Here is a 288,358-nt window from a genome sequence, read left to right as displayed (position 1 = left end):
AATATAGATTACATGCATTATTACTTTCTGGAATTTATTTTCTATAGAAGGTGTATTTAATGTAAACATTCACCCACTGTGTGTTGTTTTACTTTATATTTACAATTTTCAGTTGTGTTCTTTTACTTTATTTTCATTAACCTAAAAAATTGCAATGCTATCAACAATTACCATCTGCCCGGTTTATAAATTAAGCATATTTGTTTTTCTGCAGGAGTTGTCTAAGTATACCAGGTCCAGAGAATAAATAGCATCATGCTATAAATATTCATGAATGAACATGACATTTCTCTGCATTCTGTTTACTCAAGTGACTCACACAAAATGCAAGCACACTCCAGCACAGGGTGGCTAGCTGGTGTGTTTATTTTGGTGATAGAATGAAACAGGTGCAAATAGATTAGGCTCATCTTTTGGTGTTGTTTACCAAATAAATATAAAGATTTTATAATGAGCAAAATGTTTGTGTATGTTATACTAAAATACTCAGAGAACTGTTCATTGGATTTGATAAGACTTTTTGCTCCATTTCTTCCCAAATCTGAGCTTGAGGCCATCTGTCTTGTGTGCTTTTGTAAAGGCTGCATCTTTGATCTGCAAGTTCGGACTAAGAGGACGGCCCAGTTCCGAGCTCCAGGAGAGCCAGAGGTCCATGCTGATGCTGGCCGCAGCGTGGGTCAGTGTGAAAGCACAGCGTGCACAATGATCACCTGCGGGAATGGAGGATCATGTGTGGATTCGGGCTCCACTGTGTAGTAAGTATGACAACAACATCTTCACATTGAAAACAACACTTCAAAACACACTTTTCCACTAAAAAGTGTGGGCAAATTGTCAATGCAGTGTCTTGTATTCAGCATGTAAAAATGCAGGAGGAAACAAATGAAACCAGTTTGATCCGTGTAGTGATAAATTATAATTTCTAATAGAGATAAAAATGACAAAGAAGGGAGTAAATTAACATTTGTTGAAACATTTTAAAATGTTGCATTTCAAATTCATGGTTTACTCTTAATGCTTCATTTAAGAAATGCAATTTTAAGGATTAGTTTTGTACCTCTTTCTCACTCTGTTGATCTCTACTGAAACTCTAGACTGCTCCTCTGGTTGGACATTTAGCTGAGTAGCTGTGTTTTCCACTCTAAACAGTGGAAATAGTGGTAAACAGTGGTAACAGTTCTTATAGGGAGTACAGAGAAAAAACTATATTAAGGGAAATAATAGTTTTTCATTACAGTCTGAATATTTTTCTTACCAAAGTAGAATTTTAAATTCCACAAATGAAATGCGGTATTTATCTGCTTTTTCATTAGAAGGAATAATGGAACTTTCTCAATCCTGCATACTGATATTAGTTTTCAAAAATATTTATCTTTTAAATACTCACAACATTCAACACTGTTTTGATACAGTGCATCTCCGTGTAAAATAATCTTGCATTTATTTGTTTTTTTCTCTTTTTACTACTAAGATAAGATTAAATAGACTGAAACAATGTGGAGTGTGATCTTATAAGAGTAAGCACATTTTTAGTGTACTAATTTATTTCAGTTTGTGTAAACTAGAAAACTAAGCAGAAACATTTTATTTATAGAGAGACATTAGTTCATGTGGACAAATGCACTCACATAGACTGTATAGAAGTACAGTAATAGAATTATTCTGTCCTCCACTAAAATTCTGACTGGCTTTTGACTGTCCTGAAAGATAGGTACATTCCTTCATAGAAAAATTATTCCACAGTGTCACATGCTGGAGATAATACATTTCTGAAGTCTGTTTGCCAACAAAGTTATTAAAATGGAAAACAGGTCATGTGTCAATGTTTCAGATTTGACAGTGCCTGAGTGAGTCTGTGCTTTCTGTGGCTGAGGTAATCAATGTGATTATCCCTTTAGCTGCTCCAGAGAGAGGAAGGTGTGAAAGGGACCAACATTTTTCAAGCAGGCAGAAAATTGAATGGTGTGGTTGTTAAACACATTAAGTGTGAATGACAGGGGACAAAAAGCAAAAAAAAAAGAGGGGGGATACATTTGCCTGCTCTTTTCCTTTTTAATTTAAATAATATTTTTATCCTGGTAGGAGTTAGGGGAACCCATCATTCTAATCATGTGCTGCATGACAGAATTGTGAGGAAATTATACAGCAGTTCAATTTTTTTTTATTTAATGTCCTAAACATTTTTTTTCTGAGAAATACGATTTATACATATGTCAGTATGTATTGTATTGGGGAAAGTACTTTTAAAAGGTAACCAGTGACAAGTTACTCGAATGAAAATGTAGCTACAGTTCTGTCACTTCCTAGCAGTTCTATCACTTACTGATAGATCTGAAAGAGTGAGCAGTTCTTACTCTTTGACATGAGGTTAAGGGGTTTGAGGTGTATTTATATACAGTTGCAAGAAAAAGTTTGTGAACCCTTGGAATTACCTGGACTTCTGCATTAATTACTCATAAAAATGTGGTCTGATCTTCAACTAAGTCACAATAATACACAAACACAACCTGCTTAAACTAATAACACACAAACAATTGTACTTCTTCTTGTCAGTACTGAACACATTGTTTAAACATTCACAGTCCAGGTTGGAAAAAGTATGTGAACCTCTAGGCTAATGACTTCTCCATAAGCTAATTGGAGTCAGGTGTTGCAATCAATGAGATGAGATTGGAGGTGTGGGTTGGAGGTGCCCTGCCCTATAACAAAGGCTCTTCTCAAGAAAGAGCTGTTCATGTGAACCATGACCTGATCAAAAGAAATAGCAGAGGACCTTAGAAACATTGTAGAGATGCATTTGCTTTGTAGCAAAGTGGGTCTCCTGACTATATAGTAAGCACTTTGAGATTCTCTGGAGTTAAATGCACTATATAAATGTAATGAATTGTTAATATAATTATAATTAAGTGAATTAATTTTAATAAAGTAGCATTAATAGTGGTTTTCTATAAAGAAAATGTGAAAGCACACATATTGTTATTGTGTCCCGTAAATACCAGTGGTTTGAAATAAGTGTAAAGTGTCCACTGAAACCAAATAAAAAATAAAAGATAATGTATCACAATAAAAATATACGTAATATGCAACTTGGACTAAGGGAGATCAATTTATGTTTCTGTCCTTTAGCCCATATTAAACATTATTTAAAAAGTATCACTGTGACTACTTACCTGTACATTCTTTTATTTCAGATTTAACTTGAACTGTTGAAGATCTTACTGATATTCTATGTAGTAGCTTCAATCCTTCATAAAAAAAATAAAAAGTTACTTTTTTCGGAAAAAGAACATATTGTACTACTGTCTTTAATTTTATCTCAGTACAGTATTAGTTTTTCATCTACTAATATACATTATTCTATATATTATGTTAATAGACACAGGCAAACACACATTAACAGATACAAAGACAGGCTAGAGTCTAGACGTGTTACTGTTCTGTTCCCCTCAGAGTTCACAAGGAGTTTCTGTAGCTCCTTTCGTTCTTCCTTCTCTGTGGCTCCATTTCTTAGCAGCCTGGTGTGCTTTATTAATGGGGTCGATTGAGTTACAAGGTCACGCAAAGTAAATTGAGTGTGATTGTACCAAGGAGAAGCACAAGGCCTGCAGATACCCATGAATAATATTTTTTATGGATGAGCTCAGAATGTGCGACTGACCTGGCAGGCCAGGAAGTAGACAGGTTCAACAAAAACAATCAATAAACAGACACAAACATAAAGACAAAATGTTAAGATCTGACTGTGACTAAGTGTAAATGGTTAGTTTTGTAATCTTTGATTTTTTACTATGAAGCAATTTAGTTTTTTTTTTATAAGAGATCCAGGTGAAAATATTACCAACAGGTGGCACTGCATGCAAGCTTTACTCTGGAGCAAAGTAGCAATAACTGAAATAAGGAACAAAAACCCATGAATTGAATATCACCATAAAATAGTTCTTCAGAAAATAATATAATATTAGAGGAGAAAGTTAGATATATGTATTTCTTGATTGTTTCTCATTGAAATGTTATCAGATTTGCCTTTTTTCTATAAACACGTTATGAAGTGCAATGATACCTTGCCTGTGAAAGGTGAGAATATCATGATTTCAGTGATGAGCTCTTGACTACTTCCCTCCTGGAGACAACCTGCGGTCTTGCTCTGTTTCACAGCTGTCGGTGCCCCCCTGGGTGGAAGGGGACACTGTGCACGGAGACAGTGTCGGCGTGTGACCCTGAACACAGACCCCCTCCTCGCTGTGCCCAGGGTTCGACCTGCCTGCCTCTGCCACACGGGTACACCTGTCAGTGCCCTCTCGGCACAACGGGCCTGTACTGTGAGCAAGGTCAGTCTTGCACGTTCCTTTCCTTCATACAACTTGTTTTTATTCAGACTGCTGCAAGTCAGAAATGGAATTTCTTCTATGGGTTGTTACAAATTTGTACTCAAATGTTACTTTTTCATTCAGTAAATTCAGTTATTCTGGTTATAGGCATTTATTCTTTCTGTTGTGTGCAAGAGTTTACATAACATACAGTACATATTTGACATTTATTGCATGATATCCTGTTTCTATTGCTATATGTTTTGCAGACTAATATGTCCTGCCTTCTTTAACTCAAGTGCATGAAAAAGTTAAAATTTGGAAAGATATTAACAAGCTGTAGTTAACTGAGGAACCAGAGCATCATTATAGCTCCTACCTGTGCTCAGTGAATGGGGCTGAAGTCATGGGGAGACCTCTCTCACTGTGCTGAGCTATTTGTGCAAACTGAGCTAAATCTCTCACACAGAGATCCAAAGTTTCTCATGATTTAAGCAGACTCAAAGGATCTGGCCTTTTCTCTTTCATGCACATAGTCAGCAGTCTCATAGATTTCATGCAATGAATACTGTTAGTGGAACACAGCAGCTTACTGATCAGGGCCCTCTGACCACTGTGCTAAGCAGGATTATTTAGTGTAGTCGCCTGTTCAAGTCATCATGTGTCAGCATGACTTTTGATCATTGACTTGCAAAGTTAGCAGAAACAGAAAATACAGAAAGTGCTATTCAGATCAGTTGCAAAGCTTTACAAGCTAGTTGTTGAAGTAAAATAAAGCATATCTCAGACACTTACTGAAAGGATTCCATATAACTCACCATATTAGGTTGCACATCTCTGAAAAAATGTGTTCACTGCAGTCAGAATCATGAACAATGGTGCATTGTGCCTATTGCACCCTGAATATTATGAAGAATGCGGCTCTGTGTGTCACACATGTGTATTTGTATGAATGTTACATTTCTTTGGAATACTGAGCAACAAAAGGAGCTTATTAACTGCAACAAAATCTCAGTTATTATTAGGACAATGACAAACCTATTTTTTAGTAGGTACATTTTCTTGGACAGGCAAGACAATTAAATCAGTGATGATGATTAACATTGGTCATCAATAGGGCTGGTCTAAAAAAAAATCAACAAGCTAGTTCAGTGTGTGGCCTGTGTTGAAAGCAACCACAGGGTTGCAGAGGGTGACTTATCAGTTCTTTCATCTTCCTTTCTTAAAGCTGGAACAAGCATGTGCCTGTTCCCTGGTCTCTCAGCCCTAAAGACCACACATCATTCCTAGCTCATCCCACAGGTGAGCCATGGGGCTCACGTCTGACATGTAGACCTTCCAAAATATCAAAAAATAACTGACACTTCTCATTTCTCCATGAGCTGATGTTAGTAGCACGAGGATGTGTGCTGTACAGCTGGAATGTTGTCACCTCAGGATGAGCTCACCAGAAGAGAGGCCCACGAAGGCTCAGGATGAAGAGCCATGCAGTCAGGCTGCCATCAGTCTCACTCCTGCCCAGACCATTACACTCGCACCTCCATATCAAGCTGGCCAATCTTCATGCCTGTACCTGATGGACCACGAACGTCCATCAGGGTGGTCAAACAGAGGTTTGATTCATGACAACGTGGTTCCACTGCTGGAAGTCCACCTGACGGCACAAAGGCATTGTTCTCTTGAAAAACAGGACAGCTTCGTTTCTTTCTGTGTTCTTTTGTGGTTTTCTCCAGGTTTGAAATTCAACTGGTAAAATCACCTAATCAGCTTCACTAATAAGGGGTTTTAGTGTTAATGCATCCAAGTCCCACAAATCACTGTCAGTAATAACCAGTCAAAACTGTATAAATTAACAATGTCCAATATCTAGGTACTTTGTCTAAAAAAACCATGCACAAAATAGTGATTCTTTAATGTTCCATATCTTTATAGAGTATGATTAGGATCTGCCTGTAGGGTCATTAATTAGCTCACTGCCTGATAATCAGTTTAAATAAGGGATTATAAGCTTTACGGGTCCTAATGCTGTCTGCCCTCAATTTCAATACATATCGAGATTGACAAGAAGGCAGCAATGTTGTCTAAATAATAAAAATGCAAATGAACGTCTGTTCATTATTCCCAAGAAACGAAGACCGATTTAATCATTCCATCAGTATTAGAATTACATTTTAAGTATTCAAATTCTTGTTTATTTCTTTTCTCAGTTTATTTTCAAAACTCTTTCATGTATGCACCTTTTCAATTTTAAATCTATACACAAGGTGGTACAGTGAAATAGCAGTGCTGCTTCAATTGGGTTCAGTTCAAACAGTATAAACTGTTTACAAAAATAAACTGAGAAAGATGATAATGTTATATAATCTTAACTGTAATTTTCTAATTTTGTAAATTGCTGCCTTACAGCTCTGGGACCCCGGCTCTGTGTGGAGTCTATATGTTCTCATGCGCTCACGTTAGTTTCCTCCAGGCACTCAAGTTTTCTCCCACAGTCCAAAATAATAGTGGGAGGTTAACTGGCTTTCTGGAACCCTGGCCCTGGTGTGAGTGTCTGTTTATGTCTACCTGCCCTGCGTTCTGCATTTTGAGTCCATGAATCTCAAGAGATACACATTCTGCCCTGAGTCTGAAATTATTTCCGTTGTCCGTGTCTCTTGCAGGCCTCACCATCAGCGATCCGTTCTTCAGCAGCGACCAGTCCTCCTGGATGTCTTTTCCTCCTTTTAACATCAGGCACAAAACACACTTGCGGCTGCAGTTCCAGCCTTTGTCCCCAGATGGCATAATGTTCTACACAGCACAACACCTCAGCCCACGAGCAGGTTGGTCAAGGAAAAAGACTGGACACTGAAATTCTTGTCTGCACCACATAGGTAGATATTTCTAATAGTGTTGTTAGGCAAATAGTCCATCACTTCTCTTCCAATATAATTGATCGAAATGCTTTGCGATATTGTGTTGATAATAGACTAAAAGAGCAGCAGCATAAGGAAATCATCTTAAATCAAATGTTATTTTAAATGTAGTCAGGTGCTACACACCCTGCATATGTAATGTCTGTTTCAATGGGTGGAAAATTTTACAGGTTTTAACAGAGGGGGAGCAGAAATTTAAAAAATGTCCTGGTGCATAAGTTTCCAACATCATAAAATGCTGAATAGGGTCTCAAAGCTGCTTATCATGCAGTCATACACTTCTTTGCCATAATCCAATTAAATCCAGGCACAATTAGATTGATGAAAGAGTCCAATATATTCTTAGAACAGAAAGCCCTTACATAACCCCGATTAGCACTGTATTGATTTAGCAGGAACCACTTATGTTTTCAACACAAAAATATACATTTACCATTTAATCACACATATGTATGCTGGGATAATTACTGTAATAGTTAATTGTTCATAAACAATTTGGAAATATTCCAGTTCATAATTCAGACATAGGTGTGCAGTAAACTGCCAAGATTAAAGCTTTTGTGGAAAAAACAAGATACTAAACATTTTTTATCTTGCATGAAGCTAACTGAACTGCACATCTTCAGTGGGTTTTAGTTCAGCTGTGAACTAGTCATTTTACTAAGGATTTTTCCATGTATTAAGCTGCTGATAGTTTTGTATTTCTTTAATAAAACTTATAATAGCCAATGCTCAATAGCAGAAGCCCTGATAATAGTGATAATTGTAGTCACTTAAATCACTGATTAACACTTGAAAGGTTCAGATAGAAAAAAAAAACCTATGAGGACCTTTTGCTCTCCAGGAGTAAGCAGAAACCAAGATAAAAATACACAACAGTCACTGTTTCGGCTTCAGAGCAGATAAATGTAGTGAAGGCGGTTGCTTCTCATTCAGTTTGTATAATAGACTGTGTTTTCCTACAGGAGATTTTCTCTGTGTATCCCTGACGCATGGCTATGTGCAGCTTCGTTACCACCTGGGGGATAAAACTCACACACTACAGTCGAGGGAACAAGTGGACACCACTGGCAAATCCTGGCACTCGGTTCACGCAGGCAGAGAGGGAAACTATGGCTATCTGGTTCTGGACGGCGCAAAGGTGAGCCGGAACTCGACTCCGGGCATGACGGCACTCGACACAAACACGCACTTCTTCGTGGGAGGCGTGTCGCCTTTATCTGCAGTCTCCAGCAGCGCTGTGGAGGATGAACCCGTCGGCTTCACCGGCTGCATCCGAGAGGTGGTCCTGAATGAGCAGGACTTGCCCTTGACCGAGACGGGGGCGTCCGGCGGCGCTGGCGTGGGGGATTGGGATGGCACGGCCTGTGGGTACAAAGTCTGCAGCAACAATGGAACCTGCAGATTAGACCGTTTCCAGAGGTTCAGCTGTACCTGCCCCCCTCACTGGACGGGCCCCCAGTGTACCCTGTCCGTGTTCTGTGCAGACAACCAGTGTCAACATGGCGCCCTCTGCACGCCCCACGCTCCTTCAGCTTCCTACAGCTGTGCGTGCCCACTGGGATGGGCAGGAAAACACTGCGAGAAACCCATCTCTTTCCGGACTGCAGGGTTTACGGGCAACTCTTATGTTAAATATGAGGATCCAGATTATGAAACAAGGAATCTGAAGTTTACGAAGATCTCCTTTAATTTCACAAGCAGCAAAAGTGATGGTCTCTTGCTCTGGCTGGGAACTGCTGCTGATGAAGACCAAGACTACCTTGCAGTTGGGCTTAACAACGGCCACCTTAAAGTTGCCATAAACCTGGGGGAGAGGATTTCTGTTCCTTTCACCTACCGTGGGACCAGCCTGTGTTGTGACAAATGGCACTTTGTGTCTGTGATTCAGAAAAGAACAGTTTTCCAAGTGTACATTAATGAGGAGAGGGTGCTTTTTGAAGATATAGACCCATTTGAGCGTTATGTGGCTTTAAATTATGGTGGCATCTGTTTCTTTGGGGGATTTGAGCTTCACAGAGATATTGCCAGTGTAACAGGTGGTCTTTTCACTCAGGGGTTAGTGGGTAGGATTAAAGATGTCATTCTGTTCCAGGACCCAAAAAAGGTACAGTTTCTTCAAAGCTCGGAGGGCTACAATATTTATAGCGGAGACACGGTTTAATAAAAATGCAGGTTTCAGGGATTGCTTTAGTATGACATAAAACCTCTCTATACAAAAGGACAAGTATTCATACGATTAGACAGGTACTAAGACTGAAAAAACTGGACATCAAATAGTGTTGTAATAATGAATCGATTTAATTTTTTTGTAAAGTGCATGATTGGGCATGGAGTGTTCAAAACACCGTAAAGATTTATATAAAAAATCCACACTAGACGGAGTGTGGGTGTCTTCTTTAGGATGGAAGAGTGAATTAGACTAAAATTATATTCCCATGAATTACTTGTATGTTATTGTGATGTATAAAAGAAAAGGCATATTACCAGAAGATATGAATACATAATTCCAGTATGGATTTTTATTTCAAATCGTGACTGCAATGTTTTTGTAATTAGAAGTGTCTGATTCATTAGTATTCTAAGTGGAATAAAATACTGAGTTGGTTATAATTATCTGGAAAATCAGTTTTTCTTCCAACTAAATATAGTGATGACAACACAGGAATTGACATATTAAATCAAAAACTTTGCTGGACATGTCAGAAAAAAAGGAATAGAAAACCACTAAACATTTTGCCTTTGGTAAATTGATAAATATGTAATGGAGATAGTTTGCTGACTTTAAACTTTAAAAAAAAAAACTTTGTTTAAAGTGTTTTATAAGATAACCTTCCATTTTGATGTGCTTTTCATCTCATGAGATTTATTCACAGGGAACATTCAGCTATGGATCCAACTTCAATTGTTAATCAAACTTCAAACCAGGATAGGCTAAACAGGGAAAGAAGGTTATGAAAAGGTTTTCTATTTAGTTCCGTTAGCCATGAAAACTTAATAATAGTCTTGCGAACTCTCTTGCTACGCCTGTCCGTGGCCATTGTTAAAATGACACCCATGCAACATAACTTGAGCAATCTACCAAGCTACTTGCCTTAAATAAAACTTCCTTGAACTTAGAAACATAACATAAGAAAAGATAAAAAGAGAGGAGTCCATCTGGTAGTAGCTAACTGATCCAAGGAACTCACCCAGCTTTTTCCTGAAGGATGCCAGATATCAGCTTGAAAAACATGGCTAAGTAGCTTGTTCCAGATGCCCACAGTCCTTGGGAAATGCTAACCATGTAGTTTCAAAGCCATTCAGGATGCACACTGGTTTCTGGTTCAATTGCCACTGATGCAATGCCCCATCTGCTGTAGTCAATAGGTGAGATCCATCCCTAGGTCTGGTGGCTCACCCTGTTATTTAGCACTAAGCAAACATGTTAGGCATGATACTCTTCCCCTGGATGGGACACAAGTCAAGAGTAGCACTACATCTGCTAAAGCTGGTGCCCATTTATGCAGCTGACGTGCCTGGAGCACCTGGGATGGTATCTTGGTAAAGTGCTCATCTGCTGAAAGACATAACTATGACCATTTTCTCCTTATAAGCATTCCCCCAGAAACAACACTTGTGCAACTATCTACCATCTGATGCAGACTGTTCTCCTTATTGCAAACACATCCGTTCATACACCCCAGTATGTCCTAGGCACAGAAGATTCTCAACAGTTTCTTGGCATTATTTCTTACCAGGAGTTTTTGGTTCTTTCTATGGAAAGTACACTTTCTTAACATTCAAAAGTAATCTTAGGTCTTCTACAGACTACAAATTTATACTGACTGCAACTCACCGTGAAGTGCAAGAAAATACTGTATGTACAGAACAAATCTACACAAAACATCATTATGGACAAATATTTAAAAAAACATTTATTTTAGTGAAGAAATTAAAAAAAATTGATACCCAAGACCAACAATGCTGCTAAAAAGATTTTTAAAAGTCATTTTTCCTTGACCTTACAAACTTCATTACATTGAAAAAAAATGCACTGATTTTATGATGAAAATACTTATTTAATTCCAAGTATGTTTGCCATCTGAAGTAGCTTCATGCAATGTGACTGGTTTCACCAACAGCATGGAGTAGTATCTTTTAAAACAAAAAAAAACTCAAAACTCGAGTTCTAATTACAGTCGTACAACATACGAAACAGAAACAGAAGGATCCAAACCAGAAATGTACAACCACTTTTTTCTGTTAAATTTAAAACCCAACCAACTCAAAAGATATGAATATATCTTGTCAGTAATAAAAAAGGCATCTTATATATTAGCTTTAACATATTAAAAAGCTCAACTACTGAAGTATTACTGGTTCTGTTTCTAAAGATAAAATTAAGGAGAGTTTCAGCGGGTGTGTAAATGCAATCTGATACCGATAGAAACAACTATGCACATTAAGAAGATGGCGCCATGAAAACAAGCCATCATAAATGTTTATCGTCTTTTGATTTCTCTTTCGGGGACTTCACCCCTTTCTCGCACTCGTAGTCTTTCTTGTGCCTGTCCCGTTCCCGGTTCTTCTCCCGATCCGCGTCGTGCCGGCCGCCACGCTCCCCGCTCTGCTGCCGGTCCCGGTGCCGCTCCGCTCGGCCGTGCTCCGCGCCGTGACTCGGGTGTCTGTCCCGGTGCCGCTCTTCGTGGCTCCTGTGGTGCTCCCTGCTCTTCTCCTCTCTGCTGTGGCTTCTCTCCCGGTGCCCGCATTGCTCCGAGTGATGCTCCCAGTGTTTTCCCCTGTCCCTCTCGTGCTCCCTTCCTTTCCTCTCGTGATGAGATTCGCTGTAGAACCTCTGCCGGCCCTGTTGACTGCCATGGTCTCTCTTGTAAGCGTCATCGGAATAATGGGGCTGCCTGTCCCAGTGATCGCTGTAGCGTCTTTCCGGGCCCTTGTCCTCCTTTGAAGGCAGCGGCTTCCCAGACCCCACATACCTTGCCGGCTCATATGGAGGTGCCGGTCCGGGAAGTAGGTGCCGTGGTGGGAAACCAGGCAGAGGAGGGCCAGCTCTGGGCCAAGATGCACCGTGACTCGGGCCCTCTGGTTCTGGCTGGTGAAACATGGGAGGGGCAGCTCTTGGAAAGCTGAAATTGGGTGGCATCGGCTGGAGCTGTGGCTGGAACTGAGGCACTGAGTTGTTTTGTCCCGGGAAACCTGGTGCTGGTATGGAGTGGTACTGGAATTCGGGACCACTGGCATGAAGCGGAGGGAAGCTGGACGGTGGAGGTGCAGGCCCTCCTTGAGGGAACACCCCTACAGGGGGACCCTGGGGGTGACCCTGCACAGGCATGTTCAGATCAGCACCCTTAGCAAAAGATGGGGCTGTGCTTATATTCTGAACTTCCTCTTGCCGTGTGAGGGCTTGCTGATATGAATAGCCCTGCGGTGTTCCCACCGCACGAGCTGATGAACACTGAATGTCAGTATTCAGCACTGGAACGTTAAATACAGGGGTATGTTCTCGAGGAATAGGATTACCTATAGAACCAGAATGTACATTTTCTGCCTTAAAACTAACTTCTTTTTCTTGAGCATTTCTATGTCCATCATCATCATTAAAGCTTTGCTTTTGGGACAAGTATGGGGCAGGGCTGCTTTTCAAGATTCTTCCCACAGTCTGTCTGGGGTCCTTCACCGAACCAGAAAACACTGAGGATTTTGAGACAGTGGGCTGTTGTTCCTCAGCAGACGCACTAGACACAGCTGGGGAAACTGAACTGATGTTGCCGATTTTTTCAGTAGCCGATGATCCTTCGCTTTTCAGTTGGGCTTTATGCAATTCTTCTTTCTGTGCAAAAACCTTATTTTCTACCTTATTTTCTGACAAGGTGTCTTCCTCTTTACCTGCTTGAGCTGTGGGCAAGTTAGCAAGGAATGCCTCTGTAGAAACATCTGGCGGTTTGTCTTTCAGAGAAACGGGAGAAGGACCACTAGACGGCTCCACACCTGAAGAATCATTAGCTGTACACTTGTCATTTGGATTAGACTGCTGCTCTATTGTAACAATTTTGGCTTCTTTCTTTTTTACAATAAATCGATCTAATTTAGGACCATTTGAAGATGGGTTTTTGCTTGCTATATTTTCTGAAGAAACTCCATCACCTGTGGTCTCTTTCTCTGGTGCCTTTTCTGTTGTACCCAGTAAGCTCTGGATAATATCCATGGGCAATGGTTTGCTTGCCAGATCAAGAGTGGAAGGCTGGTTATCCCAACCAACCAGAACACCGGGAAGGAACCGCAATGGTTTTGGAGGCTCCTGTACGTTGCTTTCCACCACTATAGGAGCTTCTTCATGTTGCTGCTTTTCATCTTCAGCCTCATCCTGACCAGACTGCTGAGCTTTCCCAAGATGCTTTGGTGCGACTACTTTCAGGGGGTTGAAGAAGTCATTTTGTTCATCAGGGCCATCTTCACTTTCATTTGGTAAATCTACCTTGGTCCTTTTCTCTGGCAAAAACCTACTTGAAGAACTTTCAGAAACATCTACTGGTAGGACAACTCCAAAGTCCCTCTTGACCCTCTGTCGAATTATTAGTCCTAGAAGAAGGTTTGGACGTTTGGCTTCTAAACCTGAGAGGTTACAAACAAAAATAAAACAAACACATTCATAAATAAAACCGGGAATATTGCATAGGAAGCGATGAATTAAAAACGACTTTAAAAAGTCTTTTTAAAAAAATATCTAAAAATCTAAAAAGCCTGCGCAAAGGTCAAGAGGAGAAATAGTTGGGTGATGGGTGAAGTCTTCTGATAGGGTAGCATGTCAGTGTGGTGGATACTGCCAGCACTAGGGTCCTGGGGGCAATTAAAAACTGAGGCATCTGTTCCCCTGTGTTCGTGCAGGTTTCGGAAAGGTGCCCTGGTTTTCTTCTGTCTCTTAAAGAATTCGGGTTAAGACTGAGTTGGTACTATAAATGAAGTGTTTCAGGAAAGGAGGGGTGCCCCCAGTACAACCACCTGGACATGGAACTCCAGAAAAAGAAAGGGACAAGCTCAATGGGCAGAATGGCCTCCACTCGGTAGCCCCCCTCATATTTAGAAAAACAGAAGTAAAAATATTGTCCCTTACCTGGACCATCAAAAGGTACAAGATGATGGGGGATTTTTTCTGAAGACCCCAAGGGAATGAGGTACATATCTTTAACCTGCTTCATGTTGTTGGCTACAACACCATAACGCTTGCGGCTGCTAAAGTAGGCATACAGCAGCGTGTAGGAGATCTCATCTTCTTCTGTCCCCGGGGAGAACCGAATCAGACACACCTCCTGGAAGAGTCCACATTTCCACAGATCACTCCACAGATTAACACATACCTACTGTGCAGGAAAGACATCTGAGAAACCCCCTGGGGTGTTCCGTATTCTCATCCATGAGAGAACAAAGACTTCAAATCTTCTCAATAAAGGATGATGACCTGATTCCATGTATAACACAAATGCATAAGCTATATTTGAATTATTTAATTAACAAAATGACCCTTCAATTTGATAACTGGTAGCATCTCTTTGAGCAATGATGACTTCAACTAGATTTTTCCTTCAATAATTACACTCACAATTCAGGTTTTAGATTTTCTGCTCTATTTGCCTTTCAGAACTTCAAGTTGGTGACATTTAAGAGCTTCCTTGCATGATTAGCTCGTGGCAAGCCATGACATGTCAATGGGGATTAAACCTAGACTTTGACTTAGCCAGTCAAAAATGCAAAATTTCTTCTTTAGACATCTGTTGCAGATCTGCTTACACATTTGTCTTGCTGCATGACCCACTTTCAGCACAGCTTCAGTTGACGGACACATTATTCCTCCAGAATTTGCAAACACAACGATAGATTAATGGCAAAGTAGCCCAGAACCATGATACTCCTACCACTTGAGAGAGTCCGGATGACATTGTTCTGGCGGAAGGCAGCTGTGGCCCGCAACCTTCAGAGGGTGCTGCAGTTACAGCCAATCTGCCACTAGAAGCAATTACTAAGGCCTTTAATTACTTGTAAATAGCTACACCAGGGGTTGACAAACTTAATTACTGGCTAATTGATAGAAATTCACACTCTCACATGGGTACAATTAGGTTATTGTTTGATTTTAAAGGACATGCATGGTGCTTGTGATGATTGGAGTCTTTGAGTGTTGACTTTGTTCATGCCTGAGAGTAGGGTAGACCCCTGCAGTGGAATGGGATCCTAGGGGACCCAACCTAACAGCTGTGAGTCCAGGACATTTTGACTCTTTTGCAGCCAGGCATGAAACAAACACTCTTTTGCAGGCTGGAGAGGGTGGTTAGATATTAAGGGGTGCGGGATAATTTGGGATCATTAACTTTCATAACCATAATGATTAGGTACCGAGAAAGACACGTACTTTGGAATGGGTGCACTGAAAGCACACAGCTATCAGCTAACCTTCATCTGCCAGTAACAAATCACAAAACTCCAACTGCTATGATGTGATGTAAAACACACACGGGTTTTCAGAATTTCAACACAGCACGAGTGGCCTGATGTTTGCATTGCAGAATCCAGTGCAGAAAGTACAGGTTAGCAACACTTTTTATTCATGGCAACTTGAAGTCAGCTAATTGAAAGATTTAGATTGTTTTTGTTCATTTGTGTTTTGAGTTAACCAGCTTTTACATAGCAAATGACCAAAAAAGCATTTCTGAGAGCTATAAATGATTATTAAAAGGCATTAACAGTGCTCTTTATCTAAATATTGCCTTATTTGTGGCTTCCTGTGCTTTGTGGTAAGATAAACCTTAAAATACTGAAATATTCCTTATGTAAAAAAATGAGTTAGGGAGTTGAACAGTGCATGGAGGGCTCTAGGATAGCAACTGTCAGAGAACTATTTTCTCAACTACAGTATATTTCTCACTGTGGCCAAAAAAAAACAACTTCTGACTTGTTTTTCAAGAGAACATTCTTTCAGTAGTCTTGCTGCTCATCCAGATGTTCTTTGGCGAACTTGAGACAGGTGGCACTGTTCATTTTAGAGAGTTAAGATTTCTTCTTGGTTATATTGTACTATGAAAAGCACTACTGTTCAATCTCTTCCTGATGGTAGAGCCATGAACAGTGACACTGGCCACACAGAAAGGTCCTTTAAAATCCTGTTTTATATTGGCGTGACTTGTTTCCACTTACCTGCATGGTAAAGGCCAAACTCAGTAGTTTTCTCACCATCATATAGAACGGGGTTTACCCAGTACCTGTTAACTTGTTACCCAATTATATAACCACCTGATTCTAATTACCCCCCTTAAATGTGCTAAATAAACTAGGGGTTCACACATTTCAGATACAAAATTTATAATTATTCATTTGTTTTCTACTTCATATACCATTGCCTTTCATTAAATTGGTAAATATAAACCCTTTCAGTTATTTAAGAAAAGACTGGTATAAATTAAACAAGTGTAATTGTAAGCGATTTGTAATTCTCATAAATTACATTCAAGATTCAGAAGTTTTTTCTGCACTGTAGCGGATGACTTCTGTTATTCCTTCAGTGTTGGTAAAAATAAATCTAGGCAATCACAGCAAATCCTACAGCAACATGAGAGGCTGTAAAGGGACTCCTACTCACAAATGGAGGGAATGATAACTCATTGCTGGACCCTATTGTAAAGTTTACTTACTTTTGTTCCTGAGGCACGAATCTTTTCCACATAATCCCACACTGTCTGAGGTGATATCCTCCCACCAACCTGAATGCTATCTGGCAGGTCCTATAAGTAAAAACATTGAAGGCAATATTAAGGTCTCATTGTTACAGGGTGGCCAATTCAACATATTATGTGTTAATGTTTCAGGAGACTGGATACGCCCTGATCAGCCCACAGCTCTTGCACAGATATCAAGTATGGAAATATGGAAGTCTTGCAAATAACAGAAGATTTATACTCCCCTATCTACAAAGTTACTTTTTATCATTTAAATATTTGTAATGTGGCTCACAAAATACACGTATTAGAAATATATCACCTAACAATGTGAAGGTATCTTAAACATACAAATATACATTATACTGCTTGCCCCAATAAACTGGAATGGCAAAGTGATGAATTTATAAGGTGTTAAGTCTTCCCACAACCATGAATACACCTCTGTCATCCAAATCCTGGTCCCCATGACCCAGGGAGTCTAAACGTCGATCACCAATGCAATGTCCATGGATCCTGTTAATAACTGTTTTCAGATGGATTTTGCAGCTACTGTCTGAAGTCAATTATAGAACTGCATAAGACTAATCCAGACTCTTGGATGCTATTCACTTCTGTGAGTACTGTAACAGACATCAATGTGCGCTACAATTGATATTTGTTTTGTAGCATTTGAAAAGCAGTGTCTCTGTGACATCTGAAGAGGTTTGCAAAAGATTATTTGGAATGCCATCTTAAAGCTTACAACGTTCTTGATTATACTCGCCACTGCATAACCTTTGCATTTCTGTTTGGGACGAAGGCTTTACTCTCAAAAGTGTATGTATAACAAGTTTCCCTAACCACACAGTATGGAACATTTGGCAAGGAGTAAAACACTTTGCCAACATTTTGAATTTGCAGTTCTAGGCATTTCCTGCATGCTTCAATGCTAGTGAAGAACATGTTAGACTACTATCCATATTATGTGTAAATCACAAAAATGAATAGATGTTTAATACCCTTTCTCATGCAGTATCCTTTTTGGAACAGAACATACACATTTGGTTCTAACAGGCTAAAGCAAAAACTTCAGGCTAACCTCAGTTAGGTGGTCCAAAATGCCTGATACTGGATAAGCCTTAGTTACAAACTTCGCTACAGAAGGCATGTTGATGAACCCTTTCCAAAGAGACTCCAAACGAGAGAGGAATGTGGCTTCATCCTCTCCACTGCTGGGAGCTTCAGATCTGGAAAACATAGTCAGAACACTGAGATCATGGATAAAAAAGTGAAATCTTTTAAATCCTAATTACTATGCTTTCACACTCACATATCGGGGTTTACTTAATCGCAACACCAGCAGCTGCTTTTAGTAGATTGGTTATAGCATAAATGTCACATTCATCACACATTTTCAGACAACACAATACAATGAATAAAATTTAGAACATGTGCAGTGGACCTTTATAATCTTACAAACAGCTCTGATTTATAAAATCCAAGTCATACTTTTCAACAGCCCTCAGTGTATTCTGTTTATTTTATGTGCTGTGGCAGACTCAAGCTGAATATGCAGTTTAAGAAAAACAGGCAGTTCATTGTCTTTCCAGCTGACAGGCTGTAAAACTAAGTATACAGTTATACTGCACATCTGTTGCTTCATCAGCTATAACTGAAAAGGAACCACTTTGTGTCAGTGCAGATTTTATAAACTGAACATGCAAAGTAACATTTCTGGTAAAAAAAAGTCTGGCACATCTTGATTGCACAGGAGCTTTTTAACATTTTCCCATAAATGTGGATTATCTATTTTTATCAAAACAAAGTCATCTAGTGACTACCATTTTTATGTTTCAATTACACTATTTTCTACTATTGTAGCACTTTTAAGCATTGAAGGTGTTCTTTTTTGTTGTTGTTCAGGATCACAGAATCTGCAGTACACTTTTTTGATATTTTGACTCTTTTTAAATGAAGCCAAGTGCTGACCAGTGTTTTCCAAACACATTAATAGCCATACTGCAAGATGAAAAAGTTTATCACCACCTGTGTGTACTGTATATTTATTTGATTCACCTTTACTTTATTCTGTTTTAATAAAATATTTCAACTAGCCTTTCAACCTAGTTGGGCCTCACTTGTCTGTCACTTTGTAGGCATTGCAGAAAGTACACAGACTCCAAATGTATGATATTATCAAGGGATCTGCACTAAAGAGTCGACCGATTCATCTATCGATGTATTTTCGAACCGCTTTAACCAATACAGGGTCACAGAGGAGCTGGAGCCTATCCCAGCAAGCAATAGCAATAATTCACATAAACTTCCTGTAGGTTTAAAAATAATTTTTCAAGGCATTATGAAATCTCACCTCCCCTCAGAGGAGAAAGAGACCCTGGAAGTCAGGGATTTATTCTCCTCTAAGTCACCGAAGGCCAGAGTGTCAGGCTGAGCAGAGGTTGTTGTTTCGACTGGTGTTTCTCCCTCAGCACTGGACTGCCTCCGGATCACAGTGGTGGCCACCTTCACTACCTTAGTACTCGCATCCTCAACAGGTGGAGCCATTCGACCTGCAAGTGAAGCAAAACACACATACTCACGTCCCCCTTCAAAGCCTGGAGGATCATACATTTAGTGAACAAAAAACAGAAACACAAATGTAATGTCAGTTAACAGAGGAGATGGGCCACTGTGTGCAGCAAATACAGCCTGTAATTCCACGTCTGCCATTCTTCCACAAGAACCAGCTCATGCCTGATTAATGGAGGTGGAAGACCTTGTCCCAGGCACTGTTCAAGGATATCTCATAATTGCTCTACTGACCAAGAAAGCAATGATATACGGTAACATTAATATCACTGTCATCAAACTAGTGGGCATCCCAAAAGATACCCCTCTCGACAGGAAGGAAATACAGCAACATGGGGAGACAATGATCACTCAGTACAACTGAGCAGCGATTAGCATTTACTGCCAGAACCCTTCGCTTTTGGAAACAAGTTACCAGAGCTGTAGAGTTCTTTAGATAGGGACCTTAAGCACTTTTGAGAGACAACGTGGTGAAGGATGAATTATCTGACCAAATCGCATTTTTCCCCACTGCTTGTATTCTTTGTACCACTGGACTTATAAACGTGCACTGCCTGGTGTTATAAACATTTTTTGCCCTGCAACTCTACTATGGCATCCTGCTCTCTGGGGGTTGTTAATTAAACTAGCTGCTCACACCCAAGGTTGAAATTTGCAGTCCATTGATCTGCAGCCTCTTTCCTGCTTTGCCTTGCCCTTCCAATCAGTGCACATATATCACAATTCTGAAGCGTATGCTGCGAAGCTCTGCTGTCCCCAACTGATGATTTCTTTCCTGGTAGCTCCATGTGGGGTTACATGACCTCAGACAGCTGCTCGGGAAACATCAACAAGTAGAGCTGTCTAGGGCATTGAAGCTCCTGCCAAACACACCCCAAAAACCACCCTCTTCCGATGACACCAGGATCTTCATCATGACTCTAAGCACGCTGGGATGTTATTTGCTCAATTAACACAAGCTATATCAGTATGGAAACCCTTGCTGTAATTGTAATTGTAATCCATGTAATTGTTGTCCCTCGTTTAGCCAGGAGTTTTCATTTTCATTACCTATCAAATATGGTGGATTATGGCTGTCCAGGCCCATGAGTGAATGCTCACTAAAAATAAGTTATTAAAACTGTGGTCAGAACCACTATTGTGGCTTTCTCTAGGATCAGACACTAATTTACAGTATTACAAAGAAAGAAATTCTAAAGCCCTTTTTTTCTTCAGCTGGTATAAACACTGCCACAGCTGTTTTGTCAGACAGGACAAACAAGAACTATGCTTAAAGCTTTTAAAACACCAACATAGATAGGCACTGGGTTATAGCTGCTTATTGTATTATACACTAAGTCTTTCTGAACTGAATGTTTCAATTAATATAGACTTCTGGACAAGAGAGTGTTTTCAGCAATGCTATATTGACCAAACTTTACAATTTGCAAATTCACAAAAAAGAACCACATGTACAATACTACCTAAAACAAACAACAAGCAGACAAGAATAACAAAATCACCTGTACAGATCTTGCAATTGAGGTCAAAAAGGTGTCTCTTGTGCTGGCTTGTTGTGTCTTTGCTAATCTCCGATTCCTCCTCTTCAGGAACATCCACAGGCTCTTCAGCGGGTTTGGGTACAGGCTCTGGCTGAACATCCATACAGAAACAGAACAGAAGCTTGAAGGTTAATTCATTACCAATTGTGGGGCTTTCTAGAAATGCATTCACTGCGGTCAGGACCAACACACAGCCTTACCTCCACCTCCATCGCTTCTGGCTCTTTCACGGGCTCCTGATTTTCAATTTCGATTTCTCCTTTGTGAGTGATTTTAGTGATCGGCCGCCTCTCTGCCTCCCGCTGCTCCTTTTCAATCATTTCAATTGTCTGAGGAAACAAAGAAAAGCCAACTACAATGTTATAAAAACAGGTTCACCCTTCAGATTTTGTCTAGAACTCAGGCACGGCTGATAAATGTGCTCTGGAGCTGCTCAGGGCACTTGGAAACGTGAGACCAGACCCTCAGTGCTGAACTGGGAGGGACAACAGAATCTCAGTAAAGGCAGGTAAGATTGTGAGCTGTCTGAGTTTTTGTTCATTCTGCAACTCGTTTAATCTAATTCTAGCCTCTTATGGAGAAGGGAACAAGACGAACACAAGCCATCCTTACATGTCGATTCTCTCTTTGTCGCCAGGCAGCCAGCTCTTTCGATGCAAGTTCCTCAGGACTCATCCGGATCAAATGGTCTGGAGTGATTTCCCCTTTGAGAACACGCTTGAATAACACCTAGAATATCCAAGATCAGCAAGAACTATGAGTTACTGTGCAGGGACTCTCCAACATGGGGCATCATTGTCCTTCTATCACGGACTCTTATTTTTACATATACAAATCTGTCCTGCAGAGTGGAAGAAAAATGTATAATCTAATTTTAAGAACTTCAGAAAGAGAATCTTTGAAAAAATTAAACTAGAGACAAATATTTTTTAGCACTGAATTAAAATGCATTGCAAATACTAATGGAGGTTTTTGTTATCTTCCCTTAAAAGGCCTGAGTGGCAAAAGACAAGTATGAAGCGCTTTAAATGCATATGAAATATACATCTTATTATTTTCTAATTCACATGCAATATGTATTTTGGCACTAACCCAAGCTGTTCACCTTCAGTCATTCCATCAGACAAGTTCAACTTACGTTGTTTTTTGCATCTTTAAGGTTAAACATCAGGCTGCGGTATTTGCTTTTATACTTGGAGTCGGTGTCTCGGAAGAAAGCAAAAAGTTCCTTCTCCGTTTTCAGGGCAACCCTCGCAGCTCTTTCTGCTGAAACCTTCATGTCAGATTCGCTGAGTCTGCAAACAAGTTCAGCAATTCATATATGCCTTTAACCAAGAACACTCAGAACCAACTTCACTATGTTTCAAGTGCATACACCTCCTGGAAGTAAATTAGTAATTATCCACACATGGATTACAATAGAACAAGCAGGCAAAAAAACACCTGTGTCTTTTGGATCTGCCCTTATAGTGTTAAATTATAAATACTTCCACATTTTTTCATGAATTCCAACTGCTGCTGCTGTAGGCTAAATTCAATATTACCTTTTGACAAGGATGTCCTTCAGGGAATCCCGGACATTCTTTCTGATCTGCTCAACTGAGGGTTTTTTGGATGCTGTAGGTGAGGTGACAGGAACCTTTTCAACTTTTGCCTTCTTCATATCCAGTTTCTCATGCATCCCTAAATTTCACAAGATGACAGTTACACCCTGATGACATTACAGAATCAAGACACTGAAAATAGAATTCGGTCTTGTCTTATGCAGAGAAATCTCTTGATCCCACAGTCCCGGTCCTGGAGCACCCCAATCTTCTTGCTTTCAGACATCTCACTCCTTAATTATTGAGGCCAATTTAAACCTTTAAGCCACTGTAATATATTCCTGGACTGTTCTCAGTTTTAAATACACCTTACTGTAGGTGTTGTTCCACCTCATCCGTGTAAATTAAACTTGTGACGTCTTAACAAGGGAAAACTGAAACCTTTATGTAGGGTTGGTGCTAATCCTTTACACGATCTAACACTTCAACAGCTAGAACCAATCTAGAGACAAAATAAGTATCCTATCAAGCTAAGTAATTACCACTTAATCATTAAAAGATAATTTCAGCTGAAACATCCCCAGAGATGGGGATACTTTAAGTGGTGTCTTAAACCTTACCTACAACCTGATTGTAACTCACACCATGTCTGGACAGTAAGAAATCCAGCTGAAATGTTCTATAAAACTTTTACCCTAAGAAAAACAAGCATCCAAAAAAAGACACATTTTTCATTAACTGGTTGATCAGCAGATCCGATACAGTACTTTGCACTTTTCTCCAGAGCAGACAAACACATACATAACACCCTGATGACATCACAGTCCTCCATTGCATCCTGTTTTTAAACACAGAAATCACTGTGCTGTAAACAGGGTTGTGCTGTCAGGCAATCACAGGCACCGCAGTCTCTGCTGGATCTGACCACCACAGTTCACTCTCACTGGAGTCCTTCGCTAGACAAGCAGCCACCAGCTCAAAGAAAAATCTATTAAACAGGACCTTCCAGGTCCCGCCACCTCAGAAAGACAGGCTCTGCAACTAGGTGTTCTATCCTTTGACCTAAAGTCCTTCAGCATGCGTGCCCATCGACTAGGCATGTACTGCCACCCAGTTGGTTAGGTGGGGGCACACCTCTATCACACAGGCCCATGCTCAAACCTGGGAACAGGAGAGAGAGGCTTCAGACCCAGCCCCGACAGGGCAAAGTCATGAGGTGAGGTGCCCAGAATCCATTCTCACAAAATGGACACATTAAAGTAGGGACTCATCTACTCAGAATGCATTTCGGAGACAAGAAACTAGAATGCATAGCAAAAACCCTTGTAAACAAGGGGAGAAAATGCAAATTCCTGGTTCTATCTATGAATAAAATATTACTCCAAGTGCCAGTTACAAGATTTTTTCATTCAACGAGCTCTAATCTTTATAATTTGTAAGAAAAACAAGGGCTTACCAGACTTCTGCACAGTGTCCACATGGGTCCTGCTGTCTCCCTGCTTCACTCCTATTGCTTGGCCTGGTTTGTGGTCCAAACTGGAATGTAGTCTTTTGTGCTCCACATCTTTCTGTTCTGACTGCCTTCTTTCTACAGAGTCCTAACATATGATATGAAAGAAGCAATCACAAATATCACAGGTGTTCTAAAAACTGACCGAGTCCACGCTCTTGTGGCTCAAAGCTGTTTTTCTCCCATAATATGAGACTGCAACTGGTTTTAGTGACCTTGGAAAGGACATGAAAAGGTGCCCCCAGAATCAGTGGCTGTACCACAGAGTTCATCTCGCTAATCTTATCACTGATAAGACATCATTGCACAAAAAACAAATTTCAAATTCTAGATTTTCAAGAACTCCTTCACCTTGCTAACTCAGTGAATATTTAAAACTAATAGAACGCAAATTGAATCTAAGGAAAATCATTTTAAAAGCTATGCTAGTGATGAGGAAAGGTAGCCCCTACTTATCTTGGTGTATTTTAATGAGCAAACCAACATCACCCCGTTGGACAAAACACATTTCAGATCCTTTAGGAAAACAAGCCATATCCCATGCAAGCTGTTCGGACAGCTGGCAGAGGCGCTGTGCAGTGGGAACGCCGGTATTGTGTCCAGTGATGATAACCGACTGAAACGTGGCAGTGAAAAGTACAGACCCAGACCCGGGGGGGGTGTTGTCACAGCAGTGCTCATTGTGCTCCCTACACTCTCACAACGTGCTGCTTGTTAAAGAACCAAGTAGTTCTCGCAAATTTTCATACAGACGTCTGAGAACTTGTGTTTAAGCAGCTTAGTATATCCAACCACAGATAAACTGGTTATAGCGGCTTTGGCTCCTAAAAAACGTACTTATAACTAAAAATGAACTTTTAAAGAACAAAAATGCTCTGCCCACTCACAGCATCCACACTGTTTAGTCCACACCTCAAAACTGTCCATGTTTAAAGATGATCTTTTTAAAGTGAACCTGAATTACAGTAGGACAGTGTTCTAAGTGAACTGTGGCAGCACACACCCGTTGGCCCAGGCCCACCTGACAACGTGCACATAAAACAGTGCGAACCCATGAGAACTGTACTGTGAACTGAGGCTACCTTAACCTCCAGGATCAGAAGTGCACCTGAAGTAGAAAGGACAAAAAGTTCATTCTGAATTATGATTCATTTTTCTTCTTATTAAAAAAAATTACTCAATAGCTCTAAACAGCCTTACTTAAAAAATAAAATCTCTTTAAAATGACAGCCCATCATTTTCCCTTTTTTTTCATTAAGAAACAGAAATTAGAAGTAAAACGACGAGCAAGACTGAGCGACGGCGAGCACACGAGCGCACTCACCTTCCTGAAAATCCTGACGCGGTGCTTGCGGTCATCCGGCGGGCTGGCTGCGTCCTGCAGCTCGCTGTGAGGGTGGCCCCCCGCGGGCGCAGACAGGGGCGCGGGCAGCGGCAGCGTGTGGCCCTGTCTCTCCGCCCTGGCGGCAGGCCTGCTCTCCTGCAGCTGGCCCTCCGGGGGGCGCTGCTGCTCCCCGCCCTGCGCCTTCCTGTCCTCCTCGGCGCAGCACTTCAAGCACACGTACTCCTGATCCTCCTGCTCCATCTGCTGCGCCTTGGCCAGGTCCAGCCCCACGCACTCGCCGTGGAACCAGTCGTCGCAACGGCCACAGCCCACCATGAACCTGCCAGTTTAAAAAACACACCCTCTTTTCATGACCAGTGCTGGACATTTGACCTCTCTGAACTAACCACGTGGGTTAGCGGTCAAATCTCTCTTAGTTCAAGTCTTCATCAGCTTCCGTAAAGCCTACAGGACTCGGGCTCCTAAGAACAGGATTTCCTCACGCCTGGTATAACACAAGGCACAGTCCTCAGAGCTCAAATCACTGTACGATTATCATCACTACAGCGCTTCACAGAAAACACATTTCCGATTCTCAACAGCGACATCCTTTCCTCCAGATTGGTACACCGAAAACTGCCAGACTCCGCGTCATCCATTAACAGAGCAGGAAGTGACATGGGCTACTCAGTAGCTTCTCTGAAGAAGAGGTAAATTACCCTGATCGTTCTTCACACATAAAATTCGTAATATTCCTTTACAGACACATGCAACAACCCAATTTCTTAATCATAACAATAGGTAATAAATAATTCAGCTGATACTTTTACTCAAAGCAGGTCAGATGTGCTCCCATTCATACAGCTGGGTGTTTTTCTAGAATAACCTGCAGGAATTACCTTGCTCAAGGGTACCACGAGTGCTGCAGGTGAACAAGAAGCCTAATTGCTTCTCCACACTGCTGTCACAGATACAGTAAATATCCGTATAAAGGCATATATATAAACATTTTCCTAACAAGACTAAAGTTAGTAGATTTATCTCAAAGAAACCAAACTGGAGGAAATCTGCCAAAAGATGTTTTCATCCTTAAGCAAGAAGGCTCACAATCAATGCAATGTATTAACTACTGAACCTCCTTCTGAAAAGTAATTCTCCACCGGGTCTAGAAGAACCTTAATAAAGTGTGAAAGAATTTATAAGTTCAAGTGAAGAGAATCTTTTAAAACAGCAGTTCCTGAGGACCACCTGTCTGCTGGTTATTACAACTAGACCCTTAATCAACTTTGCAGTTGTCCATGATTGATCTGCTTTTATCGCAGATATTTAAGATTGTCTAGCCTTTTTTTTACGCTCCAAAGCATGTTTGCAGCAATTTCAAGTTCAACATTTATTTTGCATTTATTGCATGCATTTATTTTCCCCAACTTGCTCGTTAAGAATTTACTCCTTTATCTCCGATTTAATAGGTGACCAGTGGGAGTGCCGATGTACCGGACTCTCATGCACCCCAGTGTTTTTCTTCGGTCACACTGCAGTTGAAACACCAAAAGGAGAGCAGCTCTGAATTACTCCAGGGTAGAAACCAATTACAAATTCCCTTCAAGCTGTTGAGGGCTGAAAAAAATGTAAAAGCGTTAGACAGAAAACTGAAATCCATTAGCCTGTGATTAGAAACTTGGCTGAAGCAAAATCCCGAAGCCACAGGGGTCCCCCTGGACTAGGACTGTGAATCTGCATCTTAAATCACCACTTCACACACCTGCTGCAAGGAGGAAACACAATCAGCATGGAAATCAGTCATCAAATATCATTCATATTCTAAGCAGCAGGAGAGATGAAACTGAAGAGTTTAGCGTACTTGGCCTATTTCTTTAAGGTGCCAGTATCGTATACACCACAGACAGAAACGGAGACGTACCTGTTGTTGTGGGGCTTCTTGCACAAGCCGCAGTGCTTGCTGGGATCCCACAGCGCTTCACTGTCAGTGGAATCGTCTTCTGGGCCTTCTTTTTTCACAGCAGGGGCATTATCCGGAATGAATAACGGCGGCTCGTCCAGGGACAGGCTCCTACTGCTCCTCCTCTGTCTATGCAATCCCTTCTCAGCCCTTTTTACTTTGGGTTTGTCCCTGTCATCATCGTCAAAGCCATCTACAGGAACATAGCTGGATATATTACCCACCACTATATGCGGGTTCTGTGGTTTCAGCCCCACCTGTGAATGAAAAGGTTTGCCAACACCAGCCTGCATACCTGCGTGCTGGCTCTTGGGTTTCTCCTGACCCCCACGAGACGATGATGCTCTGTTAGTTGAAGAGCGAACTACCTCGGGAGATTTGGAGCTCTTGCTGAAAAGCGGGGCTGGTTTCTGAGGCCCTGGGATGTGCACATTCCCCGTCTTCACGTCCTGATTGTGCTGTGTTTTCTGAATCTTGGGTGGGAAATTCCTTTTAAGCTCATCCACTTTCCCCTTCCCGGCTGTTAAGCTTTGCTTCCTTTTCAAGCCCAGAAAATTCTGAAAGTCACTCCTGGTCTTTTTCTGGGGCACAACCTCAGGCCTTATCCTCTCTCCCTGTACATTTGGTAAAAGCTGCTTCCTCTGTTCCATAACAGAACGGACCTGCTTAGACTTCAGCTGTCTCCTGACCGCAACTTTCTGGTCCCATTTTCTGAGCGGCTGCTGGCCTATCTTACTCTTGGGCGCGCTCGGCCCCATTGCTTTGGTGGGCTCTGCGAGATGCGGGGCTTCGCTTCCATCCTGGGCTCTTCTCTGCTGAATCTTTCTACCACTGCTCGCCTCCAGTCTCTGTTGAGCTATTTGGTCCTTATTTTTTGGTTCCGTCTCTGCCCTCTTTGCCCCACCCGAGTCCCTCGGTGCCCAATCCGCCACTTTGCTGGTGCTCACGAGCACGTGGGGGCCTTCCTGAACTTCATTGGGGTTGACGCAAGGCCCCAGCTCGGAGGCCACGCCGATGTCAGCCTCGCTCGCCACATTCTCTGGGGCGGCACTGAAGCCTGCCCCCGATTCCCTTCCGCAGCCCGGTGCAGCTCGGGGCTTGTCTTGTTCCCCGCTCTCTGCACTTGTTATTTGGCAAAGCGTCTCCTCGGCATCTTTCAAAGGCTGCGCGCCGTCTGTGTCTCCTGCTGAAGAGTCTTGGGGAGGCTCTGCCGGCTCTCCAGTCTCCGAGCTGCTGCTCGCATCTCCTTCAGCGGTGACAGCGGACGTCTCTGCCGTGGCAACAGCTGATGACGGCAGCTTCGGCTCGCCACTGCTGCCACTGCACCTCGCCAGCTCTGCCTTCTCCTTCTCCTCCTCAGAGCCCATATCTGCCCCGGCATGCTCCTGGGGCTGCTCCTGAAGCTGCTTGCTCCCTCCTCGCCTGCCCTGCCCAGATTTGGCCGGGGATTTTTTAACAGCAGATGTGTCTGTAGGGCCAGAGCGCCTCGCTAAGGTACTCTGTCGCAAACTCCTAACAGGTTCTACAAAATAAAATTAAAAACCGTTTTACACTTGACCTGGAAATGAATCCTCCATATTTAAACATCTGCAGCAGAGGCTGTAATAATGTTGGTAAACCCTGCATTCAACTTGCTGCTATTCAGCCAGTGTTGTTTTTTTCAGGAATTCTGAACCCTGTTTTCTCTAACACCCACATTATAATTCTGTCCTTTCTAAATATATTAGCAGACGGTACAGAACACAGTCTCACTATTTTTTACTTTCAGGTGGGCACAGCATTCCGTAACCACACAGGTGTATATCGTGTTTCTGTAAACAAGTGGGTTCTATTTTTGTTGTATACACATGACTCCAGTACATCAATTCATGGAGGGATTGCATCACCTCATGATGCCACACTGACCACAAAAACAATTTAACCCAACACGCCAAGTCACACAGAAACACTACGATGCAGATGTCTTCCGCTTGATGCACTGGATCCCTCAAATGATCCCACATTTTTAGTGCAGCAAAATAAAAGTGAATAATTATATTTTAGAATATAATTACAAAAGACAAAATAAATGAGCAAAACAAAATTACGCCTGCTTTGCAACCTGAACATTTCATTTAAAGAATGTTGTTAAATGATTGAACCACATTTAAGACAGCCATTGAAAGAATATGCCACTGATAACATTGTTTAAAATACTGTTTGTAGTAATGTATAAAATAAAGATTTTAAAATGAGTGACATTGCATTGAATTCAATGGAAATAAATTCCAATTCTTTATATTCTTGAAAGTATTCCAATTCAAATTCCTGCTCAAGAAATCAACTGAAATTTACCAGGACTGTAATTTAATTCTCAATTGACCCCAAATCTGTTATTAATAACACTAACATCAGTATGTCATTCATGTTTCAGCAGAAGGAACATCTCAATATTATGAAACATCTATAGTCTTAAAAGTAAAAAAATGGACAGCGGTTCTACATTATTTAAAATTTCAGATCCGAAGTACACAATCCACAGATCTGAAAAATCAAGACAAGGGGTACATGTACAGGTCCTGCTCTTCTCCAATGTTTCCGAGCAGTAGGGTGAGTAGGGCTTAGCAGGTTCCACTCTTATGGTTGTAAGCTCAGCCTACTAAGCTTCATAACATCTGTAGAAGGTCTAATAATGAATGAGATCCATATAAAAGTTCAGTCCTGGGTAAACCAATTATTTATCTAGACTACGCCTTCTTGTAAAACTCCTCTTTAAACCTCTTCCACAGGGAAGATCAAAACCTGGTGCTGACCTTGAGCCATTAAGCGCGGCGACTTCCTGGGTGAACCTAAAGCAGGTTTTGCTCTGCCTCTCTGGTTCTTGTTCAGAAGCATCAAGTCATCCTCTGTGGCACCATGGCCACTTGCCTTTATACCACCCTCACTCATCATGTCAAGCCCTACAGCTACAAAAACATAAGAAAGAGAACGCGCGTTATCATTCCACGTCAAAAACAATATTTCCTCTCTCCGGTCTATTGTTATATCACATTAACCACTTAAAAGAAAGTCTTCTCATAAAACAAACAAAGTGCAAACAGAAAAGGTTAAATGTATTTGGAAAACAAAAATTGCTAGACACATATATACACACATCAAAACATGGTCACCTGAGTAAAGAAAAACTTGCATATTTTTTTAATAAACTAAAAAATGTTAACGCTCAAAAATAAATTAATATGAATGCCACAAGCCAGTGTGCCAATAGAAATAATATATAGTTAAGATAAAAGATTAGGGAAGACTGATGCTCCCTGCACACTGGTCACAGCTCCATTCTGACAGGATTAAGCCATGTTCCTAGTCACAGAGGACAGAAGCTCTTGCAGTTACAGTTTTGCATGATAGTTTTTGTCCATTTTGTCCACTTCATATAGTCAAACAACAGAGCTCTGCAAATAATTTGTAGAAATAAGTCATCCCTCTACATCTACTTCTGTTAAAGAGACAGATTACTTTTGGCTATCTATGGCTATCTCAAAAGGCAAATAAGAATATTCCAAGTCTCCCGAGTAATTTGAGTTCTGAATAAACTCTACTAATCTAACACTTTGGTAAATGTGAAAAATAACTTAGCTCAAATAGAGCAATGTGCTAACTGAAGCAGAAGAGAGTTCCTGAGATCCTTTTAAAAGTCAAGGATGATTATAAAGATTTGCATGGGCATTGAAGCACAGGGGTAAAATAAACCAATAAAAAGCCAGTCACTTTGGAATGTTGCTGTTAAAAAGTATATAATGTCAGAAAACACATCCCATGCTTGCAAAAGTGTAGCCAACATGCCCGAGGAGGACAGCTACAAGTTTTCCTTGAACCATTGATACAAAACTATTTCGAGTGCTACAATGAGAACTTTTGGTGGAGATACGGATATTTACTCAAGAATTTTAAATGTGTTAGATTTCAAAATGCATGAAAAACAAATCCATTCTTCACATGCTTATGCAGCAGTGGGGGCAGGGAATTGTGAAACCATCTCATTTCCAGGCAGTAAACAGCTAATCGTCTGCCTCTCTACACAAGCCAGGTAAGTAGCTCATATGCACCAAATTTGTCATGAATGCAGACTGGTTTATTAATTTCCTTTCCTGAGCTAGTCTTATTTAAGTTATTACAACAGAACCAGGAGAAATTTCTACAATTCATTAAGTACACAAGTCGAAAATAAAAGGTTCTCAGAAGCATCTTGGTATCAGACTTGGTACAGTAGCTATGGGCGCTAAGTATCACACTTATAACTCACCTGCTTGCAAATGATCACTTTGCATGATTTAACATGGCACTTACTCCATTGCACATTTCCACTACTCTTCAACGCTGTCATTGCAAACTAGAGCACTAACACCAGATCCTTCTAAATTCAGAGTCCCAGCCAAATATGCAAGTGTGCTCTCTACAGCAGACACCACCGCAGACATGCCAGCCAACAACTCAACCGCCCACTGTACCAGAATTCCTCAACACTGGCCTCTGCCTGTAAATCCCGTAGAATCCGTCACTAGGCTTTGATTCACCTGCAAAAGACTCGGAAGGAACCCCATTCCAGTCAAAACCGCATACCCTACATACTGCGTCTCCTGTATTTCAGTGTATTTAGTGATCTCCCTTGTGATTTTGAGATATTAGTGTTATACTGAGGCTCCGAAGTGCGTTACGAGTGAGAGAGTCAGTAGTGCTGCTAAGCATTCAGTCTGTAACGACCTCAGAAAACAGATGTGTGGGGTCGTCTTGCACAAGGTGGAGTCGTGCTTTAGTGGGGAGGAAATCAGATTCCATTTCTATGTTATTATTCTAACAGTCAGGCATTGTAATTAACATGCCTATTTCTGCACTACAGTTCATGTATGCTGTCTTATTACTATATTTACATGTATTGTACATTACTGCTTAGGAAAAAAATCAGGGCTATTGACAAGTCAAGATTTACAAATCTAGTGCGTGTCGTGTGAACCTAATCCCCATTCTAATGAATTCAATTATTCAAGTTTATTCCTTCAACACAGCTTCCTCACCCTCGGGGGTCTCCAGGAACTAAACCCCTGTACAAACTAGTTGTGTGTCATTAGTTTAACAGGAGTGTGCAAGTGAACTCTGCAGAAAACCTGGATGGCATGAGACCTGTAGTCACTTCAAGTTCTGGAGCCAATCGCAGACCCACTACTGGTTTCTCTGAACCTAACTAGTGGACTTTTTTTACAATCTCAAATTGATTTTTTTTTACTTCATTCCAGGGTTATAACTGTGGTTATTAAAAAAAATCAACCTGAATGTTGTGAAGTTCCAGTGAATAGGAGAAATGTATGTGCCGAAAGTCTCCATTTGATTTATACTGAACAGATAGCAGTTCTTAAAAAGCAATAGCACTATCTGTAGAATTGATGTTACAGCACAATAGATACCAATAATTTAATATTGTGTAATGTCTGTGCCGAGTATTGTGATAATATATGGCCTACCTGAAAAACCCTTAAACCAAACCTGACCTACCATAGCAAATTAGTTTGACATCCCTGTCCTAACAGTTACAGACAGGATCAACCCAGGAGGCCACATCTTTAACTACTGCAGGAAGATAAGGATATAGGGCCACAACCATAGAAACAGGATGTAACTAATCTGAAACAGGAGCTTTCTTTACATGAAGTGGTGTTTGGAACAAGGTTTCCAGACAGGTGGATGAGCTCCAAACTCTGGACCAGCTTGAAGTAACATTACTGTGTGATAACTTATACAAACTCCATCGAACCATGTCTGCATTGACTCTCTGATCACGTCCCATAAATCAGATCCTCAGGCGGAAAAGTAATATTTCAGAGTGTCCTTGGAAAAAAGGGCATCCAGCAGAAAACTGTGTAACACTCTGCTAGCACACACTTGTCTCCTGTTGTTGACTTGTGCAAGCTATTCCTACAGATTCTACTGGACAGGTCAGGAAAAACACTGACCATGACCTCAGCATAGTTTTCTTTAAAGTAACGCTGCAATCCTTGCACTATGAGGTCTTCATTGCGCTGTTAGAAAATTGATACTTCCCAATGAGGCTTTAAATAGTTTTGTAAAAATCTGAATAATTGCATTTTCATTGTGCTAGTATGTACAGTATACAATATTCAGTATAGTTTGCCTTTAAAATCCTTTTTAAAGGATTTGCATACATAAAATTTAAAGTATGACTACTGTGGCACAATTTCTATTCTTAAAAAAATAAGCACTCCATTTCTTTTTTAATGCAAACTATATGTATATTTATTACAGAATCGGGAAAAATTGCACTTATAATTTGCTTTTCAAAAAAGTGTGTAACATTTAAAAAAAAAGTCTGCATATACAAATTGCTCACTTAAATTAGTGAAAAATACCCAAGCAATAAAATATTACATAAAAAGATCATCATGAAGTTTGAAAGGCACTGTAAAAATGGTTTGCTATAAAATCTTTGTATTCAAAAACATTATTTTTGGAATTTCCATCTTTACTAAGACAAGCTATACTGATTTATGTGACCCACACTGATCTACTAATACATCAGTCCTTATAGTCTTACGTTGAGGCTAAAAACCCCCCAAAACTACCGACTAGTGTACAGATAGCCAACTGACACCTCCTCTCCACACTGAAACGGAACTTGCAGAGGTCCTTAAATACTCCTACCTGACGGCCTGGCACTACTCTACGGATTACTATTTCACTGCCACCCTGGAGAACCTTCATGCCCTCTAAAACCAGGTATCCAGATGGTACTGAGGCTCTGGCTCCTATTGTTTGGCTCTGCATCATAAGACTGGCCAACTCTCCTCAGACAGATATATTTTCCTGGCCAGTACACTGCAGGTACATGATGGATAAAGATAGGGGCTGATGATCTGGTGAGATTCCCGTTTACTAAAATTCTCATACTCAACTGACCATTCTGATTTTTGATGCGTGTATAAATATACATTGACAAACAATTACAGACAGACAGACAATATAGGCCTAGGTTTAATTACTAGTTTTCATCTCCCCACAAGGTTCAGGGGACTTCACAACCCTTTATATATTAAAAAAAATAAAATCTTCTGAATAATACACTTTAAATTGCATTCTTAGGGGTACTGGAGGATCTACAAAAACTGAAATCATCCGTCACATCTATATTAAAAACCATTAAAAAATTGCAAATTAAAAAGGCTGTGGAGTCTCTCTAAACCTTTTCATAAATATAACAAGGAATACTTATATCAACACTGCTAAAGTGAAACTCCCATGTGAGGCACAGTAGAAGATCACCATCAATATTCTCTATACCAATTTCAAAGCCATTCTTATATCATTCATTTTTACAAAATGTGCATTTAATACGGCATTCATCTTTTTTCCCCACTGTGCAATACAGAAACTGGAAAGCATTTAAAAAGACTAAAGTACAATTTGTTTCATGGTGATAAGGAGCAATAGTTTCTCACAGTACTAAAACAGTACTTCTGGAAAGGTTCAGCAGGGTTCTCCTCAAGAAATATAAAAGTATCCCCACAATAAATATTTCTAAGAGACATAAGGCAGTTTCACTTTAAACAATGTTGAACAGAAATTTTAACAAAGCAGCACATTGTTGACCAAAAAAGCATGCAGTTACACTTTGATCATCCTCATACTTTCAAGAGTGTAAACCAGAGCCAGGCATTCCCAGGCCAGGAGGACCACAGTCCTGCAGGTTTCCATTCCAGCTCTGAACTTCAGCTTCCACTGATCTCATTATTGGGATAAGAAGTCAAATTACATGTTTTACGAGGTAATCGGTTACTAATTAAGAGAACCTCTAAAACATGCAGGATTCTGTCCCTTGAGGACTGGAATAGCCTAGCTCTGGTGTAGACCTAGGTCTTGTTCATAGATTTTCAACAAAATAAAGGTCCATCTTATTTCAATATAATATTTTTATTTCCCAATATAAACTGACAGCAGAGACCTTTTTGTAAGACTTTTTTTCTGAAAGGAAAAGTTTAAAATAAACTAGCAAATAAACAAAAGGAAGTATGAAACACTGTATAACTCTCACATGCAAACATTTTAACAAAACTGCACATGCAGAAACCAACTATGCCAGATTATTACAGGACAGAGGTTAAATGCTGAGCACATGGAATACCAGAAGAGAACAAGCACGCCCTCCTGGGCTAGACTGCTATCCAAGTAGACGGAAACATTTCCAGGCAAAAAGTGCCACAAACATCCACTTCTTGCACAACTGAGAAAGCACAGCTTTTATGGAAGTGCATTTAAAATGGAGAACAGGCAACACTTCTTCTACCGGAGGGCTTTGGAAGCAAGGAACAAGCTACCCAGCCATTTGGTTGAAGCCAATACTCTGGTTTCTTTCAGGAAATGGCTAAATAAGATCCCTGGATCAACTAGCTGCTAACAACCAAATGGGCTAGACAGCCCAAACTGCCTCCTCTCATTTATAACCTCTTATGTTCTTTTGTTGTAAAGGCAAATTTAAGACAGAAATAAAGTATGGGTTGTAGTTTTGAGCATTCATCTACGTATGGTGTCATGGAGGAACCTTAGACTAGAGTTACTAAAAGACAAGAGCAAAGAAAAATCCTCATCTTCATTTGTCTCATGGTCATGCAGATTGCAAGGATCCCCTCAGTTTAAACACCTACAGTCTGCACAGAGACAGACAAGCAGAACACTAGTGGTATGACCGTTATAATTACAAATTTAAACTTCCAGGCACTTTTCCACCATATCAAATTAAGATCCTGATTTTCTTACAAGACTTAACCTTTAAAATCGTACAAGATTCTTTACTTTTTAAACTTGACAATACAAAATCTACTTACAAAAATAAAGAGCAAAAAATCCTGAACAAAAAAAGTCTGGTTTATCCTGTAGAGGAACAATTTTTAGGCCTATCTATTTTTGGAAAGATTATCAAATTATACATTAGCTTTGAATTAGCAATTTCCTTTCAGAAAAAAATGTGGAAAAAGGATAAATATACAGTCAATGAAATATTAAACTATGTTTAATTATAAAATCATATATAATCACAGCGCTTAAATTACAAAGACCAACCTTAAAGTCTATTTGCAATTCTTTGTTAACTTAGTGGACAAACGCTACATATACACTGCCCTGAAAAGTATTCCTGTCATCCCTAGTTTATTGTATGTAGCAAAAACACTCGAGAACAGTCCACCCTCTGTAAACTCATCACAGATCTCCACCTCAAACATAACAGTGAGAAAAGCATCTTTTCACTAAACAAATGAAAAAAGATCAAAGGAACTGCAACCTGCAGCTTTAGTAACAATGAAAAGCAAATTGTCCCATTGCTAGTAGATGGGACAATAGGTCTTGCAGGTCAACATAATCCAAATTATTCAGAAAGAAGTACTGGCTGCAGTTCAAAGGTACAACTAAGGAGTGTGGCTTCAAAAAAGTTGTACTTAAAAACTGTATTTTTTTGTGGCAAGATGTGCCAAATATAGAATATGATTTTTCTTTTACAAAATACAGCACAAATTGTGATTTGCTGTCGGAACTATGCTAAACATGATTTCTGGTATCTTGTAAAAAGTTTGCTTTGGCTCTGTGATAGCAAAGCTTGTTTTTTTTGTTCCGCAGGGCAGTGTATAGTGTAGGTACCTTTATTCTAAAAATTTCAGTCATTATTGGTATTCTATTTTCAGTGAATATTAAAACCTTCAAGAAAAGTCTATAATTGAATTCCTTCGATGAGATACCTGTCGAGTCAGCGATTTGAAAGTTGGCATCATCATTATCTAAAAGATGAAACTGGGTACTAGCAGATCCAAGCATAGGATCTTTGTCACTTAGCATGTTCTTTAAAGAGTCTTCCAGTAAGTTGTGACCTGTTCCAAATTCATCACTGACTTCACTGTCCAAGTTCGGCCCTAGTAATAAGGTGTCATCCAACTGGTCACTGGGAATTAAATGGTTAAAGGTGTCAACTATATCCATGAATGCTGTCGCTTTTCTTTCAGTTCTGCAGAAATAAAAGAATATGCATTAAGCAAGTTTATTAAAAAGTAGCAAAGATGGTCCTACAAAACCCCTTTACAAGAAAGCACTCTTGTACTTAGTAATTGACAATGTCGACTTATTTTTAAACTTGTTCACTTTTCTTCTAGGTAATTCAACACATTATAACGTGAAGGAAATGTCTAAACCCCCACACAGTTTGGTGTCAAAATCATTCACAAGGCTCAAGTGCAACCTGTCAAATTCTCTAGACAGTAAACTTACTGAGAAAAATGTAAGATGCATTACAATGATGGATATGAGAAGAGAACACACTGTTGTAAAGGTCTGAAACTTTTGTGCTAACAGGCAGGTACTCCTTTCTCATGAATAGGGATGTTATTTTGCCACAGTCGTGACTGCTTTCACAGAATTCACCACAAAACATTTTAAACTTCTACACTATGGGTGTCAGCACAGGAAATGTGGCACGAAGCATATTGGTACTCAGGGATTAAGGAGCAAGAAGTTCAGACTGAAAAACACAAAATAAAGCACCAACTTCCAGTAACTTTGTATCACATTCTAAAATCTAAGCACACTTACCAACAGCTTTTAACAAGGAAAATACAAACCAACGAAGAGGACAAGCAGGAGCGCTACTGTGACTTTTACTATATATTCCTAAATTTAAATATTTAAATATATATTTAAAAAATATTTGAGACCTGTAGCAAGTGGGCAATTCTGGAAGTAAAAGACTAAGAAATTTAGAAAAATGTAAGAAAAATCACCATCTTAGCCTATTTTTATTATTTGAAATGAGTGTTGTGGTTGTCGTTAGGGATTTTTAAATCAACAGATTTTCATTAGTTGCCATCCACTAATTATGACCTTATTGATGATGCACTGACCATCAGTGACAGTATGCTACTGAGGCACTTCCTCATGCCACAGGCTGCTTAGACAGGGCTAAACGTTTCTGCATTGACGTTTCCTGGCAACAAAAGTGCAAGTGTGTTATGAAAAGCAGAACCAGTTTCAAACAATTATACCCTGCGCACTCAGAACACAGAGTGTACATGAACTGGCCGATCAGATCCTAGACCGATCCTACTGGCCTCACAAAAACGTATACTTCAATTCAACAAAGCGTCTTCACCTGATCTGCTGAAAACTGCAGAACAACGGCAGCCGCTTGTCAGCTAGGTGAGTGCTGTACTGGGAGGAAATACACTATATAACTGCATAGGAATTATTATTACAATGAGCTGCAGATACACAATGAGCTAAAGCTCCACTATAGCTTTTGTGTTCCAGGCACAGCTAAAAGACTATCTCATCTTCCATTCAGCTCCTGTGTGCTATCTGCAACTGTAGACCCTGGACATCCTCACAACAGTGTCATACTTGTGCGTTTCTTTCCAGACACCACCTCCAGTCGTGCCATCCTCCTTACTTGGCCACTCATTGAATTCATTTCATGATATTAATAATAGCAATAAATTAGGGGTCACCTCCCCCGCCACCAAGTGCAAACATCATGCATCAAACCTAGACTGCAAAAGAGAAAGTGAATCGAAGATAAGAGCCCTCTATTGGTAGGATGGTACATTAAATCATGAAGCCCATTTTTTCAGCTGCTTCTTACCCCACTTCGTCATTTAAGAAAAGCTGAATCTTGATCATTCATCTTTATGCATGAATTTAATACAGAGAACATCTCATAAAAAGTTTTAATCACATTTGATCTCTTGATCTAGAAAATAAGTTTAATTGGCAAGAGACTGGTCACTGACATTGTAATTAGATTTTCAAAACCATTAATACAGATGTCAAAGGCACTTTTTATAGTATTTGTTTACTAGGATAATCTCAATAGTATCAAGAGGCCTAATTAGCATTATATTAGAGATTGTCTTTGAAGAAACAATAGGAGATATCACAATTTGTCATTTTAATCAAGAGCTGAATAGGTTAGATAGATAAGACTTTATTGATCCCAAAGGGAAATTGATTAAATTTAATGAAAAGGTTAATTCATTTACACCACTTTCCTAAAACCGATTTCAGGAAAATAATATGCTTTTCTCTGTAGCGTCTTAGACTAAACAGTAGTACCAAACAGTGCACCATACGTGTACTTTTCAAAAATACCTCATCAGTTGACACTTATCCAGAATTGCCCAGTTGCACCAACTGAAGCAGAAACAGGGTTTCGAAATGTCAAACCACCTTAAAGCACAGAGCTTTCTTCAAAGAAAAAAAAATAAGCACCCTGTCCTACAAACAACAGGTTTTCACAAACCAGCAAGCACTGTTCAGAACCCAGCGAGAGCAGTTGTTCTGGAGGTAAAACAAGATGTAGTTTTTGTCCTAGATTACATCAAAGTAAGAGGAAGAAGCCTATGGAGTGGAGATGTCAACACACACTTTCCCTCTAAACAGCTGGAATAGTTTATCAGGTAAAATGATAGATCAGGACATAAGTGCAGCATGACAATCAGGCCATAAACCCACAAACCTTACAGTGAACACTGCAGAATACAACCTGTTTGATAACCATTTATCATTCAGGAGAAAAAATGCTGATTATCAGTATAACCCCAGTGTTCCGTGTTCTTGTTCATTGTCTAGAATGAAGACAAAGGGATCCTGCTGTGTGTGAAGGACTGTCAGTGGGATATTAGCTTCCTAATACTGGGCAGTTATAGTTCTGGAATTTTTCCTTTCGGATAATTTCATTATGCTGTTAGGTAGCCCACAAAATTGAGAAAGCGTTCTTTTTCTACCACCTAATTTCTGCAAACAGTGTTGAAAGTACTTTATAGCTGAAAATACATATACTATCAATACAATATTTCAAAAATACAAAAACAACTGAGGGCACACCATCAGCTCTTATTTTAAAGAAGCAGCAAGTTTACAGGGATAGACAACTGCATTGACCTTACTATCGATATGAACATGTGCTGTTTCAAATTCACTGACAGCGACGTTAGGTGCAAAGACAAAAAGACGTTCACATTCATTAATTGGGAAAATAACTCTCCCCTAACTCGATCTCCCTCGCTTACCCTTTCCTGGGATAAACAGCTTATGATTTCAAATGGGATGTTTTCAAAACAAATATCTGACAGCAATGTGTGATGCATGCAGCTCCACTTCTGAATTCTTGTAACACGTTTGATGAGTATAAATACGCATGAGCAGCAAAACTGAAGTTCTTATAGCTTGAGGCTCTTGCTCAACACAAACAGCGCTTCCTTGCAGGTGAACGATGAAGGCACTGACCCACGTGTCGTCCACTAGAGACAGGTCTTCAAATCCTGGGGATATCTGGACCACGCCGTAAACAAATCGGTATATAACGTGTTCAGGAAGAAAAATATTGAGCTGATCAGTAAACTACTTTTTGAACTGCTTTTTTTTCTTCTCATTGACGTGAATGCCAGTTGGTTTGCGAATCGTAGTGGATCATGAGTAAAAAAGATTAGATATTTGATTAAAATACTCTGACGTGCATACTATCACAGAGAACTGTTTTTAATTACAAAAGAGTTCGTAATTAAAAACTCATTTGTACTGAACTGCCCTGTATGACTCAGTTGTGTCAAGACGTCAGATAAACTTTACTGAACGAGAGATACAGCGACGGGATACTCGGTTGGCACATGCAACGAGTCCCTTTAAACTCGGCCGAAAAAAAAATGTTTTCCCGCAACTACGAAAGGAATAAACATTGCTCGTGACTTTAAAAAAAAAGTGTAATAGCCGTTTTGCACAGGCGCAGGCTTCAGTTTTAATCCCCCAGGAAACGGGCTGCAGCTTCGGCAGGGTCGATACCCCGAGCAGGCCTCAGAGCCCTGCCCGCATCAGCAGCGGCCCCGAGCGGGGCAGCAGGCTCCTCGGACTCGGCCTGTGGCTCGCATCCACCGCGGCCTCGCCTCGCCTCACGGCGGGGGACGAGCCCGGGTCAAGTGCGAAAAGCGAGGAAGCCCCGAGGCCTACGCCTCCTACCCGAGCAGCGCTGCTCCTAGGCCCTCGCTCGCTTACAGCACACAGCGACGATCACGCCCCCTTCCCCTTGCCCACAGCCGCTCGCCCCGTCTCCCAACAGCACGGAAAGCGCCATCGGCGCCCGCTCTTTACCTTCTTTCCGCAGCGCCGAAGACTTTGACTTCTGGGCCTCCCGCTGTATTTAAAGGAGCCCCGCTCTCATAGCGACCCTGGGCAGCGGCAAGTCTTCCTCCGGCCGTCTCTCGCCCGGGCTGCAGCCATTCGCGTCCAGCAGCCGAGCCGTGGTCATGTGACCCGTGTTTACTGCGCTCGGCGCCCCCGCAGGCTGCGCGGGGAACTGCAGCCCAGGCGGAGTCCGCTCTGCTCGCCGGGTGGGGGGAGAAGCCACGCCGTCCGCCAGTCGTGGTCTCCTTCGCTGCGAGCGCTTCCGCCTCGGTCGCAGTGGCTCCAGACCTGGGGAAGGATATGTCGCGCCCCTCAAATTGCAATGCCTCATGTGCGCTTCTGTACCCCCCTTCCCAGAATAGCTGTAAAATTGGTGGACGCTGCACACTGGTGGTGGTGGAGGAGAGTCCCCATTACCTGTAAAGCGCTTTGAGTGGAGTGGCCGGAAAAGCGCTGTAGAAGTGTAAGCAGTTACTATAATTTTGTGACTGGACCATTCTGTTTTTACCGTTTCACTGCACAAGAACAGGGGACCTGGAAGCACGCATTTTATTGTGTTAATTCGCTTTATATGCCAGAAGACTGACTCCCATCCACACTACCACTCTTAAGACAATAACAGTAGTAATAATCATCTAAGGCACAATGTTTTAGACATGGTCTTTTTTAAATAGGTTATAAGAGCATTACCTCTTGCACCCATTTTATGTACATACATTGTAATGAGGATGCCTGTTTGCAGTTTGTAATAATCAAATGTTCTGTTATAAAATGACATGTGGAGTTTAGCATTCATAATACAATATGCATTTTGTTTTTTTTATATAAAAGTATCAGAAAGATGGAATGCACTTCCTAGAAGAATTCCTCTTCAAAGTGAAAAATGAAAAATGTGAATTTAATGTTTCATAAGTTCTAGGAGCTGCGTAAAACAACAATACATTCAAAATTTCAGGAATTATTTTGGATAATGAAATGTTGCTTGTTTTAACAAAGAACAATTAATGAGTTAAAAATAGGGTCTGGCTTTTATGATTTATACTGTTGTTGGTTTTAAGAGTTGGATTTTAAGTCACGCCATTTAAGTGATATTAGGAATTCAGCCTCGCTGTTTATATGAAGCACTAACACAAAGTATTGTATTATGGCTTCAGGATTACAAAACTCGAGGACTCATAGCAACTGTATATAAACTACATATGAGTCATATCTGAGTTCTTGGAAATAGTTTCTTAATAATATAGAAGGCCCAAGAAGATCCCCTGAGAATGTCTAGGGGTTCCCAGGAAAAAAGAGTGTAAAATGTGCCTTGTAGCAGCAAGGCTTATTAATACATAAAAAAAATTAATGTTGGCAAGGATTTTCAAAACGGCCTGATTCAAGCCTTCAGGAATGCAGAGTAATTTGGCCTCCTTTATAAGCAGCACATCCCAGACCTGTGACAGTACTGATGATAGATGACCTACCGCAGGTATCTCTGCATCTACAGATACAGAGATACAGACACCATGACATCCCCACATGAGGTTAGTGTGTGTCCTAATGCTCCAGTATAGTGACGGGAACACTATAGTGTAAAAAGGCACTGTACTTCGGATGAGACGTAAAACCGAGATCCTGACTCTGTGGTCATTAAAAATCCCAGGGCGTTTCTCGAAAAGAGAAGGGGTATTACTCTGGTGCCCTGGCCAAATGTCCCTTTGGCCCTTACCAATCATGGCCTCCTAATAACCCCCCTCTCTGAACTGGCTTCATTACTCTGCTCTCCTCCCCACTGAGAGCTGGTCTCAGTCAATCATCCTTACGATGAGAAACCAGTGAGGAACTTGCAAGGTGGGAGAAGACACTACACTGAAGTGATCACAACTGTTTTTTCCACATTTAAAAGGTACTGCACAGCCCAATTTATTGCTCCACTCTCTCAGTTGAACCTTGGCAATCTGACAGGAAGCAATGTGACTGCAACCACTGTTGTCCAAGACGCCAGGCTGACAGCATTGTGTACAGTAAGCAGAATTCTGCTCTAGGTTGTCTCTAAAATGTGAAGTCCTATAATTATTTGACCGGCCAGCCTTCCTCTAGTTTAATGAGACCTAAGATGAATCAACACCCCTGAATATCCATATATTCAAAAGGTAGCAGCTACACCTAGGATCAAACTGAGTTTCTCCCCACCCATCACATTCAATTGGACTGCTGTCCAACTTTGAACAAAAACTTTTAAAAACTCAGCTCAACATGGATGAAGAGGTGCTTCCTGTGAAACTATCTGTCAGCGTGAAGTTTCTGCAAAATCCCATTTTTCTCCTACACCAACATCACCGCTGGTGGGATATTGAGGACAACGCTTCCTGCACAGGGATGTTCACATTCAATGTTCATATCGTAGATGTTGAGAGTTATCCCAAATATGTTTTGATGACATCTAATTCACATTTGTCATTATATGTCACTCATCTTCAAGTACTCAAATGTTGAAGAATTGCATGAGGCTGATTAAGCTCTAAGGCACACTATGGTAAATGTTGTAATCAGTGTTTAAGTAAAATATTTGTATCTTTGTAACCCCCAAATTAATAATCAGCCTTTTCTAAATCCAGGAAGATTGTTTCACAAATACTATTAATCTTGACTATTCAATATACACACTTTGTTATTATGTCAATAACATTATATATTGTGCTCTTAGAATCCATTAGCAGAGACTGCTTATTATTAAGCTGACTGATTCCTAATAATCATAAAATACTCATGCAACTTACTGTTTTTAATGTGCCAGTAAATATGCCTGCCACTACAACTGACAGGAAAAGGCGAACTGTGCTACAGTAAATCAGGCAATCAGTGATTTAAACCAGAACTTCTTGGCAGGTAAAAACAATGTTTTGTACTGTATATAATGCACTGAAGCAGGGACATCAATGACATCACCCAGCTCTGGAATTTAGACAGAGTAAAACTCTGTTAGAGGACACAGACTTGTAGTGCAGCAGACTTCTCTGTTAATAATACTAACTAGTAACAGCCTAATACTGGTAGGGGCAGAATAGAGCTGCAGTAGTACATGGTGGCATGTGCAGTGCTTTTGTGGTGAAGGAACCAGCATTTAGCCGTGGCAGAGTGGCTGTCTATGGAGTGACACCATGTGTGCTTGGAGACCACGAGCGAACGGAATTGAATCTCAGGAGGGGCAGGGAGAGCCACACACCCAACAATAACATGACTTGAAGTGATCAAAATATGACCATCTCTATACTCACACAGCATAATGCCTCAGACCATTTTCTCCAGTTAAAAACCTAGAACAGTGGCAGCACTACCAACAAAGTTCGTGGTGGATCATTTGATCTGCTGGAGGATGTATTAGTTAAACCTATATGGATCGTGACATAGCCATTTAATGTTCTATACCTTTCAGGTAATACAGGCCAGTAACCAGGGCTAAACACAAATAGCCCACACAACCCAACTGCTAAGTAACTCCACTGTGTATAGAGGGTGGAGGTTTGTGAGCGTATTTAGTGTTCTCTGCAATTAACCACCAGCCAGAAGTCTGTGGCTAAGCCAGACTTGAACAAGGGTGATCTTATGACTTATAGTGGCCTAGGGACCGATAATTGGTGTTGACAATAACCTCATATATACTAAAATTCCTCCCTTGCGAGTTTGAGGTACAATTAGGCAGAGACCTTTGTGAAAGATGCTCAGACAAGGTAGAGGAAAATAGTAACAGGAGAGAAGCAACTAGTCAAGGACGACCTGATTAATATATTAGAAATAGTTGGTCATTACTTTCTCATCCAGAGCTGAAGACAGACACCAGGAGAGTTCCAATTCCCTGCCGACAAAGCACCAGCAATTTTTTCTTAGAGGATGGAAATAAAAGATATTTCTGAGCACTGAAGAAACCAGCATTAAATTTACATAGAAATTTCTTTAGTTTCTGGAAAAAGATTTCCATTAAGTACCTGCCTGGCAGAACTTGTAACTCATCTCTTAGAAGCATTATCTAGTTTAGAGACATTTTTTGCTATTTGGCATCGGATTTACAGAAAAGACTGTCCCGGGGAGGGTGTTTTGTTGTATAAAACTAACAAAACCCGCTGTTAGTTTAATCAGTCATAGTTGGTTTCCGTTGGAGGTTATCAAAGGTCTGTTGGTCTTCAGTAAGGTTGGTCAGTCTGCAAGAGCTTCCAGCTGTAGCAGGCCTGTGACTTAGGGGCTGGCAGTCTTTGTAGGTAGTGTCTAAGTATTCATTTACTTAAGCATCATAAGTGTTTTTCCTTATCAGTCTACCATAAGGCCAGGGAAACAAACCACATGATCCCTAGTGCAGGGGGAATTTCTCTTGTATTTCAATTTGTTGTCAGACTTTTACCACCTTACATTCTTACACCCATTTTATTCCATTATCCAAATATTTTCACAAGGACTTGAAAAGGCATCCCCAGACAGGACAGAAGCTTTGTCACAAGAATAAGCATCACACTTTACAAACATTCAAAAAGAAGAATAATTGTATTTTCAGTGTTTATTTAGATGTACAAGCTCTCTCACAAGCTGGTGAACACTGGCAATTTACTTCTCCCACAGTACTATACCACACGTTCCCATTTACAGTATAAATAGTTGATCTAACATTAATACACATCACCATTTCATCAAATACATAAATTATCAAGTATCCAAGTATTACATTATGCAGATCAAATAAAAAGGCATACAAAATATTGTAGACATTGGAAGTCTACAGTTTGAAGCCAAAACTGAAGAAATCACATTTTAGACAAAGCAGTAGTTGGTAAACAAAGTCTTGATACATACATTGAAAGAAAATTACAGGGTTTTGAGAAGTTCATTATACAATAAGAATCTTTAGCTACAATAACAAAGCATGTATTAAAAAATATTTACTGAAGGGCATACTTCTAATGTACTTTCTGCACAAGACAAAGGCAACATTTTTTGCTGTTTTTCCACATAGAAATATTAAATAGCCCCTCCCAGATATATGCTTCCAGCCCTACCAAACTGCACTGAAGAGCGCGGTGTTTCTAAGAGTAAGGCTTTTAAATATGAGCAGTAGAAGGAAAGCATGTGCTTCTACAGTCTAAAGAGAATGGTACAGCTTTTTGGGCGGCAATCTTGGATTGTAAAAGGTCACCAGTTTGCAGGATGAAAACAGAAGGTTGTCTTTTATTGAAAAGTTAACAGAAGGAAAAGTGACAAATTGTGCAAAAATAGCCCTCCTAAAATGTTGAAATGATAAGGTGTAAACAAGTGTATACAGTGAGAAGCCAGTCTTTCAGATTATATCCCCATCGGGCTGATGATCCCTCTCATGATTAGATCAAGTGCAATGTGTCCAGGTAGTCCACACCCTTCAATCTTCTAATGGCAACTTAAAATACTAATTCTGTAAATTTGGCACCTAATGCCCCTATATCCTTAAAATACTTCGAAAGCAATGTAAAACAAGTACAACATCTGTCAAGGTTAGATTTTTAAGTGCAGATAAACTTCCTTCGAAATAAAAAGTTACCTTTAGACCATAAAGTGGGCGTTCCTACACTGAATTTCTGCCAGGCCTTACCTCCCACGGAAGCACCTGTAAACAGATGGCAAATAACGCAAAAAAGTAATCAGCTGCGTGCTGGGTGGGGCCCCTTCAGTAACCCCCACACTGCTTCAGGAGGGGCAAGCGGCTCATCGCTGGCGCCTCACTCGGGGTATCAGAAAAGACATCGCAATGGTACTGCACTGTGCTGGAAGGCCAACTTGCTTGAGCTACTCAGTCACAAAGCCCAGCTCTCTAGCATTAAAAACATGAAGCGAGGGGTTAAATATTCTTCATCTGCAAGACAGTCAAACTAAGTTCACAACATCAAACAAGGATGCCTTTGTGCCCCCTTGGTTCCCAGGTGTGGAATTGTTTGAGTGATGCTTTTAGCCTCAACTAAAGTTTTTGTCACACAAGCTCTTTAGAGACCAAATGTACCGTCTTTAAGGAGTCTATATAAAGACACCTGTTTCTACTGACTGGAAAGGTAGACAGTGAGAGTCCCAGTTATGGAATAGAGAAAAGAACAGTTACCGCGCAACAGAAGGGATCTCTGTAGAAGTATAGTTAAAGGTTAAGTCATTCCAACCGTGATAAAGGGATCACATTATATGGTGAAATCAAGCATCATTAATAGCCCAATTTAAGCTATTTTGTTTTCCATATATTTTACATTAGCAAAGCACTTAAACTTTAGGTGCAAAACTTCAGTTTCTTTTAAGAAATCAGCTCTAGTGATAGCGATGTCTCTCATTGAGAAGCCCAGCTCTGTTTTGTATATAACACTAAGGTTTTGCTGTGTAAAAAGCAATATAGATCGATTATTTCATAATTGTATCCTATCAATAAAGGTATAGCGAACACTCATATTTAACCATTTATTTTACCAGGTAAGCAAATTAAGAAATTCTCATTTACACTGACAACCTGGAAACCTGTTTACAGAGCAGAGTATCTGCTGGAGCCAACGGAGTGAAGCACATGACTAAAGAGCAAACCCCAACCAAAGCTGCTGCCTGCTGCATCTCTCCAACACATAGCCACGGTGCTTCCACAACATTACCAATACTCCATACCAGTGTCAATTCATTCATCTTCATGGAGCACAGATTTCAACCACACTGTCAGTTTTCCGATTGTATCGCCATAACTCAGCTCCACTGAAAGAGGGTATTTTAAATTCTTTACTTCCAATTTTACTTAACCTAAGCTTGGAGCTGTGGTGGGGAAGAAAAAAAAAAGAGAAAAAATAACCACATTTACAACTATCGTTGCTTTTGTTAGCAAGATGTTCTCAGGTATAACCCAAATGATGACTTATATTACTGTGTGTCAGAATTGCAATTTGAACACTACAAAATAAATCTTTAAGACTAATATTTTGGCTGCATCCGTTAACTCTTCAAGCAAATACTAGACTGTTAATCTGGGTTCTCAGAATTGCTTCAGATTCATGTTGGCCACTAGATTTTAATGCCGGAAAACAGGGCTTAGTATCTGCAACAAGGCGGTGTTTGCTATTAATATCTTTTACAATATATCTAGCATTGCAGGAGATATCACTGGAAGAAACGACAGCGTCCATTTGGTATTGAAGTCCTACAGTTGCTTCCGGGGTCCGAACGAACGCAAGAGCCGCGCTGTGGCCGTGCCGTCTCCTGCGCCGCCCCTCCTACTGGATGCAGCAGTTGTTCCGGTGGCCATTGGAGTCCTTGAAGCGCAGGCGCATCTTCGGGCGGTACTTCTCCAGGTAGAGCAGCTGCTTGCTGTTGAAGGCTCCTCGGCGCTTCCTGGTGTGCGACAGGGGAAACCGTTAATGAGACGCCTCGCAGAAAAACACCTTTTTCTTTTGGTGTGAAAAGTTGTGAAATGAACAGATCAATGTCGTCATTTCAGTTCAAGCGGTGCTTCATGCGAGCCTTTTCTCTTTGCTTAATTCTGCAATTATTGATCCAATCAATGAGTCCCGAATAACCCTTATTTAAAGCAGTAAAAGAAACATCAAAAAATGAATATGTTAAATAGTTCAGCTTTTAAAGCTTTACAACCACATATATACTTTCACAACATGATTAAGATGAAGGAATCGGTGCAATTTCATGAGAAATTGGAAATCCTGCTTTTCTCTATAGTCCCTTCTACTTTCTAATGAAGATGTAGAATAGTCCTTCAAAATCTGTCCATCCTGAAGATAAACCCTAGCTGGATAAGCACAAATAAGTTCAAAATGGTACTTACTGCCTTATAAACTGCACTGCATCTTCATACTTCATTCCACACTCAATCATAGCAAGGGCAACCAGGACTGGAGCTCTGGAAAGCAATTTTGGACAGAAATTAAAAAAAAAGTCATTTCATTGACCAAATTATAATGCAAAATGCCTGCAATATATTGATTAAATGTACATACTCCTCCCCTTAATTCAAATTGGCTAAGACTTGATATTTCTTCAGTATTAAAGTGGGTCATGTACTGTTTCAAACATATGCAACAACATTTACCAAAGTGTTGTATATTTTTAAGATTTTAAGCCTGACTCTCAAATTATGTGCTGCCAACATATAAAAAAATTCTGTAAAATAAAGACATGTAAATGACACCTCTATCATTAACTAAACCGTTTTTTAGAACCAATAAAAACAATAGCTACAATAAACTTTCCAAAGGAAGAATCATCTTAGAACAGGTCATTTGTTTTGCCAATTGAGATGTTAAAAGAGTGGATGGAAGATTAGTAACAAAATAAATGTTACTTCATATTGGCTGCTCTTCAAAGAGCAACACAATGAAGACAAAACACACCTGCCAAGTCCTGCTACACAATGGACAGCAATGCAACAGCCAGGCTCCTCACGGAATTTAGCCCTCAGGAGGTTCAGCCAGTCATCGACAATCTGGTTGGAAGGTGGGGCTCCATCATCAAATGGCCAATCCTGTAGAAAACATTCAGAGCAGAAAAGCATGAAATTCTACCAATTCCTCACATTTATAAAGTGCTTTTCACCCCTAAGGATTCTAAAGTGCTTCTCATCCATGAGGGACATGTTCCATCGACCTCTGAAGTACAGTTCCGACCTGGTTGTCACAGAGCAGCCCTTATGGGCCAACAGTCCCACCACACAGCAGATTAGGCAAAGAAGTGAGGCAACAACTTTCAACAACTGAGGTAAACTAGGCTAGACTGAGAAAATTTTAGCAAGTACAAGGCTGCAGAGATCAGTGATGGCAGTGATCGCACCCCGGTCAACTAATCCTGCCATAACCTTGACAGCACTCAGTCGATTGTGCACCACAGTGCGCTGTTAAGAAACTCCCCCTGGCAGTCAGCTAGTGACATCACCCACAGGCTTGAACCCACAATTCTAGAGCCCCACCTGCACACAGGTAAATGAGTTCAACAACCGGGCCATGGAATGTCATGGGATCTTTAAATGACAGAGTAAAAAGAAACCTTGGCTTAACACCTCATCAGAAGATGGCGCCTCCTTCAGCTCTCCTAACGTGTTCCTGGTCACCACTTTTCGGTGAGGAAAGAAGAGCACCTCTGATTTTCCACCAACACCACTTCAAGACCAACTTGATTTTCCTTAGTTTCTCAGCCAGTACTGACCAGGTTCAGCTTGGCTTAGCTTCCAATGTCTGATGAGAACAGGCTAGAATTTCAGCCAAAGCTGAACCTTAATGCTCAGATACATTTTATCTGAATATAAAGTTATTCTAACAGGATTATTGAAACAGAACAAAATACAGAGAACCAAAATAATTGATTTTAAAAGCAGCTGTTGCAGTTACCTTGAACTTGATTATATAGTTTTTGCATAGAAACGTGGCAGTGTTGAGGAAAAAGAAAATGTCAAGTCTAATCTAACAAACCAACTATCCCTCTCCCAACATTCGTCACCACTCTGAAGTTTCCATTCATTTTACCAAATGAAATAAAGCACAAATGGATTAATTGTTGCATTGGTCTAATTCAGACCCACCACTAATCTTTTTCACCTGAACTCATGGATTCCAAGTGGGAAAATGGAACCGGATATTCCCAATAAATGAACCTGCTCAGCACTTACCAAAACCTGAATGCCTTCCTTTTCCACCAGAGATGTATCATAGGTAGCTTCACAAACTCTCACCACCGTGGTAACACCATACTTTTTCAGTTCCTTTAAAACAAAGCAACAAGTCAAAATCGCATTCAAGTCAAAACTAATTTTTAATACCATATAGAAGTGGAACCTACTTCATCTGGTACTAAAGCAGAGGTGACTTTAAGGACACACTATGTGACACTAGGCAAACAACAGATCAGGTGGAGAAAGGAGAAACTGCTTTACCAGCCGAATTAAGGGGGAACTTTAAGAAAATGTTGGAAAAAAGAGTGGAATTTAACCGCTAGGTTTTTATGAAAAGTGCCATGGAATCTTTAACGACCAAGTACTGAGGAGCTACAGATTACAAACATTCCAGCAAGCCCCTGTATTCAACGTAAAAAATTGTATCATATCTATTTAATGTAATATATTTAAGGGAGAAGGGGATTAAGCATAGTGTTTATAATGTTTTAGGTGAGGCAATACTGTCAGGAAATTATTACAAATTACTGACAGCCAAGGCTGATGGAAATTGGCTGCTATAATCCCTCCCAAAATTGTGTTATAAACGTCATTAAAAAAACTGGATTCAATCTATACATGGGAAAAAGGATCACTGGTTTATATTATGGAGAGTAAAGCTACAGTTCTTCTTTCTATAAATCATGGGTGTCACAGATATTTTTCTGATGGTGTGCGGAACTCACCTCTATAAACTTGTTCAGAGTGGCATTAGTGGGGTTGTGGGTGATGAGGAATCTCATGTTCTTGTACTTGATTTCCACAGGGGCAGGGCGATTCATTCGGGCCATTGTTAAAAAAGGTTTTGTACAAATTTAATAAAGAACAACAATAATAACAAAAAATGCTTAAAAATATCCAATACAAATTGACGTGGATATATGGGAAAAAAGACTTTTTTTTCTTTCACTGTACTCCACTGGAAATTCTCTCCTCTGCAAAGATGAGGTCTAGGAAAATAAGCTGGGGGTAGGTGGCTGGTAATGGATCACTAAATAAAAAGCAGCAGATCTTCTTGATTCCAGTAATACTGAAGCCAACAAAGAAGGCAGTGCACCAAAGGTTACCCCATCCAGGTTCGAGCTCCTCTGTGAAGACAAGTGCTCTGCCGGGACTATTCAATGCTTCTTATCCAGGTTATCAGCGCCGCCTCAGCTCCTAAGGGGGTTTCTGTGTGGAGTAGTAATGAATTTCTAGAGTTCACTTGTCTGCATAGACTCCGTGCTGTGCCTGGCAGTAGTCTCCACTGCCCTTCAGAAACTCCATAAATGTGTGACCAAGAACACCACAGAACTGCTGCAAGAGAAACCACCAGAACAAGCGTTAACACGTGTTCACAGGAACCCTGGCCGACCCCACTGCTAAACACTTTCTAAAGATGATATGTTGAATGTGACATTTATCCTGACTGAACTGTTGCAAATACAAATCAAAAAGCTGGAACTCCTTTGATTGTTGTTTTTTAAAACATTTTTGAAGGCAGAAAACTGTGCTGAATTGCAAGTAACAAATCATAATCTACACCTGTGGCTATAAAAGCCAAGTCTTCAGCTTTGCTTTATTGTGCTTTTCTCAATGTGCTGCGTCATTAAATGTCCCAGTTGCATAGTAATAAACCTTCAACAAAATGAACACTTAAAAAGTACTTGAATCACACAACCATGATTCATATGCACTATTTTATAGACCATTTGGCATTTTCTGCAAGTACGCAAACTGAAGTACGGCTAACCTCCAACAGGTGAATAAGATGGAAGAAAATGAAGATAAATACTTAAATATCTAAACAAATTAAGATCTATTCAGGATGATGGGGAAGCGTGGAAGTAAAGCATGTGTTCTTCAGCCATGATTGTCTAAAAAAATCTTTTTGGTTTCAGACATAAAATGGAATTGTAACAAGAATAGTATGTGCATATTTTACCTTAAAATAACTTGTTTTTACCATTTTGCACAAAGTCATTTGTATTTCAGCAAAAGAATTTGTAAAGTGTACAGGATCTTTACCATTACAAACCAAGTATCAACCATTAAGTCATATCTACTTTAAAAACCTCTGTTAAAGTCCTAACCTCTTTCAGTCACTGCTTAGCAATACTTATTGCAAAGGCACCACAGAATCAGAGACCAGAATATGCCAGTGATTAGCTGGACTGTTAATACAATTCTCGTGAGCACTTAACCTCCTGGCTGTGCATCACATTGAGGAGTCCCTGTGAATACTCCCGAAACACATGGAACAGTTTCAGACTATAGTGCCCCACGCTTCAACAACTGATGTGCAAGATCTGAAATGTGGCTGTACATATTTCTAGGACTGATAATTACTACGTCACTTGTAAAAGAAAAAACATCTAAGAGAACGAGCACCTAGCCCGAGAGAGGAGCACTATGTAAAAACCTTTGAGAGAGACATCTGCCTTGTTACATCTGGGCCATGCTTCCCGGTCACACTTTCTCCACCTGCACTTCCTCAAAACACTACCATGCTACATTTAAAATTAACCTACGCTGTTGGGAAAGAAAAAATAATTATCTATGCACACCATTAAAAAAAAAAGTTATATTAGTTATGGGCAAGGTTTGAAGTATCAGCCAGCCACCTCTGTGCTGTGAATAACACTTTTGTCCAGCTAATTCAGGGGAAACAGGTTGCAGGTAAGACTTCTGCATTCAAATCAAAAGGGACTTCACACAACGAATCTATCAGATGAGCATCAATGAGTCATAGTCATGAGACGGCAAAACATTTTTCTACACTCGACATAAGGCTCATTTTTATATGAATCAGGCCTTGAGCAGCGACTCTTAATATCATGTGATTACATCTGTTGGCAGATGAAAGAAAAAATGGTTTAAGAGTCAAGATGACTTCATGGCGTCCACCTGTAGTGGCACAAGTGACGCTGCGCACTTCACTGGACCAGGCCGCCCGCTCAGGGAGCAACGGATTTCAGCGCAAGAGCTGCTTTCTCTCTCTCTCCCTGCTAGCACCGGTTAGTTATAGTCGTAAAAACGGAAAGGGTCGCTTCAGGATTTTTTTAACCGTGCGTTCCTTATTTAAAGCCACGACTTTAAATATTTAATATTTGATAAAGCTAAACGTATTTTTTTAAAATCTACACCCTTATCGTGGAAACAAGTGTTACTTTGACAATCCAATGCTAATAAAATGTTTAGAATTGGCGGAAATTTCCCTCCACGGAAAACTCGACATTCCCTTTCCTATAAGCTACTAACAGGAAGCTTAAATCAGAGGGGAGCCCTAATTATTTACAGCACTAGCAGTTTCGACCACGTTCCTGTAAGGCCATTTTGTGAGCAGGTTCCTGCTTGAATCCCCCCGCTCCGCCTCCTCGCTGTAGCGCAACGTATCCCGAAGCATCACTTGATGTACAATTTAGCTACTGTGTAGCATATCCCACTGTGGTAATAATTTCCTTCTCGGGGCAAATTCAAGGCGTCCGCCGCGGCTCAAATGCCTACATACAGAGAGAGGCTGCTGGCCCCCGCGGTACCGGGCACCGGCGCCGATGATAAACCGGGAGATCCAGGGCAAACCCGTGCCCTACTTCTGAGACCGAACTGGATTAAACAGGCTTCCAGTCGGGAGCCGCGCAGGTCCGCCACCATGTTCCCGAACGCGATTTGTTTCCCTTAGTGTTCTATGTCTCAGTTTTATTTTCCTGATGTTACTTGTACACGCCGATTATGTTTTTTTTTAACCCAACCCCCCCCACACACACACAAAATACACGAGGGTGAGAAAAGAGGGGGGAATCAATGAACCGATTGCACCGGGCGGGTATACCACCCCATACCTGCTGTAAAAGGGAGAAAATGGCTATTTTCTCATGTTTGGAATCAGAAAAAAATAAAAACGTGTTTTGTGAGGTTAAACCAGATATGTACAGAATAGAAGCACTTAGGTCTAACATAAACCCGACACATCGGGAGGGAGCGGGCGAATGCAGCTCTTTGTGTAGCCTGTAATTTCTGCCTCTGTCGTTTGAGGCCTAATCACTGGACTCCGATTAAGATGCGTCTTGAAAACGGAATCGTCTTTATAAATCGTCATGAGCATAATAAACAGCACCCAGCATATGTTGCATACGACATATGCAACACAGTTACTGAAGCATTTGCTAAATTAAACTGTTTACCATGAGAAATTGCCCTAGGAACCCGTTCCCAGGCATGCAGTAGGCGGTCTTGCCCAGGCGTGCCTTCACGATCCGCGCCGGCATTCATTTAACAACCAGCGCAAGAAACCAGTATTAAATTCGCAACCACGCACTCATACATTGACAGCGATAAGTAAATCATAAAAAACGTGTGACATGTAACCGACAGAATTTACCCTCCCCCTAAGAAAGACACGCTGGCGAATAATGGCAAGTTAGAAAAGAGGCCACAATGTAGCCAAATTGTATCACAGTGTAGGATAAGGACTAGAAAAAAAAACAAGATATCTTTTATTAAAAAAAGAGGGATACTTACAGGGATATGCTTACTCATTGAAGATTGTAGCTTAATCATAAAGCCGGTCCCTAGGAAGAAGAGAAAAGGGTATAATGGTTTTGTACCATACAGCTACCGTCTCTGACTGCGTCGGCGTCTGCTCCGCTGCTGTCAGTGCTGGGCAGGCAGTGATCTCGCCTCTTGTCTCCACCCCACCCCCGCCGAAGACAGCGCAGCTCCGGACTCTGCGTCACACGCCTCTCCGTTCCTCTCCAGAGCCCCGACATTGCCGCTGCGCTCAGTGGCTAGGGCAGGATGAACTTATGCAAACAGTATATCCAATTAGTCCTGCCATTGCCAGATTCACTGGTGGGTGTTAGAGCTCTCCTCCGTAATGGGATGTAATCACACAGTTCTATCTATCATAGGGACAACAATCGGAAAATATCATTTTTTTCCCCCCTGGGCTTATTGGAATGAGATTTGGAGATAGCATGTTATGAGAAAGCTTTCTTAACAAGGGATAGTCTGCTGTTAAAGTGATGTAGGTACATAATTCTGCATATATTGTGATTCGTTTGAATCACTTTCTTAAGCTTGTCACGAACCCAAGTCTTCAAACAGCGCTCCTAGACGTCAAGACCTCAAACATCCTCTCAAAAAAATATACATAGAATCGTTAGTATAATCCTTTACATTATCATTTTCTATAATATACAGAATATAATATATGATTCTTTAAATATATCCACAAATACATATCTGTATTGCTTCTCATAGTTTTGCTAACTACAGTATTTTCAGTTTCCTTTAACACACTCACTTCTTTCCATTCCTCTGTCGCTTTTTTGAAGTGGCCTCGGAAATAAGCAGGAGGGTTCACCAATACCGCCCATCCGCATTGTGAGGCCGTAAATGTTAATACTATTTATAATCTTTACCAATGAAGAATCGTGTCTTGTGGTTTCTGCTGCAACATTTTTTTAAATCAAAATCTGAATCATTTTCCTGTGTTTAGGAATCCTTAAAATATTTTATGTAGTACTCCAAAAATCATTTATGTTCCAGTTCACATCACAGGCAGTTTTAAGGTTCACAAGGTATTGTAAATGTCTGTGTCTTATGGGATAGGTATGTCATGCAAACTGCCCAGCCTTGTTGTTAGAGCAGATGAGCTGGGATCTTTCAAGAAATGGCTGCATGATCATGGGAAAATAGGGGGAAATGAGGGTCAGGGAAGGATATGGAAACAGAATGAGGGCAGATATAAGGCTTATAACTGCAAGTTCAAGTGGTCACAAATGCTTAAAAATTAGGTATATCAACAGGAAAGAAAAAAGGACATGTAAGGTTCTGACGTTCTTCATTCTTAAATTGTTTGACCTGAAATGACAAGATTGTGACTTGGTAGCAGATCCTCTATTCATGTGGTGGGTTTATAATGCACTCTGTAAAGTTTCTTAATTCAATTCACGGGGATCTGCAGTTTACTTTCATGTCTACATATCTGCATTGTAAGAAATCATCTTCTGGATTGAGAAGATCCTAAGAAGAAGCAGATGTTTCTATGAATTATGGAATATATGAATAATAAGGGGGGAATTTCCGGCCTCAGTTACTTATCTTGAGTCTTGAGTGAATAGATGCAAAGCAGAATTACGAGTCTCTTTGCTTTCTGAGGTTGTGTGTTGTCTGTTCATCTGATTAGAAATGCACATCTCATTAATGGGACAGGTGGGGAAAGCCCTGACTGGTTCTAAAGAAAGGTTAACACTGTTTTTAGATGTCAACTGTTTTCTGGCTCCCGGATAATCTAGAAAAAATTCTTTTTTTGAAAATTACATTTTCATGCTGATTTCTGTAAACAAGCTGGTTGCTGAGTCATCACACCCACCACCATCGGTGTCTTTTCAGGAATGTTGCCAGAGAGCTGATCTCAAGCATCAAATTAACTTCCTCTCAGTGTTAAACCTGAGTCTCTGTGGTGACCATGATTAGGGTACTGTGTGTTTCCACAGACAAAACATGTAAGAGAATAGCCAATTTAAGAGTTGTGTCTATTTCTGCACCAGACACTTCACTGTGTTTTGCATGATCTAGGTGGTAGTTATATAGTTGTGTATAACTCTGGCCTCTACTTTTTATTGATATGTTTTTATTGAAGCTGCATACAGCATCTGATACTGTCAGTCCCCAAATCCCTTACATGAAGTTCACAGCTGCCTTTCTCTTACATACATCTCTGGCTACAGGTAATCTGGCATCCCCAAACAAAGGAAAGTCACGGGGACACTCCTCCATGCAGTTTTTTCCAAAGTTTCTAAAGCTAGTTGTTTTTCATCTGATCGTGCTTTTTTCCAGGATTTAGGAAGCTTATTAACATAATCCTGGTAAAAAAAACAGTTGTTTTCTGGTCTGCATTCATTAAACGTTTTTTTTTCCTTTTCCTAGTCTGCTAACCAGCTTAGTGCTGTCCAGACCACTGACATGTGCCTGTCCTGTAAATATTAACGATCATTCAGGTTGAGCATTTCTTTATACAAAACAACTCTGAACACAAAGAGGGAAAGGGTTTTTCTTTGTAAATCCTAGGAACTCATAATTCCTTTTCCATATCGATGATCTTCTAGTTTAATTTAGATTAATTTAGATTTAATTGATGATAGATTTAATTTTGATTTTGCCATTTCCATAGCTTTACATGTAATATGAGGAATTATATGAATAGCCATCCATTCTCTAACCAGTTCAGGGCAGCCTGGCAAGCAGTAGGTGCAAGGCAGGGTATACTCCGGATGGGATGCCAGCCATCGCAGTGCTAACACAGACATACACATGCACACACTCTCACAGTACCTGGAGGAAACCCATGTGCACACAGGGAGAACATGCAAACTCCACATAGATACCCCCCAGGTCCAGAACTGAACACAGGGCTCCAGTGCTTTAAGGCAGCAGTGTTCACCTCTGTGCCACTGTGCCACCCCTGAATTATACAAGCATGTGTATAATTATATCATTCAGGTTTTTCATCCTGACAATGAATGTGTTAAACATTAGCAATATGTCTTGAGTGTCTCTTGTTTCCGTGAGTACTATCATGCCACTGTGATTGGCTCATCTTAATTGCTACTTGAACCAGTAAGACTTTGCCTATCTTATTCTAATACCAATTCATAAAATATTTTAATATAGAACTTTGTTTTTTATCAGCCTGAGGCATCTTAGGCCAGCAGCCATATCACCCTGCAACTCACAACTGGCAACCCACTGAAGCTAAGCAGGTGTGAGCCTGGTCAGTACCTGGATGGGAGACCTCCTGGGAAAAACTAAGGTTGCTGCTGGAAGAGGTGTTAGTGGGGCCAGCGGGGGGCGCTCACCCTGCGGTCCATGTGGGTCCTAATGCCCCAGTATAGTGAGGGGGACACTATACTGTAAACAGGCGCCGTCCTTCGGATGAGACGTAAAACCGAGGTCCTGACTCTCTGTGGTCAATAAAAATCCCAGGGCGCTTCTCGAAAAGAGTAGGGGTGTAACCCCGGTGTCCTGGCCAAACTTCCAATTGGCCCTTACTAATCATGGCCTCCTAATAATCCCCCTCTATGAATTGGCTACATTACTCTGCTCTCCTCCCCACTGATAGCTGATGTGTGGTGAGCGTTCTGGCGCACTATGGCTGCCGTCGCATCATCCAGGTGGATGCTGCACATTGGTGGTGGTGGAGGGGAGTCCCCATTACCTGTAAAGCGCTTTGAGTGGAGTGTCCAGAAAAGCGCTATATAAGTGTAAGCAATTATTATTATTATTATTATCTTGTTGATTTCTTCTTGTTAAACACAAGTGAAATATTCAATTTCTTATATTAGTCATCCCCCTTTCATTGTCTAAACGTTTCTCATTATTACTTCTGAGATAGTACTGTGCTGTTCTTTGGCTGTTCTAATACTGAAAACACATTAGCTGATTATTGTAGTCTTCACTTCAATATTCTTTTTTATCTCTTTCCTAACCTTTCTAGTAACCCATGTTTTTTAATCCATTGTGTACATACATTGTCTTTTTTTCAGTTAAGCTTGTTTAACTGAAATTTGTTTTATGTGGTTATTTTTCCTTGTGTGTTTCTTAGTTACTGCTTCCTAGATATAGATATAAAAATATCAAGTTGCTGCCGGTTCACTACTGTGTCCATACCTGCCTTATCCTATTTTTTAAAATTCTTCCACTGTCTTCTCACCTAAAATCATAAATGTTTGTTTTGGACTCTACCTATCACAGATCCACAATTGTTCTGTCAGCTCTGTTTGTCTTATCCTGGTGTCATGAGCAAACTGATTAAGGAAACAATTGTTAGCCATGTCTACCACTTCATTTCTAGTTGCTGACATCCCTGATGGTTTTTTTCCTGGTCTATCTGAGGAAAGCTACAATTTCTCATGATAACCACTTAATTTCCCCACAAATATTCCTGATTTCATCATCTAAGACTACAGTATAATTTACATATGAATGTGGCGGTCTATAGTGTTTTTTAGTTTTTCCTTAAATCTGCCCTCTACAGATCCTGAGACTCTTCAATCATCCTGGCAAAGAATTATGTTTATAGCATGGTACTAAACCTACAAGTCTTATATCCTTCCTTTCCCTCCAAAACACTGCATAGTGTATACATTCTATTGCTGTATTATTTACCCTCAATCTCTGTTAGTCGTCCTTTTGTGACTATTACCTCTACTGTTCAATGTTATAATGTTCAATTTTGTTGAATCATGTCACCATCTTTCTGTCATTCACATGAGTCATTCAGACTGCGTGTCTGAAATTCAAGGCTGTGGATCAAAAATGATTTTTTTTCGGTCTAAGCATTGCATGCATGGAATACTGCATAAGAATTTTGATTGTGTTTTTTAGAAATATTTTTCATGGACACTGTATCATCACATTAGGCTTTTGAAGATGTAGCATAGAAATGTAGAATTATGATAAATTGAATTCAAAGAGTTGTAAGCATATTACCAATCCATGCATCAGTCTTAACAACTGCTGAAAAAAAAACATTAATGTAATCTTTTACTCAAGTATGCTGCAAGAAAATGAAGAAAATAGATGGTTCTGCTTTCTAGTGTAGTGAAACTGGAGCTTATATTCTTATATCACACAATTCAGTGAAACAAAATAGTGGTTAGGGGTTCTAGATGTTGTAACTAGAAGGTTATGGGCCCAAATCTGGAGTAAACTTGAGCTAGGTATTTAATTCACATTGCAGCAGAATGCTCTGCTGTATAAATTATAAATTACTGTTTGGGTTGGCATTGTAAATGAGAGTTTATTCTCAATTGATTTAACCAGAAAGATAAAGGGCTGCTGTTATATTTCATTGTGAGTTCAGCTTGCCCTTAAAAACACCATAAGCCTGAAGGGTGTTCAGTACATCCAGAATTTTTCAAATTCAAGACTTGCATTTGATGAAATTAAGCTTTTTATGTGATTATGGGATCACATCACACTGATTTTGATGGATTATTCAATGTTATGCTTGTCACATACATGAGATATTTAACAGGGCAAAGTTGGCACCTGGTGTGTACCTATATGTAGGGCTGTCTGAAGGGGTGCATTTATCAAGATGCTTACTTGCAAACATCATTCCTTATCTGGATTCTAAATGAGAAGTATGGTGAAAAAATAGTTAATTTTGTCACCACGCACTGATAATTATGAAAGCTAGATTTTGAAATCCTTTGTTATTCCTTTCTTTTCCTGAGACATGACATTGCAATGAGAGTGAAGGTTATCATAGCTGCTTGTTACAGATAAGATGTCCATATTTGTTACTTCATGCATTCTGCTGCTTGTAACTGGTGAAATACGCATGCTAGCAGAATTACTCATGCATGAACGAAAGGTCTTTCAAAACAGTGTGCAGGAGTGGGTTTATCTGCCATAGAATGATTTTATATTTCTAAAGGTAAGAGAAGTAGGATAAACTGGAGACTGATAAGTCTTGCTTCAACCTTCATGCCAAAACATCACTGGGACAGTAGCATACCTATTTCTGTGAGGAGGTGAAAATGGTGACAGTCTGCTGGAACTACAGGATTGATCATTTTACCTCACATGGTGTTACCTGCCTTGCATGAGATAGGTAACTGGTGGAGCTGTGTGTTCATGAAACTGCTATATTAACACTATACCTGTGCTGTGAAGAACTAGACACACTCGGTAAAGAATCACCAGCAGGGGATTGCCAAATCATTAGTCCTGCCATTACCAGATCTTAACACTGCAGGAATGTTGACTAATACTGTCAGCATAAAAATAGCATTAACACAAGTCCAACAGGTTTATTGTACAGTGCTTGACAGAACATCCCTGCCTGGAGCTGTTTACAATTTTCTACCTTAGTTAAGTCCAGTTCCTATCTTATTTTAGTCAAAGAGCCGCAGTTACTAGAACAACTCAAGATATGACAGAGGACAGCAATATGTTTAGTAATTCTGAATGTCTAGGTGAGTATTTGAAATTACACTTCTTTTAGGTGTAGTCAAATCAACTAATATCTCATGTGATCAATGTGTCCTAATGTGTCTTACCTTTTCTGTGGCATTCTTTCCTACCAATTGCAGGCCTGCTTTGTTCCTATTTCCTGGATACACCCAATTCTCTATCACAGTTAAGCATGAATAATTGTGCAATTTCGCCTTGCCTAGTGTGTCAGCATTGACTTAAATCCCTACATGAACACATGAATGCTCTGTTTTATAGACGTCAATGCCTGCTGCGTAATGCTACTGTGGTAATGTACTATGATTTTACCATCTCCAGACCATGATACTAGATAAGTGCAATTTGAAACAACAGTTTTATTTGAATTATCTTGTAATTTGATTCATAAATCCATTGTGTTTATGCAGGGAAATTCTTTTCCACTTCTCTCTGAAATGTAGAGAGCTAGGAGAGCCATTTTTTCTTGATTGTTAGAAGGCATAAACTTGACTTTTTGAATGCATCTGGTTGCTATAGAGCTCGTTGCCTGGGAAACAGTGTTTATGAATACCTCAGAGGCACGGGAGATCACATTATCTGACTCACGCAGTACGTCACTGAAACTCATTGGGACACAAAGCCTAAAAGCGTTAGATGTCAGGTGAAATAAATATTCTATGAGTAAACAAATAATCATTGATTATCATCTTCTGCAACAGTATTCAAGAGTGACTTTGATTTGGATCCTCAAATCTACACTTCTGAAAACACCAAGGGACAGTCTGAAAAAAATCTACAGTATGAAATTCTGCATAGAAAATTATTTTAAAAACCCATTTATTTATTATTAAAGTCGGATATAATACTTTGATCAAAAGCTTACAGAATAGTAAATGAAGATGTTTTATCTATTGGTGCCATTTGAACAGTGACGTCTGGAAACACAGCCAGGCATTGTATGAATGCAAAGCCTTTTCCCACAAACGTATTTGCAGTAAAATAAAATTAAAACTGAGTTTGTGTGAGATGCCTCTTTACCAAACAAATGTACATACAGTACAAAATATTAATGAAGGTTACGCATTGTTGATGTTTCCCTAAATAAGGACTTAAGAAAAAATGAAAACATTCTAACCCTAAGAAGTAACACTGTTGAGTGAGAAAAGCAGCACTCATAATCTTCTCGGGAACTGACAGATTTTATCCCAGTGAACTTCCTTTTGTCGGATTCCGCGGTCTGGTGAACGCTCTGTATGCTATGTCTTCAGGATGTTGGAATGCCGTTTAGAACAGGTCCGAACCGGGTTGGACATGCGATTGGCGTCAGCACCGAGAAGTTACACCCGCCCGGAGGCAACGAAGACAATTGTACCGATTCGCCTTTGTAGTGTCCTTCAGGTGTGTGGAATGAGGAGACATACTATCGGTCTGGAATGTTTGACTTCCACGTAGTTCGTCATTGTTGATTGGGATGTCGAAATTAGCCACAATAAACTGCCGTTTTTAATACGTTATTGTTGATGGAGGATAATGTTTCATATCAAGCATTTGCTGCATTGCACTCTTAAGACCATTTTTTCATAGTTTATTGCTATAGTAGTTTATAAAGTATCCTCTTTGCCTTCTTAACATTTACATCATAGAGTGTGATGCTCAGTAAAAATGAAACATAGAAACGACTTGAGCTTTCCTAAAGAGACGCAAGTGAAAAACAGTAACACTACAAGCTATTGTAGTTGGGCTCACTGCTCACAGGTGTTCTAATGAATCTGATGTATTCATTCACAGTTCACGTTGCTGAGAACTACTGGCGTGTTTGTACTTATTAAGGAAGTATTGCTATTTAAGCTAAACAATAGAATACTCTAAAATCATTGGCTTGTGCTCTGCAAAAAGAGATAAAATAAACTTCGATAACCTCGTAGATAAACGATTCGTTTATTGTCTTACAACTTTGTCTTTGGAATACCAAAGGGAAAATTAGGATTTACTCGTCTATGCTACGTTGACGAAATCATTTAGATTTTGTTCCGTGAACTAGAACTCCCGAGGCCCTCTGAACCCCTTGTCAGCGCAATTTGAAATAAATCCACTAGATGGCACTCTAAGTCAATAGCAAAACGAGAGGACGCAGCTGCAGCAAAAGAGAAAAGTGCATCATAAACGTTTTAGTCCCATTGATTTGTGCAAAACAATTTGTGGATGCTCTAAATATGTTCTAGCAAATACGTTCTGCGACTCACTTTAGAAGTTAAAAGGGAAAATGTGTGTGATCCGAACACTGAAGGTACTGCTTTTGTCAACTTCCCAATAGTATTTTTGTAATTTAGACTCCTAATCAACGTACTGTAAAAGTTGCCCAAACCAGTATAATTGGTTTTTTTGGTTCGTGTAAAGTGCTAAAGTGCGAAAATGTCAAGTTCCATTAGTTTACAATTAATGTTTACATCTTGACGTCGAATGACACATTCTCTGATACATAATGAACAGAGGATAAATAAGCGGCATTACTGCCCTGTGGAGTACTACGTGTGTTGTACTGTACCATGAGTATTATGGCAATCGTTATGTATATGGGTGGATATCTGAATGCTTGTGAAAGCTTTTCAACATAGAAGTGTTCATTGGAAATCCAGGTTTGGAATGTAGAAAATTAGCTTCGCCTCAGGTTTGCATATTTAGACCTCGGAAGAGGAATATGAACCTAGCTGTGTAAGGAGGTGGGAGACCTTGTTCCGTTGTTCCATTGTACAGTACGTTCCATTTATTATTGTTGCATTTATTATGGGTTTTAAATTATTAAAAACAAATGGTATTAGACTCAGTGGGTCAATTGCAGGGAACTGAGAGCGGGATGCTAGCTGGAACTGAAGCCGTGGTCTACCTTGAGACTAATTACAACGAGCTTAGCCGCTGAAGTTAGTGTTCAGCTCCGTACTAAACCTGTTCTCAATTGCAACGATCCCAAAGTAACAGGCACTGCCCTCTAGAGGTGACTGAAGTAGGGGACAAACTAAAACCACCTCCTGAATTCTTTTCAGATTTAACTAAAATTACTTTCCAGACACACCATTGTGAGGCACAATGAAGTGTATTAATATACGTGTTTATTAATAAAAGTGTAATGTATTACAAATGAAGTTCAGTGTCTATCTGTATTAGTAGCTGTATGAGGCTTAAGTATGCGATAGTGAATTTTTAGATATCCTGAGGAGCAAAGAGAGCTGAAATTAAGGAAATGCATATTTAAATAGAGTCTTAAATGTATCCTGTCACGTCTGAGTGTTAATTGAACAGGCCTATTGTATTTTTATTGTGATGGGACTCTACACTTGTGTTTCTCACACGAAAGGGGTTATGGGGATTTAGGAGTGCAGAGAATAATTGTGTAAGCAAATACATGGGTACGTTAAAGAAAAAAACATCGTTATCTTTTTAAAAGTGATTATTTAAGGCAGTTCTTGGGAACAGTGTCCCATCTCTTATCCATGGCTATGGTCCAATAACATCGGTGCTGAAACCGAGAGTGCGGAGTGTCTCGGAGACGGAACTGGAGGCTCATCCAGTCGAGCAAGGCTGTGGAGGACCGCACACGCCACAGCGACACTGCTGGTCCTTATGGACTGGTACGCAGACAGAATGAGAGACAAGCAAAACGCTATTTTAAAATTTCAAAAGCTCACAAGGTCAGGGGAACAGCAAACGGAAATGACCTGAAAGTTTTGTTACAAAAGTCTCCAAAGTTTACCTTTTTAGAGCTGCAAGTACAATTTGTTATCTTCTTGTAGATGAGACCCACTCCCTTGTACCAGCACCTTATATTAATGCTAGAGTAACAGAATTGCTAACTCTATTGGACATTAGCTGGTGCTTTTTCTAACGATCTGCTAACTCCATTGTAAGAATTATGCGGTACATGGCTTTGTCAGTCATTGTTAAACATACCTGTAACGTACAGTACTTATCTGAGTGCATAAGTATTACATTTATACACAAATGTAGCCTTTTTGAAGGATCTCCGTGTGAATCTATTTAATTTATCAATGGAAACAGAAGCCGCTATATAATCAAACCGGCAGCTGCTGGTCTCGTTTGCTTTCTAATTGCAATTCAGTATCGAATTAGCACTTCAGTACTCTTACCGCTATATTTTAATATAAATGCCTTTCTTAAATTAAAAATAACACTTAAAAAAATAACACTGCTACCAAAGAACTTTTAAACAAGGTCTTTTTCCACATTACCAAGATGTTGCTGAACACTTCTGAGATCAAATTCAGAGATCTTCTTGATGTCTGTCAAGATCAGTTACATCGGAAATTGTGTCTTCAAATTAAGGCGCGGTTTAGGAAAGAAGCAAATACGATGACGTTTCATTAAGGAAACTTTAAATATCTTCCTATTAGTAAGAAAGCTATTAATTGGAACGACTGGATGGATTCTAACTCGGTACTGACATCTAGTGGTCAATAACAAATTTGTGCCTTCGTTTCTTCCATAAATAGCAGGCGATACAGTAAAAATACAGGAGGAGACACCAGATAGCCCACTTAACACCTCAAAAGATAATATTTTAACTTGACAATTCCAAATGTTAATAATAATGCTTTATAAATAAGTAGTGGCACATAGCGTTGTCAGTCATTGTTCAACTTACCTGTAAAGTACTTATCTGAGTGGCTTGTGCTACTGCCAGTCAAATTTGAGGTTGGATTCTGGACTGCTGTACCTTCTGTGAATTCCAGCTTCCTCCCACCCAGGACTCGATGGCTAGATGAACAAGGTCTAGGTCTTTAAATTGTGGGTATCCTGCATTGGACAGCTGTTCGGTCCAGAGTGTTGTCCTGCTTTGTTCCTTATGCCTACCAGCTTAAACTCTGGCCCGCCAAAACCCTCTAATAATAAAGCAGGTAACACAAATGGTGAATGGAAGTTTCCAATGCGAAATCAAAGCTTAGTTCAACATTTGCAGTGTGCATCATTGAACACAGTGAATTTAGTATTCATATATTCCAAGCTAGAAACTGAGGTAAGTCATTAAAGTGAAATTACACCTGTGGAAAGCTCTCTTTCTGATGTGTTATGGATTGTTTACATCTAATAGTGTTGAATCAAGAATATTTGTTTTGTAGAACAAACTATAGCAGTAGTGTATCAAAGCCACCCTCTGAGGAGCTTAATGATTCATGTACTTAACATCTGAAGTAACAATTTTAAAGGATTTAAGGTATTTACACGAATTCATTGCAGTAGGTACCAGGATTATAGCTTAGCTAAATTGAAATTCTCTTTGATTCTAGATTTATTTTACTAAATCAGTTTGGCCTAGTTCTTTACATGTTATATGTGATTATGTGTCTGTGGTACAATCAGTTCATGCACTTGTGTTTTGTTAAACTTTGCATTTGTAGAAAGTGCTGCCTTTTATTTGTTAATGAAATGCACCTTTCTGGAAACGCACTGAAGGACAACAGTGTGCAGTAAAACAGCTGAACAGTGTGTTTTCTTTGGCCCCAGAGGCTCAATGGGGAACTCATCTGTCATTTGTTTCTGTCATATTTCATTGTCTCTGTGGTTTAGCGAATTGACCATGTGACTCCAGCAGCTGAGCTTTTTGTGATATTTATCTGCTGCCCTCTGTGAATGGCAGGATCAGGGTCATAGGAGAGGAAACAGAATTTTCTAACTCTTCACTATTGTGTTGTTGTCTATAAAACATGAAAACCATGGCTTATGTTTAATGTGGGTCTTACATTTTTATTTGGAGTCACAAAAATACTAGAAGGAAAAGGAATGGATGAAATAGAGGATTCCAATTCAAAGGTAATGTTTTAAAATGTTTTTTAAGAACTCATCAATTTCTTGTATGGTATTTCTCAATATTCTTTTTATATGTACTATAATCTTTGGATGCTTCCCCAAATGTTTAGTACTGAACATTAATGCTCTTAAAACCTGCACAATGTTAGCCCAGTGTTAGCTTCTTTTCAGGTAATATTCAGTTTTCATCAGTTTCCAAGTCCCCTCCTGCATGCAAAGTGATTTGGAAATCTTCTGAATGAAAAGCAGTTTATGAACATTGAAATCAGAAACAATAAATGTTTTAATTGTGCTCCAATTTATTAGAGCAAACACTTAACATTTGTTTACATTTTGGTAGCTGTAGCACTATTAGTGGTCATCTTGCTGTAAAACTGCCAAGTAATCCAGACTGCAAGACGACTGCAAGCACACCTTGAGTCCCAGACAAATAACCACTTTCATTTTTTTGGACATACTAAACGAGTGATTTAGGCATGGTAAACTATTTCAGTTTTCACCAGAGAATGCAGACAAACGATAGCAATATAGACAATATGAATAGAAACTGAGATGTGAAAAAGATCCTAGAAATACTGTCCAACCCTTTTTCCAGTTCCTTCAATGTATAGTCTGTGATTGCATTTCTGACCGCATAATGAAATTAATACTTCCCAAAGTTGTACTTCTCTCACTCTAGTTCACCTTAATTCTCACACGCATGCAGTAGGATGAACAAAACATCCAATTCTCTCCTGCATTGGACAAAATGAAAGGAAAACTCACTGTGCTTTTTTTCTTATCCACAGCAGAAGTAAACTGGCTGCGAATGTTGTTGTTGCTTTCAGGGAACACTGGAAAAGAATACTGATGAGCTAGACGGAAGTGGGATTAGCTTCGGGAAAAGGAAGGGAGTGAGAGTAAGTGGGAAGTACTTGTCTCCCATGGACTGGGAGAGAGGGGCATCCTCTCCAGCCTCCGAGCTGCCCTCTGCACGCAGGCAGCAGCCAACAGCGCCCCCTGGAGCCCTGGCTCCTCCCCTGCAGGAGGCCAGCTTTCAGGACGAAGGCAGAGCTGGGGCTGTGCGAGCAGATTGCAAGCTCAGTGACGACTGGAGAGGGGAAGAGGGGAGAACTGGGACCCCCTGTTCGGATCCAGGAATTTCTAAGCAAACCTTAGAAGAACTGAAAAATCTCTTGAGGGAGAGTTCTCTGCTGAGCGCCCGAGGCAAGGAAATTGGCAAGCAGGGCAGTGCTTATTCTTACTTATGTGCAATAAAGCCCGGAGGCAGGCTGAAAGAAGGCCCGGTCAGGCCTTTCACCACTTTCAAGCCCCACTCGGAGGGATCCCAGAGGACGCCCAAGCCAGCGGAGGGTCTTCCCCAGCCTAAATCTAACCATGATACGCCTGACTCCAGCAGGCCTGAAGCTAGCAGCTCAAAGCCAGTCGACTCCAGGCATCCAGCAAATAACTCTGGAATGAAAACAGACAACAGTGTTGGGAATATGACTGAAACTGGTTAGCTGGTTAACTGTTACTATAAATATAATGACTTGTTGCTTAAAATATTTCACACAACAGTCCAAGAAACATTAAATCAGACCTCCCTGCTTTAAAGTTTTACATTATATTAAAAAGGAATAATGAAAACTTCAGTATACTACTCTTTCTCTTGGACTCATGTAGTAGAAATCATAGATGTTGTTGAAGTGTATGATACTGAGAGTGACGCATACTATGTAGGAAGCAGTTATAACCTAAAACATTACAGGCTAAATTATTCATTGGATTATAACATTTAACAAAAGCTGTATGGTAAAATGAAATCCTTCTCTAAAATGGTCTTACAGATAACATAAAGGATCCAAACATGGAGACGAACGGATATCAAAGTGCTTTGCACTTCACTGCAGGCATAGAGCACATCAAACAGCAGATTGCAAGAGAGGAAATTAGCTTCGTCCGTTTCGAAGCCACGGACCTGCACGGTGTCTCACGGTCCAAGACTGTCCCGGCTCGGTTCTTCCAGGTAAACGGCTCTCGCAAGTGCTAGCTGACGAGCCGGGTTTTGCAGCCTTTGTGAAACACATGTTTTTCCTTTGCTTTCTTCAATGACTCTGTTTAATATTGTGTTGTTTTATTTGCCAATTAATCTACTTTAATTAACATTATTAATTTAATTAAAATAGAAAAGTAATATTTGGAACTACACTGTTACTTAGCTGAAGGTGCACGCAACTAGAGCATGTAGTGCTTTGTGAAATCACATCAATCCACTGCCAGACTCTCTCACACATTACTACTGAATTTACGATAGGCCACAGGTCACTTGTGCTCTTTATTTAGGAGACAGAACAGGCAAAAAACTGCACAGGGGCCCGGTCATACTGAAGGGACTACCTGAAACACATCCTACAGAGTGCACAATTAATTAATGCAGTTAAATTGCATTTTTAGTCCAAAGGATCCAAGTGTGATTTACATATAGTGGACCTACTTCATCCACTTCATCACCTCATCACCCCACTGCACAGCAGACCAGGTGATTAAGTCAGAAATTGCGTCACCTATGAAAGCTAAGTACTGTAGGTGAACTAGGCAAGATTGTGTAGAAGTTAAGAAGCAGGAGTTAACACCCCTACTCTTATGAAATGTGTCAAGCGATCTTTAGTTACCACACTCTCACAGCCTTGGTTCAATGTCTTATCCAAAGGGTTGCACATCTAAAGCACAATGTCCCTAGTCACTATAGTGGAACGTCGGTTTCGGGAATTCTGTCCCTGAAGAAAGAGTGCCACGTACTGGTCCTAGAGTTCCCCTTTCCCATTACTGAACAAGTCCAGCACTGTACATCTTCTGAGATCTGACAAACTGGGCTATAAGGTCCTAATGCTACAATCTGCTGTCCAGCGAGGTTAATATTAACCCAATAAGGATTTGTGGCATATGCTTCATTTTGTGCTTGGCTATATTAATACCTGCTCATTTTTGTAAGACAGTTCATTGTTTGTTTTATATTTCTGTACTTAAAATGAACCTGTGTTTCTGGAAACAATATCTGCGTGTATTCTTTACTGTGCAGGAAAAAGCTATATATGGTGTTTCAATGCCAAGGAGCTATCTGGAACTGACCCTGAGCCCTAAAGACAATGAAGTGGACCACATCAGTGCTGCCAGCTTCAACGGGGATGTGCTCCTCATCCCTGATCTTCCTACCTTTCGCATCCTTCCCTGGTCAGACAGAACAGCCCGAGTGATCTGCGACTCATGTGCTCTCAATGGCAATCCACTGAGCACGTCCCCGCGACACGTAGCAAAACAGCTTCTAAACCAGCTGAGAGCCATGGGGCTATCCTTGCATTCGTCTTTCACTTACGAGTGTTGCATTTTTGGCTTCCCCGAGAAAATAAATTCAAAAACTCTGTTCTTCCCAGCCGCAACCTTGCTGAGCAACCATGACCTCCCGTTCTTTCAGCAGCTCATCGACGGCATGTACTTCATGGGAGCCGATGTTGAGAGCTTCGCTTCTGCCAGTGGGCCTGGACAAATGGAGATCTCCTTTCAGCCGGAGTTTGGGATCAGTGCCGCTGACAGTGCGTTTACTTTCAGAACTGGCATCAAAGAGATGGCCAAACGGCATGGCTTTATTGCAAGCTTCTTCACAAATGATGGGTTCTACAACTCGGGCATCTTCTCCCACAGTCTCTGGGATGTCAACGGCAAGAGGAATCTCTTGCAGGCTGGTGGTGCCGAACTGTCGGAAATCGGCAAGAAGTGGTTAGCTGGGCTGCTGTATCATTCGGCGGCTCTGAGCTGCCTGATGGCCCCGGGCATCAGTTGTCGCCATCAGATTTCTAAGGATGCCAAGGACCCCAAGCAGGCGGTGTACGTGACATGGGGATGCAATGACAACAGCTGTGCCTTCAATGTGAAATGCCACGGTGGAAAAGGCACACGTGTAGATAACAAGCTGGGCTCAGCCACTGCGAACCCCTACCTTGTGCTTGCTGGGACCGTGGCGGCAGGCTTAGACGGAATCAGGCGGAATCTCGCCGTCGACAGCGGCCCCAACGGAGCTCCAGCTCAACAGCCGCCGAAGCGCTTTGCTGTTCCCTTGAAGCTGGAAGACGCCTTGGCTGCCCTCGAGGAAGACCACATCATCAGAGGAGCCCTAGGCGATGTCTTTGTTCAATATTTCATAGCTATGAAGCGGTATGAGATAGAAACAAAAGAACTAGACGCCGAGAGAAATAAATACTTAGAATACTTCATTTAGGACTCACACCGAGCACCGGTGAGCAGCAAGATCCACAATTCAAGCCTGCTGCATCAACCAGCCCCAGTCGTGAGTTAAGAAGAGCTGATCTCTCGAAACAAGTTGCCCATTTCAGAGATGACAAAGCTGGGATTTCTTCTTATTACATGCAAATTAAGTTACTGAAAAAGTGCATGAGAACAATATTTATTTAAATTTATAATACTATTATTTACTTTTATAGATGGCTTCATAATCATTTCACCTTATAATGTTTGTTTTTTTAAATAAGGCTCACACTTGATTTCCATTTTTATGTGCTCTCTAACAATAAATTTCAGATCTCACTTATGGATTGCTAGTTGTATTTGTATTGAGACCAAGAGCTGGATATTTACTCATGTCACGTCACTGTTCTTCTGTGATTTCTTTTCCCTCTCAGTATCGATTTATAGTACTGCATGACATTCAGATTGAATTATGAAATTTGTTACAAAACAGTGAATTAGCTTTCATTGTATGTGCAGCATATCTATGCAGAAAAAAGTTGACCATGCAGCAATACCAATGTCAGTTAAATTATTGAGTCTTTATTGAAAAGAAAAAACACCTTTCAAGTTATGATTGGAAAACAATAACCTTGTAAAATACATGTGCCTTTTGCTTGACATACCAAACATTAATCTATTTCTACATCATGCAGGCTTATACTAATATCCGATTTGCAGGTTTATGTGTAATGTTCACAGACATAGTTTAGAAGTTTCATTACACCAATTAGAAAAGCCGCTCGATTTCTTTGTACAGTACCTTACACCATGAGAGTAAAACATAACTAATCCCTTGCATTTCAAACCCAAACAAGCAGAACAATGACCCCTGTCTCATCGGGGATACGGGAGAATTAATCCTGACTGTATGACTCTTGGAGATATGCTGCATTTGTCTTCAGGTTCACCTACAGTTTATCCCTGACGGTCCTTGAACTCCATTGTGTCACCTTGAAATATACAAATATGAAATTAGAGCAAAAAGAGCGTTAAAGCGAAAGCGAAAGAGTTTTTCAGTTTACCCTGTTTTTTTCTTTGGGTCTCTCACACGAGAGCAGGGCTCAGGTGAGCTTTTCATCCTAAAGTGTAATAAACAGAATGCGGTACTTCCGAACCCACATCCTACCTCCCTTAACTGCAAACCGCCCTACAGGATCTATCATTTTTGTTTATCAATAGATTTTCCCGGAAGGTTACCGTATATTCAGAAGAAGCTTCTGTCTTAATAGACCTCTTCGATTATTTTTAAAATGGATTTCTCAGTGGTGGCGCAGTTGTCAGTGCTCCTGGGGCTGTGGAGATTGTGTGCTCTCCCTTTGTTTGCATGTGTTTCCTCCGGGTTGCTCCAGTTTCCTCCCACAGTCCAAAAACATGCTGCTTGCATAACTGACTTCTGTAAAATTGGCTCCTGTGTGAGTGTGTGGGTGTCTGTGTTTGTGTCTGTCTATCCTGCGATGGACTGGCATCCCAGCCTGGGTAAACCCAGCCTGGTTCCCGTTTCCTGGACAGGCTACGGCTCCCCCGCCAACCTGAACTGGAAGAAGCAGCTGGCAAATGGGTGGAAAGATGGAATTTATCAGTCACACCTGGATACAAACAGAATTTTAGTAAATTGTGATTGAACAACAGCTTCACAAAGCTATTTCTGCGGTTCCCTTGGAGTAACAGAAGTGAGGCAGGCGATGCATGGGCACGTATTGAAAGCGTATTTTAAGGAAAGCCTGTGATGTTGAAATGCAGAGCAGCAATCTGTAGGCAGACAGCTTTCAACCTTTTCGGAAAAAAACACAGCCGAAAATATGTTCTTCGGAAATAAAAATAATTTTAAATAAAAAGCTCTGGGATTCCTTCTTAACATTTTAATTTGTCCCCAATTCCTTCTCAGCTTGTTTGATTCACAAGAAAAATATTCCAAATGGAAAAATAGGATGAAACATAGTTGAAAAGCTGATAGACAATGAAAGGAAAACATTTGTTCATGATAAAACACACACAAAGGCTAGCTACATACTTACACAGAACATACCTTTATAAATTGCCATTTTGTTGCTGTGGTTTCACATACCAGCTCTTCCATTCATATTCAGGTCTGCAACACACAGAGGAAAATGTCAATAAGATAGGAAATAGCTGATAATAAATAATCCAATGCAGGAAGCCACAGTATTTACACAACGTAGCATATCATAACATTAACATAGCACATCATAACATTGCCTCTTAGAAATGTAACAATGCAGAACCGTCTTAGAAATAAGCTAGATATACAGCATATTAGTCAACCTCTTTCGTAGTCTTTTATTCATTAAAGGAATGATCTATACTCGTGTCGACTGGTCTGTGAAGGCCTCCTTCAAGATTCTACTGACCTTCTGTTTTCTTCTGTCCTCATCTGGACTCGAACGGGTTTCATCCTGCGATTTTACAGGAGGGATTCGTTTGGTTGTTTTCTTAACTACTGGGATTTAGTCGATTGTTTCCACATTCCAGGGCTGGCTCTTTCTAGGTTTGTGTGTCCAGCCTACTGTCATTTCCTTCGCTCTTACACCACTCTCACATACTCATCCTGAATGTGTTCGAACCCGTTCATTCACTTTATATCACTTCATGTTATATTCCAAACACGCATCTTTCTGTGTGTCACGGGGTCATCTGTATCTGTTTTTGTGTGTGTCCCTGCACTCATATACTGTAGCTATCACATCGGCTGGGGTCTTTCCCTGTTGGATAGCAGCTCTTCTGTTGGTTGAAAATTACTGTGAGTATGTCATTGGTGAATCATATACATTCCATATATATTATTTTTAAATAGAGAACAACATTTATACGCGATGTGGAGAAGCAAAAACTTTCAGCATGAGCAAAATATTTTACCAACAGGGCACTAGAGGGCAGCAGAGTAAGGGAAACAATGCTCGGACCTGTTCTGTAGAAGCGTCAACTTGGGGAAAGTCATTTGTGGATTCTATATATATCATAATATTCTGATTATTGTGTAATGAATACAAAGTAAATCACTCTTTAAAAGCTGGTATCTGGTACACTCTACAGCTTATATATATTCTTAATTCACCCACAAGAAGCATGACGAAAATAATCTAAAAAATCAGTGAAATGTAGTCTTTTTAAGAGGAAAACAGATCCTAATACCATCAGTGATGCATTTTCTGACAGAATTAAGGAGAACTGTGTTTAAATTGTAGCGAAATTGTACTTTCATGGATTCTGTTCAACTGTGTGCAACTTCTTTGTTTTTTTTTGCCCAGTTTTCCCTCTGTTAAGCAACACAGCAACATCAAAACCTCCCATCAGCCATACACTTCAAGTGTCTGCTTTTAATTTCTGCTAATCCTCTTACATTCAGTACTCACATGTTCACTCTTTTTACTATTTATATATACCTGAGCTGATTTGACATGTACTATGTTATTTATCTTTTTTCCTTTTTAAATCACCCAGCCGAATGTTTCAGTGTCGTCCTTTGGACTTCTGTAGCAGCAGAACAGGGCGTAATACTGCTGGGGAGTCACTCATGGAGCAGGGAAATAATGGCTTCACTGCTATTTCGTGGAAATTAAAAAAAAAATCTGCTTATGAAATGCCTCCCCCTAAAAGTGTCTGAAAATCAAACCCCCGCATAATTTTTTAGTCACATTTTTTTTGCGTAAGGTATCTGAATGTATTCTATTTCCTAGTTTCATGTCACTTACATATTTGAGTATTACCTCTGACAATGACTTTATTTTAGCTTTATTGTGACCACTAGCATTTACTAATTTAATACATTTGACTTCCCACAGCTTCAGATGTCTTTATTAGGTATTGAAATAGAAGGCTACTAAAGAGCGATAAACCCAGTCTAAAACATACATCGTTTTCTAAGTTTCACACACATTAAATGCAGAACACGAGACGTCTCTTGCTAATGGCAAGAGAATTGAATTGACAGGCTGAGTGGTACTTAGCAGGAAACTGCGATAAAAGAAATGCCAGTGCTGACTCATCTCTTTCCAGCTCTGTGAAATTCAGATGGCTTTTTTCTTTCACAAAATATAATCTACAAGATTTTTCAGGTTTGCTGGACATGCAGCATAGCAAAATTAAATAGTGTTTATTCTTTTAAACAATTGAAATACTGTATACCACACACGTTTATTTCATTTTATTATATTTACATAGACACACACATATACTGTACAGTATATTTACTGTATGAATGCTTTAGAGAAAGATGTATTCCCCTTTGATTATGCACTATACATGGTGATTTTGTATAAATTAAGAAATGTTGATATACTTGTAGAAAATATGAAAGCATGTCCTTCACAGAGAGGTCTCAATATAAAACAGGAAATTAAGCAAAGGATAAGATGTGTATATCCCTCAAGACAAAGGCCTTCAAGCAATGAATACTGGTTATACTGTACAGGTAGATGCATGCAATATACAAGTCCAGACAGCTCCAAGTAAGTTTGGCAAATATATCCTTATAATAATCAAGACAGACAGCAAGAAAGAGCTGTGCGTTACTGTAGGTCAGAAACAAAAGAGGCTGCGATGTCTGGGACCACAGGAGTGGAGGAATGGGGATGACAGGGAGCAGGAATCTGAGTAGGTGGGTGATATAGTTCAGTAGTAAAGAAAGGAATAGTGGAGGTGTGACCTACAGGAGAAGTGACCGACAGTAGGATCCAATAGAGAAATGTGCTGTCATTGACAGAGCTTGCTAGGTGAGCTGGATGAGCTAGGTCTTCATCCCATAATGCATTAACAACGACTAGTGATGATTTGTGAAGGTCAGATGTTTTTTTTTTAATACATGGACAGTTAAATACAGGTGGTCTAAAATACTTAAAAGAAAACATTTGTTTTAAGAAAGCTAGAAAGACAAAATAAATAAAGTTTTCATTAATGATCAAAGAACAATTTTTTATAAATTGTTATCAAAACAAACCAGATATCTTCCTCTTGAATTCCTAGAAGTTGTGTGATATAACTGGTAACATCCTAGACCACTCTTTAATTGGTGTGGGTTTTAAATAGGGGTAATTACTCACAAAATAAATGGACTTTTTGCCTGGACAATGAGAATGTATCATCCCTCACATTCACTTGCCTCTTAGCCAACCAATTAGCCCGGCCAAGGCAGCCCATTAATGTGGCATTTTATATGTCTGTAACCTATAAAATTGTACAAAGGTTCTACACAGTTATCAAAATATATGAAAAATCAGAGAAACTTTTAAGACTGAACATTATATTTAATTTGTACCACAACAGAAATACACTCATTGCCTTGGGATAAGCATGCACATTTAAATTTGTAGATTTCTGCATCTGATTGGCTTTTAATACAGCCCCAAGATATTTCTTGCTAAGGCGTTGATGTGACCCCATATAAATTAAAAATGAGGGCTCATATCTCCAGATTTTCCACTCTAGGAACCTGTTCTAGAAAAACAAAACACAAAACTCTCAATTTTTTTTTATTCCAGTATGAAATATCTCATCTGGTGTTATTTGAATTTGCATTTGAATTTTCATATAATGGTAAATAGCCTTTACATACAATATGGAACTAATTAGTGTGTCCTCTTGCATAACAAATTATGATAAGTCATCTTCTGAGGTTAATCAGCTGTGTCCAGTCAATGGCTTCTGCTTCCATTAAAATGTATTATTCCAATAAAGCCTGCAAATGAATTCTGACGTCTGAAAAAGGTATGATTTCCAATGGCACTTGATGATAGAATTATTGGCATTTGCTTTGTGACTTTGTGTGGCACTGAATAGCAAGTGTTCTCAAAGAGGAAGAATAAAATGGTACAGTATAACAGAAAAAAGCTACTTTTTAGAAAAGCAGTATTCAATTCGAAAGTCCCTTATGTTGAGCTATTATTTTAAACTACATTTTGCTTCAATAAACACAATTTAATATGCTTTCTGAAACAAATCATTAGGGCATTTCTGGTGCTTTACCATATGCTCAGGTTGCTAATGTTTCAGCTTTTAAATAAAAGGACTGTTCGACAAGCAGTATCCATTTCTTACTTTTCCGGGTTGTTTAATATGATATATAAATGCTATTTTGATAATGTAAAGCTTTCTCTTATTGATTATGACCAATAATACACAGTTATGCAGAGATGGGTCTGCTTTACCTTGAGAAAAATATTTGTAAAACATGCTGTTGTCTGCACAATTAAAAAGAAAACCCAGAGACCTTCAGGTTAAGAATCTGTTTTTCAGTCAAACAAAACGTTTTTAAAAGACCAAGAAAAAAAACACAATTATAAACTCCTTTCATGTTGGCATTGCTACAGGTAAGCAATACAGATCCACTCACTTCATATTATGAGAAAGATCACTCTCAGGAACCCTTTTATCTTTATGAACAGCACTTGATGTGAGCTGGGCAAGGCAACATTTACAAGAACAATTTAATTTCCAAACATGAGTCCATAAGTAGCATGTATTCAGAAAAGCTTACACTTTTAGATCACTCATTTTTTTAACATACCACACATAGCACTTGAGGAACGTTTTGAACTGTAACTGGAGGTAAGTGAATGTTACTTCTGATGCCACAATTCAAAATCAATTTCAGTGATTTTAAAATATCATCATCCTTTTTCAAACCACTGTTGGACAAAGACCCCAGTCCACGAAACATTAATTTTATCTTCCACAAGGCCAATCTGTTCTCACATCACCTTTGTTATCATGGTCTTTTCTGAAGATTTCTGGTATGATTAGTATTTTATCCAAAAAAAACTTAAAAAACATTTTAAAACAATAAGAATGACCTATTTTACCCATGAAGTCATCAGTTTATGCTGTGTGCTCCTGGAATTACCCACAAGCCTCTGGGCAGGATTCTAGACTTCTAAACACTTCTTTACCTTTTCTCTGGCTCTTTACCATCACCACAAGGTGCTCGAATTTAAGGTTTTTTTATGTCTTTGTTAGATTTTGTTTGGGTTCCATTCCTGTTTGCTTTGTACAGAAACCTGAGGTATCTGATGGTGTCAAGTATTGAATTTTGATCAATACAAACCAGAAGAAAAAAATATCCTGAGAGGGAGGTGTAGATAAAGATAACTGCATTGTTGGATATGGGTCTTATTTTTTTGGACAATCCTCATTACCAGTTGAAATCTAACACTTACCTTACCTGCAGAAGCCAATGTACTACTTTCTTATTTTAAAACAGTACAATTAAGGGAATGTGCTACAGGTTTAGCTTTGGTTCACTAGCTGTGTGCAGTCTGTGGGGTTGAACTGCTTGCTACTGCAATCCTTTATGTCGTTTCTGACAGAGCACCAGAAGAGGCTTCTGAAGTCAGCCACTGATCGATGATGATCCTTCTGTTTGTGCTGCAGAGAATCCAAGGTTTGATGATTTCTTTGAAATTTTGGGTTCACCCGTAATGATTTTTCTCTGGGCCTGTTTTATTGCTTATAGCTGAAAGTTGAATTTGCGGTGCTTACTTTCAACAGTTATACTAACTGTATATCCTTACCAGCTCAGTATGTGACTGATTCATTCCATCTTATTTTATGCAAAACCTTGTTTCCAGAGGATGTTTGCAATTTAAATTTTTTTTCATCTAACAATGGGGACATCAGCATCTGCTCTCAATAATACATTTTGAAAGGACTTGGAGGCATTTTAATCTTACCACATTTGCTATCCTGCATCAAAGCTGGAATTATGGATCTAGAGTTCATGTATATTTTATAAAAGTTAGAGTGCATATATGAACAGATGACATAGAATCTTGCCTTGAAGCACAGCAAGATAAGGAAAGGAATTTTACATCCTGAAAGGTAACTTTAAAAGGAAATAATAAATAAAAATTGGGTAATTTGGTTCAAAACAATAATATTCTTACTTGTGGATTTTGCTTTAAGATATAAACACAATGCAAAAAAAATACAGACGAATTCACTAAAATCAAATATATTCATAATATACAAAGGAATTGCTTGATTACAATACTTTACGGTAAGAAAATGTATTTTAAGAATTAATTTGCCCTTTCCTTTGAGAATTAGATTTCAGTTTTAACACTGAAAACACAATTTAGGGCTAGGGTCTGCAACCCTGATCTTGGAGAGCCAGAGAACCTCTGGTTTTATATGGTCAATGAGCCCTAAATGGTCAACGAGCAGATATCTGGAAAGCATGTTGTCTGCTCCCAGATAAGCAACCGATTGATTCAATTTAGTTATTAAGAGTTCATCTGCAATGAAATCCAGAAAAGACTACAGATCTCTAGGACAAGGGTTGAGGAATTTTATATAATCCCTTTGTGGATAATCCTGGTGGGAGCAAATTGAGGCATGAAAGATCCCAAGAGTTTTCAGAAGTTTCAATGAGATGGGACAATGACTATAAAGGGATATTGTGCTTAATATTTTAGTTTGTGTCATTGACTTGGAGTTATGAGAGACGTGTTTGTTGCAGGTGATGGAAAGCTGTTGAGCAAAAAGGTGGCAGTAGAGGCAACAAACACTACATAGTCTGAGATTGGGATTCTGTAGAGGGGCAGCGGAAGATGATGTGGTGACCCAGAAAAAGTAGCCTGAAGCTGATGGAGGCTGATGTTCTGATGTAGAAGAGTAACCGGGAAAGAGTTACTACTTGCCTGGTTGCCACAATTAAGAAAAGATGGTTTGAACCCCTAAAAGAAGAAAAACTATCAGGTAAGGTGATGGCCCTGAGGACAAACAGGATTATGGTGTTCTTGATCAGTGCGGGATGAAACCTGCTGGGGGGTAATGAGTTGAGGGCCAGCATCACACCAGCTGAACACCAGGAGGAGGTTGGAAAAGAAACAGTGGGGGAAAGATCGTCTGTTGCTGACAGGACCGAATCGCTTCTCGAAACAATGTGAGCAAAAGGGAGCAGAAGCAGGCAAGTATTTATAGGAGAGAGTGGAAGCATGAGATTACAATTTGTCATTCTTCTGAAATTCTCTTTTACACCACCCTTTTGTTACACGCGGTTTTCTATCATCAAGCAGCCACCAGTCTGGAAAATAAAACCACTAAATAAGAGCTTAGAAGATGTTCTTCATTGATTGCTTTAAATTTAAACATCACAGCAGCTCTTTTATGAGCTGGCCAAGAACTATACAATAGCAGACTGATTCCTAACTGCTGATATTAACTAATATTGACACATGTTTCCTCTTTAATTTCCATCACTCACTTCAAATCTGCATTAACTGCTCTGCTAACAATAAACAATTTAAGAGAGCCCAGTTTCTTTATGTGCAAAACCTAACCTTTACTGTCGTGTGTTATAATAAAAAATCTGATGTTATTTTATTCTCTTTTTTGGATGGGGTGAGGGATAATGAACTTAAAGAGTCGATGTTGTAGTTCTTTGCTGTAGTGGGCAAAAGGGCTATTGTTTGCTATTATGTGGAGATTTGGGTATGATGTGGATGCATTCTGTTGTTTTTGGGTTATGAAGGGTTCACATGGGTTATTTTAATTCTACTGAATGCCTCATTCAATTACTTATCAAAGAATGTCATGCAGAAGTAGTTTTTGTATTCCAGTTTAAAGAGAATTTCATAGAGTTATGGAAAGAATATACTGGTTTTGATCAACATCAAATTTCCCTGCACATTTCAATTCTTCCGATAAATGCTTTTGTTTTTCCCCTTAAGGGCTACTATATTACATTAGCTTGTACTGCAAATGAAGAATATTGTGATTTTATTAAATTTGTTAGGTGCTTCAGAGATTCTTTGCCTGAGTTATATAATTTGATGTTTTGCTTGGTATTCACACAGTGCCAATGGCCTTTTGACTAACAAAAGAAGCAGCTTGGTTTGTCAGCACTTCTTGGAGAGTATTGGCTTCCTGTTGTTGATGTTTATATTAAAGGTGTGTCATTTATTAATCATAATTAAGCATAATTATTTTAATCACAACTGCTTCTCTAAAGTTTATCGTTCAAACTTCTTAATCATCCAAAACTTCTGTCTGATGAACAATTTACAATATTTTTCACCTGCCATATGCTGAGACCAGAAACTAGATAAATTGATAACATTGATCTGCAAATTAAAAATGCTCAAAAGGAGCATTACATAGAATAATCATACCTCTTTTGTGTCAGTATGAACCATCATGTCAGAAAAACACAAAAAGTTTTCTATTCAAGTTCTCTTTGAAGCACACCTGAACACCCCAGACTGTCACACCCTCTGCAGCCAGAGGGCGCTCCTACTCTGTCCTGTCTCTTGTTTCCGGTGCTCTGCTGTCCTTCCGGTGTCTCTCTCTCTGGGGTTATATATGTCCGGGTCTTTCATTTGCCTTCGCTCAGCATTGAAGTACGGATGTCCTGAGACCTGCCTAGCACCAGGTCGCCCCACGTCCGCTACCTGAGGTATAGGTTTCTATAGGGCATTCCCTGAACAGCTGAGTCCGGGCTAACCCCCGTCTCACCGCTACGCATAGGGTCTTTTACGCTCTCCTGCCATTCCACGGTTCGTCCTTTCCGACAATCGTGACACAGACAGGACGCCAGTCATTCACAGGGCTCACACACACACACCTGGGCCAGTTCTCCCAGAAGCCAATTAACCTACCAGAGTGGTGACAGTGGGAGGACACCAGAGCACCCAGAGGCAATCTATGCAAACATGTATTTTTTTTAAAGTGTTTTGGTTCCAGTTATGTTTCATTGTATCTTTCTTATCTATCATATATATTTTCCTATACAATTCTTGTTTCTTTTTCTTACCTTTTACTGTATCCTTTCTCTTTTATTGAGTTACTGATTGCTTCTTATGCTATGTCCATTGTATTGTTAGAATGTTTTGTCTGTTTTCCAGGTATTTGTCTCCCAAGTGGTCCAAAGCTTTGTTTGAACCATTAATGCCCAATGTGTTCCTTTTACTTAATAGGATGAACACCACTAATGTCTATGTAGGAGCAAAGCATTTACTGCATTTTCTTATGATCTTTATCTTGCCTGTTTCTGGTTTTATATCAATAATTGTGTATTGTTTATCTTCAATCCGTGTGAGACTGTAAATTATTGTGTTTGATTGGTTCCTAAAAGTCGTCAAGCACTCTCACAATTTACAGTTGCAATTTTGATTGCTATAGTAATCCCCCACCTCCTACACCTAATATATCACTGGCATTGGAGGACATGTGTGTTAGACAAGAGAAAGTATTACAAATTCTGGCTTGGGCCTCTGAGATCTCTTTCAAATCTGGAGAAGAGAAATTAATCTTAACAAGTATGAATATTCTTTGAATATTGTTAAAGCTAAAGTATACTTAGAGTTAAATTTACATTTTGATTATTCTTTATGTTACTATTTCTTATTTTGAACCCCAGAGATTTCTCTTACACAGTGTAGGTGTATTGATGCTGCACTTTACCAAGATATTTTAAAGATATTTTTCTCTGCATTTGCAGTAGCAAGAAAACAATCAAACAGGCCTGTGTAAATGTATTCTGCTGGAAAAGCAGGTTGTAAAGAAAAGGGAGCGTGATGTCACCACTCAGGTCAGATAAACAAGATGAAAAGAAAACTGAAGTATTCATTAACAACAATACAACCTTGAAAGAACTATGCAGTTGAACTTTAAACCTCTGAAACTTAGGACTTACATGCTGGACCTAGAATGAGGGTGGCCATATGGCTCACTGTGTTCACACTGACACTTGGAGACAGGCAGGATTTTAAAAGTGCTGTTAAATTGAAAGGCTGATGTAATGATTACACAAGAGGTTTGAGTGGGGAGCTCCATCAGTGTGTGGGCTGCAGAAGAGCAAGTAGAGGTTAATTCCACACTGAAAAGTAGTGAGAAATAAAAAACACAACTTTCAGCTCCTGAGGATTTTTCACCAGACATCTTTTTGATGTATTTTTCACCAATTGCCTTTCAGTTTCAAGGCATAGTAGTCCATCTACCTAGAATAAACATCTGCTGCAGTTAACTCCTGTTCCCGGGTATGGACATCACACTGGCTGGGCTGCACACCACACTGTGAATGTTAAGATGTTTATTGCCAGTGGTGTAAGAGGATTTATAAAGTAAGAGGAATGTATAATTCACACACCAAATGCATATGCATTTTAACATAACACGAAGGTCTCGGATGCTGTTTTTAACTAAAATAAATTGACAAATAATCCATCCGTTCATTTTCTAACTGCTTCATCCAGTTCAGGGCTGCAGGGGAGCCAGAATCTATCTGACAAGCGATGAGCACAAGGCAGGATACACCCTGGAAGGGACACCAGTCTATTGCAGGGAACACACAGACATGCACATGCTCACACAAGGGCCAACGTTCCCACATGTCTTCGGATTGTGGGAGAGACCGGAGCACCTGGAGGAAACCCACATGAACACGGTCCATGCAGATCTGGATCCCAGGTTTGGAACTTGACCAGGGCCCCAGGTCCATCCCAGTCTGCCTCTCCGTCCTGTCCCTCTTCCTTTGATGCTTCCTTGCTGATAGTCAGGTCCCAACCTAATTGGACACGTAGAACAATTTCTTTTATCACTTCCCGTACCAAAATGGACCAGAAGATAGTGTCAGGTATCTGTATCTGATGAATAACACTCAGTTTACCCTGTCACCTAAGTAATAGTTACATTCCTTCTTTCTCTCTTTTCCACATCAGCTCGTCATAATGTTCAAGTTACACTTTATGAAAAAAGTATCGTGCAATGATGTGCAGCTACTGTAGAAACAAGAGAGGAGCTCTGGTAAAAAACACATGATGTTTCCTCCAGGCAAATATCTCTCTCACCCCAGGCCATGTTCTTTCTGCAAGATTACATGTGAGCCCTCTGAGTCATGGGCTTGTTTGGACAGCACTTCATTTTTTACTACTATTTTCCCTGATCAGGCCTTCTGGGATATAGTAGGTTTTTGCTTTGCACAGCTGGTGCTGCCAAGGGCAACCTAAGCAATTGATGAATTGGTCCGAGCTACTGATTGCCTTAAAGCAACAGCCGGACTGAAGACATGGCTATGTTAGCAATGACAGGAGGGCCAAAGCAGGTTTTGATAATGACCAATGCACCATACAGTCGTTAAACTTCCTGTGGATACACTGCAGTTGCAACCCTTTAACAAGACAGTGTGCAAGATTTCATTTTAATAGCATCTTTGGGTTGTTAAAAAATAGATTTGAAATGACCCTTAAATGAGAATGTTTGCCAAGAGAAAAAAATCAGCAAACTGTTTGCCCATCTCATGATCATGTTGATTAAATCTGTTTTATTTCGATTTCAGTGTAACCTGGCAACGCTGTAACACTTTCAAATTTAATAAGCCAAATCTCTGAATACAGAAATGTATTTTAACTCAAAATGAATTGAAGTTATTTATTCTTTTACTATTAGGTCATTTCTTTTCCCCTTTATTAGTAAATATAATCAGACTCAATTTTATTTTTTCATGACAAAGTTCAACCAGGTGACAATATTTCTGAAGAAACCTGATTTGTTTGCAATCTTCAAATCTTCAATTTTGCAAAAATGTCAGGACCAGTAAAAGGGAAATTTCTAACACAAATTAAGATCATCTGTTATAAACACCTGCTGAATTCAGTATCATAAATTGTATGAGAATACAATGAACTACTTTGGAATAAATAAAATGTATAACAAGCATACACAAAACCCAATTAAATATTTTATAATATATAAATAATACAAATATTTATATATATATGATGAATGCACTCTGTGGATGCAGATCTATGGCAGAGAGTGTAAAATGAGGAAATGACAAAAAAAACCTAAATACTGTAGCACAGGGAAACATGGTGAAATGTAAACTACCATCAGTCACAAATTAGCAAAGACGATCAGGCATTATCAATATGTAATGCTATCTTAACTTTCCAATTCAGTGTTATCCTGCTGGCTTTGCTATTTTGTATGTTTTATTAACAGAAAAACAAACAATGGGTTTGAAAGACATAAATAGCCTCAAGGTAGGCGTGGAAGGGTAATAAGTCCTTCTGTCAGAGGACATAGAAATGATACAAACCCCATCCTTAAATAAAATAATAATTCTTACACTTATATAGCGCTTTTCTGGACACTCCACTCAAAGCGCTGTACAGGTGATGGGGACGCCCCTCCTCCACCAGCAGTGTGCAGCCCCACCCCAATGATGCGATGGCAGCCAGAGCCAGTGCACCAATACGCTCCCCACACACCAGCTCTCAGTGAAGAGGAGAGCAGAGTGATGAAGCCAGTTCAGAGAGGGGGATTATTAGGAGGCCATGATTGGTAAGGGCCACGGGGAACTATGGCCATGATGCCGGGGTAACACTCCTATCCTTTTTGAACAATGCCCTGGGATTTTTAATGACCACAGAGAGTCAGGACCTTGGTATCATCTGAAGGATGGCGCCCTTTAACAGTATAGTGTCCCCGTCACTATACTGGGGCATTAAGACCCCCACAGACCGCAGGGTGAGTGCCCCCTGCTGGCTCCAATAACACCTTTTCCAGCAGCAACCTCACACCTGCTTAGCTTCAGTTGCCAGTTGTGAGTTGCAGGGTGATATGACTGCTGGCAAATATGCAACATTTCGGTCTGATCTTTAACACCTTTGTCAGATCTTTAACACTTAATTTTATGAAGTTTGTTTAATATTTTTAGGATATGAACAGGAAATATTTTATTTATTATTTTTTATTTATATAGAACTGTGTCACTTGTGGATTGCTGATGATGTTCACCATTAGCATACTCTGAGTGCTGTTGGTTCTTACACAATTTGTTGGCTTTTCATGCTCTCAGTATTATAATGAAATTAATGTACTGGAATGGACAATTGTCTACTGATACATCCTGCCGGAACTGACCCATGGCTGTGAAACCAAGTCATTTAAATGTGAAAAACTCCAAACAAAGAGAGACACGACGTGATGCACTCTGGGGATAACAGAAGACAGAAAAAGAAAGAAATGGATCTGAGAGCAAGAAAAGACCAGCTACATTACTGAAAGAGTGAAAAGGGTAAAATGGCAATGGGCAGGATACATTTCAGGAAGAACAGGCTGAAACCAGCAGTGGAATGAATCCCAAGAGTCAGGGGATGGCTGAGAAGATGACAACATATGAGACAGGAAGACAAGATCAGAAGCTTTGCCACTGTGACCTGGAAATGTGCAGAGGGATGTCAGGACAGGTGGAGAGGTCCCGAGGAGGCCTTTACTCAGCGGGGCAGTAGAGAAAGGCTTCTGACCGTGGCGACAGACACCGTACATACAGCCAGCGTTTTGTCTTCCCAGCTCACATTTTCATAGCTGTTAATGTTCGTGTTTCTAAATATGTTCCAGAGTAAGGCCTAGGAAGGCATTCATTTAAGTCAGTTAAATTATTCATGTTCAATTAAACAACACAAATGGAAAAGAATCTGAATGACCCTCAGGCTTCACAAGATTGACTTTGAATTAAGACTGAAGAGTCGCAGAAGTTATTTACCAGTGCATCCTTCTTTACAGTTGCCAGAGCTATTTTCTTCTTTTATACTTGCCATGACATCTCTTTCACCACTTTTGAAATGCTTATCTGAAAGGCAAAAAGACATTTTTTTCTCAGAAAACACCCACCTAGAACTTTCCTCCAGATAACCTTCTCCACATCTGATCAGCCACCTCCACATTCAAAACAGATGCAGCCGAAGGGAGAGAGGATGACATTTCACAAGCAAATAAACAAACCTGGAGCCCACCCAGAGATGAATGCGATATTGTATTGATTTTTCCAGCTCACTTTTTTCTTCCGTACTCCACCTCCATTGCGAGGCTCCTCAGTTTTACGATACTGCGGCTTTACAGATACCCCCGATGGGGCATTGTAAAACAATACAGACTTATTTAAGGCTATTGCTCCAGCAAAATAGGTCTATATATTTGAAATAAAATAATTACTACCCATCTCTTTAGCACTTTGTTCCAGAAATTGATGAAAATGTCAAGCAGGAAACAAACCTAATAGGTTTTCTTGGCCAGCTGAGGATTTTAACTGTTCCTGCTTTCTCTTGGTTTGTCGTTACCACAGGCAGTAATTACCACAGGCATTATTGTTAATTTTCTGAAAGTGTTATTGCATAATTGCCTTAAACACTACTGAAAACACAGAAGACCTAAGTTACGAAAGTGATTACAAACAGTAACTTTAACCCTTTTTGGAATGCTTTAATTGGACCAGGATTAATATCCCTCGAAATCAACAAGTTTCTGCTGGATCATTGTTTCACTGCAGAAAAATGTTTGAGTTTGAAAAGTTCTTCTTTCCAGAATGATACTTTGTGGGTTTTACTGTTCATAAGCCACATGGCCTCCCTGAGGAATGGTACATGAATTATCAAGATGAGTGCAGGCATCCTCTCACGAGGCAACAGTAAATGTAGGGTTTTGTGCTTTTACTGGGACAATTATTAATTGTAGCAGTAAGTCACAAAATGATTCTTTGGCTATTAGAAGAGCGAACCAGCGGGATAACAGCAACGCACACACGGATACTAATACACGACAATACATTTATTAATACATAAAATGTCCATAAACATAACAGATCTTATCGTGAGGGTTAGCAGAATATAAAAGGTATATATTCAATTATGAAGAGTTACAAACCAAGAGGGACATACATTCAGTATATCATTCATTTATACCGTTTTGTAAATGAACTTGGATTACAACTTCTACACTAGATACTCAAAAGCAAGTATATCACTCATAGAAATTAAATTGATATCAACTGTGGTTGAGGTAACAATTTAATTATTGAGCTGTAATGCAGAATGTTGAGTACTCATCCGATCTGTGGGGATTCAGATCTCCCGCGGACACAAAGAAACAGCTGTAGGCTGTTGCCATGTCCAATAGGCGCTCTCTGGCCCAGTGACCGGCAGTGCTGTTGCAGCTGGAGAGAAGTGGGAGAGATTCCTGCTGCAATGCTCTAGCAGTGGGCTCTCTGAAGACCGGTTAGTTAGTTCTGGCTTACTAGCAGAGATTCTGCACATGAGAAAAGTGACTGCGGGTCCAAGCAGGTCACACTCTTTAGACAAGAAGAAGACATGTTCGTTCCTGATGTAGCGCGAGTCCTGAATCCTGAGATTCAGCTGTCCACAGTTCCGACCGTAGGTCACTCGTTGATCAGGTTGATCACTCTTAGAACAAGGGAAAGTCCTGGCACTCGGACGCACTGGCCATTACGTGGTTGTCCGAGCTGAGTCTGAGAAAGTCTAGGAGGAGCCCTGGAGGAGCCCTGTGCTACCTGTTTTACCTGGAGGAACTACGGTCGTTCATTGGTTGAAAGTTCCGTGGGCATTCGAGACCCACATGGGGTTACCCTGCCCTACCAGTTCCTGATTGGCTGATCTACTGTAGGTGGAGGATGAGTAACCATGCTCTCTGACATTAGGGTTTTAAACAACTTGGGATGAGACTCTCCCTTGGAATCTCTCAGACAGTAAGGCGCCAGAGATGACCATATATCAGGGTTGCTGGAGAATTTCAGCATTGGGAGTTGTTCCTTATCAGGACACTCTATCAGCTAGAAAAACACCTTAAATGTGAACCAAATAGAATGGCCTCTCTGTATCCAGCACCACTGAGATAGACAGACAGAGGGACTGGCAAGGGAGCAACAGACTTAATTCCTGTATTTTAATAAGCCTTGCCGCTACATGAGTATTTGAAAGAAAATAGATGAATGTTGCTTTTGTTGCTTTTCTGTGTGAAACATTTGCAAATGTTAGCCCACAAGGCAGAATTTCACTTGATTATTGATTCTTCTTTATTAAAAACTTAAAAAATTCTTCTGACTGCTGTTTGACCTTGAAAGCAATAACCTTACTTTCTCTAGTAAACATTTGTTTCCTTCGAACTCTGCTGGTGAGCTTTGTATGTGAGGTCTATGCTCAGTTCAAAGGAAAATTATTTTACTGGAAATAAAAAATATAATTTAATCATTTTTACCTTGGATTCTGAAATTGTGCATTTCAGATTTCTACATAACTAGCAATTTCAATAAATAATCTAACATGCTTTACGATAATAGTTTACAAATACTCCTTTAACACATGAAAATGATTCTTCTGTATTACATTTTCATTGTACATTTTGGAAAAAGTGTAGTATTGCATACTAAAACAATATTGGAGTGGTTGTTTTTGTGTTTACAAATTGCATAGCACATGTTAAACATATTTTGTAACCATCCAGTGATAAGATTGAGGCCAAAAAAATAAATGTATAACCATGACTATTGGTATAATCATACATATAGGCATTGCTCTCATAACAATAATTCAGTAGTACACACAATGTACATCTAACGCTTTCGTTATGGAAACTGAATTACTAAAGTGTAACCCATGATGCACTTCTACAAAGACAAATGAACTCTTTGTTATCCGAGCTATGCCTTTGCTACAGAGGGAAGCAGGTCGGGTGAAGTCGATCTGTGAGAAAAGATGTACAGTGGGTGCCTGCTGTTACACTCCTACTGCACAGCCCATCCAATAGGCAAATATGGTCTGCGAACGTGGATGAAATGGTCTCTCATAGTTTCGGGAGAAAAGTCATTTATATTGAGGTTTTACAGTATGGTCATTTTTAAGTTGTTTTGTGTTTATTTTTGATCATTTAAATAAAACTTGTTCATGAAATAAAATAGCTTTCGACATTCAAGGCATCAAAGATGAATTCTTCTTGTCGGATTTCTGATCTGATAAATTACTCTCCAAACTGCATTTCCGTGCCTAAGGACTCATTTATTCTACATCCAGATTACACAGTGTGGGTGGCAGGGCTCCTGTGTCTGTTCCACCAAAGCAGTGGAGTACTCTTGAGATCAGGAATACTTTGAGTCCTAATCTGAGTCCTCGTCTTGTTTTAAATCTCTCAAATCTTCAAATTGATTTATTTAAACTGACTTCACTAGGAATAACAACACCCAAGAATTCAGCATACTGAAAGGATTCTGTAGTCTTTAGTCAAAATGTGGCTGAACCCGCTTGGCTGAGGGCTGACCACCTGGGAAGAGGAGGAGGCTGGGACCCACTGCAGAGTGAGGAGTGACCCAGGGGCAGCTGCAGAGGTGGAGGTGGGGTTCAAAAAGACGTATGTGAGGGAGAGAAGGGAATCGCACACAGTATTTATAGTGTTTTAGGAGAGGAAATGACGTCAGGAGTGATTGATAGTTACTGACAGCCAAGTCTGATTGAACTTGGTTGTTATCATACTTCCCGAACTTTTGTTACAAACTCCATTTCGATAGCTTTTCTGATGAATGTTATGTGACTTTTTTCAAAACTTGTTCATTTCGTTGTTCTTTTCCTGAGGTTATATTGTGCAAGCCTTTGCAACATATTTTTATGAAACAGTCATTTCTTACTAATACAGTACTCCTGTAAGTTTAAAATAGAAAACTGTAATAATTATTTTGCATGACAGGGTCATTGATACAGTATTTTTAATGTTATATCATTCATGTTCAATAATTTCAGTTTAATTAGTATGCACTCAAGATCAAGGAATGAATCATTCAAATACAGAGGAAGTATCATTGACTCAAGTAGGAGGTATATACATGTATGGAGAATAAGGGAAGCAGCTTTTCCATACTTAATCTTCTGAAAAGTACTCAAAGCATTAAAAAATATTAAACCCAGTGTACTCAGAAAAGACCAATATCAAATGGCACTACATGTGTGTAAATTTACGTCATTTTGTTTGTTCAGTCACATTGTTGCTCATGCCTCTGCCAGTCTTTAGGCAAATTTGTTCCAGAAGACTCATTCTGTAAGCTGTTCAGAGAACACCTCCTTGGGATTCAGACCGTGGCACATGACATCATCCTTGATAGCCGCCCAGGCCATGCGTTCGGTGGTGAACTCTGCTGCCCAGTCACCATTGCGGCTCACGACGATACATCCACCTCCTCCCTGGACTCTCTCTCCCATATACTGCAGGGAGATTTTGGCTGCCTGCTTTGCAGGTTTGCCTGTGGAAATGCAAGATGTTTTCATGAAAAGAAAATTAGGAGCAAAAAGCCATCGTAAAGGTGCACGAAAATGTATTTATGGGTATATTTTCACTAAGACGCTAAGTATATCCTTCCATTCTTTAGAGCAACACCTAGGATGAACTCGTCAGCAGTTAAGCCTAGTCTTCTTCTATCACCAACATCACTGAATGTGGCTAAAATATGCAGAATAACACATTAATTGTTGAGTACAACATGTAAATGATGTGTCAACATAAACAACTGTCTTTTTCATAAGAAGCTTCTTCTACCCCATCCATTGCCATTTTTATATTTATAGTTTATGTTTTTACTATCCGCATGCAAAACCCTACACTTGTCTATATTATACATCATCTGCCAGGTGTTTGCCCAGTCTTGAATTTTATCTATTTTTTTAACTTTCATTTACTGCTTCTTCACTGTTTGTTTATCCTTCTAATTATCACCTAGGAATTTGGTTGTTTTCTTAACTATATCAGGATTTAGAATCAATTAACAATTACTTCAAGAAGAAAACTTGACTGCTTCATCAGGTTTCATTATGCAAGATGGCGCCTTTCAATGGCGATGTCTCGTGTGTAGCGTTTATGTTGTTTACTTTCATGTTATGTCTTGCTTTTCTGCGCAAGAAATACGCGTGTGACCATCACCTACAGCACGACCCACAGACACTCCTGGACCTAGGATTTAGAGCCTCGGATCTAGCTTCAGTGGAACTGAAAGCACACGGCTTTGCTTCTCAAGCGCAGAGCGGACGGGGACACGATGCCGAGAGGAGGCGGGGTAAGACAGGCAGCGTGTTGGGGTATCCCCAGGAGAGCGCCTGCCGGCCTACGCCCCTCCAGCTTCCTGCTTGCAGGTGTGCAATCGCTGGACGGTAAGATCGACACTCAGCGCGACTTGAGAGACTTCTGCGTCTTCTGTGTCACTGAAACACAACGGTACCGATGCCGCTGTATAACCCGCTGGATTCACGCCGTATAGAGGGGACCGCACAGCTGAGCTGATCCTACAGGCAAGGAGAAAAGAGGTGGAGTCTGTTTCGTGATTAACTTTCTGTGGTGCACTGAAGTAGACGTTCTCTACAAATCTTGCTCATATGGAATATATGGAATATATATTTGCCTTTTTTACCTGCTGAGGGAATTTACGGCTGTTGTTATGATGACCGCTAGGTGCTTTCACCCGAATGCTGAATCTGCACTCTGCGAGGTGTACAGCGTCATCAGTAAATATGAATACACGCATCCGGACGCTGTCTCTATCGTGGCGGGGGACTTTCACCACTGCAGCCTTAAAAAGGTACTAACGAAGTACTTTCGACACATCTCGGTTCCCACTAGAGGCGATAACCCACTGGATCACTGTTACATAACCATTAAGGGAGCATACCGCTCTGTTTCGGGAAGTCTGACCACGCTTTCCTGCTCCTTCTTCCTGTTTACAAACAAGCTGAAGAGCGCCACCTGCAGGAGAGAGCGTGCAGCGCGGGTCAGACGCCGCTGAGCAAAAACTCGCAAACTGCTTTGAAATGACGAGCAGTAAAGGAAGTGTTCTTTTGATATTCAAAGAGGTGTAATTTCACTATCCTTAAAAGGAAAAATAAAATCTATTGCAACTGAGAGCGAAGGTGGGGGTCCTGACTAACACAGGCCAGAGAAGTCGGGGTGGGAACCTGAGACCACACATCAGGATGGGGAAATATGGGACAGTCAGACACGAAGACTCGCATTACATGTACATAAACCCCTGTCCTTCCCCCCAAGTCCCAGGATTTAACAATGCCCCTGCTAGTTCCCAACTATTCCAGACAGGTTCCCATCTACCGCAGCATGCGCTCTTGGGGCTGACCAGCCCCATTACCTGTCCCATCACTGCCTCACGAGGGTGCTACAATTCAAAGATTCTTCCACTGGTCTAAATGAGTATACAGAGGTGGTCCTGTCCTGCATCAACCTGTGTGAACAGATGCGTTCCTACCAGGATGATCTGGATATATCCCAATCAGAAGCCCTGTATGAACAAAGACATTTGGTGGAAAGCATGGCCTTCCAAGCACGTAACAGAGAAAGGTCTCCTGCATGCAGAGACATTTTTAACCTCCCTCTGTCCCAGTCAGTTATACCAGAGTGCTTCAGGAAAACCACAGTTGTGCCTGAGAAGTTACCAAGGTAACTTGTTTGAACGATTACCGCCCAGTGGCTGTCACTTCAGTGCTCATGAAGTGCTTGCAGATCCTCGTACTGTCCTATATAAACCACTCTATCCCAGACTCCCTTGACCCACTCCAGTTTGCTTACTGCCCGAATAGGTCAGTTGATGATGCCATATCTCTAGCACCACATACTGCCTTTGAACATTCAGACAGGCGGGGGGACTATGTTAGGATACTGTTTATAATAATATAGATTATTATTATAGATTAAGTTGTATTATCTTAAAATTGTTCAACAGAGTAGAGAAGTGTATGCGAGTGTATCTACAGAACCTCTTTAATCATGTTGACTGCAAAATGACTCCGGCATCTTCTTTAAGGGTTTTGATCATTTTATTAAATTGTTACACCGTGTCTCTTTGTTTTCTGAATATGGTTTATTTCCTTTTATGTAACATGCTCTGATTAGTCATATGTTGGGCTTTATTTTTCTATTATCATTATGACCTTTTGGCCTTTATGTACCTATAATTAGCACGCACTTGTGTTGGCATTGGTATGGTTGGTCTGTTTTGTTACTTTTGTTGCTGTTTGTTGCTAATGTTTGATCTTTACTTCCTTCTAATCAGTAATATTTTTTTTGCCAAGATCAGAAATATGCTTGGTTTTTAATGGCCTAGCTTTGGATGTGCTTTATTTGAGAATGCCCTTAGTGATACCCAGGTCCCATTTTTTTTTGTATTGTGGCACTGTATCTTGACAATAACCACAGCCAGAAGTTCAGCATGTTACCTGAGCAGGTTACTTAATCACCTGTTGAGATCAGTGAACTGATGTCTTATTGGAAACGACTGTAACAGTAATTGATGCAGAATTCATTCCCTAGTGTCTGTAAACTGATGTGGATGAAAGCATCTGCATCATGACTAATTATTTTCTGTAACACAATATACATACTCTGACTGACATCTGTTTATGCTTACTGCTTCCGTACAAGCACAACAGGTAAGATCTCCTGGCTTAGCACTGACATTTACATCGACTCACCAGTTTATCCTGAGATGATTGTAGTCCTAGCACCTCACATGAAGTCTATTATTTAACACATTAGCCTTCTATTGTAAAAGACTATATGGCTGTACCAGTCCATTGAGTATGTGTAAATTGAATAGATCACTGGGATCCACATGGACCTGTGTGTGAAAGATTGTGTCACTTTTCAGGTTGTTTTGTCCAGCAATATGGCTAATCTCTTTATTAACTTTTACATTATACAAATGGGATATATGGATTGCTGGCATACAATGAACATTATTACAAAGAAACTCTCTGCAGTGTATGACTAGCAATCCAGTTTATTTATTCATCTGTTTGTTTTGTTAAGGGGGAAAATGAACCTTAAAACATTTTGAAGCATAACCTTTGCAAATTTTCTTTTGTAGTCTTTTGCTGCAGGCCCAAAAGAGTCCTGTAAACAGGCATGTTTAAACAATAATCAGTGCAGGATGGGCAATTGGCAGTCAGAAGAGGTGTCATGTCCACCCAGTCATGCAACAATACAGTTACAATTAGCCTTTACTGCTTTGCATACTGATCAACTACACAAAGCTTATCTGGTGAATTAACAACAATTTCTCATTTAGCAGCAACCCTGCTGCCTCCCTCAAAACTCAGAAGAGCCAACCCCTGCTCCAGGCATCTCACAAAGTTCCAGTTTGAAACCAGGGCTGACTGTGATGGATAGCTATTCACCCAGTAACAATCTGCTTGTGGTATTAGACTTTCTTCATCAGTATCAATATTTCATGTTTCCTGCAGAGTAACTCATTTTGAACTGGCTTTCAGGAGCTCTGTGTTGTTTAGCCACGTGAAAGGTCAGAGTGAATGGCGAAACCTTGGAATCTCCCAGACACACACTGAAACCTAGTAGTCAAAAATAAGCAGTCAACTTGGTTATGTTTTTTCAAGGATGGCATGGGTCAAGTATCACTGGAGATGAGTGAGGTTAGATGGCCAAATAATCAGGGTATTTTGCCAGGGGGATCAGCATGAACTGGAGAAATGACAATGCTGACACCATTAGAGGCACACAGACACTCAACAAGTGACAAGCGTCACTGATGCTTGGCAATCCAAGGACAACAGCACTGCCTGGGAAATTCCAGTCACAGATCAGCTTACATTTGGACTATTTGAGCTGTAGGGCCTAACCTGAATGAGTAGCCCTAGCTTTCCCAGTTGTCACTGAGGATTCCCCCCAAAATGTACATTTTGTGTATGAATTTTCAATGACACAAAAGTTATCCTAAACTAGTTGGAGCCCATTCTGTTTCATCAGACCCTAGACCTAGATCCTCTGAAGCCTTGCTTATATCCAAACCTCATGCACCACATGTTCAGTGAAGAGTACTGCCTCTGTGTTATAGGGTTCCTTTACTCTCTTTTGAGGGTCCTGTCCTCACAGGCAGGTTGTCATTTCCTCAGCTAGGTGTGTCACAGCAACTAAACACTTGATATGTTTCAATTATTCAACATGTTTTGTCTCTAAGATTTGGCTGATCTGTTGAAAATCCATTGTCCTGCTGAAAGGTGAATTTTCATCCCATGCTTTGGTCTTTAGTAGACTGATCACAATATAATATGCTTGACAATGGGGATGCTGTTGATTGTGATGTGTTGAGTTTGCATATGATGTAATGCTTTACATTGCAGACACAGAGGTTCCATTTTTTCTTGTCTGACTACAAAAGTAACACTTAAATCCTTTGTTGCAAAGTCAGAAGGAGATTTGAGATGGGTTTTCAAATCTGCCATACAGGCCAGCTTTATGGGATAACCACAACATTGTCGACTGGACATTTTCTCCCATTTCAGCCATAGAGCTCTGTAAGTTTTTAAAGACGCCGTTAACCTCATGGTGGCTTCCATAACCTGTTAACATAACTCCGGGTTGCTCTGCGGGGAGGGACAACCTGATTGAGGAAGTGTCTATTATACCACCTGTTTCTTAATGTTAACTTCACCAGACGTGTTAATCCCACAACTCTTTCTGTAAAGAGTGTTTCCTATTCTTGGTTTAAGTGAACTTCCATTTAGCTTCCGCTAGTGTTCTCTGGTTTCACAATTTATTCTAAAGAGGTTCACATTGACATTGTCACTACCTTTGTGGGTTTAAAATACCTTGATTGTGTCCAAGTATTCAAAATATTCATAAATAACTTCATCATTTACACTTATTTAGTATTTTCATCATTTTTTCAGGTATCGCATTCTATAATTGGTCTACTATCTGCAATTTTGCCTTTTTAAATCAAGTCCTCCAAAGTGCAAGCAGCTATAAAGCTGAATGCTAATTGCAAAGAAAAAAAACAGCCCGTAAAAGCTGTTCCTTTTTGTAAATGGGAGTTATTCTGATACCATTCCAATGAGGAAAGCTATATTGTCATTATTATTCTTTTTTTAACATGCTGTTGTCGAGGACCCAAGGTTATGTAATTCACAAAATATACAATCTTTCACCTGATGACCGTGTTCCATCAGTGATGACAAAAACAAACAAGCAGTGTAGTCAGTGCAACAGGAAATGGGATATCATGAATTTGTGGCAGGAAGTGCAAGCACTGACAGATGATCATTAGTGACTTGGATGCCAAGGTGAAAAGAGGACACTATGGCTTTTAGCAGATTTACCACATAAGGAGTAAACTTGTTATGGTGGCACTAGTGTTTTGAGAGACCCTGCAGACATTTCACCTCCACTACACAGATCCCTTTGACCCCCACTGATTTCAACTGTTGTATCTTTTTCGTTGAAACCAGAAAAGGAAACTTGGTTTCATATGATCTTGTCTTTTGTAGCCTTTCTAATGTCCTTTTCACGTGTCAAAAGGCAATTTTGCAATAAGTAATGGAGGCAGTAAGGGCAGTAGATGTCTCAGAGCCACAAAGAATTAATGTAATGAAACAGGGTTTAATAATGGTTAATGCCACAAAGCAGAGAAAGCCAGGGGTCCAAGAGGAATTTGCCATTGATTTGAAACCACCCAGCGCCTCCATGGAGCTCACTGAAACAGTCATATGTCACAGGCCCAGTCTGTCAGGCTGGTGATAAAAGCAATTCTGAAGCAGTCGTCTCTTGTTAAGGGTCAGACACTCGAGCAGCTGTCTGATCTTAAAGCAGTGCTGCACAATCCTGGTCACTTAGCATGTTAATGTAATCATTTTTGTAAACCATTGCTGTTACTTCATCGTTTTTCATGATCTAGATAGATTCAAATTTGATATTTCATTAAAATGCACACAAATAATCCCTTGCCTTTACTGAGGCTCACCTATAGCTTCACTGCAGTTTAGATGAATAAATAATTTTTGATACCAGTGTATATGCTATATAAATGGCTGTTTATCAATGCAACTAATAATTCCTTATTTGTGATTCTGTTCTGACAGTATGCATGACTCCATTCCTTGCCTCTGCACTTTGAACTACAGTACTTTGAAACCTCTGGATCCATCAGTATCTAAATTTATGAAAGTTTCAAAGCTAATTCAAGGTCTTTCAGTGCTGTGAGCTTGCAAGTGATGGTTTTACAAACAATATATGTGAATTTTCTATTTAACTGAAAAAAATATTTAATCAATGCTGAGAGCCATTTATGTTCCTTCAATCTACTGGGAACTGAACAGGCTGTGAGTAATAGAGAGAAGAGGAAATGAAGTACTGCATAGGGACATAGGCCTACAGTAGATGTGATATGATTTCCTTCATCACTGAGGGCAATAAAGACCTTAGGAGCTTTGATTCAAGCATAGCCACCTTTTCTCCTCTCTCCATCGTATTTTCTAGTGTGAGGCGGTCCAATGTGGAAAGAACACAAATGCCTTCCCTTTGAAGCTACTGTAGAGTTTGTGTCAATGTAATTGTGATCGTAATTTTTTCTTATGTCTAATAAATATACTGTGGATTAAAAACACATGGGAATGTCAAATCTAAAATGAAAAGGATATTCCATAGTGTAATTTGAGGTAAGGGCATAGGAAGATCAATATTTTGTATAACAGAACTTTTGTGCAAGAGAACAAAACGTATCAAATAAATAGAAGACAAATATTGAAAATGCGGAGCAGGAAAGTTCAGTCATATAATGTTTTAATTTATTTCCTCTCTATGTTCCTTTAAATAAGGTTATGTGTATTCAAAGGATAACAGATGAGGTGCTGTTATTATATGTGAATATGAAACGTAGATTTTTTTTTTTCATAATTTAACACATTCCTTGCATTTCTACAGGCTTATAGAGTGTGCAAGCATTAAAAGAATACATTGTTACACGTTATGTTTGGACATAGATTTAAACATTCTTCATAAACTGTATCAACATTCCTATTTGTGTCTGAAGAAGTCAAATAAATAGAAGTGCAGACAATGCAGTAAGAAAAGATATGAAGTTATATATTACATCTTGACAGCAGGAGAGGCCATACATTCTTACAAAGCCTGATGAAAGTCTTAATAAGTACTGCTGAAAAGAGTAAGCACTGAGCTTGAAGTCACCCTTTTCATGTTGCTGTTGCTTTGCTCTCTTGTTTTAGTATTTAGTAATTTAGTATTTAGTAATAGAAGTATTTTTATTTTCTATTTTCGTAACCTCCAAATTTGTAACAGTATTTAGAAAGAATGTATATGAAAGTGTTTTTTTAACTCTACAAGCTATATTGTAGACAAATATGCATGGACTGTAAGTACAAGATAAAAAAAACACAAAACTGTATCATACAAAATTACCAGGTAGCTGTGACAGAAAGTTAACATGTTATTCACAAATAACTTTCAGTTTTCAAAAGTAGAAAAAGCTCACTTATTAGCTCACTTATGTTTGTAGATTATCTCATTTTTCTTGAAGCCTTACTTTGCCTAAAGATATTTTTACTCTAAAATAGAAGCTGTTAATTAACAATTTAAATTATAAAATGCTTTTAATTAACAGAAGCTATTAAAAACAGAAAATAAAAACGCCTCATTAACTATTCATTTCAGTATTCCTATTGTGAAATTTCAGTAATTGACAGCACATTTGTTCCAAATGGCTTTCAATATTAAATCTTAAAACCCGACAGTGTTCGCATCTGGTTCCATGAAGAAAAATAATTAAATTTAATAATAATGCAAAAACACAGCAATCCATCATGTCACACTTGCATGAAGAACACAGAATTGCTGGCCCAGTGCCAGCAGAATATATCTATAAAGTGGGCCAATTATGTAGCCATAATGTATTTTTAGTCCCTGTGCAAGACAAGATGATCCCAAATCATCAGTCTGCATCTTGCGAAATTGATAATAAAAACAATCGTTCCTCTGGGGGTTTGATCACACTTTATTTCATGGTGTTCAATTTGTTGGGCAATTTGTATTGCGGTGTTGGATTGCTGTCAAGGTGCACCAAATATGGAACCCATCAGACAGCCTCATATCAATCTACTACTTGAGCTTGAAATAAATGGATTAAACCCTTCTAAATATCTTGTTAATCTGTTTTTGCTTTTCCCAACTGGATTAAATCTAAACAAGCTCACAGTGTAATATTCACTATCTGTCTGTCATCATGATGTTCATTGTCTATCACTCCAAAGTGATTGTGTTTTGCATTTGAATTCTTCTCAAAAGCCCCTAGCATATGAGTCCATTAGTCATCAACTCAGGGTACAGCTATTTTTAAACAAAGGCTTTCAGCTCTGAGCAGAAAAGGGTATTCTCTGGCTCCAGGGTGATTTTTCAAATTCACCTTTTGTGCAAGCACCCACCCTGCTATCACTTACAGTATCAATAAAGGAAAATGTAATATTATAAATTAGTGTTGCTTGTCTGGTAAATATTCATGAAGATATATCCCACAATGACACCAATTGTAATGAATTGGGGGATCTTTTAAAAATATAAAGGCAATTCCAATGCTAATTTAGAATGCTGGATAAAATGTCCTCTATGGTCAAGAATGAAACCCAGCTGAGTGAATCACATGGTTTGCTTTTCTGCTTCCCTGGCACAGTGTGAAGGAGATGTACTGTAATGAGGAGGCTCAAACTTGAAAATGAAAAATTATTTGCAATAACTACAAATTAAACTCACAAAGTACTATTTACAAGTTTTATATATGTAATTATTGTAAACCTCTTAGAGTCCAATGCTACCCTGACTTGTCCCTTTAAAGATGGACTAACCTAAGTAGGCAGTGACGTGGTGTCTGTAGCATTACGCAGACTAAGGAAGTTATGGCTACTCCATTTCCCCTCAATGGGTCACTGCAAGAAGGCAGCAAAGGAAATACATTTTCCTTTACATAAAACACCTATTTTTCCTAAATAATCTCAAGGTCTCTTCACACCTTAAATATACATGTTAGATTTCAGTTCTTAAAGGCCCATGTTAATGGTTTGGGTGAAAGGTTTTTTGTGTTCATTGCTGGAACTCAAGTGCAGTGTTTTACTTCCTGAACTCTGAAAGTGAGAGCAAGAGTTATTGTGGCCACTACTTCTGTTACACTATGCTGGTCTTCCTGGACAGGGCACTCACTTCATGTGATTTCCTTGTTTTGGCATCTTCCACACAGGTCTCCATCTAATTTTACTGTATGTCCCTCTTTAAGGGAAAAAGTTCTGTGTGTATTGGTATGTAACTACAATTTTCTGCTTCTAGTCAACTGAAAACTGGAGTCACTGAGCAGATGGCCTTGCCGATGTCTTCTGTGTAATCCTGGTTACTAGCACGTATTGGGAAACCGGTAATGTTAGTAAAGTTCAGTTCTGGTATAACTAGTATAATCCCCAGAACACAGAAGTAACATCACGTTAAACCCCAGCAGCAGCCAAAGAACTCCAATGGCAAAAACTGAGAGATGCAATACGATGTCTATAAATTATAAGGTAAAGCATAATCCACAATACTTTACATTGCCCATATTTAATAATTCTAACAAATTATATTTAAGTTATTGATAAGTACAATTCCAAATCAAACCAGCATTCACCATTCCCTCTGTCAATGGCACCCCTCTGAGTGTTTATCAAAGAACTTGTGAAACTGAATCAGGCAGCTACTATAGCAGTACTGTGCAATAAGAATGATCAATATTTCCCATATCAGCCGCAATACTTCATGGGTCCACTTTATTAATTACTTTGTGCATCAGTAAATATTAACTTTAAATTCTCACTTCAGTGCTAGGCAGCAGGAATCGTAATGTGTCATGGTATGTTTTATTCAGACTGTGTGACTTTAATCATGTACAGTATATGGACAGAATATTAGGAACCCCCATGAAATAAAATGTTGAGAATCTGCACACAGTTTCAACGGTATATGACTTCTTTTCCACAAGACTGTGAGATGCTTGCAGCCGATGCTGTCCCATGCTTCTAGCAGAATTGACTTCAGCTGCGGTCATGAGGACAGTCTGAGGTTCTGATGTGTTACACGCGTGTTCTACCAAGTGCTGATAGCATTTAGACAGGACAGGGATGGTGGGGGGGTGGCAGTCATTCTCCTCAATCCAACTGTTCTTTTCCTGATAGCTGACTGAGAGAGTCTATTTCACTGAGGGTTTCTGATATTTTGCCCCGTGAGTGTAATTTAACACGTTTGTATATCATAAAAAATTACAACCCCTAAAAACTATACTTGCCTTGTTCCATGTGAAAGAGAATAAGCCTTGCAAGAGTTACTTTCATAATGGATTCTCCATGCCCAGTGCAAGATGCTGCACCACTGAAATTGTCAGCATACCCACCAGAGCCTGTGGAGAAAACATTAAAATAAATCCAATTTCTTACAAAGTTTCATTTTTCCAACTAAGCAGTACTATTAAAAGTTAAACCTTTAACTGTAATATCAAAACATTAAAATAAATGCCGTTTCTCCAAAGTATTGTTTCAACAAAATGAGATGTCTTGATAATTGCTTACTAATCAAGAATGTAGAGCTTTCTTTATAATGTGTGATAATGACCTTTAAACCCTGTAATGACCCTATAAAACCCTGTTTTATATGTGATGTAAAAATACGTAACTGGGCTTTTCCAAACTGGCAGAGCAAGCTTGAAGTCATAGTAGATAAAAAAAACTGACATATTTGTGGATAATGTGACCCTACCTTTAAGCTAAATTCTGTGTTCTTTCCAATTTCCTGTCTGTGCATATCCCTCAAAAAGAGAGGTATTTATTTCAGCCAGAGTTAATATTTAAGTAAAGATTAGGAAAAGGTTGGGTAAATGTACTTGGAAATGATGATAAAGCCCGTACCTGCAAAATCATATGCTTTTTCATATGCCATAACAGATCAGGAACCATTTGTATAATATAATCTACTTGCCAGCTATCAGCATTCACATGAAGTCTATAAGTTTGGTTTATCATGCCGAAAGTCTTCAAAAGCCCTCAATGCTTTAATGTTTTCATCATTCTTTGCTTAAGGCACTGTGCACTTGTGACATCCAGCATGTACAATCACAGTTGGTTAGCTTGAGTCAACCAGAGTAGGTCAAACATGAAATGAAATTGGCTTGAGCAGACGTTTCTCGCAACATTTCAGTGAAAGAGTGCTTGGTTTGCCTCTGTGGGTAGCAGACCATCAGAAGTGCCTGAGATTTTAATAACCAGCAGGAATTCTAAGAAACTACATTGACGCAGAGGAAAAAAATAGATTTCATTCCTACCAATTTTAAGAAAAAATACATCCTTTAATGAATGTCAGAAAAAGAATCACAATAGCCAGATAGCTTTTTTTCCCACCTGGTATGGTGTTAAAATGTCTTCGTTGAACAGAAATATTGCAGCTCATTAAAACATGTTTTGTGAACCCAGAGTTCTACCTTTTCTTACCAATTATGGGAGAATCTCCAACTCTTCCCACCATTTTGTTTCGGATCCCTCCAGTTGATGTTGCACAAGCCACATTCCCCCTGCAGTCCAGGGCCACAGCTCCAACGGTGTCATGACCCTGTACCCTGGAAGCACAAAGAACCCCCAAAAGGCCGCTTTAGTACTTTTTAATTTTTTTAAGAAAGTTGTTTTGTCCTCTTGGACTTGGATACTTTACTCTTCAGTCCAACATTGAGCATACTAAATGGTATTTCCATCCATCAGTCCATTTTCCAATCTGCTTTATCCAGTACAGGGTTGCGGGGTCAGGCTGGAGTCTATCCTGGCAAGCAACTGGCACATGGCAGGACACAGGCTGGACAGGATGCCAGTCCACCACAGGGCACACGCCGACAAGCACACTCGCACTAGCATCAGTCTTCTAAGAAATCCATTAACCTACCAGTCTTTGGATTGTGGGAAGAAACTACAGCACCCAGTGGAAACCCACGCAAACACAGGAAGAACATCCAGTACAAACTCCATCAGAGAGCACCCCATGAACTGAACCCAGGGAACAAGTGCTGTGATGCAGAATGCCTACCACTCCACCACTATGCAGCCCCTAAAAGGTATTTCTTAATCATTATGAGGTACAGTAGTTACATCAAGAATATGCTCAGAAGTTCGTAATGCTGTTCAATCAGTGAATGTGTAGATGAAGACATTTTATTTATGAGTTGTGGACTATGGATGGATAAATGAACACCATATGTACTATGCCTCTTCATGTTGCTTAACTACGTCATCTGAAAAATGTTATTTGCTGGGAGACACAAGGGAGTGGTAGCTTGAATTATTGTCTCACAATTGTCTCACTCAAGGACTCTTGAGTCCTGTGTTCATTTCCGGACTGGGGTGCCTTCAGTTTGGATCTCTGTGCCTGTTGAGCCAGGTTTTCTCCAGGTGTTCCAGATTCTTTCTGTTTCCAAAGACATGCTGGCTAGGTTAATTGGTATATCGCCACTGTCCCTGTGTGCATTTGTGTGTGCCCTGTGATGTAACTGGCAACCTACCCTGTTGCCTGTGCTTCTGGGATAGGCTCCAAGCTGATGGTTTTCTGATAAGATTGATGCATGTTGTTTGCTCTTGTCTGTCTTTCAATAAGAATGTTAAACAGAACTCTAAATTGGTATTTTACTAATACATACAAATATCTGTCTAAAATCAACAGAGCATCTCTGCAGTTTAATATGTTTATTTTCTTCCATACTCTCATTCCAAGACTTTTCTTATTAGAAGTCTCCAGCTCACACATTTGTAACTCACAGCCTAAGTCAACAGATCGGTCAGCACTGGGGATTAAATGTGTCAGGATACAGTGTAGTAAAACAGCAAAACTTAGATTGTCAGACACTGGCAAACATAGGATAAAAAATATTTTCAAATGCAGAAGTTTCATTATTCAGTTGAAGCCAAAGTTTAATTATTTTTTTCTTCTTAGATAATTCAAACAATAAAAAAAATTAAGAGACATATTAATTTGCAGAACCAAACCAAATCTGTACGGCTAATATACATTTTGTGAATAAATTCAAATTTCCAGACAACCATACAACAAAGTTGAAAGATATCACATTCCAGTATTAGGGAATAAAAGACAATGTATACCCAAATGAAAAACGTGAAGTTGTTAGACCCCAGAGGCATTGAAGAGGAATTTGGTGTGCATATAACAATGAACTCTACTGCTACCTTACATTAATATACGACTTTATGTGAGAGACGCAGAAGAGCCTGTTTCAGTGTAGTCTGAAAATCACATGCTTGACTCCAGTCCCTGAAATGTCCAAAAATCAACATTTAAAAAAAATCTAATTTGATTTTAATCTGAATTCTAACTATTCAGTAGTTTGCTTGTTGATTTAGGAATGAGTTAGAATTTAAATTCCTGAAGCTTCAACAAGGAATCTCAACATCTGAATTTCGTTCAATGAGGAGTCTACAATGACCACAAAAATTCCATAATGATAAAAGCAGACTTTGTTTTTTAATAGGTTTTTGTCTTTATACTGTCCTCAAAACAATGTGAATTATTTATTTGCAGAGTTTTCTACAGTTCATTTAGACCCTACCGAATAAATGTATTTTACAAATCCTTAAAAGTTTGCCTTTGTACAAAATGCAAGCATAAATATCATAACGTGTAAATATTTCTTTAAAGAATGACAGTTTCTCACAAAATCCACACTGCTGTTCTAAGTATGTTAGGAGCACTAGTTACTCCAAAGATGGTATTTTGAAGATCGGCAGCTTGTACATCATGGGTCAGAGCCATAATAAAGACTTAAAGAGGGTTTGCACGTTCATGCAGCGACCTGCAGTACATCACAGCCCAGAAGAGGCTCGAATGAAACATCACACTAGGTTGGAGACCCTTCTGCTTTAAGTTAATCAAAGTAACTCAAACTCAGTTAATCACAGTTAATCAAAGTAACTGCCGTGTGAAACACTGCAATAAACTAGCTACTGTATTAAATACAGTAACTGCAAAAGCAGTGAAAGAAAACAATCTGAAACCAAGTTTGAAGAGAAGTACGAGAGAGTGAAGATCTGGGCACAGTTAGTTCTAACATTTGAAAGGCTGAAAATACTTTTTACTTTCACCATTATTTGTATCAATATTCGAGAGGACTTCTGTATGTGCCAAGACTGAAATGAAAGGGCTGTCACTGGAGATTGATTAGCTGTGTTGCCAAGTGTGAGCAGGCTAAACGTCAGTGTGCTAACACGTTCTTATTCTCCAAGAAAGAGCTCCTGCTCCCAGCACTGGAGCAGCTACTGAAGCTCAGAAGCACCAGGGCTTTGTAATACTGCTGTTGTCGCCCACCTTGTCATCGCATTGCTTTCTCTTTCGGCAGCTCGCCAAGATCATGGTATCATTCTTGCAATAATATAACTTTGGAAAAAAAGTGCTTTACGGAACTACAGTGAATCAATCGCCTGTCACTTTCTGCTGTGGGCCAGACTTGCTGTCTTAAATGACCCTCACAGATATCAAATATATATGTGAAGCATCCATGATTCCTTCCTTGACAATGACCATGTTACTGTATGTTTTTACTGTGGTTCCCCCCTACTTTACAAAAGGCCAGGAATGAATAGTTCTACTTGTATAACTCCAAAGGGATAAGTTTAAATCACTTTTGAATCACCTTTAGTACCTTTCCAGGGCATTGCAGAGGAAATGATTGAAAATCAGCAAATATGCTTCACACTTGATCAGACACAAGTCTTTTTGAATGTACTAGGCATGAAGCAAGAACAGTACGTTTACAATGAGTCTGAAGGTGTGTGGCAAACTGCCTCAATTCAAGGACAAAGGAAACAAGTAATGGTTGGACTGATCTCCTAGTGGCTTCACTTAGCGACAAGCTCTTCACGGGAAATATTTGTCTAAACCAGTCGGGACAGATTCGCTTGTCAGGCTCCTGAAGGGAAACATCAATCAGTTTTGACATGCAGTTGATTGCTCTATTAAATCACCACCAAGGGTTTGATTTGGCTCATCAGGTCAGGTGAAAAAAATAATAAATTTAAAAGATATTTGATGGTAGGCTGTATTTCAAATTTCCTGACTGAAGTAACCTGCAGTAATTTCTTTAGTGACCTAATGGACCATGAAGTTACCAGCACATATCGAAAGATTTATTGCTGTGAGAAAGTCCTGTTTAATCAAATAACAAACAAATAAAAGCACTGTAGATTCTGAGTCCTAATTGACAGAGAAGTACTGCACACCTTAGTCGTCACACTAATGGTCAAAATGGATGAAGATTTAATTTAAATTTAAATGCTACAATTTTGTCAAAAAAATTAATGTATTTTTAACATCATCAAGCATAGAAAAATATTCATACATAAATAAAGTGTGATTCTGCACAATGATATTTAGATCTATGGGTATTTAATTTTTTTTTTCATTGACAGCTATGACATCACACAAAATCTTTTTTGCTGAAAGATTGTGTACATTTTTCCAAAAGTCACCACTTTCCCAGGCTTCATAAATATTGTAATCAAATATAACTATTAATCTATTTCTGTCCTTACAAATTAAATCATCCTGGGAATCCAAAATCTTTATTTAGTTTTAAAGCTTACAGTATATATATTATGAGATATGTATATTTAAGATACGTATGTTTCAATAAATGCAGAATTTAACCATTATTACATTAAGAGACAAATCAAATTAATATAACATCTAGTTACAGACATCTGAGTCTACCTCTACCAGTTAACAATAGCTCTTAACAGTAATATATTCTGTGTCTATCAAGTAAGGTATCAAAGACCACAGGAAAAGAATCAAGTTAAAATTGGTAGGTGGAAGTCATTTTCCAATGATTCGGGAACATATAACTACAGTAACGAAAAACATACAGAGGATAAAAATTATGACATTTTTTGACAAGTTTTTGACAGTGCTATTTCTGCAGGAGTGACACAAGCAGACATCAGCTAGGATTCTATCATGAAGGAATCTTTAATCTGAAATCTAAAACTATTCAACACAACTGAATCTACATATAGTATATTATTGTGCTTAATTTAAATACACCTCTGTCTTCTTCACAAGTCTTTATTTACTGACTAACAATAAAACACATCTTGTGAAAGAGGTTTGTGATAGATAGACAATACTTTATTAATCCCATAGGGAAATTGATGAGATGATGATAGTGATGGTGATAGCTGAGAGAGAATATTTTCTCCTCCTTGGTTCAGCGTTACAGTACATAACCATCTGATTTAAGTCTGACATTAAAAAGGGCCTGAGATTCGCCAGTGTTAATCACAAGCAGTGGTCAGCATTGCTGCCTCGTGGTTTTGGGGCCCTGGGTTAAATTCCTGGGGTGCTGTATGTGTGGAGTTTGTATGTTCTCACTGTGTTTACGTGGGTTTTCCATAGGTGTTTCCTCTGACAGCCCAAAGACATACTGGTAAAACGATTCGATTGTGGAAAAACCGGCTCTCATCTGAATGTGTGTGCCTGTGTTTGTGTGTGCCCTGCGATGGACTGGCGTCCTGTCTAGGGTGTACCATACCTTGCACACCTTGCTTGCAATTTTATGGATTTCTAATAATATTAACAACAACATCAATAATAATGTTTATAAACTGTTTATAAAAATCTGGTAATCTGGTAATCTATAAAATTTTTGGGAGCTTCTGCGACTGGATTTGTTTCACTGTAAATAATACCTGAGTAACTTAAAGTTGGCACAAAATGCTGTGAAGCCCATGACTCTTTTTCATGTTTGTGTGCTCAAATTCAATAGCAAGTAATGACAATGATAGAAATTGTTGGTGGGAGGTGGGGGAAACAGTTGGGGAATGCTAATTTGGAGGCTTAAATAATGTGTTCTGGAGGTGCGGGGGTTACACACTCTGTTGACCGTCTGTACTGAAGGAGCATTTATTTTAGCTCAGAGCAGAAGCTAATTGACTTTTGAGTTAAATAAAATAAGTGAAAACGTATTTCGGAGACAACTGTGCTTTCTGTCGGCGAATCTCTCTGCATGCTTCCAATGTTATATACGGCCAGGGTCGATGTCTCCCTCCGGAAGGCCACTAGTTAATCAGCCCAAATGAATGCGAAGGGTAATTGAGTTCCCAGGGCTCTGTATTAAAATTAAGAGACAGATCCTTAGACTAACACAGAGCGCACAGCAGTGCCATTAATAATGAAACTGAGACAGGGATGAAAGGTTCCAGATTAGCAAACTGTCATCTAGCACCTCCAGCACACTATTTTTACATGCTCCCTTAGGGTCTGAGGTTACTCTCCACAATCAGCACTGAAACCACTAGCTCGCTCGCTCTTCAGCTTTTATCTCTGTGAAGCGAAGGTGACAATGAAGATCTCTGTGGTGAGAGTGTGTTGGCAGGCCTCCCACAAAGCCTGCTGGACCATTTTCATCACATTCCATATGGCTACAGCTGACTTCATAATGCAGTGCTGTCCAAGTTGTTTCACACTGAGACACAGGCCTAAGTACCATAGTGACTGACTTTGAGAGTCATCTTTTTAGGCCAATTCAATTTTAGCAGCCAAGAAAAAAACACTACAAAGCAGTAGACAAGCTGATTACAGGCTACGCCTATACAATCAAAAAGGAAAGGTTTGTAACAAGTAACAAGTACGGTCTAATATATAGAAACTATGACCTTAACATGACCCTAGTGTTTCTGAAAAGCTAAACATTTAATACAGAAGAATCATACAGTTAAAAGGAACAAAGGGGAAAATAAATATACAATAAAGTATAACAGTAATATATGAGGATATCAAAATTTGAATCTAGTTGCAATTTACTGACTGAAGAAACAGTGTACTCATGTTAATCAAATTACCAGTATCAACAACCTGGGATAATGGTTTGTTTTATTGAATAAACAGTTCATATTTTCAGGGTATGGTATGGGCATTCTAAGAATAAGAAATCTTAAGAAATATTTTGCCAAAGCGTGAGTACTGTGTTTTTACTATACAGATGCAAGAGCATTACGATGCTAAATGTTTCTGGAGTGATAGGTTTAGTGTCCTATTTTCACAGACTAAATAGAAAGTCATGCTGGGGAAATGCCTAACATTAGCAGCTAATGAAGAGTGTTTCAACACAATGCATCCCACTAACATGTGCCATTTAAAACTAAAAGATTCTTTGTTGTAGAACCAGGAGGGGAACAAACCTAAGCTGAAGTTATAGAACAAATGAACTGATTTAAAATCTAAAACAGAACTCTTCAGGTGTTTTTACTTTATTATGTACCTGTAACAAATTATTTTGCATTTGCACAAATATCTGCTTTCTTGGTTTGCTTTAATACAGTGTAAGATAATATTAATTATACAATATTAAATTAAATAAATTAAATTAACCAGCATGGTCAGTCCTTGTAACATCCAGGTGAAATCATGTTAGATAGGGTTGAAACATAGCCATTGTTTAAATCCTTATGAAACTTTACCACAGCAAAACCACAAGATATGTTTTCAATTTTCCTATGATTAAAGAATGTTCACGCCTGCGTTTCCTACAGATTTTGCTCTGCTTTCACTTCACTTTTCTGGGCTGTCATGATGGTATACCACAGTAACCTTTTGTAAGGGTGACAACGGTACAATAGAATAATTTTACTCCTTGCAAACAGAAATGGCAATAATGCACTTCTTACAAAGAGCCTTGATTGTCTCCAGGGTTATACAAAATTAATTACATTTCATTGATGAACATAACAAAAGAAGAAACACTCCTGCTCGGGATCAGACCAGCTCTGAAATGTAGCCATCTGACAGACACTGACACACCAACAAGGATTATTGTTCAAATTAATAATTATTTTTCACAACTCCCAGTGAAGATGAAAATGAATGCAGTTCAAACAATGCTATATGTCTAAGTGTAGCAGAGACTTCAGTCCTTACCAATATCCCACAGCAGTGACAGTAAGCCATGCTGAGGTGTGAATGAGTCCCAAGTACCTCCAGCGAGTAGGCTATCACATCAAGCAAGCACCCAACAGGCTTAGGAGATGAGTATCTCACATGTTTCTCATTTGTTTAACCAAGGCTTTTCAGTGCTTATTGTCAACCAAGGCAATGGCAGCTGCACATTTCTGCCTGACATACTGCACAGACATGTTTAAGTAAAGCTGTACCTTTACTTGAAGAAAGACAACAGAAAATACAAGATCAATTCATTTTAAACTTTATTATCTTTGTGCTGTCTAGCTGATTTCTTCTTGCAAAATGCACCTTTCACCTACCAAAGCCAAAAAAGTGTGCTAAAATAAAGCCCTACAACACACATGGGGAATCTTTCCTAATAATCTTCCTCCATGTTTTCTCAAGACGTCTAGGCTGGCCGCTGTTACTAAAACAATAAAAGAACTACGGTGTGGAATTGAAGTTTTTCAAAGGATCAGTATCCTTACAAAGGAGACCTGGAGCACAGTGTGCGGGAAGCTAGTTCTTTTATTTAACTTGCATCTCTATTTTTGGTGCCTTGAAGAAAGTGCAGCACAATACAGGAAAAAATAGTACAGAAGCTGACAAATACATTTCATCACTTCTTAAAATGATTTTCAAATAGATTATTTTTTGTTCCAGGAAAGAGAGGGCATCCTGTAGTTTTAAATCCTTTAGAAACATGTGCATAAATCATACCTACTTTTACAGAATTTCTTAGAGTTCTGCTTTACAATGAGGCTTATAACAAACCGGGCTCATGGTACAACATTTAGTAGAGATAATTTGTGACAGATTATATTCTACTGTCTATAAAATGTGTTCAGATTGCACCAGGGTCCTCGCCCCCTGAACAGAATCCTTCCATCCATTTATTAACCATTTCAGCCCCTTCAGGGTCACAGGGGAGCCAGACCCCGAGCAGTGGGTTCAAGTGGGAAACATTGTGAACAGGGTAGACACAAACACACGCACTCACACCAGGGCCAGTTAACTACCAGTGTGTCTTTGGACTGTGGGAGGAAACCCACGTGAACATGGGGAGACCATACAAACTCCACACAGACAGCACCCCGGGTCTGGTATAGACCCCAGGGCCCCGTCTGTACAGAACCATATCACGGTAGTCCTATGGTGAACCCCCGAGACCATAATAAAAATGTATATATACTATTAATGTAAAGAAATTCCACAAGAAAGTTCTCAAAAGCTTTAATTAAAGATTTTTAAAATTTTAATTTTTAGCTTTTTTTCTTTTCTTTGGACAGCAGGTGGAAGGATATCTAAATTTTAGGAATAGTGTAAAAGCTTTGGTGTTTATTGAATGCCATAACCGTGAATTGAAGAAAGAAACCAGTGCATGGATTCTTTTTACTTCAATTGTTTAAAGGAATGAGTGCACATACAGTTCTCTTAGTCCTCATCTGAGCGTATTTAGCAAGGCCAAATGACCTTATGAGTCTGCTTGGTAAGAATCGGCTAATATATTGATCTATTTGTTCTCTCATAACAGAATTGTGAATAAGACAAGATTATTTCAAAGGTAGAGATAATTGCAGAGATAATTTCAATTGTTAATATGCATTGGCTCCTACTTCATGACATGATGCAGTCTCTTAGTCATGCGTGTCACTCAGCAGGAATACTATTGAACACCTTCCTCAGATGTAAGGCAAAGTCCTATTTTTGTCAGATAATTTATCAAAAGACTGACACCACTTGAATCAAGTCATATCTCTCAAACGCCCAGTATGTCTCACACTTTATTGCACCATTTTATCAATTTTCACAGTTTGTATCACTGGAATAAAAGACTGCTCCTAAACTCACACGTTTTGTTGAGATTTGAAGTGGTTGCCAGACCACTACTACATTATCAAAATCATGATAGTTCATCAAATCAAATAGAATCAGATAATTTCATATAAAAATCCTATTGGATAATGTTATTAGCATATTGTTTACTAACATTATTTTGTAAATCTAAAGGTAACTTAATATAATAGTGCTACTGTTGATGCTGCTGCTGCTTGTGATGATGATGAGTTTTTCACTTGTTTCTACCATGTCCTGTGGGTGGGTAAAGTCCAGGGCTGCTCTTCCTCTTGTTTTTGTTTCCACTCTCCTGCAGACCCCCTTACTTAGGCTGGACAACTCCTTTTAGATCTCATGTCATCCAAGAGTCAGATGTTTTGTTAATGTTTATTGAATATTTAAGTATGATAAGTTCTGGCTTTTAACCCACTTGGTTAATATATAATCTCCTGGCCGTAGGACAAGGAGCCTCAAACCTGCAACGACAGGAGTTGCTACAAAGGCGGAGATGGGTAGAGGCAGGATGAATGTAAAAAAAATGTGAGAAGAGGCAAGAGTTTTTAACTTTTTAAAAATGTTTTTAACAGTTTGTTTTTTAATTTTTAACAAATAGGACTCAACAGCTCAGATAAGGGAATATCTTATCTGACAGTCACTGTATTTCCACTGGATCACCACAGGGCTGTGTTTTGTCCCCCTTAATGTACATTTTGTATGTTTAAAATTGTAAAAGCAAACACACAAATAGACATCTCATTAAATGTGCTGATGACACAGCCCTGGACAGCTTAGATAGGGACCCAGAAAACCATCTCATTCTAAATGACTTTAATAAATGGTTCTCTTCAAATGTTTTAAAAACAAAGGAACTGGTCATTGATTCTAGGAAAAACGCCACACCCCTCCAACCTACTGTAATTAATGGTCAAACTGTAGAATTGTCAATGACTACAAGACCTGGGACTGGTCATAGGAAAAACCTGAGTTGGGACAAATACAGCAATACCATTTATATAAAACTCTTTTTTTCTAAGGGAATTAAGCTGTTTCAAGATAAAATAGAACCATCTTAACTCTTAAGTCTTTTATTAAAAAAGTCTTAATATGCTGTCTCACTTACTGTTTTGGAAACATTACTACCATTGATTGTAATGGGCTGGATAAACGAGTCTTCGCAAGTAGCAAATTAATTGGACCAAATCAAATCACCTTAAATATACTCTACAAATATAGGGTGGCAAAGAAAGCAAAGTATATTTTGGATTGTGGGTCTCACCCCCTCCACTGCAAGTTCACACTTCTGTCTGGGAGAGGCCTCTGTGTCCCCAGGTCTGACACTAATAGGCACAGGAAATCTTTCGGGCCCACTGCAAAAGCTCTTTCAAACAGTGTATTGGATCTTCTCCCTTATCTTACTGTAACAATGTCGCACTGATTTCTGGGTTGGTAAAAGATGTCTCTCATTCTGTTATGATGTTGGGAGTCTGCTCAATGGGACAAAGCTAGAATTGAATTGATATACTGTAGATATAAGGAAAGTCAGAAATGATTGTGATTTAAAACAGCTGTGTGAGATTGGCTTGTCTATCATTATCCCTCACGAACGTCAGTTAAGAACTTCCATTTATTGGAAAAAGATTCCCCTGAGCTTCCTGAAACAGTGATGGGGGCACCTCAACATATGTGTTTCAGGAGGTTCATTAGCACACTGCACTGGAGACAGTGATTCCACTTTCTGTGAAAGTTGGCAAGCAGTGATACCAGGAGTTCATCAACACTTTGAGTTTCTGCTGCATCTTCCCTGCAGTCTGATTTTCACCTCTGTGGAACTTGAAAGATGGTTTTTGAGGTTGGAGAGGTTGCACATGGTGATCACAAGTTCCAGCAAGAGTCAGAGTCTCAGAATGCATGTATTGCAAAATAAGGGAGAGTGTGGAGCAGTGATAAAGGACACCCGAAAAAATCATTACTTTAATTATGAATAGCTTTTGCTTTTCAAAACACCTTCACAAAGAGTCTTGTAAACGATTATCTTAGAATGCCACAGTGTTTTAAATTGCTCTGCTACATAGTATTTTTCTTACACTAAGGTTAGTAATAATATTAAAATTGAACTGATTTTTCCCGTAAACCTGTTGTCAAAACAGTCAAAACTTTGATTTAGTTAGACATTGTATGCTTTGGATTGAAGCACTTTCCCTATAATTAAAGTATAACAAACTATATAGTTTATAGTTTCTATAAAGTGATAGTGAACTATAAGTGTTCAAAATAGAGATTCAAGCAAAGATATTCAGGCTAAAATGTTAAGCAAAACAGCTGTACATATTTTCTAGATATCCATTATTATTATTCTGTAATTACAAGACCACATACTCCGGGTCTGCCTCTGAGGGCAGAAAAAAAGTCCCTTAACATTAATCTTAAAGATTTAGAGGATTCTTAAAGAATAAAGCACTCTAATCTCATATTTGCATATTTACAGTTGCTTCACAGCCTCATTTTCAATCTATACCTGAAGTAACACCACAACATTTCTAAAGACACATAGAAGAGGGATGTGGGAGAAAGGACTCCTACTGTATATCGTTAACGTATATTTACATCGTTAGATAGGAATCTGTGAGTCATCAGAACATAGGCTGCCAGTTCACATATTTTACTGTCAGCTCAGAAAATGTTTCTGTGTTCTGCACTCATGGAGTCTTTCCAGACATTCCCATCCCAAGACATCCCCCCACTAAATTATTTTTAATAATTTCCATTGAAACCAAAATCACTTTGTTTTTAATCTGCAGCGTTACTTATATTTACTTGCAAAGGACATGCAATAGGAGAAGTACATAATAAAATTCAGATCTTAAATATGCTTCAGTCTGAGGCATAGTAGTTCTTCAATAAAAAGGGGCTTATAGCATTTTTCAGCAAGCACATAATTAACCAGTTCACAGTTTAACTTCTATAACTATAACCTTGAATTTTCTCCCTTAAGCATTGCTTTATTAACATTTCCTTATTGGATATTTGATATTCACCTATGATCAAATTACCCCCCTGCTCACTCCATTTCTGTGAAGCAGACATGTTGCAATCTTTGAATGAACAATGACCTTGCCCCTGTTTTGCAGAGTATATTTTCTTTCTTTTTTTTTCTTCCACACTGGTTTTGTTCTGGACCATTTTAATAGTACAGTATAATGGTGTTTTAGGGGTATTTGACGTGGACAAAACAAATGATAAATCTCATTAATATTTAAATGCTCCAAAAGGTCATTTTTGTGAAACTTGCAAAAATGCAGCTTTCTGTGTATTTAAACGTACAAATTTATATAAATGTAAGTAATCCATCCAACAAAGGTTTTTTTTTTCTTTTCATAATTTACTTATAAAAATTAGCTAATTAATTTGTGGCATCACAGGCTTTGTGAATCAAGGCAACTCAAACACGTAATGTAGCCCTAATTAATTAACAAGTGAAGGTTTATTCCTGCTGAAAAGAGAAGAAAGGAAACACAACGTTTCAGCTGTGGAGCTTCTTCGGGCGTCACAGCCGATATGTTGTGTTTCCTTTCTTCTCTTTTCAGCAGGAATAAACCTTCACTTGTTCCTTTGCAGCCTACGCATGCTAACACAGCTCCCTACATGACCTAATTAATTAATTTGTTCATATGATTTAAAAGAATGTGTATTCTTTGGTAGAGCGGGTGGAAATATAAATCTTGGTATAAACCCTAGTGTGAGTTGAGGAATGTAGAATAAGCCAATAGACTTATTCAGAGACACTTGTTCAGAATTTGTCTTTTTACTGTTGCACAGAATGTCCAGTGATAGTGTTGCCTAGGGCTTTCATTTCAGTTCAACTAGCTTAATGATCCAGTTTCTCTCTGTGACACATCATAAAGACCTTTTAATTACAGCGTGGTTAATGACTCTTCAGGATATTTCCAAATGAACCAGTAAAGACAGCCTAACTACTATGTCAAATTTATGAACATTCTGAATTCTGCATCATGCACTAACTGGACTGTACTTTATGTGTTTGTTAAGCAACTTTGAGGCCCTATTTTACCTTGCAGTATCTCCACTGAGACTTCTTGCCAGAAGTAAAACTGTTAAAATGCAGGAGTATATGATAAAACAGTAGCCTTTTCTTCATGGTATAATATTCACAGTATTATGCGTAAGACAAACACTTTTGCTTTTTTTTTTTGCCTTTTAAGCTTGGCTCAGTCTGATGACCTTTCTTGAGGGATTTCTTTCATGTGCTCTCTATGACAGCAGTGTTCTAAAACTAGAAATCAACTAGAACACTTCAGAAACAGTGAATTTGTGTGGATTTTTTTTCACTCTTCTATATAGCTACAAATAGGCTACACTGATTAACAATGTCAGCGTTTGCAGTTTTATGCAACATATCCAGCTCTTGCAGTAGAATAAATATAATCATCATCATTATACACAGTATCAAGTAATAATAAATATTTAGGTTACAATAATGACATCATTATATTATTGATTGCGTGAGGATTTTGAAATGTATCAATCCACTTGATGGGTACACTTTATTCATATGCTTTACCTATAGAATAAGCTCATCATATTTCTTGGAATGTCCAGGAGGTCACCTAATGACTAGAATTAGTTTTTTACTTAACAAAAAGAAACCTTTTTCTTCCTTTTACAACCTTTTCCTCAAAATAGGTTGAATGTTAACTTTCTCAAACAGCAAGATGAAGGAAGTCTTCTCTGTGGTTTAGGTATGCACAATTTGTAGTCAGTGCACAATTTTTGCCAGCTTGTTCTAAAGCAGAAGAATCAGAATGGAGAACTTGTACAAACCATCGAGAAGGCACTCATGAGGGGCCATATGCAGGGCTTACCATTGTGAATTGAACAGATCTTTCACTCCTTTTGCATACTTCTGGTAGTGTTCCCACTTCCTCCTCTCATCTTCGGTTACTAATGCTTCTGTGCTCACTCTGGGCATGCCGAGGCTGTTGGCAAATCTGTCCGCCCCTCTGTCTGTCAGCATCACGTGGTCTGTCTGCACACATTAGAGTTATAGCCATGGTTAAGGCAAGTACTGTAACAGTGCACATAGAACATCAGTAAAAATGACTGTGAATCACTGCATTAGCAATTTGCATGAACATAATGGAGTGTCAAATTGCTTAATCAAGAGATGAACATTATATGGAATTATATTGCTGCTGAATCCTCTTATGAACAGCCTTTCAGTAACATGTAGATTAAAAGTAAATAATATGCAATCTCTGTATTTGATCTTATTTCAACTGAAGCAAATGGAGTCTGATTTGTTTTACAATGTCTGACTCTTTTAATGTCAGACATTAAATTTTACATACCTGCCATTGTCAGTATAGGAAATCTTTTAATTTCAATGAATATACATTAAAATCTTTCTTAAAGAAGCATTGCATGGTACTAAAAGGGGGAACAGAATGATGAGAGTTTAGAGTGAGCAGGAGCTGAGTTGTAGGAGGGCCTCTGTTTTTTTCTCTGTTCCAATTCTGTGATGTACAGGGATTTCAGTAAATGCTTATGCAAAAGGAAGGCTTCAGAAACCTCTAATAAAGGCGTGCTAACATCCATTATGCTAAGTGCTTTGAATGTCATTCTTAAAACAGAGGGATTAAGTCTTTGATATGTAGTATCAAGGCTCCTTTAAGCTAACCAATGAGCCTCGCACAGGAGTGACAGATCACCTCAACCTGCTTATTATGTATGGTAACACAATCCATAACCTCTGAGTCACATCTGTGGTTAAATCTATAACTGCAGTGTGAATTTCCTCACTCAGACACCTTCCCTAGATAGATCACAGCAGAACTAATAAAAAGAGAGGTCTTCAATTTACCAAAGTGCAATTCCCCACCAGGTTTTTCAACATAATATTTATCAACCCTCCTCTCCTTTCTTGCCACCATGAGGATTTCTTTTGCTCATGTTCCACACCCGGACTATGTATGGTACGGGTGGGACATTACCTTTGTGCACTCCATCATTTTAAGGGCAAAAAATTAAAGCCAAAAGCACAAAGTTACATAGAGTATGAAGTTCACTGCACCATATAAAATAAACTGTAGGACAGAACTGTCAGTAATCACAGACACTTAAGTTTACGATTTCAATTTTCAAAGACTGGTGCAATGACAAAAAGAGAGCAGAAAGGATGTGTACTGTATGTGAACAGCTCAAGCACATTTTATTTTTTATGACCAAGACATACAGTACAGTATAATTTGAATTTTCTGCATCTGAAAGAAATCTAGAAATAGAGTATCACTCTTTTCCCTCCCAAACACACCCACACATTCTCACATACTGGAAAAACACATGGTATTTACTTTCTCCTATGAGCAATTTCTATGTATGCAGAAAATAAAATGACATATAATTTTATTTACTTCATAAATCATCAGAGGATGATTAATCATTATAGTTCCAAAGAAGAGTTAGTTAACTTAAATACCACTCTCCTTAAGACTGTCTGATAAGTTTCAACTACTATGTAATGTTTCTTAAGATTTTAAATGTGGGATTTGGTCATTTGGGACTGTAGGGAATCATTTTTTTTGGTAATTTTTAGAGGTACAAACTTTGGTTTTGGTTTAACCAACCAGTGCTGAACAAAATGACGAAGAAAGAAGATTGTCTCCTTACTTTTCCATACCTGCAGACTTCTATCAGAAGAACCCGGAACTTTCTAAATTCTAGTGTGGGAAGAAACTTTATACATTTACTCCTGTATCATGAGTCTGTTGTCACCGGCTACAGGTTATTGCTACATGAAAATAGGAAAAAATAACCTAATTTGACCATGTGAGCCTTTTTATCCTTAATAAGTCCTATGGCTTATGTGCATGATTGCAGGTACATTTTCAAAGAAATGTATCACCTTTATGTCTTTGAGTGTCGCCATAGAAGTATTCAGGGAAATTCACTTTTTTTTATAACTCAGCCTACAGCTTCCAGCTTGGGAAGGCCGTGTTATTAAAGTCAGGTTTTCTCTCTGCGATCCAGTCTGTTTTCTGCCTGTCTCCTCTCAGCCACACAGACGTGTTTACTGTTCAGAAGCTGATGGAACTGTAATTGAAGATTAAGGATCACTTTTCCAAATGAGATTTTGCCACAGGAGATGGGAATAGGAGCCCTAGAATAGCAGAGTATATTTTAGTCTCCTTTTCTGTCATTTTGGTAATAAATCTGACTTGCCATCAGGAAATTTCTATCAATGTGGTTTTAGTGAAAATAAAATATTTACATGATCTAGGATCACATAGCTGTTTCATATTTATAAAGAATCAACCACAAGATATTGGAAATATTTGCGTAGGTGTGCAAAGTGAAATGGAATTCTATGGACAACAAAACTTTTAATACGTTTAATTTACTAAGCTGAAAAATACCTCCATCATCAGTCAAATGTGCATTAGGAAATGCATAATCACAGCCAAGTTCATTCCATCCTGGTTTTAACGGATCTATCAGCCTAGCTGACAAGCACTAATCTGTCATTTCAGGCTAACAGAATACCTGCTGCTATTCAATGAGAGAAAGGATTTACATGACTAAATTGTGTTCTGTGTAAAACAGCCTGACAGAGAAATGTGTCTTTGTGTGAAACACTGTAGAAGCAGGGGTCAAAATCTTCACATTTTTTGACATCTTTATAATTAAAAAAAGACAAAGTGCAAACATAGTTCCTTGCATCTTTTACAACCTCATTATAGGTTAATTCATATTCATGTATTTTTTACTCTTGTGAGTTTCTACTCAATGTTTTTTAATACCAGTTTACAGCTCATTAACAAGTTAATTCTATTTGGAACTATATAAACAGAAAAAAAATCTAAAATAATATAAACTGTGTTTGTCTTACATTGTCTTTTCTGCTAAGATTCGGAAGAATATAACTGACAGTATTATATCACTTTATAACGAAGCAGCTGCTCTGTTATTCTAGAGTTGTATTTATTTAGGAACCACTTAAGAAAGTACCCTTTTATTTTCTTTATTTTATGTTTTTCTGGACTCCTGTAGTAAATTAGGTTTTTTGGATGCGTTTCATTAAGTCGAACTTAATGGGTGATATTGTTCAAATTTCACTGAAATAGAACAGCTTGTTTTAATTTGATTAGTAATGCTAAAGTGTATTATTAAACTCATCCTGAGTCTGTCAAAAAATTAAATAGACAAAATATTTAATGCTGAATGTCTGGAGTGAGATGTGCAGAACTCATTGATGCACACACATCTTCTCACAACTGTGGGATATGCACAACACGATAAGGAAATGAACTTCCAGACAATTACACATTTTCCTGCCGATCATGTAGCCCACACAACAGGATCCGTCCATTGTGCTATCGAAAGTAATGGCTTAAACGGTTCTTTGCTCAAAATCTTGTTGAGCATTAACATATTACTCGGCTTTTAAATTTTTAAATATTAAAAAGCTTATTAATGTAATTTTTCTTTGTCAGACTAAACTCTGTAGATCACAGGAAAGAACAAGGGGTCAGTGAAGTCTGATAGCTGCATTGATCAAGGACTGATGAATTTTTAATATAAGGCTGATAAACGTATCTGCCAGTCCAAAGTTGGACCAAGGTCTTTCAGGGCAGTTTTGGCAGATTCCTTGAATCATCAGTTCCTGTGGTTCAGCTCTGTTCATTCTGCATTTTCTCAAATTTATCGAAGTATAAATCATGAGTTTGGTTCATCCACCCATAACCCATGGCCACCTGGAACAAGGAGGGATTTCGTATAGTTCAATTTAAATTTAGTTTTATGAGATTATCACAATAACAAGTGAATTAAAACATTGATCTATATATAATCAGCATTCTCTTGTGGAATCATCTCTTAATTTTACATAAATATTCATCTATTGTTGTCTTTTTCTGTGTGACTAGAAGTAGTCACATTCCAGTATAAACCATTCCAGTATAAACTTCACGGCTTTGAAGCCCCTTGGTGAACCAGTGAAATAGAAAGCTTGCATAGTATTTAAACTACACTAAAATAATTTCCTGTGCTCATTCCCACTCGTTTATCTTTGAGAACTATTGTCAAAACAAATTAGAATTTAATAATTGTGTAAGACCACATACACATAAACAACTTTAAAATGATTATGTGCACACGCGCACATGAAAAATAGATATTTTATTTAAGGTAAAGGCCCTGGGTATTAGATCTGCTATATCTAATATATATATATAAAATATATTCATCCATATATTTTGAACTGTGATAAGTATGCCTGACTTTCAGAGCTTGTCTTTGTTATCCTGTATAGTATGTTTTCAATTCAGAAATGTTTCCAAACTCATCACAGATAACATCTTCAACAAGGTATTAAGTAGCAAGAGAACAAGACAGTCTAACTGTGTATACAAATACTCACAGCTGGTTCTGGAGAAATGCAGGCTCCTTTGTTTTTATCCCAGCTTAGTTCTTAATGATTTAATTGAGCAAGTTGTGGTCTTAATTGATCTAAATCACATGTAACCAACCCTCAAAGCTGTTGAGGTCTCTTAAAATCATCAGTCGCTTAAATATGGTTTGGTTTAGGGTTTACCGTTCTTCACATATTTTAAGCATGTTATATGACCTAAAAATGACCTAAATTGTCATTGGGACAGAAGTCCTTGAAGACCAGGAGTGATCGACATTATAACTGTTTTCAGATTTTTCCTAGTTAATCTTAAAGCACTGCAAGGCAGTGTTCCTCTAAGGATGCCTGGTCTTTAAGGCATGTCTTACACTTGCCACAGTTTATATATTATCAGTGTAATAAATGTCTTATTTTCTTCACTTCTCTTAACAGTTACTCTGTTTTTTAGGTACTGTAGATACTGATATCACTGCTATTAACTCCAAGACCTCAACATTTCTCCTCATGCCTGAGGGAGGAAAGTGTTTATGAAAAGCTTCCATTTTCAATGTTTCAGTGCTAAAATCAGTTACAGTGCTATAGATTTTGCCTCAATTCGTGTTTTTAAAAATCAAATCTAAAATAACAGTTAGTTATTCAATTCTAGTACTGGGGGAACCATGTTTGTTGTGTCAGTAAAATAATTTTTACCAAACTGTCTCATACAAACCTTATAAAGAAAAAAAACTGTCATTTAGCTGTTGTGGGTTTTAGTATGTTTAAATTACACTTTCTCTGATATTCTGGTCAATTACATAGACTCAATTTTAAAATGTGTTTATCAGCGCTACATTTTTTCCCACATCAAAAGTGAATAGTACCCTTAAAAGCTCTTTCCCAACATTTTCTTTTAAATCAAAAAGCCAAAACAGGGGGCAGACATTTTTTCCCCTGTGAATGAAGTAATGCTCTTATCAGGCCAACACAGTAATAGAGCGCTTCAGAGTGGTTCAAGCCGAGCAAGTGCTCACAGGTCGGGTCTGCACGCGCGGTTCTCAAGTTCCCAGCCTGGGTCTTGTCACTTGCTGCCTGTGGCTGGGATTGCCCCAGCATGGGCACATAATTAGCTCACAAGACGAATGGCTCGATGAGTGAGCCTGTATACACTTCCTCATCCTCCCCATGTGGTACGCGGGCTGTCGCTGAGAGCCAGGACACAGTGATGCACACAACTTGTGATCCCTGAGTAGACCGTATAATAACAAAATATCAAAAGAGCCTAAAATGAATATAATACTAACACAGTACAGCTTTAACCTTATGCCAAAAAAGTGATTTGAAATCCATACAAGGTGAATATAAAGTAATCACCCATAGGTCACAAATTATTTTTAACAGTGCATGGATGCTGCACAAAGAGAACTGAGCAAGTGGTTTATTGACGGACAGACAGCTGCGGAGATTACTCTGGGGGTGTGCAGAAAAGGGGGAAAGAGCCACAGCACTGGCTCAGACCCAACCTGTGATGTGGAGGCCGACATTCGTCGGTCATGCCTCCACCGGGCTGGAATCGCACACGTGGCTGTGGCAGGGCTGGGAGAATGAGCCCCATGAAGATAAGAGCTTCTGCACAGCCACCCTGCAGCTCAACCACTCACAGAATTCGTTTGAGCCCTGAGACTTACTGGGAGAAACTATTAGCGTTGGGTTGCCAACAAAACTGCACAGCAAGCTGTTAATGACATTTTTTTGTGCAAATCCCCATGTCTGGCTCAATTTTGTGTGTACGGCTTTATTTTTGTGCTAATTTAAATTTTTAATTAGCACAAAAATAAAACCATGCACACACAAAACAGAATATACATTCCATTTATATTTGGAATTTAATCATGTCTGAAAACTGAAGAACTGACCAAGCAGCAAAATTCTGGTCTGCAGGAACCTCTTCTTAGTTAAACTAACCTTTCTCCTTAGATACAGTAAAAGCCTACTTGGTTTTATGGATTGAGTGCATGTATTGAATTAGTGAAAATGTGCAGTTCTGAACTTTCAGTACTAACAACCTTTTTAGCTATACAGTAGATGAGTAATGGCTGAAACACATTACCTTGCAAAAGAGAAACTGGCTTAACCTTGTGACAAAGCAAGTTGCTACTGGCCCATTGTTGACATCAGAAAGGAATTAAACAGATGTAGTAACTCTGAACCCAGCTGATTTACTCTGACCCAGACCCTTCTCTCTTTCATTTTTTTCTGTTTTAAGCTTTAATTTTGTTTAGAATGTAAAAAAAAAGAGCAGCAGCACCTTTTCCATGACTGAACGAGCTAATGTCACTGGATTGGAAATGTTCCTGATGGAGGAGACTGCTCCAGCAGCCAGAGTCTCTCCATCCATGATGATGGCATCCAGCTCCACTTCACAATCAGCATTCAGCACCGCTCCATGTCCTGCAAGAAGCCATTCCATTTGTAAAAGGTCAGACCCTCTTAGCCTTGCGCTTTTGAAGCAAAGCAGAGAAAACTATTGCAGAGCTATTTACAACCCTGTTTTGACAGCTGATGGCCAAGTGGATTTTTTCCACTTTTTTTCCACAGTTATTTAAGTGGACAAATGTCCAGAGGCTAACAGATGAGGAAGAAAAAACAGAAAAATCTTAAATATTCTTCTCATTTATTAGTTTTGCAGATAGTTACCCACGAAAAAGTAATACTTTCCTGAATAATTAGTTTTTAAAGTAATTTAAGCACACAAGAAATGAACCAGTTTGCATTATTCATTCCAAAAAAAAATTAGAAGTAATTATGTATGTGCGATACCTTTTCAGAGTAAAGATTTTCTGACTACATTTATGAGAGAAAAAGAAACCAGACTCAAGCACATTATCCTTCAGCTCTATTTCTATTAAGTCACTCCTGAAAGGCATTATCACTGCTTTATAGCAGGATTAGTGGATTCAGTTAACTCAAGGGAAATCAAAGAGTTACATCCTGATATATCTGCACTACATCTGAAGGTTTCTCCCCGTTTTTTAGGCTTCATATTACGTATGACCATTTCTTTCATTAACACCATTTTAAAGCCATTCAATGGGATATTGTACTAAATAAAGTACCTTGGATACCTGACTCCATTTCCTTTCCCAGAGATGTTTCAGATAAGCTTATAAATGGACTAAGTAACACATTCATTTTTTTTCTGCGCAGTAAAGTTCTTTTGCCTTCTTCCAGAAAGTTTTCTGTGGGAGGCAAAGGTTTAGTTAAGCCAGTAACATCCTGGAAAACCACAGAAACACCTTTTTTTGAAGGATAAGCTTGTTTTTTTTTCTTGTGGTAAACAGCAGTAGTGTTTCTCTAACAAAAAGCCTTTAATCCGAGATTAATTTTTAAAGCCACTAGCAAAACACAATCAACCCAGATCAGGTGATGCAGGGATCAGTGGTCTGTTTTGTGTGCTACCTCAGCATTAACAGTGCGGTCCTACATGGCACTGTCTCTTATCTCTTTTCACTGCTGCTCACACTGGACACTGCTCTATTAGCTGTTCGCACCCTGTGATTATCGGAAGGGCTTCATAATAGGCTGATTACAATTCATGGAGGATGCTCCTTTGTGTATATGTCCACAGGAGTAGATTTAAACTGCATTTCCACAGTTTTCCACTCTGTTATCATGATAATCGCATAATGTTTGCCATAGCTTCCCTTTTCTGATATAGTTCTTTAACATATTATAGGTCACACTGTGCCATAAATGTGATTCCACTGACACTGTTATTCGCATTTACCTTGGCTTAGTTTTATAAGATGAACTAGGTTGAACCTAGAGTAGCATTTTGTGAGACAGACGTTCATCAAGAAATAAGCTATGGGAGATGCCAGAATGACTGCAGTGAGCATTCATTCGTAAAACCTGCGAAACATTATTTTGTTTTTCTCTTTAAAATAAGTGAGTACTTATACAGTACCTTGCCAAAGTGAAATTAAGTCATTATCTCCGCCTGTTTTTCACAAGAGTTTTTGCAAGATTTGTCAGCTAAGCCATACATTGCAGAATCTCATTAAACACTGCCAGGGCCAAATATTACATCAGCTGAAAATAGTGTTTCCCTGTAGTGAACAAAGCCTGTGTGCAGTAATTAGGGTTGAGTTTACTGTGCAGTACTGTCAGGATCACCACTGGGATCATACCAAATACTGGAGAAAAGTCATATTCGTCTTTGAAATTGCAAGTTTAAAATACTGAGCATGTCTTTCTAGCTGTTATTTATCACAGTGACAAGTAGGGAAAGCAGTTGAATAGGGATTGAATTATTTGTCAAAAATATAAACTAGTTTTTAAATAGAATTATTGAGCTTAACCCCCTGTTCAGTGTATGTTGTTAGTTTTTGCGTGTGATGAAAATAGAAGTCAACTTTCAATTTCCAGGAGTACATCTCTGATTCAAATCACTGGACTAGTGGGATTCTATTTCCTAAGGAAAAGCTGTATCCATGTGAAGTGACTCACTATTAGAAAAAAGAACAAAGAAATGGACTAAAATATAAATGCTCAGAGGTTTCACATTGAAGCCGTTAAGAAAGTGGTTTTCATTAGTGTCATTGTACAATGTCACAACCTGTTTTAGTTATTATAAGAATGATTAGCAATCAATAAAATATTCACTTTGTATTTCAATGAAATTCATAACAGCTTTAATTCATTGATCTATTGTGGGAGAACTTTGCTTGCTACCCACATTTCATCATTGTTAAAAATGCATTTTAACAAGTTTTCATTTTGGCTAAAATGCATTTTCATGTTTAGACAGTAAATGTCCAGTAGATGTGCTTAAACTGACATTTTTTCATTTATTTTTGCCCTTGATGTATTGTAACAACATCTCTTTTCAGCACATGTGGACAGTCATAAATATACATTTTTCCCAACAGAGCACTGAGGTCATTCAAAGCTTCTGTAGCCTCTCCCTCACCATGTAAGACTGCATTAGTCGTGTATTGATCAGTTGTACTCCTGCTCACACAGTGTATAAAATTATCTCAATGAAGTGCTGATTGCGCTTTTATGCTTTAGAAAGGATCTGGCATTTCACCTAATGTGGCAGTTAGCCATCACAAATGAGATAGTTTCTGACAAGCTTAGTGTGTTAATGAAGTGAGTTGTTTTCTGGTGTAATCTGACCATTATCTGAAATGTCTCACCGTTTTCAGAATAATCATTAAACTAACACATGAGAAGTGTGAAATAAAACTTAGTCTCGCATGGGTTCAGACAACACCTCTGTCTCAGAAGTCGCGCTGTTATTTCCACACTCCTTCCTGGTCTTTTATTTAAGCAAATTATATTTCTGAGGAGGAAGCTTGTCATTAAAAAACAATACTCAAGTTAGACACGAGACTGAGGAGCTGTGCATTCAATTTGTAAAAGAAAAAGTAAAGGTTAAATACAGGCTGAAAAATAAAAAAAAATAGAAACACTACATTTCAGCTCTAGAGCTGTCGTCACATGATGTTCGATTTGCAAGTTGCTGTTGGGGTGGGCTAAGTAGGACTGCACTGCTGCCTCACAGCTCTCCATGTCTGGTCACAGTATGTCTGCAGCATCTTCTGTGTGGAGTTCATGTGTTCTCCTTCTGTTCATGTGGGTTTCATCTGCGTATTCCAGTTTCCTCCCGCATTCCAAAGACACGCTGGCTAGATTAACTGGTTTCTCTAGATCACTGGTATGCCACCCAGGGAAGTTGGTCCCACCTTGTACCCCACTTCTGGTACAGTTTCTGGGGTATTGTGACCAACACGAGAAGTAAACAGATTTCTGATACCTCTATTGGCTTGACAAGGCCAGTGAGTGAATTTGTATGCGTTATTGAAAATTCTTTCCACTTATTTTAATGTGGGGCTAATTTTTAACATTTTCATAGTTATTTTCTTTTCAGAACAGAGTATGTTTCTTTCTGTTAATTTGCTGTTAAAATATTTTATGGAATGGTGTTATACTGTAACACCACACAACTGCAGGGTCCAGTCTGTGCAGTGTTTGCATGTTCTTACTGGCCCTATCTGGGTTCTGGCCAGTTTCCTTCCTCTGTAGGATATCTTTGATTGGCCATTACAGTGGTTTTCAGTCCTGGTCCTGGAATACCTTTTACTCCAAGGGGGGCTTAATAACAAGCTAATTTATTTCAATTTTCTATTTTAGTCATTTTTTAAAATTTCCATTCATCTCTTTTTAAATGCGAATGAGATTCGCAATAGGTATGAACCCTGTGCTAATTAGTGAGTTTCAGGACTCCCCTCATTCAGGTGAGGTAGCTGGAGCTGAAATGGATTTAACCAGAATAAGAAAAAAACACTGACTCATTGCAGAAGTTATGCAGTGTCACTCCCAAAACATAAACAAAACTGTTTATTCTTAATGAGTCAATTCTGAAATAGCAAAGTGATGAGAGACTGCATAATGTTATGCATACTGTTAGCTCTTTAACTAGATTATTTTTAAAATGAAGAATGACAAAAGTGTTAAAGAGCAACCAGTTCAGTTACGGGCACCAATTATCACCAATTAATTGATTAAGGGCCATCTGGAAGAAAACCCAGCAGACAGGTGGGTACACCAGATCCAGGACTGAGACCTACTGGGTTATTGAAATTGTACCCTCGCATTTATCCCCTGAGCAAGGTGAAATGGGGTGGCTGAGTACCCCAACTCGTTACTTCCTTATCTTCCTGCTTATCTTCCCTCTGGCCTATGGGCCCATACAGACCGAATTCCAATTGTGTTGCTCACCTTGTAAGGAGACTGGATCTAGCGACATAGCCATGAAAACCCACCTGCATCAAAGACTGGATCATCTTCCATGACTCTCACAGCCTGTTCCACTGCATCCAGGCAGCTTCCCCCCTGCTTCAGGACGGAGAAGCCCCCCCAGGCTGCGGCCTTCACCCCTCTCACGCTCGCTCCTGACATCGCGTCAGGAATGGCCCAGGCCCCGCCGTGAACGACTATCACCGGCTTCATCTTCCGCTGCTGCCTCCCCCAGCGCCACAGGATCTGCCAACGAGCAAAGTGATCAATCAGCCCCAGAGGCAGCACCCCAATCTACGCAGTATGTTTCCAGAAAGAACAGAGGAAGAAGGAAACGAAGAACGTGTTCCAGCACTGTGTTTCAGCAGTAAGCATTTGTTTTGCTCTTTTATTTTGACTAAATATACAGTATGCAAAACTACAGCTGTGAGTATATTTCAACATAGATTTTACTTGCGTTCAGATGGGCTACCACAGTAAATCCAGATTCACAACCAAATAAAATGACTGGCTGTGGTAAAAGATCAGTAAAGTGTAACAAATCACAGCCGAATCAAGCAAAGGAGCACAGAAAACTGAAAAAATATTGTTCAGATTTAACATTCAGAAAGAGAGCTGAAACTGTATCTTGGTGTCATATCCAGGGATGACAGGTTGACATACAGTATACAGTCGTCTGTTAAAGGTAGGCTGAACAGGATTTCATAATGTGTGTTGTGAAACATATCTGGGGTCAGCCACAGTTCTTTGTGTATCTTAATTAACTGCAGTCAATATATAATTATACCCATAATTGTGTTAATTATAGTGTACTTGCTATTTGGGTGTATTGTATTTTAATCCTTCACCTCATTTGCACATTAACATGCAGAAAAAAACAGTTCAGGTTCAATTACTGTCTATTTAGCTGGAGCCTTGAATAAAGGATTCGGATAAATGAATAACGTTAAAAAAATGGTAGCATACCTAACAACCTGCCTCATTTGATTAATATGTGCGATGACTGCACTACAGAATTGTTTTGCTTAAGGACAGCAACATAGTTAAACTGGAATTAGAGACAGTTTGAGAGGCAGGGCTGAAGTTCTGATTACGAGTTAACCCATCATTCACGGTTCCAGGTTGTGTTTTACAGTGAGCAGCTTCAGCACACAGTGAAGTCAGCACAGCATGAAGGTACAGTACAAGGCTCCAGCTCGGGCCTAGTGGTCACGGCCCAGAGGGATGCAGATGTTTCTTTGGTTTAAAGTTAGGGTCAGGTGTAAATCTAGGGGTGAAAACCAAATAATGTTATTTCTGGTTTGATTAAATTTATGTTTAAGAATAATTAATTCACTAAATTATTTGGGTAAAAAAAAATTACCTTAGCTGAGCAGAATTTATATATATTGAAAACCTAGTCTATTGCATGAAAATTATTGAATGGGGAAACATAATTAAAATGGTCTACACTTATCAGCTTTCTTATTATATTATACTTTTAAAGTGCATGATTAATACTTCAATTCTAATACAATAAATACAATCAGTCTCCATAAGTTTGTGGTATTTACTTTGAAAAGGTTTTTAGAAACTGTTAAATAACTTAACACCCTTTGTGTAATATGATTTATTCATATTATTGCTTTTTTACACGACCCACTGATTTATTTGTTCATAAAGGAAGATGGTACTTCGATTACTTGGTCGTCAGTTGCAACAAATCATAAGAAACTAAGCAACATGAACATACAAACCCCTGAATCCTGTCCAAATTGGCATATTATATGCAAAAAAATAAAATGTATTTCTTTTGTTGTACACTGCCTAAATGGAGAGAATGTGATGTATTGCCACACCCTTTAAAAAACAAGGACTTGTTAGTCTTACTTCATACTAATACCTCTTGCAGAAAAGCCCCATTTAACATTGACAAGACCATCCTTTCTGGATATTGAAAGCCTATCAATCTAATGCTTTCACATAAACATTTCTTACTGTGGTAAATTAGTGTTAAACAACAGGACTGTATAAGCACCCTGTACCACTAATGAGCTGGAAAGATGATGGAGAAACTATCTGTAAGAAAGCCCATCTGTAGAATCCAACACTACACCTCAGTTTTTCTGTTATGCTTGAACAGGTTAACCCTTCCTACACCTTTTTCAAAAGTATCACTCTTTACACAATAATATAAGCAGACAAAATGTTAATTATTATATCAAAATGGACCTGGCAAAGACAAGTTTTTAACTTGATAAGATTATTCTTTGAAAAAGAAACTTCAGTAATAGACACAGAATAAATGATATGATATCAAAGTATATGACTTTCAGAAAGCTTTTAAAAAATGAATTCTAATAGATTAATTCTTAAATAGCATTTAAGCATGTTAGGTATTCAAGGTAATGCTTGTGTTTGAACTGACAATGGGTTAATAGACAGGGCAGAGAGGGTACAGGCAAGGGGTGAATGTTCCAATTGGAATGATGTCATTAGTGCAGCATCACAAGGCTACGTGCTAGAGCTGCTGCTCTTCCTAATTTATACCAGTGCCCTAGATTCTGATATAATTAGTAAACTGGTGGAATTTGCAAATGTTACCAAAATAGGAGAATTAGCCAACATTGTAAAAGTTGCAAAAGGAAATTTGCAATGGTTTAGATAGGGCAAACACCTGGCAGATGGTATTTAATGTAGAAGAGTGCAGATACCAAAAATATAAATTATAATTATATTTGGGAGACGTTGAGCTTTTAGACACTACCTACAAAACTATGAAGGCGTTGATATTCATGCAGATCTTTTTACTGGGCTTTGGGGAAATGTCCTGCATGGGCTTTGGGGAAATGACAGAGCTTAATCATGTATGTCTTGAGCAGAAAGGAACAGAAGGGAACTGGTATTCAAAGTACTCAAAGGCACTGAAAAAACTGAAACCCCTGTACATCTTCAAAATCAGCTGTGTGTGATTTTGTGAAACATAAACAGATAAGGCAAGTTGAAACAAGGGGGAAATGAACTTAAAACTATAAATAGGAGACAGTTCTTTACACAGTGGTCTGTAGGAGTCTGGAACAAGTGCCCTGGCCATGCTGCAGATTATTCGATTCTTACAAGACACAGCTGTATGAGCTACTAAAACACAAAACAGGCTAGATACTGTAGGCCAAAGGAAAGTTTTCTTACATTCCTGTACTGTATTCCTAAAGATTCTGGGACACATAAGAGAAACCCTCTGAGAGCATTATATTTAGGATATATACAGTAAGCCTTTCTAAAAAAAAGTCCAACAACCTTGAAAAGTACAGTATTTTCACAAGGAGGAAAAATCTACAAACCCTCCTTTTAAGTCAACATTCTCAAAAAGATCAAAAACCTTACTGGAAATTCTCATGGAGTAAAATGAACTTTATTATTAGAAAATTGAAAGCATGTCATATGCGGTGTGCCGTAACATTCCTCTAACGGACAGTACCATTTCTTGAATTACTAAGTGAAATAGTATAATATAGAGAAAACCTGAGAAACTCAAGATGTTTATTTGAAGCATTTTGTTCTGGACACAAATTGGAGACCTGCTGGAAATGATAAGAATCTTGGAAACCACCAATATGAGGCAGGTGCTGTAGGGGCTGAAATGAGCTGGGATTAGGATGAGCCCAGTATCCACCACAGGTTCACACCCAGTGTGTTTGTCTGAGGGAGAGATGAGCAGCATGATACAATGCATGTAACATAATAAACACCACTGTTGAATACTAATCAGATGATAGAGGATGAATAATATTGGTGTCAGTACTTAGAAGAAAAATGTTAATATAAGTCAGTCTAATCCCAGATCAATGAATAAACTAAACATTTTTCTTGTGGTAATGATTTATTTGAAAATTATGGATTAGGAAAGATTGTTTTTCTCCAGTGACATGAATTTAAATTATTCCTTTATGGAAACAAGATCATATGTTAAAAAGTCATTTGGAGATGAAAAGGAATACAATGTAATTTAATGTAAGTTTCTATGCACAAGTATATTAAATGTGTTTATGGAGCATACAACAACAGAAGAGTAATAACTTGTATTGAAGCAGCCTTCTCTGTGTATCTTACAACCCTGTACTTATAGTGTACGGTATATACAGTATATTGAAACAATTAAACTGTTTTTCTTTTTGCAAAAACACAATTCTGTGGAGAACTTCTATTGAACTTCTATTCATCCAATTTGCTTTAATATAAGAGATCATTCTGATAGATCTGTATTTTGCAGTACAAAAGTAGCCTTTTAGCTGTACGTATGTGTAAAGAGGAACAAGTTATGTTAATGAAAAGGAGCCCCTGATTCTGTCAGATTTGATTGATTAATGTGAGTTTTTTTCCCACAACACGTCATAATGGCTGCTCATGCTGCCCTCGCAGGTCTTCTTTTTATCCAATCTAAGCTCCAGTAATAACTGTCAAAGATGTTATGATGGTAGTAAACAGTTGAAGGGTTTGAGAAAACCGTTGATGCTGCATAACATGTTTAATTTCCTTGTTGGGGACTGTAAAAAAAGTATGTTAAGCAAAACAATGTTAAGCAGGAAAATATTTCCTATAAAAAATAATGGAAATAGGGGTTATTGTGACCATATTGTGACTGGGAGGACTTAAATATTCCCTGGAGGGTGTTGAGTATGACATATCAACACTCTGGGAGAACTGGAAGAGAGGTGTGAAGTCAAAACCTGTAAATGAATGTGGAGGATTAGAAGGAGCAGAGTCTGTTGTTAAGGGAAGGAGGAAAGTGCGATCCTAGTTTCAGGAGAACTTTGGTTTTGGACTTCTTTCTATAATAGGAGTTCCGAAACACCTCTGTGAAGATGCAGAAGAAGAGATCAGTATGAGTTAGAGGTGAAATGGAAAACTATGGATTTGGAGAGAACTTTGGTCTTGATCACTCTAACACATTCCCTGAAACGATCTCCCAGTCTCCTTCTCCTATTTACATTGTTGAGACAGGAAGTTCTCCCAGAATGTTGATACTCTTTCTACCCCATTCTTCTTACTTCACTTATCTCCACTAAACCTACATGGCTGGCTGACAGCACAACCACGTCACTGCCACAACTGTTGTCTAAGTTCTGGGACTTAAACTTTTTGCCTGAAAATCCCAGTTAGAAATTGCACCTGTACGCAAGACAGAATTCTGCTCAATGTCTAGCCTGCAGCCAAGACGTCCTGAACAGCTAGCTACCACTGTGCATGACCACATGATCACCGGAGCAATGCGGTTAGCCTTTCGGAGACTCGCCCAAATATCTCAGTATTCAGAAGTGGTGCCACACCAAGATCAAACCAAATTTATCCCCATCTGTGACTCGCCCTGACTTGCAGTTGCCCTTGTGCACAGACATTGTCCTCGTTTAGCTCAGCACAACCCACTGAAGAGACCTATCAGTGTGAGGCTACAGGAGAACTCTCTCCACTTTTTACCTCGAGCAGCACCAGGACCTGATGAACATCGAGTCAGCGAAGCAGGGATTGGGCAATGCTGTGACAGACCCCATGAGCTGTTTCCTTATCCTTTTGTGTGAGAATTATGAATCGTGAATACTAAATTACAAATACTAAAGACATAATCTTTGTTTTGATGTCTTCTTAATCTTCTTATCTGCTTTAGCTTGATAACCCTCACTTGAACCTGTGAGTGAGCTTGTATGTGTACACGTGTGAGTGATGATCAATATTTCTAAACATTCTACTCATTTCAAAATTAAACTTAAAAATGTATTAATTTTACTGCATAGTGTTAATGCATACAGAACAAACATATGCATTAACATTAGTATTGCATTAGTATAGTAACGGCACAAATTTATCCCATTCTTTGCTTTCTGTTAGTACAATTGAGCAGAATCACACCTGAGAATGTGATCTCTAGGTACAGGATTTTACAACATATAACACCAAAGCTGCAGCCAGTGTCTGTTTGACAAAAGTGGACCTACAGTACTTAGAAATTGTGATGATTTTATTAGTCACCTTGCATAAAGATACAGTATGCGCTACAAAAATTAAATGCAATAACAGCAAATTCGTACTTACATTCTCATGCGATACGTGAAATCTGTCAGTGTGCTCTCAAGAGTAGAACCATATTGTGCAACTTTCATAAACAGAATAACTCACAGTGCTGAACTCCAGACACTCAAGCTCCTGTGTGCAGCGTTTGTCTTCTGAGAGCACGTAGGCAGGGCAGAAGGAGGAAATGGCACATCTGCCACAGTGCACTTTACCCATTGCTATAGAAACAGAAATCTGGGGAGCTGTTTTATTAACAGGGCTAATCCCCAGCGTCAGCTGGCTGAAATGTCAGCTCAGTTCAAATCTCATTCCAGAACATGTTTCTAGGATTACTTTGGCAGATCTCCATAGAGGCCCCTGGGTGGGAAAAAGGGAAACATTTATAATCTCACATTATATGACACCAGCTGAATATTGTATATTGATCAAAGTTACATTTTAAAACAGAATAGCCCTGTTTAGTTTTTCTTACAACGAGGTCAAACGCAATAGTAGAAGCCTACCTTAGAATCCTTGAAATCAAACACTTTGAAAGTGTAGGAGAGGGTAGCGATAACTGTGTGGCAGTGGTGCAGCTCATGTTGTTTAGGCACAGACATGCTCTTCCTCAGAGCTTTCGAGGTATAAAAAGAAGGAAAAAAACTTGATCACATAAAGAGGTACACAATGCCAAAATTCATTTTCCTGGAAATACAGAAAAAGATTCTTAAAGTCAAATTGCTGAATGTACATGTCATCAATGTCTTCATTCAGAGCTGAAACACAGGATATAAATAATAAACATAGAAAGAATACTAAAAACTTAAAAAATCAAGTAATAAAGAAATGATAGTTATAATATTGTTAAGGCATTCTGAAAACGTATTACAGCTTATCACTCTTTCAGATATTTGGGTAATACCAGTAGTTATAGAATAATTATTTTTTTATTCTCTGCTAAAGATGACAGAATAATCCAGCATGCTATAAATAGATAGAACTTTGACCACTTTGGTCATTAATATCTTAGAACAGGACATACAATTTGACATTTTTGTATTTCTGTAATTAACATTACACAACTGCTTTTTTTTTAAATTGATGTATTGTATTTTTAATGATATCGTTACGGCCGAATGGGTCATAAAATCTATCGTTAGCATTTCACATCATAATGAACAACTCAAGGTCTAAAGAGAGTCTGAAAACAATGGGTTGCTTCTGAGTAGTTTACATAGCTGTAGGTGGGCTGAGAGGTGATCAAAGGGCATTTTCTGGTTTATTCTAGTTAATTAAATTCATGATTAGAAGCTTCAATACATGAAATCCATGGCATTAACAGACAGAAAGGAAAAGGGAAAGGAAGACAGGACACAGAGATACCTGTACATTATACATTCTCCTCTGTTTTTAAACTGCTCTTTTCATCAAACATTAATATAAAATCAATGGATAGCAATTACCTCATCTCATTTTTGGAAACGTGGACTTCGTTAAAAATGTGTGTTTAATAAATGGTTAACAGCAATATAAGGCCATTAGAGAGGGAATTTAGTAGGACGATGGCTTTCTGGATGAAGAAATGTAAAAAGACTTTTGGATCTCAAACTGCACTTGCTAGAGCACTTTCAGTCCAAGATCTGAGGAACGTATTTAAAGCGTTCTAAAAACCTAAATGTCATAAATGTCATGCTTTTAGGGTGTACAATACACTACTGCTGTTTGTTAGGCAAGAGCTACTGTTTTCAGATCCACTTTGTCTAATTAGGTTCTAAAAATTCCAATAATATTTCCATAATCTTACATGTAATACATGTCAAACAAATGTCCTGATTCAGAACTTCCTGATTCCACTTCGCACTGCATGGGCACTTTACTGACTCTACAGTATGTCAATGACATCTAAATAACATCTCATCTCCTTGAGAACAATTAGCAAGATGTCATTGGGCCCTGGGGATTTATTAATATTGAGTGATTTGAGAACCCAATCCACTATAGATCACTGAGCTATAATTAATGTTACATTTATATTTTTATGTATCTGCACACCAGGTTTCTGAGTTTTGCCAGCAGCCAGATCACCCTGCAGCTCACTGCTGGCAGCCCACTGAAGCTCAGCAGGTGTGAGCCTGGCCAGTACCTGGTTGGGAGACTCCTGGGAAAGCAAAGGTTGTTGCTGGAAGAGGTGTTAGTGGGGCCAGCAGGGGGCGCTCTGCTAGCTTTAAGAACGCCTCTTCCAGTAGCAACCTTCGCTTATAAAATGTGGTTGGAGACTCTGATATCTGCATACCTGTAACCAAATCTTTTAATTTCTGAGATGTAATGGTTAATATGTGTTTCTTAAACTTTTCAGTTTTTAAAGGCATCTAACAAGGTATTTTTCAATCGTAACTTTTTGTTAATATTTAAATATTAAAAGATAACATTTATTTTTTAATATATATTTTTAAGTTTTCACCCAGTTATTACCTTACCATGATGTTCCCAAGAAACAAAAAAATAAAATAAAATTAGATGCTTAATATTCTCCAACAATAGTGTTTTTTGCTTGCATAGCAAACTGCTGTCAGGACCTAATACTGATTTGATCCTCTGTCTTCTGGAGTCCTTGACACAACATAAGAGGACAAGGCTAAGCTGTTTACCAGCACCGATCATGAAACACTGTACCTTTTATTCCAAAACAATAACATTCCAACTCTTAATTCCTTGATCCTCTCTCTCGTTCCTTCTCCAATGGAACTGATGGAACTGCCTTCTGTCTCCTGATGGTAAATGCTCAACCTCTGCTTCCTGGACTTTATATCTTCACTTGAACAGTTGTCTTCCTTCAAACAGAGATAGTTTCATAAGAAATTATTTTTTAAACAAAGCTATCTGAATTAGACTTCCCAAGCAATTGGTTGAGTCTTCGACTCTGGACAATCTTCAACATGTTCTTGGTTGAAGATTTACTTAGCAACAAAACTAAACAAGCAAACATAATGGATGGAATAGCCTGCTGCCACTTCAACCTTTTCTCCCATTTTAATTAAGATAAATGTATTACTATTCAGTTTATCACATAACTGTTCTTCAAAAACTTAATGGGCTCAAATGTGCCTTTGTCTAAAAACTCATAATGATATAACCTGCAGTTCTAAATACTGCCCAGGAGGATGAGTTAATATGTCCTACACATTTAACAACTGTAGAGTTTTTATTATTATTTAACCATAGCATTATTAGAAATAGCAGCAGCAGTAATGGAAGTAGTTATAGGAATGTAAGCTACTTTAACACACAGAGAATGAACATCTACAGACATGCTCTTCAAGTACATCCTCATTTTAGAGCAATTCATCTTTTAACAAGCTCCACAGTACCTTACAGGAGAGTACATACTGATTGGAGAAGTGTATGTCTCCCAGTTAAGGAGAATAATGTCACTCCACACCAGTAGACACCAGACACTGCAGCTGGTGTTTCACCAAAACCTAGCCAACTAATGTCTGCCTTATTCCAATGTCAGTCTGTAACTTGTGTGCTGATGTTTGAAGCATCCTTGTCACAGTCAGTTAATGAGAATTATCTGGATAATAGGTCTAAACCTGTTCTCTGAGTAGGCCACTTAGTAGGTCCTTTCCATAAAAAATTACTTTTTTCATAATAGCTAGGAAATAATAGCTAATATTGCTAATATGAATCTATTTCAAACAAATGCTACTTGACTTATGGGCAGTCTAACATAAGAACTTTGCACACATGACAGAGACTCATAACGACCCTCTCACTACCTCTCTGTGCATTGTACAGATAACACAAATGCAAAAAAAAACACCATTGTCTTTTCCACTCTTATGGTAGGTGATAATAATGATGTCTCAGTGCCACAGTAGATGATAAAAGCTACAACATCTCTTCTCGTTAAAGAAGAGGGGCAGCTCAAAGGTTACTGGGTAAACAGGTACTATATGTGCATCTCAACACTGAAAACTGAAATGAAAATTATTTTCCTTCTAAAGCTGCACTAATTGCGTGTACTCCTTTGTTCAGAAGTTGAGTCTGTCATTGGAAGGATGGAAAACTGCAGGAGAAGCATTTTAAAGAGCCAGGCTGCAACTAGGGGCATACAGTACCAGAATCTCAAAGGAATAATGATGAATTAAGGCTTCGTATTTCTTCTGGTAGGCTTTATTTATTGATCTAAACAACTCTTATGCATTTAAGAAGACATCTGGGAGGTCAAACACTTAAGCTATGGATTCCCTATTTAGATGTGGTTCTTGCTAATGAGAATTGTAACACTAGCTGGCATTTTCTGCTCACTAATGACGGTGCACTCATTTCCTCTCCTTTTAAACCAAGTGTTGGTTTTTCACAGTCCACTGTCTGGATTTTTAACAGAAAGTGATGCATTAGAAGATATAAGTGATGCATCATTTGTTCCTTCAAACTCATTTGCACTTCAGAACAATTTGTGCCCAGGATCAATCGAATAGATTCTCAAAGAAATATCTCATATGTTTCTTTCAGCACTCACTGCAATTAATTATATTGAATTTAAGAAAAAGAAAAACTGCAAACTACAACAGCGCGTGGTGCTCGCTGATGGTATAATGGTATTGATTACAGCAATTTATCTTTCTTTTTTACCTTGAGCATTCAACATGAATAAAACATGAGGAGTGAGTTCATAATTATTATTTAGCAGTTAATGCATAACTCAGATTGAAACATTGACCCTGTACACTTGTACCACAAAGACTGGCAAACTCTAAAACACACTAATGAATCATCGTTCTGAAACTCCTTCTGTCACCTGGAGATATTAAAATGTTAAAAATGAGTAAGCAGGAGATTGTTCTGTTGGCACTCACCTCTTTACTATCTGTCACTCTAATTGACTGTGTTAGTTTTATTTAAGTCTTTTGTTTCTTACGTTTCATGTTGCCATTAAGCCCCCCTCCCGCCTCCACAACCGCCACACCTCTTCCTAAATGTAACACACTAGTGTATATGTCACCAGAGATTCAGGTGAGTACACATATCTACAGTAATTGTGAAAAACGATCTCCTGAGCTCAGTTATCATTTAACAAATTTGCTAAACTCACGACCAAATCTTGCAGCCCTCCTTAGCTTTAGCATCTACAGTACGTTGGCAGATGGAGGCATTCTTGTTCATGACTGATGGCTTTTATGATTCATGCAGATAAATGGTACTGCCTTTTACTGAGATGCAGTGAAATCCACACAAGCTATCTTACCACTGTGTTTTTTGCAGTGGGTTACATGCACCAAAATTAACTTAAAAGCCGTGTTTAAATTTCTTAACTGATCAATGCACATTATCTTTCTTTATGTCCAGAGCTCCAGTGCCCCCAAATACTTTTCTTTCTGTTCAGAGCCTCACCAGCAGCATATTAAATTGGTTATTATATGTGTCAGTGCTTCACAAATCATATTTTAAAAGCCATTTTACATTCGGATTTCCCTCCCTGAGGACTGCATGACTTAATTTACTTCTACAGATGAATTGATTTTTAATTTCCTTGACCTGCAATCATAAAACGTGTTATTTTTCTGAAATCTTCCATCTCTACTTTCCTCTTACTACTATCTGATAGTTCTGAACTGACATCTTTTATAGCTAAGAATAGAAGCCTGGTTTCTATCTGAGATTCTTCACATTTTTCTGTTTTGCAATCCACAGCATTCAAAGCCTGCTCTGTACATTTAAGCAATTTGAATCGCAGCCAGGCTCTGCCAGGTAGCATTATAGATGTTTACGATCATTATAACAAGCTGTAAGAATAAAAAGTACAAGTGTTCATGTTAGAGTTTCTTTTTTTCCTTAGCTATTTTTCAGCTAGTGAAATGTATGACATTCTGCCTGCATTAACCCCAGTGTTTCTGTACTGGATAAAATTTCAAAATTATCAAATTCTTTGCCTTAACATTTCTGGTTATTTTTCTTTACCAAAGGCATTTCTAAGGCTCTGTGGTGGTGCTTATTATTGAGTTTACACAGGCTGTTATTTGTAGGGGACAGAGATAAATATTTTGTCTAATTGAAGAGTATGTCTTGTTATCAGATGTACTGTAGTTAGAATTATAATTAAAATCTGTAACAGTTTAAATAGAGTTGTGCTGCTGTGTCTTTACAGTATTGACCCATAATACTCAGCTTCATTCAATGAAATTTGGGAGTTCAGAATGCAGAGCTCAGAAAAAATACATTCTCTCCATTTAAGGGTGTAGCATTGGCTTTTAAGTACACAAAAGGGCAAAGAACACAGTTAAGCGTAAGACATTTTCGGTCATAAATTGCTCGCTCCCAGGATACCTACTATTTGACCATAAGTGAAAAATGGTGTTTAGGATTATGGGAGGCCTTTTGGCAGAGACCTCAATAATCTCAGCTCTTTATCTGTGAATGTCAGGAGTTAACATTGTGTCTAAGAGACTCGATTGCTTTCTGTTTTCTTTAATGGACAACATCTGGAAGGCGTTGCCCTCAGCATACAGCAAGCATTAGCAGATTTGTCAGATGGAATCTGCCCTAACTATTCTTTCTGAACCATAAATAAATTGCACTGAACAAACAGATTTCTAAGATAGCAATATCTCGGTACCCTAGTGTCTAGCATCATTCCTCCTGCAGCCCAACTCCGTTCCTCTTACTGCATACTTATTACACCTTCAGGCTTTTTGTTATACATTTCTCAAGGCATCATGATACACAATCAATCAATATTAAGCAGGAAGGGTTGATTACCTTGATGTTAACAACATTACATTTGAGTCAATTAGGCAGTAGCAATGTATTTCCTAATAGAAATCTATCTCGTCTTTGGTTTCTTCAGTAGAATTAATACAATGCTATGTAATGTGTGCTGTGTCTGAAGCAAGTCCAGATATGAGCTCATTTTATAAACTCTCAGTCTCAACAAAGTGTATGCCTGTTTTGTGGTGCTTATATCCATCCATTCATTATCAATGTCCTTGTCCTGACAACAGCTGTGGCATGTTGCCATGTTCCGTCTAATACAAACTGTGTCAGGGCCAAGTAGAGGAAGAATCATCTGCCCTTCCAACCTCTGCTTGTTGAACCTGCTTCATCTTGAGTTGGCTGTTCTTCACTGTATGCTCTATCTGCCTGGTCACCACCTCTTTCAGGTATTTATTTTCCTCTGCTTGTTCACAGTCGGCGATATCTCACGGAATCCTAGGTGTCATAAAAGTTCCAATGCCAAAGAAAAAATAATTATTTTCTCATAAGCATGTTTTATATCCTAGTTTAATGTGTGATAGCTCCAAAGCCTGGGGCTATGGGGGGTATTTTCCTGGGCTATTCAAAATATCTGAACAACTGCTTTCAGTGGGTGCAGATTAAAATTATATTGAGTATGAATGGAACAAAGGAATAATATTCAGGAAATAAAAAAAATAACCTTAAGGAAACCATGAAGCATTTAAAATCAACAGAGCTGTCAAACTGAAACATTTCCTGCCAAGTTCACCATGTCTTAATATCCCCTTACTTCCTCTAAACAGGGTAGTTAATAATTTAAGCAGAGTGCTATTATATTTCTACATTTTTGAACTCAGCTAAAATAACAAATACATCATTTCCTTGTTTGTTAAATTTATGGTGGTCTCTGATATACAATAAAGTTGATAGTTGTTGGAGAAATTGAAGTTAACCCAAGACCAGTGATGATTTAAGTGTTTTTAATATTAGTATGTTTCCCCTTGCTACACAGGAATATAAATTCATTAGTTTAGGTCATGAAATATTTTTTTTCTCTGGTACAAAGTTATACCATAGGGCCCTGTTTTCTTGCCTCTTGACAACATTTAGCTATGCTTGTAATCATGAATCTTGTTAGAGTATACGCTCTGAGGCACAAAGTTAATTTGCTATAAGCAGCTTCAAATGTTTTAGGCTGCAGTACAGTGCTTGGGACTGTATGTGTGCATATGTAGTTTTATGTTTTACTTGTGTAAAATCCTATTTGAGGGTCGCTGGAGTTTATTATCTTGCTAAACTCAGCTGAAGCTGCTACAGTATTTTAAAATGAACATAAATATGGCTTGTGAAAAATGTTAACTATCCAGCTCTGAATCTTACAAAATACATTTTTGTTATTTTTGTGTTTCTTAGCACTGTAAGATATTTTTCTATGGCATTATTTTCAATATTAAGTACATTTTGAAGACTTTAAACAGAGAAGGGATGAATAGAAAGCTAACCAGCTTTATTTCTTTTTATTATTTCAGCAAAAAACTATTTTTAAATTGAATGAGGGATAATAATAATATGGTGTTTACAAGATGTTCCTAATTATCTTTGTAAATTAAATGTGAACTAGATTTATTCTGAAAACTGGCACATTCTAATGAGGGTTCTTGTTTTAATTTGGAAATAGTAGAACACTTATATTAACTTCTGCTTATTACCGTAACAACAGAATGTGACAGTTTAAAGTATCTGGTATAGCTGGTAGAAACACAATACAGAAAATGAAGACCAATTACTCTTACTGAAGACAATTTACAAATGGGAAATTATTCATCCATATTACTATGCAAAATCATATTTTAATTATGAACCAATACGCTTTTCTAATAGAGAAAAACATGAGGATTATATCCAAATTTTAACTTGTTTAAAAATGTTTTAGTAATTGATAAATTAATAAACTACTAGAGCACTTCATGATGTTTCTCAGAGATTCACCATGAATACATGACTTTCAAACAAAAATTCTAAGGAGTGAATTCCAAAAGAGAACATTCTACTGTAATATAAATCATAAATTAATCTTTCATGTTAATCTGTCTCTGCATTTCTTTAACGTTGTACAGTGGCAGATATTTAAACCATTTCCCTTTTGATAAACTGAAAGCAATTGTGAATGAAGCATAGTGCTATTTGAAATTTGCAGTATTGAAACTGACCACTAGAGAGCTCTAAGAATCCACACTACTACACAAGCCCAATTAAGAAGGCTTGTGAGAACATGTTTGTGGGTTGGTGGGGAGCTGTAGATCCAAAAAGCATTAGAAGGCTCGGAATCTGCCATTGTACAGATTCAAGAACTGCCTCTTGCCGATTTATGACAAAATAAATTATTCCTGCAAGAAACTAATCCCTCGTTTGTAAACGTAAAAAATATTAGAAAAAATTCAAAAACATATGGTCCCACCTTGCGACTGTTGCTTGCTGGGATGGGCTCTGGCTCCCCTGAGACCCTGCATTGGATTAAGCAGTTAGAAATGTGATGGATGGATTTATGATTGGAATATACAGATTTCATCACATGATGATAGAAATCTCATCTAACAGGCACTCCTGACCTTCAAGAAAAGATTACTTTCTTTCATGTTAAAGGTGACCCAACCTCACAAAGGATTTTTCAAATGGTAATGCGTATGTTATTAGTAGCTTAAAGGTAAATAAATCTGAATGAATTAGAACCTCTGGGGCTGAAATATCTTTTGTTTGTGCCTGCACGAGCGCTCAATTGACAGCCTTAACTGGGAGCTGTGACCTCTAGGGAACACAAAAGGAGTTTCTGTTTCTTAACACAGCGGTGTGTGCATCTCCAAAGTTTCTGCTGAAGATGAAGACATCTCTTCTCCACATTTCAGTTCTAATTCCTGTATCATAGATCTCTTGAAAAGCAGCACGTGAATTTTATGATACATCATAAATTAAGGTGCAGGGAGCTTTTGCTTATGAAGAACTGTTCCTCCACTTTCTTTAATGTTGTTTTAGTGTTTGTAGTCTTACAAATTCAGTACAAGGTTGCATTTGAGGTAATTTTAACGATACACACCATAAGGTCCTGTCAGGAACACATATTAGAAAGTTTCTTTGGGAAAGCAGACTGACTCAATCTACTTTATATCAAAGTTACACAGTCATCAGAACTACTTAAACAGAAGAATATAAATATATGTGGACAGTATATATATATATGATTAAAGTTTGAATTGCAGGATTTCCCTTTTACTTTCTTTAATAAAGCCAATGTTTTAATGTTCAAATCTTGATTGTTTAATATTGATATTATCAAAGTACAAGTTTGGGAATGTATCAGTTTACATTTTGATATATACAGTATATACAGTATACAGATTCATACCCTTAATATAGTGTCACCTATTTTGAATTACAAAAGGACAGAAACCTGATCTAAGCAGTGTCTGTGTGCTTTTCACTTGCCCATGTTCATAAAGAGATATTAAGAGGCTTTGAAATTTTTCATACCCTTTTCTGATCAGTGCTTATCTCTTAATTTTTGCTTGAAATTCACTAGCTGACTGAGTGATCTTAGAGAGTTAAGTGTATTTATTCTGAAATCATGTGAATAACTATTATTGTGCACAGAGGCCATTCAACTAATTGTGCTTTAATACAAAAGGGTTTTAATATGTATGCAATCGTGATTCATCATAATTTATTTTCATGTTAATTTTTTTCTGCTTTTTTTTTTGCTTTTTGCTTTGAATCCGTGGTGTAGATTGTGGATGTAACATATATTAACTTTCACTTTTCACTGACGCACCTACCCACCTGAACATATATTAATTGCTACCTCAAAGTATTATGACAGCAAGCTTTATAGCGACAAAATGTGAAAATGGTGCAAGGGTCTAAATACTTTTGCAGGGCACTGTATATAAAATTAAATAAATAAATGAAATTAAGTAAATAAAATGATCAAACACCCTAAAATAACACACTTAAATCTCAGGTCTGTAATTTTAGTGTCTCAATTTATCACGCATTGATCTCTCTTATAAAATCTGCTCAGATGGTCAAAGAAAATATTCTTTAACCAGTCATTCCGAGACACTTTTTTCAGTTGCCTTAATATTTCAGAGAGAAAATCTATTACACTGCATGCTCCTTTATCCCTTATTCACCTTTTTTTGTACAGCACAAATTTATATAAATGTGCCACAATTTTAACATCACTTCAGCTGTCCTCACTGGAATTAATGATCTCAGTGTATCATTTTTTTTTTTTCAAACAATCAGTTATGAGTGAAAGTTGTGCAGTGAAAACTACATTTGAAAAATTGCAGCACCGTCTATGGAGAGTCAGAGAGTTAATAGTGGCTGCACGTGAGGTTTATCATTGTTGCTCTGTGGATTCTAAGTTTACTGTTAAAATCTTAATGTTTAAGTACATTTTAGTGCTTTAGCAGAAAAAAATAAATTGTCCACTGGCCATAAAAAGAACAATGACAGTTATGAGAAAGACATTGCATTTGAGGTATTTTTCTCACCTGCTCCATCAAAATGCAGATCTTCTTTATTGTGGAGGCAGTAACACAAACTTAAGGACAATTCAGAAAAACTGAAATATTAAACGTTGGTAAGAGAACTTAATTGAGTTCTTTTCTAAGAATCACAATGGTAATATTATATAGTCTAAATGTTGGGGAGTAGCACCAAGCTTCTTTCAAGTAATATGCCCATACCTCATGTTATTACAAACACTTCATTTTTTACATCACACACACCTCTCAGACTACAGGTAGTTCCTTTCCTGTACCAGAAGGGAAAGCTTAGCTTAGAATTTGGCTGTAATTGAAACAATCATATGTGAGATGACAACCATAACACCATGGAAAAAATCCAAACTTATAAAGAAAAAACTACAGTCAGATGTTGTGTATGATAGCTGATTTTCTTGATAATGCAGTCTTTCCACAGGCTCTTAATGTCCTCAGAGTGGGTGGAAGTTCACAGCACTTCTGGGGCATTGATTTTTTAGACTGTTTAGTCCAGAGGGAAGCATGGAGTCTCTTAACCCACCAAGAACTACAGCCTACAGCTTCCAGCTGTCTTTATCCCTAGCCAGGGTATGTTATCATGTTCCACAACAGAAGTGCTCAAATAAGTTATTTGCAAATAATATCATAAGCTATTAATTGAAATTAGAGTTGAATTTTTATTGCCCACTTTAAACAAGAATTGTGCTCTGCATTTTTAAATCTTTATATGACATGTCTTGATGATTCTTCATTAATGTCTAGTGTTTTATATGAACTTGACTATACTATCTGCCAACTTTATGACTTTCAGTTTTTCACTATAGCATTATCCTATTTAGGCCCTGTGGCTCATTTAGCTAAGTCTGCTTCATTCCTATTTGCAAAGACAATATACAATATGTGGATGAGAAAAGATGAAAATTCAGGTCTGCGTGCCAGTTAGTGAAGCACCATTTGAAATGGGGTAGAAACAGAGAAAAGGTTACACCAAATATAATTATAATCAGGCAGAACCCTGGAAAAACACTACAGTGAAGTGAACAGTGGGGATGCACTATCACTACAGGAAAATATACAAGGTTTATCCATTGACATACATCTCAACAAGACTAAATTCCAACACACACACGTGAGACTTTACGAAAAAGGGAGTTAATTAAGCACAGAAGAACTTAAACTAGGTAAAAGAGAATATTGGTTCCACTAGTCATAAAAAAGCTACTGCTTTACAGTGCAAATTGTACCTTTCATAATACAACCTCAAATTTACAGACTCAATAAAATAACTGCTATGAAGTGTAGACCAAACAGAAGAACCTTACCACATGTGAAGAGATGTCAATATATTGTGTGCAGAATGTCTTCCTTTAGCTGTGTATCACAATACCTTTGTGTTTTATGGACAGATTTTTTTATTTGTGAGAGCTTCAAGTACCTCACAGAGAACTGCACTAGCGATTACAGAATTGATATGCTGTATATCTTTTGTGATGATTGTGTAAAGGTTGTGTTCAGACAATGACTGGAACTCTTCAGGTAAAATCAAATCTATTTTAAGAAGCCACGCTTTTAAGACTTGTTTAAACTTTACAAGATCTACCATTACATTGCTTGAAAGCTACATAAATCCCATGGGAAATCCAAATAACTAATAAATACAGACCTGACATCTCTTGAATATTGGGCATTTATTAACAGAGGTGTTATTCATCTGGGGTGGCATGGCAGAGGAGTGGATAACATTGCAGCCTCACAATGCTGGGGCACTGAGCTCTACTTCAGACTGAGATGCTATCTGAATGGAATTTGGATTGTCTCCCCCATGTTCACATGGCTTTCCTCTAGGTGCTCCAGTTTCCTCCCACAGTCCAAAGACAAATGGAAGGTGAATTGGCTTCTAGACAAATTAGCCCCAGTAAGAATGTGTGCATGGTTGTGTTTGTGTTGTAATATGTCACTTTTTTAGATAACAAAGTAGTGACACATATTTGTAAAATAAATGCAAGAGCAGACAGATGAACACAGGCAATCAGGCAGGCAGCTGCATGAGCACACAGCACGTTGTTTACAGTAAGCACCACAGACAGGCTATCGCGGCAAAGGTGAGCACAGGCAATGTGGTCCAGGCAAAGACAGTCCAGCCTTAAACAGGGACAAGCAAAGCTCAAGACCGAGGGACACAGGACAAAGCACCACGGGAGAATCCAGAGAGCAAAGCCAGGGCAGTGCAGGTCTAGAATCATGGAAGCAAACAAAGAACCTGCAGTGAGCTTTAAGATACAGTTCTTGAGCACTGCCAAGTTACAGCTTACAGGAATGTAGTCTTGAACAACCTGAGGCGGGCATGGTGGATAATTGCCTCCAGGTGGTACAAGACTCCTGTCAAATTAATTACCATGGTAACTGGCACTGAATGACTGAATACTATCTTTCCCCACCACTCATCTGAGGTGACGAGTATGACGTATGTGCCCTGTGATGGACTGGTGACCCACGCAAGATGTATCTCCTGTTTTGTGCAAGTTGCTTGAGGGGATAGGCTCTGTCTCCCCCATGGCCCTGAACTGGATAATGCAGTTAGAAAACGGATGGGTCTCTGGCTATATGCCCAATTAAAATCTGTACAGATGAAAAAATCTAGGCACTGTTGTACTGTCTTTGAAGAAAAGGACTAAGATAAAGCATAGAAGCAAAAATCCTCTCTCTTCTTTTTAAACGGAAACAAGTCCAGACCTACGGGTTCAATTCCATCCATCAATTTCAAACTGCTCATGCATCGGGAAGCCCTGGTCCTCTATTAATAAGCAGCAGGTGGCTGTCCTAGAATTAGAAACTGAGTGGTCTGTTTCACTATCAGCTCAGTAAGTGCTTTCAACTTAGCAATAACGCTAGATCAAGTGGAAATGACACAGCATGAAAAAGGCTTAAATGTGCCAGTTTGGTATTAACTACAATATGTAAGAAAAGAATACTTTCAAATGAATCTTAGCTCAGCTTTCATAGTGACAATTTTGAGTGGTAAGACATCAAAACATCAAACATCAAACATCAAACATTTTTAGTTAATATGTGAAGGGCCATGACATCAACTGCATGATTTTAGGTTTATGTTGGTGTAAGTTATTTGTAAAGAGCAACAAATGATCTAAATATCTCTGACTTAGATTTAATTTAAAGTAAAATGAACGGTCTTAAATTAGTTTTGGTATGTCATCAATTGGGCAAAATAAAAGACAGTAGTAAAGAACAGAGGCCCATTTTGATCAATTCAGACCATGAAACATAAAGCCATATAAAACAGGATTTTATCTGCTATGGCTGCATATCTCATCTGTGTCCTGACCATCTTTCTAAGCACGTGGAGCGTAGGTAGATGGGTTCAGGTCCTAATTGATATTGAATCACTACTGGGAGGGTAGTAGATTGCCAGAGATTCTTTCATCAGAAGGTTTTTTCTGTAAGCCTATGAATACTTTGCTTCTTTTAATAGGAATGGAAATTGTTTGTGCTGTCACCAACTTTGGAAGATACAGTATAATGCCTTTTAAAAATTTTTAAAATTTTTAAAATTTACAGCACTTAAATGAATTTCCAAAAAGAAGCCTATGAACTGGTGACCTCTGGAATGTCTGAATCACCTATGGTCTGTCCGTGTATTCTGTAAGCATTGACAAATAGTCAAAGTAATGATGTTACAGTGGCCTTAACTGGACAGTTCTATCAGTTTTTTATTTTGCAGTCTTTTTGGCAATTTATCTTTATAACTTAATATTTTTTGTGCAAAAATAAATGTATATGAATATTAAGAAAAATAACCCTTGTACCTCTAAATGAATGTCCCAGTGTTACTTACATTCATAAATCCACAAATTTGTTTGACAATTTCTGTTTTTTTTCTTTTTTTAAGAAATAATTCTGTAAATGCAATATTTTGGTTATTAAAACATAGATATAATATACAATTTCACTTAAGGATATCACTGTATTTTGGATGAGAATATAAACATAGACAAGAATCACACATTATATAGTAGTTCAGGTGGGGACATGCAACATGCATAGGCTGCAATGGAACAAGTAAAGGTTTATTACTTATTCATGGGTGAGCACACCTGAAGAAGGCTGAGTTGTGTTTTCTTTCTTCTCTTTTCAGCATGGAATAAACACATTACATAGTGTTAGATATGCAGAGTGCACATCAGTAGGCACACATTTAGGGGAAAAAACATTATCTATGCTATCAATTTATGTGATAAGCAAAGTACAGATGTTTGCAAACATAATGGAGACTGGTCTAAAATTCATTGCTTTTTTGCATCTCCTAGACTGACTGTCACCATGCTCTAATCCATCTTGGCAAGGCAGAGCATACAACAAATCCATTGATTAGTATTCATCGTTGTACTAAACTGAGCAGCACTCACAGCACAGAAAACACATCACAAGGTCTCTGGTAAGATCCTAGCAATGCAAGCAAGTGTACAGGCTTTCTTTTCCATTCATGGGGAGATTAATGTGTACCGTGTAAGGAAGGTGAGGACGTTTCTAAATGGGCTAGGATTTCTGTTTGAGTCTGTAAAACACTATTTACTCCCTCAGCACCAGCTTTATTCACTTTTTTAGAAATATCAATTACTTGAACAACCACTTTAAAACCTTCTCGTTTTTATTCCTTAGGAAGAAAATATAAAAAATAGTAGTAAACGACAATGACATGCTTCAAAAAAACAAAGCAAGAGGTCATGAGGCTCAAGATAAAAACTACACTGAAAACGATTGCAATGAAATCAATTCATTTTCACTCCACTAGTTGAGATATAACTAAAAATAAACGATTTACATTTATTAATGGATTACATGGATTGTTATTTTTTAACGTTTTAACGTTAAATAACGTACTTAAACATTTTGCGTTTTGATTTTCAGGGGATTCAATTTTGTATGTAAATTTGAAACAAATTGCATTTGACCAACAGAAATACTCAGTATAACGGGCGGACAATAATGATTAGATTACTAAACTCAAGTTCTGTACTACATATCTATAAATCGTTGTATTGTCTTCGCAGTGTGGGAGGAATAATAATAATAATGATAATTTCGTCATTATGATGTGGGCCTCCACTTACTGAAGTCTTTCTCCATCTCTTCCCCACGTGTAGTGAGCGCTCAGCACCACGGACAGCAGCTTCAAGGTGCTGAAGATCCACTGTCTATCACTTCGCCGGAGCCGAGCCGCGACCAGTTGTGGCCGGAGAATGCAGTCTGTCGTTTGATATGACCAATCATGTTCTGAAGGGGCGGGAAGCAGGCAGCGCTCCAGTAGCGAAGGTGGCCACATCCAACAGGAGAGAGCCGAGCTGAGCGAGGGAGATGGGCTTTAAGCTGTGAAGTCTTATACATACACTGATCATTTGGGGGAGATTCGTTACGGCATTTCTCTCAGTGGCTGCAAAGAGAATTGCATAGCAGAGCCCGAGTGCATATTGTGAGACTGATTACTTTTTTTGTATCACCTGCGCCAGCAGTGCCAATTAATGAGGGAGCGAGGAATAATGGATCAAGATAAATACTTACCAGAGCTGATGGCCGAAAAAGATAGCTTGGATCCCTCATTTGTACACGCGATGCGTCTTTTAGCTGAAGGTAAGTTATTTTTTCGTGTTTGCTTATTTGTTTTAACCCGTCTTATTGTATTGCTGATTGAATAACAGTGTAGTCTAAATTGCCGCTCAACATAAAACGTATTTAAATTTGGGAATATATCTAATTTGATGCGAGCCTTGATTTGGAATTACAGGGTAGGTCCATGTGGTCTCATGTTATTTTGTTCTTAGTTCATGTTGCGTGCTACCCCTCGATGGGAATTACCACAGAAGTAGGTGTCGGAATCTTCGAGCGATGTAACTAATAGAAGGAAAATTAGACACCGCTTTCGTTCTGCGCTTTTCCTTTATTACTACAAGGTGCTGCCGGTTCTGACACCTTTTTTTCCGATTTTCAATTCAGAACAGTCGCGACAGTTCGATCACAGCATTTCCACGAGAGTGTCCTGGCATGTGCTGTGTGCGTGTTACAAACATTTGACGGGGCATATGTGGACTTGTGAAACATAAAAACGTGAAGAAGTGTATTATTAGATTGCTCTCATTACTGTATAAGCAACTGTGAGGGATATTTGAAAAAAAGTGAGTTCATTGCATTTGATCCGAATTTCAAATGTAGAAATATTTTAGGTTTATACTGTATATGCTAAGACATATTCTAAAACTCGACGTTTAGTATCTTTATGAGATTAAGTAAACTACTGTATGTCGGGTATGAGATGAATTTGATAAGAAGCTGGGGTGCCATGCTTTGGTTACTGTACCGATCTTCATATTGCTACTTGTATATTGAAAACGAATAATCTTGTGATGTTAATCGACGGCAAATGCACAATGATCATTTTGGCAGCGGTACTTGTACCTGTGCTGTCAAATCCCTATCTTTGCGTGGTTCTTTAGAAAACATTATTGTCACCTCTCATGACATAGTGAAAGGAGAGTGTAAAAAGTGCAAGTTTTCAACATCTACTGTCCAAAAGCAAATAATCAATAAAACCTTCTCGCATAATACTCACTGATTTATTCGTTTGTGATCTGCAGCTATAACGAGATAAATTGCGCTGGATAATGATTTCAAAAGAGTTGACCACTCAGTGTCCGTTTTGCTCACAAAGGGAAGAACATTAGTTCAGCACAGGAGTCCCGTTTTGTTATTGATATGCAAGCATTTCCTAATATCGGTTTGAAAAATGTACGATACTTAATTTATAATATTCACTGTCGATCTTCACAGACACGGAAAAGAGAAATTTTGCAGAGGATGAAACAAAAGACAATTCCTTACCAAATCAATTTTCAGATCGTACTATAATAGACTGGCATTGGGGTTTAGCTACACTTAAAGGACAGGAAACTTCTTAAGTGTCAAATGTCAAATCAAAGATTATCAATTGATTGTTAATTGGTAATTTATTTTTTTAATTCAGGGTTTTATAGTTAGTTTAGAGATGCCAAGATAAGCACCTTATCTGCTTATTAACTGGCCAAATATTCGCTGCCTCAAATCAATAATTTATTTTATGTTTATTCTGTACTATTATGGATGTGAGATAAATTAATCAGAAATGATTAATTTCCTTTTTCCATAAAAAAGGAAATCCCCAAGACCTGCCCCTGAGAGATGTAGTAAAATTTTACAGACATACTATAAAAATAACATAAATTGTATAATGTAAAAAATAACTATATTTTATGTATTTGCAAAGCGCTTTTAATCCCATTCGATCACAAAGTCCTTGATCCACCAAGGAGCTGCCATTCTGTGCCATTAGGGCCACTACAAAGTAGAGCAGATGGATAAGTGAGAAATCACTTCATCAGTGGAATTGTGGAGAAAAGTGTGGTGCATAATTTAGTATAATATAGAGTGGAATTTACCCAGGACACCGGGGTTGGAAAGCCCAATCTTAGCAAGAGTAGAATGAGATCTTTATGGACCAAGTAGTCAGGACCCTAGTTTAATGTCTCATCTGAAGGATGGAGCCCTCCACACCACGATGTACACTAGCACCATATTGGGGTATTGGCTTTGAAAATCTGGTCTGGGTGCAAGACTGCCACCTACTGGTCCAGGACAGTAAATGCAGAACACGGGATATTTATATAGTTACTTGTTTAAATAGGTGAGTTATCCAATATTCTCAAAGTAGTACCTTGTCCAAAGCACAAAGTGTTTTCTGTATGACATTCTGCATCAGGCCCATAGGCACAAATCCAAGGAAAGAGGCACATAGGTATTGGTGAGACAAATGTGTGACTGCTCTGTTCTCTCCATTAGTGTTTAGTTACTGTTGTTCTAATGCTGAAGGATGCTCATTTTAATGTGGCAGAGTTCTGCATTATTAAAAGCACATTGCTTTGACTTTTTATTTAAAACAGGAATATTTGTCAGAAACAAAATAATCGATATTAATAAAAATAACCTTTGTATAACAAGAAAAGTTTATCGTTATAACTGGAAAGTGCCTACTGTATTTATACAGACGGTACCGTCAACACTGGAACACTGATAAAACTGCCTTACTTGAGGGTACAAGAACACTGCTACACCTGGGATTTTAACCCTCTTCCTTACAGTTATGTGTCCAGATTACAGACCACTACTCAGCACTGACTTGAAGTCCATTTTGAGGATATAAAATCATGTAATTACAGATCTTATTCTAGACCATGGAGCAAAATTGCTAAAAGCCTCTTCACAAACTGTGCGTGTGTTTTGGGAGATAGAAAGTTTAGTCCTCACTTAGACCTCAGTTGCTATCAATTGGCACATGTGGTTATCAAAGGAGACTTCATATACAGAACGGGCAAAATGTGAGTAGCAGCTGAACATTTCCCATGGGCTGTGCTTTGTCTAAAACACATATCCTGTATTTCAGTGGCAGGGAAAAAGAGCTTTTGTCCCTTATGGTCCAGTGAGTGCTCTAGAAGCTCAAAACTACAGTAGATGTTAACTGAGCTACCTGCTAAAGTAGCCCATTATCGACTATTTCTTGTTTTCCATTTGGTGTACTTTGAAACGTGTAGTTATAATAAAGCTGTTTATTTGCCAGTTGATATGTTCTGTGTAGTGTGTTTTATAAATGGCTGCACTTTTTAGAATACAGACAGGATTCCAAATGGGGTCCACACTCCGCAGCTGGAGTACCACAAATAAAAAAAATTCGAAAGGGCGGAGGAATTGTAATAACCTGTTGCGATGGTTAATCAAACTGGTTATTAAATTAAGTGCCTTTAATAAATAATCTGTAGGTTGGGGTGTGGAAGGCAGCGCATGTTTTGTTGATTTCCGTATTGCACAGGGAAACACAATAAAACAGGTGCTAGACCTGCAACTAATTACTCACATTTATTTGTTCACTGCAGGAACCTCTAGGCATTCTCTGCAGATCGGCATTGTTTCCACACACTCAGATCACACAAAGATCAATTATTTACTGTTTACATTGGTGTTTCTCCTCCACAAAATTTCTCTGCCGTTTTGATTGCAGTGAGGGATCTCTTCAAGGATTTTTTTGTGGCGTAGTTTAAGGAATACTATGTGAACGCTGCTCATTCGTGATAATAAACCATTCAACTGTTGCAAACGTATCTTTGCGATTCTAGGTCTGCTTTTTCACTGCCTTAAAATACTTCATGAGCTCAAGATCAAGTAACACAAAACTTACATTTTTGATAGGGAATCAGCACAGCTGTTTTTCACCTGTAAAAGTGAATGAAGTTTGATACTATAATGTCTTCTCTTAATTATTCATTTATAGTACTGCAAATATGGGTTGAGTGTGTAAATCGACATTGACTACCAAACAAATCTGTGGATGAAGCTCCAATGTAATCATTCCTTTTTAAAAGCATCAGAGCTTTCAGAGTGGATTCTCTACTTAATGGCAAATGCAGTCTTTAAATGTACAGTATTACTGTAGTCTTAACACTTCTTAAAAACAAGAAAACTTGTATACAGTCTTTATAATAGAGGGGTAGAGAGGGACCTTTGAATGATCACAAAACAGATGTTAATTTACACTTTTAAGCTGGTGAAACCCCTATTATTGTACGTGTGTCTTAATCACTGATATTTAGCATATAGTATTAGCACCAGCACACTATAACAATAGGTCCGTTTTTCATTCCTCCCCAGAGATGAGTGCTTACGTCTCCCATAAATAATGTTGGCAATATATAACGATAAAAATGTTCAATGAAAAAAATGACTTTGGCAAATATCCTAATATTTGTAATGCCCAATTAAGATGTGTTTGACTATGGTGTGATGGTTATTGCAACTCTTAGGTCCTAGATTCGATTTAGAACTGGGGCCGTGTTTCTGAATTTGCACATTTTTACTTTATCCCCCATTTTTTTTCTGAGAGCTCTGTTTTCCAGACCTCTAGCAGGCATGCTGGCTTCGTTAATTTGTGCATTTAATTTGTCCTGCATACTTGAGTACATGTGTTTGTGTGTTTGTGAACCCTGTAATGGACCAGTTGCCCTATGCCTCTGCATTAGCTCTCATGAGAATGAGTGGTTTTCTGATCATGGTAGATGGATGATGCCCAGAACTGAAGTCTTAAACCTCTTTTATTACACTTCTAAAATATCTGAATCCCAGTTTCCCCTTTCTCGAAGCACAAACTTTATACCCAGATGAGATTTTGTCCTCGTATAAAGCTTCCGGGCTCCATCTGTCTGGCACTGTTTGTAAGATGCACACAATGCAAAGCAAGAGAAAAATCCTCTTTTCTCCACCTCCTCTCTCAAGTACACAAGCAGGATTAATGCTAGTTTTCATTTGCAGAAAAAGAAAAATACACCACAAGCCATTGGCAGTGGTTCTAACATTTTTAACTTTCATCTGAGATAGGCCTGCTGATACTTAGATACTGCCCTGCATGTTGAATTCATTAAACACGTGTTTTAGAAGCCATTCATTTCTAAACATGTATAATAATGACGTACTGTTTGAAACAGCATTTAAAATATATTACATGTGTGCTTTGTATCAGAAACCCAGAGAAAATAGAAGCGGTTTAAAGAACTGCTTGGTGGTGCTTGAAATTTAATCAGTAGATAAATCATTTACTGTATGTAGTTAGAGCTTTACCTGAGGTGAAGCATCTCTCATTCATTCTGACTGTATTAGTGTTTGGGGAAATCCCTACACAAGCGAGTTCTCCTTCAGCAGCACAATAATGCTCTGGGCCGGCATGTTTGGAAAACAACACTGCCAAAAAATATTGTTATTGTTTCTTTGTTTCTATTTGCAGCTTCAGATGAGAGCAGGGTATTTATGAATCACCTAGTGTATGTCACTGGGACCAGCTGAGTGCTCTAATTTATTACTGCATTTGTACATTTTGACGTAGATAATATTCGGAATTTAGATACAGCAACTATACAACCTCTGTATTCTTTATGGGTGACAGTGTCCAAACCATTAAATAAACAGTATAAACAGTACACTGTTTCTATATTAGACAAAAACAGTCAAATGCATTGGCAAAAAGAGAATGATTCTGATGATCATGAGAATATTATTCAATTTTTTCATTAGTGCTCTTCAGAAAAAACCCAAAGTGACTAGGTGACACATTCAGATTATGGTGTAATATGCTGGCCATTTTCAAAACCTGTGGAGAGAGAGTCTGTCAAATGTGCAAAATATCTTTAAAGCTTTTTTTTTTTACTGGTTCCCAGTGACATTATCCAGTTGTGATCTGAAGGACTAATCAATACTGTATCTTATACAGATGTTCCATAGAAGGCCTAGGTTATAATGTGCATTATTTTAAAGTTAAATTCCACCATTTCACTATTATTCCACTGCACCCAGTAGTTGTAAGAATTCTCACTGATTTTTTTTTTGTGCCAGCTGGAACAGGTTCTTAACCTGGCATTAAGGAGACCAGCAAATAAGAAATTACATTAATCAATCTTTCAGGTTACTACAGCAAGCAGGCAGTTGACTATTTTCCCCTTGGTTTGTTTGTGAATCATCCCTGATGTTTTATTCCATTTGTCAGAAATTGGCAGACACTGGCTTTGCATTGAAAAAGGACTGAGATAGCCCAAGGGGAGGTATGGATCATTGCTTGACTGCCAGTTTATATTTACTCATAAGAGTTACTTATTAATCTCTTTTGACTCTCTTTATTGTATTCAGGAGCCTGGTCATGTGCGAACATTTCACAGATAACTGGCTAAAAGCTACCGTTCACAGTGTCAGACCTGGTGAACGCAGCAGAAAGGGAAACTGCAATTTCTAAAAGATACAACCGTCAGACCGTGGTGCTGTTACACAAAGGTATTCATCTTTTTCATCTCATCTTCAACAGTTTGAAGATGTCTGTAATAGAGACAGGCTTACCTGTGATAACCAGCAAGAAATACAAATGCACTTAAAACATTTAAATACCACTCTTAAAAACACTGACTACAACAATGCCATTTTTTAAAACTATATTTAAATCGGCATGAATTCAGCTCAGCATTGAATAGCAACATAACCCAAGATGTTGGGCTACTGTACAGTATGTTTTGTTGGTTTCTGTTGTTAAGTCACGATTGATTTCACATGCACTGGTGTTCATGTTAAAGTGCAACAGAAACTATGCTAGTCTATTTCAGAAGTGTCAAATCCTTGTCTAGAAGATCACAGCCCAGCAGATTTCTGGCTTTTCAAATGACCGGAATCTATCTGGTCCAGAATGACCAGAATCTTGGAAATGGGACCAAACACTAAGTTTGTCTTTTCAAGCAAATAATTAGTAGAGCAGGGAAGCAGAGAGCTGAACTGGAATGATACGGTTCCAGTTTCACAGCAGCTGTCCGGGACTGGGCTGGAAACCCCAGTTCAAGATCATGCTGTTGATGTTTAAATCCATATAAACAGCCTCTTTTAGAACAGGAAGTTATGAGTACTTATTTTGCTTTTTGCAAACTATCAAACTCGGTAGCAAATACAATACCATGGATGGACAGAAATTTGCTATCTGTATATGACTTGTGGAAAATCTAAATATTTTGTTACTAAATTTTCAATAATGTGAACTTGATGGCCCCTTGTGGACTGAAATATAAACATAGGAAGCTCCTGAGCTTTGATTTTTGTTCCTTTTCTGAAGCCCATATATTGTGAATTCACTACCCCTGTGGATGATGATGAGGACTAAGGGTGTTAAGAAATGAAGTTTTGACAAAGGAGACGATCCCCAGTTCATGGCCTTGCTGCGTTTTCCCAGCAGCAGCTCCCACGAGGCCCAGAGGCCCAGAGGCCCGGAGGCCCGGAGGCCCGGAGGCCCGGAGGCCCGGAGGCCCGGAGGCCCTCCTCTCCATGTCCAGGATGCTGCTCCAGGCCAGCTCATGCTGAAAGGGGGACTACCATCCTTTCGCATAACCGTGTAATTGTATGAAGTTGTGGGAAGTTGTCAGTATCTCCTGCAAGATTAACTTCACTTCTGTTTTTTTACCATGAATCACAAAGCTTTACAAAAGTTTTAAAAGTTTATCTAAGAATCCTTTTGACTACAACAAAGGTGGATTCTGGTGTGATATGGTGTGATATGATGGTTCTAGCTCTGAAACTAGCTCAGTACGTGAAGTCTAGAATGATTCTTATTTATGTGTTTTAGGATTGGGAGTACATGGTGGAGATCAGTCCTTATATCTGATGAAAAATCTGATATTGAAGCTGTTTTAACTTGCACATTTTCTGGATCGCAGCAGAGTAGAAACTCACACATTTATGCCATGTTTCTTCTTTAAGACAAAATGACTTTAAAAAAAATACAAAATTGAGATAACAGGATCAATGAAATTCTGAGACAACAAAAGTTGAAAAGAAAAGTGGGCCTTGAGATGCTTAATTAGAAGCATCAAAAATGATGTGATCACGTCTTGCAGACTTTGGAGAAAATATTGCAACCTTTTAATTTAGACTCTTTCACTAGTGAAATTAAAGTACTTTTGTACACGTTCAGACTCTGATATAAAGGCCAGAGTTTTGTCTCGTGTTTTTGTTTCTCAGAGAATATACATACTGCATAATTGAACATTATAATATTCAAAATAATGAGATTATATTAGACATGTTTGGATCAGAAATATCTGTTAATAGAGCTGATGAGCAATTCGAGGTGTCAGAGGATCAGAGTACACCCTATCTGTTCAGATCTATTCAGGTACCTCCCTGGTGTGACATTCACATTCACAGGGCTAGAGAACTGTATGAGACCGTTTTTTTATCAATTCAAAATATATGACTGACTGCCTTTACTGAATATTCAAAATTACAACTAAACAAGAAATCTGAAATTGAAGACCTCCTTTCAAATTTAACCCTTTTGTTTTCTTTGTAAAATGCATTTTATAATCAATGAATCACTGTAAAGTGTTTTTCTGTAATCACTTTAATTTAACTTCAAAGTTCTGGTCTTAATAAGCTCCCATAGAGCACCTAACAAACACTCCAAATTGTATTCTCAGATATACGAGTTTCCAAAATCACTGTAATGCTCCCTTCAGTTTGTTGTTCCTCCTTAACAATCAGAATGATTTCCAAGTGTGTGTAAAGCACTATAGTGGTATCAGATAAGACCCAGGACAGGGAAGACAGTGCTTTGGATTTTGTTCCTCAGCCGTTAAATAAATAATGCTGTTACAAGGTTAGATGAAGCGCACTGAAGTCAAATGGGAGATAAGAACTGCATGTTCATCGGTGATGAAAGACAGCTTCTTGTATAGATTGCTCACAGAAATTAAAATTTCTGGATCATCTTCCACTTTAACTAGCAGGTCTTGTACTAAGAGAACATGATATTGGTGTGATACTATATCCAGTATCTATAATTTTTCATGTCATTTTGCTTTGCAGGAGTTTTGATTTGTACTACAGTTCTTTGTGGACTTGAGTGTTGCATTGACTCAGCCTGTGAATGTCAGTGTTAACAGTCCAAGCCCTTGATAAAAAATTCTTTTAAGCAAGTTTTAAAGACAAGAGGTCATGAGATTGGAACAATAGCTTGCAGAAACCGTTCACAGGATAGGAGCTCAGGGCATTGATAAGGATGAAGCAAAATAGTGCATTTTCTATCTACAGTGTCTCCTATTTCTAATGCAATCCCAGACCTGATTCCTAAATATGCCAATCTCTTACTTCTCAACATCTCATAATCATATTTATACTGTAACACATAGCTCACGCAGGGTTAGTACTTAGCATGTTATTGCCAAAAGCTGTTTCTTTTAAATGATTAACAAAGAATATCTATAAATACCTTGTCTGTGGTCACCTCACAAACGTTCAGTGCCATGCGCAAGTATTCCTGTTGTTCTTGGCAGATGTGCTCAAGCTTCTTCGTATTGCTTGGGGATCACATGTTGACAACAGTTTTCAAGTCTTTCCAGAGATCAATAGGATTCAAGTCAGAATTCAGAGTGGGCTACTCAAGGCCAATCACTTTCTTATTCTTAAGCCACTCCAGCTTTTACTGGAGCTTTTGTTTTGTCCTGCTGAGAGATGACTTTTTGCCCACGTTTAAGATCTGAAGCAGGTTTTCCTCTAAGATTTGCCAGTGCCTGTCCATCTATGATGTTCCCCTCAGGCTTGAATAGCTTTGTAGTCCCTGCTGTTGAGAAGCAGAACTATAACGCAATGATCCTGGTACCATGGTTTACATCAGGCATGGTCGTTAAGTGACTGAGTGACAGTCCCTCTGGTTTGTGTCAGTTGTAATGCTTTGCATTTATATGATAAAGTTCCAGTTTTGTCCCACCACAAAATCTTTTGCCAGTATCACTTTTTCAAAGTCACAGCTGGCCTCACAGTTGCATCCCTACCCAATTTCCTCCTGGCCCAGCTGCTCAGTTAGGAGCAACAGATACAGTAGATCTCGGCACTGTTTGGGTGGTGTATAAATAGTGTTTCTGATCGCTTTATATACCTTTCTTCTCATCTGTTCTTTTCTGCAATTTTATCTCTGAATTATTTGAAAAGCTCATTGGTCTTCATGATTGAATATCTGCTTGAAATTTGTTAACTGTTTGAGGGATCTTACAGAAACAGGTTGCATTTATTGTGAAGTCATGTGAACCACAAAAACAGACTGAGGCCACTCCTCTAATTGTGAAGTGTACTCAGGTAATTTGCTGCACCTGAAACTAGCTCTAAAATTATTTTAGGTTTCCCAGAGCGTATTTTGCATACTTAGGCAATCATGACTTCCTTTCATATTACTTGTCTATTTACTTCCTTCTTTTTTGCTTTGAATGTATGGAGTAGGTTGTGTATATAACAAATCCAGTTTACTTTAAAGCCTTAAAGCAACAGAATATGAAAACTTTGCAAGGATCTTTGCAAATGGTTTACAATCTGGTGATTTGTATATCTTCTCAGATATTCTTCTTCCATCTGGTTTGATCAAGAGTCATCATCTCCTTTGAGTTTATATTGATATTACATTTCTTCATGTTTGCTATTGTCATATTTGTCAACACTTCTTCGAGAGTCCTCTTGTATAATTGACTTTGCTTCTTCTTTGAAAGCTGGAATCTGACACACAGGCAACATTACCAACCCAACAGAGCTCATGGTAGATGATTATAGCTTTAGCGCTTGTAATGCCTTGTTTAGTCTTCTGAGTGTTACGTCCAAATTCCATTTTCTCATATGCATCTGTGTACAGTATATCTTGACAGTTGTTTGGAGGCCCATTTCTGTCATCATACTGCAGTATCGTTAGCATACTGGAGTTTGAAGACTGAAGTTGGGGTTGTTTTAGTTTTGGACTGGAGTTTTTGGAGATGAAATATTTTAATTCAGCGGGGCTCCAGCAAAGAGCTGGTGTGTTATTAAATAGAGCAGTCAAAAATCTAAAAAATATAGCTGGGGTGATGACACATCCTTGTTTGACTCCTGTCTGGACTTCAAAGGGCTCCGTAATAGATCCATTAATGGGAATTACTGCATTCATCATAAAGCAGGCAAAGGATGCTGACAAATACTGGAGGACATCCATACTTCAAGATGATTTTTAGAGTGCTTCACACTTCACACAGCAACATGTCAAAAAGAGTCAAACCAAAGGATGAGAAACTGAGAGGACGGTTTTATTCCCAATAACTCCTAATTGACAAGCTCTAAAAAGCTTATCAGCCATACCTTCTGAGGGTCTCAGCCCACACTGGGAGAATCCTTTTGCAAGAAGAAAGGACTCTTTTTTTATGTATTCTTGCCAGAATGAACAGCTGAGAGATACCTATGTAATTTCCACCATTAAATTTGTACCCTTTTGTAAAAAAAAAACAGAATTGCTCAGAATAGTTTTTATTCTAAAACCCCAATCAGAAATTTCCAATGCCTAGTACAGTGCAGTTTGGTAAGGGATGCACCCCTCCTCCAACAGCATTACAGCCTTGCCAGTGCCTAGTATGCAACAGGGTTCACTGTGTCACTGAGAGCTTAGAAATCCCTAGCTGGCTGGTCCCACCCTACCAGTGGTTTCACTAAGCTATTTGGGCACCTTCACCTGGGGAATCCTGGTCACAGCATGCTAGTACATGATCAAGGTTCAAACCCATGTTGCCATTAATTGCATGTACTGGTTAAACCACTGGGGAGACGACCTGGTGCTAGGGTCTCAAGACATCTGATCCCTCAATGCTGAGTGAGGAGCAAAGGGTGACCCAGAAATATACAGCCCCACAGAAAGACACACCAGAAGGACAAGCAAAGCACAGGGAAACTAGGAACAGGACAGAGTAGGAGCGCCCTCTAGTTGTAGAGGGTATGACATAATCTCCAACATAGTGATTAGAGCTGGGCTACAGAACCTTCTGAAGTGCAGTACCATGTCTATGAAACTCACCGCCCAAAACCATTCGAGACTGTGACAAAAATGACTTAAAGACCTCTCTTTTCATTAAAGCTTTTAATGTATAATTCAGATTTACCCTTGGCTTCACTAATTCGGTTTGTATTTTTCCACTTTCTTTTTGTCTCTGTTTTGTATTGCATGTGTGCTATTGGACAGCATTTTGTATATTTCTTGGAAAGACCTTATAGATAAAATTATAACATTATCCTCCTATTTCAAATGCTATCTGTAAAGACAAACTAGGCTGTTTCATAGACAGTTATTTTTCTTTTTTTCTTAGAGGAATTGTGTAATTAAATGTAAAAGACGTTAAAATCATGCTTACAATGAGGATTCAGTGCAGCATTCTGTAAATACAAATGAGTGAAATAGAAAGGAACCAGATTGCTACTGCTGCTTTTATTTTAGTGTGTTTTTATTATTACAATTTATGTGCCATTATGGATTCTGTGCTTTGAGGACTACAGAAAAGTGTACAGTACAGTACGTTGTGGCTTTGTGCCTGGCACATTCCTCCAGCTTACAGTGTAGATCTCCATGCTGATACTCAGCAGGCGGTGAGTTCAGATCGAGTGCACCCCTAAATCTGTAGTTGCAGACACGCCACCTGTCATGAATTATGGATGACGCTGACAATTTCCTCTTCTAGCCACTCTGTACAGAGTGTTGCAACTACACTCCTAAAAGGCCAGTGAGCCAACTTTGTTGAAGAATATTTGGCTATGAATTAGCCGGGTCTAGGAAGCATGTATGCAGTCATACCATGATGTTTAAACCAGTGCAGTAACTTTCGATTAATATTTATTCTCTTCAGCTGCCTCTTTATGGTTGAGATGTATTACTTCTGTGTACTGGAGAATGGAGGTGAAGGATGTCATTTAGCATACTTTGCAGTAAAAATCAAGATGAATATGTGTACCAGCCGATTGCAGACTTGGTATATGAGCTCAATTCTGTACCATTGCTTTTAAAACTGCCTTAGAAAGAATATTTATTTTAGATTTGTGCATGCAGGTCAATTTTACAAATCAACAGCAACCCCTGTAGTGTGTTTACAGTGCATGTGTTCTAGTTTCTGCTGACCAATCTGTTAACAGATTAAAGCTAGTTCAACTCCTTAAATCCTTGAAAACACCCAGAAGGGGTAAAAAGTGCTTGAACCAAGCAGCAAAGTGTAATTGCAACAATTCAACTTCATGGATTCCTTGGGTAAATTTAGACCATAAGTTTATTTGATTTGATAGATTTTGTGAAAATAGCCATATGCATGGAAGAAACTGTGCCAGGTTAACAATGGAAATACAGAGTAGGCGGAAGCCTGCATTCCTTTTGATTCTTTGTATAATTTATAATGCTTTCCTCAAGGACTAATAATAAATAATATTTAAATAATTCCACTTTGTACTTAAGCACAGCAACACTTCATTATCACTCCTTATGTTGTTTCAGTGCCTATTTGTTCATTTTATTAGGAGTTATTTTTGTCTAAGATGAATATAAAGAAATGCATTTGCCAGCGTTTCCCAGATGTATGCCAAGATGAAAGTAGTCTAACGTACAGTATTTTTCTGGACAAACCTGGACACCTTCCAAAGTAGACATTGGAATTGTACATTCATGACTTAAAAGAAGAATTGCAGCTAAATGTAGCCCTCTTGTTTCTTAATTTGTTTCGTACAGTCTCAATGGAAAACCACCATCCACCATAGAATTCTGAATCCGTGATCACTGCGTGGACGAGTTTTAATTTAATCTCAGTGTTAGCAGAGAACCAGTGAGAGAGATTGTAAATCACAGCCCCTTCTCGGTTAGCCTTTGCTAACACAAAGCTTGCCTGTGTAAGTAATTTCTTTGGAATAATGACGGAGAAACTGCAATAATGCTTCTGTTAGTCCAATTTCTCTATGTGTTCTGAATCTGTCCTCAATCTTTTTTGATTTCCATCCTAGTGAAAACTGTTTTGTAACTGAAGATTAATGCTTAGTTGACATTCCTTGAAAAATCCAAACAGCATTGTTGTTTTCTGTTTCCTTCATTCAGATGGAGATTGATCATTCATAATCAAATGAAAGACCTGTCAACAGTAATGGCGAACAATTTAATTATATGGATTAAAAAAACATATTTTAAATGTACTTATATTTGTCTGCCAAATTGTTTGTTCCAATTTGTAATATATAATGTTTTAATACACAATGAAAATATACTTTGCTTTACAGAATAACTAGCCATTGATTTGATTAAAAAATGTATTGTTGAACCAACCTGGATTTTATAACCCTCAATAAATGGTAGCAGGAAAGAGAGCTGTGTTATGCCTGTAGTATTGCTCTCAAAATAACTACACACCAGTCCACACGTATAGATCTGCCAGCTTAGCATAACACTAATTACTGGTTACACCATTACACAATAAGAAGAGGATGAACACATTTTTCTAAAACTAAATATTTTTACAATGTAATGGGGGCAGTAAAATATATGATGACATTTTCTTAACAGAATTGTTGAATAACTCCTTCAGTCAGATCCTTGCAATCTGAGATCAACCTAAATTTAAAATGAACGCTTTGGAAATGTTTTGGTCTTTGGAAAAAGATTCTGTTAGAGTTGTTCCTGAAGTGGGGCAAGTGTACAACAAATGCAATAGTGAATGAATTTCATTAAATGTTCTTCGGTGGGAGGGCATTATGATGCACCTCCATTGTGCGCTGCCAGGCTTCTAAAAACAATGCATTCATGAGGTCTACTAATCATCTGTGAGATAATATAACTGAAAATTGCAGGGAGGAACCTTGCAACAGTTGATTAGTTGTCATTCGTTCTGCCAGCATCCATTTCTCATCTGTTAGGACAACCGGTGGCCACTACAGCAACACAGGACCAAAACAGTTCACTTCAACACCTGTCCAACAGACAAATAGAATAGAGATGGTCACTTCTGCATATTTTGGCAATCTGGACTTAAGTGGATCACAGACTGCAGTTTTAGATTGTAGTTTGTCATTTCCTGTACTAACTCCAGTCTGTTTTTTGACATCTACTGTGAGGGGTTTTCAGCTTTCTCACACATCACTACCTCATTCTGTCTGACCACCTCAAGCTGAACTGTGCGTACGGGATGTGTCACCAGTGTGTCTGGTTTGGCTGAACTCCTCTGAGGTGTCCAAAGAGTTGTGACTTATCATTTGCACGAGGAATTGGTGTTATCATAATTGCACACATCTGTTAATGAGTAGAATCGGCAGCTTATGATCTGTGTGGAGAGTGCAAGTGTCTAAATCATGCAGATACTAGGAGAGCTTTTCACAAGCCCACACAGGCACTCCTTTTCAATCTGTGCATAGCATTTCTGGGCATCTGTCAGGGTCCTGGAGCAATCAGGTAACTGATTTTAATTGTTCATTTGGGTTTTGTAGTAAGACTCCACCTAAGCTGTAGCTGTTTGCATCAGGGTTAACAATAGTAGGCTTTGTGCAGTCATAGAAAGCTAAGACAGGAGCTTCTGTACTCGGATGTTGTCCCTTTTCAAAGCTTACTCTTGTACTAATATCCAGTTTCAGTCCACATTACTTCTCAGCCATGTATTCAGGGGTCTTGTTACATCAGAAAGGCCAGATGGGAACCGGCCAACATAATGTAGGATCCTGCATAATTCTGAGTCTTTCTTTGGAGGCTCTTCATTATTCTCAGGTCCTTCAGCAAGACTACAGGGTGGACAAAGAAATGTAGCTGGTTTTAAAAAACGTGCATTTATTGAGCTTCAGGTCTGCAAAGTTATATCTTCTTGCATCTGTCGCAACTAACATTCTCCACGGGCATGCATTTAATCAAACATGTATACTGTATTAACTTTCACTGTGGTGAAATTCTAATCTACATCTAAATCCAGTTTCAAATGTGTATGTTACTGACTGTACTCTTGTTTCTGTACTTTATTCATCAACCTTGTCCCTGAACATTTGTCTGCTTTTTGAGGTGCTTCACATAGTGCAATACAGGTTGCTTGCTTAGTCATCTCTAATTTTATTTTCTCTGGCGTGTGAGCAGTACAGCTTTTTCTAGGGTTAAATCAGGTTCCTGCTGTAACTTTGGGGACATTTCCTTGTCTGTTATTCAGATCATGAGTCAGTTCAAAATTTTTCAATTATCTTTACCTTAAACTTGCATGATGTTATGCCTTGGCACAAAATATTGATAAAGTTTCTTAATTGTTTTTCATGCTCCCTGACTAACAAGCACATTCAAAGTATGTACTCTGCCCTTCTTACCTAAGTAGTAAATGGAATGTATACCTGAACTTGTGGTGATCCAGTAACAGTAAAAGTGTTGCTTCCATTCAGACCTCAGAATTAATCTTATTCAGAATAAGATGAAATATTCTAGTTAATGGTATATGAGTATAATCCCCCATTTCCTCAATTATGGCAATAGAAATCTCATCAGACCCTAATCATTTATTAGTTTTTAACCATCCTAGCCTTTGTAGAACTACACTGTCAAAAAACCTTATTTTGATGGATATGATCTATGTATTATCATAAATGTAATAACTAATAACATTATTGATTTTTACAATGCTATACAATGCAATAAAATAATAATGATAATTTAGCCAACTTAAAGTGCTGTGCAATAAAACTTTCAATCAAATCAAAACATTTTTACACAAAATAAAACCATAAATTAAGCAGAAAAGCTAGCTACTGTACATGCTGACTGACTTGCAAGATCTGATATGAGCTGTGAGATCATTCCATAGACTTGTAGAAACATAAAACGCAGTGTCCCAGTGGTAAGAGCCTCTTGCTAGGAACTGAAAGACCAGACTCGGAAGAGTGCAAATAACAGGAGTCAAATGAAAGAGTAAATAGTACACATATGTAGTCAGGAGCCAAATTGTTCAAACCTTCTAAGGTGAGCATTTGAAACATTATTCTCAAATCAACTGTCATTTTAGTTTTGCTCACAATCAAAGCAGCTGAGTTTGGAAGATGCTGCAACTTGCTAAGAGCATGTACGGACAAAGGAGAAGGCACAGCATTACAATAATGAAATAATTAGAAAAAAACTGGAAAATATCCAAAACATATTTTAGTTCTTCTGCACCCAACTGGGATGATGTGTTCAGATCTATACAGCAGTTCAGGTGGGGAGCTGCGTCAGCATGTGTAGGCTGCAAAGGAACAAGTAAGAGGTTTATTCCATGCTGAAAAGAGAAGAAAGAAAACACATTTTGGCCACGGAGCCTTCAATTGTGTTTTCTTTCTTCTCTTTTCAGCCAACATGGAATAGATATACAGTATGCAATGTTACAAAGATGAAAAACTGTGGACATTAATTTCCACAGCTCACCTGAAAACTTGGTTCACCTGAATTGAATACTTACTGTAGACTGGTTTTGGGAAGGCTGCACTAAGAATGGGTAAATGACCAGAGTCATCAGCAGATCATTACCAACTACAACAAGAGCTGTTGGACTAAACCGTATTCTAGGAGCAAAGGCTCCTACAGCCTGTTTAAAGATAAGTGAGCTTGTAACTGAAAAACAACAGCAGCGGGCTCTCAAACCTTTGCCAACAACAGAAATGAGATATTGCTCAATAACTTCTGAACAGGCTGGAGCTAAATTTCTTTTTGTTAACAGAGTAAAGAGGAATGACCACTTTAGTCATTCATTGCTTCACTAGGTTTAAAGGCAGAGGGAGCAATTCCACATCTTAGCTTTTCACTGATAATATGTGTGACAATGGGACAGAGAATTGCAAAATTTGAAGGAAGGACTGGGCAGCAGATCAGTGAAAATAGAATCCAAGGAACATTTGGCAGGTTTTATGTTGGTGATAACTCCAGACAGCTGAACAGGAGAGACTGTATGAATCGCTGGAATGTGAGGTGCACTAAGCTTGAGAGCACATAAATTATTCCCAGAAGTGAAATCAAAAGTTGCAATTTGAGTCAGAAAATCATCTCCGTAGAACAGCTTCATAATTCGTAGAGTTTTCTGATTAGATTGTTATTCTTAACTGGATTTAAAATGTTAGAAAAAAAGATACTTAGATTCTCTTCCCTTCTTAAATCCCCTTCTTTTCCCTTCTATTACATCCCAAAACGCTGACCGTGGGACAGTCATTGAATTACTATAGGATTGCTGGTGTTGCTTGAAGGCAAGTAAATAACAGACAAGCCAGAATCCCCGCACAATCATTGCCCATGATATTATGTTCCCTTTGTCATGTGTGGGCATATCAAAGCCAGAGACAAATTAAAATGAGCCTTATTTAATTCAAAAGATTTAAGAGCTGGTACAGGTAATGATCTCAGAGCAGTGTTCAGTCAGTGTAAAACCATCAGCCGAACATGGGGCATGGTGTTTCTGTAAACTAAGGTATCCAGGGGGAAGAAACTCATTTAGCACATTTCAGGCATTTTGATAATACCAAGTTTCAGTTAAACATAAAAGTGTTGTTTGCTGGTTAGGGAGCAAGTAACACATAAGGATAATTTAACAGATTTCTAGAGACTGAATTACTTCATGATGCAACTTGAGACCACTTGAGGAAGGAACCAGTGTTTATCCTTTTGTTGTTGTTTTTATTATTGGTTCTGTCCACTGCAGAGGTCTGAAGAAAAGGGCTGATTCTATCAGCTCCTGTCACTTCGCAATTGTCCCCAGACTATACAGTATCCAAAATGGTGGTTCAGCTAACCAGGGACTTCAGTATGCAACACTCCAGTGGAAGTCCAGCAGTGACTTTGGCTTGCCCAGACCATTCACTGAGGGTTAGAAACTTGCAACAGACTGAGACATAATCAGGATAGCAAGCAAGAAGTGTGATTGCATCAAACCGAGCAAAACCAGCCAGGATCCCGGCACCTGCAAAGTGTGCAAGAGGTAGCTATAAAAGGTACAGTGAGAAAAAATACTAAGCAAATTAAGGACTTGTGTATTATCTATATTCTCAAAACTATTGGGTTGAAAAACCTTGAAATGCATGGCAGAGAAGCTACAGTAAGTGTACAACAATATCCTCTCTCAAACGGAAGTCATCTCTATATGGTATTTATCTACAACATCTTCTGTTGCAAAATCATGTGTTAAATATTAATTGCGAATTTTAACTATTTAGAATCTTCTTTTAATCCTCTGTTATCTTGTAAACGATTAAATCCCCTTTTTATACTCCTTTTTAATGCTTTAGTACTGAAAAAACATTATTCTCTGCCTCTGTTGCAAAATTAGTTTCTGCCTCTGATGTCCTATTGGCAATTCTAATCTTTTTCAGGTACACCTATAACTCAGTATACTTCTTTTAAAGATTGAAAGTCTTTAAATATTTTTCAAATTCTTTCTTATTTTTTTTCTTAATTTTTCCCCTAAACCTTAAAAGGTGTATTTTCCTTGAATTGTTTTAGAGGTCAATTCATTTTGGGCTTTTAACATGATGTTTTTTAAATATAACCATCTTTCTTTCATGGAGTCTAAAAATAGGAACACATTCCACTTTGTTATGCTCATCTTCACTGTTCTCAAAGGGATTTTCAGAGTTTTCTGTGATATCTTTTATACCCTTCTTGTGATCTATGCCTTTTTTCAACCTATCCCTGGGTTGTCTTGAAAGCTCCTTAGTCCTCGTTATTGAATATTTGTTTAAAATTCACTACATCACTGAGGGACAAAGGGACCATTTGACATTACAGAGGTAGGTCTATTAATTCTTAATCATGAGAAACACTGTTATTGCACACATACAGAGGAAATTTATCTAATCGTGTGACTTGACAAATCATTTTGTGCACCTGAACTAATTTCGATTCACCGCAGTTAAGGAAGTGAACACTAGTTCCATCAATATATTCTAGTTTTTGGTTGTTCTTTGCAGTTGCTGCTGACATCTAACTAATTTTGCAAATATGATCCACCCTGGATCCCTGCATTTATTACTGATATTACTGTGATCTTGCTGGGATATGAACATTCTCACTTCAGAGCCACATAGTGCCACGGTCAGGCAGAATGGAGCTTGCCCTCTGTGGAAGGATTAGTGCTATCTACAGTAGGCACCAATAGAGCAGTGTCACCTTCTGTAACTGATGGAGCTCTGTTACATATATTCATAATGTTAATAAGGTGTCTTTCTTTCATCCCCCTAACATTACTTTTGTCTCTCCTTGCTTTTCCCAGACAGAATCAGAGGATGTTACAATATGTTTGGAATTGAGCAACCTGAGTTTTTACCAAATTTAATTCCTATGGACATACAAAGCCAGTCTTAGCATCTCAGTATTGGCTTTCAGAGTAAAATTTAAAATCGTGAATCTAACACTTGAATCTAAGAATAATTCAGCTCTAAATTACATTCATGACTTTCTCATGACATACAGCATGTTTGCCCAAAGTGAAGCATGAATGAATGCTTTTTCTAGATTTACACCTAGGCTGTAGCACAGTATTTTACAAGTTTACATACACAGAAGTGTATGAAACAACTGTGAGGAATTTTAAACCAAACGCTCTCAGTAAAGCCATTCTTAGTGAAATGGCTACAATGGAAACGTGCAACAGAGGCATCACGTCAGGTCTCCCCCAGCCTAGCGCCACTGACCCTAGCAGTGAACAATCCCTTCTGAGGAATATCGCGTCCGGCAAGAATAAGATCCAGGACAGGGCGTGTGGAAGCTCTCAATGCACAGCCCAGGAGTTTTAGCTGCAGCGTGGCAAGCTGGCCAGATTTGTTCCTATTGTTGTAAAAGTCCTAAATAAGACCAGAGGACTAAAGACTCTTCATACAGCAAGAGTACTTAATGTGAACAGGGAATAGCCCTATTTCAAATAAGTGACAAACAAGAAGACACCAGTTTCCAGAACTTTACAACCTCTGCCCACTCCTAAGATGAAGGGCACAAAAAAAGAAAATCGAAATGATTATTATGATGTCTGATCTACTGCTTGTCCTTGGCTTGATCAAGTGAGAAGTATTAAATGATTTTTTTTTCCTGTTACTAAATTAATGTGAAGCTTTTGTGTTCCCTCATTGTGTTCATTTGGCATCACTGAGGCAGAAGCAGATACTATACCAAGGCACATAAAGACTGTGACCATCTTATAACGCCTACTCAAAACCCATCTGTAAATTCCATCATCCCTTTTTACTGTATATGCTCTTATAAGAGATACTTTCAGTATGAGCAATCAAATATCAAGTACCATTATACTGGTTTTAGTACATTTGTTCTTCAGGTGTATTATATTGCAATCCATCCAGTGATTGTAATAATTACTGTTTAGTGTATTGTTTTATAATATATACTTGATTTCATTCAGTTGAATTTGAGTACTGTCTGATTACGGTATATAACTCTGCTTTGTGGAGCTGTTATTTTTCTGGTTCAGTAATTATTTTGAATTCACAGAACATTGCCCCAACATAATATTATGTAAAACTTTTAAAGTTATTTATTGAATATTTTGTGAAATTTAAATTTGAGTGCTTTAGTAGAATTGTTATGTGTGCGAAAATGGGATATAGAAGGGGTGTTGTTTTAAAATAAATTCACTTTACATACTACTAAAATATTGCATGTCAGATCTGTAACAAAACATATGTTAGCATATGATTTAATAGCAAATAAAGTTGGGTTTTACAGAGAGTAAGGTTAAAGTTAATTTTAGGACTTGAAATTAGTTTGCATAACATGCATTTAGAATTAATCATTGTTGAAATTATTTGTGAGTATAAATAGATACCTTAGGTGATTCATTTGGAGCCTGCAGACTTTTAATAATATTACATTTTCCTGGAATTCCATCACAATTAATTTAGCAAACAACAATCACACTTTTATAATGTGCTGCACATCATAATGGTTCCTCAATGACGTCCATCTGTTCTTGAATGCTTGATTTGGAAAATCTGCCTTTTTTGAATAGCAGAACTGGAAAGTAATCTAATTATCCTGCAGAGACAATTTTGTTTATAACAACATTGATTCTTTTAATTTGCTAATAAAATTAATCTTTTGGAGGTAGGTTAGATTCTTCAGACCCACCATACCATGTTATGGAATCACAATAACAAAGAAACTAAGGTTTTTGTATTTTCAACAGTTGTTAACAGGATTTGCACATCAACAATACAGTTGTATCATGGTGTGTGTGTGTGTGTGTTCATAATGTATTATATATTGTGTATCTCCAAGGTACTGTAGCTGTATCACAAATTAAGCAAACAATTTAATAAAGCTGCACTTGTATTTTTAGCATTACGTGTAATAGACCAGTACTTGTAAATGCTATTGCAAAACACTTTGAGAACAAACCTCAAAAGAAATCAAGTTAAATAAAGGATCAATCGAACAGCAAGGCACTTGTGTAATAGGGATGAAACAACCACAGGCTCTGTTAAAGAGTAACTGGCTTACAACCCTGCAAAAATGGTCACAGTCCTTTGTTTTATTATGGAAATGTGTTTTTCTTAATTCACATGAAAATGGAAAAATCAAGCTGGGAAATGCAAAACAGAATCATTGTAAGGTTTTACACTTTGTGGTTCTTCCTATAGGCCAGTGCTCAAGCAAAAGTCTTTAGCTTTCCGTCACAGAAGTGCAGGTGGACTTTTTCTTCAAATGACTGTACTGTATGTAGCAGATAATGGAAACCTAATTATTATACTACGCAATAACTACACACAAATTTGGAGACATACACAGGCAGAGCTGCATTAATGATTTATACAAAACAGCTGCAGACATTTATATAATTTATGCAGACAGAACCATATAGCTCATGTTGCACACTTGTTAACATAATCGCTTCAAGCTATTCCCTTTTTTTAAGTGATTGGTACAATGTATTAGCTATCAAGGCAGAGTTCTCTTCACTCCGTTTATATTATAACATATGCAGCGAGATATGAAGGTTTTTTCCTTATAGTCAATGTAAATATCTGTGTAATGGGTTTAACTGTGGGGCAGCGCATTGGCACAGTCAGTAATGCCTTCTCCCATTGCTGGGGCCCTGGGTTCAATTCCTGGGGTGCTATCTGCATGGGGTTCGTAACATCTCCCCATGTTCGCATGAGTTTTCACCAGGTGCACCGGTTTCCTCCCACAGTCCAAAGACATGCTGGCACGTTAATGGGCTTTTGGGGAAACTGGCTCTGGCTTCCCAAAATAAAGTGGTTGAAAATGGATGGATGGATGATTACCTGCATTTTGGAATACAATGCCCAAAAAGGTTAACTCTTAAATAATGTTTTCATCACAACCTATCTCAATTCATGCTTATGTACAGTAGAACTCCTCATTGCGAAGGACCAGAGTCCCATCCAGGTGGCAGTCGTGTGTTCTCTGTCCACTGCAGGATATGGAGACCAGCATGGGTTTTGACCTGCTGAACCTCTGTGCTCTGGTGTGGACTTTTACTCATAATGTATTTGAAGATGATTATTATTAAAACAAAAATGAAGAACATGTCTCTAAAGTAAACTGACATGGCTCAAACTTGACTGCTGCTCTAAACACAATTGAGGAAAATAGCATAACTCCCGGCTGCAACAGACTTCACACTCTTCAGAGTGATCTGAAGATTCCCTTAAGAGCTTGAACATACTGTACGGAATCAACTGGTCTTGCAAATATGAAGGTCTAGAGTGATGAAAGACCTTCGATATCTTGAGCAGAACTTCAGATTCAGTTCCAGATTCACATGGGAGAAGAGGGGTGTTATCAGTAAGCATTAGGCCTACAGTATTCTGAACAAGCTAGAAAAGGTATTGTTGAGAAGCATGAAGGTCAGCAAACATAGTATGCCTGCATTTCAGGATCTCTCTGAGACAGCACTGACTTTAAGGTCACAATGCTCTTAAGAAGATAAAAGGAAGATTTTTTTTTTCCACAGAACTAAAGAGGTTATTATATCCAAGATCTGAATCCAAATAATTTAGTGGTGATTTAGCTGTGATTGATAACCTTTGACAAGTAGCAGTATTTTTTCAAGACTGAAATTCCATATGAGAGTTTATGTACCCTGACTGTTCTGTCATATTATATACTGTATTTCTTTCTTTAGGGACTGAAAAGTGTGTGCAGGTGTTCACATTAACATTGCAGAAGTGGATGAGTTAGTTGCAAAAAAGAAAATATTTAATCTGTATTCACTTTCTAAAAATTATAGCATGAAGATGTGAATTTTAAATTATAACAATAAGCCTATGATAAAAAATGTAGAGAAAGAAATTGCTGTGAAAGCTGTTTGCACTGTTAAATCGGACATATAAAGATGTATTTATAGTTAAGGCATCCACAGTCACAGCACTTGTACAATCTGACATTGAATTCATTTAATCACATTCAACACCTCACATTACTGTTAGGCTTTTCAAAGGCTTCTGCAAAACACTTTCACAGCTTCATCTTTCATTTTCACCCCAGTGCAGTGCCATTGCCTTTGTGCCCATTAGCTGGGAAAGAAGAAAATAACATGACAGTGCCCGAGTGATTTAGGCCTGGATTAAATCAAAACCCCGGCTCACCCACTACTTGCAAAGCACAGACCCAGTACTCACCATTTGTCTGGCCCCTGCAGAACTGAAATTTAGAAAAGCTGTAATCAGACTGAGGGATCAGTTGGATTTTTTATTTAATCCAATTTTGAAAGAATAAGCAGCACCCTCTGAAAGTATTAGGAAAGCTAAAATTAAAACTTTTTTTTGTTGCTTTACAGTCAAGCAGAGTTTAATTACAATAATACACTTCATTTAATATGGCACCTTCAAAAGTAGCTTTTCAAAGCAATAATTAAGTAAAATCCTTTCTGAAGAAGAAGGTTTTGAGTCTGGAGTTGAAAGTTCTCAGGGAAAGTGACTCTCTGACATCACTGGGGATAGAGTTTCAGAGTCTGGGGCCTTGTCACAGAATGTAGATGAGCTTGGGGGGACTAAGAGGAGACCAGAGTCAGACAGATGAAGGTTGCAAGTTGGGAAGTTGGGAGATAAAAAATCAGACAGGTACTGAGGTGCCAAGCCATGTAGAGCCTTACAGGTGAGCATGAGATTTTGAAGTCGAGACGAAAGCTGGTAGAAGGCCGGTGTAAGGACTCCAGGACACTTGCACTAGACCTGGACAGGGTTCTTGCTGCCGAATTGTGGACATGCTGAAGGTTGTTCAGTGTGGATTTAAGTACTCCAGCGAGTAAAGCATTGCAGTAATGAGTTCTGGAAGGGCGAATGAGTTGACCAGCTTTTCAGCTACAGGCAGAGACAGCAAAGGATGTAGTCTGGAAATATGGAAGAATGGTGTTTTTCCAATATTTTGCACATTTAGGTCAAATATCAAGCCTGGATCAAATATCTCCCCCAAGATCTTCAATTTAGATTGAAATTTAAGTACAGTACCAGCCACAGATAGGATTACTGAATTGGCTTTACATAGCTGATGGGGCATGCTTGTTAGTTAAAATGAAGGAAATTTTGATTCATTCAAGTTTTTATATCGGAGATGCAATTAGAGAGAGCACAGACAGACACTTCAGTGTCAGGTTTAATATGGACATAGATTTGGGTATCATCCACATAAAAAATGATAATTCAGACCATGTGATCATAATAGCTGACAAAGTGGGATCGTGTAAATACTGAATAGTGGAGGGTAGTGCTGTGCCCTGATGGGACTTATTCAGAACTGAAACTCCCAAAAGAGACAAAGTATCGGAATGTGACATTAAGATTAATATGATTGATAAGTACAATATAAAACCCATTTTATTTTTTTCCATGCATACATTTGATCATATAGTTTTATTTTCATTATATTCATTTTGCTGCAATACATCATGAAAAGAGAAGAAAGGAAAGACAACATTTCGTCTGTGGGGCCTTCTTTTCACCATGGAATAAACCTTTACTTGTTCCTTTTAATCTCATGATGACAAACACAAATTATCCGACTGTAAAAGTTAAAATAACAGTTTTGACTTCGTAGTCCCAATACTTTTGGAAAATGCTGTATAAACATGAAATCCTGGATTTTAGGTCCTGTAGGTTTGACAATCACTATTATGTTCATAGATTGTGACGACATAAAGAGTAAAATTTTAATTTCGGCTAATGTATGACTACATTTTTTATTTTAGAAAAACCTTAACATTAGTGCTTTGGAAGTGGGGTATTTTGAAATGCAGATAAGTGAAGTTTACAGATCCCTAATTGAAAGTCTCTGTATGATCTCACTTATTATGTTTTAATAAATACTGTAACTAGTGTAAAATACATTTTAATTTGCAAATAATTATAAAATTCATACAATAAATTAATTTTCTAAGGAAATATTTTGTTCTGGATTGCAGGCAATGGAAAACATCTTTGTTGTATTTAAATGTAAAAAGATTTTTAAAGGCATACTGTATTCTCTTGTTCAGTCCTTGAGAACTGGGAACAAAGACAATATTGTCTAAAAGAAAATGGAATGGTCAAATCCTCCACTACTTGTGGAAAATAATTATATATATACAGTACACTTTTTTCAAGTGTTCTCAAACTAAAACATAATTATAGAATTATATTCTTGGTTTTATTATTTCCCAGTGAATGCTTGCTGTTTCTAATGTTTACTTTGCACAAAAAGCTATACAGACATTTTTTCAGCTAGCTTCTCAAACTGTGTCAGCTCAGCTTGGCTCAAAGGTATACACCAGAATCTCAGCAGCAGCCCAACAATTTCTTTCACTTATGACAAGGACAGTGAAACACTGAGAAAAATAATGTATGAGAGGCAATGTGCTTCTTTCTTTTCTTATTGCAATACAATTTCCAGAAATGGAAAAGAAAACTTTCCTGTCTTCATTAATTCTTTTGAACACAAAAGGTTTTTGAAAAGTGCAGACATTTCTACAATACCACACTCTGTATGCCGTCCTCCTTACTGTGAAATAAGTAAGTTCTCCTTATTATCAGTTGCTGTTTATTCATTTTTTTTCTTCAAGTACAATATGCACACAATACCAGTATACCTACATATTAGTTTTATAAAAATTATCTTGTGTACTTGAGCAACATACACATCATGCATATTTGTTTTTTTGTAGCTTATCCTGAGATCCATGTACACATTATTATTATTATTAACAATAATCATAATCTTTATATAGTGCCTTTAAAAGTAGCATCTCAAAACATAAGAAAGATGAGCAGAAAGAGGTACATGGCTATTAAAGATAGCAGACACACACACACACACACACACACACACACAGACACACACACACACACTAAATTCAATAAAAGCCCTTGCGGCATTATGGGGGGATGTGCCCAGTGTGGCCTCGCCTTTGTAGTTCCAGCTGTCCTGGCTTCCAGCTGATGAGCCCCATCTGGTCAGGTCCTATAAAGGCACACTGGACACCCCGCGAGGGGACGAGCAGGGCCACCCCGGAAGGGGGAGTTTACACCGACAGTCCCAGAGGGGATTGCACCCGTGTAAGGTGTTCTTTTTCTTTTTGCCCGTCCCGTCACGTATTTTCACCAGGGCAGACAGACACACACCCCTTTTTCACGCAGTGAGTTTCTGTTTTGTTCTTGCCTTACACGCCCTTCTCACCGGACTGAATCGCTAAACAGGGTCAATCCAGTCCAGTGACCGCTGAGCTAGCGGCTCTTCTTGTTCCCAGGCTGGACCCAGTTAAATAGGGTAAGTCTGGCCTAGAGGTCAGGAGGCACACCGGTACACCTTTCTTTTTGTTTTTTGTTTGTTTTTCATTGGGTTTGCATTATTTTGGTCCCTTCTAACCTCACGCTGGTGCTTCCCTCCCCTCGCCTGGGGTGTTGGCTTCTACCGGTGCTCACCACGGCTCCTCCCACTACACCCTGTCACACCCTTCTGAAAAGAAAGGTTCTGAGTCTAGACTTAAATGCCTTCAGGGTAGGTGAGTTTCGGATATCCTTGAGCATAAAATTCAAGAGCTTTGGGTGTAGCAAGAGAAGGTCATATCACCCTTATAATGTAAATGAGCTTGGGGGACATATAGAAGACCAGAGTCAGACGAACGGAGGTTGCAGCATGGGGAGCAGACAGATGATAAGACGGATAGGTACTGAGATGCCTTATACTGTAGGTGAGCATGAGGATTGTGAAGTCAACTCGAAAGCTGACAGGAAGCCAAGAACTCCAAGATCTAATGTAATGTGTTTATCACTTGCACACAATCTGGTCAGGATTCTAGCTGCTGAATTCTGAACATATTGGAGTTTGTTCAGTGTGGATTTTCTGGAACCCCAGTGAGCCGGGTGTTGCAGTAATCAGTTTTAGAAAAGACAAATGAGTTGTCCAGCTTATCTGCTGCGGTCAAAGACAAAGACATAGTATGGCAAGAATACGTTTTTTTTTACAGTATTTTGCACATGAGGATCAAAAGTCAAACTAGGATGAAATATTACCCCTAAATTCTTCAGTTCTGATTGAACTTCAAATACTGTGCCATCCACAGGTGTGGTTACTGCTTTGGCTTTATGTATGTGATGCGAGGTGCTGAGAAGAAAGACTTCAATCTTGTTGCTGTAGTGAAGGAAATTTTGAGTCATACAAATCGTTACGGCAGAGATGGAATTACAGAGTGCAGAAAAGCCATTTCAGTGTCAGGTTTAGTATGAACATGCTGTAGATCTGAGAATAATCAGTGTCAAAATGATAATTCAGACCACATTATTTTAATATCTGACCAAGTGGGAACACAAGTTTTGAACATTGACATCAAAATTTGGGAATTTGATCTATCTTGGTAGCTTGATCCTAATAAATGTGTTTAATACACTTTCTTACAGGCTGCAGTTGTGCCCTCATTCTTGCTTCATTCTGAAATCTTAAATAATCCGCTAGATTGGTGTTATCAATACCTTCAAGGACTTTTAGATTTATTTGACCATGCATGATCCTCTGAATATCATAATCATTTTGCTGAATTTTAATTATAGTAGTATTGTTAACTTCCTCAATCTAATAAAATATAATCATAGAAATTACAACAAAGGAAGGCTTGACCTTGATCAGAGACCCACAGCCTAAATTAATTACACTTGAATAGGAGTGAATGTATGAGAGTAACATAGGTCTGTGTGAGTTTTCATGAGGTGCTCTGGTTTCATTCACAGCTTCTGAAGGCATGCTGGCTGGATTATTTAATGTCCCCCTTTGCTTGTGTGCCCTGCAATAGACTGCGCTTGCATTCAGGGGCACCATGTGCATCAGGGAGTGGCTCTGGGTTAGATGCAGCCTTTACCAGAGATTTGCAGCTTCTAATAATGGATTATGAAATGCAAATATTGTGAAACTCAATGTGAAATGTTAATGATGATATGTACAATATAAACAGTTGTGTGTTTTTGTGCACTAGTTTTGAGAGAACTCTGTAGCTCTTTTATTTTTTTTTTAAAAGGTATAAATACATTTGACAAAATTAAATTATAATAGTTTAAGTTTCATTGGGAAGAATCCTTTTTTCAGAAAAAAGTGGGTACTGAAAAATAGGATAATTGTTAAACTTGCATCTAAAAGTCTGCATGCTTTTAGAAGACAGATTAAAACCTTTGTGGTGATTAAACCAAGCTCAGCACAGTGATATAAATTGTCTGATTGCCATTTGAAATTCTTTCTCTGCAAAACTGTCACAGCAGGAAGCATCAAGATTATTCATGGGCTTAGCGCTGTGGATGTAAAAGGAGAACAGTGGCATGATTTGTTACAAATTGTGCTAGATGAAAACGATTCATTATAGGTTAAAAGATCAAAGGTCAGCCTCCTTGTTAAGCAAAACTTTTTCTCACTCAGTTTTTCATTTGGCATTCTACAGCAGTGACACTGGTTCTTCTTTCTTTTAGAAGATTCTTCTATGAGTGACAAAAATGTGTCCTCAGAGACAAGGGGACAGTTTTGGTTATCTCTCATTGATGTTTTAGGGGTATGCCATTTTGACTGAATTCTCATATGCTTTACAAAATTCTTCATCCAAGGAATATAAATGTCTTTGAATTGACACGGGAGCATTCCAGTGTACTGTATACTGTATACAGCCACAGAACAGCCTTGGTGCCTAGTTGGCAAATGAACTATCTGTAGGTAAAACCTTGTACTTTCAGATAGTTTAGGGCCTCCTGGCTACCACTTGTTAATAAGAATTATGAAGTCAAAATAAATTAAATATTGTACATGTTATGTCCTTTGCAGGGTATCAGGTTGAAGGATTAGATCAAATAAGCTTCAATACAACTTCAACTTCAATATCCTATCTAAATCTTCTCTATATTTTAAAGTTTAAAGTAAACATTTATAGCAGGTTGTATAGATGTAGATATGCAATAATGATATTTCTAAAATAAAGATGTACAGCAATGCTCTGCCCGAGACTTATTTATCAATAACTTATTGGGTGACAATGTTCTACTATCATCAATACAGAAAAGCATAAAAATGCATTACAAGACTATCAGAATTAATTAAGCATAACAATACATTAAACATTTATTTGACTAGATTAATTCTCCACTGATTTATCAAAAAGCATTAGTTTCCCTTGTAAGCTACAGTTACAGTACATTTCAAAAGGCTGAGAGATGGAAATATTGACAATGCGGAGGTGAAATAAAATCAACGGTGCAATATTTTTTTAATATTACTTATTCAATTGCATAGTTTAAGGATCTCATAACTGCATTTTATTTATTCTTTACAGAAATTGAAAAATATGAAGGGGATGAAATAAAAAAAGAAGATGGGGAGAAGAAATACCTAGATGTCATCAGCAACAAAAATATTAAATTGTCAGAAAGAGTACTGATCCCTGTTCAGCAGTATCCAAAGGTAAAATAAGACAAAGTTCATTCAAAATCATTTAACTACCTTTAGTCCTTTTGGTTTCATCAGAATATGGTTTGAAGTTTCATTTTTGTTGACCTCAATATCACATATCTGCTGGGAGGAAATGTTTTATATAAAGTAGCTACAGTAATGCACAGTGCAGTGTAACATCATATCACCTATAAAAAGGCTGCAATTTTTGAATTGCATTCTCACACCATTGCATTTGGAAGAGAATAAACATGCAGGCTTATGCCGTGCTTTATCACTTCGGCCAAGCACTAGTGTATGTCTCCACCTGTGAGAATGGCAGTTTATTCCCACGGTGACAGTTCAAATCGAAGAAAATTGTTCTGTAATCTCAGTGGCATTTCTCCTTGTAGATTCTTAAGAAATATCAACTTTGCAGTATAAGTGCAAAGAAATACTGTGCTTTAAATTATTTGTGCCTCGAGCTAAAGAGGCAGAAAATCATTTGTGGAGCCAGTGTTATCAATTTCATATAGAGCTACATGGTTTGCTACACCGCATGCCACAGTTTTTGCTCTCCATATGGTGGTACTGTCCTGCTTCAGTTTGTAATCCTTAAATGTGCACTTTTCTACACATGACTGGACCTGACATTCATTTACATGCCACCAGAAAGCACACAAAATACACTGGAATTTCTGCTATATCATAAGATAGTAAAACATTAAAGTTTAAAAAGTAAAACCTAAAAAATGAACAAGAATTTTAGATTTAGTTTCTTCATGCCCAATATCCCAGATTTCTGACTTGGAAAATGGTTTAACAAGCTACTATATTTCAAAGCATACACACAATCTGCAGAATCCCTGCATTTCCTTGGTTATCTTATCTGCAGAGATTTAGCACAAGGATATTCTTCATTTGTTATACTCGATGGGCCTCTTTCCATTTCCCATATGTATTCATTATACACATTTCACACAATATTTCATTTCTGTGCACAATGTGTTTTCAATGTTTGTCTAACATTTGTAGAATTCAGTGGACAATTCTCAATGAGCTTCATCATTTTAAGTCTCCACTGTCTCAATCATTTTAAGTGATGTTGTTCTAAGTACAATATGAAAATGTCCACTCAAAGCATCTCTAAAAGCCTTCAATGATAAATGTTCAATATAGTTTTTTCTTTCATGGTGGCATGAGATCAATGAAAATACATTTCCTTAAGAGACTATCACAAAATGTAATTGTTAAATTTGCTTGAGAGCCATTTGCTATTGATTAAAATTAAGGTATTTGTTAAAGCTTTGAGACTCCAGAGTTGTATAGCAATTCTAATCGATGAAGATGTGAGAATCTTTGTTTAAAGTCAGACATTATCATCATCACCCTACCTCAACTGTGCACAAAAACATATAGACCCAAAGGTTATAACAGGAGGGTAATTATCTCTGTGTAATTGTCCAAGGCGTGAGCATACAGTGCAGGAATGTGGAGTTTTATGGACTATGATCTAATTTCTAACAGGATTAGAAACAGTATCCTTGCAGTCTTGGATGTTGTAGAAATGAATCTACTGTGAAAGCGGAATTTTCCGCTTTATTTAAAACAAAACATTGCTTTTCTATTTTTAAAAATGACAAATATTGCTATGCTATGGGTACTAAAATTTGTTTTGAGTAAAAATATTAGGCAACTCCTGTAACTCTTGTGACCAGAAAAAAAGATAGCACCAGCACTGGGATACTTTCACCTCTAGGAAATAGAGCTAGGCGTTTATACCTACTGTACCTCCAATCTCAGGTGTGTGACACCATTACTTAAGTCTCCTCCAGCTGTGTGTGGAGACACCACTCCTAGACTTAAGATCTAGTGCATGAATAAGAGTCCTCAGCAGAAGTAGTGCTGCAGGATTCTACCTACAGAAGGAACTGGTCTGACACTAAACTGGCAATACAAGACCTCAACATCTTGACAATAGACTTGGACACCAATCACGTGCTGTCTGGGCAGTTTCTGAGCACGAGTAGGAGGTGCTGAAGGACTAGAAACGGCAGTCTAACCCCAGGTCATTGATGTATGTGGACTGTATTCAGCATGTTTAAAAGCCATGCACTCTTCTCCCATGTCAGACCCCCATGCTTTGTTGGAGGTATGCAGATCTCTACATAGTGCTTACGTCCCTCCTAAATATCTCAAAATATCTCCAGAAGACACTGGTGGGGTTCCTCCTCCTTCTTCTCTTAGTTTTTCTCCTTTACGTGTGAAAGAGAATTGTGTAGGAAGGCAAAGGTAAGAGTGGTGTGGAACCAAGAGCAGACCGACAACGATAAAGGGGGGCGTAAGGCCAGAACTGAAAGTAAAAAAAGTATTTACTCATTTACAGTGCAAAGGCAACCAGACCCATAAACAAAACAAGATGTTGAAAATTCCAGAAATCTATGTTTTTGAGAAACACATGTGCAGGCCGGATTAATAGATTCCACTTCTATTTCCAGTATACATATATCTCTATAAGAGGCTATGAAGGACCTGCACTTGTAGAAGGGTAACCAACAGCAATAGGGGTTGGGCAGCAGAGAAATCAAATTATTTGATGGGTGTTTTTTGTGTATGGTCAAGACACACACAGGATGGATAAAGACATCATAGCCCCTTTCAGAGTTTCTAAACAAAACAGAACATGCAGCTCGGTCAGCACCAGTCCAGCATGACCAGTAGCACCTGATGATCCCTGATTGTTCTGGATTGGCCTGTGGGTGTTGCTGGTATAAATATTCAATCGTGTATCTCATTGTTTGCCTGCTACTCCTGGGCATGAAAAGAAAACGGTAATAATCCTACAGTGAGGGAAAGAATGATAATGAAACTGATCATACACATCCATAACCCTAAAATAGTATATAGTATAGCTACAATTCTTCTTATAAAGTACCACCTATTAAGGAAAAAATATTTTTTTATGATTTATGAGTTTATGGTCTATTTTTGTTGCAATAGCACATTATTTTAAGCTTTAAAAATGCTCACTGATGAAAATGTCTTTATTTTGGCTAACCTTAAGTTCACACACAGCACACCTTCCATTTACACCAGTGAACAAATTACTTGAGGTTAATATGGTTTGACGATTCAATTTACATGTTTTACAGTGTTGCTGAGAGTTGAGAGTGTCAGGACCAGCGAATCCCTGCCAGTTGTGTGCCTCTTTTGGGGAATTTCGCATGTTTTTCAGTCAGCTTGTGACATGACCTTGACTCACACCTACAATCACCGCAGTCAGCCTTCACACGCAGGCGCCACTCGGGTGGGTCCACTGGGTTAATATTGCCCGTCTAGAACTGCACAACAATTCATTGAGGACAGTTCACTGCTTTATTGCACTTAGTGTAGGCGGATCAAATTTAGATCTTTTGCAGTGTAAAATATCGGTGCATTAAATAGATATTTAGAGCAGAACTGATTTTCATTGCAATACTCAAATAAGTAGGAATACATCCTTGAAAATAAGAAATAAATTAAACTTTGAAAAAAAGAGATTCAAAATCATTTCCAGAATCCTGACATTAACAAGGGCTGTCATTCATAGTTTATTGTCCTTTATAAGTCAGAAAATTGGGTTTGTTTCAGTGCACAGTAAACTAAAACACTTCACCATCTCAAATTAATGTATTACATATATATCCTACAACAATAACTTCTAATGATAGGTTGTTTAAAGATAACTCTTTCAAATCACCATTGGCTTAATAAAAGAGGATATGAGCACCTCATTTATTCCCTACATTTTAAAAATACACTAAGCTTTCTGAATCGCCACAGCAAAAGTATTACTTTTAAAGAGACTAATGTGTAAACTTTTCAGGTTCCTCTCTGTTAGTGGATTTGGGTGAAGAACTGAATGTGACCAATGCAGCACAGTGGAGGTGCCATTCTTGCACCTGAAAATTAGCCAGTTTGTTTTGGAAACTGTGCCACCAGCCCAATTGCATTTGGCACTGCTTGTATAGCCGAAGGACTGGAAGTCGAGAGACAGCTGGAGAGGCTCAATTACTTTAACATTGACCTCAGTAATAAGGGGAAACATGTATTATGAGCTGGTATAATGAATATCCTGCTGGAAAAAGCACTTACTCAAATTCCCGAAAAAAAGCTGTTAACTTTGCAATATGTACGCCACTAACCGCAGAAAAGAAAATTCAAAGGCATGAAGAAGAGATGAGATATCAGTGTGGTCAATAATATTTGATTTTTAAAAAGTCATTTAACACAAGCCTTCTATTATTTTTTCTGCTATTTCATAAATTCATCTGCAGCATGTCATCAGAGCTGAATACAGTAAGTGTGTCACAGAGAGTAGCTCTGATGATAATTATACAGTTATTCAGTAGAGTGGATGTTATCATGTTGTAAGATTTGGCTTTTTCAAGATAATTGGTGCCAAGAGACATTTCCAGGTGTAAAGGTGAATTGTGAAGGGAGTTAATATGAAGCAGAAGCAATGACAATCAAAGACACGCACAGCACATTGATTTTGTACAACTTCTTTATATCTGCTGCTTTACCCCACATAGCCAGACACATTTACTATGCATGCCCCCAGACAGCTGCAACTTCACTTTCCCGGCTATATCACTGGCTCAGCTTTCTGCTAATTGCCTGCTCTGTTGCTGCCCTCATTCACTTCATACACTGATGGTCCTCTGAAAAGGCTTCAGAGTGACAGACACTCTGTGCAAAGCAGAGGAAAGCTACTGCATGTTTCCATCTCTGAAATTGCTCAATGGCTATAGGTATTTGAAGTTTTTAGAAGCCTTGTATCCCAGCATGAGGTACTGCACACAGGAAAACATGTTCATCTCTGTGCACACAATTAAGCATCTATTAAATAACTTTTCAGGGGGAATCTTGTTAAACTGACATTAACAAAACGGCAAGTATCTTCCATTTAATTGTTAGCTTACATGTTGGAGGGTACCTCGTGGAGCAGAAAAGAAAATTAAGAGCATATGAACACGTTTAAAGAGCGATAAGGAATCATGAAGCTTTTTCTTACATTGGAGGGCTGTCGCTGACACATTCTTGTTCTATTTTTTTAGTTTGTCTTTTTCTCTTCAAGTGACCTGCTGTGGAATCAGTGTAGTTCATTTGCAGTTTTTGTTTGATGTTCCACCGAAACTGCTTGCAAAATATATTCTCTGAGGCTGAATGCTAGGAATTGCAGTGGAAAGGTAGATCGGACTTGACTCCACAGTGCTTCACTAAAGGGATTCTAAACTAAATTGTCCAGCACATATTTATTGCTCCTTCTGTGCTTTCTTTTCCTGAAAGACTTGAGAAGTCCTTTCATAGGTTCTTTTTTATTATACAGTAATAGCTAGATAGGATGAAAAGAATCTAGTGACAAAAGCATACAAGACTGCGTATTTTGTATAATATGCCATTTAACAAGGATGAAATACCTTTGTTCGTAAGACTTAGGTTCTTTTTATTCTATTTATTTCCTACAATTACTTTTCCATAATTCAGCATTCTTTTCCATTAATTTGGTTATGACTTAAAAAAACAAAAACAAAAATTGCATTAGCAATTTCCCTGGTGAAAACATTTTTAATTGTATGATTTCAGCAAAAAAAGACTGAAACCTATATCTACTGTACACATACTTGTGCATCACTAATGACTCAATCACATACAGATTTTCACCAGTGTGGACAATACAGAGCTACAGTGTTTTCCTCTTTTGCTAAGTCAATACCTGTCTTCAGCAGTCATTGTCATTTCAATTACAAGACAGCTAGCAATTTTCCTCTCCAGCTATAATTTATAAATGTTATTTTAATGTCAATCAAAAAACAATATTAAAAAGGTGACTCGCTATGCAGCATTTCCTTATCTATAATTGTGTGGTTTCTTTCAGAGTTTTATATTAAAGCTATAAATTCAATAGTCATGTATGGATTTTTTTATTACTTTAGAACTTGGCAACTTTAAGAACTTCAGTTCAAATGAACCTAATATATGCATATCAATACCATGTTTTAAATTAAAAATGAACCTGAAATGAAGCATAGTTCTTTCATACTTTATCTTTGTGACTGCTGTTATTATGGTCCTGTGCCACAGTAAAGTCCTACACTAAAATAAAGGCTGTACATAACAATAGAGAGGTCATGGTGATGTTATGTTAATGGAACAACATACCCAGTGGCATTAAATTATTTTTTATGGCCATCTTAAAACGAATGATCTTGCCCATGTTGGCACTTAATTATTTCATATAGAGTGGCATCATACAGTATGAGGCACAGTGGCACAGTGGTTGTGCACACATTGCTGTCACTTCAAGTCAAGTTCATTTCTGGACCTGGGGCTCTGTCTCTATAGAGTTGGTATGTTCTCTCCATGTTCACTTGGTTTTCCTCTGGGTGCTTTAGTTTCCTCACACAATCCCAGAACATATCAATAGATTAATTTGCTTCTGGGAAAGTACTGTATGTGTATCTGTTTGTGTGTGTGCGCTCTGCCATTGAGTGGTGTGTAATTCGGGGTGTACCCTGCCTTGTGTCTGTTACTTACCAGGATAAGATAAGATCACTTTATTGTCCATATACAATTTCTTGTATTAGGATTTTGTCTTTTCGCATACCCCAGCTTGCTCTCCATTAAACACAGACAGGGAGAGAAGCTTGGGTCAGAGCACAGGCAGCCCTACTTGTCCGCTTCATGGCGGAATTCTGCTTCAGTCAGCTCCTTAATTTTTTAATTGGTATTTAACAAGCATATAAACAATGAAGAAGGGAGGCGCAGTGGCGCAGTGTTGGCATTGCTGCCTTGCTGCCCTGGGGCCCTGGCGTGCTCTCTGTATGGAGTGTGTTCTTCCCGTGTTCATGTGGGTCCAAAGACACGCTGGTGGGTTAACTGGCTTTTGGGAGAGTTGGCCCTGGGGTGAGTGTGTGTCTGCTCTGTGATGGACTGGCGTCCTGTCCAGGGTGTATCCTGCCTTGTGCCTGTTGCTCCCCTGCAACCCTGTATTGGATAAAGTGGTTACAAAATGGATGGATGGGTAAACGATAAAGTATTAAAGGGCTCCAGTGGACTGCATTGTTCTTCATACTTCCCACTGTAAATCGAAGTGACTATTTCCATCCCTTTACTTTTTGATTTTTTTCATCTTTAATTTTGAGTTAGAAGTATAGAATTATATATTATATGCATGTTTGTCACATAATACGTATTCCTGACTTGAGTTTTTCTTTGAATTATGAAAAGTAATTAAATATGAAATCTCTCGGAGAGGCTCCTTTCTATATTAAACACATTTAAGATCTCTAACAAGCCTGGTATGAAAGTCTCCAAGGAGTCACAGCTTTGCAGTGTCACAGTTTGAATTCAAGTAAACTGCAGAATATTCCTTTGATGTCCTCATTAACAGGGGGCTGATTTTAATTTGTTTGTTTGCGTATACGAGCACAGGCTGACTTTGTGTGTGTGCAGGATTCACAAGCCATCGTTGAAGTATGGCAGATCAGTATGTTCATACTTTTACTGTTTGCTGATAACTAGTGTAGTTTGCTATCCTCTCCAGGTCTGCCAATAAAATGGAATGTGTTTTTCCTACAAAATTGTGTGGATAAAAAGTTTGGACTTTTGTTTTTTCTACTGCATGTACCAAGTACTGCATACAGGCTGCTAGTTTCTATACCCTTGTATACTCTATGTAAAAATCACTCCAGCTCCTCATAGGTAAATTAAACCCAAATCATTGCAGGGCCCACAATTTTTAAATTAATCCTGAAAAAGATAGTAAATGCTCTGTTAAACAAATGGTCTATATACAGCATAATGCTGTGCAAACATCTAATTGCATTGTTCTACTCCTTTAATCTTATTTCATTTATTTCTTTATTCTGAAACAAAATTCTTCTGTGATGATCTTCTCCTTAACATGTAACTATTTTAGCTATATTTTTATAAGCTAAAAGTTAATTCTATGAGGTCTTTACTTAGTAGTCCAAAAATAAATATATTGAGAAGAAAAATTATATTCATGGCAAGAAAGATGTGATAATGGGTCAGTTAGATTTGATTTATTAAAGTGATGGATTAACTTCTTCAGCACTTTATATTGGCTGCTCATGTGTGGTTTACCTGGAGTTGTTGTCATCAAATTTTTAAATGTCTGATGTAAAGTGAATTAAAGATGCTAAATTACAAGGTTGGTTTCTTGTTTCTCCTTACTCAAGCTAAGCTGCATTAATAACTGTCAAAGATAGTAGAAAAGAATATTGCTGAGTAAACTGTTGATGCTTTGTAACATACAATTTGTGTAACTCCTGATTGTATCTAGTCTGACTTTAGATTTGCTTTAGTGTTGCTTTAAAAATGTTTGAATATACAGTGTTTATCCTGTCTTCAGACACTGCATGTTTATTTATGCAAGATACCAGAGATTGTATTAAAATTCCTCTGTGATGGTGTCAGTTGTTATAAGTCAGATGGTCTGCAGCAGAATCTGGCTGCCATGCTCTGCTGACTGCCACAAAAAATGCATAGTCCCTACTGCTAGAAGTTTCAGACACCATGCGATGCAGTTATAAGTCACAAGGAGCTTGTCTCTTAGCTGAGGTCTGGCTGAGAATGAATTGGAGCACTGGAGATACCTTATGGTAATGTCAAAGATACAGTTTCCATGGAAACATTCTCATTCTGTTTGGGGATTTTAAAAAAAAACATCAATCATTGGGGTGGTTTCTATACTTCATGACAGTCCTTGTCCAAACTGTTTTATGAATTATAATAATCCCTGTGCTGCTAAATGTAATTATTTACTGTCAGTAACAACATTAAGGAAAAGGACTCACAGTGGACCATAGTTGTGATACCCTGTCTTTCTTTCCCATCTCCAGCCTTGTGCAGTATTTGCACAGTGAGGGGAGGTGTTCACATTAGAATGCAGAAAAATCTAAGAACAAAGAGCAGCTATTTAAGCACCACGATTCTCAAAACAATAAGCTCAAAGATATTCACCACCAAAAAAGCTACAGTGTAAAACTAACCTGAGGCTTATTTATATAGTAGTACATACTTACAGCTTAAATTTGCAACTTAGTAAATACATTTGACTAGTTATTAAATTAAACTAAGGAAGTCCTAATTTTCCGAGCATTGACATATGTGATAGAAGTACACAGGAAGAAAAGGAAAATCCACCATTTGCCTTCAGTGATGACAGCATGTCACATACTGTACAGTATGAAAAATTCAGAAGAGGGTATCATAACACAGCAGTGAGGCAAGGCCTGTGAGGATATGTTAGTAGAACAAGTGTTAGTGGTTCTTTGTTACTTTAATTTTACACAGCTGAAGCATTTTTTCAGCCTTGCTATGTCCCGCCGAGCTGAGGTATCACCAGCCTGTCATGTGAGAGTCATTAAAACTCCAGAACACCGCTGTGATGTATGACCCAGGGATATGCAAATTTCCTGCTCCAGACTGCATTTTTCATCCTGTCAGCTGAGTGCTAACTCTTGTTACCAGAATAGGTAGTCCAGTGTATCACATTAACAACAAAAATATAATTACTTTTTTTTCCATTGTCAAACCTGCAATCTGTAATGAATGCAAAATCATAGCTAAGTCAATCAGTGAGATGTCAATCAGTGAGATGAGACTGTTTTAATGATAAATTGTTAGGAGGAAGGTAATCCGCAGGTTTTTGCAGCTTCCAGCTCATTCAGGACTTTGGTCAAAAGGGTCAAAGATTTACAGAGAGAAAGACTGACAGTTCTGAAAGCAGCATGCTGATCCAAATGTTTGCAACCAATATACAGTGTATAGACCATTGAATATTTCATCGATGTTGCTAGATATAATAGCAATGATGTGAAGTTTATATCACATTGAGGACCTAGTTTCAATAATTGCTATTGAGAAATTGAAAATTAAAATGTTTTTTAAATGCCCCACATTGACATACCTAATACCATAATATATAAAATGGGCATAAAATAAATACATTTTCATTTTCAAAATGCATCACAATGAGACCACTTTAATTTAGCAGGTTTCAGGCTTTTAACTCCTTTCTGTTGGTCAGTATTACTCTGCACTAATAATATCATGTTGGGTCATATTAATGTTTCATTGCAATCAAATGCTTCCTTCTTTTTTCTTGGTTCCCTAGAGGTGGTCTGTTTTTGTTCCTCTCAACTGATTTCTGCCTTCTGGTTTCTGTCACATCACTTTACAGCCTGTCAGCTGGGGAAAGAAGCTGTAATGCACTTGCATACAGGAAACAGGTCATCTCATATATACATCTCATATCTTTACCACCTTGCAGCCTGATCCCATCAGACATACTGTAAGTGTTTACAATAATACATGTATATCTCATGTTAAATTGCAGGTTTGTTTTGCAATTTAGTGATCTTGGCCTTTAAGGATCTTGCATAATGCAGCTTAATACGTTGACCTCCATATTGTAGTCAAGGGAAATATCTGTATCTTACATTTTAAAGTAAAGGTACCACCATCTATCTTGATCTTGTCAGATCTTAGAAAGTAAGCAGGGCTGGAACTGGTCAGTGCTGGCATGGGGAAACCAAGAGAAAACCAAAGAGAATTTAAGAGAAACCCAGGCTTCTTCCGTAAGTGACATTGGTGGACCAGTGGATGGTACACAATCTTAACAACACTACACCATCTGCTGTGGGAATGCTGGTGCATAGTGACTGTCACACATCACCCAGTTGAGTTCTGTAATTCGCTGGAGGGCGAAGTGAGTTCCCTCCTGTATGTGAAGTTGTTGGGGATCTTTGGGATGAAAAGTGCTATACAAATGCAAGAAGGTAATACTATATGGCAAGAAAGTGCCCACTCCATGTGGTCACAGCAAGCGTTTAATCCATCTGAGCAGCCTCCTGTGCTTCAATACATTTGATTTTATAGTAGAATAAAATTGACTTTAAAACTATCTTCCAGGTTGTGCAATTCACAAAGAGGTTTGCTTTTACAAAAACCTGCCAAACAGAATGTTTTCTGAATATTTTATCACCTATCCCAGTAATATTCCTAGCAGAGACACACAACAACACTCATCATCACACATAATTTCATAGCAATCTTTCCCCACCACATGAAAATAAGCTGCTCTGTATTTCTTGTAACAAACAATTAAAGAATAGAAAATGAAATACCCATTATTTAGAAATTAAATGTAAAGCAAAGGACATAAAAGAAGTTAATTAGTATATACCTTTCAAATATTTAATTTAATCTTACAGTAAAGAAGAAACAATGCTAGGACTTTGAATATTTAATGTAAATTGGCTTTCTCCAGCATTGTTGGACATCTATTTACAACAGTTAAGTCTGTATATAACTCATTTCTCACACAGCTGAAACTGGCCCTTATGAACAGTTATGATTTAGGCTTATCGGCTTCAGTTTATTATGACCTTTACATCAAGGTTCAGGTGTGCTTTCATGAGTAGAACAACCTTCCTGCTGTGCAATCAGGGAAATTTGTTTACCAAAAGAGGACCTTCATCCTAGAAAGGTGTTTTCTACAGATAAGACTGTAAGTGCGACCTCAGATCATAAAAAGTTGAACAAACTGTCTTAGAAATGATCTAAGTACATGGTTGAAAACAGTTTGCACAATTAGTTAAGTGAATTAAAACTCAATGAGTGAGCAGTGAATGTTTTTTTTCCATTCTACAGTAAAATTAATTTATCTGAATATTGTTACTAGCTGCATAAGACTTCAGACCAGTTTCCTCTGTGTTGTGTTAATATATCTCTGCTGACCATCTGTGTCTGACTGCTGCACACAGCTGAATTTCCTTAATAGAGTTCTGAAGATCAAAATGAAATGACATTTCAGGAGGTCTTGTTACTGCCCTGAGCAAGGTAAAAACATCTATCACTACATTCAGACCGGTCTCCAGCAGCTTAAAGATACTTCGAAATAGACTGTATATTCAAAATTTCTTATTAGATTTTATCACTTTTTTAAGAACCTGAATGCTATGATTATGTATCAGTAATGATAGCATTATAAATGTATCAGTCTATAATTACAACACTTTGAGAACTTTACCAAGAAAATCACCATCTTTGAAATTGTATTGAACAAACATACTATAGTATAGGAATAGGTAAATAACTATGCATAGGTATAGCATACAGTGGGTAAATACACTGTGCTGCTGGTCATCGGACTGGCGTCCTGTCCAGGACCTACTCTTCAGTGTGCCCATTCCTTGCTGCGATAGGCTTCAGCTCCCCAGGCAGTTAGAAAATGGATGGATGACCGTAATCAACAAAGTTGCACAACAAGTGCAAATTGTGAACAAGTCGTATCCTGTTAAAGCCACTTGACAGCATCTGTGGCCAGAGCTGGAAACAATACTGTATACAGTACTTCAAGTATCTTTGTGAATTTGTTATTATAAGTTGTAACTTTCTTTTGTCGATCAGTATATAATGTGTTCCCATGATCTATTTTTCACTTTACCTGCTGAGTTAAACCCAAAGCTTATTTGCATTAAACAGCTTTCTAATTGATGGTTTCATTTACAGCCTTAACAAGTGACATTTAGAATTGCCATGAAAAATTAATCCAATGTACATTACAATTAAAGCATCTGTCTTTTAAACTCATTTAACCTTTTCCATTCAATAAAGCGATGCCTGGTTAAAAAAGAAACATCCATGGTTATTATAAAAGGAAAAAATGTTCCTAAGCTAAGTGACATTACAGGGGTGAATGATTTGACCTTATCGTTTCATCTGGGAGTTTTAATAACTGCAATACAAAATGATAAATTACTTTTTAAATCACACAATAAAGACATTTCTTGAATTTATGACATGATGGCGTGAAGATGAGTTTTATCTTTCATTATAATTATTGAGGTAAATAATACAAATTTACTTTAAACTTATAACCTGTAAAATATGTTAATGATGTAATGTACTGTATATGTACATGATCTGCTGCAGCCTCTATGACAGGTCCAGCAGTGAGCTGATGAGTGAAGTAGAGAATACTACAGTCTGGAAGTGCGGCAGTGGGAGGAGCCGCGGTGAGCACCGGTACAAGTCGACGCCCCCTGTGGGGGGGGGGGAGGAGGCACGGGTGGGAGCTTAGCGAGAACCGAGAATTAACACGAAAAGTGTGGGGGGGAACAGAACAAAAAGGAAAAGAAAAATGCGCCGCTGTGCACCGCGATATCCAGGCTGGACTCACCCTGTCTAGCGGGGTCCAGCCTGGGAAAGAACCGCTTAGCACAGCGGTAACCAGACTGGATTTACTCTATTGAATGGGCTCCAGTCTGGGAGATGCACGGCGGGATAAGCGAAAAGAAAACAACGGCCCCACAATCAGTCACAATCCCCTCCGGGCCTGTGTCTGGAGGGTCCTCCCCTTGCGGGGCTCCGCTCGTCACTCCCGGGAGGAGCTCAGTCTTAAAGGGCCCCGCAGCTGCGGCTCGTCCCTCATCAGCCGGGACAGCTGAGGTTACTACGGCAACGCGTCGCCCTTAATCCAGGGCTCCGCCTCCACTCTGAACACGCCCCCCCCCCTGCGTAACGCCACAACTAGTTAGGTAATTTTACTGTTCAATAGTAGAGAACTGTTGATACAGAGCTTTGGATACAGTAAACCATTTTGCTATAGTGGTATTTGTACATTACACCAACAACGTACAAACGTTTTGCCTATAGAAATTAATACATGTGAAATGGAGTTTGAATGGGTGCCTTGAGCTGTCTAATGGGTAGTCCTGCACTGGATTGCCTGATCATCTGCCTTCAACAATTTCTTTTCTATTCTCTACTTAGCAAGGTATCAGTCTGACACTTTTTAATCCTCCTGGGACTCATACAACAATCCAGTGACACATTTCAACCAGTATTTTTCATTTTTCAGCCTTTTGCCCAGCTATATCCTAGGTTTTGCCCTTTGTGGTAATCCTCATATCGAACAAGAGCTGGACAAGCTGACAAAACCAGCAGTTCAGAGGATGAGTTGGATACACTCCACATCCAGGCCGTTTAGACAGGGCACCCAGAGTAAAACGCTGATGCAGATGAGGAAAACCGAAACAGTTGACTTGACTGATTTCAGTGTACCTACTGAGCCATGAAAAACACAGCAAGGTGGAAATTGCTGGACCTAAGTCCAGTACTTGTCGGCTCACTGTTTAGGCAGTATCTAAGGTTAAAGACATCTTGTAAAACATTTAATCATCCAATCACCATCAGATTGAGGTGATGTGGAAAGATGAGCTCAGAGTTAAAGATACCTTTCTTTTTAACCTTTGAAAATCTGAGTGTTCATGAGATGGAATGATTTTTTTTGTACAAAAAATGTAAACAAACACCCTTACTGCTCAGATTGCTATCCAAAGGAGAGATTGGCTTAATATATATTAAACTTCAAAATATAGTGCATCTGTGAGTAACCATTGCTGACTTAAACCGCCTAAAGTAGCTAACAATGTTAGATGTGTATATAAATAAGCACAGTCATAGTGCTCTCTTCTTCCCAGAAAAAGAATGTAATTTATTTGAATTCTTTTTTCTCCTGATGTTTCAAAAACTAGGTTTGTTATGTGAAATAAATAAAGCCAAAGGCATAATTTGCTTTAATGATGCTGGAAGTGAATGACTCGGAGAGAAGCAAAATAACAAAACCATTAAGAGAGTCATAAACTCCCCAAAATAAAGTACAGAGTTTGACTGCAAATGACACGTAATGCGTTTAAAATTGTTCCAGTGTAGTCTTGTGCATTGATTGGTGTTAAAAGGTAAATGTATTGCTTGATAATAGATTGCTACAGTAGAAATTCCTTTTTAACAGCATTGCAAGCCTTTTCAGCAAAACATTGTTGATATCCCAATGCTGGTGTAATGTGACACATGGTATTATTCTCAAGAGCTTCAGCAGCTGTTTTTAAGTGACACTCAAAGGTGAAAGCAGTACTTTTTCTCACATAACTGGAGATGTTTCACCTTCAGTTACATTGAAAATCTGGTCACATTCTCTCAAGAGCCTTAGGATAGCTTCATCTGGTTGTCAACTTTAAGGTTACATTACTTTGTGTTTTTGTGGCTGCATTCTACATTATAGTACCTTGAAAAAAAAATTGAACTGTATTTAAACACATGTAGTCTCAAATGCCCCCTACATGCAAAGTAAATACTGTAGGTGTAACCCATTATTTCTTTCTGAAGTGCATACATCTCTTTTAAATACATTGTGTTTACTGACAAGACTGCCTGCACTTTTTGAAGTATTGTGTAGTTCAAAACACACAAAATGCAATTAAACTAGTTCCCAGTGATGCTAGTTCTTGCTGTCAAAGTTATAATATCATTTAGAAGTTAATTAAATAAAGCAGTATGGACTGCTTGCAGTTTTTCAGCCCTAATAGGAAGTAAATACTGTAGGTTACGCTGTAGAGAAATTGCAAATTAAATGTAACGTCCATAAAGTTATTCCTTATGATTTTGATGAACCTGCTGAGATCTAAACTATAAAAAGGGATCTTGTCAGTACAGAATAATAATGAAAGTTTCTTATAGAATGTGCTATGTACAATAAATGGATAATCTGTTAAATAAAAATAGGTAAACAGTGGACCTACATTCTGCTCATGATTGTCTTCATCTTGGCAAGTGTACTGTAGTTCAGCCTATAAAATATTTGAAAGAAACATTAAGATATTAGAAACTACATGGTAAACACAGTTGAAAAAAAATGCAGATGGTTTTAACTGCATTCTAAGACATATCTCAATGTAGACAAGAAGTCAATGTCCAGATGTCTCCTGCATACGTCATTACACACATTAGGTGATCACACTGAAGATCGCATCTGTCATATTCATTTCCTAGTAACATGAGATTTCAACATCCCCACACATTAAGGAACTTAAAGGTAAATTTGAAATCATTGAACTTTGCCAATACCAGGTATTAAAATTTACAATTGTATTACAAATATTGTCATTTTAAACACATTTATTGTGTGGTATTACAAAGCTATGCTGCTTGAGTTAAAACAGTATTTACTTATTTATCTACTAAATTCTGTTAAGCCTTTTTACCCAGAAAAGTTAAAACCATAACTCAAAGGTAAATAAATATTTACTCCATTTAAACTGGGTGGTATAGCAGTTAAGATCCAAAATCTTACTGACTGTAAAATATTCCCTGTAAAATAAAACTCTAACTGCATAATTGCACTTTACCCATTCTTGCATAAACGTAGGTATTTTCACATAAATTTTTGCTCAACCCTTAGCAAAGTTATGCTAGCTGTTTCTGCCCACAACCGATCCTGCTTTTGATGAGTTCTTAACCTTTTCGTTTTCCTTCCACTTGGTTCAGTGTTAATGAGAGATATTCATATAACACAATTGTCCTCCACACACACAAGAACATTCAAATTCCCCAGGCCCATCCTTTATAGGTCTGTGACGACAGCCTCACTCCCTCGAGTTTCTCCAATTTAAATCCCTGCAAAGCAGGAACAAGCCCTGGCAGCATTAAACCACTTAACTACTAAATACCTTTAGTATTAAATTTGGATACTATACAGAGTTCAAGGTACTAAGCTGTTTGATCATTACATTCAAATAATTTGACAAAATGAAAAATACATTTTCATTCATTACAAAAACACACATTCACCGCCTGGACTCTGTGTAACGAACAGTTCTTTCCGGACCCTATGCGGACGACACAATCCGACGGAGTGGGGAAACACTGGGGAAACGTCATGCAGGAAAACTGGGCTGAAGACAGGGGGGCGTGTCCAAGGTGCGCTGGTGCACGGGGGAGGTGTGGCCGAGGCGAACAATCCAAGAGTAATCCTTAGGGAATATCCAAAAACACACGAGTAAGTCCAAAACCAGAAGATCCATCAGAACAAGATAAAAACCACGAAGACCGGGTCGGAACCGGCGGACAGGGACAAGGAACAGGGGTTAAAACCTTAACGGGACCAGGCGCTTCCTGGTCCCGGACTCGCACGATATGGAAATCAGATGCAGAGCCCGGAAGAGCGTCAGCGCCTGGCTTTTAAGGTGGGCAGGGAATGGGAAACAGGTGCAGGGAATGAAGTCTTTAGTGAAAGGGCTGGAGCACCCTTAAGGAGGGGGGACTATAGTCGTGACACTCTGGCTTGGTCCCCTGTGTTTGTGCCCAAGATACAGTACAAATCCATGGACTTACATACGGAAAGTATGGCAGACCTGCTAATAAAGAAACTGTCGTTACAGCCAACCTGTCACTATAGGCTTCTATACTACTCCTAATTATCTAGCAGCTAACTTGTGGCACCTCACAGAAGCTCAGCAGGTGTGAGCCTGGTCAGTACCTGGATGTGAGACTCTCAGGAATGTGAAGGTTGCTGCTGGAAGAGGTGTTAGTGAAGCCAGCAGAGGGTGCTCACACTGCGGTCGGCCTGGGTCCTAATGCCCCAATATATTGATGGGAACACTTTACTGTAAAAAAAAGGCAGAATCCTTCAGATGAGATGTAAAATCAAGGTCCTGTCTCTGTGTGGTCATTAAAAAATTCCAAGGATGTTGTTCAAAAAGATTAGGGGTGTTACCCTAGTTCCTGATGAAATTACCCCCTGGCCTTTACAAATCATGGCCTCCTAATAATCCCCATCTATGAACTAGCTTCATCACTCTCGTTTACTCCCCACTGTGCCCTCAATGGTGTTGATGGAGGGGAGTCCCCATTACCATGATGTGCTTTGAGAGGAGTGTCCAGAAATGTGAAATATAAGTGTAAGAATAATTATTAATACACCTATCTGTATAATAACCCTAGGTACTGTAGGTCCCTTTTCAGGCCATTAAGTCCCATGGGGAATGGGGGGCAAGGGCCACCATTTTTCTCAACCGTCCAGCACTGGAGGCGGAGGTGATGGGGTCAGCATCACACCTGTGAACTGGCCTGTTACCCCCGGAAGGATTAACCCCGGTACTCACTTGGAACGCAGGCCGAGTGGACCTTGGAGCTGTCTGGAAGGAATTAGAGCAAGCTCCATTGGTTGACCCTACCTGGAATTGAACCCAGGACCTTCCTGTCAGGAGCTAGACTCCCTTGTCATTTGAGCTACCCTACCTATCCCACAAATTAAACTAAGAAATAGTTTGACTATGAATCTGGACCCTCTCTCCTTATCAAATCAATGACTCCCTGATACTGATACTATCATAACAGTCAAAACACTGATTCCCCCACCCCAACAATAACCAAGGCCACCAGAGCACTTTTCCCCTGTAAGATTAAAAAATAATGATAAAAGAATTCCACTCTTCCAAGCCGATAGAAAGGTTCTGAGTGCATAAAACATGATTAAGACCATGCTTTGTAAAAAAAATACATAATTAAATAGCACCAGGAAAGATTCTCACAAAAGAAACACAAGAGATAATGAGGTATAAAAAATGATCTGGCATTCCCCTTTTGTAACCAAACGTCAGTCACAATAAGGAAATGTGACACAAAAATCCACACAGACAAATGTATATGTGCACTTACATTTTGACAGTAGTGGTAGCATTTGCATTTACTGAAAATTTCTCCATATGTTGATGATGTTTGCACAAATTGCTGTGTACCTCTTCAGCTGGTAATTCTGTGTTTGACACTGCAGAATGTAATAAAAATAACTGTGTAGGGGATCTAAATAGTAACTGTCCAAGGAAAGAGTCACGCAGAGGCTGCAGAGTGCACTTGGTGGAGCTACAAACGTCATTAACCACTGAACTGTGATCTCTAATAAAACCCAAATTGCTCACCATGGAGCTGGAAAGTTGCTCCAGACATTCATTAGTTTAATGAAAACAGGGCTCACTTTAGTAGCAGCCCAGTGGAGTTGAATTAAGAATAGTGTTTGTCTGCAGTCAGTGACCATCTGTTCTAGGGCTCACTGCCAGTTGAGAAAAAATGCCAATATTCATGTTGAACAAAAGTCTATGAAATCACATTAGTCGCAACTATAGAATGCCTAGATAAGCATGCTCTACATTTGTGAACATTTCAAGGTGGAAGGGTTTTGAAGTTGCATTGCCCAAGCAGTTACACTAGAGCCTTTGACGTAGGCATCCGAAACAGAGCTTACAGCAAAGAATTAGGGTAGTTACATTCCCTCATCCAGTATCTTGAGTGAGTCTGCATCACAGCTGGAACGGGTTCTTATAAGCTGTTACACAGCAGCGGGTGAACCAGCACTAAGGAAGAACAGTAGCTTAGATCCTGTTTGAAGGATCTTAACTATGCAGACGACATCCTCCTGCTCACAAATCATTAGAAAGACATGAAAGGGAAGACAGGCTGAGATGGTCCTAAAGTACTGGAAAAACAATGCTGATATAAACAAGGATGAAGCTAAGACTCTTCAACAACAATGTCCTCAGAGTGCTGAAAGCTTGGAAAGAGACAAGCTAGAGACCTTCCAGAACACACAGTAAGTGTCTGCAGAACTGCAAAGCTTACTGTCAGTTGAAAAGGATAAGATAGGTTTGCAAAATGCCACCAAAAGCAAACCCAACATAGCCCTATACTGGACACCAGAATAGAAGCCTCAAGGGCCCTACAGAGACATGAGGAAGAGGAGTCAACAGAGAGATGAAGGGATGCAGCCTCATGTGGAATATCATCATTAGACAGGCTACAGATCTACAGCAGTCACACAGTCACGGTTTATGTCATGTCGACATGAGAAGGACTGAATGAATGTCAATGAATAGATGAGTAAGGAACTGCATTCTTCCAAGTAACAAGGAGTGGATTGTTTTTACTGGGGACCACAGCTTCACCTTCCAAGTCCCTCAGTTAATGATAATATTGTTCTAACCAGTTTGCATTTGTTACCTTGTGAAAACAGAAAGAAATTGCCTGGACACTACACAATGTTGTGGTGCCTAACGTGTAATGGCAAACATTGCAGTTTTCAAAAACATGACTGTGCTATACAAGTGAACTTCAGCTAAGCTTGGATTTTGCAATTGAAGTCACTGATTGAGATGCCAGAATTGTAGTCTCGGTGACAATCCATTATAAATGAATGTAATAGGATGAGAAAAGGTACACATGCTGTAGTACTATACACTCCAAAACATGTTTATTTTCTTGTCAAACATAGGTTTAACCTCCCAAACAAGCATATTTGAAGGTGGATACCATGAAAATGCCCTTATTGCACTTAACTACATGTAATTGGCCACTGTAGTTAGGGAGCTTCAAATCTATAAATACAATTATAGGTAAACTGTGAATTACTAAAAGTAACTGTGACACTAATTGGTACAGTATGTCACAGATTATTGTCTTCAGATTTGTCAGATTTCTTTCAAATTTTCACAACTAAATGTTTAATGTTTTTCCACTAGTATCATGAGAAAATTAGAAAGGTTCAATTGAACGAGAGGCATATGGCCCATATAGTTAGTTTGGTTGTGAGTAGATGATTTATCCAAGGATATCATCAAGCTATTTCTCAACATTGGCATGTCTGTACTGCTTTTTCCTGACACCCACAATCCTGTGTGTAAAAAAGTGGCCTCCATTCTGAGATTTAAATTCCCTTAGTTTCCATCTGTCTTTCGGTTTGTGTTTTACTAGTGATTCTTAAGAAGTCCATGTGTACAATTTATCAATGTCTATGATGATTTTGGATACTTCAATCAAGTCCTTTCCTTTAAGTGTGGAAATGTATCATCTCATTTTTCTGTGGAATGATTACAGGGCTGCCATCTTTTTTGGTAACATTGTGACCACAATTGAAGGTAATATTCTAATTGCCACTAAATGATGTATTACTAGTGCATTTTGCAGTTTTAACATAACATTTCAGCTCTCTGGTTCTTTACTTTTAATGATAAATCATGACATTTGGATATAATATATTGTTTCTTGAAAAGGTCTCAAATTTAAAAATTACATATTATAATTGGTAGTCTGCAAACCCAATGATTCACTAAATGTCATCTGCTACTCGTTTTCCCAGTCTTTTTGACTACATATTTTTTTGAATTATCATCCAATATAAAGTATATGAATTGACATTCTCTATAGGCAAATTGAAAATATACCTTTTTAGAGGTCCTCCTATTTTGGTATCATCTGAACTCGACTAGTTAATTGCAATACCAAAATACAGATCTTTGTTATAATTGAAGGAAGCTAGGTTCCTGGTCAAGATCGCTGTGGTAATTCAATATTTTCTTCACCCCAGTTTAAACATTCGCCTATCTTATTTGTATGCTGTTTTCTATGTACCGGTTCTAAGTTTAAACATATCCGTTGCTTTTAATGCCTACCCCCTGCAAGTTCGGAATTAATTTTTAATGAGGACATTCTGGGAGTTAACTCCACTGTTGCACTGGAATTAACCATGTTGGGCCTGTAATTTAATCGTCATCTTCCAGGCGTCTGTATAGGCACTCTAATCTCAGCAATCATTACTTAACCAGCATAGGATCTGTGGTTAACTATGCAATTAGAAAATAAATATGATTTATTCATTGGTAAAAATCATTAAAGCAATTTGCAACGAATAAAAATTCAAAATGTAGGTAAAAATTCTATTAAAAAAAACATTTCATCAGGGCCAGATGCTCACCTGAGCACAGGCTGTACTTTATGATCACAGGATCGTGCCACTAGCTGACTGACGGGGAATCCCGACGTGACTGCATACAGCTGAGTACTGATGAGGGTAGTGTTAGTCACGGAAGCAGGTCTTGACTCCCGTGGAGTGCGTTATTAAAGACCCTATGTGTACGGTATAATCCGTAAAAGACAACGGGGTTAGGATTGGTGGACAGACGGGGGTGGTGCCTGTAGTGAGCAGGTGCACGGGGAGTGTAGGAGGTAGCAACCAAGTCCAAGGAAATCAAAAAGGGAAGTCATGGAGCATTCCGTAATCCAAGAGCCGCGAGATCCATCCAAAACAAACGGTTAAAAGGGGGAACCGGGTCAAAACCGGCACAGGAACAGGAACTAAAAACATAACGGAACCAGGCGGTCAGGACGCCGGTGAAAAGGCCTGCCTTTGGAGAACCCAGAAAATAGGCGAGCCTTGTGGCGTCCATCTTCCAATACTGAGCCAGAACTGCAGAGACGCTAGGCTTTTAACCAAAAAGCAAACGAGAAGCACCAGGAAATAATAGAAATTAATCATAACAGACAGGGGTAGAAGCGCCCTCTAGAGGAGGGATGTGGAACGTAACACCAGGGCTTTCAGCTTCCAGCCACAGTGACCCCTGCAGAGATTGCATAGGGCCAGTATGAGGCTCTGTTGCACACTATAAAAAGGTAACACATGCTATTAAAAGGAGCACACTTTAGAAAGAGGGAATGGACACTACAAAAAGACCAGTCGGAATTGAGTCATCAAGGTGGTGAAAGATGTCTTATATTTTTCAAGTTCCTTTGAGAGTTTTTACTTTGCTAACTTATAGAAGTGTCCTCTTTTTCAATTCCTATGCAAATCTGATTCCATTATGTTGAATGGAAGGACTATTTGAATGTTTAAGTGTTTTTAAATTATTTAAATCCCAAATGTTCTTCTGTTAGCTAGCTAGTTAGCATAAACGTAATCAGGCCTGTACTGCTAGCTACAGTAGGTATTTCATGAAACAAGGAGACATGGTGAACTGGTTTAATTCACTCAGTGGGGTTGATTCAAATGCCCATTTATTCAAATGCATTCAGTACATTTTTCACCTATTCCTACATTTACACTTTGCAGATCATCTATTAGTTGTTTTTCAATTTCCTTCAAACCAGGGTCTTCTAAAACAACTGAATTAATTTCTGCTCTTCCTCTATACATATGTTTAGTTTACACAGAAATCCAACAGCTAGCCAGCTCTGAACCCATGACACAGAATGAAGAGAGTAGGAGGCAGAGAATGCAGTGTATCTGTCTAATCTCACCTACCCCAGAGGCATCTGACATGCAGCATCCACAGTCAGTGTATTAAACCAAGGGCTGAACAACCACAAGTGTGGAAATTAAATTATGTAACTGCAGCTGTTATTCCATTGAAGGAGAAAAATGGCAACAACAAGGTAAATGGTGTGAAAGGTGTCTCAGATCATTAGTATCGGTCCTGAAATATAAAAGATTAGGTTTTGAAAATTACATTGCATATGATATTCTTATTACAAAGTTGAAATTTCAGTTTTTACATATACTGTACCGTAAAACGTAAATTTGTTAAATTTCCCACTCTTTGACCTCCACTGTGCATTTGACTAGGAAAATCTGCAAGCTTTGAAACATGTTTGTAGAGAGGTCTTTTCTCTTAGTTTGTTGGATTTTCTCCAGTACTATATACCTGGAATCATAAGAAAGTTACAATCTTTAAGAACTGTCATTACATTGTGAACTCTTCATATACTGAAGATATACTGAAGAAACATATCTTGTGCTTTCAAGGTTATAATGAAGTTTAGAAAGGGAAACTGATTTTTGTTGAAACAGGCAACGTTTCAACAACTTTTTGTTTAAAAATTCTAAATTACCTTCAGGTTGATATAACCTGAAAAAATCTGTAACACAGAACAAATTTCAGAGCAGGGTCAGCAAATTACTTAAATGGTAAATTGAAATACATGTACATAGAGTATTAATAATATTTTCAGAATGGACTTTAATCATGTTTGGTTACTGCTCCAGAAACCGAGCCAGTTGCAGGCACCAGAAGCAGTAATTCACTGTTAATGCCATGCCTTTTGTAGTTCTGTAAAGTATTAGGGTTTGGGGGCAGCAAGTCGTAAAAAAACTAACCTCTATTTCAGCAGTATTCTACAATATTTCCTGAATTCGGACACGACTGCAGTGCTTCTCAAATGTTACTTGGAGCCCCAGGGCAGGTAATTGATAGCACTTCAGCTGTAAAATATTGCTTGATTTCCCATTGGGAAGGAACTCATTATTTTTCGCTTCTATCTGGCATCTGACCTCCTGATCATCCTGGAGAACTTTGTTAGCCTTTGCATGTATTGGATTTCTTCACAAACCCTAGTGCTGATCCCTGATTTCAAGGAATGGTACACGACAGTGTGAGAAACGACTGGCCGAAGCAATAGGGTCAATGGGTGGGGCACAGTTTTGTAAGGCAGTATAAACAGATTGAATGTTCTGAAAAATGTAGAGAGAAGAAGAGAGCATATGTCTGAATGTCTTTCATTAAAACATCATTTAGAAGCAAGGTTTTGCAGACTTTTCTCCCTTATAGACAACTTTTTATTTCCACTAACCAATGCGCCCTGTGTGCTCCTTAAAGATGTACCATTTTGTAAAGTGCTAAAGTTACAATAAAGCCATGAACAGAAATCACACAAACAAACAACAAATTCTGTTGCCGTTTTGATTTTCTTGCAGTTTAACTTTGTTGGGAAATTGCTGGGACCAAGAGGAAACTCACTGAAGAGATTGCAAGAAGAAACAGGAGCAAAAATGTCCATCCTTGGGAAGGGTTCGATGCGAGATAAAGACAAGGTATGGATGTTAACTGGTAACTCTGTACACTTATGTTTTTCAGAATACGTCATAATTTATCTTTCATTAAAGGTGCACGCAGATAAAAGTCATATCATCATTTGCTGGTTCATTTTGGGTTAATCCTGTATTTCCTTTTGAAAAGCCCCATGCAAATGAACCACCTGCTTTGTTGATATTTTAGGTTTCTTTCAAAATGTAATTGTAAGGTAGATTGTAGGCATTGCTTAATATACTTTGATTTAATATTGCTAGCTCTCCCAAACCAACCATAAAAGAAAACAATAGAAAACATTTTAAAACCAGTAGAAGTATCAGAAGGAAAAAAATGACTTTATAGTGCTGGGAAATATCCCAGTCCCAGTCCAATACTACAACACTTATTAAGGATAACCATTTTGAAATGAATGCTGTAGTCCAAATCTCTATATGTCTTTGTTCAATGACAGTGCAGAACTATTACAAACCATAGACAAATGGAAACATATAACTCCCATGAACTGCCGCAGTAATGGAGTCCTATGGGATGGTTTCTTTACTAATACAGCATTCTGATAATTGGCTAAGACTTCTCTTTCCAAGACAGTGAAGTCCCATAAATATAATAGTATAATGAGCTTAATCACTTACAAACATATCTCATGAGGAGGTACATTTTCAAACTGCAATATAAAGGAAACAAAACCTGGTCCTAGTTATTCCTCCTGTGAATACAACAGAGGGGAAATTATGCAGAAAAAAGTCTACCTTTACTGTAAGTGCATCTTCAAAGTAGCCATTACTATAAGAAATCTTGTTCAAAGTAGAGCAAAACAATATCAACCCATGTTTCCTGGATTACATTTCCCACAATTGACCATGCTTGCTTTAGTAAAGCTGCACATACACATGTGTGATCTGCAATCAGGGGCCTGCCTCAGTGTGCAAGCTACAAGGGAACAAGAAGAGGTTAAAATAAAATGGAAGAAGAATGTGCTGGAAACACAAGAAAAGAAAAACATGAAAAAAAAACTTTCTTCTTTCATTTTAGCAGGGAATTAACCTCTACTTGTTCATATAAATAATATACACCTTTCCTGCGGAAGCAATTCATCCTGCTGACTTTGGCTCCCAGGAGTTCCTTCCTTCTCTTAAACTATGGGCAGGATCAGCAGAAGTGGCCCCTGGTAGAGTAGGGGTATTACTCTAAGTCTCCAATTACTCCTGGTGAGAACTACAGAGCACTTGTTAGTCAAGACCACCTTAACAAACAGTCTTAGTGGAAGACAAGATCACATAGACCAGACAGATGAAAGTTCCCTTTACCTTTAAAGGCTGAAGAATGTGGATTAATGGGACCTTGTGCAAGCTAGTGGTTGTATTGCTGTGCCATGACTTAGGTGCACAAACCTCCCGGTGCAGAATCCTCTACAACGATCTTCACTGCCCTGTTCTTCCTCTGTCTAACCTCTAGGCAGCTGAGCTCAATGGTTTTGGTAGCTTATCAGTAATTGAAATCTAACTGGGCATTTTTTTGTCAATTAGGCTTAGTGAAACAAGATACACACATACTCATTTACTAATATACTATGTATATATTTACATACTATAAATATTTTACATACTATCATACTTATATTTCCTCAATATTACAAATCTCAAATTATTCCAGAAATGTTTCAAGCCCTTTTCCTAAAAGAGCAGCCTTATAGGAAAATATTAACATAGGAGAGATTTACCTTTTGAAAGTCTAAATATGTTCCATATTTTTATCTATTTCCAGTTTTGACATTTGTTTTTTTTTCATTTTTGTCAATTTCATGTCCATTATTACAATGTCACCATTTTACAAGAGATGTTAGAGTGGGAGTGGAGCAACTGCACTGTATGCAGGAGTAGAGGAAAAAAGGAAAAGACAATATGCAGAATGGAAATGATGGAATGAGTCTAAGGGGAAGAACTTTTTTGGGCCTTCAATAATTCACCCTGGAGACCTTAAGCACAGTGCCAGTGATTTAGTGTCACCACCTCAGAAAATAATAATGGCATCGGCAACAAGAACATGTGTCTATCCAGATGCCAGGACATCAAAGCCCCCATCATTTTATTGCTACAGCATTGACAAAGCAGTTATCTGTGCATATGTGATGTTTAGCCATTGGGAAGACATCCTTGGTGATTGGTGATGATCATTAAGGATGGAAAAGGCATAGAATGGATGTGTAAACTGAGCTTGCAAGAAGTGTGCTGCCAGTAACTTTAGTGCTAAACCACCCACATGTGATCTGGGAATTGTCCTGCACTGATAAAACTTCCATTTATATTAGCATGGGGTATCTGACATCTCCCTTGCAAATGTTGAGGACTATGAACATCTGAGATTATTTTCTCGGTCATTTCTGTGTGTACAGTATATACAAATTTACTGTTTATAGCACCATCGTGACTTTGAGAATTCATTCAGCAGCAGTGCAGAGTTGTAGTTAGGGCTTTGCTCCAGGACAGAGGCTTGTAGGTTCATAGTCCAGGTGGGATGTTAGCTGTTGTACCTTTCAGTAAGGTACAGTACTTCACTCAAAGTGCTCTGGGAAGTGCTTCGCTGCATAAGTGGGTCTCCAAGTGGTCACTGTAAATGAGAACTTGTTCTCAAATGAGGTACCTGGTAAAATAAAGAAAAAAATATCAGCAGTGGTTAACATTGTACAGTATAACAAGGCGTGTACATCCATCTTTCAAAGATGAACAAGTGGCAAGCCTATTTTTCTCTATTAAATGTATTTTTAGCAATGCATTTTAACCATTATATTTAGGGAACTGCTTCATTTTGTTTTAATTCTTTCTTCATTACAGCATTGAGGACTCATGCAGATTATACCAGATTAAACAGAAATGAATGTAGCAAAGCAAATCTGTCACCATGTTTCTTAGGTCATTTTTATGTATATTGGTTTGCAAGGTCTAATTGTTTAATGAGCAGTAAAGTGTAATTTCAAGGCTGTGGCTTTGTATCTTCACTACTGTACTATCAGTTTTAGAACATTCCTGATGGATAATAATCTTCCTACTCTGAAATATTAATCATTCCCATTCTCCCCTGATTGAATAGTGTACAACACTTGAGTCTGACATTTATGTGTTTACAAAATCAATACAACTGTTGAGCTAGAGTTTAATCCTGGCATGGTTTTGCGTGTCTTCAGCAATTTGTGGTTTCTCGGTATCACAAGGTTTTAATCTACTGAGGTATTTTGTTATGAACTTCACTTCTGATATTCTGACACCATTTAGAGCTCATCATCAATAATTCTTCATATCAGAAATACTGCATGACTGCTACATGTCTGACATAATAAATGTATGATGTGCAAAACAAGTCATTTATTGCAAGGAATTTGATTTAAAAATAACATTTCTCTTTGGGTGCAAAGGTAGCAGGAAAAGCTAAACACAAAAGCAAATTTGGAGATACCACTTGCAGGCAATTATATACTGCAGTTTGTCATTACAAAGCAGACAAATTATACACATGAAAAATGTAAAGATGTGCATGTTGCAATACCCCAGTTCTTAAGTGTGTCAAATTTGTGAGCAATGGATTGTTGAATCTATTAAATGTTTTCAAGGAATGGCATTCCGACTAGGCATAAGCAGGGGCTAGACTAAGAACAGTTCTCCGATTGTGGTTTAACTGTGTACAGTACTAATATTTAAGAACAAACTTAAAAAAACAAACTTAAAAAAACAACAGCAACAGCATGTTAAAAAAAGGCTGTACAGCAAGGAGGCATTTCCTTAACTTAATTTTAAAGTTTTGGATTGGTGACTTAAAATGCGGTATCCCATTAGTAATAATGATATTGCTGCATAATGGATTCAGAATCCCTTCATAACTGCAACACAAGACATAATAATCACATGGATAATGCTTTTATTGGACATGATTTAGGGGAAACTTGGCCAGGTCATTGGGGTAACACCCATACTCTATTCAAGAAATGCCTAATAATTCTTAATGACCATAGGGAGTTAAAAACTCATCCAAAGGACTTTTTGTTTTTTACAGTATAGTGTCACTTTATCAGGGCATTAGGACCCACCAAGACAGCAGTGTGAGCACCGCCTACTGGCTCCTCTAACACCTCTTCCAGCAGCAGCTTTAGCTTCTCCATGAGTCTCCCATCCAAGTACTGGCCAGGCTCACACCTGCTGAGGTCCAGTGGGCTGCCAGTTATAGGTTGCAGGGTGATATACTGTAGCTGCTGGCTACATGTGCAAACTCAAATTAGGTTCTGCCTCAGCCATGTGCTGAAGTAATCACAGCTTCCATTTGTTCATATTTGTTTTGCTTTGAATGTGCAGAGCCGGTTGTATATACTGTATAACAAATTATAACATTTAGGTTGATTTAAAGCTAAATAATGTGAAAGCTATACAAGGGTCTAAATATTTATGTAAGGCACCTGTTTCATTTGCTCATGAGGAGCAAGTGGTGTTTATCTACCTTGTTTCTTCATGTACTGCCATTTGTTTGCAACTTTCCTGAAAACATTAGCAATAAAACAAAAATCAGAAGATCTGTCATTTTATAAAATATAATAAAGCCTCCTGCTGTATTTGGATTGAACCACTTCAGAAAACTTTGAAATTCTACCAGAAAGATTGCCCTGATTATGAAACAATGCTGCATTTTGCTCACGGATTGACATAAAAAGAAAATTTAAAGCTTTCGAACATGATGCACAACAAATGTTAAGCCATATTCTTCTCAGGAGATGACATGCTGGCGAGCTGTCAAATTATCCTTTCACATCTGTCCGTTTTTGCATCACCTGACAAATTTGACATTCTCTTAAGAAGACTTGCTCACTTTTGCTGTAGTCTGTCTCTGTCTTTTATACCCAGTATATACAGTATTTTCAAAATACACAGAACATATATAGTACCGATATATTAAAATTATGTCAATGTACTATACCTATACGTATAAAAACATACTTAATATATGAATATTAACCAAAATGATTTATTTGCATAGAAGGTTATCAGTTAATTTTGTGTCATTGAGGTCTATCGTTATTGCATTACATTAGGCTGCATAAGTTGCAATAAAACAATCAAATTTAACATTTCCTCTGCAACAGGAGAACACATAGTGTAGGTAAGGACTACTTTTTTTGATGGCTGCAAGTGAAAGACTATTTATCTTGGGATTATGTCAGTATTCTGGTCACAGCTAAAGGTTTATTAGGCCAAATTGTGCAAGATTAAATGCAGAAGACAATATTTATCAAATTTCATTTCAAGTGAAAAGTCTGAGTAACTGTTTTGACATTGTGAAGTTTTTTTTTTCTTTCAAAATCAGAAAAGTCTATATATGAAAATGAAAAACCTCTGACTACTAGTGGACATTAGAAGTCTTATGTGACGTGTAGTGCTCTTTGAAAGTGTTGTGGAAATGAGTAGATTGAAATCTGAGAGAAACAGTACATGTTCTTCAGGACACTGGTTCCCTGCAACAAGGTGCCCTGTACTCAGAATGCATTTGCTTACTGATTATTGTTAACTGGACAGAGGACTGTCTTTCATGTCTCCCTCTAGCACAGGTAGCGTGCAGCACAGATTTCAGTGCCCTCTTTGCTTGATCTGTGTAGCTTCTCTGCTTATTTTAAATGTTTTCTGCTTTACATCACTTAAATAAATCCCCCACCTGGTCTTAAACAGCAGCTCCCTTGTTTAAACATTAGGCAGGCTTCCCAGTGCTGCCACCCCTTCCTCTCCCATTGCTCTCCTCTCCTTAGACATGATTGTGATGACTCCTAATCAACGTTTGATGAACACCCATATCAGACCTTGATTGAGAGTGAGTTAATGCTCCAGGGCTCATTTATGAAGGACAGTTATTCAAATTTAATAGCTTGATTATAGAACAGAGTGAAAGAAAAGGGCATTCTTCTTGAAATGATTGCTTGAGAGAAAGACATAGAAGCTGCAGCACTTAACACTGCAAACTCAGTTCTCAGGTCCTTGGCCTGGAAAACTGAGATAGGGCAGTTTGCTGCATGTTTTTTAAGATTAGTGTGATTACCAAAGTGCTTGAAACCATTAACGTGAATCAGGTGCTTTTAAAAAGCAATCCTGGGTCACTGTCATCTCTCACTTTCCAGATTCAAGTAGCATTTCCTAATAATCAAGAGCCTATGTAGGTGTGTGTTACTGATAGAGTAGCTGTTGTCGTTTTCTACATCAAAGCCCTTGAAGCCTTGATTCTAGAGCTACACCAGTGTAATGAAAGTGAGAGAATCTACACAAGAAGTTAATACAGGCAGCTGTAATTACTGGCTCTCTGTAGAAGAGTTAGCAGTGACCTTCAGCAATCAGTAGACTTTATGAAGGTGACTGTTTGCTGAAAGTGGGATGTAATGTGTCTCAGAAGAATCACAAGGCAGCAGGGAATTCAAGGCTACCCACAAAGATGTTTTTTAGTTATTTCTACTAGCCTGCAATTTGCCGAAAACTCATTGTCTGTGACAAGACTGTTGTCGATTTAGGAAGTCCTTTTTAGTGGCAAAAGCCATTTAAAACAGTATTTGAAGAATAGATTAGAGAAACCACATTTGTGAGAGGGGATGTTTTAGTGCTACTTACATTACATTTCACAATTTGTGAACAATAATTTGAAGGACATTCCAAAATGTACAGTAAATAGTTATGTGGATTGAAAGGCAGGTTTCCCATTCCCAAATGTACTAATCAGTGACGTACTGTACTAACTGTACTTACTGTTCTAACTCCGTGTTTTGCGGGTAAGAGCCCCAAATCTGCAGAAGACTCTAGTAATTTAGGGGAACCCTCCCCCCCCCCTCCCCTGCAATTCCATATTTATTATGTATGTCTGGATACTTCTAATAATGCAATAATCAGCTAATTAGTTTGCTTCAACCTATTTTTGTTCACAGGAGGAAGAGCTAAGAAAGAGTGGAGAGGCGAAGTATGCCCACTTGAGTAACGATCTTCACGTTTTAATTGAGGTTTTCGCTCCACCTGGAGAAGCATATTCCCGGATGAGTCATGCCCTGGAGGAGATTAAGAAATTCCTAGTTCCAGTAAGTGAAGCTACAGCCTTTCTTCCATTTGAATTAGAAGGAAGGTGATACTGTATTCTGATTAGAGTTTAGAGACTAGAAATGTGTTATAATATTCTTTTAATCTGTGCATGGTCTTTTGCTTGTACTATTTTATGGTTGACAAACTATTAGAAAACACAATTTAATAAATGCTTACAAAAATGCTTAAGAAAATTACATTCTAGAGGGAAAGATCATGCAATGTCGTGGGAGGCAAATGAGGGGCCATTCTTGAAAAGACCATAAGTGAAACTAAATGTTCACCATTTCTTACAAGTGCCCAGTTTTGGGCTTGCATCACCTTACTGGGAAGCCTATTCCTGACAACTTTAAGTTAGTGTCAAGAAGAAGTTCCTTCTTTCCATCCTAAATTAATTCCCTTTTAGTTTCTTATTTTTGCCATGTCTATGCTTCACTACTGAGTATGTTATAGTCCCCTGAATTAACCCCATCTACAGTTTACCCCATAGGATTGTATTGTATGTCCTTGAATCAAATCACAGTCTTTGCTCTAGACAGATGAGATTTAGCTCCCTTAACTCATCTGCATATGTCAATACACTGAGACCAGGAAACATTGTTGCCTTTCTTTGAACTCTTTCTAAGGCTATAACACCTTTTTGTGGTATAGTGTCCAAAACTGGACAATTACATATTCAAAGTGAGGTCTGACTAATGCAATGTAATGCTTAAGCATAGCTTCAAATTTAAATTCCACACTTTTTTGCTATATACTCTGTTTGCATTTTTATTGCTGCTTACAGTCTTGATAAAGAATCTACACCAACATCCAGATCTCTTTCATGTGTAGCTTCCTACATTATCAGATCATTGATGTGATACAGTATGTATATGAAATAGTATATGTTCCTAAATCCAGTATGGAGCTATAAAAAGGTGAATATATTAATTCAGCATGTTTACTGCGCCTTTAAATTTTAATATTATTAATCCCCTATTACCTCTTATAATATTAAAGCCCACTTCTACTTATTTATTGTTAATGTACTAAACAAAGAATGAAATATTCTTTTCCGCATCCCTCTTGGCAGTTCCTATGTTTTTCAGCTGTGCCAGAAAAAAAATGCTGGCTTCTCTCAATTACTGTTTTTCTGTTCCCCATCACAATATCTCAATGTACATGAAAAAAGATTGGTTCCCCAATATAATAATGTCACCTTTGCTACATAACTAAATCACAAGAACTTAGACTCCGCAACGGCCAACAATCAAACATCCGTTCAACACCTACTTCCTGTCTGTGCTACAGCAAAGTGCATCCGTACTGCAACCACAATCAAACAGCAAATATCTACTGTCTCATCGCAAAGCAAGATACAAATACATCTATATACAGTATAGGGCAAAGAGTGGGTAATCAGAAAACAACATACAATAGAGCACTAAACAGAGGAGGCTGCTGGTCTCAGTGCAGTGTTTTTGGAAACAGTGACTGAATTTAACGAGCAGTAGTGGATGGAAAGGGTGATGCTTAGCACTATGGAGAAAGGAGACAAGTGAAATTACTGTCACAACAGTTGAGACCTGGTAAATGTAGGGGAAAAATTATGTTCTGACATAAAATGTTCTGAAATTTACAGTTCAGGTTCTACCACGAATACTTTTTAGGGTGCTTGATATTGTAAATACTGATTCATGTTGGTGATGGAAATTTACCTCCCATATTAAATATTCCTGATAAGAATCAAGCTTAAACAGCTTTTCCATTTCATTTTAACATGCTGTTTTGCACTAGGGCCAAGGGACACTGTGTACTGTGTGTATTGCTTCTTGTATCTAAGACCTCCAGCACTATAGGGATGTCTTCTTGATCTTGACTGCAGAATAAAAAGAATGGGATTATAAACACAGAGAGTGTTTGCAGGTATCGGTGTGGAGTGGAATAGAGGCAGTGAGTGACCCGTTTTTTGATTCATTTCAACGGACTCCTCTTACGAGCAGACGAACATTGTCACCAGCTGCATAAACCTATTAAAGCTAAGCATGCAAGATGCTGCTGTGCCACAATGCCACTAGGCATCAGGAGAACAGTCATCCAGGCCATATGTAAGACTGCCAGCAGATGCTACTGAAATTTCTTCTTTAATGCCAACTGTCGAAAAGCCATTAGTAAAGAAACCAGCAGTTATTATTGTTGAATTTGCTGATGCCAGTAGATATGGAAATTCTGCAAAATATATGTAGTACAAAATGTGGCTGATAACTACAATATAGTACATGCTACCCTGCAATCTGTATTTTTATGCAATTAATACCTTTGCTCCAGGATACAGTTTGTCATCACTTAACAATACATACTTCAAAAACTTATGTTGTGTATTTTTGCTATTCTGCTTTCATTACCTCTTAACTTCTTATATGTGCAGTTTTGAGAAAGCTGAGCATTTTACTTTATTTCTGTGCAGAAGAACTGCTGTATTATCCAGATATTACTGGGTGTAACAATATTTGATTGCATCTTCATTCCTTATACTAATAAGGTTCCGAGAATTCCTAAATGATGCCATTATTAAGTGAATCAAATTCATCTTTAGGCTTTGTGTGGATTCTGTTTGTGTACCGGTGTACAGCAAACTAAGCTCTGGGTGCAGTTTAATAAAGCAGATGGGCAAAGGGGAGTCCTATACGTCTGGACATAATCTCTGAGTAGTGTCTTGTAATCTGGAATAAAACACATTAATCACTTGCTCTTTGCATATACAGTATATAGGATAGGAGGCTCACAAAACTCAAGAGTGGAAGCTGGAATTTTTTCTACATTTGTCATTTTAATAAATGCAGATTGCCTAATTTTTAAATGCTAAGAAATCATTTTAATATGTGGCCAATTACTTAGTATAAGATAATTAACAAAACTTACAATTATCCCAGTTAGCAGTTGTATGCACTTCAGTAGTATCGATGCACATCTGTTCCTGAGGCAAAGTCTCGGTAAGCAAAACACTTTCATCTGCGAGAGCAAGACCTGAAAAAAATGTTAATGCTAAATTGCTTTTTTTTAAACGTTAAATACACTTATTTCAGAAAGGAGCAGGGTACACTGGGGATAAACAAAAGTCAAAAGGCAATAATCTGAAGGATACTGTATCATCCAGGTGGATGCTGCACATTGGTGGTGGTGGAGGGGATCCCCATTACCTGTAAAGCGCTTTGAGTGGAGTGTCCAGAAAAGCGCTATATAAGTGTAAGCAATTATTATTATAATTATTATTATTATGTATCTTAAGTTCTTCAGCATTATACGATTAAATCACATTAATCTTTCATATACTGTACATACAAAATATCTAATAAAAGGCCCACTTGATAGAGGCCCTTGACCTACACTTAATAACAAACATACTGCCCAAATCTAAAGGTTTCTAAGTTTTCAGAAACTGATAATCCAGCAGTGAAGAAAATACTTCTTCCTTAATGGAGCAGAGGACTTCCCTTTCAGCGAAACAAACCCATATACAAGTCAAACTGTACACACACACCCATACGTTTTCTGACTGCTGTATCCATTAATCATCTGCAGTGCAACAGGCGTGAAGCAGGATACTGTCCACCCAGTATCCATCACCGGGCACCACTCTTACACTTGGGCCAGTTTTCTACAGTGGAAGCCAATTAACCTTCCAGTGCTGTGGGAGGAACCCCACATAAACATGGGGAGAACAGTACAATCTGCACGGGGACAGAACCCCAAGTCCAGAACTGGACCCATGGCCCCAGGATGCGCAGCAAGGCCAGTCCCTGCCACTGTGCCGCCAGGCTACACACAGTTTATATCAAAATACCATATATAGAATTGGTGATGCACTTTTTCCAACTGTCATTGTTTATTCTTCATATTCCTATAATACCAAAATATAGATAAATATACTCAAAGCTCTTCAGGAAAAATACAATGTGTTCATGAATACAGGGTCTTCATAAAAGAATGCATTTATCATTTTAAAATTCTAAAAAAACATATTCCTTAGACAAAATGAAGGGGAATTTAAAAGATTTTTAATTGTACTTCAAATCTTAAAAGCAATGATATTAGAAATTATTCCTTTCTCAATACATACAATTATTTTTCTAGTAAGCACTAATAAGTAAGTAATAGAAGAATACATATATCAATAAGGGCATTATTGTATCCACTAATTTTACATTCCTATTACCTTGAAACGGGAATGGCATACAGTCTTTCTAAATCTGTTGTCTAAAAGATTTGTAACCATTACAGCAATAAATGTAATTCTTATATTTTTAATAAGAGATGTCTTGAATTTTATAGAGCCAAGTAAAATTTACAGGGGATTTGGAAAGACTGAAGCTGAAAGCTAACTGAAGGACAAAATAACTTGCGATACGACTGTATGTGTTTGAGGCATCAAGCTGCCTGATTGGGTGTTCTCTACTTGGAGTCTGTAGGGAGGAAAAGGCATATTTTGGTTCACAGTTGTATCTCCCAGGGAAGCCCTAACCCTTAAATAAATTAAGGAAAAAGGGCATTGTGTGTCTGCATAGACACACTGAGATCTTGGTGAATAAATGCAGAGTGCTTATACTGTACATTATTTTAAAAAAACAGGTCTGGAGGTTCAAGCCTTTGAACACCAAAATAAGTTGTTTTCAAAAAGGAGGCTAATCAAGGCAGCAGGCTGTAATTTTCTCTTCAATTGGATTTAATCATCTCTTTCCACTTCAGATTTAGGTCCTAATTGGCTTGAGCACAGAGAGCAATGACATCAAGACTTAGATCAGTAATCCCATCAAAAACCCTATTGGTTCATCTCCTGATACAGCCTCTTCACATTTCCTAAACAATTCAGACACAGCATGTTTTGGGAGAGGGACTGTGATTGAACTTTTCAATTCATCCTAAATCACACACAAAATGCCACACTCCACCCCTGGTCATGAAGATCCCAAATCCTCCAGGTGCCATACTTGCCATCAGATAGTGACTGATGACTGTAGTGATGCCAATCCAATCCAACAAGGGGTTGGATAACGTACTGCAAGTAGAGCTTGGAGAAAAACAACAAACTGGCATTTCAGGACATTGCGAAGGAGTGTCATAGGGCATAGAAACCGTATGCACTTCTAAACAGACTACAAGTTTCCCAGCTACTTCTTCCCACTTGCTTTCAGCAAGGGTCTCTTTGAACATTCATTATTTTGTTACCATATGCTCCTTCCTGAGACTATTGGCAGTTTATCCTCAAATGAGGTGTAGCTTGGCATCACAGAATCTTACAAGAAATAATCTGGTAACAATGCGCTGACAGAGCAAGTGAGAATCTCATTCGCAGCTGCAGCTTCAAAGGAGTTTTAAAAGGAAAGGGTAAACATTTCTCATGAAGCAAAATTAAGTTATAAAATTCATATTCAGAGAAACAAATTTTGGAATTCCACTGCTCTTCTTCATGTGTGGTGGATTTTTTGCTGGGATCTGTAAATTCTGTCCTATAAAGCTCTGTATACTATTCTGCATTTTACTACAGTATACTGAATATTCCTTTGGTTTGGTGTTTTAATGTTTATTTAAGAGAAATAAAATAAGGTAAGCATAACAACTATTTTAATACATTTCAAGTAAACAATAATTAAACTGAAGTATTAACAGAAGCTGTGGCCACACAGGAAGCAGTGTGAAAGCAGACAACAGGGTAACACTCATGGTTGTTACTATCTCTGTTCTTTAACTTTCCTCACTTTTGCATCCAAGTTCAAAACAGATTTTCAAAACAGCAGACTGTTGTTTCCTAGAGTGAACTCAAGACTTTCTGGGCTCCTACTGTGGTGTACACAGCCTTACTGGCTACGAAAATCTTCAAGAGATTTGGCTTGACCTTTTAAGCTCCTTGTGTTTCCAAAATACTGCCATGCTAAAGAAAGACCGCAAAACAGTAGAGTACAGTACATCTGCAGTAGAGAGCAAGGATTTCTGGTCTCTGAATGCCACTTTTTCCATCTTTTAGAACCAAGTTAATCTGGAATCAAGAGTTTTATATGGAATGCACTGTATATAGTGGCACAATTCTGTTTCTTTTCTTGTTTGGAGTATTCTGTTTTAGGTTCCCCAGAATGAATCCATTAATTTCAGTGGTGTCACCTGAACCTGTATGCAGTGTGGTGGATTCCTAAGGTTGAGAAAGAAAGGGCTGCAGCTTTCAGCTCACAAACACTGCATCACAACTTTGAATGTTTCTGTAAGGGACCCCGTTAATCTCAAAAAAGCATAAAAGGTAACATAGCAAAGTTCATTATTTTCAAAATATTTTTTTTTTCAGAATGCTATGTTAGTTAAATACTTGAGGTTTCTGCTGGATAATAGTTCATTTTATTATTTTAAAATTTTAAAAAGTGAGGTAAATTTTAACAGTTCTATTCACATTGTCACTGACTAACAATATGCATGAAAGAGTAAGTGAGGGATCAAAGCTGACACAGATTTCTAAACTCAGAAACAGACCTCATTGCTATCAAAAATGATATTAAAACTGTTATGCTCAGTAGCGTAACCTCGATCTAGTGCTGTCAAACATTGTGAAAGAATGGAAACAACCATTTCATCCATCCATCATCTAACTACTTCATCCAATTCAGGGTCACGACAGAGATGGAGCCTATTCTGGCAAGCAATAGGAGCAAGGCAGGATACACCCTGGACAGGACACCAGTCCTTCACAGGGCTGCAGGGCTGAGACACGCTCACACCAGGACCAATTACCCTTTCAACTGAGCAACAGTGCTGCTAACAGCCAATTCAGTTTAAGACAAAACATATTTAAGAAACTGTTCCATTCAGGAAAATGTATTACTGGTATCCCTTAGTTTTCAGCTGTTTTTGTATTCCATTTTTGCTCTGGGTCTGTGAGGCCTCAGCTCTTCAGTGCTTTTAATCACTGGAAGCTACCTGTGGATATTGCAGTTTCTCTCTTTTTAATCTCCCCGTCAGGGATTTTATAATAATTACACTGTAGAAATGCTGAAAAACTACAAATTCTCCATGCTTTACTGTTAAAAACCTTGCCAATGTCTCTCCTATTGCGAGAGTATAGATATTGGAGATAAACTAGAATATTATATTATCATATTTACTCAGAACTAAGTCTTCATTTAAAACTGTGCTGCCTGTACACTATTTTAAGAATGATCATTTTTGAGACTCTAGACTGTCTCTGCCCTTTAATTGGCATTTAATGGAAAAACTCTTCCTGTATAGAATAAAATCCAAAAACAAAACCATATTTAAAATGTACTCCAAAACCTACCAAGCAATAAGTATTAATTAAACATTTTTTACATTGGCTAACTTTTATGTGCTTACTTAGCCTCAGTAGGTATTTAATGTAAACTAAGTATATCATAGACTCTCAGCTCATTATACATTAGCACTGGAGTGTCTGAATTACTAAATTGTGTTTGTTGCACCTGACTGCCTTTTGAATTAAGCTAAAATTGGTTCTGCCAAGTGCCCTGGAATTCTCAATAACTTAACTGGACTGCTGCCATTTCTGAGTTAAAAAAACATCATTGTGTATTATTTTATTGCCGATTGTACTAATAAAGTTTTACAAAGTGTCTATCTGAGGGTGGCCAGGTTGATGTCAGGCATCGAATCTATGCCTCAAGCTGACTGCAGTCAGGAGTTTGTATGGTAGCACACCCAAGAGGGGTTGCTCTGGCTTGTCCCACAAAACAGACGTTTTTATTAAGGACTTAAACACTTTGTATTAAAGACACCAATCCATCACAGGACTGAGACGCAAACACAGACATGCACACTCACAGAAGCCAATTAACCCATCTGTTTTGGACCGTACAAGAAAACCCCACACTGGCATGGGGAGAAGATACTGTACAAACTCCAGCCAGATAGCATGCTTGGAATTGAACCCAGAGCCCCAGTGCTGTGAGGCAGCAATGCCACTGTGCCACTGAGCCTCCCCGATAGTGGCAGAGACCCATTTAGCCAACGTCCGCCTGGAATTTCCACCCCTTAAACATTGTTATATCTCTGCAGCAGAACATATCAGGAGCCTGGTTCAGGTCTTAAATTGAAGCTAACCCTCTTGGCTTTGAGTGTGAACAGTCAAATTTCTTATATTTCTTAATGTGTCCACTCACCAGACAAACATATGAAAAAAGGTCAGAGGTCAGAATTTTCAATTCTAGGCCTGGGAATGTCCTGGGAATGATTTAAAAACCTTGTTCTAGGTGACTACTAGCTTGGATAAAAATCTGGAACAAATTGATCTATTAGAAAAAAATCTACATCATGTTTTGTGAAGACTGGACCTGGAATTAAATTTCACGCATATAGTAAAAGATCATAAAGATATTGAAAATAATAATAAAAACCATTGTAATTGCTATAAAAACCTTAAGACACTGCTAGAGAGCCTTTATCTGCTGTTATGCAATGAAAAAAAAACCTCAGAGTTGCCTTCTGGTGTGGAGTACTGATAAAAAAACGATTGATTACCCCTTCTGAGTCAATGATTGACAGCTAAAAGGCAGGCGGAATACAGCCTGAGGCTTCTAGAGGAAGTCTTACCACCTAAGGCCTCTGAATGGCTGAAAATACAATGAATGACAGCACTTTTTACCAATCAGATCACCTTATTTCTGGTGGTCCTGCTTCAAACATTTACTACAAAGTCAATAACGTTCAATAGCCTCCAGGTCTGGAGAAAAGCTAGTCTAGGGTTCTGTGAATATATATCAAGCTTCAGAATAAGGTAAAAACAAGGGATATTTTTTTTTGCTGGTTTTTGCTTTTGTGGTCTTGTTTTGTGGCTTATTGATTACCTTATCAATGCATATTGGAAGTTCGGAACTGCGTCATCAGATAAAAAGTGACTTTGTGATCAATTGTCTTGGTTTCTATTTAAAAAAACTTTTTTTTTAAGTTTCGGTTGTCCTTTTTCAATTGATAACATGGTTTTGTGGTTTTGTTGGTAAAAACGATTAAAAGTTACGAAGAAATCAAAGGTAGATATTGATTTACACCGCGGACATGTACAACCACCCTGAGGATAGCACACGTGTGACCATATGAAAGTTTTTCTACAATTTCTAAAAACGGTTTTGTGAAGCCCTAGTTGAACACTTTTCAATTGATAAAAAGTTTTCTGTAAAGGTTTTGTTGATATAAAATAATGAAGTGAGACGGAACTTTTGAGGCAAGTTTTTCTTACAAAGTGGCGTATACACGCACGTCCAGCATTAAGATACAAGAAGCTCTTCGTTTTTTGTGTAGATGGAATAATACTTCCAAAGTTCAAGGGAGAACATCTATTAAAAATGTACTTCTGACAGCCTTGTTTCGGAATTCTTAAGATATTCAAAACTACCTTTGTATTAAAAATGTGCCTCTGTAAATATTTTGTAAACCAAAATTGTGATTTATATATTCTGCGATGGGGCCTTGGGGGGAAGAATGAATCCTCCTAGTATTGCTTTTAATTGTGGTGGCAACATCCTACCCATGCTGTGATACAAGCTCTCTGGCCCTTTCTTCGGGTGTGGTAATACATTCTCTGGCTTAACACAGATTTGTACAGACGCCTTTCTTAAGACAAGATAGTACTGATGAGATCACCTTAGACATAATTTATTTCTGATCCTAAAATTAATGAATGTTATTATTGCCAACCACTAACAGGTCCACCTGTGGCAGAACTGTAACCTTTGATGGGATTTAAACTGGGAGTTGTTTTTATGTTCATTGTTGTGTACAGAGTGCAGGAATTGGGTCTGCTCAAATCATTAATTCTTCTTCAGAGTAGAAGAATTCTTCCCTTTTGGGAGTGATACTACTCAAACCATCATAATCTGTATATTTCTGTCCTTCAAGAGCAAAGCAGTAAAGGATGTGAAATTGTACAAAAGAACCACAAGGGAAAAAAATGCATTGTTGAAAAATATCAAGTTTGAAAATCAGGATTTGGAATTCTTAAACAGGTTTTTAAAGACATTTCCATGCACAGCTTGAAAACATAAAAGGCTGAAATTGACAATTTCTCAAATTATCATCTATACTATCTCAATTTTAAGTTTCAGTGCTGATATTGGATAATTACTACAATATACAGGAACTGACACAAATGACTCCTTTGCTTGCATGAAGTTAAAGAACTATAAATTGCAATGTAAAAGAAGGCATACACAAATGGGCAGGATTCAATGTCTCTGGAACAGGTTTATGTCTTTGTCAATGCAACTGAAGTGATGTTCCTTTCAGATGAGATTATAGAACTTTAAAGGTCTGTGACCTAATCACTGTCACTCCTGTTTTGAACTCGCCTTCTGTAAGACTCAAAAAATATTACTGAAGCAGGCAAGTACAATAAGCTGAGGCAACAGCATCAGGCACAGCAGGGTCACACTCAGCCAGACAGGGCCTTTGTGTGGTTGCTGCATCACACACAGCTGATGAACAGAGCGTCTTTAAACCTGCCAGCATTTGCGCACAATGGTGCCGTGCTCACAATGAACATGTCTGGCCTGCCTGACCAGCTGCTATCAAGTCATCCGTTATCAGAAAGAGACGCGGACACATCTTGTACTTCTTGGACACATCTTTTACTATAAAAAATAGATTTAATTTGTTACAATCTATTTAAGAAACTTGTAGTGCATTGCAAGGGCATAATAAGCAAGACATGAAGTGTGTGCAAAGCACCTCTATAACACAGTACAGTATGTGCCAATCACATTGTGGTCACTTACAGAAGTACTGTAGCTCATGTACCTCTTAACATTCACCAGGTAGGCAGTTGGATAGGTTAGAAACAAGGGGAGGCCATTCCACTCAGTCTAGATTATATGGTTGCTAATAGCTAAATCAGCCAAGGGCTTTATCCTGCTGTTTCTCAAGGGAAGGCAGAATATCAGCTTCTACAATGCAGCTGAATGGAATCGCACCAGGAAAACTGTGGAGACGGACTGAAATTCTGTCCAAAACTTGATGAAATACTAATTATGCTGAAAGTTTTGTTCAGAGATGGTAACTTTACAACATCAAAAGGAAAATAGCCCTTTTATTCAACATTCAAGGGTTGTATAATTCTCTTGCAATTTTCTTTTAAATGTAACCATTTACGGACTTTATCTAATAATCCCTTTGCCCTAGGATTCTGTTCTACGTTCTGCACTGTAGTTCAGATGTGAGATCATATTAGAGGATTTTAGACTTTTGGAATTTCAAATTTTGTTTGAATATTCAGGTGGGTCTTGTGGGGCTGTAATACTTATTTTGAACAGCAGAAGGTCATGGGGGGATCGAGAACATCTTTGCCAATAGCCGACTCGGTAACACAACAGAGGAGACTCTATGACACCTGTTATTGTGTTGCCCTGCCACTTTCATGTTAATGATCCCCTTGTTTCTTTTCAAAAAGGACTACAATGATGAGATCCGCCAGGAGCAGTTAAGGGAGCTTTCTTACCTGAATGGATCGGACGATTCTAGCCGAGGGAGGAGTGTTCGGGGCCGAGGTATTCGCCTGCCCCCTGCAGCAACAGCAACCAGGTACTGCACTGCCCCTACAAGGGATGGTCCAACATTGTTCGTTCAGGCTGTTAACCAAAATCCTCATTCATTTTTTTTGAAGATCCAGGAATTCTCAATAGGTAGGGCTTCTGTTTTTTTCCAGTTTTATTTTTGACCACTCTGCTTGCTTTTCCATGTAAAAAAAAAAACTGATCACAATTAAACGGTCTAAGTAACCTCTATATGCTAAGTATACTGAGCATCCTAATTCCAAAAACACAGACCATCTCTTTAAAAACAAAACTTAGCAGCTTGCCGACATGGGTACAGTGGTTCAGCACTCTGGGAGTGAGCTTTTCAACCAAGGCTTTACTGTCTTTATATTCTAAACCCTCACCCTCCGAAATGTACTGTAATTATTTTCCTTTTCTTACAAGGAGAGTTACAGTACTCTATGCAATACAACGTTTAAGAACAAAACATTTCAAAAACTTCCACTGACCATAATCCACAACCACTTGTCTCCTAGTTCCTCAACTATCACTGTTTGTATGTACAGTGTAAATAGTACAAGGCCCATGAGTCGTTAAATGCACTGAGCTTCAAATGAAACTTAGAATTGCAACTAATTCTCAAAGTTATTATATGCAAAATAGCAGGAGCTATTTTTTGTAGGAGGAGCACTGACAGTTTACTAAATATTGTCCTGACAAAGTCAAATTCACCCGTGTTGATTGTGGTTAACATTTGTGATCAACAGGAATAATCAGCAGGTACTCTACTTTAAAAGTCATGGACTCTTAGGACATGTGAATATCATGGGAAACAATACAAACTGTACATTTATGATGCAGGCTTTGAGCCAGGTTGCAGTCTTGTGGTAATCTCCTCTCAGAGAGCCTGGTCCAAAATGTTCACTGGTCTTTGAGCCCTACATGCTGCATGTCGTTCAATTGATTTGCATAAATACTAAACCTCTCCAGTTCACATATTGTTCTGCACATCTGAGGTTCACCTGCAGACATCCTTCGGGGTGGTCACTAAGAAAGACTTGATTGGTGGTGAATCTGCTTAGTCCAACACCTGACAGCAACGGAGAAGTCATCGTTCTTGGGTTTCATCAGGTTCGATATTCAAAGGGTTAAATCATCTCATCACTTGTGCCCAAATGCAGTTTTCCTCTAATGAAGTGATTTAGTGCTTATGCAACAAAGTCACTCGAATGTATCTCACCCAGTCATGAAGGAGCTATTAATCAAAACTACTCTAAAAGCATTGAATCAATATCCTAAATATTTGTTCTAAAACGTACATGTATTACTAGAATTACATGTTTCCTTTGATGCTAATACTGTATGTATGCAACATAAGAGTGGTGATGTAGGTGAAATACTGTATGTATGCAACATGTCATGTAGGTGAAAGTGATCTCTGTGTATACTGTAGAAGACACTATAGTTTTGTGCCTTACAGTGTGCCTCATGGCAGTATTTTATACAGAACAAAATATCGAGCTACAAAGGGGAAAAACTAAGCTTTTAGCATAAGCTTCTTATCAGGTGAAGGATTTTGGTGTCCTGGGCTTGTGATCTCTATTTTTTATGCACACAGAAATTTGAATGTTTCTAATCACAATCCCCAAAGAATTGTTGGATTCAGTAACAGCTTGCACCGCTTCAGGTGGTACTGTAAAAAATGCATGTTAATTTAAATATCTACTGCACTCACTTCTAGAAAATGATATTTCATTATTTAAAATGACAAATATTCTTTTGGTATCTGTTTGTAGTTTACTTGACAGTACTCTTCTTAACAAATGTGTATATTTTTTAAAGTTCTTTTTTAAGAACTGTAAGTTCTACTGTCATACTTCTGCTAGTGTATGTGGATCTGTTCGAGAATAGAACTCTTGTGACCCAACAGCTCACACAGAGTCTGTGAGTATTTATCCCTTCCACCACAGAGCCTCCCTACAGATATAACCCTTTCAATGCCGAGATTCTTGAGCAGCCTGTACCAGCTGGAACATTTAACACAGAACACTCTAGGACTAAATGTTTTTGTGTGAAATGCATTCTTCGCTGCTTTTGAGCCCTAGAGATGAGTATATTTTTAGCTCTTTTTGGCCCAGCTTTCATTTGTAAAGCATACAGACATTAAAATCCGCTAGAAATGTGAAATCCAAAATGTGGTGTCCTATTAAGTCATAGAGGTAAAACACTCTTACACAAAGAGCACATTACACGAATAGTATCTCTTCTTTTGTCTCTATGTACTGTAGGTTTTATTTCCTGGAAGAGCCTGTTTTTTTTGTACTGCTTGCTAAAGAATAGAATAGATTCTTCATACATGGTATTCTTTATATATAGAAGGCTATTTTGGAATAGTTCCACAAGATTCATGTACAGCCTTGGATTCCTACCGTACACTTCGGTAATATATAACAGAAGCCACAGCATGCTGCGTAATAACCACCTCCCTTCCCAGTACGGTTTTGTGAACACGCACAGACAGCTGTTTAAATATGTATGTTATTCATCTATGGATTAGTGTCTCCATGAAAACCATCCAGTCTTTTCTCAAGAATGGTTTGTGTTCTCTGATCTATACAGCGTGTAAGTGTTTTTTTAACGCTAATAGGATTGCTGTGTTTAATGGAATATGCGAATACCATGATTGTGCTTTCTGTTTTTGTGATGCATTCAGCAGGACATTTAATAACCATGACACGGTTGGAGAAGGTGAAGGCATTTTTCTAAAGGCTGTCCTTTTCAGTTGCAGAGAAATGTATTGTCACCCTTCGGTTTAAATAATCCTATTCACTAATTTATAAATATTATTGATTAACAGTTACATACTTTTTATGTTGTTTGAACATCCATTGACTTGAGGTGAATTGTTCAAACAGGGGTACCAATACTAATATCTACTGTTGAGATATTTAAAAGAAATAACAATTAACACTGTTTCAAGGAAGGGCAGCACAGGGGTGCAGTGGTGAGCATTGCTACCTCACAGTGCTGGAGCCCTGGGTTCAATTCCAGACCTGGGGTGCTGTCTGTGTGGAGTATGTTCTCCTAATGCTCACATGGGTTTCCTCTGAGTGTTCTGGCTTCCTCCCACAGTCCAAAGACATACTGGTGGGTTAATTGACTTCTGGGAAAACTGGGCCTGGTGTGAGTGTGTGTTTGTGCTCGTCTGCTCTGTGATGGACTGGTGTACCCCTGCCTTGTACCCACAGCTTGTCAGGATAGGCTGCATAGATAAGATGTTTATGTTTTTATGGGTTTTTACCTGACAGGGTGTCTATTTCTCAGTCTCTGCTGCACTTTGGCAGACAGGTGACTGAGCCGATTGCTTCTGCAGTCAATGCTAAAAAGTACAGGTCTTGCAAAAGATGGCATTAAGTGTGGAGAAGGAAAGTGAAATATCCTGTATGATCTTGTCATTTAACCATAGTTTTGGAATCCTGGCTGGAGTTTGTTTTGTGAATTCACATGTGCACACGTCTTGACAGATCTGGTCAGTTTAGACCCTTTATCTCTGTCACAGTGTTAAAACATCACATTGTAAATAAAGACGTTAAAGCTCACTGGGCAGAGACACAGGACGCGATGGCTTTCAATGGTCTTTCCAGCTGCCTGCCGTTTTACCAGGACTCACATTTCCCAACCATCTCTGCTTCCAGGGGTCGTGGTGGAGCCGTCCCTCCGCCCCCTCCAGGAAGGGGGGCTACAGCACCCAGGGGAGCCCCTGGCACCCGGGCGTCATTGCCAGTGCCTGCGTCGGCCAGAGGCGTGCCCGCCCCCAGGGCTCGTGGGGCGTCTGGAGCTCCAGGGTACAGGCCTCCATTGCCGCCAGCGACGCATGAGCCCTACGATGATTATGTAAGTTGTCTGGATGCCCCAGGGGGCTTGTACACCACCGAGAGCCAGTGGGCAGCACTACCCGAAACCCCCACTCCCAGCTCCGTGCGTCTCGTGCTGCGGGAGGTTTCATTAGGAAATGGCTCGGCCGCGTGTTCTGCTTGCAAGAACTGTGGTCACACAACATTCATCGAGTCGAATTGTTCTTAGAGTTCGTGATGAGTAGAGAAGAAATGCACATGATAGGTTGTTACTTGGAGGCATTTAGAAGAAGTCAACAGCTTACTAAGGTTAATAAAACTTAATGAAGAGCAACATCCTCAGCAATCAATTTCTACACAGCTTTCCTATAAAAAGGTCTCCTGTGCCTCTGTTTTGCAATTCAGACTGTTTACATGGGGAAAAATGGGAGCGAAGGGTCATTACCAAATCAGAGTTAATAATGAGAGACGTCTTATTGTTCTCACATCAGAGGGACAGTTACCAGACACCAGTAACACACACATGTTTCTGGAAACATCTAAAACACAAGCCTCCATGTTCTTTCAGTACTCACATTTTTTGTCTCACATTTTTGTACTCAAAAGTGAGGGATGTGCTTGTAATGGAAACCTGTACATTTAAGGTGCACTAATTGTAGAGTTCAATATTTACACATACAGTATTGTGAATCTAGGCTAGTAGTCCTTTGTGTGATTGATAGTAAAGAAGTAATTTGGGGATGACACCTACAGCATTACAGCATTGAATATTCTATGATAAAAAAATTAAAAATGCATTTTGGCTTCCTCAAATTTTAATTACACTGATATTTAATGACCCTTCTAATATTCATTATTAATATAATGAATATGCTTAAACTGAGCATTGAAATGTAACCATTTTGCTCCTGGAGCTTTAGAAAAGAAGAGAACATTATTTTAGTATGTAGTGTATCCAGGTGAGGTTTTCTAGTCCAGAGCTGAAGGATCTCACTACTGTTCATTTCCTAGAGCAGCACACTCTTCTGTGTCTGAGTCTGCAGATGCTGCACGTTTGGTTATGTGAAAGCCATCTGTCTGGTTGGAAAAGGCAGTCCTATTACACTGAGATACTGTGAACATTACTCATTAATCACATAACTAAATGACAAAAGTAAACCTAGAAAAATGAATCACAGGAAAGGACTCTTCTGCTTACTCTTGAACGCTCCAAAAAGAGACCCACTTTTGTTGCCTGTAAACATTTGATTATTCATAAACATCAAAGATTGTGAAAGCAGTTTAACATATTTCATAATACCATAGTATTTTGGAATACCACCTCTCCATCCCTTGTTATTTCCAAGTACCTTTAAAGGACAGTATATTTATTTTATATTTTTTCACCATGGACAGGAATTTATCTGAATGTCTGTAACTAAGAAGACTCCTTTTCAAAACCCTATAGATATGGTCATATTAAACATTAAGTGAATACCAGCGCATGGCAAAGACAAAATGTGAGAGTGACATGCACACAAATGCTTGAGATGAAGAATCTGTGTCTCATCCAGAGAGCATAATTTGTTTCATTGAGGTCATTAGGGCTCTTGCTCTTAAAATACATTTCTTTCCCCTGTGGGTAATACCCTGCAGTGCCCTGGTTGCAGTTCAGTTTTATAAAAGTTTCCTTTCTGGTCATTTTTATAGCACAATACAATAATGTCTTTCCAGACTTCATATACAGTTGAAGACAGTAGTGTTAGCACTTCCTGTCTTAAATCTGTTAATTCACCAAAATCTTACTATTACTACTAGATGATACTATTACCTGGCAGAAATGAATGTCTGATTTTAAGGTGGTTTTATAAAAAAGTAAAGAGAGTCTAAAGAAGTAAAATGATTAGTTAAGAAACTGATGAATAACCTGGCTTTGGATGTATGGATTCAGTGCTCTGATCTATGACTGTATTGTTCTGCATCATGTCATTATCTCATAGGTAATTTCCCAACATGCAGCAGAGCACGTCTCATTTGCATATGGTACAGGCCAGGAGGTTCTGTAATAGTGGTTACGATTTATTGTGTTTTATGTGTTAAAAGTAAATGCTTTGTTTTCTTTAGGAAGGAATTGCAATTGGTAATTTATTTTTTTTATATTTGTAAGTGAAAAATGAGAGTTGGAATAAAATGAGTAACCACATGGGAGAAAAGAGGAATGAGCTCAACACTGCTGTAAGCACAGCATGTTCCATGCACACACCTAGGACTGCTTAATTGTACCACCGCCAAACGCATGTATGCATGAATTCTGGCCAGCATGCAGCAGTGCCTAAAGTATTCCAGAGCTTCGAGCTGCGTAAAGGAGGAGAAGAATTTAAATTGTTGTGATTTTGTATCATTTCATTCTTTTATGAAGACTGTTGTACCACACAGATAATTTAAAGGATTAAGGGTTGAGGAGTTAATTATAGTATTTTACATATGCTGCTGTTCAATAAGAAAGACTTTCTTAAATTAGCATCTTTGGGATTGATCTGAAACATTTGTACACAAAACCATCTTCTTTCATGTTTCAGGTACAGAACACTGCTTTTTTTCTGAGACGCTTTTCTGAGATGGTTTAATTTGACAAAAGAACAGGTGCAGTGGGAAAATGTGCTATATTCTGAACCTTGTATCAGAAAGCAGGAGAATTCATGTGCATAATCATCTTAAACTAAAGCACATTCCTGTAAGAATATCGAAACGTCACAATGCAAAGGGGTTTGTTTAAATTACAGGACAAACATATTTAAGGGTTGGGTTGCTAGGCTGCAAGTTAAAATTTTATGGGGTTCTAGGGAATGCATTTTATTCCCCCCACCCCCCCCCAATTTTGGTCCTCTTACTTATTAAATGTTGTAGGATGCCTGGAACTCCCCGTCCAGACCTCTTCAAATGACTGTGGAGCAGCTCTCCCGAGTTGCGAAGTCCAGCGAAGTCCTCTTTTATTGGGTGTTCGGAATCCCGTAATCTATTTTCAGTTTAATTCTAGACTCGGTCATCAGTCAGTGAGATAAGGATTACCCACAGTTGGGTTGTGCACAGTTGATCAAGTGCTCCACAGTTTGGCCGCTTTGGGTCAGCCAAAATATCGCCACCTTTCCAAGCAAAACGCCCCATGAAGCTGCAGGCCTGCAGCGATGTCAGAGAGAGATGCATAGCACCTCTGATCAGCCCAGCTCTTCTGGGAGGTGCTGTGGAGCTCCTAACATGGTCAAATGTGAATGGATCAATTGGCAGGCAGGTCAGAGGAGAACACCTGTTCCCCGTGCATTACAGCAGCTGGTGCTGTGAGCCGAGATGTACAGTAAACACATCATTCAAAGTGGTGTGGATGTAAAATTTTAAAAAGCTTTATAAGGCATGGTTCAGCATTGTACGTTTTGGAGGAAGGCATCCTCGTCTCTTCTCTCCCTCCATAACGGTGTGTTGACCTGACAGGAATAATGCTGGGGCAGGTAAAGAAAGTTCTTCTCCGAGTTGCTTGTTGCCTAACAAAGTGAATTCAGCTCTTTGCTTATACATGATATTAGCGTATGAGAATATAGCAAAAAGAAATAACCAAGTGTTTTTGTAAGAAAGCTTTGTAGTAAAGATAATTGTTCTTCAGGTTTGCAAAAATGTTTTAATCTTTCAAGTAGAAAATTCAAAATGTCATTTTAAGCAGTCAGAATTACAGTTAGGTCATACTAATAATTGTTATAATATTAAACAAGCATTGCAGTAATAGTTCTGTTGTAAAATAGCAATGCCCCTTTATCTTCCTATAATCTCATAACTAAATTCAAGAAGTATTGGATAATCGGCAAAGGTAGCTTTTTTAAAATTCACAAATTACATTTATATCTTCTGTAATTGCTTTTTAACAATAGACATAGTTACAACCCTAAGGTTACAGTTCTGAGGTTAACTAATTATGGAAATGTGATTCAAGATTTCTCCATGCAGAACTCCTAACTTAATAAAACAGATGTACAGCATGCAATTCCATCAAATTGTATGAAAATCTGCAGTGTGCAGAATTTTTATAACTTTTTAAAGCTATAATTGTTGGAAATCTAGCCTCGTCTTAGCAACATTCATGAAAAATATTTTTGTCAAATATGATAACCTTCATGACAAATCTTTTTGCATTACTTTTGTTTATTCTAGACAATGGTTTCTGATGTTTTTTCAGTGGACATATTTCAATCTTTTCTTTCTTTGGATTCTCTCAGATAAGCTAAGGATGACTGTTATGTTTCTGTTTTAAAAGTTTGGGGTTGTCACTGAAGTTTACCACTTTCACAGTCCACAATTTTCCTATCAACACATTCCTGTTTGTTTGCATTATTTGACTCATCTGTATTACCAATACACATGTAATTACATTAAAGTCTAATTGACATGCATAGATATACTGACTTTTTTTAATCTTCCTATAAAATATTCCACAGTATGTATTATAATTATACACACTTGAAATGATGTATGGCGCTCAATACTAAGATATTTAAGGGGAAAAACACTAGTGTGCTATTAACAAAGCACTTCATATAAAAAGCATCTTTCCTGCAATCTGAAAACACCAAGCTTCAAGGCAGTTTCCATAATGGTTTAATTAAGCCAGGTTAGATTAATAATATTACTTTTCCAAACATGAGGGACCCATTTTAATTTAGCACCAGCATACAACATGCAGCAGGTTCCAGGTCTATGAATATGTATGCCTTATAGTGTAGGTCAGGTTATTTCAGCTCCTTTGGGATGTCCAATGAGGAAACAGCTTGTACTGGACTGTGAAATATACCCACAATATTACGAAGATGTCAAAAATATAAATGATTATATATACTAAAATAATATAATAATTAAAATAATGAGCATAATTGTAATTACAGCACTTCAAAACTAGTCTAATACATGAGTATAAGAAATTTAAGGACAAAATAAACTTCATGCTGCAATGGGGTGAATGCTCTGTCCTCGTCTTTTCATTCTCCTCTACATTAAGATATAGCAGTGTAAAAATATATGCAGTAATGAAGTTTTCAAAAGGCTTAAAACTCAACATAATCAATCAGTGTTTTCATGTGTTCAGTCTAAGAATCAGCAGTGAAAACCAAATCAGAGGACATAAATGAAAACTAAATAGAAGTGCATTTAAAATTTAATACAGGAAGAACTTATTTACAGAAAAGGTTGTGGGAGCAAGGAACAAGATACATGACCATGTGTTAATAAATGTTAATACATTTATAAACAATACATTTTGTTCATTAAATTAATGTATTGTACATGTATGTGGTCTTTTAATTAATTTCCTATTAGCAATCAAATGGGCTAGATGAGACAAGTGGCCTTCTCTTGTTTAGAACTTTTCTAATCTTCTGTAAGTATACCAGTGAAGGACATCTGGCAGCTCCCATCCCTTAGACCAGGGGTGGGGAACGTTTGGTCTGGCCCTGCCAAGGCAACCGCAGGCGTAGAGCCTGGCGATAATTCGATACCGATACTTATCGCGGTATAATTTTCCTCGATATAATTTTAACAAAAGTTCGATAAATGTTCATGATTTACGCGTGGTACGCGCATGCGCACTGAATACTGCGCGAGCGCGCGTGCGTGTTGCAGACCGGGCAGCTAACAGATTTGTTTAATGTTTCTGCTGTTTGGCAAGTGATGTGTTCTTAAAATTCACTAATTAACTGTCTGGTTTCTTCAACTTTCACTCAGGAGAAAAAAATCTGCCTTTAAACTTGAAAGAAATAATGATTTGACATTTATCGTGATAATTATCGATATCGACTGATATGAAATTTTTTATCTTGATAATGTTTTTGGCCATATCGCCCAGCCCTACGCAGGCGGGACTTGAAATTCAATAAATCTAGGAGCTTTTTTCATAGCAACATAAATTTATATTAAGTGAATCATAATAATAGCGTTAATTTTGAGGGACAAGCAAGGAACGTCCATTACGGGATAGACAGGACACATACGAGTCCATGACGGGACAGACACGCATGCTTCTCGCCGGCTGCCCTGCGGTCCGTCTGCCTGTATTGCGGTGACTCAGAGGGCAGTCAGTGCCAGGCAGGCTGGGAGTGTACACGTTGCGAAAGTGTTAACACACTGTGTTTTACGAACTGCGGGATGAAGTCAAGCAGTTCATGGAGGTGAAGGGAAAACCTGTCACCAAAGAGAGGCAGTTCCAGCCATCGCATTAGGGGTGAGTTAAGTAAATGTTTGACCAAATATAGCAGGCTAATTTTTAAATTGATAATTTTGTATGGCCCGCGAATGATGTTATAAATATCCAAATGGCCCTTGGCAGAAAAAAGGTTCCCCACCCCTGCCTTAGACCAATGGAAAGAAAGCCAGGAGGTTGCTGTTTGCCCCTTAGACCATAAGAGCAGACATACTGTATGTACACTTTCCTGCAGAACTTCACCTGGCTCCTTGACACCTATCTGCATTTACGGAATGATATTATTGTGAGTTTTGCTGGCATTAATGATATCTGCGTAACAGGGCACTAAGGTTGTGACATCACGGTGACATCATCGTATTGACAACCAGACAGTGGAGAATTATCTAGAAAATCGAGAAGAAATCTGTCTAGAAAGCACAGCTGTCACCTGCAAGTGACCATGAGTAAATCTCAGCAGGAACAGAGCATAGTTGCACGACTCTGAAACCACCCTGTCTTACCTTCAGCATTGGGTGGAAGGAAATGTACTGTAGCTGGTCTGTCACATGATGACATAGTAAGGGGGTGGATGTTCTGCAGGCAGTGCAGTACTAAAACTGCCACATTAGCACCGAGCCAAAAAAGGCAATATCCCTTATGAAATTCCCATCTTGTCAAACTTGAGTATAGAATCTGGCATTCTAATTTTCCTAGTGTTGGGATACTTAAAGTCACCAAGGAAGATAAATCTATTCAATTTTTACAACACTTTCTAAAAAGAATCTTTATAATTGCTGACCACCACGAGGCGTATTAAAGTTATGACTTCCCGCATGGTTTATAATGGTGCCAGTACACAGATTTATAGGCCTTACATTTTTAGCTTTAAGCTTCTTTGCTATATTGATCGACAGCTCATCCTTCACGTGGCCAGATGGTCTTGATGTACCACCTTCAGCACTGCTGTTCTTCAAAGATTATTCCATTCTAGTGCAGAACCACCTGCCATAGTTTGGAGTGCACAGCTTCCTGCTTAATCCAGATAAGATGAAGGTCATCCACTTGGGCAGGTCTCTTTGATATGGCACAGGAAGGAGACCGTTTCATCTCAGAACTGTAGGAAAGCAATCTCTGGTATCGCTCCATTTGCATTGTTGTTAGACACTGGAAGTGGGTTTTTTTTCTATTCTAGATAACTCTGATGTTACAGTGGTGGTTTGGATTTATTATCAATTCTTAAGAGAAATGGTGATTATGTTTGCTTTTCTGGTAATCTTGGGGGTTGGTACATAGAAGAATACACAGTAAATAAGTGGACGTCTGCCTGGATACAAACAGCAGGTTATTATGTGAGGGTTATCAAGCTATTGCAGATATCAAAAAGAGACACAAAAACAAGGTTTATGCGCTTAATTAAACCAACTAATTAAAATACTCAACATTCAGATACTAACAAGGAATTTTTTTTTACTTTAATTAATTAAATTGATATCAACATGTATTAGGATAGCAATTAAATTCTCAAGATCAGTAAAGCTGAATAGTGAACTATACTCATCTAAAACTGTAGATTTGTAAGTTCTGCGCAGAAAGATAAGGGAACAGCTAATGGGATCAACATTGTGTTCAACACATTGTCCAAAGCATGCTCTGCTGCCTCAAGGAATCAGGGGTTGAGAGAAGGATCCTGCTGTAGCTTCACGCCAACAGTCAGTTCTGTTCAGTGGGATGTCCGGGATATTGCTGAACTGAACTGCGGAAAAGTCTATGGGGAAAGTCACACAAAAGGGGAGAAACCCAGTTTGCTCCTGGCTTAGTGGCTGCTGCTGAATAATAAGATATTTTCAGTGCTCAAGTGGATACATGATGGTAGCTACTGTAGCTGGTCGCAGTGTCCTGGCTGCAGGCTAGACCTCGGGTCAATTTTTGACCTTACATATGGGCTCACACTCAACCTCAGCGCTTACGTCCCACAACTAAACATTGTGTCAGTCAAATGGGGAAATTCCAGCTGGTGACTGGTTAAGAAGTTACCAGGTGAAGTAGGTTTCAATGATTGATTGGTCATTTTTTTGGATGATTGACCATGACCTTGATTTCAGATGTCCAGACGTATCTATTAGTCTCTGCTAGGTGTCCAGGCTCCAACAGTGGACATCCATCATAGTGAGTACTGGGTCTTCACTGTCCTGGGAAAGATTCGTATCCAGAAGATCTTCCATTTGTCATACTTTCCCAAATACAGACAACGGGGTTAGTATGTGTCCCAGATCAGAAATAAGGGCCTCACTGGAGATCCACAACAACACTTAATTTTGTGGTTTATTAATAAACATTGTTGATGCATCACCAAAGCCAAATGTTTCTTTTTTTGTGGCTTTGGAATGATGATTACAGCTGAAAACCAAGATGCGAGCTTGCTATTTCTCCAATCTCTTAAATTATTGCATTTGCTTTGTGGGGAAAAAAAAGGTACCTTATTTTGGGGGCAATTTAACATTTATTTTTTACAAAATCTTCCATCTGATTATATTTTGGTTGAGCATACTATAAGTACTCTTTTCTCTCCAGCTTGGTGTTTCTGTTTTGTGTGACTGATGTCCAGCTACCAAGGGGAAGTTTGACCTTCACTGCTCTTAAATCCAATATTTTAATTCAAATATTATATCCAAGAATGTGTGCATTTTAAATTCACAGATCAAAACAAAAGATATACACGATAAAAATATTCAAAAAGCTTTACTTCAGGAGACCTGTCTGAAGTCTACTGATATTCACAGATGTTGAAAGCTCAAACTCTTGAACATTGAATAAGATGAACAGGTTGCTAGTAGCAGTTGATAGGAAGATAAATATTACTGTCAAGGGCTTTAGCAGTGATACTGAAGGTTGTTGACATAAAATGATGGTAATCCTTAACAGCAGAAGGTTGTGCTTGTCATCAGTTTACAAACCCAATGTTTTTTTAATCTAGTTTTGTATTGTGTAACGCTGAGATGCTCTGAATTTGTGAAGTATGCACTTGTTATAGGAGGGGATTTAATTTTTAATCCCACTCTGAACTTTTCTTCTGTTTTCAAATAATTGCAAAAGCTCTAAAAGTCAGTGATGCTTGGTTAAAAATCATGGTTTAAACCATTTTACTCTTTATATAGACATATTGCAGTATATCCACATATTAACTGGACCTTCGTTTCATAATCTTTGCTGCAGTATATGAACCCCGAAATAAAAATGGACTTCACAAGAAATAAAGCTCGCCATTTGACCAGCATGAAAAAGTAAAAACCCCGACCAGTATTGGAGCCTGATACACAAGACAGGGCACGCTATTTGCAGTAGTAAACCACTTGCCCCAAGACTGAAACTGCTTCCAACTTCTGTTCTAAGATTTAAGATTTTAGGATCACTTTATTGGCCATATACAATTTCTTGCATTAGGAATTTGTCATTTTTCGCATACCCCAGCTTGCTCTCCATGAGACACAGACACACAGACAGGGAGAGAGCCTGGGGTCAGAGCGCAGGCTCAGCCATTGCACAGCGCCCCTGGAAAAAGCCCTACGATCAGTCACAATCCCCTCCGCTCCGCTCGTCACTCCAGGAAGGAGCTCAGTCCTAAAGGGCCCCGCAGCTGCGTCTCGTCCTTGTCTCTCTCACACCTGAAGAAGGTTCCACGGCCGAAACGTTGTGTTTTCTTTCTTCTTTTTTTCAGCATGGAATAAACCTATTACTTGTTCCTTAATCAACCAGGACAGCTGTGGTTGCTACGGCAACGCGTCGCCCTTAATCCAGGGCTCCGCCTCCACCCCGAACATGTGGGTTTTGTATTTATTTCTTGTACTTTGATTTGCTTGAAAATTAATACAAATTTTATAACACAAAATAACTTAATGTTGATTTAGATACAGAAGATTATGTAAACCACAATACCCATATAGCTTATTGGAATCTGCAGCCTACAGATAACCACACGCAGCATGTCCGATAAGACACTGAGCTTTAAATTGTTTTGTTTTTTTAAGAAAACGAATCTGATAGCCCTTTACTTCATTTAAGTTACAGTATATTCTAATACAATACACCACTTAAATTTACAAGTATTCTAATATCTTGGTTTTATCTGAACAGGGGTCTGAGTTCCTATTGCTTCTTGTGCAATAGTAAGTATGCTAAAATTAACTCCAAAATATTGAAAGTGCAAGGTCCGTATCAAAGATTTAGCAGATTTATTCAATCTTATGAGAATACAGTAAATACATGAAATCACTCTAAAATTAACTGCATCAAATAGAATTCATGTCCTGAGACATTGTTTTATATAAATTCTATAGTAGATTTAAGAAGTTCTGAGTTTCCTTATGTTTTTTGCCAATTGTACATTAACTGTGCGTGGTTCCTAATAGTACAGTTACTGGTGCGTTAATCTTACAATCTTATTTGCACAGCATTTTCTGTTTCTCCACAATATCATTTTTGATACTGCTCAAAGCTAATATTGAGTTTTGGCATACCTTCGTGTTCTTTACCATGATTTTACAGTACTGCAAATACAGTATAATGCTGAAAATCTCTAAAGGGACCATTTCTTTTCTTTCAAAATAAGAATGATAAAAAAGGAAAAAATCATGCATGACTATACTTCACAACAGAATGTTCAATATTTATTAAGTTGTACGAACAAAAGTATTGTAAGAAAGAGAGATGAATTAACCTGAAGTTGAAGTTGCGCTGAGGTTAAAACAACAGTGCTGAGTGTCAGCTCCAGCCACAGAAACACTCAGTTGATCTCCAGTAAGATGATATTCTGTTCGCAAAAGCCACATTTAAAAGTACCCCCACATAAAAATCATTAATTGCAACAGATAGTACAGGTTGTCAATTGTTAATAAAGCTCTGAGCCGTGGGCCATTGGCTCCTTGGTACCCTAATTACACAGAGCTGGGACTTTCAACTGATGTGTTAACACTTGATTTATTTCCCATTCGCTTGTTCAATAGAGCTGAAGTTAATTGGTTTTCCAAATGAGTGTTAAAATACAAGGTTCGAGCTTCATTAAGTATAGGCTGCAGTTATTATGCACACTGGCTTGTAAGGCCATGTAAAGGTTAGTGAGGTGAAAAGCAGAGGCTTTGTAAACAAAAGCATGCATTGAAATAAGTAAAACCGACATTGCAAAGAAACAGAATTACTGTCTGGCAGAGCTTCTTAATTAACACTACGAAGTCTTCTTTGAAGACATAAAAGCACACCACTAACTTTTTTAAGGAGACATTTCAAAGCGAAAAATTAAAGCAGCACAACTATCTGTGTTGGCAAAGATACTTTGTACTAATAGTCTATAGAAGTAAAACACACAGAGGTTTAACAACTTAAAATAATGATCTAATTCTTGGTTTAAGCTGAGTTTATATTTGGTCACAAAGTGTCTTGCCACGATTCCCATTTGTTGAATTATGAATACTTTATACACATTTTTTAGTGAACATTGTTAATCAACCCCCCCCGCTCTGGAGAATACTTCAGTAGAAGTGTTGCGTGAGTCTATACCAACTTTGCACAGTGCAGTTGAGCAATTGAGCAATGTTCTCGTTGTTCTGTGCACGCTTGTTCACATTCTGTCAGGATGGCTGAGGCTTGAGGTTTGTTTATAGACTGCAATTTTCAAGTCACATATTTTCTCTGGGAGATTGAGGTGACCACTCAAGGACATTCACTGGACGTGTCTTGTAAAGCCACACAAGCCTGTGCTTTGGGTCATTCTCTTGCTGAAAGGTGAAGTTTTGCTCAAGTTAAAGGTCTTTAGCAGATTGAAGGAGGTTTTCCTCTGAGCTTTATCTCTACTTTGCGCCATCTATTTTCCTCTCAATTCTGACAGGTTTTCTAGTCCCTTCTGGTGAGATGCAGTCCCATAACATAATATTTATACCAACGATTCCAGTTTTGTCTCATATGACCACAAAACCTTTTGCACATTTGTGGTATCATTTAAAATCCTTTTACAGACTCCATACAGGATTTGAGACGGGACTTCATTTCCTTCCATTCTGCCATATTGGACAGCTTTGTCGGTAATTAGTCAAAAATATCCTGTTTTGATTCATGGACACCCACCTCAGCTACTGGAAGTTTTCGAAGTTGTCATTGGCCTCATTGTGTCGTCTCTAGCCAGTTCCCTCCTTGCCTGGCCTATGCTTGGTTTGCAGGGATAGCCTGATCTAGGCAGTCTGGGTGTTACAATACACCTTCCACTGCTTAATAGTAGACTTCACTGTACTGGAAGAGAGAGATTTTATGCTCTTCTCCTAATATGTGCAATCTTTCTTTATCTCCCAGTTGCTTCGAATGCTCATCTTAATGGTTGAATCAAGTTTATTTATTCTGAAATCATGTGAACCTTTATTATTGCAGACCAACAGAAGCCATTCAAATAATTGTTTGCCTTATCAAGTAATTTTGTGAATGTGAACAAATTCAGTTTCGCTCTTACAAAAGGGGGGAGGGATACTTATGCAATCAACACATTTTAGGCATTGATTTTTCTCAGCCTTTTCTAAATTTAACTTCTTTCTGTTATGTCACTGCTGGCTGCTTCAAACTGCCGGGGATGGATGCCAGGTTGAGATCTATATGCAGGTTGCTGCTTCTCCATGAGTCTTCAGGAGGAGCGGATGTAGACAGGACTGAAGCCGCTAGGAGGCGGTGCACTGGCAGGAGAGCTGGCAGGGAGAGCCAAGCTTGTTGAGGGTGACTGGGAGAGTCTAGTAGAAAACAGCTGAGAGGGAGGCTGTTGAGGCTGGACCAGACCATTTGACCAGTGCTGCAGGTCCAGGTCAGGAAACCGTGGTAAAACAGCATTTCTAATATTCTGCATTACACAAGGACAGAATTTCCAAAGGAGACAGAAGGTAGCTCAATGTCAGAGCACTGATCCAGGGGTATTTTGGGGCTTAAATAAAGTGCTCAGTTGGAGGCTTGATCGGCCGATTGGCTGTCGTATTGAAAGTGAGCCGGACGAGCAGAGAGGCTGCCTGACTGGGCTCTGATTGGTCCAGATAGAATGCAAGTGCCCGTGGGAATGCTGCCCTTTCCCAAGGCAAGTATATACCACATATAACATAAATTGAACTACTGTATAAACATTTTCTGACAGAAATCAATGTTGATTTCTTTGAAAACAGATTTTATCTCCGTATATCCTTCTAACCACTTCATCCAATTCAGTGTCACACAGAAACTGAATGTTTTGGGAGCAGACTGTGGCTGTTTGTTAAGACATTATTCCAAAGCCTGTGTTGTAAAGTACACAAACTGAATACTTTTGGACACTCTGCATCTGCTGTGTTGACTGTAGCTCAAGGGTATACCACTGATATTATTAACCACCTGAGTCTGAAGTACAACTGGCTGACTATTCACAGGCAATTAATGTAATAAAACCCCAAATCACTTTGCTCTCTTTTTTCTTTTCTCTCTTCGAAACACAGCATCATTAGGGATGTTAGTGCTATGCACTTTGTTACCAAGATTAGTAGCATAAAGGCCAGGGGACAAGTCCTCATAAGATCAGCTGATTATAACTGTGTTTTTATTTAGCACATTAAATAAGATCTCTTAACAACGGCAGATGTATTGATTCATCAGAATGTGATATATTGTACTTTGCAAATCACACTGTCTTACGTTGGTCAGCAATATCAGGTCAAGCGGTTTTAAAATATTGTCACAGATTGTGCTGCTGTCCAACCTTGGACAGGTAATAATTTAACAAACACCCTTTTCCCTCTATCTAAGCAAAAAGCCCTGACAATGTATTTTCATCAGAGACAAGAAGTAGCCTTAGTGATGTGGCTAGAACTTTGTTGTCATAGAAGCTGGACGTTTTTGTTACTCTTCTGTGTCATCTCTAACGGATGTGTAATTCTCAGAAGAGATTTAAAGAAGCAGTAAAAAACACTGTGGTGTTAAGGCAGTAATAACAAACATAACAGAGACGATATGGCGGTATCGGAGAAAATAAGGACTGAGTCTGGAGGCTGAAGCTGGAACTTGGAAACACCTACACATGCTCAGATGGGACCATACCTGCATATCTTAGTGAAAAAAATGATCCAGTCCCAGATGAAAGTGCTGATCTATCATTAGTGGTAAGGAGACCAAACGCACAGCTAATTTTCAGTTTGTTTTCAGTGTAGGGGAAAGTTAATTGATATTGATAAGAGAGGGGCTGTTGTTCCACCTCCTGAATTGCGCCAAGGCAAATCAAAAATAAATAATGTGGCCTTCCTTCAGGAAAAGAAATCTTCATTTTCCTTTGGTGTAAAGAAATCAGAGGTGAAGCAGTCACTTTAATCATTTTTCCTAGCAGCAATAAATTAAAATATCTGTTTCCATATTGATTTTTTTCATTCACAAGTAATAGTTTTGCATCATTTATCAATTTTGAAACTATTAGGGATTAGATTTTCTCTCACACTCTCTTAATCTCTCACTCGTACTCTTTCGGCACATGTCCTTACCCAGAGAGTCTTTAAGTATATGTGTAATTATGTGCAAGTGCAAAAGATAATCATGCAGGTGCAACAGAGTAAGCATGAGTAACATGAAAACAAAGCTAGTACAAATTGGAAAACAATGTAAATGTTGTACAAAGAAAATGTGCTTGAGAGTGACCAAAAATGCTTGAGACATCAGTCAGTTAGAAATAGTGTTTTGAATCAGAAGTGTGCAGCAATCTGGAGGAAGTGGGCCTGGAGCCGTGGTGCAGTGGGGAGAAGAGGAAGAGCTGGCAGGCGGGTCTTTGTGTGCACAATTTAAATGTATTATCTTCCAAACCATATGCCCATGTTCTGCCTCCTTACAGAAGTGCATCCGCTGTAATGGAACCCGGGCTTAGCTCTCTCCAGTGCGCCAAACCACTGGCTGTGCCCATCCTGAACCGTGCATGAACAAGCTGAAGGCTGCATTCTTCTATAGTAGTATTAAATCGATTTAGATCTTATTTTCTATTTTTTCAAATCAACATCAGAAAAGAAGGGCGCAGTCATTTTCTACGAAACCACAAAGTGGAGCGGTCTAGTGCCATCACAGTCCTCTTAGTGAAAGGATTGTTCAAATGACAATAGTGTTTGATTTCAGACGTCTCTTGATCATATAGCTTTTGCTGAAAATCAGTAGCATAAAAGACTTGAAATGTAAATTTTTATTGAATGCAAGGGTTTGCACATGATAATAAAAGCTTACCCTTTTTCAATGGAGCGCATATATTCTGTTTCTTCTAACAATTCTATCAGAATATAATGGTACATCTAACTTACATGTAAACGGTTGTATATTTACCAGGAATCAATTTAGGAACTAGTTAATTAATTTTGTTTCTTTATTTGCAGAATTTGTAGTTTCATAAAATGGATATTTTGACTGAAATGGTGTTATGGTACTAGTTGTTCCAGTTCTGTTTGTAATGGATTAAAGGACAAATGTCCTCTATTCCTGTGGTTACCAAATAACCATATAAACAATCAAACACTAACTACCATATACCACACATTATGATTTTGTAATATATAAAATATTTGACAAATTTATATCTGAATTATAAACGAACTCTAAAATAGACATTTATTCCAGTAATTTACATTGCATATATGATTGCTCCAGGGTGCTAAAGAATCTCCTTTTATTTTTATATTGCTGTACCGTATATGACAGTGTTTTCTTCACGTCTCTTATGAAATGACAAATCAGTTTCATTCGGACGCTGGTGCCCTGTGTACTGGAGTACGCAGTAAAGCTGTAGCAGTGATGTACTATAGGTAGTGGACTCGGGGGCGAACCCAACAGTCAGAGGTTAAACAGCCAGGAACCAGAAACATCCTGTCATTTGAGCTCTCGGTCAGTGTGGTTTGAGCTGTCACGGGCAGCTCAGGACCGTATTGCTGGCATGTTAAATGAGGCTGTTTTGTAGCAAAACTCCTTTATTGACTTTTGTAAAAACAATTGTCTTTGTAAACATCTGTCAATATTTGGAGTGAAACATGCATTGGTGCTGTCACTCTTACTGTGTGTAGAGATTTTATTAATGAGAGGACTGTGGACCGGTGGAATTAATAATTGATTTTCTAATGCTGGAGCAAAAAATAATTAGGCTCTTTTAAAATTGTAGGATGCAATAGATTTTAGAAAGTCTTATTCCAGTGTCACTCCTTTTCTTATGGTCATTTTATCATCATTATGTACGTGATACAATAGTTTACAATGCAGTCTTTTTCTTTCTCCTAGGGGTATGATGATGGATACGATGGAGAGTACGATAATCAGACCTACGATGTGTATGATGATAGCTACAGCAGCCAGACACAAAGGTAATGTCACTTTTGCCAGCCTTTTCTGACGTGACTTTACAAATTTTCGCAGTAATCTTTCGAGATGCTCATAAAAGCTGTTCACCACATGCATGTGCTTGTCAATAAGATAATTAAGAAGTTACCTGGACATTGGAAAACATAATTAACCTACATTGAAACTTTTATACAGATAATGTCAGATAATCTATCCTTTTTTGCTACTGTATGTTGTTCAACAACAATATATTTTATTTTTCTCAACTTGAAAAAGTATTGTTAACACCATGTAAACAATAATGCTGTTTACCCAGGAGGTCACAGAGGGCGCAGTGTCTCTGAGAGGCAACTCATAGCAATGTTTGGCCAATAGCGCACCTTCGCTTCCTCAGTTACAGTCAGCTATAGCAGAGCTCCCTCACCCTGTACAGAGCTCTCAGGGGTGAGCCTTTACTGGGTAAGACTCTAGGCAGTTTCAATGAACTTTGCATTTGAAGTGAAAACCGAACTGAAATTGATCAGGGATAAGGCTTTTTGTGGGTCTGGTAATATTCTGTTTCCAACTCAACTATCCCTCTGTGTGCAACTGGGTGTAAATAGTGATTTCAGACAAATTAGGGAAAGCAGATTTCTTGTTTCAATATGTTATTAAACTCAGGCTCATTTATAACACAGTCATCGATCAGTGTATAAGCCTTGTTGGGATTACCAAAATTAATATTAAAAACTTAATGAAAATACAGTTCTATTTCTGTCATTTTTAAATGCATATTATCTGCTTTAAATCTTATTATCAAATTATATAAATTATATAAAAATGGAAAGGAAACCATGATTAAAAAACTATCAGTACAAAAGGTTGCTGCACCCCTTTCTAATTGTCTTGTTTCACTTACTCTCACTGTACTGTACTAATGCGTGTGAAGTAACTCTTGATCCCTCCACGCTGATATAAAATCTGCTTGTCCTCTATAATGGGATGCTAAAACTTCTCAGCCTCAGCTCTTACTCCTTAGTTGTGGCACCAGGTGCACAGGAAAAATAGTGATTGCATTACAGAACCTCATTCAGGATTTAGGTGCTTTACAGAGTCATCCCAAACCTATCACTGTAGAAATCTCTGCGGTCTGTCAACAGAGAGGATTGAGAAGGAAATAGACAGGGTCCACCTTCTGTCGATTCAGAAAATGGACCTTTGATTCATGAAGTGAAAAAAATCTAATATCTTAGGAACTAGGAATAATAGTCATGCTTGCAGGTTTAAGGAATCAGCTCTCCATGCCTCAAGTAAGAAATTGATTAAAATTTCAAAGTAAGAACATTAGTACCCACATTAATGGGCAGCACAGTAATTAAGCATTTCGTAATGTTGGTGATCAGGTACAGCTGTGTGAGATGGACTTATCACTGTTATCCCTCCCGAACTTCAGCTAATAACTTCCATTTAAATACCACATAAATACAAGCGAAAATGCTCAGGGCACTGGAAGACGAAAGGCACAGATTGTTCAGCTGACATTACCAAAGCTGTTGTGAACAGTTGCTTAAAGACCCAGAGGTCATTCTGCACAGAGATGGTCACACTGGTCATCAGAGACCAGCTCTCACAGTGCTGTTTGATTTGAGCCACTTGTTTTGACAGCAGTGTTACCACCTTGTAGGCTAATTTCAGGAGATCTCACAAGCTAAGCAAAGCTGGACCTGGTCAGTACTTTAATGGAAGGCCCTTAATGGGAAAACCAGGCTGCTATAAAAGTTGTGTTTTGGACCTGTAGGTGGCACTACTCCATTTAGACCAGAATGTCCAAACCGATGGAATCCTGCAGAAGCTAGTCTCTGCTCTACCTGATGCTGTGTAGTGGGGCTGCTGGTGCAGAATGGTGCCATGTATCAGCCCGGTCCGTCCTGCACTTCAGTGGTGGATGTAGTGGGTTCCACCCTTATTGTAAATTGATCTGAGATATAAAATGCTACACAAATGCAAGAAATTAATAAATTATTTTGTTTCAGTCACAAAATTTTTCATATAGTGCCTTGGGACAACCTTGTTGTGAAAGGCACTATATAAAAATAAATTAAAAATTGAATTGAATATAGGTATCAGGAACCTTTACGGAAGGGGTATTGTCCCACTCTTTTTCACACTGTGAGCTGTATATCACTGTATCTCTTAAACACTCTCTTGAGTATGCTTTATTGACAAGTGTAATGACATTTAGTTTGGAAATACTGTGCACAGTAGTTGCTTCAATTTTGTACCCACTTAAATCATATTTATCTACAAAAACATAAAATCTGTATGGTTACATTCTTGAGTCATTTCATTTCCAGATTTCTGAAGCCCTGTATTTGACTAGGAAAAAGACAAAAAAGTGTATTTTTGTACCATTGATATACTGTTTTAGATGTTTTAGATACTGTTTTAGATTACAGCAGCACACATGAAAGGCTGAAGAGATTGTGGTGTTTACAATTTTCCCTAAATGACTTCAGCAGAAACCTTGGCTGTTTGGTAACAAGTGGCTCAGTTGCTTGTAGTTCAAGCGTTTTTTTTTACTGTACATTCACTCAAAAGAATCCATTTCATGCAGCAGTTGTTTTCACTGAAAATTCTTTGAATTTTGGAGAGCTTCTAGGTAAAGTGAAAAGCTGCACAAGCTACAATAAAATTTGAAAAGTGGGCATCACCACAGAACCTGACACCGTTCCGCAGAGAGCTCCTAAAAATAAAAAAATCCTGCGCAGAAATTTAAATATCTCCAGACATTTGCTACTTAAATGAAGATGTCTGCATTTCTTGAGATTTGCAAACCTTGGGGAAAAACTTAAAAGAATCTGGCATAAATCCAAAAACCTAATAAATTTATAAACACTGAGAAATTATAATTTATCAGTGTTTAGAAATCACTGAGAAAGTACTAATGCTGTAATGAACAAGCACTCAAAATAAAGCAGTTTATGACCATGCAATACACTCCTTTTTCTCTGTCAGTTTAGCTATTCCGTTAGCTATTCTTAAGGTAGAATTAAACATCTTCCAGTTATGTGAAGGAAGGTGAGCAATAGCACAAAAGAACATGCCTGAATACGTAGGAGAGATTTTATTTTATTTTTTTTATTGGTTGCCTTGCCTTGTCCAATTTGAATGCAGTCACGATGCTCACATCCTGTGTGTGTCATCAGGTGAAAATTAAGAGACTGTTTAGAGGCTGCAGTATGAATTTAGTTTTTATTCATATATCAACATATGTTCATGTACCTACTTTAAGGAACAAAATGCACATACTGCAAATTATAACCAGCACAAGAGTATGAGAGTTTAGAAGGTGCTACACTGCTTGATGAATGCACATTTTTACACGCATAACATGGCTGTGGTGTATCCCCAAGCTGGAAATATAAGGCTTGTCTTTTAGGGGTGGCTCTGTTGTCCATCTTCAGCTTTGCCTTTCACAGTGTGCAACAGTGGTTATTCTTTCAACAATGTTTTCCTTCTGGCACCAATTAACTAGTTGTTTGTCAGGTCATCCTGTGTCAAATCTCCTGCACAATACCACACGTGCTAAATAATATGTTTCAGGTCACCCATGAGAATTACGATTAAAAACAAGAACGTTTTTGATTATAATAGTGCCTGTCCAGGGAACTCCATTCCTGGAGCAGTATCTTATAAGTTATTTAACATTCTATGAACTAGAGGGCTTTTATGATACTAAACTAAAGAGGTTATATTGTTAAATTTGAACACTATCCCCTGTTTTTCATAATATAAATATTCTGTGGCCCTTTTTGTTTGCATAAAATGTTTGGAGCTCAATTTCTAATGATTAAGAAAAATAAACCTGCCCAAGGCAAGGTGAGAATATTCAAATTGCTCTTGCCCCTGCCCTCACAACAACACTGAAGGGTTCAGGATTGTTTCGTGGGGATGGAGCTGGGTTTTAAAAAGCTTTTTCTGAGACTGATGACACTCAAGAAGTGACCTTGGTAGGAGCAATTTGAATGTGCTCTTTCCAGGTCTTCAAGTACACAGGGTTCTTCAGAGACGCTGGAAGTCAAAACTGCAAGGCTCTGAAGTCCTCAAGCATCAAAGCTGCGCTGCTCTTATTTAAAATGTCAACCCCAAACTGTCACTGTCACTCAAAAAATACTGTTGTGTCTGCTTTTGACCTACTGCCAAAATGCACCTATTCTTACATTTCATTAGAATATCATTTGAAAATGACTTGGCAACTAAATATTTGATCCATGCTTCTTTCCATATTTCAGGAGGAGTGTAATTCAGGCCCTTATCTTTCACTCATGATTTATGCTTGCCCCATTATATGGTCGACACATGAGCTCCGAAGAAGGAAAATTATAGTCAGGGCTATATTTTGTAATTAATTGTATTTCTGTTTATCATCTAAACCACTAAAAAAAATCAACCTTTTTTTTTTCTATTCACAAACATTATGCTTTTCACCTCCAGTAGCATTTTGGCATGTTAAAGGCAGCGAGGTAACTGGTTAAATTTACTGTAAAACTGTTGGCGTTGAGAATGCAGCAGACCAGTTTGTCCTTCCTGTTTGCACCCTCTCTGTGTTGCACACTGCCTCTGTGGTGACTGTGCGGTTGATTTCGCTCTCTTTTCCTTTAAGCATTCCTGAATATTATGAATATGGCCATGGAACAGGTGACGACGCCTACGATAGTTATGGTAAGGATTAGCGTCCAGGTTTTCCTTTCTTGTATTCTTAAGCTAAGGAAGAAATCTGTTACTGACATCAACAAAAATGTTCCTACATTACTTTTTCCTCTGGATTTCAGACAAAATTGATTTTGTTTGATTCAGGCTTGAGATTTAGCTTTAAGGTTCTGGGGGCCAGAACCCTGTACAGATCTATTTTGAACAAAATTCCTCCAGCAATTAATCATCAGTCTAAAATCGATCTCCATGGGGACAGCAGGCAGTCTGATTAGTACCCGAGTGTTTCTCCGCGCAAGGTGTCAGCTCTATTGATGTGACAACACTGCAGATGCAAGGCCAGTGTCATGTGCAGCAGATCGAAGCACCACAGGACAGCCACACACTGTTCTTTTCAAAGGCAAAGATGTTGAGCTGAAATTCGTTAAACCATTTACATACTCAGCTTTACACAAAAGCTTATACATTCAAATCTTTCTAAAATAGATGCCATAGATAAATACAGTTTTATGGTCTATTTACTTGTATCTTTTGTCAGTTAATGCATTGTAAGAAGGTTGGAGCCTTCAGTCAATATACAGTTATTATCGGACATCGCAGTGAAACACTTTGCGAGGTTATCACAAAGAAACCTAAATGTGCTTTCTGATGGGTGACACAATTGCATATCGATATACCATCCCCAGGGTGTAGAGCTCTTTGTTGAGATGTGCTGGAAGGAAAGCTTAAGGTTAGCTTTGTGGCTTGAACCTAGCACCCTGGCTTTGGGTCTCCCCCCACGACTTGACAGAGTAGCGATGCACAGAGAGACTGACAGAGTTCAGAGGCTGCCCATCAGTGCCTTGCCTTTTTGAGATGTCAAGCAAAAGGTTTTGACCCGTTCTTGAGGATAATGTTTCATAATTGAGCTAAGTATTTTTACAAGGTTGTCTTTAGTCTGATCTTGTAGTAAAAACATAGCTTGGTTAAGAGTTGCCATGTTTATTTAGAAGTGCATTATGGCTTTTGCTTTTAGATTTTCATCTCCAAGATGTGCATTGTGCGTAAACCTGTTATGAAAGTAATACGTTTATGCGAGTGGTGTGCTGTGAAATTAAAGAAACATTACATACTGTACCATAAAACCTCTGGGTTCCTGTAAGTTATCAGAGATCACCATGTCTACAAGGTCTTACCTATCTGGACAGTTTCTGTTGTGGCTTTCTGCTGACTATGAAGTCCACAGTCGATCCACAGAATTGCAGCCGCCTGTATGGTGTTTGACCCAAATTCGTCCAGCATCACACACCTCGTTAGTTCACCAGTGTAAGACCTGAATGTTATCATGGAAGGTGCTCTTCTTGTCACAGTGAGTGTGCGCATGTGACAGGGCTCAGTCTGCTGAGGGAGTTACAGCAGTCACATCATCTCCCCTCTGAAACCTGCATGGTGGAGCTCAGCCTGGCACAGGCCCTGGGCTTTTGGAGTGGTGGAGCTGTCTGTGGAGTGGTGCTACAGTATGTGTGCTTTGAATCCCAGCAGGGTGAGAGGAGAGTTGCATTTGTTTTATCCATAGTTTGATGACTTGTTGCACAAGAAACACTGTATGAGTTAGTTCTATTACTATTTCATAATACACGTATAGAGAATAACTCTTGTACATTAGAAAATATATGAATTAGGTCATTGTGTGGTTGACATATCTTTAATTGAATGACCTAGAAATAAAGCTGTATTACTGGTAGTGCAGTACCTTGGCTTTCATGATACAAGATACACCAGAGGCAACTAACTTTGAACAGGAGAAAGGTCTGATGTTTTGGAAATGTATTTACTATGGATGTTACCTAAAATTTCAGATCTGTTATTATACTGAGAGCATTGTACCTTTACTGTCATGTGTTACCTGTTATGATATGCATTCAAAAATAAATAATATAATTAAACTAAAGGATGGCTTTGAAACTATGGATTTCTATCCCTGCAGAGCTAGTTTAGTCTGAAGGCATTTTGTTCTGCAAACTTACAGAAGACAAAGTTTTTCAGCACATTCCATATTTTGGAATTTTTTTTTTAAATATGCTGTTTTCTCTGTCGTGCTTTTGCTGCTGTGCATTTTTGTTGTAAAGTAAGTTAACTTAATGCTTAATAATGTTTGATTAATTATTTTATTAATTATTAATTAATCCTTAATTTTTTAAATGTTTGCTACATAGGAATTTTAAATGGTGCACCTTGGATGAAACAAAAATAAAAATAAATCAGGATATTTACACAACCTATCCAAAGTCTAATGCTCTGCAGTGGACCAGAATGCTGCAAGGACAAGTGTAGTGCTGTCTGAGTGCCACAGAACCATTGCATTATGTTTCACCAAATACCCATAAAAGTGTATTGGCCAATGCAGATAACACAGTGCAGTCAGGGATCTGTACCAAAATCAACAGTGTATCCGCATGTGCAATATTTGTTGTGCAAACACAAACACCTTGTTTGCTTGAAATGGATATGATGGAGACACCAGAGGAGAGTGTGCTACATTCCTGGCCTAAAGCACAGGAAAATGAGGTGCAAGGATGATTATGAAGAAGACTAGCAGTTCCTGCCTCTGCCTCAACTTGGAGTTGGGAAGGTATTCCTGACTCAGGAAAGAGTCCTAATGATGAAGGATCCTGAAGTTCCAAGCAACTGAGGAAGAGGTGGAAATGCTACCTGACTGTTCCCTGACAGTGGTGGGAGAAGAAGAGGAGGAGGAAAACAGTGCTATGCAAAAGTAATATACATATGCTCTGTGTTCCAGTGGTCTGTCAAACTACAGTAGGGCCTGGCATTAAATGACATCTTAAATGAAAGAACTGTAACATCACATATTTTACAACGGCAGTGGGAAATGTTCTGTGACTTGTTGTGCTTGTTCATGGCTATAGAGCTGTGGCAGCTGTGGGACCCCTTAAGGACGCTCCAGCCCTTCCTTGTTTTTTACTAATCTCCCGCACCTGCTCCCTGTTCCAGCCCCCTTTAAAAGCCAGACGCCTACTCTGTTCCGGGATCTGCATTGGTTCCTGTACAAGGCGAATCCGAACCTGGAAGCGCCTGGTCCCGTCAAGTTTTTAGTTCCTGTTCCCGTGCCGGTCCTGACCCAGTTCCTGTTTTTAATCCCATTTGTCTTGGATGGACTGCCCGGCTTTGGACTTTTGCCTTGTCTCGGATTCCCCCTTGGACCACACCTCCCCCGAACACCAGCGCACCTTGGACACGCCCCCTGTTTCAATCCCGACTCCTGCATGCTTTTTTCCCCGTGTTTTCCTCTCTCTACCCTGGATTGTGTCATCTGCATAGTGTCCTGAAAGAACGCTTCCATTACAGGCAAGGTGTGCATTAAAAATATGAATGAGCATACAGATACTCATTTTTAATCATCTGCAGCTCTGGACAGAGCACGTGCCCACCATCCAGTTGTAATTTGCAGCTGTATCTTATGAGGTACGCCTATGAGCATGGGTTCTGTTTTTAGGAATCAGTTCTATAATAGTTCCAGTCAATGTTGACATAAAATTATTGCTTGGGCTCATCTATTGTCAACAGAGACATTGTGCATTTCTTTTGGAACCAAGTATCTACGCTGAATTTGTTTTAATTATTTTCTGACAACAACCGCAAAAATACAAATATGTACTCAACAGTCTTCCTTGCTGCAGGTCTCCTGCAGGCTTCTGCAACAAAGCAAAATATCATAAATATTTGGTACAGTCATAACCCAATGTCTCTCCCTGCAGGTGCAGCCATTTTCTTAGAGTAAAACTGTATGAGCTATTCTTCATTTTTTCCTGTATTTTGTCTTAATTATAGCTGAAGAAGACTGGACTGCAGCCCGCCCTAGCCTCAAAGCCCCTCCAGCAAGGTTATCGCGAGGTGGCTACAGAGAGCACCCCTATGGTAGATATTGAAGGTGATCAACGCCCATGGCCTTCACTCAAAGACTACATTAGTACCCTGTGGTCCCCACAAAAAGCAAGACAAGTAATAGTCCCTTTCTTTTCTACCCTTGGGATTTCTGCTCTTGGGCGCCTTGCGCACATCTTGCATTACCTAAAACTCTGAAACAAAGTCAGCGTTGCAATTTTATAACCCGGACTTAAACAAGTGAAAAAAAAGCAAACAAGTTTTGTCAAAAAACCATGCACTGGAATGCTGTTCTCTTGGTTGTCCATCGTTGTGTGTACTTCAATCGGAAAAAAAGCATGAAGTTGCTACATATCTGATGCCTCCAGATGCTCACTAGCAAACCTGGTTTCCCATTCAAGAGGCAAGACCAAACTGCAACCTTTGAAAATGATGATAACCAAGTTGTAGATAATCTGTTTCCTTTAATATTTGTTAGTTTTATGATGTTTAAATATTGAGTTTGTAAATTTAATTTAAAAATGCTTTTTTATTGGAGTTGAAAGCAATCAGCTATGTATGTAGCTAACTTTAAGTGCTCTGTTCGGTGTTTAACCTGTATTTGTTTAAAAAAAGAATAAAAAGAGGACATAAAGCACCATGTGTAAGCTTCTCTAAATAGGTGACCATAAAATGTCGAATATGTTTTGCCATAATTTGTCAATAAAGCTGAAATCTTTTTGTAAAAATTTAAATTTTGGAATTACTTGTTTCTAGCATTAAATTGCCTGCTTTATTTCTCCTTCAGGAAATGGCTAAAATGTTTTGATACATAAAAACCTTCAACAACCACAAAAATATGATTTTTAGAAATTTTGTCTTAAGACCATTTGTGTAAAGATAGAAAAGCTGTATTAATACGCCATGATTGTTAAATAATTTAAAAGTTAACGAGCTAAACTGTTCCTTGAATCTTGATTAGTCATATAAATGTGCAACATGTTAATGGAAGAAACTGTTTAGAACAATAAATGGATTTTAAACTATCCTCTAAGCTTGATCTTACTAAACACAAACTCTGATTGACTTGTTTGCATTAGCACGTCTCTCGTGAGAATGTAATGGAGATTAATGAGGTAAGACTGCCACTTACCACTATTAGACTGTCTAAATGCCTTCAACCTTTGAGTTGCCCAGCACATTCAATATCCCATCAAACATGTGAACATTGCATAGAGTCACATTTCTGTCTTCACTCAGTGGACGGAGTGGAATGCATTATTTAGAGTACAGTGTCTTTACCAGCAAATCATCAAGAGTCACTGCCCAGCTGTTTCTTATTCTTGCTGTTATTCCACCTCAGGAAATGTATTTGTAATTTTCAGTGCTAAATATCACCACCATTGAAGGCAGTGTAGAAAGCTGAATTTTCTTTTCTATCAGACCTGATTGCTGATGCTTATTAAGGAAAAATATCGCAGGACTCAAAGGATGAATAAACGTTAATCAGGTAACATTAATAATAACTATAATTTTGCGTATGCAACACCAATTATAAATGATAAAGTTACTAATAGTTAAAAAAGTAAACCTTCCAAACCTAACCAAAGCAAATAGGTGTACAGGCTTATTAAAACCGCTAATTAATATTAACTAGTGACTTCAATATTATGCAAAAATATAACCCTGCAATCTATAAACCAAACTAAAACTAATGTTAATGACTGTCTTTCTAAACTTCAGATGCCTAACCTAAGTTTCTCCAGAAAAAAAATGATTGCAAGAAATGGCTTAGGGCAATCAAAAGGGTCCATCCTATAAGTGTAACTCATATTACTCATGATGGTGATTTCTTTTACTCCCCTGATTGGTTTACTTTTTTGATAGTAACAGGATTTTAACCTCATTTTGCTTTGTGAAAGTCTTTCAGGTTAATTTGCATGCTAACATTATGTATTTTATATTTTGTTCTTTAAGAAAATTGTTGTAAAATTTCAATTTGTGTTTGCTTTTTAATGCATTTGAGGTGTTTCCATCTAAATTACATGTTGTCTTCCTACAGGGATCAAATATCTGGAGACCAACACAGTGGAAGCCAGAATATAAATGACAGGTAAGCAACATATTCCTTTGTCTTCTCTGCTTGTTGTGCCAAAGTTGGAGTAATATTATTTTGCATTTCTTTTTGTGTGCAAGGTTTTTCAGCATTGCATTGACAAGAAGAAATCAACAAAATATCTAATTATCTAAAATATCAACAATCTAGTCACTTAATTGGGACAACGTGTATGAAACACAGATTGAATGGGAATGTTGCTATTAATTAGGGTAAAGCTCCTCCAAAAAATGTGTTTCACAGAACAATCTGATATATTTTTTTTGTAGTGCACATGTTTGTTAGAAGATTTATCATTCTTCAAAGTTAACTAACTGCGCAAAACAGTTTGCCATCATCACATATGAGACTTATACAGTACATTACGGGTCTTGTGGTGAGATGAGGCAGTTGTGGTCACGTCATTCTCCGAAGCTGCTGTAATAGAGCTGCAGTCTGCAGTGGGAGGCTGGCCCTTTGACAAAGAGGGTTTCACCACAGCTGGAAGGTGCTGTGTGCTGCATTCATCTCTTTTCTCAAATGAATTGTTAAAATGATGGCATGTTCCTGGTTGTACCAGAATTTTACTACCAATAATTTGACTCATTTTTCTCTCTGATAAATTATTTTTATGATACGGCATATTTAAAGTTTATAATTTTATGTTTCATAATCTTAACTAATACCGTACATCTTCCTGTTTGCCTCACAGGCTGCACCTACAGTACAAATTAGCCAATTAGGTGCTTGAGAATGACGAATGGAGACTGTTGAATACATTCTCTCTGATTAATATAGTTAGCACCATCTACTGGAAATATTTTGGAGTTCTTAGAATCTTCCTGCAAAATAATTGAAAATGACAACATGCATAAAATTATACATTACTGATAGTATTACACCACTAAAGTACTCTCCACAACACCTAAACTGAGCTCCTGTAAAAAGACTGGTGTTAACAAAATAAAACTGAGTCTGGTTAAGCCTTGATTGTGTTTCCCTGTATAGTCACGATCCTAAAAAGCAGCCCATGACTTTTGGGATGTAGCTGAACTGAGAAAATGAATGCTGGACCAGAAAAACAAAGTCCCGAAAACCGCATCACCTCATAGTGTCAGAACAAAAGCCTTTTGTTTTCCATGAGGTATTTTGCTTTAAGCTTCCTTGATTTTTCTCATACAACACTGAATGCATGGTATTTCCTTTTTAATGTTCTACCTCAGTGAGAAATTGGATTTATCCCAATCGATCGTCTGCTTTTCTAATCTTGTTCCTGCAGGTTTCTGAGAATTAAGTTTGGCCAAAATTATTTGTAGGGCCCTTTTAAGGTTTGATTTTAAAAATGTGGATTACTTCAAAGGAACCACATTTCCTTCCTTCTACATACAGAAGGTATAAATCTACTTACTGTATATGCACTCTGTATCACAGTACATAGAAATTAATATGTGCTTTTAAATTGTATTGCTTCTAACACAATAATAACATGCTTATAAGTAATTTACAATGTGTTTTGAAGCATCTCTTAGCTAATTCACCAGTTAGTCCTGTAGCCAGATCACTTTGCAATTTTAGCTGAACACTCAAGAAACTGCTCAGCTATATTTAATCTTCTTTAACAGAGACTGATGTACTTAGCTGTAATTTACCTGGCAAGTTCTCACAAACGGGATTGCTGTACAATACAATTTAATCTTACACAGCACTCTTCATACAAGACTCTACCCTATATGTAAGCTGTACAAGCCAGCTCTGACATAACAGGATTTCAGTCATGAGTTCAGGTTCAGTGGTGCTGCTATTTGAAACATAAGTCAGGAACCAAAGATAAGAGGCCTAATGATGTACTTTTCTGAAACTGACAGGATTTAACAATCAATTTGGAATGTTCTGGATATTGATAATTCCTGGTTTTAAACAACACCTACTGTAGGATCATAATGGTATGTACAAGGTATAAGACCATGAAGATAAAGATTTGCAATGAACAAAACATACACAAAACCCATTACGTATGGTCAATTACATATTGTCTTGAAAATACTCATGGTGATTTATATTACTCTCAATCTAAGCAGCCCAGGCAAGCAATTTTCAACGTTAAGGTTCCTTAAAGTTGTGCAGTAAGCAGATGTTCATCCCATTTTTTTACCTTCCCTTTATTCACGGGGGGGGGGGGTTAGATTAAAGTGTCAGCAAGACCAAAGACACCCTGATGTTGCTCCTTCCTCTGTTGTCTTGTATACATTATATGAGAGATTTTTCCAAGAAAAATCTTTCCATGATATTGGATTCCTGTAAGCAATGCTTACCTTTACTAGTAAGCAATAGCCACTAGGAGAGTAAAAGAGATCCTCTCGTACAAGGAGAAAATCAATGTATTTGTGCATTTTAAATTGTATTTGTAGTTTTTTCCTGCATCTCTGTTTTAAGGGGATATTGAGATAAAGTGCATTTTCTTTATTTAAAATGGATCTGCTGTTACTGTGTTTTTTCTCTTTGGATAGCTGTTTTATAGATTTATGAAGGCAGGAATGACAAATACCCTGTTACAATATCTTAATACCCCTTTATATTAACATTTTAGAGATGTAGCTGCATAAATAACTGATCCATCTGGATTAAGAGTGTGTTTTCATTTCACAAGAGATCCTTTTCTTGTTTAATTATGTCACCTAGAGAGCAACTATTTATGACAGTTTTCTATTGTTTTAGCATTGTATTTAGGTTTGTACTCCAGATTTGGTTAGAAAAATGACTTTACATTAGATTATTTCAACTATTAAATTACATAAGATACATTAACACTAACAGAAATACACCAGCAAAGAATATGTATTCAGGATCTTTGTTGTGGAAATGCTGTGGAACAAGGACTGTAATGCATTCTGCTGTCCCCTCAAGAGATGAGGGTATATTCTGAAAATCACATTGCTGCCTTCCAAAACTCAATCTGAGAGATGAGTCTGAAAAAGCAAAGAAAACGAGAAACACTTTAAAGTCAGCCATGCCACAGAAATAAATTAAATATGATTTTTATTTGCATACCTGTATTCTTTAAACCTTTTTTATTTTTTATTTACTGTGAGCAGTCAATAATGTCATTATACACCACAGCATTAACGCACCCTAAGCACAGAATAAGCAAGTCTTTAGATTAGAAAGAACACACTTCTAAGGAGAATTCACACTTCTAAGGAGAGGTGTACAAGTGTAAATGCCCCTTTGCTGGACAGAATGTACCGAAGTATTCGTGGAATTATTCTACAATGTACATAGATTAGGTTTACATTGCGTGGTAATACATTATTTAATTACAATTCCCATCACACATATTACAGAACAAACAAAGCAGGGAGGCAACACCAGTAAAATGTGCATTAACAGCTGGTACAGCTCTGTGTATCTCTCCATATATTGGTAGCATGCACCAAACCAGTTGGGACCACATGCAGAACTAATAAATACTGCACTAAAGCACTAGTCAAAGCACTGCATGCTGTGTGAGAAAAGTTAGGCAATTTAACCACTTCACACTTCTAAGGAGAGGTGTACAAGTGTAAATGCCCCTTTGCTGGACAGAATGTACCGAAGTATTAGTGGAATAATTACTAAAGCACTAGTCAAAGCACTAGTCAAAAGCACTAAAGCACTAGTCAAAGCACAGCATGCTGTGTGAGAAAAGTTAGGCAATTTAACCACTTCGTAGCTTTATCATTTCAAACTCAAGGTGGTCGCTAGGGATTTCACTGAAAAATTGCTATTCTTGGTTGCTATAATAAGAAATTTGGAGCTCAATCCATACAATAGTGCTCTCTCTTTTCATTGTGCTTAAAATTGAAGCTAGCAATGAACAAAATGTTTATCATGTCTAGGGATACAAAGAGAATAATCAAATACTAGTCTCCGTTGTGTAGATGAAAACCTGGTCTTCATTTTAAACAGTGCAATTGCTGCACTCTGTATTTGAATATCTTCTCTGCATTTACCTTGTCTTTCTGAATGTATCTTCCTGTGTATTTCAGTTCTGTAGTGCCTTGTGCTTTAGATGCAGCTCAGTATCACATCTTTACAAAGAACCAGAGGCAGAATTATTAAGGCAGAATGACCAACAATAATTAAAATTGAGCTGTAGAGGGAAGAGGTGGAAGGGCTGAGCAAAGGCTGATAGGAGGAATTCATTTTTTGATAAGATGAATTCACAACCACACACTTCATTATTGGATATACAAGTGAAAGCATCAGTTAGGAAATGTGCAGATAAAAACAGAAGTGAGAGAGAAATTTGAAGTTATCTGATGAAAAATGCAGGGCTTCCTTGGTCTGGTATGGAACACAGCTGTCAGGTTAAACAATGAAGACGTACTGTTTGCAGGCAAAAAAATATTTTCAAAGTTTTAAAGACCCTGAAGATGACTTAATTTTTTAGTCTTGACACTTTTCTGAGTTTGCCTTTTAGCAATGCAGTCAAGACCATCATAAAACAATGATTTTAGCCTAAAGTCCATCCATCCATATTCGTGGTTGCACCAACCAAGAGCCTGTTCAAAAGACAATTTAATTATGTACAATATGCTACTGTCTTTCCTTGCAGGAAACGTATATGGGAATTTCTTATTATATCTCTGCATATTCATTGTTTTGTAAAGTAATTTATAGATTAATTTATATCACTTAACAAAAACCCTGACAGGCTTTGTTTGTTGTATTACACGAAGTGATGCAACCTGAGAGAAGTCTCAAAAGCTCAGGAAAATGTTGTTCCTGCCAGACGTATCTATCTGCAGCTATCAATACAGTAAACAAAGTTAAAGCTCCTTGCTTAATTATTAAGCACAGGGATGTAGTGTACTGCTATCTGGCTAAAGCCTTCAATCCAAACGTGTTAATCAAATAAGCATTATCTAAACTTAACCATCTCTGAAATACAGAAGTGTCAAAAACATTCACTTTATTGGAACTCCAAGGACTGGCATATCTGTATACAATAATGTCTTCTTCTGTTGTTAGGCTGTCCCCTGCAATATAGCAGAAAGCAACACATTTTGTTTGTAAAAACACATTAAAAAAGCTGTGTCAGTATAAGAAAGGTGAATGCTTGTCTTTGCTAATGAATGGCATTGTAGTTACTAAACCTAGAAAAATCAACAGATACACTAAAGTGAATGTCTATCTTTTAGAAAGTAAGGTAATTATCAAGTCTGACATTCAGCCATAATTAATTCTGTTCTGTCGGGCTACTCTCCTGTATTGGGATGTTGTGGCATTGAAGGACAGCTGGCTTGGCACAGTAGCGCTTTCCATTCTACTGAGTGCCAGTGAGTTTATTGGCAGTCAGCCCTGATGTTACACTATTTTATTATTAAAGAGGTGTCCTATTATGTCTGTGCTACAGTAGGTTAGATGTGAACATTGGATACTACAGTGTTTAAATCTATCACTTTTTATGGGGTAAGGTAGGGCTCTTATCACAGATATGCAGAGCAGGGATTTGGTGATTATTATATGACAAAACGTCAGCTGTAAAATTATCTTTTAATATGCTGGGTGGCATTAAGATATTAATCATCAGAATAAAAATGAATCAGGGAATTAATACCACATTAACTTCCTGCAAGATAAGAGTGCTGTAAATTATCCCTCATATATTGATAAACAAAGGGGCTTTTCTACCCAAGAGCTCAGCCCACAGTGAACTGGAAATGAGAGATGAAATATTTTGCAGTGCCTATATCTGCTACCCTGATCTTTAGGAGGAAAATCCAGAGCAAAAACCAACACTGACATGTCTTCATCTTCAATAAATGCAAGTTTCTGAACTCTACTGTTAAAACTCTTTTAACAGCAATAATAAAAGAATGCTGATCTGTTTTTTTTTCTAAATGTAGTTCTCTAGGTACTGTGTGCACCCAAGCCACACTAACATGACTCTGAAACAACTCTGTCTTCATCCCTGGTGTTCCTGGGGTGGGATGCTGTCTCATGAGTTAAGGTCGAATTGTTAGAAAAAATTGAATGAAAGGCTGTGCAATCAGTCAGACACGTTTCTACAAAATTAATCCATTCATCCATTTTTTATCTGCTTATCCGGCACAGGGCTGTGGGGGGCAGGATTGAGCAAAGCATAAAGTGGAGTAGATCTTGGACAGGACGCCGGTCCATTGCAGGGCACACACAGACACAATCTCACACCAGGGCCAGTTCTCCCAGAAGCCCATTAACCTCCCAGCATGTCTTTGTAAGCTCACACAGACACAGGGAGAGCAAGCAAACTGCGCTCAGACAGGACACCAGAAATTGAACCCAGGGCACCAGAGCTGTGAGGCACCAATGCAGCCCACTGCACCGCCACGGCACTCGTGCCACAGTATTGCACTTTGCTCTGCTACTCATTGTACTGTATGTATAAACATATGTGCTCAAGCAATAATTTGTGAAGATACTGGACAGCATGGGTAGACAATCAGTATTTGAGCATGATGACTTCTGTTGTTACAGCACGCGAAATACAGGTATAAGCAAAATTAGCTAAATATGTTTGGGAAAAAATGAGAATTTGACATTCTTTGTGGTAAAATGTTAATTTACAATATTAGACATTTTTTTACATTTTCTTTTCCGTTCTTTGCTTTATATCGTCAGTTGTAAGAGAGACAAAGGATGTCCTAACCAGGTCTAAAGGTCTTTTAAGAATCATTTGCATACACGACGTTGTGCCAGGGTCGAAATACATAACGTATGTGGAAAACTGTCACATTGAGAAACCAAACACAATGCAGTTAGAAATGCAAATTAGTGCCACTTCAATGAAGACAACACACTTTACCTTTATACTTGAAACATGAAGTATATTTGTGTGTGCGCTTTATTTCAGATGTGATCTTATTAACACACTACTCAGAAAGCAATTCAAGTGAATTACTTTGCTGGACAGGCTTGGCATAAGGATGAAAGGCTCTGGGCTCGCTAATTAAAACAGCCAGTCTCTTTTAATCAGCTCCGCACAGGTGGTAACTTTGTCATTTCTCAGTTGTGCTCCTAGCAGGGAGTTGTCAAGAACTAACTTTGAAACCCATATACTTAGCATCTCATTTGTCTCTGCTAAGGAGTCCCATGCTAATTTACAAGGGTACAAAGGAAAAATAAACAGTCATTTGGGTAACAAAGAGCGTGCGCTTCCTGGGGACTCCTCTCACTGACATTAAAGGTAACGGATGAGTGCGACACTGAATCCTCTCCTGACCCCCCTCGCCACTGCAAAAACAATCTCCTTAAAGTCAAGTGACATCTAGTCTAATTGTGTCCAGTTACTTTGGGGACCAAGGAATATTAATGATTAATGGCCTTTGTGTCAGTGAAGTACTAGCTTGTAATACATCATTAGTAGCAAGTAGATCAAAAGCCTGAATTAATGAAGAGAGTTTTGCCTGAATCCATTAAATATGCTTACTGTATTTGCCCAAAATAATTTACATTAGTAATGTAACACAAATGCTTCACTGCTGTAAAAGCATATTTTTTACTACCAATTACAGCTGCTTATAAGCAAAATGAGCCAAATATAATCCCTTTGTCATGTCAGTAATAAGAGCCTGGTGTTTGTTTTCCTTTATTTAGGTGAAGCTTCCCTTGTGATCAGTTTATTGGTCCCATTAAAGCACTGAAGACCTTAAGTCACAGGAGCACAAAGGAACAGTTACTCTTTGCAATAGCAGTACATTAAGAGGGCTGCTATTAAACCAGATAGCTGACTGTAGTTTTATATACATTCAACCTGCTACTTCCAGGCAGAAGCAATTAAAGTTGATGTTGTGTGGACTAATAAATGCCCCATTACAAGACGGATTGTGGCTCATTTATATGAAATTGCATTTAGATATATCATGGAGGTCATGATAGTGACAAATAGTTGTCATTTGTTTTTAATGTCAAGTCATTTTCAGTCATAAGACAAATGATGCCTTCTTAATGATTCATGATAACATATTTGATTAATATAGCCTCTTATCTGGATTCTAATGTTAATGAAGGCAATAACAGGCATGTGCAAAAGTGCAGAAATAAAGAAATTTGAGAAGTAGACTGCATCTAAACATCTCCAATTCAATTACTTTTGCATTTGTTTTAGATATTGTAATTAGTAATGCAAATTACAGGTGCCTTATATACTAATTAAGAAAAGAAATGCAACAAAATGGATTTAATCAAATATCTTAAACATAAAAAAATCACACCCAGAAATTGCTTCCATAATTCTGTATTTTTGTAAGTATCATTTGTTTTCAATATGAGTTGCGACACACTGGCAAAATAATATTACAAAGCAGCAGGTACTGGTCTCCCAGAGTATTAATGCAATCCTGGCAGCATTGACTCCCAACTCCGACAGGCCTCTGGATAGACATCAGGAGATGAAGAGAGATGTTCCACCAATCCTCTGGTGCAGCTCGAAGAGTCCAGCCCATTGCAGTTGTCTGTGATGACAGCATTAGCGTGTTGGTCCCATAGTGATACAATTTTCAATCCAGAGGTATCTGGGCTCCAAAGCGGTAACTGTAACAGACTCACTGCCTTCTGAGCCCAGTCAGAGACTCCCTGACAGTAGAGGATTCCCGTATGCTAAAGGTCTCCTGCCATGGGAAAAGTCTGTATTCCAAGAAGGAGATATCACTTCCTATACCGTAATAAGCTCAGCACGGTACCAAATGTCTGTTCTTTGTTAATGTTAAGAACAATGTAAGTGGAACAAGTTATCCACAAACCTATCAACTTACTATTTCAAAGTTTACCAAATATTACACTTTATTTACTTTTTTTGTTGTGTATCAATATATAATGATTATTGTGGTAAATCTTGCAGATTTGCTTTCAGTTCCTGTTTTTTTTGGCTTGCCTTTCATGCCACTTCTTATAGACATGCTGGTTTTGTAAACCAAGTACCCCTCTGGGGCAAGTCTGCCTCCAGCTTGGACAGGCGCTCCATTCCCAGACTGGCAGGATGCAGAGATACTCCCTGACAGCCCCCTGAGGCCACACTGTTGAAGATGTTTCTGCTGCTTCTACGTTCTTTGGTGGGGGGGGGTGGATTCCCTCCCCAATACTAACAGAACCTCCACTGAGACCATATCGTCTTCATCTCTAGTCATCCTTGGGGCACTAAGTGACAAGCTGAAGAAAAAAGTAGCACTGCCTTGGGGGCAGATTTGCCCCAGAAACAAAATTGATTTACTAAAGACCAGTATGTCAACTTCTTTGTTAAAACAGAACTTTACTTAGCAAGTGTCTCAGTATTCCACAGCTCCTCCAGCACTGGCTTGCTGGTTTATTTCAGCATTGGTTCCTGGAGCAGCGCAGGATACGATCTGAGAATGCTGCTCACTGCCATTGGGTATCTAACAGAAATAGGGAACATGCAATCAGGTGGAAGTACAGCATTGCTCTACAGTAACATGTCTGCGGTCTTTATCCTTAATTCATATATTTACATATTGTACTGAAACATGATGCATTTTTTTGGATCACCTCTAAATTAGCTTTACAAGCAGAAGGCAACAACAGTAACAAAACACCCTACACATGGAAGAGGAATATAAAAAGTGCAATGGTCTAGCAATACACAAAGAATGCAATTACTACATAAGCTGGTGGGCAGACACAAGTTTTTTTTTGTTTTCCATGGACCTGAATGCCACTTAAGCCTGCTGAACACAACAGTTTATTGATTCAAAATGTCAATTAACAGATGGAAAAACTCCCCCCACCCCTCCACCATCTCTAGGTTCTATACAAACCGAGGGCCAAGCTGAAGTAATAAAGAACCAACGGCATAAAATGAATGTCATGTCACCTCACAGGGACTTTCTTTTCTTTTTAAATTTCAGCTTGTTTTGCATCTAATTCTGATTTCAATTGTGCATCCATTTACTCAGCAGGTACGGAACATTTCAATAGCTGGAGAAGCAGAAACGGCTGCTGAGGAGAAGGACACTGCTGCTTCTCACCAGTGCTACAGCAGGTACGGTGAGGTAGCGCCTCACACCAGTGAGTACTGTATGTATGTAGACCTTTACTGTGACTTGACCTCCAGAAAGCCTGTAAAAGACAATCGGGTTGGGAAAGATCAATAGGCTGTGTCACTCAACAGCTTCGGGAAACAGAGCCCAGGGCGATACAGAAAAACTGAGCTATTGCTGAGGACTGCAGAAGCACTGCCACACTTATACAGTAGTATCCATAGATTGTGAAACACGAACACGCTGGTCTGTAACACATACTGTACAACTGGGCTTTTTAGCCATCTGATTTATTCTGAGCTGCTTGGCCGTCTGTTTTATGTACAGTGCTCTTAATCGATAAATAAAGCGTGAGAATCATTTCATGTATTGTGTGTGACAGGTACGCACTGTCACCTTCACTAAGAGGGAGGAAGAAGAGGCTTGTGGCAATGAATGTGTCCAGTTTAAACACAGAGGAAAGGTGCTGAGGGTGATTATCAGAATTAGAAGTTCTTCAATCCCTGTCAGACAGGACCAAAACCTCAAGTGATTTTTCGATTATAATGACTAACCAAAACCTAGCAATAGGTGCAAACATTTTTCCACTGTAAGTTTTCTTCTCTTGGCATTAAGCTGCAACAGTCAAATGTCTGTTTTCATTCATATGTCTAAAAGTCTACATTTTCTAAGAGTGCCTGCTAGGAATACAAAACAAGAGACATAAACATGTCTGCCACTGAAGGACTGTCTGATAACCTACATTCCATTTTTTGTCATAATTTTCTAATAATATTAGGCTTAATACCATATGAAAAGAATGTAATCTTAGAGTAGGTGGAGAAATATGGAACAAACATTCATTCTGTTACACTGCTGAAGGTTATATGGAGTTGTGCTGTAGGATAAGAGTCTTGATATTCTGCTTGTCTTACCATATCGAGTCAATACAGACGTGTTTGGCCTTCTTCCTATTGTGAATTCTGCTTAAGCACATTATCAGTCAGTTCATAATAAGCAAACAATTAACTCTACATCAGGGATGATGACTATGAGAAAAAATTCAACCACTTAAAGCAGTGTAGTCCAGAAGACTACTGCTCTCTATTCCACCAGAGTTTAGAATCATATAATTGAACCGAATATCTAGATAATTTGAACTGTTAACCAACCTCCTGCATCTTCAGATTAAGGTATGTTAAAGTGACCCAGGAAAACTGCTTGACTGTTGTCCTTCAGGACTGGACAACTGTGTGATTCTGGTTTGAATGGACTCTCGGAAATAACCAGCTCACACACAGCCCAGCTTTGTGGTCATGGCTTTTCAACACAAATTGTATCCGATGTTGAGGTTTTGTACAAGTTCTATTAAAAAACAAAGAAGAGTGCTGTTCCAGCTTGGGCAGACATTGCTAGAAGCAGTTACAGATCCATTTCCATAACAAGCATGTCACTAGCTTTACTGGCCCTGAGACCTAAAATCCCAAAGCTCACGGTATATGTCTGTGCAAATCTCCCGCTATATATAAAGCTGTACAATTCTGGATCAAATAAAGATAATAACTTGTTATAAATGTGTGTTTAAATTGCAAGAAACCACAATAATTAATTCAGTAATGTTATCAATTAAATTCAGTTAAATTCAATCCAATTCAAGTTGTATTATTCCCAGGGGGAATTTGTTTAGAGCAGAGTCCAACACAACAACAAACCTACAAAGAATACCATGCTCATCAAATATTTCCATACTTTATTTGTTGGGTTCACTGAAATATGAGGGTAATATAGGCTTCTCAGTAATATTGAAAGGGTTCTGGATGTGTGCAACAAACCAAGCCACACTGTGAATACAATTGTGCTTGGGTTCCAGCGAAAACAGCATGATTACATGTTCTATAACCACTAGCAACCAGGGAAGGAGAGCATCACTAATTTATTAATAATTTCCCAAGATATGAATGACTGAAAAAAGCCCAGAGGTTCTGTTAGTAGTTCAAAGAAGCCACTGGCAGAATCACACACCACAGCATTTCCTGACAATTTCTCATTCTGTGCGCTGATAACATCTAAATCATCTGAACTTCCACTGCAATGGGAATTAGATTCAGGGTAATTGACTGTGCTGACAGTCCAGCGTCCCACGTCGAACAGCAGAGGTCAATTATCTATAAGGTAAAGCCCAGAGGGGAGAAACATTAATGCCATGATAAATCATTAAACTATTTCTTATGACTGTTGCTTCTTTTCGTCTTTGTGATGGGAGCAGCATCATTAAAAAAGCTGCCATAATAAGGCACTTCACGCCCGCGGCCTTACAAAGTTTACCTGTTGTAGCAGAAATACTCTGAATCACATTGTTAGGTTTATTAAAGAAAGAGAACATTCAGAGATTCTCAGGGCATTCAGGAGAATAAGAGAGAGATGTTATCTGATTGATCTTAGTATATACAGTATAAGACCATACATAGAGTAAATTTAATCTCTTTTGTCTGAAGCAGTAAATTATTCAGGAGCATATTATTAAACCCCTCTGTGATTGTGGCTTATGAGGTCTGGAATTAAGGTCTGTTTAGGAATCTGCTGTGTTAATCTTTTTAGTAGTCAGTACCCCTGGAACACCATGTGCAGATTTTTGTATTAAATCACGAGGGTTTCCTTTTAAGAAAAGGTCTGCCCCATGAGGCAAAGCAAAATTCATCTGCATTAAAGCACTACCTTCCAGGTTAAATATCTACGCAGCAGCTGTTGATTAGACACTCAAGATGGAGTGAAGCAGGTGGTGAGAAGAGGGGTTTGAAAATACCCATTTGTCCTCTGCCCTCCTTGCTTACAGTGGAAACTGTTGAAACTACAGGGAGAATCCAGTCTTTGGCACTAGATGCTGAAGTAACAAAACAAGGTACAAGAAACATGGGAGAAGATTAAAATGGCTGTGGTTTATATAATCTTGTGTGAGTCTCTGTCAGAAAAGACTGGGATATTTGATTTTTTTGTTGCAAAACCTGCAAAAATCCCAAACCTGTCAGTTTACAGTCAAATCTGAGTGCCAGTTTGCTTGCTTAGGAACCCGGGTGACTTTTATTAACAGCCTAGGCAGCTTTCTCTGCTAAACAAAGAAACTGCCACGTCACTCATCTGAGGCCAACCTCCTAATGAGGCGTGTGAGGAAACCATCCTTATGGCGAGATATCTGGATCTACACTGAACAAATACACCTGGAGTGATGTCACTTGCAAAACAAAGAAAGAAAAAGGCAAGAAAAGTTTACAGTTCTCCCAAATGTGCTTTGTGTTTACCAGTATTCAACTGGAAATAAGATATTACCCAAAGAACCCCGCAAAAAATGACATCTTGTCATACCAGCAGTATGACACTAATTAGTACAGTGTATTAAACGGCAACAGCATCTTGTCACTGACATCACCATTCACAATGTAAAAATGACTTTTCTGTATTCTCCGTAAGGAAGCGGGTTTCTCAGGACTGAAAGAGCACCTCCTGTTGCATCTGCACTTCAGATATTACACTAAGAAAAACATTTTTTAAGTTACTGTATGTCCATAGCAGACCTGTTTGTATCTGTTTCAAAGTGAAGACCCATTACTGAAATTCAGTACACAGACAACCAATTATCCCTTTTCCCATTGTCTGCATTTTACTGACATTCCAGGTCTCAAAACCAATATGGATTTACCTTCTGGAACATTAACGCTCTGTGGGACTGTGTCATTTAGAAACGGCACAAGGAAAAGTGCACATAAAAAAAATCAACCAGTCAAATTTAATTTAAAATGTATCATATGACTTCCCCTCTAACAATTAATGTTTAAATGTTAGGTCATGGGATCTAGGTTTTTGGTATCTCTAAAACAATTGTACTCATAGATTTTCCTTTGTCATTTACATTTCAACCACTGAGTCCTATTTATTCATTTATAGAAAACTATTCCCAAAAACCAATGCTAATCTAATCGTGGTCAAAGCAATTAAATAGCTGCACTAGCCATTTTATTTTTTTATAAATGCTAATCAAGATATCTTCATATAATTAGTATAATTATAGGATAATTAGTTTGGAGAAACAGGATGTATTACAGTATGAATCAATTCATCCATATATTTTCTATTTCTAATAGACTAATTACCCATTACTTTATCATATATTTCCAATAATATATTATCCAATATCATGCCACAGGGGGCCAGAGCCTATCCTGGCAAACAACAGGCACTAGGCAGGATATTGTCTGGATGTGACAGGGCACACACAGACACACACACTCACAGCAGAGCCAGTTCTTCTCAGGAGCCAATAAACCCACCAGTATGGATTTGGACTGTGGAAGATAACCAGAGCAACAGAGGAGACCCACCAAAACACAGGGAGAACATGCAAACCCCACCCAGGCAGCACCCAGGATCCCAGCACTGTAAGACAGCAAAGCTAACCACTGTGCCACCCTGCAAACACAGGCCGAGTCACTTAATAATCAAACCAATGTTTTTTGTGTAATAAAAACTATTTGGTTTTTATCCTTATTATCCTTTTATCCTTATTATCTTTTTATTGCATTATAAACAGTAATGCAACATAAAATTAACAATTTACGTTTATAATCCTTATAAATGAAATATTATTTCTGCTCTCTAACTGAAGTAAATATAAGAAAGAAAATATAGGGAAATAGGTATTTGTTCTAATACTGATTTAATTGGGCTTCCACCTGTGTTTTGAAAACAATTATTAAATCTATGCAATTATAAAATTTCTAACTTGGCTTTTTCATTTAATACACAACACTAGGATTACAGCTGCATTTTACTGTTTCAAAATGTTTTCCTTTTACTATGTGAAGTCATGCAAATTTAATGGCTTCTTATTGTAAGCTGAAATATCATACTGACTGCACAAACCGAGGGTTTGTATTCATGAGCACCGTGCTATACCCAGCTAAATATTTAATTGCTGAATATCCTGGATACAGTCAGATGTTTTTCTTTGATTATTTGAAATGCTTCCTAAAATAGTTTTCTTATTTCAGGCATTTCAACTTGATGAGAGAAAGTGTAGTTACAACCAAGAGTGAGGAGAGTTGTTATATCAGGAAAGATCACATCTGTGATAAATTGAGGCAAAGGTCCATTGCACAGATTGTATTCTCCCACAGTTGTGTTCATATGATTTTACTCAAACAAATGAAATTAAAGAAAATTCTGAGACTTTTGTGATACTGATGCAGCTGTTCGTCTGTAGGTTTCAGAGTTTACTCCAGAGGAAACTAGTTTGCAGCTGAGGATTCCAAACCACTGCCTTGAGAACTGTACCCTGGTGTCATCTTTGCCCTTGTCTGGGGTTCCGCGTGAAACCAATAATCGGTCCTCAGACACAGAAATACTGTACAGCTCCCTCCAAATCTCATCATGTCCACATCAGGAACACACTGAGATGCCTCGCTGGGGTTTCCACCTGCAATCAGTTCCATCCCAATTACTCAAACCAAATTGCTTGTTTTTTTTCTAGTTCCCAATTCCCGAAGCTCTGGGAGCAGACGAGACACCTACATTGATTCCTATTCAGAAGTTATGTTTATTGACTCATCCGTCGTCCACCTCCGTCAGCCTCGCTCACAACACTAAGCATCACAGCACAAACCCTCCCCTCAGACATCTTCGCTTCCATCAGACCTTCCACATCTCCTTTTCCTCATCCATCTACTGACCTCATCTCACCGATCTTCTAACGCACATCCTTCTTGCGCAGACCTTATCCATCAAAGTGAACCCATCCAGCCTCCATTTCTTCCTTAAAATATGTTCAAGAAATCCCTGCTCTGTCCTTTCTTCCTCCTGAACACGTGCATTTTGAGCAGCTACCGTGCCATTCTTCTTGTTTTTAACACACTCGTCACAGCTCAGTTTCTCCTGGACTTTTTTGGGCTCCTATGTTGCTGAGATGTTACAGCTTCACACTTCCCCATTAACCATCTTCTCAATCTAGCCCCCTCATACTTTTTAACAAACTCCAATAAAGATCCCTGTCCTCTTATAAAAGAAGTATGCATTCAGTCTTTATATTAGACTTAGCAATCAGTCCTCTCTGTTCCTACTAAATGTCGCAATATGTCTAACCCTCATTGTCCAACCCTAACACATAAATTACTCACCACAGCCCTCAACCTTATTGAGTGTTACTGAGGCCTCGGGTTGTCCTTTCCTCAGTGAGGTGTTAGTCTTAATTAAGGGTGGGCCGAACTACGGAATAATAACTTCGGAAGCCCTAGAGAGAGATGCCTGGAATGCCACAATCTCAGTAGTGGCTCTGCTGATGGCTGCTGTGCATACGAAGCCACTCAGCTTTCACATCAGATCAGATGAATTTCAATCTACTGCCTGCCTGCAGGTAATTCACACACTTAGGGTCGTACCCAATGCAGAATCTCAGTCTATGTCAGTTACTGTGCCTAACAGGAAAGGTAATATACTGGTGTACACTGAGGGAAAAACACACATACAGTAAGAGTGTGCATCTTGTGCATGGGAAGAACACTTTCAATATTTGATGTTTCCTGTATCCTAAATAATAACATATCCTATAACTGTATGCTACAGAATTTACTATATATAGGAAAAAGGGCTCATACTTTCTAACGAGTCTGAATTTCTTCATCTTCATTTGTATTCTTAAACAACACCAAAACAGACTCTTGGAGAGATCTTAAGAATATTGTGTCTAAAGACAAACAATTGTTGACATGAAGTGCCATTTGGATTGTAGTCTTTTGGATTGGAGCTGCGATTCAATTAATCTTAATTTAAATATATACAGTAATTTAAATAGGAAGATATCCTTTAAAAATAAAAGAAAAAAACAAAATGATTTCAAGGTCTTTTGAAATTATAGTTTTGCATAAAATATGTAGAATGTCAATTATGGGCTTTAATATTGAAATTAGGGAATTCACTAGCAAGACTTCATTTGTGTATGATCTGGGCTGCAGCATAGTAAAGGACATCAGTGTCCCAGTAAGAGATCAAAAAAGAGAAAATAGCACAGCTCCTGGTCTAAAAGGAATCATGCTTCGTTGATGGAAAGCAGGCTTTTCAAAATCCTGAAAGACTGGGGACTCAGAAATGAGACAAATGATCTCGGAATCAAAAGTTTCCTTGATTTGAACTTCCTTGAATCTGGGATTGAAAACAGACACAAGATGGGGGGATGAGTGGTGGTCTGGAACAGAATACCCAGCACTTTGCTAAATCCTGTTTCCCTTGGAACCTTCAATTAACAGCTGAAGGTGATCCTGTGATCGATAAGCTTTTAACGTCCAAGCAAACAAGATGTGCTAAATTCCTCCTCTCATTTTTAATCTTTCTAATATTCTTGTGTTCTATCCTGTATGTTTCATGTTGCCTAACAGAATACTGCATTTTTCTGTGGTGTTGAAAAAGGATAGACATCCGTTTCTTGATAATTTCCTTACGTGCTTTTCCTAAACCTTCTAACAGTGCTGAAATATAAAATGGTAACAGAGAAAACATAAATAATGCAGAAGCAGGACTTGCTGGTATATTGTAGTGGTATAATTATGCAGTCTACTGAATTGTAAAGACTTTTAAAGATTACCTTCTGTTATATTCTTGACAGATTAAAAAATATAATGTCATCTGGTTTGTTATTTACTTGTTTTTCGAAAGTCATTTTATTCTTCTTTCCTGTCATGTAAACTCCTGTTAAATTAATTTCCTTTATGACATTTCCTATTATAAATTAACATTAGATAATGTGTTTCTGTTTCATAAAAGTTTAACAGCAGTTTTATTGTTATATCTTTTCTTATATACAGTATGCATAAAGTGTCTGCACCATGGATCTGTGCTCATGTCTTCTGTCTGTTGTTCATAGCAGGCAGGGCTGCAGCACTAGGCCAAGGAAGAGCTTCAGACCAAACATTTGTGGCCTTTTAGCAAAGGAGTCTCCTGTCTCCCTGTGTCTTGGACCAGCTGGCAGAGCACACCAGAAGCTTTCTGCTGCAGCACGTCACGATCCTCTTGCCCTGGCCAGCTCTCAGTTTAGGCCAGTCTGTTGTCTTTTGCACTTGGCAAAGCCAAAGAAAAAAAGATTAATATAGTGCAGAAACTTCTTTATCATTATACGACCACCTCACTAACCTGTCTTCCTGATCCATTTCATGATACATTTTGAGAATGAATGAATGTGCATCTATACTGTATATTCATGTTTTGGAATGATGATGCATAGGTTGTCATGTTGCTTTATTTGCGATCTAATTAATATCTCATATGTAAGTAGTATTGAAATTAAATCATCCTTTTCACGAGTATTCACCTCAGGTTTTATTCCTTCTAATAAAAAAATATTTTTTATAAAAGGCCAGTGTTGTATTCCTTTTTTCTCTGTAAAAACAAATACTTATATTGTATATGAAGTAAAAAAGCAAAAGCCCACTGTGTATTTCGGTTTTAGAAAGTTCAGGAGAAGCTATCTCATTTCCTTTATTTTTAAAAATAAACATATTTGGCAGTGAGTGAGCTCTGGTATATATATTTATAAAACAGCAACCTAATGTTGAATTGTTGACATGCTGTGAAGTATTGGCATAGTAATCCTTTATGAAAAGGGTTCTGGGGTGTTTTAAGTGAGAAGCAGAGTTATTTAGGCCTATCAGTTGAGCAAGATTAAACAGGCCCGGTGTGTTTACTGCACACATGTAATCTGAATGCTAATAAAGGGGCTCTTCCACAATGAGGGAGTAAAACTCTGAAATTCATTAGGCAGTCAACCCTCCTGTGTTAGTGTTCCAGCACAGATGTTGAAATGTTTTTATAGCAGTAGGCTGTTCACTCACTGTCACACTATTCAAAATAAATTATCATGTACAGCAGAAACTCAACGCAATGCTTTTATTCAAATTATGTAAAACAGGGCTGATAGCTATGAATGGTGATTTCAGACATCTTATGGTATCAAGCATTAATAAAGGCTTTGGTGTTCTCTTAAGGGCTGCTTAACGTTTCAGCTTTAATGGCGGGATTTAAACAAAGCACAAATGTTTTGAATTTCAACTTCAAGGTTATTATTAATCTGTGCCAGTTTAGAAAGTTACAGTTTTCCCCTCATTAAAAATGTAGTTTTTGTATTTCATTTCACTTTTTCAAGTATGAGGCATTTAGAGCACCAGTTACAACTCATCTCGCTCTTCAAGAGATTACAATTTCTCTTCCATGGTGTCTTTGATCTAAATGTATTTACTAATTAAAAATGGCAAAATATTATTAAAATCACGTTATTTAATAATAGGAATATTATTAAAAATGCCAACATCACATTTTAATGGACCCTTTTATTTGACATAAATCTTTATTCATTTTAATGCAACTAAAAATAGTAATCTAACATACATCAAAGACATTTTTAAACTACTGTATTATAATTAAGAATTGTACTATGTTCCTGTTCTCCAGAGGCAGATAATTGTGAGAACTTATTTTTTATTTTATATTTTATTAACTTCTTCACATCAAAGTACGAATTCTCAATGGCAATAGGAATTTAAAGAATCAAGTAAATGTTATTATTGAAGGCTCAAGTACTATAAGTAGCATGAGAATTAAGAGGAACCTTTGTGATCTACAATAAGCAGAATAGTAACAATCTAAAGCAGTACACCACCATCCTATAAAACATGATCAGTTCCGTCAAACTGATATAGAAATTAAAAATATTTCTCGCGTTTGAGTTCTGTTGGCTTCTTACAGTTGATACTGTACACTGATTCAATATATATATTGTATAAATGTGAAATCTACTATTCTATTCCTATCCTTTCACTTACAATAGATCATCTAGACTTTTGGTTGCCTAGAAATGTGGAACGACAAACTTCCAGTGATTATATACTAAGCAGCAATTCAATTAATGAGATCCTGGCTTTATTTTATCTATAGGTTGAAGATATAAACTACAATGTTCTTTATTAAAGTTTTTTAATTTTTCCAAGAAACACCTCCAGAACTGTCTGGACATGCCTATTCTATTTAATCTTGGATATTTATGACATACTGTTCATTTTTTAGGAGAGGGTCAAATAATCTCACTCATTTCCATTCATGTGCTGGACAAACTAAAGTATTTCTCTACCGTTATCGCATGTGCCTTTCAGCACTATTTGTAGTTATGTTTAACCACAGATACATGTTTTCTTCAGTAAATAATCATACTGTAGCTACAGAACATAAATGGAGTAGCTACAGTAGATTACAAAAATGTACCATGTGGACGTGCAGATCTAGAATATTGAACATTTAGATTTCTCTAACATGTGCTTGTTATCGAAAGTGAATTGCACATCAGTCCTTGAAGGACGTGTTTTGTAGATCTGAGGCTATACAGGACCCTGCTGTAAACCAAAGACAGGAGCTTTCCCTGTCAAAACAAAATTTTGTCTTCATGGCTGCTGCTGGTTGCGTAGACTAAATGCACCCTTGAGAAGGGGTTTTGTTAATATGCCTTGGCAAATGAGAGAAGACAGAGCACTACTGGATTCAGTTCAAACTAATCTAGAGATATAAAGTGATTTGGGTGAGTAGTTGCTTTCCTGAAAACACACTGGTTTTAAAATCTCTAACTTAGTGACCCACATCTAATTATGTGTGTCACTATTGAAAGTGGCAAACATTCTCATCGCTGGAAGAGGCACCTGGGCACTCAGGTTGTCAAGATTACTGGCAGTAACATTGAAAGTCCATCCCAGTGATACTGAAGACCTTGCAACACACATGTACCTGTTTCTATGACATGACATCAGGCCCATACATTTCCATGAGCTGGCAGTGAGATTCAGCTGATGATACGCTGTTTGTGCACAGAAATCTAATCAAGCTGTACGGCTGAGTTCTTGACCACTTTTGGACAAGGTCAGCCTACTTGAATGGATACTCAGCATCACCATGGTCACATGATGCTCTCCTGGGCTTCCTGACAAAGCAGGTGTTACAGTGCTCTTGTAATTTCAACAGGCCTTGCTTAATTATTTTGATTATTCATGTTACTCGATTATTGAAACTCTTTTTATTCTTATTTCTGTATTTACTGAAACAGCCTTGTTTTATGCAAACAAACTGTAAACTGCACAACATATGTTTTAACTAAGATAAACTACATACAGAAGCAAAAAGTAAGTTATAATAACCTCCTAGACAGAACTATGTAATCTCAACATCTACTGATCATGATTTTGTTTATATTTGTCCTTTTTTGATATGATAACTAAGACAATGGCTGAGACCTAAGTAGGCCTAACAGTTAAAATGAGATACAATAAATGTATTTATCACAACCACACAATGAACAGTATCAGTTTTCTGTAGTGTCTGCTGTAATGTCCCAGTGTGTGGTCCGTGTGTGTTTTTTGTTATGTTCCACACTGCTGACCTCAATTGTTCTCCCTCCCCCATTGGCCCACCATGACACCACTGTTTCAGTATGACGTCATCATCAATCAGCCTCTCAGCCAATCAGAGTGCATCTTATTCAGTATATAACATGGAGGTTTTCAGGAAGGAGAGGCCTTTTGTTTGACTTTGGTCCTCCTTGGCTTTGGTTATTGCCTCGCTTCTGATTTTGCTTTGTTGGTTTGTTTTGCTTTATGTGTGTTTTCTCATAGCTTTGGCTTTTGTTGGTTTCTGTTCATTTCTTTGTACTTTCGTTTGTTTGTGTGTGTATTCATGTTTTGCCATTACCTTGCCCTAATGTGTAATGTTCAACCTTTGTGTTCTTTTGTACCCTGTTCCTGTTGATTACTCTCATTTTCCCTTATTTGTATTCCTAGTTCACTCGTGTTTTTGTGTGGACTTTTGTGTATAAGGTTAGTTTAGGTTGTTGGGTACATTCTACACACTTGGTTGATCTTGTATTAGTCACACTAGTTTAGTACAGGTGAGTGTCGTTTGTCTTGTATGGTTTTGGGCAGTCAGTGGAGGTTAGCCAGGCCGAAGAGCGGGTTTTCTTTTGTAGTCAGGTCAGCTTTCCCTCACCTTCCTAGCCAGCTCCATTTTGTTTGTTGTTTTCTTTTCTTTGGCACCACTCTAGTTCCTCACCCCTGTGTGTTATCGTGTCCTATTACATAACAGTCACTTATTCACCTTAAAATCATCACTCGTTATCACGCTTCCTAGTCCCTCACCAGGACCCACCTGCTTCCAGACATTATCCTAAATGTTACACCCCTTTACCCCTAGACACTTGGGGTTGTAACATCTGCTCTTATACAAAACTATTGATGATAAGCAATTTGAAAGTTTTGATCTGTCACTCATAATCTAGTGATAACTGATAAAATTAAAAGGAAAAATAATTATACTATCCAATTTTCCCTGGCATTAACTATTTTTAATTCTGATTCTGTTTCAAACTCTCTGAATCATATGTTCTCCTATAATTTCAAAATACTGTATAAAAATAATCAAAGGAGAGTGTGATTGTTTTTGCCATTTTTATAATAAGTTAAAATTTAAAAGAAGTAAGTGATACATAATAAATGTGGCTTACTGGTGTGCACAGTGTTTCGTTGTCAATTAGTAAATGTACTGAATTGCCACACGGCAAATAAGATGAAAACAGCCTGTATGTTTAACACCACAATGTACTTCAAATTCATGTCCTTAAATTTTGTATCACAAGGTCCTCTGCTCACAATAGAGAACTTGAAAAAATAGGGTAAGTCTCTCTTGGGTTTAAGGACATCCCAAGGATCTGGATAGCAGTGCTGTCATCCTGGAATGGATTGTGTGAGGTCTTTTCTGCATGAGTACCAAGGTACAGGTCAGCGCTGGAGCCGCCACATTTCATTAAGGAATAAAGATATATATATTTTTTTTTATTTTAAACCAAGCAGAGGTTTATTTCTCCCATATACTGTTATTCAAGAAAACAACTCAAATTTAATTACATCAACAATGAAATTGACATTTATTCCAGGAGGAATGGCTGTTTCTTTTTGTAACCTAAAATAGGAGAATGTATTTTTTTCAGCAAGGTTAGGGCAATAGTATCTGTATCTGTCAATGCCATTAGTGTCAGAAATAAGTCTTGATGCTACTACCAGTCTGGGCTCAGCTTTGGAAGATGGACGCATGGAAGCCCGTCTACCAGTGAGTCCAGGAGAGGCTTGATGGGATCGGCTTCGCAACGGCGTCCTGACCATCTGGGTCCGGGACTGGGAGCACCTGGCCCCGTTACCCCTTTATTTCCCCTGTCCCTTCAACACATCCCGCTCCGGCTTTTAACTCTTGTCTTGTCTGTCAGGATGGATCACCCGGCTCTGGACTTCTGCATTCTCTGGATTTTCTTATGGACTCCCTTTGGACTTGTTTGCCTTGGACACGCCCCCCCAGGCACCAGTGCAACTTGGACACGCCTCCCTGTTCTTCCAGCCCCGATCCTAGTCCTTTTCCCCATGTTTGTCTCACCCCCCTCTGGATTCTGCCGTCTACATAGGGTCCTGAAAAAGGGTTTGTGACAGACTCATACTCATTAGATCCCATTTGGTTACCCGTTATGTATACTGTGACAAAGCAGTTTAGAATTTGCACTAGATAATTGGAATGTAAAGTAGCTGTTTTCAACCTGTAATATAGGATGTGAATGCAATACATTTTCTGAAGGAAAAATGTTGATGTTCTGCAACGTCAATCTGGTCTTGTCTGCACCCGGGTTCAGGTCATTGTGTATTCTGTAGCTGTGGGAGTATTGCCTTGTTTCTTTGTAAAGAAGAAGACTAAGCTCAGGAATTATCAAAAGCTGTCCGAATTGAAATACAAAGCTTTACTTCTAGTGCAAGCTATTTATCCTTACAAAATAACAAAAATGAAAAAATGAACTATGCTTAAAAGTGCTTTTGGGTAACACTTTGGGTTGCAAATTCCATTTATTGTAAATTCTTTATAACCTTTGACATTCAAAAAAACATTACTAGAGAGTCCACGGATGTGCCTGTATTTATCATGTGTATTTGTGTGCTAATACCGTACTTGTTCTCTATTAAGCTTCATTTCCAAACTCTGAAATGTGACCAGCTAATGTATGATTTTAAATAACAGAGGTATTCTCTTATTACATGGTGTCCAGGAACAATGATGTGTCAAAAGGTTGGTAAATGCATACTGGTAAAAGACTTTGTTGTAATTTTACCTGCCACTGCAGAAACAAACTGAAAAGCCAATTCAAATTCATAATGTTTTCATAGATGCTGAATGAGCTTTTGATCAGACCTGCTTTCCTTTGCAGCTCGAAGCTACATTGCATTTTATCACTACATTATTATAAAAGTCTTCAGATTCAGAAGAAAGAAAATAGGATAGCTCAGAGAATGAACATTTAGTTGCACCCATTTTTATCTGAAAAACCATCATACCTTTTGATGAACAGTACGGCTAAATTTAGAAAGGTTCTGCAGTAACATATTACAGCATATGCTACTGTTTTATGCTACTACTGCTTTATGCTATTTAGTTAGTCATTCAATATACTCTATTATAATGACAGAATAATCCATCTTGCATCTAGGGGCCATATTTATATACAGTATCTACATGTGAAGTGTGAAAGGATTTGAACTTAAGTGTAAAATGGGATTCAGATGCATGACTGAAATGCTGTGCACACCTGCTGTCTGCAGCCTGGCTTGAGTGAAATGCATGGTTTGTGTTAATTGCCATTCTTTTTTAATCCATACCACAGTTTGTAATACCAGGACATGAAACTGACAGATTTGACTGATCAGGATTTTATTTTGCAGACTTGACTTGGGAGTCTGTTGCTTACAATTGGACTCACTGAAATCTGGCTTTTCTGCTTAAGGGCAAGGTTATAAACTGTTACAGTCCATTAGGAATACACACTGACCCCACTTCATCTATGTGGCAGCCCTTGGGGCCAGATCTACAGAGATTTAGCTCCAGCAAAAACATAATTTATTTTCACACTTCAGTATATCTTTCCTCTTCCATTGTGTTCTAGCATACTATAGTGAGAAGTGCTAAGAGATCATGCTGCAAGTATCTCTTAACAAAAGTCTGTTCTCACGTAAATGTAAAAAAAACAAAAAATGGACACAATCATACAGTATATAAGTATACATGAAAAGGAAACAGATTGCCCATTCTGGAAAAATGAGTGAAAGCTGGCTGCAGCTGAAAGCTGCATGTCCTCAAAAAAGAACTACTGATTTTCCAGCACGGTTTTTTCACAGGCCTTTGCTGAGTGGTACTGGAGTTTGCATCCTTAGTTTTTCCCCAGATATCTGATTATCTCTCTCACCTATGTAACTTTTTATTTCCCAATGTGTCAGAATTGAATATATGAAAAAAGTGAGTTGTTTTCCATGGTAGTAGGGGCACCAGCAGAGACAGGCAATTTATTCCATAGAGCTAAAAAAAGTTGTGGGAAAAATTTAACTAAATTAATTCAACAAGAGAACATGTGGCTCAATTGATTGGAAATGTATTCCTGCCTAGTTTAGTTTCAGCTCAAATTGTCTCAATGACATTGTGAAATGACATGGAATTAAAAATTCTTTGACATTAGAAGCTAATTGTCTAGTAAGTTTTCAAAAAGCTAAGAGACTTAAAGATTTGTCCCAGCTGAACAGAAAATTGCTGCTTCTGCAATCAGCAACTGAAGCTCTTAAGACTTTGTGATTAAGACCTTTTGTATCTGAACTGCCAAAGTGGTTTATTTTCAAGAATGCAGAATTTTAATGGAGATTTTTTTCTGCTTACACTCCACTTCCTAAAAGACCTTTATCGAATATCAGAGATTTCGGCGTACTTTAGCATAGCAGAAACTTATTGAATCCATATCAAATTCAGTATAGTTACTGTACATAGCATGTCTATTGGAAACAAATGAGAAGGAGTAGAGATTCTCTTCATCTCACTCATGAAGTTCTTCCTGTGTTTATATCTTCTGGTCCGCTTGCGCTCCAGGAAAAATGAAATGACACAGTTTTAAAGAATTGGTATGCATGTGAGTGGCAATCTGATATTGCTCTTAGCCCTGGTGCCTCATGGTTTGTGGGTCCTGGGCTCGATTCTGGCCTGCGATGCCTTCTGTGTGGAATCTGTGTGTGCAGCCTGTGGCTGAATGTGGTACACTTGTGTCTTGACTACAGCCTCAAACAGCCATTACCCGCCTTGTATTAGACTAGGTGGCTATTGAAAATGGATGGCTGGTCTGCAAAATCTTGTTATAGTTAGAGAAAATGAGACAATGATGTTGAGTGTTTCAACTAATTTTGTTGTTGTTTTGTTATGTTTTTTTGGGAAAACACAATAGATATGTGTAGATATGGTTACATTTTGGAACCAGATTTCTTTTTCTTTGTCTAATACTCTGAATAGGTATGCCCTCAGTATCATTGTATACTTTTGTTAGAAGATGGGTTTGATCTCTTGCTGTGGCAGAAACTGTCAGATCTGACTGTAGCTAAAATAATGCTGGATGTGCACTGTGAGCCACCATATTCTCTTCCTCGACATCGCCTGATCCTGTCCTGTCCTGAAATCATGTATGATTCATGGTCCCTAGAATACCAGAGACCTAAAATACTGTTGCTGAAGCATCAAAGCCTTATTGAATGGGGCTTGCATTTCAGTTTTCTCATTTTAGATTGTAGATCTTTTGACTGGCAGCTAGGAGATGGGTACGGCCAATGGGAACATCATTTGTTTTTACAATGCTTTGTCTTAATGATTGTTCTGCATTTCAGAATGTACATGTAATACAGATTAGCAAACAGTACAGTACTGTACATGCAGCTAAATGGGAAGCCATTTCCTTTGCCTCAGATTCTACCACACACATTTCTTTTCTTATTAAGTCAACAATTGGAATTCTTCCTTGCATATTTAAAAAGTGGAAGCTTTTAGATTATGCAAATAAAATAATAAAATCATTCTGTGTATGTCATTGTTCTGTCACACACATTTAACAAAACTCCTAAATCTGCTAAAAGCGGAGACATGCTCAGTATCCCTTGTGTATAATCAGGCCCTCAGTGCATAAAAACAAGGGAAAAACTGTCATTCAAACAGATCTGATAAGCAATGAAATTACAGCAGTCGTCAGCTCCAGCCTAACAAGATTAGAAAGGGTGAGACACAAAAAGTATTTTTTCCATAATGAGTTTTTGCAGTGTTTAAATAAATAAACATTCCTTTAGAGTTTGAAAAAATGAAGTGTCATAATAATCAGTGTACACGGCTCACACAGGTCAGAATACAGAAGTAAAGATGATGTCACGCCCAGTACACCTAGAGGGCGCTCTACTTCTCTCCTGTCCCTAGTTCCCCGTGATAATTCATGTTTTTCTGGTGTGTCTTGTTGTGAAGCCTATTTACTTCCTGCTTCTGCTCTGCTCCTCGTTCAGCATTGAGGTTCAGATGTCCTGAGACCCGCCTAGCACCAGTTCGCTCCTGTCCATGGCCTGAGAGCATAGGTTTCTATACAGCATTTCCTGAACAGCTGAGCCCGGGATAACCCCCTTCTTGCTGCTACGCATAGGGTCTTAATCACTCTCCTGCCATTCCACGGTTCGTCCCCTCCGACATCCATGACAAACATGGGAAGCAAAAAAATCCATGGTCAGAGATATTCCAGCACAGAAAGAATGCTTTCACTCTGCAGTGGCTTATGATTCTCCTTCACTACATAGAAAAACATTCTTAATTTACCCAGGGGAGTGTATTTTTTAATTAGTTCAGTTAGCAAAACCGTTTTCAAGATAATTGGATGGGATGGCTGTGTACTCCCTTGTGCTTCGCCATTATCAGTTCAGCACACAAGGCTGCGAGCAGGGCTGTGCTTACCTTCTTCTTGCTATCTGGAATCTCCATTTAGCAAACCCTGGCACAGCTCTTCATAAAACTATCTGCTTGTAGTACAGAGCATCGCCTGGCTCCATGGCTGCCTGCAAGCTAGGGATTGTATTATGTATTCCAAGATGCCACCTCTCGATTCATGTTCTACTAAGAACTGCCGCTAAGTCTACACGTGTAAGGATTAAAGGTGGGTCTGTTGTGGCTCAGACATCAAAAACCAAGAGAAATGCTTGACTGGAAGAAATTGCAAATGCACAGCCTTTTATTAGGCTACAAAAGCTTCTCATTACTATTCCTGTATGGTGCATTCTATACAGCCTTTCAGGCAGCAAAAGATGTTCATCAGAGGTGATAAAAACACCCAGAGGAGTACAAGTACTCTAATCCAGTAACCGAGAATTTATTGACCCATCCAAAGTACTCTGGTTACGCAGAGGTTATATGCACCATTCCTCTACACATTTTTGGTTACAGATGATAGATCTTGTCTCTCCAATTGTATTTGTCTTTTTACGCTTAACCATACTGCAGTGTTATGCAAGAATGGTTTTCTTTTGCTATTGAGACGGATGTGTCAATGTAATTAAGAGATAATGAAAAGAGTAATGCAATATGCCCCTTTAATGTTTTCTTTTTCCCATTGTTTTTCACTTGACTATAAACCGGCCTTTAATACAATAGGTTTTTGGCTATTGGAAAGGATAGAAAAATAATATATTAAGCTGAAAGAAATACATTAGAATTTCCAAAAGTGACAGAAAAGAATATTGCAGCAGAGGCAAAAACATATGCAGAGCATTTTTTCACTAAAACAACTGTAAAAAGTGATGTAAATAGTTTACAAGATAAGAGAGAATTAATAATAGAAGATGAAAAAGAAATAGTAAACATGCTAAATTAATATTTCATCCAAGTTTTTACTATAGAAGACATCAATGACAGTCTGTGCTGCAGAAGAAGCTCCATTAGCATTGGGTTATTTTAGCAAAACTGACACTGTGGTCCTACAGGGTCTAAGGGGGCTTTAAACTAATAAATCACCCGGGCTTGTTGGCATTTTCTCAGTTGTACTAAGGAAATGAGGGATGTTATTCATAGATTCTTAACTAGGATATTCCAGCTCTCACTTAAGATGGGAGCTGTACCCATAGATGGGGGAATTGCAAATGTAACACCAATTCATAAAAACTGGGACAAGTCTGAGCCAGGAAACTATCGTCCAGTCTTTTTTTTCTGGCAAAGCTATGGAAATCATTGTTAAAGCTTAACTAGAAAAATTCAAACAAAACAATGGTATTTTAAAAGAAAACCAACATGGATTTAGAAAGGTAAGTTCTTATTTAACTTACTTACTAGACTTGCAAAGTTATTCACACAAACAATATCATTGGGCGATTCTGAGCAACAGGAATCTAAACACCAAAGAGGTCTGAGTTATATTGGGTTTTACTGAGATTCTTCTGTGTTCTCATCATGATAATGTGGGGAAGCAATACAAAGGATATTACAGCCTTAGAAGAATTTCAAAGAATAGCAATAGTATGATCCCCAGGCTCAATGACGTGTCACCAGAAGACATGAAGGTCAAAGGAACTAATTCTCTTCAGTCTGGAACAAAGAAAAGTGGGAGCAGATTTTATACCAGTATATAACATTCTAAAGGATCAGATCAGCACAGGCATAAGATCAGTGGCACAACAAGGGCATGGGGTCACAACAGGGAACTATAAGGGAATATGTTTAGGATGGAATAGGAAGCATTTCTTTTCACAAAGAGTTGTGTGAGTAGAACCCACCTAGACACGCAGAGATCCCCAAACTCAGATTCTTCGAGAAACAGATGGATGATTTTTTTTCGATTCACTTACCTAATGTAGGAGCAGAATGACTTCAATGACCTCTCATCTGTTGCATTTCTCATGTTCTTGTGTGGGTCCTATATTCTTTCCTATTGCTAAAATAATGGCAGCTAGTAAATCAAGCTTCAGAGGACGTTCGCTGTAGATGATTGAGGAACGAATCGGTAAAAGGGGGGGTGAGTGAGGTTAAAAAATATCTACAATAAAAGAAGGGCTTATCAATGCTACACCTGTTACTACTTGACCTTGTCAAACACTAAGGTAGGATAAGTAATTATATTCTACAATGAAAATATTCACACAGAATATTGGGAACATGAGACATTAATGCATGAAGTGAAATCATTTCAGACACACACTGAGATGTGTATCTGAAAAGATCTGCATAAGCATAGAAATTATTGAAACAATATCAAACTTCGTTAGCATCGATTTAGTCATTGAACATACACTGTGTTTATGAGTATAAAATTAGATCTTAATACAACACATGAATCACTGGATAAATATTAAGCTTGCTTTTTTTTGTAAAATAATGTCATCTGTGCAACAGTACTTTGATGTTGCAGTCATAAAGCACCCACTGTAATAAATGTGGATGCATCTGAAACATTGGCAGGCTGCAGGATTTTGGCATTTAATTTCAATATCTCTTGAGCTCTGTGTTTTCTTTGTAACTGGCAAAGACCTGTATTTGTCAGCAGGATTATCTGAGCAAGGCTGTGAAACATTGCAATGCAATGCCAGAATTATTTTGTAGATGCTGTTACTTTTTTAAGTTCATATTCATGTGAAACATTTTAAGTAATCCAGAAAATAGCTTTTTAAGCTACTGTTCCCATCTCCAAGTTAGGCAAGCTGTCCAAACTGTTCAAATGAAGCACAATATCCCAGCGAGATGACAATCCAAATAAGGAATT

At 38.4% G+C, this 288,358-nt stretch overlaps 6 protein-coding genes and 2 long non-coding RNA genes across 18 annotated transcripts in view; 3 read left to right on the top strand and 5 right to left on the bottom strand.

Annotated features, from left to right (window-relative positions):
- eys (eyes shut homolog) overlaps positions 1–10,055 on the top strand; it is a 352,522-nt gene extending 342,467 nt beyond the window's left edge. Inside the window, exons 47-50 of the mRNA XM_069179989.1 lie at positions 581–755; positions 4,156–4,328; positions 6,968–7,129; positions 8,188–10,055. Of these exons, the coding sequence (XP_069036090.1) occupies positions 581–755; positions 4,156–4,328; positions 6,968–7,129; positions 8,188–9,386 (1,709 nt within the window). The 3' untranslated portion in view covers positions 9,387–10,055. The remainder of the gene's footprint in view (positions 1–580; positions 756–4,155; positions 4,329–6,967; positions 7,130–8,187) is intronic.
- A 1,058-nt stretch (positions 10,056–11,113) lies between these two features.
- Positions 11,114–41,722, bottom strand: phf3 (PHD finger protein 3). 4 transcript variants are annotated; one of them, XM_015362885.2, is made up of 17 exons: positions 41,540–41,722; positions 37,150–37,412; positions 30,169–30,321; positions 27,672–28,898; positions 27,338–27,569; positions 25,417–25,756; positions 24,039–24,180; positions 22,583–22,721; positions 22,177–22,333; positions 21,651–21,767; positions 21,239–21,367; positions 21,000–21,129; positions 19,280–19,478; positions 18,008–18,155; positions 16,903–16,992; positions 14,334–14,529; positions 11,114–13,834 (listed from the first exon to the last, which is right to left on the bottom strand). In XM_015362885.2, exons 2-17 carry the CDS (start codon positions 37,385–37,387, stop codon positions 11,697–11,699), a joined length of 5,775 nt encoding a protein of 1,924 aa, XP_015218371.2. In that variant the 5' UTR covers positions 37,388–37,412; positions 41,540–41,722; the 3' UTR covers positions 11,114–11,696. The 4 variants fall into 4 exon arrangements, with proteins under 4 accessions (XP_015218371.2, XP_015218370.2, XP_015218373.2 ...); XM_015362884.2 differs by having other exon boundaries at positions 27,338–28,898; XM_015362887.2 differs by having other exon boundaries at positions 27,338–28,898; positions 37,150–37,349.
- Positions 41,723–46,088: 4,366 nt separating this feature from the next.
- On the bottom strand, positions 46,089–52,446 carry ptp4a1 (protein tyrosine phosphatase 4A1). Its single transcript, XM_006638697.3, has 5 exons — positions 51,932–52,446; positions 51,204–51,296; positions 49,936–50,066; positions 49,371–49,445; positions 46,089–48,922 (listed from the first exon to the last, which is right to left on the bottom strand). The coding sequence occupies exons 1-5, from the start codon at positions 52,034–52,036 to the stop codon at positions 48,805–48,807; spliced, it is 522 nt and encodes a 173-aa protein (XP_006638760.1). The 5' UTR covers positions 52,037–52,446; the 3' UTR covers positions 46,089–48,804.
- Positions 52,447–66,821: 14,375 nt separating this feature from the next.
- Positions 66,822–74,961, bottom strand: LOC107079341 (uncharacterized). 2 transcript variants are annotated; one of them, XR_011182310.1, is made up of 5 exons: positions 74,663–74,961; positions 74,320–74,382; positions 71,986–72,190; positions 68,775–69,461; positions 66,822–67,084 (listed from the first exon to the last, which is right to left on the bottom strand). It is a non-coding gene; the product is annotated as an uncharacterized lncRNA (long non-coding RNA). The 2 variants fall into 2 exon arrangements; XR_011182309.1 differs by lacking the exon at positions 66,822–67,084 and having other exon boundaries at positions 68,287–69,461.
- Positions 67,831–72,590, top strand: lgsn (lengsin, lens protein with glutamine synthetase domain). The gene is made up of 4 exons (XM_015362689.2): positions 67,831–68,012; positions 68,837–69,506; positions 69,839–70,017; positions 71,071–72,590. Exons 1-4 carry the CDS (start codon positions 67,923–67,925, stop codon positions 72,262–72,264), a joined length of 2,133 nt encoding a protein of 710 aa, XP_015218175.2. The 5' UTR covers positions 67,831–67,922; the 3' UTR covers positions 72,265–72,590.
- LOC138223894 (uncharacterized) lies at positions 72,814–74,050 on the bottom strand. Its single transcript, XR_011182311.1, has 2 exons — positions 73,491–74,050; positions 72,814–73,243 (listed from the first exon to the last, which is right to left on the bottom strand). It is a non-coding gene; the product is annotated as an uncharacterized lncRNA (long non-coding RNA).
- A 16,816-nt stretch (positions 74,962–91,777) lies between the features above and the next one.
- LOC102688735 (isoaspartyl peptidase/L-asparaginase) lies at positions 91,778–152,427 on the bottom strand. Of its 4 annotated transcripts, XR_001480354.2 has the most exons (12): positions 152,348–152,427; positions 151,311–151,363; positions 138,613–138,770; positions 136,066–136,573; positions 129,942–130,161; positions 125,420–125,562; positions 118,592–118,755; positions 104,381–104,505; positions 103,186–103,296; positions 93,742–93,815; positions 93,004–93,358; positions 92,233–92,325 (listed from the first exon to the last, which is right to left on the bottom strand). XR_001480354.2 is itself a non-coding variant. In XM_015363142.2 (11 exons), exons 4-11 carry the CDS (start codon positions 136,174–136,176, stop codon positions 93,275–93,277), a joined length of 1,032 nt encoding a protein of 343 aa, XP_015218628.2. In that variant the 5' UTR covers positions 136,177–136,573; positions 138,613–138,770; positions 151,311–151,363; positions 152,348–152,427; the 3' UTR covers positions 92,232–93,274. The 4 variants fall into 4 exon arrangements, 3 of the variants coding, with proteins under 3 accessions (XP_006638929.3, XP_015218629.2, XP_015218628.2); XM_015363142.2 differs by having other exon boundaries at positions 92,232–93,358; XM_006638866.3 differs by lacking the exons at positions 93,004–93,358; positions 93,742–93,815; positions 138,613–138,770; positions 151,311–151,363; positions 152,348–152,427 and having other exon boundaries at positions 91,778–92,325.
- A 7-nt stretch (positions 152,428–152,434) lies between these two features.
- On the top strand, positions 152,435–276,022 carry khdrbs2 (KH domain containing, RNA binding, signal transduction associated 2). Of its 4 annotated transcripts, none has more exons than XR_001480350.2 (12): positions 152,435–152,864; positions 183,413–183,540; positions 207,938–208,054; positions 214,990–215,136; positions 226,569–226,699; positions 230,349–230,547; positions 246,985–247,067; positions 251,687–251,745; positions 255,562–255,648; positions 257,657–257,707; positions 267,622–267,704; positions 275,585–276,022. XR_001480350.2 is itself a non-coding variant. In XM_015363141.2 (11 exons), exons 1-10 carry the CDS (start codon positions 152,756–152,758, stop codon positions 257,698–257,700), a joined length of 1,104 nt encoding a protein of 367 aa, XP_015218627.1. In that variant the 5' UTR covers positions 152,435–152,755; the 3' UTR covers positions 257,701–257,707; positions 267,619–271,667. The 4 variants fall into 4 exon arrangements, 2 of the variants coding, with proteins under 2 accessions (XP_015218627.1, XP_006638759.2); XR_001480349.2 differs by having other exon boundaries at positions 267,619–267,704; XM_015363141.2 differs by lacking the exon at positions 275,585–276,022 and having other exon boundaries at positions 267,619–271,667.
- The last annotated feature ends 12,336 nt before the right edge of the window (positions 276,023–288,358 follow it).

This window comes from Lepisosteus oculatus, chromosome 17 (genome assembly GCF_040954835.1).
Source record: "Lepisosteus oculatus isolate fLepOcu1 chromosome 17, fLepOcu1.hap2, whole genome shotgun sequence".
Lineage (NCBI taxonomy): Eukaryota > Metazoa > Chordata > Actinopteri > Semionotiformes > Lepisosteidae > Lepisosteus > Lepisosteus oculatus.
This window is presented reverse-complemented; position numbering and strand designations above follow the sequence as displayed.

Excerpts from the sequence above, each read along its gene's own strand:
- phf3 (XM_015362884.2), bottom strand. The coding sequence starts at position 37,387 with ATGGATATAGTTGACACCTTTAACCATTTAATTCCCAGTGACCAGTTG. Across the intron at positions 28,899-30,168 it reads GCCGCGCTTAATGGCTCAAG|AACCTGTTAGGAGTTTGCGA; the intron begins GTCAGCACCAGG and ends TTTATTTTGTAG. Across the intron at positions 16,993-18,007 it reads TTTTGGACCACCTAACTGAG|GACCTGCCAGATAGCATTCA; the intron begins GTTAGCCTGAAG and ends TTTTACTTATAG.
- ptp4a1 (XM_006638697.3), bottom strand. The coding sequence starts at position 52,036 with ATGGCCCGAATGAATCGCCCTGCCCCTGTGGAAATCAAGTACAAGAAC. Across the intron at positions 51,297-51,931 it reads CTCTGAACAAGTTTATAGAG|GAACTGAAAAAGTATGGTGT; the intron begins GTGAGTTCCGCA and ends TTTGTTTTAAAG. Across the intron at positions 48,923-49,370 it reads GCAGTGCAGTTTATAAGGCA|GAAGCGCCGAGGAGCCTTCA; the intron begins GTAAGTACCATT and ends GTCGCACACCAG.
- lgsn (XM_015362689.2), top strand. The coding sequence starts at position 67,923 with ATGTTTAATGTGGGTCTTACATTTTTATTTGGAGTCACAAAAATACTA. Across the intron at positions 68,013-68,836 it reads TAGAGGATTCCAATTCAAAG|GGAACACTGGAAAAGAATAC; the intron begins GTAATGTTTTAA and ends TGTTGCTTTCAG. Across the intron at positions 69,507-69,838 it reads TGGGAATATGACTGAAACTG|ATAACATAAAGGATCCAAAC; the intron begins GTTAGCTGGTTA and ends ATGGTCTTACAG.
- LOC102688735 (XM_006638866.3), bottom strand. The coding sequence starts at position 136,176 with ATGGGTAAAGTGCACTGTGGCAGATGTGCCATTTCCTCCTTCTGCCCT. Across the intron at positions 125,563-129,941 it reads TGATCCAGTCTTTGATGCAG|GACATGGAGCGGTGCTGAAT; the intron begins GTGGGTTTTCAT and ends GGCTTCTTGCAG. Across the intron at positions 118,756-125,419 it reads CTCGTTCAGTCATGGAAAAG|ACAGACCACGTGATGCTGAC; the intron begins GTGCTGCTGCTC and ends TAATGTGTGCAG.
- khdrbs2 (XM_015363141.2), top strand. The coding sequence starts at position 152,756 with ATGAGGGAGCGAGGAATAATGGATCAAGATAAATACTTACCAGAGCTG. Across the intron at positions 215,137-226,568 it reads TTAAGAAATTCCTAGTTCCA|GACTACAATGATGAGATCCG; the intron begins GTAAGTGAAGCT and ends CTTTTCAAAAAG. Across the intron at positions 251,746-255,561 it reads CGACGCCTACGATAGTTATG|CTGAAGAAGACTGGACTGCA; the intron begins GTAAGGATTAGC and ends TCTTAATTATAG.